Genomic DNA, 287,493 nt, shown 5'->3' with positions numbered 1-287,493 from the left:
TTATCACTCAGAATGCCTTCAATTGTTCCATAACGCCTATGAACTTTCATAAGTTGAGGTTCATTCCTTGCAGATGTATTGCCAAAAAAAAAAAAGTCAGATGTACTTTGGAGAGGGATAGCAGGTGGTATAAGTGTAGAGCACACTGGCAGCTGTTAAGATCTAAATGAGAAACAAATGGAAACTGCATAAAAATTATCCTTGGGAGGACTGGGCAGGGACAGAATAATAAATTTTGCAAGTTATATGTGTGTAAAACTCTCATTGTCCAAACTTCCAAAGAATTGTTCCTGCAAGCACTGTACCCTAAGCACTATGTCTGCATGAGGGTCCCACTGAGACCCAGTGTTCAGCACTGATAATTTCTCAACAGAATCAAGTTAGAAAAGGCATAAATTTTTTGGTAAAAGACAGCATGTTAGATTTAAACCTCCTTACACTCAGTGATTATGCTTCTTGCATTGAGGGGGGGATTATTTCATTTAAATCATCTCGACATTTGTCACAGCACCTGGGAAACCAAGATTTCAACAAATTAATTCCTAGTTATTGCCACTGTTCTGCATGTTTGTAAATTCCATTATGAAGGCTTAATTTAGCTGAAGGGTCAGCTTCTCTAGAAGAGAAAAAGCAGATATTCAACATCTCTTTTACAAAAGAGCAGCATTATACACAATGCATGCCACCCAAGCTTTGCTTCAACAGTCAAAAAGGCCAACCAAAATGCTTTCTTGGAGTCAACAGTGGGAAAAAGGGAAAGTTAAGCAAGCAAACATGAAAAATCTTCAAGTTTCCAAAGCAGCAAGTCATTCCAGTAATTGCTACAGTGAACAAAAAATTAAATCCAAACATTTATTTTCTCCTTTGATGTGTGCCTGTGGGTGCACACTCTGCATTAAGGTTTGTGTGTGTTACATCCGAAATCTCCATTTTACTCTCCAAAACAATTTTGTACTGCAAAATTAAAATACAGAATATTCACCCCAACACTCCCACAGAGATTTTCAGAGCTGTGTGAATCCCTAGATTCTCCCTAGCATTCTAAAGCATTATTCAGTTATTATTACGTTCTGTGAAATAGTACACAACAGGAGGGTTAGATGGAACCTAAAGACCAGATTGCTTACCCTGAGGCAGCAAATCATTTGAATTTTTGATGTGTACTAGGCTGACAGCTTTTTCCACACACAATTCCCAATACTGATAGGCTGAGGCACAATCTCTGCATCAAACACATAGTTCAAGAAGCTGAGTTCAGGAAAAGGTTCCAAATGCTGGGAATTCTCCTGTAAAACACTTCTTTTGGTTTCAGAGATCTCTTAGAGCCACACACACTCATTGGTAGATCATAATGAATGTTTCCAGAATTTTGCCTTAACCATCAAGAAACAACACAAAAGATTTAGTAATCGCCTGTCTAGAGCTGCAAGGCAGTGGAAGCTGCCATGTGATGTTGGCTCTCATGGCAGGTTTTTCAAAGGACCAGCAGCTGCCAAAGCCAGCATCTCTGCTGAGATCTTCAGCATTCCTCACAGGAAACTCAACTGCAACTGGATGAGGGACACTGGCTCAAGATCTTCAGGGATGTGCTACGCACAGAGCCTGGAATGTCCAACGGGCAGTCACTGACAGTGTTCCTAAACATACAAGCCAAACATGTGGATCATATGTAGCTAAGAAAGGGAGAACCAAGAGATCCATTTTTCCCTTCTCGCAGCAGTGATGCCACATTTCAGGCCAGCTCCTAAAGAGAACTTCAGGCTTGGCCAAGAGCATGACAGAGGAGGAGGCTACTACTACTGGCTCCTGGATGTTTTGCTCAACTTTAAGAACAAATGTGCTGTTAGGGCCCTCCCTTTAGACAACCAAATAGGCCTCCAATGAATGTCAACATTCATGAAAAGGGGAGAAGAGAAAAAACAAACATTAAAAAGACAGCTATAGATTAAAAGGCAGCACTGGATAAAAATTCAAAGCAATGTTCAGGAAGAAAGGAGGAAAGAGAAGGGGAAAGATCTTGTAGCAATTAAGCTCCTTATGTCACTGTAGAGGCAGTTCCACCTCGCAGGGTCCTCAGACACAGCTAAGTTTCAGCCACTACACAATTGGCACCATTTTGGCTCATCACAGTAAATCTTAAAGAAAAAAAATCCCATTACTTTGGTCCATGCAAAGGGGGTGAACTCATTCCTACAATGCTGTTCACTCACAATGTCCACCACCTATTTCTTGCCATCTTGTCCACCCAAAATTTGTCTTTGGTTTACAGAAGAACAGAACTCATGGCATCAACATCATTGTCATGAAGTCTGGCCTGGCCCATGGGTGAGCTGTGCAGCTGTGTTCTACAAAGATTTTGGAAGAAGCAAATCCTGCCTGGAAACATGTTAAAGAAGCCTTGCTTAATTAAGTGCAAGATCACCTCAGCAGAAGCAAAGTCTCCAACAAGAAGAAGTAGGACATAAAATGTTTACACTTTCAATTCATTTGCAGCATGTCACACTCCTGAGGGAGCAAAATGATACAGGGGTCCAGGCTACAGGAGCTTTATGTGAAGCCTCGTGAACCAACCCACTTAGAGCAACTGATATGAAACAGGAGCACAGGTGCTTTGATGATTAGATGAAGCAGCTGAGCTCTAGGCCATAGCTTTAACACCAGGTGAGGGACCATCAGACAATGTTCTGCAAGCCACAGAAGGAGGGGTTTCCTCAGCTGAAGCACGGACTTCACTCTGTAACAACATGGGCAGATGGAAATGCACGCACATGTGACTGAACAGGGTGTGGGGAAAGCCTGCTCTGCTGCCAACTCATCTTAACACAGCTAGAAAGCATGTGAGCAGCCAGCAGTAAAATCTAGATTTCACTAAACAATCTACAAGTTTGGCAAATGCCTTTGACAGAGTCAGGTTTTCAACCACACTGATGCCCCACAGATTTGTGGTTGTGTGGGCATTATTAAGCTGATGTATTTCCCCAAGTTACAAATGCCTTTGCCACCAAGTTATGTTTCAGTTCCTGGGAGAGTTACTGAAGAAATCCTCCTGAGGCTATCACAGGAAAAATTAAGAGGGGATTGGGAAAAGCCAGGATGGCTTCACCAAGGGCAAGTCGTGCTTGACAGAGCTGATCACCTTCTATGGCAAAGGAACTGCTCGGTCCAAGTGGGGCAGGCGGTGGACTTTGTTTACCTGGATTTCTGCAGGGATTTCCATTTGGTTTCCCACAGCCTCCTCCTGGACAAACAGACACATTATGGTCTAGACAAGTGGTCCTTGCAGTGGGTGGGGAACTGGATGGCAGGAAGCACCCAGGGGTTGCCACTAAACAGCTCCTCCTCAGGCTGGTGACCTGTCACAAGTGGGGTCCACAGCAAGGATCGATATTGGGCCCAGAACTGTTTCATATCCTCACAAGTGATCTGCGTGATGGGACCAAGTGCACCCTGGTGAGGTTTGCCACATGGGGAAACAGGCACTTGAGAAGTAAGACTCACCCTGCAGGAAGACCTGGACAGGCTGGAAGAATGAGTATTATGGGTAACTTGGGCTAACATGAACCCTATGAAGTTCAACAAGGACAAGTGTAAGGTCACAGAACCTGCTTGAAAGACCAAGGTAAGAACTAGACAGAGGATGTTTTAAAATAAATATTTCACTTTGACTAGACCCTTCATAAGGGCTTTGTTAGAATTATGATTGTTCGGCACAATTCCCTTTTGGATTCTTCTCCTGGATGAGCTGATTCATACACAGTGAGCGAGGCAACTTTATGTTCCAGAGGAAGAGGAACATTTTGAAATGCCCTTTGTGGAAGTCACATCTTTCCATTCACCTCTTTCAGCTATGTGGAGCTCCTTTGAGCTCAAAGGTGAATTTTTACAAAAACTAACTGGAATGTAACATCATCTTCCTCTCCATATACATAATATGAAAAATTTCTCATGTCAGGTGCTGATTTGTATTCTTACCTAGGGCCAAGAACACTGGCAAACCTCAAAAAATTAAGTGAATGAGACAACTGGACAACATGACACAGTCAGACTGCACAATAAATTGTGCAAGGGAAGCCAGGAGGTCTTGAATGATAAGTTACCTACGTGTTTCCCTTGGTTGCACTTGTTTTCTGCCCAGTTCCATAACCTTGGAGTGCAAAAGAAGGTTATTGTATTTCCAGGAGCCTCTGATACCATGTCCAAATTCAGAAAACAAGTTATGAAAACTGCATTATCCCTATGTGCTATAAACCATCACTGGTCACGCAAGAGACATGTAAATAATGTCTCTCTCTCAAGTAAGTAAATAAAAAGAGAAAGAAAAAAGATAAAGTGATTTGGGGGTGAAGAAGGTAAGTGTTCTTGAGGTAAATAAGGCAACCCTCCCTGGTAGCACACCCATGTGGCTGGACACCCAAATCCCACTTAGCCAAATATTTCTGTTGAATTCTCTGCTGAGAAAATGCTGATATCTAAAGCAATCATCAACATGCCATGGCTACACATCACTAGACAAGGAGTTTATATCCAAAGTCTCAGGACCAAAAAGCCTGAGACAAGTATCCTGAGCTGCTGGGAGCACAAAGCAGTCATGGTAAGGACTTATCACAGCAGACAGAATTGCTGAATGCTTACAGCAATACAGGGATTTGAAACAAACAAAACAAAATAAAATTTAAGCTCTGCTGGGAAAAAAATGTAGCTGTGCACGAAAAAGCAGGTTACAAAAAGGGGATGAATGCAGAATAATTATCATATGAATGGACAACCTTGCAGGGCTCACATAATTCCTGACTAAATCTAACCTTGTTTGCTAGTGCTTTATGATTCCCTGAGAAAAGCAAAGCAGGTAGCTGTACTTCAGGGAATTACTTCCACTACGGGACTGGGTAGCATAAGCAGATTGTGCTGATGGGAAGACTGGCAGTGCTCTAGGAACACTACCATTGAGGAAATGCCTCCTGATAACCTGTTATCTGTAGCATCAGCATGATTATCTTTTCATAGAAGAACTGGGAATGTGGCCTTTATGCCATTAGCCAGCTTTAGGAGGAGCCAGGCAGTGTCACCTCTGCTTCAGAGCATTCAGCACCTGTTAAAGATATTGAAGGGATAAATGGATTTGACCTTACTTTATAATTTAATTTAGTGTAAATGAACATTTTTTTCCTGGATGCATCAAGATGACCCAGACCAGTTATTTTAATTACCAGGTCACTGTTCTTTGAGACATTATTATTCCTTTTTAGAAGAATAAACTTTAAAAAAGCCTTGTCACATACTAGAACTGTATTGAACACTGCAGAATCTCAATACAGATTTGAACATAGGAAACCCACAACTGTGGGGACCGTACCTTATGGGATATCTTCATTCTCTATCCAGCAGCAGGCTACACACCAGAGATACAAGGAAAGTTCTGCTGCACTCCCCAGCACATTACCACTCAAGGCCAGGGTATTTTTAAACCCACAAATGTTTGACAAGTGAAAATTTATTTCCTTGACAAGTGCTTAAGGAGCTGTGCAGAAAGTGACCCCATTCTACAGTACATGGCCAAGAACTCTTTTGCTTTATTTTCTAACCCTGTCCAGCTTCCAAAAGGCTACTGCAGGCTTGCTCAGCACATCTAATTTGGCTTACCCACCTCAAGGAGACAGAGAGTTGTTACACACCAAATGCTCAGCACACTCCAATTTCAGTGGGCTTGGTCTGAAAGCTCAGCAATGTTAGAGGGTGGAACCAAAATCAAGTTCCTTTACAGAAGCTTCAAGTTCCACCTCTGACAAGGCTTCAAGGAAAAGGGGTTTTAATTTTTTTTATCCCAGTTTATCTGTTTTTGAGGACAGCACAGAAATATCCAATTTGGCTTTAAAGAGAGCTGAGAAGGCAAAACAGACCATACAAAGCTCCTTGTTACTGAATACCAGGCTACATCTGTGACCAAATTAACTTGTTTAGAGATAATAATTTGTTTGGGAATCTGGCTATTGTACTGAAGATACAGTCAGAGCCCTAACAGAAAATTTTTGACCATGGAGGAGGTCATCACAGTACAAGGAAGATGAAATTCATTTCCTAGAACCCACTTGAGGAAATGAGCAATTAAATCTGCTCTAAGTCCAATGATTTATCCTTCAAGTCACGTTCTCATAGCCAGCAAGATCTTTCCAGCGCTTCAATAAAACAAAACCAACCACCCTTTTCCTAACATCTCATTAAGCAAAGTTCCGCGCAGAGCCCACTGGGCTGGCCAGCACAAAAGACTAGGAATTAAGCCCAAGAAGTGATGCTCAAATTGAGGTCTGAGTGTTAGCCACAGGATGTGGTATGCTGCCTTTTTATGGTTGGTTGTTTACCCAAAGTAGCAGTGGAAATTCAGTCACCATGTCCACAGCAATGCAAGATTTTCTTTCCATGATGGCTATTATCAATTTTACCAGAAGTTGACATGAACTGGAGACCAAGATATTTATCTGCAAGAGATCTATGTAGGCCAAAATTTCAGACACAAATGGTCATTTTCATCCTCACTCGCTCATGGGAGAGGATGGTGTGAAACATCCCACTCCACATATTCTCCAATGCCCAGAAGATGTGATAGATTCACAGTCAAATGTAACACCTTCATCAGTCAACACTCCACTGGACAGGTCACTTGGAATTGAATGAGAACTCCAGACAGAATTTTCCAAAAGACATAATGCAGCAGTTTAGTTTACCTCCAATTCCAACGCAGTGGCTGTGCTCCAGTTTGCAGCAAACACTACTCAGAACCACATGCCATGGGAGCTTGTTAGCTCATCATGTATGTGTAAGTCTACTCTTGTCTTTTCAGTATTTCCAATAAAGCATTTATTTGTATCAGCCACTTTTTGTCAGCATTTTCTTTCCCAGTGTTGAGTTGGCTTTTTCTTCTCTGCTAGCTCATTCATTCCTTTATTTGCCACGTTGCCCAGCCAGGAGAATGTCAGTCTCTGAATGAATATTTGGTGAATGAATGCTCTTAATATTCACAGCCCTTGCTACATGGCCCTCTTGAAGCTGCTTAAATGCTGAGTTTACATTTTCCTGAGTTTACCCCTGAGATCAACTGCCCTGAGAAGGCAGCACAGGACAGATTCTCCACTTCAGCTGTGCCAATATCCACAAGCCACTTGATGTTTGCCCAAGTCATTGCTCATTGCCCCAATGACTTTTCTATCAGTGGATGTCACAAATTCAAACTTCCCCCCCAGATGATTTTTTTCCCCATGCAGGTAGTTTTAGAAGGACTTCAGTTGTAAGGAAAGAAGCTGCTCAGAAGCATTCAAGTAACAGCAGTAATGAACCCTCAAAACAGTTTCCAAGGAGCAACTGGAATCCCTCCTTTGTTGTCCTTCTCTTGCAGGCAAAGACCAGCAGGGAAAACTAAGATATGATAAACTACTAATGGCACAGGGCTGCTTATGTGGCAAAGCATTTGTGCTTCTGTCAGCTAATTCTGGCTGTAAAAACAAAAGGATCCTTTCTCTCTTGGGTTAGCACACAGGGTCAGTTCTTTAATTAGAACTATAATGGATTATATGTCGGTTTTTTCCCTAGTCTGGTACACTTCCTGCTAAAAATCAGATACCTATATAAAGGAAAATCCCTTTCAGCTGGAGCATGTCCTGGATGCTTACTCAGCAAGGCATCCCAGTTCTAAATAAAAAAAAAGCCTCTCAAGATTTTTTGCCCCTGCAAATCATATAGTCAGAATAGTAAGAAAGCACACAGCAATTTTCCTTTCAAGGAATTAGGCTGCTTAATAATTTTACTTCTCATTTCTTCAAAGGGGGCAGAAGGATTTTAAGTAATCTAATCTTTTGAAGAATACGATGAGCATATTTCCAGCCAGATTTTCCACAGAAACCAAGTTTAAGCCATCCCACTGCATAAGCACACCCATTTTTTATAATGAGTTTTGAGCTGTGAGGTCTGTTTCAACCAAAGTGACCACACCAGGTGTCACAGAGGACAAGTTCCACCTGCTTACCAGAAAACAGACAACCTTCCAGTGTCCTCAGCAAGTGTCAGACTAGAGAGCATTCAATCTTTATTCAATATTCAATTCCTCAGCGCTGAGACAAAAACCCAAGGAAATTCAGAGCACTTCTCAAAAGAAGCTAATGCCACCTTTCACCATACATGCACGATTTCCCAGCAACACCTGAATGCTTTGTGTGTGTGCATGTGTTTCTTTTTTTTTGTGCAGATCTCTGCTTTTTGCATTTCTTTGTGTGTGTGTGTTTGTCCTTTTTCTGAGGAAGGGGAGGTTTGGTCCAGTTAATTATCCTCTGCTTTTTTGTGTGTCCACCATTCAAAGGAAATTTGGTATAACACACCAGACCACAGATCATCATCGTATCAGTGAGGACAAGCAGCAAAATGTGGGCTCTTTCACTGATTTGTGTTTCCCATAAGCTGCAATCTGAAGCAAGCTGTTTGTGTTGTACTTGGCTCCATGCAGCACGCTATACAAAATCTGATCCTCTTTCTACATTATTTGGCATGTACCTGAAAACATTTAAAAGAAGAATTTAACTGCCTTAACTGTGCTGTCTGGTTACCATAACACTTTCTTTTGTTTCTAGAACCCAGACATGCCCAAACCCTCTGAACTCACTATTTATGTTAAAGCAGCTGCAGTACATTAACTAGCTGTGTTTACTTACTTTGCCTGTATATAACTGTTGTCTTGGAAAATCTTCTTTCTTCAATTTATATCTCCTTCATGTAGGTATACTGCCAACATGGCTAATCAATTTACCTCTGCTTCTATCTACACAGAATTAATTGTCCTTCCTCAAACTATGGTGCTCTGTAAAATGCACAGTTTTGCTGTTATGCTGGAGGGAATAAAATACACAGTATTGCTGAAAAGTGAAAAAGGCTCTTTTCCTTTTTTAAGTCATGCTTTTGCAAGGCAGTGGTCGCTTCAGTTTTGGGACACTGGAACACTGAGGGCTACTATTTTGAAGAGTCAAAACCTTGAATAATAACAATCCTCTGAATTTACTTCCATCACTCCAATGCAGAATGCTGTTACATTAGCACTCTTACACCCTTCCTGTCAGCACAAAAGCTTCAGTTCTGTCAAGGATTGCTGGGACAGAAATATTGCCCAAGCCCTCAAATGACCACTCCAAGCTGATGGCACTTATTCACCACCCAAGGCTCCCACAGAGCTTAAAATGAAAACTTTCTATCAGAACAGTTTTGACCGTTTACAGTGTCACTAAACCACTGAGCTACTTAGAATCTGTTATCTTGCTTCCAACCTCAAGCCTGGTTGCCCTAAGCAGAGTAGGTTACGCTGTTGTCAGAACACTGCTGTAGCAGTGCAAACACACCCCCTAAAAAAGTGATATAGTCTCAATGCCCAGATGTGCTGAAAAACAAGGAGGGAGGGAAAAGAAACTTTTCACCATAGTGTGGAAACTCTCTAGAAAGGAGCCCACAGTTCTGCCAGATTCTTCAAGCAGATACTGCAGAACAGAAGGACACTGGAAACTTAAAATATGCATGGCCTTTATGTCTTAGGGGTAGCAACTGCAAGGAATGATGCCATGGAAGGCCAAGAAAAATCAGTCACAAGGACGCAAAAATACCCAGGCCTACTGATCAGTGTACATTAGGTATATTTTTATTTACAGAGTAGAGATGCCTAATCAATTATAGTTAGACACCCAATAATTCAGCTCCTTTTTTTTTTGTGTGTAAAAGTATATAAATATATACATAAAATTATATTAAGTCAACATTATTAACTGTGATACAGTTAACATTCACTACTATCCTTATGCTAACAGGCATCTCTTAAAGCTTAAATGCTGATTTCAAGATACCCTCTATAAAATAGCTCTAATTGTACTAGAAGGGCAAAAATTATGTGCCATGAACAAGCTTTCAAAAGAGACTAGTAAAAGGTCTTTGTAATAAAGTTTACAAGATAAAAATACTGCTTCATCCCTCCCACTTCCCCACCCTGAAAGAAACAAATACCCCAAAGCAGCTGCAGAACTGCAGGAAGTAGTATAGGATTACTTTTTTTCTTCTTGTTTTTCTTTTTAAATTAAAATATTTTTATTTCTGTATTTTATGACATATTAAGGAAGCTGCAAAAAAATGCAGCTTTATTAAATATTGTTATACAAAAATCTCACATGTGCCTCCATGGGGCTGAAGATAATAGTGGTATTGTATGAGCTATCCCTTGCCCTTAAAACTATATACCTTATTTGGAATGATGGAGACACTTCATAGAAAAGGCATTGGACAGCAACTGAAGAAAGGGATTAGAAAACTATTGGCAAGACAAATGAAATGCTCCAAAGCCTCTCAACCTCCTTGCTTCCTTATTTTAAATGCACTTCTGCTTCAGTACTTTATTTGTCTCTCTGTTTTTCTTCGTCCTGGAGTTGGTTCAGGACATACAGGACAACTTGATAGCAGAAAATGTACTGATCCTGTAAGGAAAAGGAAATTACAGAACATGTGAAAAATGCCTGCATACCTAAGTGCTCTCACTTGCACTTCACAGCTGTACAGCACTGTCAATACTAATTATACTATTAAATAAAACCACCATCACCAAATCCCAAGGAAAACAAAAGACCCCAAACAACAACAACAAAAAAAAAAACAAACAAAAAGGCCACAGTGGAAAAATATGCAACCTCAACTTAAAGCAAATACAGACACTCCTCTGCCACTAAAGATATATTTCATATGGGACATTTATCTTTCTTTCACACCAAAACCACCTAAAGGAGACTAGGCACTTTACATAAGCAGATATGAAGACAGCAAGTGAATTTCAAGGACCTGCAACAATGCCAGCTAATACAGAACTCAGAGGACAGTGGAACTTCTTACCTTAATCTGAGTGATAGAGGTGTGGGGGCTGATAGATGTTTTGGGGTGTGAGGTAGGGATGGGGCTGATAGTTTACAGGTTTGATTTCAGGGGTTATTTTTAACTCCAGGGTTTTTTTTTTTTTAATTCCTTCCCATTCAAAGAAAAAGTGCAGATTTTAACAAGACTTTGTGATAACCATCTCTAAAGTTAATTAGCTCTAGATCCAGATTACTCCTAAAAGATTAAACTTCTGGCTGAATGTATTATCAAAAGACATCTCAAGAGGTATCATTGATTCACAGTAGCTACAGTTAGGCCTTCTCTTCAGTTTATAATGCAACTTTAAACCAAAAAAGCTTAGCTGACCCCCCTCTATAAATACATGCTTTTGAAGATGAAAACTCACAATTTTTTTTTAAACACAGATCAAAACAATACAGCATGTTAAAAACAGCTTGTGTTTATAAATGTTAAATACATCCTGCTAGTCATCTGATTTAATTCTTGTGACACAAGTGTCACATTAAAGTGCACAAAGACAATTGCTGTGTCCATCATGAAGCTCTCTGGCACTTCAGATGGTTCAGTGAAGGCCTGAGGAATCCAGACTCACCTCTGTCTGAACCATTCCGTGTCTCTGCAGACGCATTGTGCGCACCAGGTCCGAGATGTCGAACTACCAAAACAAACAGCAAGTTAAACATTCAAAAAAGACAGACATGCAGAACAAAGGAACATCCCCAGCATCAAAACAGGGAATAGGATTAGGTACATTAGTAATGAAACAAATAATTCACTACAGCCTATGTTTGTCAGGGACGTAACCAGCATGTGCTGTCTCTGGGCAATCTGGATGTGGCCCTGTATCAGACACTCCCCCCTTTCCTTGTGCTCTTTGTGTACACAGGCCTTCTTGCTTACTCTAAGCTAAGCATGCAGAAAAGAGATTCAGACATTCACAGGGTCCTTAGAAACTCCACTGAGCTAAGTATGACAGCTCATCTTCTTTAGAAATTTACCACAGTTTTGCTACCCCAGGCTGCTGAAGGACATAGACATAAGGAAGCTAGCACCCTCCTGTGGATTGTCCTAGAAAGCAATCCCTGGTTGTGCTGGAAAAGTTAATTTACACGCCCCTTCCACCAATTGCCCAAGCCATCATGGCAACACCATTTTTCCTATGCCATGCGCCAGAAATCTACTATGGTAGATGACCTTGCAATATACTTCAAGTGGCACCTGGCTGCTGAGGTTCCCCAAGCTAACCCAAGAGCCACTGGATATTAGAGCTCTTCCCACGTGGGATCACCAGCAAAGAAACATAGTACTGCCAACATCACGGCACACTCTTTAAAGATTGCATGGATTCAGTGGAAAACGTTTCCTGCAAGTCAGGAGCACCACTGGGTCCATCCCATGGATACTCACATCGAGGTCTCTGCTGATCAGCCCCAGGACCACGTCTATGCAGATGAGGGTGCCCGACCTCCCGATGCCTGCACTGCAGTGGGTGATGATGGGTCCTGCCTTGTGGATGTGCCGCATGTAAGAGATGAAGGTGAGCAGATCGTCTGGCTGCGAGGGGGTGTCGTGATCAGGCCAGGCAATGAAGTTCAGGTGGGAAATGTGCCGCACTTCACCTGTCTGAGGTTCAAAAACAACACCACCATTTGGCTTGTGGCAAGAATAAAAAGAAAGAAATTGAGTTCCCAAAGAAAAGTCTCAGAACAGAGGGATTTGCCCAGTGAAGGTGCTTTGTAATTCAATAGAACAAGAGCTAAACTGGAAATAACTAGTAAGTAATTTAAATGTGTAAGGTTCACTGTGCAGACTGAGCTGATCACACAGAGGAGTCAACCAGCCAGGCTGATTTATTAGTGAATTTCATATCCCTACATATATTTCTGTGGCCAATGGGAGCCAAAATTTAGAGTCTCATTAGTGTAATGAAATCATAGCTTGGCCCAAATACTTTCTCCTATAAAAGTCACAAAGCAGCATAAGCTGACATGAAGAACAGCTGCCCAGTAATGATCACTAGGCAAAGAGGAGAAGCCTTGGGTTGCCTCTTGATGTAGACAATGCAAGTGAAAGCAGGAAAGCCAGAAGTATAAAGATAAATATGGCAACACTCAGAAAAAACTCTTAAGAGTGCAGAATTAGATTCACTCACCTGAATCTCTTCGAGCTCCAGCACCCTGATGATGAAGCCCTTCAGCTGCTGAAGTCTCACAAGAGCAAGGCGTAGTCTGTCATTTATCATGGTGGTTTTATTGAGCACATCTGGCCAGTAACGCTGACACTTTATCTTTTCTCCCTCGACCTCCTGAGTCATCATGGCAATCACAGTACAGTTTTGTTCCCAAACCATTTGCCAGAAATCTGCTACAGTAGTAGGAAGAGGTCCTTGGCATGCAATGTAAACGAACTCCTCATTCCCCACGGGCATGCGAATGAAGCTGGCATTGATGTATCCACCTTCAACCCCGAGAGGGACTCTGGTGGTGTCATCTGTCATCCCCACACAACAGAAAGACCTCATGTTAGGTGTGCACATCATCAGACTTCACGCAATACAGCTGCTGAGCCTTACACACTCACACAGCACTTACCTCCACTGATGCTTCCACAGCTTGCTTTAGAAGAAATAAATCACTTCAATACTTAATTTAGGACACTAATCAGTACTTTTAATAAAGAAAAAGAAGTCTGCAGGAGAAATATAAATCAGCAGACAGATGAGATAAGCAATTTGAACTGCAGCAACTCTGAAAAACAGAGGCTGAGTTTTTCTCACATAGAACTAACCTCTGTCAGTTCTTACTTCTCAACACCTAACAAGCAGAATTTTATGGCAGGAAATTTACTGACAATAGTACACATTTCTGTTTTCCCAATTCTGCATGGGTAAAACTGAAAAAGCCTTTTCTGGTTGCACATGTATACATCATTTAAGACATGTGATCTGCTAAACAACTGAAAAGTCTGTGAACATCCATCCCTACCTACCACAGCACAGTAGTATATTGTTCACTATCTTAAATTGCTTTATAAATGTTTGCTTTACTTTCATCCTTACTAGGATTAGGAATCTAACCATCCCCATCAACCATCTGATCCAATCCATCTGACCATACAGGTGGTGACAGAATGTCAACTGTGAATTTCAAATGAGTTAGGACTTACAAGGAAGTATGTTTTTATATCTGTTCTTTCTCCTGTTCTCCTTCGCTTGTCCAACCAAACACTGATCCAGAGGTTTTAACTCCTGAAGGTTCTGTAAAGAGGCAATTACATATGCTTTAGGAAACACTGATTGGTAATAATAGTAAGAGTGGTTATGTTATCAAGTCATTAACAAGCAGAATAATTAAAAATCAAATCCTAATGTGGATATGCAAAATAATGCAGTCACATCTTTTACACAGCCAAGAAAATGAAATTAACAAAAAAAAAAAAAAAAAAAAAAAAAAAAAAAAAACCCAAACCAAACCCTACAGACTATCAGCAAACATTTTATCTCATTCTCTCAAAAAAGAGATCATGTAGCATGGCTGACTTAAGACACTGAAAAAACTGGCTTCACATTCTGCTGGACTTCACAGTCTTTGTCTATGCTTGTTTACATTATTTTCATGTGGTAATTTACCAGAAGCAAGAATGATGTAAAAAACACTTATGAACTGAATTCAAACTGATCTCATCTCTCAGCAGCTTGTGGGAGAAGGGAGAGAAGTCTTTGGCGTCAGGTCTTTTCATCTCTTTTGAGCTTCCAATTAAAGAGCTGTGGTATTCAAGGCAGTGATGATCCAGCCATTCTATTTTTGTTTCATACTGGGAAAAAGGACTTTAAAGGACAAATAGTTACTCACTTCAATCTCTTTAGAAGGGACTCCCTGTTCCAGCAATCCACGCAACATCCTGATCACTGACTTCAATTTGGCTCCTGAATATTTGCTTCCAGGGAGCACGTTCACTGTAGGGAGTGCAGAGATCTCTTCATTTGTCACTAGTGGGAAATCTAGCAGGAGATATAAATAAATAGCTAAAATCAGGGAAACTTTAGCTCACAGTTGGATTTGCGTGTTGCTGTTCACCACTGCACTGCCTGTTTTCTCTTGAATGCCCCCATACACAGAGAGAACACACAGCTCTCCTCTTAGTTTGACAGGCAAAAGCAAATTAACTAGCAAAACCAGTAAGACACAAAATCAGCTCTGATGAATCCAGTAACTAAAGGGAGTATTTTCCTGAACTTCCAATAAATACATTGAAACAAACTTCAAGTACATTTTAAATTTAAGTTCTTCACACAATAACCTACAAAAATGGAAGGACACGCACAGGGATAATTTAGAACTCTCCACGTTACAGCCTGTGACTTGCTTTTAGCACTAATACTCAACACGTATACAGCACATATTACAATTATCACTTGGAAGGACATTTTTTTTTCCAATACAGCTTCCCTTCAGGCCTTCAGTGCTTCTCTGAAGCACAACAAAATTTATAAACCAAGAACCTCTCTGGTACTGCAATGAGAAGTGTCCTAAACCTACTGACTTAGTCTGAAGTATCCTTTTTTCTTTAAATGAATGCAAAGGACTGCTGTATATGAACTTCAGGAACTAACATTTCTAATGCTAGCTCAAAAAAAGTGAAGACTAGATTCTGCCAAACACATCAAACTGTACAGATGCCACTCTGCCACACTGAACAGCACAGGAAGAACAAAGATAAAAGTAGTGCCTAATCTGAGCATAGGGTATCTGGTATGTGAAACACATGATATATCAATCTAATCATAGTCAAACATATTTATTGTTACAGCTTTTGTGAGACAGATACTGAGGAAGGAAGTATCTCAGTAGGTCTCAGCTTTCTACAACTACAGACACAACATTGCCAATACTTGTTCCTATTAACCCTCACACACTTACTACACAAAAATGTAGAGATCCTTCCTAGTGCATTGCTGAGCTGTTAGAATTCCCCTTATACCTGCCATGACACCTTTAAAACGTATCCAGGATGTCTCAAAATTCACTTCTGTTTATATAATGTGACCCTGAAGTTTTCCACTGATTATGTAAAATGTCCTTGCCTTTATTCACACGCTCCTGGCTGACTGATTCAATCGGCAGCTCATCGCTTCCCCACGTGATCTCCTCATCTGTCTGGCTCAAGGAAGGCTGTGGAGGGGATCTATAAGAGGACAAGGCATGGAAGTAAGACATAACACATTTGCAACCTTGTTAAAAAAAAAAAAAAAACAGGCAAACAAACACTGCCAGAAAGTAATTTACAGCTACAATTATTTCTGGACTGGACCCCTACAACAGTGATCTCAAAAACCTAACTTTTTTGCCCCTCCTTTTTTTTTTTACATCCCCAAAGGGGATTTGAAAAAGGTAACAGTGGAAAAAGAGCCAGGAATATACAAATCTAGTAATAACTACCACGGCAATTATTTTTCAAAGGCTAAGCAATTAAATACCATCCAACAGCAGATTTGTACCACTCATACAATTCACTACACTTGAGTATCTATTTTCAATTGCAAGTTTTCTAGCTTTGTTGAAGATACTGATGAATGTATTAAGTATTTTAGGTCATAACGTCACTGCTTGCACCAAGTCTCCACCCCAAACTTCCCACAAGCTTAACAACATAAAACCATATACATTTTCACTGAAATTTCACTTGGACTAAAATTATTTCACTAAGAAAAACAACCTTGGGAGTATCTAAAGTTCAAGGTGGCTCAAAGGGACAGCTAGCTAGTAACCTGGTCAGTCATATGCTTTGTGCTGCATGGAAAAAATAGTAAGCCCCAGATGGGAGCTGATGGAGCAGAGGAATTCTACACTTGAGTTGCAGTGGTCTAAATCCAGAAGATGTAACACAAATAAAGCCTGTATAGATTTGAACTGAAGACAGCATTGACTGAATGTTTTCTTCACATCCAAGTACCAAGTTGTTAGCACAATGCAAATTATGTTATTTGGAGACATCTGAACACAGTCCAGTTACTCACTACAAATGTATGAAAGGAACAAATAAAAGTAGGGCGTAGTAAACTGCATAAAGCTGACTAGTATTCAGGAAAATTACAACTTGTAAGGTAAGGAATAGACCAAGAGAACAATTCAACAAGATATTGCACAGATATCTGATTGGGTTTGTTTTGGGGGTGGTTTCTTGTTTTTTTTGTTGTTGTTCTTCTCTCATTCCAACATATTACACTTCAGACTTCCACACTTCACAGGTTTGATTTCAAGCAACACTAGAAAAGAAATCTTACCTTTCTGGCACAGCTTTTACTTCACAATAGTCTTCACAACCATTTACATGTGTAGCCTAGAAAAAGTATTTCAAAACACAGTGGAAGACATAGTTGAAACATTCACATACTGCAAATTTTAAACAATTAACAATTACAGGGACTGTTTCTGAAGGGTACTAAGTTCAAAGCAGCACATAATGGAAGACTTTCCTCTTTTAGACATCTCATTAACCCAAAATAACAGAGGATGAGAACAGTGAGCACTTGGAAAGATACTCTACTGTAACAAGGCCAAAAAGCTATATTAAAATCACTCCTGACTCACAACAGCAGTGGAGTCACCTAAGTTTTCACCAGCTGGCTTTTTTTTTCTAATACTTAGAAACCCTTTATGAGCTAAGCTTGATAGTGAAAACTTCTGCCTCAGAACTGTCAAGCCGCCGTTCCTATACCGTGGATATGTAACATACCTCTAAATGACGCACACTCCTATTCACACCTTCCTCAGCAGACAGTGAAGACTCAGCACAGAGGAAGGCATTTCCATCCTTCTTTCAAGAAAAACTCTACAAAATCATTTCTACTTTTTAGGCCAACTTGCTTTTCCACTGCCATACTGGGACAATTTTACTTGTGGCTCTCCCTAGAGTGCACTGACAGAGAGCCAGATTCCTGATTTGATTTTCAGCTCTACTAAGTGGAGAGAAAGCTACAAGAGCCAGGATGTGCTGGAGAGACAGAGTTCTGCTGATTTGAAACAAGAGACAAAACCCAGGCTTCCAGTGACTGATGTAAAACAGGACACACAATAACACAGAGAAAATCAGATACAGAAGTTATTCAAGCCAATGAACTTATCCTAGCAAAAAGCAGCAGGAGAAGAAATTTTAAACCTACATTTTGGACAGTAAGGTCTACACAGCATTAATTTCCTCTGTGACTGCTTCCCTTCTTTGAGCAGGAATCACTGAAATATTTTAGATTAAAATGCTGAAGTAGCATTAACAAAGTAATTTATTACCACTCTTTTTGAAGAAAAATATTATTTTATTATTTAATAATAAATAATAAAATAATAATTATCTTATTATTTTACACTTCATATGATAGTGTAAAATAACTTTATGTTTTGTTCTCTTACATAGGTAATTCATGATAATTATATGCTATTTAAAAACAAATGTTTACATACCATTTAAAGCTACTACCTACAGTGATGTTCTCATTTAAAGGACATGTAATGTAATTTCTACCAATTCTATGCCAATAAGCAAAAAAATTGAAAGAGCACTTGCCAGCTTGCCATCCTACCTCTGAAAAATCTTCAGGTAAAGATGACCCATCACAGTCTGTGTCCTCAGACTTATCTTCTGTCAACCTTCCATTCATCTCTACTGAACAGGAAAATCAGGGGATACAGCATAAACACACCAGAAAATGCCTAGGAGCCACCCTCTCACAGATATGAATCCTGTTCCACCTGTCTGGCACTAGACAGGGAATACAGGTGCCAGAAAAACCAAGAAACACATTTTGGGGCCCTTTGCTACCAGAGTGCTGGAAAGGAGTTCTTACTATATAGGATAAACAGACTTTAGGTTTCTTTATTTTAACTGTAACAGCTGCCATGTTCTGTGAGGTTGTTTGCACAGAATATCTGTGTCACAGCATAACTGCTGGACAGGCTGCAGCTACTAAGTTACCACATTCCCCATGCCAGTGGTTCTTCTACAATTCAGTTAGATTTAGAACAGCAGTAGGTCCAAACCAGGATTCTACTCACTCTTTGCATCAACAAAATGTAATTAGGACATGCCAGATAAAATCTGACTTGTATCTGTCTGCTGTGGAAGAACCCTGCTGCCATACCCTATGGATTCAATTCATCTTCAGTCACAAAGGACAGCCTACAAGAAACTGAAAGTACTGGAGCTCCAATGATATTCCTCAGCTGAGATCCTGGCACAGACAGAACCTCAGTGATCTCTGACTTCTAATGCAATGACCAATGACAATAACCCAATGGCCTTGTAGTCATGACATGAAACAATTACAATTTTGGAAGGTGTATGTTGAGTTTTAGAAGGAATCTCTACAGAAACAGCAAGCATCTTGCTTGAATTTTTGGAGTATGCATACACAGTGCGACACCACAAAGGAATTACAAATCCTACTCCTCCCCATATTTGAGTTAATAACAAGTAAAACTGAGGAGATGGACTGAAGCAAGAGAAAGGCGTACAGTCAGAAGGAGGTACTGAACAAAAGCTAACCTTTCTAAAAGAAACAAAGCAGGTTGGTAAATTGTTTGGTTTTCAGAGACCTCAACACATTTCCAAGTTGTGCAATCTAAAGTCAATGAAATGCTGAAATGCTTCAGCATGCCAACGTGACTGCAGCTGCAGAACCAGGTACCCAAACAATAGGAATTTCACTCAAGAGACAACTCTAGAATAGGAATAATTTTCCCAGATTACTTAAAGCAAAACTCAGATTTTTTAAACCAGAACCTCACTTACTACATTGCATCTCAAATTCATGGTAATTAGCAACTATTTGTCTGTGTTCAACTTGGGAAACTTCCAGTTCAGATATCAAATCAATGTCAATCAACTCCCCCTGTTGACAAATCAACTGCTTACTTGGCACCTTGTTTCAGCATTTTGCTGTCAGTGATGGTCTTTTCTAATGGCTCATGTTACCTGGCAGGTGATTTTCTGATGCAGCCTTCTTGAGATGTAGAAGACTTTGAGCCTCTGAAGTTGCATTATTCTGATTTAAAAGGTTCTGGGCTTCCTCATCTACAACATCCAACAGATACTGGACAACTTCATTGTGGTCATCCTCATCATAATACTCATCATCTGGAACCTCTGTTCCTGAAGACAAATAGTGCAAAATGACAAGTTTTCCCAGTACAAAATGGTTTGCAAGAACTAATTTAAGGGGGCAGACACAAGGCATTATTTCTAGCTGTTACCTTGGCCTTCCTTTATTTCTCTTTAATACAAAATCCAATTTCTATAAATCTACTTTTGACATCAACTAACTCCTATAAAGCAAAGCACAAGACTTGGAAAATTATTTTCTAAAAGTGACTGCCAATCTAACATTTAATTATTTCAGCATAGTCAACCATGCCATGATTCTCCTGTGCTGGTACAATAAAGGCAGAATAATGCAGTCCCCATCTCACCTCCTCTTACCTGATTTGTCAATGTGTTTAGGAAAATCTGACATCTGATTGGTAAATCCAAGGGAAGGTGCATCTTCTGCTCCTGAGAGGCTCATTAGTGCTTTCGTGTGATGGACATTGTTTTCTGTATTTCCTTGAGAAGGTCCCAGGATGCCATTGCCATTGACCTGAGAAAGTAAAGAACAGTATAAATTAACTCTTAAAGAGCCTGGTAGCTTGTTGAAGCACAACCAACCACTAAAAAGTTTTCACCTCTTCTCAGCAACAAATAAAAACCTCTATTCATATCATCTGAGATATCTGGGTGATGGGTGGGAAGTTTCACATGACAAGAGCAAATAAAAAACAAATTAAAGCAACTAAGGAAAAAACCCACATGCTGATGAAGCAGCAGCTTCTACAAGAGAACACATGGTTAGTATTAATCATTATTTTAATCCCTATAAAATGTATCCAAGCTTCAGTACTTTTGGTCCCACAACACAGCATTTCTAAGGAAGAACTAATGGAAAAAAAAAGAAATAAAATCACCTAGCAAATATAATATGAAAGCATCTGCAGTAACTGTGGGCTGAATAGAGTATTCTGGACAACAGCCTTACATCCTTCTCATAAGACAATTTGTCTTTCTACAAAGCAGTGCCAAAGAAAGAGCAGATCAATTTAAAAAACCCCTGCATTTTAATTATGATCGTTGCTTGTTTATGTCAATTGATAATAGTGGGTTTGTATACTTGATCAACAGATTGTTTCATTCATTTAGTTTTAGAAGTGTTTGAAGTAGATTCTTTTCTCTGGTTAATGCTAACAGGCACAAGAAAGGAGCACTTACCTTAGGCCCATAAGCATCAGTTGACTTCTCTGCTTTATCACAGGGATCACCACAGAAACAACCTAAACAAAAATGGGGAAAAAACAACAACTTTTTCTCTGAAATTAAATTAGCCCCATTGTTTATTTTTCTAAAAGAAGCAAGGTATTTAAAACTATGTTATGACATGAGTAGCCTGGTTTCTGTGCATTGCCAAACTTCTGTCTGGATGACTACACTTCATAAAATGGCTTTATCAATGTTCTATTTAATGGGATTAGAAAGCATGAATGCTAATACAAGTAACCAGCTCAAAGCAAAGAGAAACACTGATAAACAGTTTAACAACTTACAGTGGAAATGTGCATCTTTGAGAACAGCACTGATTCCCTTTTCCCTCAAAATGTACAAGGTACAACTCCACAAACACCTGTGATTGACTACTTTTTAAAGAAATATTATTATCTGATGTCTTGATCCTTCTTCAAAGGAACCCTTCTGCTCTATATTAGAGAGATTTTCTAAATTACACAAGAAATGACATCATAAGACACTACTACTGAATCTCTTTTCATGGAGCTTTTAGAGGAAAGATCAAGCTAACTCCTCTTGGAGCTGGTCACAATAAGCTGGACTAGGATAGTATCTTACAGCCCATATCAGTTCCTTTATTTTTATAAACAGATGCACTTCACTTGCTATGAGTAAGCACACAAATCTTACCATTAGCTTTCACTGGCCATGGACTTGAGTTCTCAGGGCTTTTGGATTTTGGGAACACTGCACGACCATCTCTGTGAAAAGAAACATTGACAGGAATATTTATTAAAAAAACAGGTAAATCATGGTAATCATCAGATATTGAAGTAAACAGTACTACTGATAAAACTGCTAACCATTCCCAACCAACTTGGTGTCATTTGCAAACTGAATGAGGACACATCCAATCCCCTCTTCCAAATCAGCAATAAAGAAATGAAACTGCTCTGGCCCCGATACTGAGCCTTAGGGAAACCCCACTAGCACCATTCACCATCACTCTCTCTCACTCCAGCCAGTTTTTAACCCAGTGAAGAGCATCTCTCCAAGCCATGGGCTGCCAGCTTCTCCAGGAGAATGCTGTGGGAGACAGTATCAGAGCTCTCACTCAATCCAGTAGACACCTCCACAGCCTTTCCCTTATCCACCAGATGGGGAACCCATCATGAAAGCAGATCAGGTGGGCCAGGCAGGACCTGGCTTTCCTGAACCCCTGCTGGCTGGGTCTGATCCCCTTGTCCTGTACATGCTGTGTGGTCACACTCGAGGTGATCTGTTCCGTAACCTTCTCTACACGGAGGTTAGGTTGAGCGACCTGATCCTCCCTTCCAGCCCTTCTTGTAGATGGGTGTCACACTGGTCAACCTGCAGTCCCCGGGACCTCCCCAGTGAGCCAGGACTGATAACAAATGATAGAGAATGGCTTGGTGAGTTCTCCTGCCAGCTCCTTGCATATCCTTGGATGAATCCCATCCATCCTCACAGACCTGTGAGCATCCAAGTGCCACAGCAGGTCACTGACTAATTCCTCCTGGATTGCAAGGGGTCTATTTGAACACTTGTAGTTCACAGGTGGACACAGCCTTGTGCTCCCAGGAAGCACAGAGCACAGCAAGGACCATGTACCCTTGTGCTCCTCTGAAGCACAAAAGCTGTGAATTTACAGACCCTTTCTGTGGAGTCAGTCCTTGGTAACATGGTGAACTTCCTGTCAAACCAGGAACAGGTTTTACTCATATACTCATAGATACACTCATACAATCATGCAAGAAAAACAAAAAGTACAGGGAAGCATTTGCTTCCAGAACACACCTGGTTGCCTTGAGCACCACTGTTGGAAGGCATGTTTCCAGCATTCTTTTGGCTTCTTTCAGAGTCATTCCTTGTGTGCTTACTCCATTAATGTAATGGATAATATCTAGTACATGGAGACTCTCCTCTCTGGCAGCAACCGATGTGGGGAGAATGTCACTAATATACACAACTTGATAAAGGCTGTCATGACCTCCAGATAATGACAAACCTTCGCAGGGAAAGAGGGGGAAAACAATAAAAATCAGGGTTGCTTTGTAACTGAAGGGGAAGATTTTTCTTTAGGGCAAAAAGCTGATAAATTCCATGTTACCTAGCTCCTCCTTATGGCACATCAGTGTAATGTCAGGCAGCAAATGAGGCAACACTGGCATCTTTGGTAACTCCAGAACACGCCCTAGCACTAATCTGACAGTCCTTGGGGCAGCTCGCAGAAAGTTGACTGCATCAGTATGGCTCATGTTAGTGACATCAATGTCATTAACCTGCAACAACAAAAGCAACACAGGTCCCAAGTAAGACAGCATTACTGAGGAAACATTTGTTGCTGTTCTCAAGTGCTCTCAAGTATTCTCTGACAGGCATTGAATCATGCCTCTCAGAAGGTGCATATCTTTGTCCTTTAACCACACTTGACTTGGCCTACAACTTTGGACTCAAAGTTGTCCTTTTTGTGCAATCCCTGTAAACAAAAACATGAATTCTCTCACTTTTATGAGTCGGTCTCCAGGCCGTAGTCTCCCATCGCTTTTGGCAGGATCCTGAACAATGTCATGAATGTAGCAGCCGACACTATCGTTACCTTTGGTCACTGTAAAACCCAGACTGCCCTTTTCTGACTTTGTCAGAGTCACTTGGAGCTCCACTTCCTAGGGGGACAAAACAGCACTTTACAATCGGGCACACAGAAGAAATATAAATATTTTACTGAATTTAAGACAGCTGGAAGCAGACAACTGATTTACCTACTGATTTAAGTGCGACACAAGCCTGGAACAAGACATATTTCTTATCAGGCTCAGCTTAGTTGCTTCAAATAAGCATCTCTAATGAGTTCAGACAGAACCAAATAAGGTTTTGCGTGGAAATAACATGGGGCTACAAGTCTATGAACTGAACAAAATTTTGAAGGCACACATCAAAACTCACACCTTATTTTACCCTTACCTAGCTGCCATATGTAAGGAAAGCTCTATATTTTTAAAATATCTCAACACATCCATAATTATTCTGAACAAAACAAGCAAACATATTTTCCTACAGTGAGACATAATACCATAGAGCTTATCTTGAAACTGAACACATGCACATGTTTTGTCCATTTTAATTTGCATTAATTTTGATTTGAAAGATATGGCTCTGTCTCATTTGCATAAAAAAAATCACAGAGCACAAGGAAGGATGAATAAAAACTTCTGAAGAGGGGACTAAGAAAAATACAGTTTCTTGTCAAAATGGAGTTTTGGTACTTACAACATGGAAGACCCTCACAACTGGGATGTATCAAGATTCAATTTTTTTCAATCTTTGAATAGATTATGTGAGGATATGGAAGTCCTTTCTGATACACAAGACATTTCTGTGGAGTCAAGAAGCTTTCTCAGAAGAGCCTCAAAAATAGGCTCCACCTTGCAGCAGAACAGAAAGTCTTTGGGATTCATATTTATAAATGCAGCAAAGAACAGGATCTCTTGATGCCCTTGATGCCTCAATTTATTCTCTGACCTCTGAACAACCACCTAAAACTAAAAGAGCAGAAGCAAGGTATCTGCTATTTAAGCTTCCTCTGAGTACATGGTTGAGAGGTAGGTAAACATTTAATGCCAAGGTTTCCAGGATGAAATGACCTATGAAATGGACATATACACATCCACCTATGTACACATGGATGCCTCCACATACAGAGGGAAATGTATCAACTCTTCGAGAGCCCACACAAGAAATACCTGCAGACATTGGTATGAGCAGCTGCCATTGATTACAAATGGCAATGTATGTGCCATTTTTTAGGCACGCACTCAGATTAGTGCAAGTATAACCTACAACTATCCCATTTGTAAATTAATATGCCTAATTTCTATCCACTCTCAAAATCACAACTAAAACCACCATAGCAGGACATTCATGCTCCTGAAAGACAGAAATAGTGTATTACTGGCTCATATTCTTCAGCATTTTTTTCCAGCTGGGTGAGTAATGAATTTATTTCTCCCAGGTGTGAAGTCAGCTCAGAGACAGGAGTAGCATAACAGTCATTTATTAACATGGATGTGGTAACATCAGGTACAGTTCTACAGGTTGGGATCACTGGCAAATCCAAAGGCAGATCACTACAGATAGAACAGAAAAAAAAAAAGAAAAAGGGGAGTAAGTACAATGTGGCTGTCATTCTCAAATTAATATATGAACCAAGATTGATTTTATGCAGATCTAAAAAGTAAACCAAAAGAAGTATTTCTGTGAATAGGTCTAATAAACCACTTCCATAAACATTTCTGCAGGATGATGAGGTTCATTATCAGCAGCATACCTGTCCTCCAGCTCTGCCTTGCCAGGAGCCTCCTGATCAGGATACAGGATGGTGCGAACAGTGTCCTTCTGACCAGGGTGTGCCTCGTACTGACTCTGTGTCCGTGCCTCAGCTTCACCTGAGCTCTGGTACAGCGCAGAACTCCAGCCAAGGCCCACCTGGGCTGCTGACTCCATCATCTCCTCATCACCACTTCTGCTGCTGTCACTGTAGCTGTCTCTTCTGGAGGGAGATTTTAGCCTTTTCTTGCTCAGATCAGTAGTTTCATTTTCATCTGAGCTGTCACCTTGTTCTCTATTTGATGGACCAGAAACTTCTCTGCTGACCTCTGGAAAAACTTGTTGGGGCGAATGGATGGGGGTCTATAAAAGCAAAAGCATTTAATTCATCATAATTCATTTCTGGTGACAAAAGACAGTTTCAAATAGTGCATAAAATTACCAAAAAACAAGGAGTCGTTGGCTACTGACTGAACTGTTGAATCACATCATAGCACAGTTTCAAAAAGTTCTATGCAACTTGGCCAAGACAAAGTGTGCAAAACTCTGAAACTTACACTGCTAAAAACCTTTAAATTCATCTAAGGAAAACAAAAATAATTTAGCTTCAGGAAGCGTACTGACAGATGCTTTTAAACTATGCCCAGCAGTCTTCTATGCAATTACCGTGAAATCCCTTCCAACCAGAAGCTGAGGCCCACAGAGCTACTGAAGTCAAACCAACCTCACAGAGGAGGGAAACAGAGAAGCTGTCAACCAAAAAGCAACAGTAACAGACTACAAAAACTAAAATAATTTATGCCAAATGGTGACTGTTAACCAAGTTATTAAACACCATCAGACTGAATAACAATTTTGCCAGTTGTCACATATTCCCAAGAATTATGTCAGCCAGCAGACAGAAAAAATTTAAAAGCTTCATTTATGCTTTCATGGCCTGATTCTTGTGTACATTAATGCATCAGTCTGTGATAATATAAAGAAAAACTTTGGTTTTCCTCTTCTTTTAATATGTGCACTGTTTTATTAAAGTTCCTGTTAAAGTTTGATAAAGTTGTATTAAAGTTCCTGTCATTTCACATTACAAACAGGTCTATTATAGGAATAGTTATTTGTATTATTAGTTTGCTCAGTTGCTTATCTCTCACTCCAATCCTAATTTCACTTAAATTTGTATTTGTCTATTTAAACTTCTCTCATCAGACTTGAATGATTTTATTGTTTGAAAATAATGTTAAAGTAACACAGAATCACAGAATCAGAGTATCCTGAGATGGAAGAGACTAAAAGGATCATCCAAGACCAACTCCTGGCCCTGCACAGGACAGCCTCAGGAATCACACCCTGTGCCAGAGAGCCTTATCCAAACGCTTCTTGAACTCTGGCAGGCTTAGTGCTGTGATGAATTCCCTGGGGAACTTAAATTGAAGACCTGCCTCCATTAGTTTTACACTTTCCTGTATTATGGAAAGCCTAATTTTCAGGCAATTTGTCCTCTACACTCTCTTTTGCTGAAGCACATTTAATTCCCACTTCTTCAAGTATCCTAAAATGGCCTTCTATTCTTTCAATTTATTTACTGGAGCATTTTGAAAATATTCTTTGGGATACCTCTAATGTCCAGGAGGTAAATATGACAATATTTTCCCTGGTTTTACATATATCAACACTAAATTGGTGTTTTGCAGAATATCCTTTTCTATCTGATACCAACTTTAAAACATTTCTGCAAAGAAATCTCTGCTCCAGAAACACTGTATAAAACCAATTTCTCGTGCCTTAGGTCACAAAATGGAGGAAATAAAGCTTTTGAAGCCATACATTCCTTTAACATTCACACAAAACTGTGCACTCCTAAGGGATTAATTCCAAGAACCACATTTCTGTGAGCACTCTCCCCATTATTCCATCTGCATCTTGCATTTAACTAACCCACCCATCCACCAGATCGAATAAATGAACCTTAAATAGCAAATAATATTAAAAAAAGTCCCATGCCAGATACCTTACCAGCAATGAAGGATCGATGTCTGGTAGTATTCCAGATGGTGGCCGGCAGAGGAGAAGAGAGACCTCTGGAGACGTTCCCCTCAAAGCGGAGATGACTTCCTATGGCCACAGAGGGATTCACTGTCAGATGCAGACTTGCAGGACTACTACAGTATGAGTTTCACTACTATAGGTACAAACCTGCTGGGACAAACCCTTCAGCGATGCCCCGTTCACTTTGAGAATGACGTCCCCGATCTCTATCTGCCCACTCTCTGCAGCTGGCTGCCCAGGGAAGAGCTTCTTCACCCTCACAATAGTTGATCCCAGCTGCTCTGGGGTCAGGTTATCCTCACGGCAGAAACTGAACCCGAGGCCTGAGCTATTCTTCAAGAGTTTTACCTCAAATGTGTTCTCTGTAAAAGAAACATTAACTTATTATTTCCTATAGCACATGGCCATGGAAAGAGTGTCTGGTGCTCATATTTCAGACATGACAATGTGTACTCTCACATGGTTCTTTCACTGAGTTGAACAGTAGTGTTACCCAAAAGATCCCTCCAGGTTATAGAGGACAAAAAGCTGATCATGACTTTTCAGTTGGCTTGCTTGGCCTGACAACACCAATATGTAGGAGGCAGAATGTCCGCAAAAGACATTCCCTAGGAAGTCGATTAAGGAACCATTTAAAGCACAGAGTGGCACAACCTTTCCAGCCACTGATCAGGCATTAGTGAGAGCAGCAACTGGAGCTCCTGGCAGACAGGATAGAGCCCATGCAAGAAGACCCAAAGGTATCTGCAGGGGTTCTGCCATATGGGTAGGCTTCCCTTCACTTGCACAAGTCACCAGCAAGAGAGGCTGAATTATGTCAACCTCTAGCCAGGGGCACAAATCCTTCTCCTTTTTAGCTTGATGTCTTTTCTCTTCTAAGACAGGAGCTGAAGGACCCACAGGAGCACTTATATTTATATAAATATCTACATTCCCCTTGGCAGCCCTTAGCAGCATCAGATACAGCAGCACCCCTTTTATCCAACCTTGCTACAGCCTTGGCATCTAAGGCTGGTGAAACTGGGAAACAACATGAAACAGTGAGAAAGAAAACAGTTAATAGTAGTAAAACAAAGTAACCAAGATGTGAAAGGAAGTCTTAAAAAGCAACACAACAGCACAAAAGAGACTGTATTACACACACAAGGGCCTGGTACAGATTCTTACCCGCTCCATTCCCATCCTAAGAAGTGAAGAAAATATTATGAAAATACAGGGTGCTTTGACAGTTAAGACAATGGTTCTGTGTGACCTGACCTGCAGTGACAAAGCTGTAATCTTTGGCATTTGAAGATTCTATCTCTGGCTTCTCCTGTGGCTCACACTGCCCCACCTGATTTGGGAGCGTGCACTGTGGTGTCACTGGAGCATGAGCCTTGGCCCCTGAAAGCTGACCTTTTTCCAACAGCAGGTGCACCACCTAAAGGGATGAAACATTCTCCAGTTAACTGGAAACAGAGACAGCACAGTCAATAGCATGTGTTTCCTTCTAACCTCTCAGGGTCCAAACTTTTACAGCAGCAAGTGTTTTATAGAGACTCCCCTCCCCATGTGTGTCCCCCAATTATTCCTTATTTTTTAAGGGCTGTTAAATGACAGCCTCCAAAATACACCAATGGACTTGCAAGATACTTGCCAATAGAGTAAGAAAGGGTTTTCTTTCTATAAAGTTGTGAGGGTGTTAAGAGGTATCAAAGATAGTGCCACTTGCCCATTTGTACAGGGAATTAAGTTAAAAACATTTTATAATGTGAACACAAATAGTACTTCTCAGCAGTTCTGAATGTTTACACTCACTGGCTATTTTCAGGTGTGCCAGAAAGCCAAAGAGTCTAAGAAAGCAAATCTAAAGTAACCACAACAACATTGGGGAGAATTCCTGTCTTGAGGTTCCTTCACCTCTTTTCACTGATAGAGAACTGGTTTACCACAGACAGGAGAAGAACCAGCAGCCACTCACCTGGCCTGTGTTCCTCAGTGTTTCAACAGCTTGCTTATGGGTAGCTCCTTCCAAACTAATCCCATTGACAGAGAGCACGCGGTCACCTACATTAATTTAAGAAAAAGTAGACAGAGCATCACCTATAAAATATCTATGACGCACAGGAACTTTCAAGTCTGAGCTAAGAAGGACAGTTATTTAAGGAAATTCTCCCTCCCTTCCATGTTCTGAGTCAAGAAGATAACTTTGCAAATAAACTATATGGTTCAAATCAAAGGTGTTTTCCAATGTAATGATTCTGTGGGATAATTCCATGTCAAAACTAGTGTTAACCATCAGAGTGACAGCCTGCTAGAAAGCTCAGACTCTTTATTTAAAACAAATCCTAGTCCACAGTGGGAATGCTCACTTTAGTGAAGAATGTGGCCTGGCTTACTAACAAGAAGAGCCATAACAATTACAGCATTTTCTGTATTGAGTTGCCAGGCATGCCAAGCAAGAAGGCCACCAATAATACAAAGCCCTCTCTCTCCATGCCTGGAACAGAGAAGCATTCTCCATTAACATAAGCTGCTTTAGAGAACAAAAATCCCACAAGCTATCTCCTATTTTTCCCCTCCACAGCCTCAACATCGCTGGTTCTGCAGTTGTTCTACAATAGTTTTTTAATCTTCACCTGCAGAATTAGCTATCAAGGCAATATTTAAAATGACAACTGCAACAGCTTGGAAAAACAGCTCTTCTTCCCAGTGAAAAAGGTGCAAGGACAGGAGGCAAACAGCGTGCCTGTTTCCAGGCCACAGGATATTGTCAAGTCTCCCACAGACAGTCCTCTGCCCTTTTTCACATTAAGAGTCCCCACTGAAAGAATGGAAATCCTACCTTTTTCTATTCTGCCATCTGCTTCAGCTGCTCCCTTGGGAATTATCGCTTTCACATAAATACCACCATGCCTTATGCTAGTATTTACACCACCCTAAACAGAAAACAAAAATAGGATTGTTAGTCTTTTTGCAGTTAGAATACTTAGTAATTAAACACAGTGTCACACAAGGAAAACTGTTCTTCGGAAGCATTTGGGCTACTGGCATGTAGGAAAAACAGAGAAACTATCAAAACAAAAATGTTACATCAAGCATGTTCTGTGCAGTCATGCAATTTGCTGCAAATGAAGTTGGGGTGGGAAGATTGTAAAAAACACAATGCATTGCAATGCAAATGCACAAAACGGAAATAAACATCCTTCAGCAGAAGCATGTCTGCATTTTGTTGGACTTTACATGCTTGCATGCACACCAAAGCTCAGAGATGTGCAAGAGCACAGCATGCCAAAGCAGGATATGCACAACCATGCAGTGTCCTACTCCAACACAAGTTCTCTGATGTAACAGGAAATTAAGGAGTGCTGCTTTCTCTCAGTTCAGACAAGTTTGAAGGTCTAAGCTGCTCAAGCTGAACTGACATTGTTTTTGGAGGGCCTTGGCCTTTCTCCTGATTGCAGCGGGGGTAGGACTAGATGATCTTTAATTGTCCCTTCCATCCTAAACCATTGTGTGCTCCTGGCTCACTGTGCTCCACAGACTTGGAGGGAAGAGGAAGACCAACAGTGTGTTAATGTTCACTCCCAAAGCACCCAGTATTACAAGTGAAAACTTAACCCACAGGTACCTGCACACCTCTCCTCACCACCACTGTACAGCAAAACAATGAAGGGGCAGAATGGAGGCTGGAAAAGCAAAGGGCAGTGAAGACACTACCTGGCCACCCCTCAAGGGAAATCTCTGCTTTGTCTGACATCTTCTAACATCTCCACAAAGCCAGTGCATGCACACAGCAGGTCTGATGCTACTCAGTAACCAACTCCTGCTGAACCACTGCTCCTCTAACTGTCTCAAGCAATGGAACATGACTTTGAAAACACTGGGATGCCAAAATAACATAATTTCCTCCTGCTTCTCTTACAGTCCTAGCCATATATATGGAAACTGTGCTAGGCTTGCAAATAATTCCTCCACCGAAAATAGCTGAATGTTAAAACACATTAAAATGCATATTTTAATACAGAAACAGACGCAGTGGAAAATGTATGCAAATTATTCTCTTCTTCCCTGAAGTGCCACTCTGCAGTATGACAGGCACTAAGCATAAAACTAACTTCAAAATCTTATAGCCTGAAGAGAAATCAGTCTTAAAAAAATTATTTTTGCCTCATACTGCAAAGAAAACAGTGTGAGCCAGGTCTCATTTGGGTTTATGTAGTTTTTTGCTTTCTGCCTTTTCTCCAGCAGAGGGAGAACACTGAACATGGTGAATGTGACTGAGAGTGCACAGATACTCTTAAATAACACTACTGCTTCCACTGCCTGCCATGCCACTCTGGGAGGGTCTCCCTTCCTTACTTCCTTGCAAGTTTGCCACAAGATTAGGTAGCAAGGGACAAAGACCATCTTGCCTTTTGTACTCACAAAGCAGCATCTGTGATAAGAGTCTATTAGGACTTTGGGGCTCTACCATAAAACAAAAAACAGTAATTACTTAAAGGGCAAATGACAAGAAAATTAATATAAATTAATAGTATTACTTTTCATCTTTGGTAAGATTAATTACATATCAATAAATCTATAAATTAAAGTGATTCCAGAAACTATTTTGCTTCCTTGTAATTTAACAATTTAATGGGTTGCTGGGAGTAGAGAAAAAGAGAAAACATCTAAAAACCTTGTCAAACAGTACCGTGACACTTATTCCCAAGCCGTTATCTTTTTTTGCTAGTTCAACCTCAAAGGTATCTCCAGGTTTAAGAAGTGTCGTAGAAACCTTTTTAGAATTCACTTTGTTTGCTGTATTCGATGAGGAAGAATCCTTTAATTACAAAAAAAAAAAAAAAAAAAAAAGAAAAAAAAAAGAAAAAGAAACAAACAAAACAAAAAGAGACAATGATTTGCCTTTAGAACAGATGCTTACAGCTAAGACCCTAAAGGGTGGGGTTTTGAGTCAGACACAGCCAGAAGGAGGCCACCTGGCAAAGTACCAATTAGTAAGACTCAAGGCTCACTGCTCCAGCTCTTCCATTCCTCCCATTGAATAGGTTTAGCACAGAAATATGCTTGGCCTTTAGCAACCAAGTCTTTACTGTCCAAGTGAGCTGGTTATAGAACACTGAAACTGCAGTACTTCAGCATTACAGCAGCCTAGAGTCTGTTGGATTAATTAGCAGGAGTTGCCACAATTTAATTGAATAACCTCCATCAGCTGAACAGAGGAATCACTGCAAGCTGGAAATAAATTTGTAGTACTTGTGATTGTGCCCTTTTGGAAAGGTGAAGCAGCGAGCTGTGTCTGCTCAAGAGCATGACTCACTGCTGAATTTTAATGCATAAGAGCAGTTTTTCAAGGATTAGATCAATCCCAGAAGACAATGAATTCTGCTGCTGCCCACTCCAGATGTATCACTCCTATTTTCCTCTAGGAAAAACTTCATTTATCTGCCAAGTAAATAAACTTACCTCTAGGGGTGATCACTAGATTATGAACATATTGAACAAACACACAGAATTAAAAGGCTGTTTCCTACAGCCTCAGGAAGTACACCGTAGGTTCATCCCAAAGCACAATCTGCCTCTAGTGAGGCATGTCTTGTGACATTGGAAAACTGGAAAGTTGTTCCAAGTTACAGAAGTGATTTATTTTGAACAAAATCACCATGCTATTAGAAATCAACTACTAGCATTAGCTGCAGGCTAGGCCAGGCTGCTCTTTCCTCACATCCTGACACCCAGAGACAGCTATTTCAATACCACTATCACACTGATGGGAAATATTCATATGAAATCCACTATGCCTTTTTAGCTGGCTGCTGCTCCTGACTGCCGGAGTAAGTTGCTTCATCCATGTCGGAATCCCCTCGGTCAGAATATTCCACAGGCTCCACTACCCCGGGCCTTTTAATTTTTCCTCGAGTACTGTCCAATGAGGATCCTCTCTTCTCCATCACTTTCGAGGCCCCAGCCTGGGACTCGCTGTAATGCTGAGCATCCTGCTGGGCTCTCCCACTCGCACGCTTGCCAAAGAAGCCGGCTGCATGGCTCTGGGACAGGCTGGCGCTCTCGGTCCTGGAGTCCTGGGAGCTCACGCTTCCATCCCGCTTGCCTCCCGACAACCCGGAGAGGCTCCCTGAAACAGGCCTCTGGTGACCAAGGCACCGGTTGTGTTCTTCTGAAGAGGACTCTGCCTCGTTGTCCTGCACTGAGGAGGGCCTCCTCAAGTAACCCCTGGCTCCATTACTGATATGAGCAGTGTTAGACGATGCTGCAAACCAGGAGACAAGACAGCCATCAGCAGCTGGCAACAGCTTATCTGCAGCACGACACCCTTTTCTCAGCTTACAACCCAGGAAGGTTTCACCCGCCTAGATATTCCGCAGAAAGCTCTCCGCTCACACTGTACCCCCACCAATGGCTACCCTCACACACCTCTTCATCCTCTCTCTGAACACAATTCCAAGCTAGCTGGGGTTGCTCACAGGGGAGACTGCAGATCCCTACCTTTGGACAGCTTGTCCTTGGGCTGGGAGATGACAAGTGTCACATCCTCAGGAGCGTTCTCCAGGATTTCCAATGCTGCGTGCTGGCTGACGCCTTCCAAACTCGTGCTGTTTATGGATATGAGGCGGTGCCCTGCACAGAAGGCATTGTTCAGATACAGCCTAACACCTACATTTTTACCCATCAGTGACAATGTAGAGTACAAGTCTGACAACCTCTACACATTGCATGGATTAAAAATTACTAAACTTCAAGTGATGCTGGAATAGGGAACCCTAATCATAAAAAAAAAAAAAGTCAAACCGCAAACCAGAGCACAAAAACTGGTTATATTTCCTCTTTTTAAACCTGCCAAATCTTAATATATTCTGATTTCTACCTTCTCTTTTGCTGCAAGAAAAAAAAAAAAAAAGAGAGAAAGTAGAAATCAGAAAATAAAAGAGCAATATGCAGTTCAGTTCAAGACACGGACTAGGATGAGAAGGAAAAAAAAATACATTTTTCTCCTCCTTCCCCACTACAGTTTTGGTTATGGCATATATTTCAATTTCATTTTGTAAAAAATTAATGTAGGGATACTGAGTTTTTAAAACTTTAAATTACAATGTATCTGCAAGACAGACAATGGAAAATAAAGCCTTTATCTTTATATGTAACTACAATTTTCTGCTAGCTCAAACTTTATAATTTTTACATTGATGTGTATGATTGTTGTTTTTGCATAGTTTAAGCAAGAAGTATCACAAGTTTTCAGAAACCATCTGGAATGTAATTAAAGGTCACCATTGTAAGGAGCTGTGATACCCAGAGCCATAGATGGTATTTTATGCTATTCACCTGGTTTTAGAGTCCCTTCCAAATCGGCTGGTCCTCCAGGAATAACTGAATAAATAAAAATTCCCAGATCAAGTTTCCCCGTCTTCTCTCCACCAACTATTTGAAAGCCTACAAAAACAAAAAAAAAAAAAACAAAAAAACAAAAAAAAAAAAAAAAAACCAAAAAAAAAAACCAAAAAACAAAACAAAAAACAAAACACAACAAAAAAAAAAGGACCAAAGCAGGCCAAAATGTCAGTGATCACCATGTAACTTAACACAAGTCCATATTTTAGAACAAATAAAAACTTAGTCATTCTAATAAATGTAAAGTAAAAAACCCCAGACACCTCAAATTTAAATCTGCATGGAAACAAGCAACAAAGCTTTTTGATTAAGCTTTATGTATACTCTTGTTTTAAGCAATTGATTTAGATTTGTCTGTCTGTTCAGGACACTCCAGCAAAGGCTACAGAAGTTAACTCTGGCAAGAGAAACACACAAACAGGTGACATTTGCTGAGCAGACAAAATTTGTTTTATATCACATAAACATTTCTGGTTTTCTTCATTGTTTGATGTTTCACATAGAAGTTTGACCCTGGTCTTAAGATCTGAGTTTTCAATGTCCCTGTTTTATTTTGAGGCTTGTAATTAATTTCTGTTCATTCTGCCATGTAAACCTGGGATGAATGCTCCAGAGAGGAAAAAAAAGAAAAAAAAAAAAAAAAAAAAACCACCAGAAGATATCAGGTCTTCTCTACTCTAGCTAAAACAGCAAATTACCATAAATTGCACAGGGAAGAAAGAGGAGAAAAAGTACATTTCTTTGATTTTTTTTTCCCTTTTTGCTCAATGTGTACATTACTGCACAGTGTAAAAACTAAGTATTACAGTATTGTAGGCTTTTTTCCCCTCTCAAATTTACAGTACACTCTGATTTTGAATGACGGAACAATGTCCTTAAGGACAGTTTAGAGAGTCTTCCTAAAGCACAACAATGACAACAAAATTTTCATTACTCATAAAGGAAAAAATTATGTGGGTTTATGCAAAAAACTTAGTGGTAGAGGTAGGAATGTAATGCAAATATCTCATCTCCCAGGCTCCTTAAACATCAAAACAGTGTTCCATCTGATACTACAGGAATAAGGAAAACACTCCACAATTAGCACATAATGCTTTTATTGTGTCTTTTTTCTAAAAGAAGCATTCAGTTAAAGCATTTGTCACAGCTCAAATCTGTGAGGTTCCACATAGAAAAAATGCTATTCTGAGCACAGAGGTAAAAGGTCTTTAAAAGGTCAACTTCTAGGATGACTAGTTCACAATATTAATATAATCCTACATTTGAAACACGGAAAAACTGAAAAACAAACTACCTTAACATCACAAAAAGTGCATTTTAAATGCCCTCAAAATCCAGCTACGGCCAGCATTGCCTTGTTCCGTTCTACAATAAACACTTAAATATAGACCAGAAAACTTGTTTTGTTTTTGGCTTCTAGAAATACATGTCAACAGCAAATTTAAAGCCACTTACCTAAGCCAAACTTTTTATCCTTTTTCAAGTTCACTAATGTGATCTCTCTCTCTGGTGTGGCAACTCTGTTCTGTGTTGTTTGAAGAGAGTCAACTGTGAAGTCAACATTTTGTGATCAGAAACTACCTCAACACTTCCCTTCAGGTTTACTTTGAAGTTCTTTTCTATTAAAAAATATTACTTCTCTGATAACTTGAAAAGCTGTTTTGATCTAGTGGGTCCAGCTTTCATCTTCTAAGCCATGGCCAAAGACAGAGAAAAACCTCCACAACCCTTCTAACCCACTTCCATCTTCAGCAGTTAAAAATCTTTTACTCCTCCTAAGAAAAGCAGCTAGCACAGTCTCATGGACAGACAACATAACTGAGTCCTAGAATCTTCAACTTCAATAGTCACAATTCAGGAAGATATTGAGATCTGTGTTTATATGCTCTGCTCATAGGTAGGAAGGATGCAAACACAGTGGTAAAATTGAAACTGAGGGTCATCATATGAAATTACTGGAAGGTTACTCAATGAGTTCTCTTAATGGTGTCTCTTCATTAAAAAGCAACCAAAATTAGAAACATCTATTAAAACATTAGAAACATCTACTAATTTTCTTGCTTTAATTTACTTCCTCGTTTGCAACTCCACAGGCTGCTTATTCCACCTCTTCTAAAATTTGAGCATCCTCATAATAGAACTCTGACTCCTGAGGCTTCCCATCAGGCTGAAGTAGACCCAGGCATTCAAGAGACCCAAGGATGGCGATTTGGTGAAGAAAAGAAAAAAAAAAACCCACTACCACCAACGAAAAAACCCCACCCCACAAGCAAACAAAACAAAACACAAACAAATGAACAAGCCCAATCTCCTGAAACTTCAGGCAACAACAATGTACTGCAAGTCTGAACTCATGGACTTGCTTCCTAGAGGAGACATTCATTTGGTCCAGGAGTGCCTGGGATACTTTTGTCCTAAGTGGAAGAGGCAATCCACAGCTGCAGAAACCTAATGAGCTCCACACACTGGTACAAGCACAGAACAAGTGATGCAGGAGAGTGCGGCAGACTGCACACCACCCAGAAAAGGAGTTTTTTCTCCCTCAAAACCACATCAAGCCTAAAGAGTGAAAGAACCAAAAAGAAAACACAGAACCAGTAACCTCCTAAGGGAAATGAGCTTTCAACAGCATGATCCTGGTAGGTAAGAGCACCCTTCAAGTCCCAAACTAAACAGACACTATTCACATTTGAAAAATATTACACACAGGTGTCTAAACCTCCCTCAAGAAGCAATCCAAAATAAATACTAGGAAAGGAAATACTAGGAAAAGGTCCTATTTAGCTAACTGGCAAAGGCACTTAAGAATACCAAAGGCACAGGACAGGTAGAACAGTGAAGCATTTGTAAGTGACAAACTGACTAAAGTAATTACTTATCAACTTACCACTCTCTTTTAATGCTGCTGATGACAGATGATTTTCTGAAGTATTCATGCTAACACCTGTGACATGCATGGAAGTATTAGACACGTATCAATTTTTTTAAAATACAAAAGCTACTAAGAATTATTCCGCTCTTTACACAGTTCACATGAGCTCATTCACAGTATCAAACTATTTCTTTTAAAAATTAATAAACATAAAACTAGCTTTGTATTAGCAAATCCAAATTATTCATGTACTCTGGTTGTAGTTTAGGGTTCAGATAGATGGTAGCTCATGCAAAAGCAATGAATTAAAGGAAGGAAAGAGGTTTGGCCTTTATGACCATGGTTAACTTCAGATAAAAGTAATGGATCTTGAGCAATGAAGTCCATTTTCTAACAATATAGGATATTGAATATGCTGAACCTCATAAACCAATACAACAGGACTCTTGTAAGATTTTGTAATGGAACAAATAAGCTGCTGCAGTAATAACAAATTTGAACTACTTCTATTCAAAACTGTTTGCATATTGAATCGTGTTTTCTTTGAAATTATCACAGCCAAGCAAATGTGGCCCTATTTTAAAGAGGATAAAATAATAAATCCACCAATATATAAAAGTACATGAGGGAAGATAATTCTTAAGAAAGCTGCCTTGGCCTTCTCCAAACCTATAAACCCCAAGGTTTCATCTGATGTGTTTCACCATGCAAAGACCCTATGTCCCTCAGCACAGGCAGTACGATTCAGCAGGACTTTCTGACATGTGACTAAGACTCTCACCAGAACTCCTGCTCAGAAAATTATGGGTAAGCATGTGAGCATATTAATTGCAAAACTAAAGGCACAGGATAAATGGTTGCAACCAGTCACTGTGGAACCTACATGCCTCATCTCACTCCTCCTGAGAGCATTTATGCTCTCATTACTGAAAATGCATCATTCCCAAGTGAGTCCTGGTTCCAAGTGCATGGGGGCCAGACATGGGATGTCACATGTTGCTTTGTTTGCTTTTTTTGAGTTTGTTTATAATGACCCCATCTCCAGAAACTTAACCATCTTCCACTTTTTCTGATGTCCTGTAACTACAGGAAAGCCAACCAGCAGCTAAGGCTGCAAATATTTCAGTCACTGTAGTTTCTATTGTTATAACAGGGATCCTTCTAGAAGAAGAAATTGATAACACACAGATATTAAACATTCACATTTAATAACCCAGTGTTAGTTTATTTAGCTGCTCTGAATGTTTGTTGTTTTTTTTTTTAATGTGAACTCTCTCTTTTAGTTAATAGTAAGACTACTTGTGTGCACTCCAATCCTTGCCAAGGAAGTGGAGTAAGTGCATCTGTCTTACCTCACTAAAAAAGTGCTTTTGTAAAACACCCAGTGTAGTGCAAAAAAACCCCAAACTAATAATTAATATAATTATGATCTATAATATATTACAATTAATATATTAATATATAAAAACAAAATAATAATTATATATAAGTTAACATACATAAAATCAATATAATTTATTATATCTGAAAACCCTCCCAAAATAGAAGAAAAAAAACCCGAAGTGTGAAGCTACTAATTAGAGGCACTGGCCAATACCCAGCTAATGCCAGTCACTTCCAAAAAACCACTCCCTACATCCTTTCCACAGAAAACACTAAAAAGTTCAGCCTTCACCAACAGACTGTGAAGACCAGCAAATTATTAAAAGATCCACACAACCAAATGGTACCCTGAAGTAATAAATTGAAAGCTGTTTTCTGCTACAGCTTTTACTTTACACCCCTGTGCACAGACTGGTGCTGACCAAAGGAGGATTTTTTCAGATTCACTGCAATAATGGCCTGGATTGCTTTAACAGGTGATATTCTGCTCCCACTTTCAAATCAGAATATTACCATCAGTTAATAAATATATCAAAGCATTACACCCAAAGCAATTTTAGAAGTTTGTTAGTAAATACAGTAATATTATTTTTTGCATGCTGACCTACAACATAGGCTTGACCGGTATCTTCAATGGATGACGAGTCTGATTCATTTTTCTTTCTTTCAGGGCTTCTACTTAAACCTGCATGAGATTTTGAACTTAAAGGGGAGAAGGAGAGAAGGGGAACCAGACAGAGGGAAGAGGAAGTTGGGAGAGGGAAGGATCAATGTAATAAAATAATGGCATGAATAATAAATCAAAACTGATGCAAAATGTACATTGACTGTACACAAAGATACTGCAGGGTGGTCAGAGAGACTCTTACTTGTTTGGTTTTAATGCTCCCGTCGCTGATCCAGTATCAAATTTTGGCATTTGCTGAAAGACCCTTCCCATTATGTCTTCTATTTTTTTGGGGGAAGAGTCCAAAGCAGTAATAACATTTTTCCTTGGGGGATAAACAGAGATGTGACTCTGACTCAGATCATGAAACGACTTGCTCATAACTCTGGGTCTTTCTTCCCATGGACTCTTCTCATTCTTGTCCCTTGCAGAGCCAGGAAGTGGCTGGAAGAGCGAGAGCTCAGAGCAGGACAGTCTCTTCAGGATCTCTGCTTGGACAGACAGGGGTCGGACAGCGAGTCTGTTCAGAGTGCTGCTGGCCAGGCTGCCAGTGCTGATGGCTCGGCCCATGTTGAAGCCTTTGACAGAGTCTGCATGAAGGTTCAGGCTCCTAAATGAAGCCCTTTCTGTGGAAATTAAAAAAAACAACAAACCAACAAAACCCAAACAATAAAGTTATTCAGTAGAGCTAATGTGACCACCTTGTGCTTTTTAAACAACCAACTCACAAAAAATGTATTTTCTTGATATGCTTAGCAGAGATATATAAACACCCACCATGGAGTTTGCTCAGGAAGCAAAGTTTGGAGTTTATGACACTACACTAACCCTAAGTCCCAAACTACTGAACGTTTATCCTCTTATTAGCACGAAGACTCATATTCCCTGTCAAGATGCTGTCCCTTGTACCTAGACAAATCATCTCCTTCTGCAAAACAAATATTATCCTTAAGCCAAGGGACCTGGAAGACTACACTTCCTTTAATCTGCTCATAAAAGTCTTTTCCAGGATTTGAACAAATAGGGCTCCCCCATCTCCACACTATCAGATGCGACCAAATTTCCATGCATCCACTGCTTTGTTTTCTTTGCATGAGCCCCTCCACATTTATAGTACAGCTGCAAGGCCATGAGGGCTTGGCAGCATCTCTGCCCAGTTACAGAGCACCAGTCCACTCAGGTGCACTTAAAGACCTCCCCTGCCACAAATATCCTAGCATGAAACAGAAAGTGTTGACTGGGGCTTGCCAGACTTTTTGACTCATTAGCAAGGATTCCCTTAAGCAGCAGCAAGAAACAGGTCTTGGGCTGTAATTAAATTACTGCCAGCTGAGTCGTGGGAACTGTCTGGGTGGATGCTCTTAGCTGAAAGCAAATTCATGATAATACATCTTAGCCTAAACCCCTCTTAATTCAGAGCAAAGCAGAGCAGGGCTCCTTTCTATTACCCTAACTGCCTCCTAAGGCTAGCAGTCAAGTTCCTGTGGCTTGGCTCTCAGACAGGAACTTGATAAGCTGTGGCAACTTGTCGGCTGGTTAGAGACTTTAAAGGAAATCAGGCCACCTGGACCCTTCATAAATTTCACTGATGTCTTGGAGTCAGTTCACAGGGAAGTCTCAGGAAAAGCAATCCTCAACTGCATATATATTCCTGATTAAGGGTTAACCAGTGGGGTTTTTTAACCCTATATACATGTAGGAAACAAGCTGCTTTAGGAAGCCGCACTGTAAGTCCAAGGGAAAATGCTACTTTTTTGGTACACATCACCCATTAGGTTTAATGGTAAATACTGTGGCATTTAGAAAAGAGGCTATTTGACAAATAGCCTCAGTCCTGCCATTCCAAAAGACTTTACTACCTCCAATACCTCAGGCAGGATTTAACTGCTGCAGTAACTCAAGCTTCCTCTGTAACAGGCATAGACATGGTGAAGATTTAGTTGTGGAAGGTATGTCTTTCTGTCCTTTCATCAGGTGAATTAGTATACAACTACCACTTCCTTATCCACACCAAACACCTCTTCTAGCCACAGCCACTAGACTAGATGAGATACAGAAGAATGATTTTGCCCAATCAGACCAGAAATCCACAAATCCCAGTTTCCTGACTCTGACAGAAGCCATCAATGACAGCTGCATTTCCTGTGTTGCCATCACGGGGAAGAGTACCCTAAAAAAATGTGCTGAGATCTCTTCTCTTCACATTGTATTTACCCTCTGAGAACATCAAACAGAATTTCTATGGATTTCAGATACTTTCACACCATTAACTATTTTTATAGGCATTAGGCTTTTCAAACCTTCTGCCATAACTGAAAATTCTCATGTGCTCAAAACTCATCATCTGTAAGGCTGACTTAACCCTCATTTAATTTTTTTTTTTGTTTTTGTTTTTGTTTTTGTTTTTACATATGCCCTTTCTGGAATCCAGAATGCCCTTTTCTTTACTGTTATATATGTCCTTTTCTTCTTGCTCCCATGTACCAGCTTTTACTGGCATATTAAGGGTTCGATTTAGATTCAGCAAAGTTATGACAACAGCAAAACTTTTTGTTTTAATTGTTTTTACTTTTAATAATCAGTGTGCTGGAGTTAACCATAAAGCTGATTTGTTTGCTTCTGATTACAAGTGATTGGTGGAATCTGGGACTTCTGATTTCCAAGTGATCTGCACTGTACAGAAGCAAACTATTGTTTTCCAGACTCCCACAGCACAACACATATTCCATCTGTTAAGAGCAAACAAGTTTGCCTAGCCAAGAAAGCCTTCCCTGTATTGCTTTTCTCTGCAATTCAGGATAAGCAAACTCTAAATCAGAGAATGGTAAAAAGGCTTTAAGTCATTTGGTCTTATTTCTCTGCCTGAAGTTGGCTGAGCCCAACAGAGCAGAAAAAAGGCTGGATAGTTGCCACATGCCTTTTCCCACTCCTCCTCTTTTCTTTTCTTTTTTAAATTAGAAATCATTATATCCAATGTGATATCCAGCAATGTGGTCAAACTTCATCCCAGCTACACTGGTGGAAGTCCGGATTAACAGCAAATGGAATGCAGACAGATAAAAGGGAACAAAGAAAGCGTGAGCAGGCAGACTGACCAAAACAGCACTTCCAGACCACACTGAAGGCCAGCCAGCAAAGTGAGCTCTGCTCCAAACAGCGAAGAAATTCGTACAGAGGGTTTTTTTCACTGATTACATTATCCAATTAATATTTTCTATCTAAAAAGGATGCCTTTACATTTTCCATTATGCACATAAATTATGAAGGAAATGGGATTTATGAAGGAAACAGATTAGCATCTGTGTTGCTCCTTACCAGGTCCACTCAACATTAGGTGGAATAAAGACAGCTGTATACACAGCTTAGAGATAGAGCATCATGGAATGTCCCCTATTTTACTTGCACTTCCATGATCACACCAATAATTCCACATTATCAAACTAATCCCTTTCACATTAAGCAAAAAGTAAAAGTCCTGTTATTGAAATACCTTCAAAATATTTCTGAAAGAAAAGTCAAAAGCCTTTATTTAATTAAAGAGGGAAATACTATTAGATTCCTTTTAGTTTAGAGAAGCTGCTGTGTGCCAGATTTTCTGTGTTCTCCCAACTCCTTTCCCACCCCTTAAACAAAATCTAAACAACCTCAGCTAGTAGAGTTTCTTCATAGTATAAACACTCCAAATGCAGATATACAAATACACAGCACTCAGCACAATTACTGAAGTTCCAGTTCAGTTCTCCTCCTTACAAAAATACATATAGATTGCTAATACAAACTAACAGAGCATCACAGTCCTTACCAATGTCCTGAGTGTCTTGGTTGCTCTGTCTGGTTCTCATCTGTAGCTGGAACTTATGCTGGGAAGAGCAGAGATGCAAAAGGTACTGGCAAGTCTTACTATTGTCAGTCTGAAAGGCATGCTTGATGCCATCTGATGTGTTCTGCAAAGTTATTTTCTTCTTCTACAAAATAGAGAAAGACAAAATGTCAAAGACAAATTATTTCTTTCAGCTTACAAAGAATTCTGTGTTTGCTTGTGCACAGTTACAGCATTCAAACTTTCCTGAAGCAAAATGCACTGATGAGAGAGATTTCTATTAAAATAGGAGTCAAAGGTAATGTGAGATTTATAAAGAAGCTCTATAAAGGTAGTCCTGGGCTAGATGAGAAGGTGCTTTATTATTATTTAATCTGCCTCTGTTACTGTTAGTGCTGAGTAATGACAACCAGAACTATTGCATTTTGCAGGATGGGGTTTTCAAACGCCCCAAGGAAGTCACAAGGGATGTTGCCATTTAAGAGAAAAATAACTAAATGCTGATCTAATGACTAAATCTCTCAGTTAATGTTCTAGGTCTTGAACTTACATTCTCAGTAATTTTTAAACTTGAATTTATCCATTCTAGTTAAAACCATCTCACAGATGAAATAGGCTGTAGCTTTTCAATAAGGTATCAGACAGAATTAGAAGTGCTGTTTTCAATACCTATATAAAGGTAAGCATTTGAAGCTCAATGCCTCATTAAAAACTGACACATGATCACCAGATTATGGTGTACCCACTCAAGTTGGCTAGTGTTGTCCCGATCAAGTGTCAGCCTGTTATCTTTTATCATTTAACTTAACTACTCTTGGAAATACAACTTAAAAGCAACATAGGTGCATCTCCTAATTATACTGAGTACTGGCATTTGCCTGTACTCAATCCTCTATTGCAAGAGTCTCAGTCTGGTGCTCCTTCACTATGCTTGTCCATGCAAGTTAAGGAAAAAAATAAAACCTTTAAAACATGAAAACTCCTATTTCAATCCCATAATACAACAGCCACACAAACCACAGTTAGACTGTGCTGTAAAACAGCAGCTTAATTTGCAAAAATAGACAACAAAAACCTCACAGTAACTGGAGACACAAATATAGGTGTGTACACACACAGGAAAAGAGACCAACTTACACTAAAGGATATTTTCTTTGTCTCTCTCCATGGGAAGCGCAGTACAGGTGTACGGGCACCATTGTGAACTTCAAAAATGACAACTCCTTTGCAGCACACTCCCAGAAGGATTCCTGTTTGGGATCTCTTCTCAGGCAGCACATGATGAAGGTGAACCCCATATTCTGTGAGCCTCTGACACAACTGCACAGATCAATGCAACGAAACTTCTATGAGTATGAATTTACAGCCATTACAAGTTTCTATACCACTATGAGTACTATATATCTCTCTATAAATGTTTTCACATGTGCATATAAATGTAGATATTTTAGCAAAGTAATTCTTTCTGCCTGGTGATTCCATTTACTTATGATTTACAGATATTATTACAGACACATTGAGGGTTTTAAGACTTGGTGGTACCTCTGGACCTGCCAGACTACAGCAAATGAACCCAGTGTTTAGTAAAATCAAACAGGGAAAGCAAAAACAGAGAACACATGTGAGTAAATCAAACTTACACAAAGCAGTTGTTAGCAAGGGACTGTAACTAGACAGATGCACTTGTTCTTTACACATTTTTAAAAGCAGAATTAAATTAACACTGCAGTTCTGTGATCATATTAAGGTACCACATGCAGTTTCATTCACTTTGCACTCCCAGTTATTCATCCCTGTTGTCTCTTCAGTACTGGTGTAAGGGACTGATGGAATGAATCAAACAAGGGAATCTAGCTGCTCCCCCACCACACCCCCAGCCAGGCTAGGTTTTAGCTAGGATCATGTCCCCTACTTTGTTCTCTGTGGCTAAGTTACAAGAACACTTCTGTAAAACGAGCAACAGGCTTGGAATGGACAAAGTCAGCTGAGTGCCTCGTCCATCACAAACTCAGAAATGGTGGAACTGTAGTGTGGCTGCGAAATTACAGTGTAATGGTTATTTGGTGTTTCAGCAGCAATCCTTCGCTTCCTGAACTCATTTTGATCAAGAGAGAACCTGATTATTACTCCACGAGCAAACACTATCATTAGATTTTTCAATGGGTCCTTTTAGAATAATCCAAATGTATCTGTGGATAATGGCTTTCCTATCATCTTACATAGAACCTGCACAAAAAATTCTCCTTGGCAGTGCTTCTGGCTTGCTTCATACCAAGCATCACACAAAGTACTAGCTGTAACAAATTTTTTTGTAATTTATGAGCTTTTTCTCCTCTACAGAAAGCACAAAAGACATGGGGAATACAGGGTATGCTGCCTCATAAACACTGCTTCCTTTAGAGCAAACATAGCTTGATCGGTAGCTGCTTTTCAGCTGGCTTGAGCTAACACTACCGATTGGAAAAAAGAGAGAGAACATCCCATCTGTTACAATTTCTTTTGGCTTATTACAATGTGTCTTTTGGACAAAATCTTTTCTGCTTTCTTCCTTTCAGTGTTACTCAGAGCCCGAGTTGTTTTACTGTGCTGTCACTTGAAGTCCACGCACCCATATTCCAACAAGGGAATTTTTAAGCCACAGATGAAGGAAGCCAACTGTTGCCCACTTACCTTCAGAAATTCTAACTCTGTCTCTTTTTCAGAGGCACCCACGTAAGTGCTGTGCAGTTTTGGCAGCTCTTCCTTGATGTAGGACAGATCCAATTTCTCCATCACTCTTGCTGGGACATAGTGTTCTAGTCTGAAATAGGACAAGCCATGCACCTGCAACACAAAACATTGTTCTGGTGGCACTTCCATATACCTCCACGTACTTCCATACCCTATGAGCACAACTGAAGCACAAACATTCATTTTTACAAACAACTGTACATTACGACAAATTGTAAGATTCTGAGTAAGGGGAAGGAATCACAATCTCCATTTTGACCCGCAGCTTAATTCATATCAGTTTCTCCATATTCGAGCCTGACTCCACTTCCACTGAAAACAAAAGGCTTTAACGTCCAGATCTTGCACTGAATTCTGCAACTAGCTGTGTTAGACTTTAGGAACACCTGCTCACAGTAAAACCTGCCAAGAGCATATCAGCTGAGCTTCCAGTCTGGGGCAGAGCTGCAGAGCACCTGTGGCAGAGCACAGTCCAGTCTTTAATGAAGCAGCAAGATCGCAGCTCAATAAGATCAAAGGTGTAACTGATGATGTACCTCTGCCTGGTAATCTCCATACTCAGCTTGGAGTGCTAGGGATGCTAATAATAAGGCTGTCTCATCATCACAGTGCATCCTGTCTTCTAGGATGTCCTTCCTCAACTGCAGGTAGTACTGGTGACAAGTCAGCGTGTGCCTAGAACAGGAATATAAAAGAAAACCATGAAAAAACCCCCCACACCACCTTTGGTACTCCAGTACTGAAAATTCTCAATTTCTGTCCATAATTTTAGGGCTTAAGGGGCTATAAAAGATTTCATACACTCACTGTATGAGACTGACATCATCCACAAAAAACTTTATGCGAAAAAACAGAGTGAAGTTGACAGGAGGCTTGTTCTTCTTCTTTGGTTCTTCTTTCCATCCTTCTGGAGCTACTTTACTTAGCTTTATGTCAGGATCCACGAAGAAAAACTCATTGTCTGCCACAAACATTAAAGAGAAGCATGAGGGTAAAAGCATGAAAACCAAGTATTTGCACGAGATGGAGGATAAAAACCAGATTTATAACTCTGAAATTGAGCATTGAACAGCTAAGTTTTCCAGTGAGTAACAATGACTTAATAAGCACAATATCTCTTAAAGAGAAGACTGAATAAGGGCAGAAGAAAAAATTTAGCAGTTATTCTTACCTCTTAAAGTGGCCAATCCAAAGAAGTGATGCTCCACCAAGCCAATATGGGCAACAACCATATCAAAGACATCTTTACAAATTGTTTTGGTATCACAGGTGAGCTCCAGCTTCTGCCCACTCAGAAGCATCACATTTACTTTTCGTCTGGTGTCATCACTCTTGCCTTTCTTAGTCTGGATTTTATGAAATGAAATCTCTCAGCATTCACACTTGTGATAAAAACACATTTGTTGGTTTAACATACTTCCCCTGCCACAGATGGCTGAACAGCCCCTTTCTTACCAAGATAGACTTTGGTAGATCCAAGGAGATGAATGGCTCAATCGTCATTTTCACAAACTCTGGGCCAAAAAAATTCTGCAAATCACAAAAGAGTATGAATGAACACTGTGCTGCTGGAACAACAGGCTGGGGCACAGTTAACTCCTGCCTTGCAAATGCAAAAGAGGGACCAAAGGCTAAATTTTGGCAATTATCTGCTACCTACTCTTTACTATATGCAAAACATCTTCACAAAAACCTCTTAAGGGTTAAGGAACAGAGAGGGGAATCAACATGGTTAGTTAAAGCCTACATGAACTAACTCATCTTAATGTGATGGATCTTAATACGGGAGTTATTACCCTGCATTAGGGCAGCAAGTTCCTGAGTCTTGTTTCAAGTTTTCCCATCCTTACTCAGAAAAAAAAAAAAAAAATCCTCTTAATGGAAAGTAGCAGCAGAGGGCATCAATCCATCATCTATTCCACACATCAGACACTGTTTACCCATATATCTCTGTCCCCGTCTTTGTGTGTAATTCCCTATTTCAACCACATACCAAGACAGCTGGGAAAGTAAAGAGGATTCAAGTGAACTTATGAGCCAAATGAATGCTCTCTCTCTTTACCTTCCCAACTTGTTCATTTAATAACCTCTGATGCTGCCGAGGCACATCCACATTCCACAAAGAGAAATGAAAATGAAGTGGCTGAAAACACCACAGAACAGAGGAGAAAACCTCTGCCTTACCTTTGTTAGGATGCTATATTGTTCAATTGATGCAATTGTTGAGCCTTCTGTTTTAGCATCTCTTGATGCCACTTGAGGCTCTGTAGCCACTAATGCCACAAAATCTCAGAAGTTTTACCCTGTGAAAGTAGGCCAACACCACACACCTGGTATTTCATCTCCTGATGACTGTTTATTACAGGACCCAGTTTATGAATCCCACATACAAGAGTTTCAGTCAAGACACTGCTCTATTTCAATGAAAACAAGAGTTCACCTGAGCTCAGGGCATTACCCTCAGTTTCCTTTGTGTCATGGCTGTTTCCAGGGCTATTTCCCTCAGTGGGTCTCTGGTGATGTCAAGCATTGAGGATCTAATTGCATCCCCGGGGTAGAGGTTGGGCCGGGACTGCCTCAGAGCCATCCTAGCTTGCAGTTGCATCATTTCTTCTTCCTGCCGCTTCAGCATCACCTCTTGACTTATTAGTTTGCCTTCAAATGGTGCTTCATGCTGCCTGTAGGACAGTCAGAAGGGACGACAGATTAGCAGGTATGCCTAAGACATTCTGCTGCTTTAAGCACATCCCCAAGTGGAAACACGGAGCACAAACAGCAGCCATCAAATACCACATTAAACGCATTTATTTGGCAGCCAGGTTACCTCTGTGCAGCAATCCATCACTGTAGAAAATAAGCAAACACACCAGGTTTCTGCAGCTGCCTGCAGAACTGCCTTATTTATTCATATGAAAAGAAAGGCTCAGCTGCAGTCTGAAAAAATACTCAACACTACAAACCCAGTGAATCAGTGCAAAATTAGTAGATGCACAAGAAGAAAAGTATTAATGCTTCGCAAATATCTTAATTTCTGTGTTTATGTAGGAACTGTGAAAAAGGCACACTCAAAAACATGTCATTAAGGAAAAAAATGAAATAATTGTGTGATTTCTCCAAGTAAATATTGCTTCAACACTTTCTGCTTGCATGGACCTGATATTTATTCTTTGATTTCTCCTGGGAAGTAATACAGCTTGAAATATTTACATTAAAATGTTTATGTAAAAACATCCTATATACTAATGTATTCTAAATATCATATACTAATGTTTCCATAACCTTATTTTGCTGAACATAGTTTTTTTTTTTTTTTTTTTTAATTCCCAAGAATGGCTTGGCTGATACATAGTCACCCCAATGACTAAATTAGAGTCTAAATTTATAATCTGAAGGAAAAATGAGAAAAACAAACAAAAATGCATCAGAATTTCAAAAAACACAGCAACATATCTGCAATTTCTTTTCTGTAAGTATCGATCCCAAACATCCTATCAGTCTCATTCTTCACATAAGGAAAGAAATTCACATCCTGTTTGGGCAAAAAAAAGCCATTTTTAATTTGAAAAAAAAAAAAATTGCTGGCTAGGAAATGTGAATGACAGAAATTAAAAAAAAAAAACCCAAAAAACAACAACCAACCTCAACTCCCCGTCTCTCTGACCCATACTTACAGAAAAACACCTTCAAACCCTGAACTAAACAAAAACCCATTGAGCCTTCTGTAGAAATCCTAAACCAAGAATAAGCAATGTTCTCCCCCGTTAACATAATTATACAGAGGTAATTCTTAAACAAAAATGGACAGAGGAAACTAAGGTGCCTTTCATGAAAAAAGCCCATTATTTGGCAATTCCAAACTGAGTGTTAAGCATACCACCCAAACTGAGTAATGAAAAAGCAAAGAAAATGTTTAGATGCCTGTGTATCATTGCAGTCAGGTTTAGAAATACACATAAATAGAGAGTAATCCTGCACTGAGTGACACAGGGCCCTATGTAGTATGGTAACATACAGACTTTTAATAAATGTATTACATTTATATACCTGCTTCTGAGGAGAATCTAAAGATATATTTGATGAGTGACAAACTGTTAAAAAACAAAGAGAAAAACGCACCTGTCCAAGACAGTACACTTGCCTATGCTAAACTGTGGATGTGATTTCAAATTTGATTTTCATCTTTTTACAGCATTACTAACTAATACCAATACTTTTAATACTAAAGTATCATTGGTTAGCACACAAAACCAGCCTTAAAATAAGAAGAGTTAAATATAAGGGAACAATGCTAAAGTTCCTCAAAGGAAATTTCAGGGAAGATACAGAGTAGTTATGGAACAAATGTATTAATGTAAGCCCATTATCCTTTCCCCTGTGCAGGGCTTTCACAGAATTTTTTCCCTTCTCCCTCCTCTGTTTTTTTTCTACATAAGACTGAATAACATGCACCTAAAAGGACAAAGAACTGAGAAAAGGCCTCAGACCTGCCAACACATGTGCACGTGCTTAGCTTTTCCCCATAAGGAAACTTGTTAGGATCAACATATATGGGAATATTGACAAAACCCTAAGTTAAATACACCCACAAGCACCCTTCAGATCAAGGTCTAAGGATGGGCTCTGAAATAAAACAAAAACACTTTCTGAACATAAATATCTATGAATTATCAAGACATTTGACAAAGACATGTTGCAACTGGCTCTATCTAAAAACTTGCTACTGTAAAAACACCTACTGCAGAAAAATATCTTCTCTGTTTAAAAACATACAGCCCTGTGCAACAGCAGCAATGAGAAGTTTTTATCACTAGGTTGGTTTTATCATCTCTGTTGACATGTAATAATTTCTCTAAAAATCGGGGTGGGTGTGGGGTGTCCCTGGAGGAAACTCAAAAACCTAAGGGTTTACAAATTTTCCTTAGTACATAAGTACTATCACCAAACATAAATCTGCATGTTTCAGCATCCTGGGTCAGTAAAATGAATTCTGTCTTGGTCAGACTGCCAGTTTTCATGGGGAGGGAACAACATGATTCAGTCTTTAGGTTCCAAGACAAGAAATGCACCTCTCCTACAGAAAAGGAAATACTGTTGAAATGAGGAGAGCTCATTTGTGAAATTCTGAATATGTAAGTGTTATTACTGGAAGAAAGAAATTTAAAAAAGAGTCTAAATTACATTCCTAACAGATAGCATCACAGAAGTGTGTTTTGTGTGGTGCTTCATCAGAGAAGTACTTGGCTGCTACTCTGTATTTTCATCAGTGTCTGACTGCAAACCAGAACCTCACAGCTGCTTATTAACCTGCAGATAGTAGGGGAGCACAAACCTGGAAGGCTGACGCTTGAAAAAAAAAGGGAAGTGAATTAATTCTCTCTTCACCTCGTGTACTTACCAAGAAATTAGCAGGTATTGGATCAGAGAAGGAAGTTGGAAGAAGGGAAGCAGGTAGGCATTCCCTAATGATTAGTGCAGTGGGAAGGTCAGGAATAGACTGAGAAAGATGGATGCCTTTTGGTAAGGCAGGAAGGATATGAAAATGAAATCTACTGGAAGGAAAGGGCAACAGAAGGAAGAGATCCATGTCAGCTGCTGCTCCTAGAGAGAAAAAGGAAGAAATAGTAAAGGAAGAAAAAAGAAAACAGAAGTAAAAAAGGAAAAATCCCAAGGAATATAAGAAGCAGAGAGGAAACAAGACACAAGCCATTTCCACAAGGAATGCATTCCAAGAAGCTTAAAGGATAACAACAGTCACAGACCACAAGAAGGGTAATACTGAATGTCTATGGCTCCTGCTAATTTAACATCAGGCCAGCCCACCCAAACAGCACAAGCTGCACCTTCTGATAACTCTGAACAGCTTTGCTGCTTCTTTTAAAAGAAACCTCCCTCAAATCCAAATCCTCCTATTTGATTTACAACTCAATTTTATCAGAATAATTCTGTGGATATGGCTCTAAGAATATGCCACAGGAGCAGTAAAATTAATATGTACTGAAGTACAGATGGTATCTCTTGAATGTAAGAGAGACACTGAAATATGCTCCCAAGTGCTGATGGAATTTAAGTAATGGATTAAGCCGCATATACTTCCCCAAACTGTGGAATCAAATGGCCAGCCAAAGCATGCAAACACTGAGCCCCTGCTCCTTGGAACTACTTGTTATCACCAGTTTTACTCTGAGACCCAAGGTTTCTGAATCTATAAAAGTCATGGTGTGTTACAACACAGGACATTTTAGAGCAGCAACATGCAATGTCCTGGATAAAAGTATGAAGTTATTTTCTTAGAAATCCCCCATTTAACTACCTACCATCTTGGATGGAACTCCTTTCACACTTGTTAGTACTGGAATCTTTTAGGAGCTGCTGTAGTACAATAGAGAGAGCACACTGTTGTCTATTCAACTCATATTAGTAAAGGAGGTGTAAGTATTAGTACAGGACTGAATTCTGCTTGTGGCTACCGTCCTGTTTCTCAGTAGGTCTGCAAAAAAAGCTAGTAAAACTAGCTGGCAGCCTTATTTTTTCATCCTGGATATACGTACTGTCTGGTAGTTAGATTAAGAAAAAAACCCCAAACTTCTTCACCTATAAAAATGGGTGAACAATTATGAAAACCAGTAAATAACTACCTGTGGTACCTACCTACCATATTTTTGTGCAAGTGCAGTGGTATCAGAGTGGAGGTCAAGGATACAGGAGATTAAAAAAAATACTGTATATAGTTATATACATGTAAATTCATTCCATTGCTAAGTACGACAGGTAAGTCTATGCTGTGCTTGAAAAACATATTTTCCTTCTAGATTTCACACATATACAAATTACATCCATTAAATTACATCCATTAACTCACATCCATCACAGTCTTAACAGAGTAATATAAAATAATGTGAAACAAACCATGAGAAACTATGTGCTGCTTCACCTCAGCATTTTCACTTGCATAACAGGCCTGATTCATTTACAACAATGACTCACTTACAATGTGACTCATTTACATACCACATACTACTTTCTGTTTCTGAAATACTTTCTAAATAGAAACAGAAGTTCTCTATCAGCATCCGCAAATTACTGCTGGTTTATTTGGAAGCATAACTACGGTGCTGAACGGGCAATTTCCTGGGTTCCAGGCAAAGCAGAAGGAAGGTTGACTCAGTAGTTTTCAACAAAATAATAAAAAAGGGCAAATAAGAAAGCTATATATTGTTTCTGTACATACCATGGCAATAATCTGATTTGTCATTTTAGTGTGGTGCTAAAACAGCCTGAAGCACAAAGTAAAAATGTACAGTTCTTTATTAGGGTTACATGGAATATAAACCAGTAACCCTTAGAAGTCTGCCATAAAAGCACATACATTATGTGAAGACAGGCTGGATTCCCACAACTGCTTGGACACCACTAACACATACAGCATTACACAGATACCATATTCCTGACAACAAAACTGTGTGGACTCAGTTAAGCTGCACCCAAATACTTCTTCCCTGCCAGAAATGCCAATATAAATGTTTTTAGATGACTTGGCATTTCTCAGGCAAAGTGCAGGTAGTAAGGAAACCAATGCATCAAATGAGGTAACCAAAAGCTCTACGACCTCCAAGGAACTCTTCTCGTGCTCACCTGCCCTGCCATGCAGGTCATTTGAGACCCTGCCTTACCCAGATCCACTTCTGGCACACAATACAGTGCAAGGAGCAGACACTCATTTATTTTCATCTTCATGTTCAAAGCACGGCTCTAAGCCCTATTTACCCTTTGCTTTAAGTGAACATGGAGGACACATTCACCAGCAGTGTCACATCACCCAGCACAGGCCCAATCTTCACACATTTCCAAGTTTCTTGATTAGGACAGAGCAGGATTCCCCTCCAACATATGCCAAAAACATAAATACCCTAGAATATTGAGCACAGCAGCAATATTGCTCCTGATCTACAGCACACAAAGCAAAAAGCTGCCAAGGGAAGGCTTTGTTGCTGTGATGTGACAAGGGAAGAGGGCAAGAAGGAGATGTGCCTTTATTTTTTTACCCCTTGCTACAAAAATTGTCTGCATCATTTTGATAAAATATTCCAAGGTGATTAGGGATCGGGCAGGGACCAGATGAAACTGTTAAATCCAAAAGGTCAATGTCAATAAAAATTTTCAAACCTTTAGAGTTGGAACCATTCTCAAAATGTAAAAGATATGGCAAGATATGCTTCTCCTGTATTAAAAAGATGCTGTATCAAAAGTGATGTTCAAAGTTTCGAAGAACCTACTTTTTAAAGCTGTATTGATGAATGATATTTGTAAAAATGAAATTCACACAGGTGCTATATTTGAATACACTACACAGCAAACTAATTTTCAAAAAGCATAAACTGTTACTGAATTGGCCTGCTTAATAAGTGCTGGGGTATTAAAAAAAAAAGAATCCAAACACAAAACCATGAACTAAAGATTTTGCCAAAACAACCAAACCAAATGTATGGCTTTTGAGTTATTTCAAGGAAATAAGCATGCTTCCATTTCCTTATTAAATGAAAAAAAAACCATAAACAAATCTGTATTAATATCAGTAATTTCAAAAACTTTATTCTGGAAAAGTATGATTAAAATATAATTAAATATTTCCAATCAGAACATAGCCTCTGACCTTCTAACAGTCTTAACAAACTGACTTCAACCCAGTCTCCATTAAACATGGGAAATGAATGTGGGCACCCAACTCACCTCTACATTACAGTGCATCATGAGACTTTTACTTCAGATTGCAATATATAATTCTGAAATGCTATTTTCATTCCAGTATTACATGCCTTGTTTTTTTAATCTTAACCAGAAGCAGAGATGGGAGTGACAAACTTCACCTCCAGGTTTAGAATACATTCTTTGATAAAGAAAAAGCCATATTGTTTTGAGGGTTTACCTTGTTCTCTGAGAATTAGCTTGACTTGATGTGGAGATATCATCAGCACCTGATAACACACCACTGGCATCATCTCTCTTGAAAGCTTCATTTCTTCTCGCTAGCAAACCAAAAGACAAATTAATACCTGACTGGGCAACAAAGCACAGAGAGTAATCACACCTAAACCTCAAGGATTTATCAGCCATATGAGATTACTCAGAAGGAAAAGAATTTATGTGTTCTGCACAATTGCACTACAGTATCAAACAAATTAACACCATGAAGATGATTTCAGTTTTCAGAGCTATCTTACAGTTTTACCCCAACAAAAATAGCCGATAGTCCTTTGAAGAAGAATACTAAGGAAGGCCTAAAAGAAATCATAATAAACTCCACGCAATTGCATAGACCCCTTCCCAAGGTAACATCTCTTTTTTGTCAGCCATGAGTTGAGACAAACATGGCAGAGACATCATACAAAACTACTCCAAACCAGAAAGAGAGCAGCTAGTTAACTATGCATCCAGTACACAAAAAAAAGGAGCTAAGAAAGCAGTATCTGAACTTCTAATCCTTATCCCTGGAATCTGACTCATCATTATAATTTATAGGTTTTTTTTCCTTTTGGCAATACATTAACCTGTGATTCTCTTTGTAAAGTTACAGCTTTTGCTGGGAGATCTTCCTATAGCAGCACCTGAGATGCTACATTTCGAGCTTGATTTTGCACAGTACTTCACTTCCCCCTCCTACTGTACCCTCAGCAAACAGAGCTGTCAGGAGAGCTCTTGCAGAACACACTAAAGCCACATTGATTTAGAAATAGGGCTTTTCTAACAGTCATTTCACTGAGCCCAGATATGCTACTACTAGAAGGCAGCTCTATCTTGCCTGTAAAACTTAGGAGCTGTTGACTTTGGACTGGAACACAAACAGTCTGTTCCAAATTGCAAGCAAGCAAAGGGAAATTACAGGAGCCTCTATATTTGTTACTGCTCCTCAGGCTTCTGGCTCAGTAAGCACAAGGACAGACAATGACAAAGAAGGTTGAGATAGCAGCGAGTATGTGGAGGCTGAACTGGAATTCTGTGCATACAGAATACATATAGTGCAGCTATACTGCAGCTTCCTAACAATTATTTTGTTTCCTAATTTTCACCAAACGATTTGTCTCCATTTTTTATAATGATTCTGGAAAGATGATTCTTCCTGCCATACATCAGCAAAAAATCCTTCGTATCATCTCCTGCTTTTTCAAGAGATTGATTTAATAGAAACTACTTAAATTTATCTTACTAAGAGCCTGTACTATGTAGGACTAGCATTACACTGAAATCCTTGGCATATAAACCACTTCACCCTCTTAGTAAAGCCCACTGATAAAATTATACCATGGAGGTCCCATATAAAGCTTTTGTAATTCAGTTACTGTGCACTAACAACAACTCCATCACTTTTTTGCAGCATGTTATTTAAAAAAGAACACTTCTAGTGAAAAGTTAACTATTTGCAGCGCTTCCTACCAAGTTCCCTCCCAGAGTGCTAAATGTCAAACTCATTTCTGAACAGACTGCACATTATGCTGATCTGTACATGATGTTGTAATTCCATCATCTTAGAACTTTGTATCAGGACAATTATCAAGACTCCTACTAAAGGCTTTTGGTGTCTGGTTTTCATCTCAAACGTTTTTCTTTAGGCTTTTTGTTTCTTTGGTTTTTGGTTGGTTGGTCAGTTGTTTTTAAACATAGGTCTTACCTTGCCGGAAATCTGGTTCTGAAGAAATAACAGATGGACTTTCACTCGAAGTACTATAAACATCGCTGTGATAAGATTTGTACCTTCTCAAAGGCTCTGAAAGTTTAAACCAGAGTATCAGAAGTAAAAAGCAACAGTCATAATGTAAAAATCAAACACAAACATTTGAAATTAAAAAAAAATATTTTCAAATAATTTTAAAATGCCTGTGGCTATGGAATCTAAAAGTAAATACCCAGGGGATGCTGGGCAGTCCTGTTCCTGTGGCCTGAGGGTTCTGTGGTCAGCCTGGCCACTCTTGACTATCCCAATACAGCCACCTCCTCTAAGCTTCCCTCAACATCACTTCCCAAGTTAAAACTGGTATTAAAAAAACCCCATTGAGACCCAAGACAAAAACAGATCCCTACTGCAAACAAACCAGGTGCAAGTGTTTGGTGTGTACCTCTTGCATGTAAAAAGCAATCACCAGAACTCAGTCCCTGGTTCCTTTGCAACCAGTGAAAAGAAAAATATCCAGAGAGATAAAGCAAGCACTGGAAAATTATAATTCAGCTCATCTTTGACATCCACAAAATATGATTAACAATCAATTAGTAAGCCTCTAGAGGGTATTTAATTAACCAGAACAGCTAAACTGATGTGATGTGAAATCAATACAGCAGTCTCAGTTCCCACTCTCAGGGGATTACATAAATAACATACTGGAGCAAAGGACTCCACAGAAGGTGGTATGTACTTGACATTTGCAACCATCTCCCAGAACTTTCTTAAGCACTAGCCAACAACACGCACAGAATGTGCATAAAAGCAGAACACACACACACCAAAAAAAGTCTCTACATCTTGGGAATACCAATGCTTCACTGTCAAAGTGAGACAAAATCCTCAGGTGTCCTTATTTGCAGAAGGAAATATTTCTGGTCTGACTATAGTTAATGTTTTTGAAAACAAAAGCAGTGATATAGAAAAAACACATGTAACTGCTGTGAAAACAAGTGCCAGTCACTACAGCAAGCAATATGCAACCCAAGAATACAAAATGGGGAACATATGAGAAGATATTTGTGGAGGCTGCAACAAGGAAATCAGAAGTTTCAACTTTCCAAGTCCAGAAAACAAATATGTGGTGAAAAATTCTGAGGGAACAATAAACCTGCTGACCTAATAACTTCTATTAGGTCAGATGACAGGTTAGTCAACAACACTACTCATATAGAATTCCTACAGAAGTAGGAAAAATTCCAAATAGGAAAAAAGCATGAAAAGAAGTAAGATAATGCAGTACTCCAAGAACTAGTTTATGTTCACTTTGGACTGTTTCCAAAGTCTTCCTCTTTAAAAGCCAGTATTTCCCCCATTTTCACCCACCTCATTCCTGTAGGGAATCTTTAAGAAAACTGGGAAAGGTAAGCAATGCTGCAAATCAACTCAAGAAACCAACAGGTCTCACCAGCCCATTGCAGTTTAGCATGATAAAACCCAGTTTAACCAAAGAACATTTTACACTACTCTCACAAAGGAGCAGTATGGACCTACAGCAAGATCAAAAGAATCCACTGGGGCTGTGTGGGAGCAGTGAGGTTGCTTCGATCTTTCACAATGGCTACTTTCAACGCTGTGGATTTTACAACAAAGAAATCTGCCCCCAGTCTAGCAATTACTTGCCTACCATGGGAAATAAATCCAAATTCAGTGGGTAGCTTTTGGAGATGTGTTTTCAAAATGCTCCTAGCCCTTAAGTGAGGCATCAATCCACACAGAACACTGGAGCTACAGTACTGAAATGTTTAACTAAAACCAGACCCCTTGTTTCCCAGTAGTTTTATTAGCTGTAGGTTTTTCAAGTCTGTTGAACTGACTTTGAAGCAAGATGATGGAGAGGGAACAATAAAATATGGTGTGAGATTTTAAACAGACTTATTTTTTTCCACTTAGTCAGCAGCCAGGGCTTCTCAAATTGCACACAAATTATGGCTCCATTCTGGTTCTTTGAGACATTAAATTTTGAAAAAGCCAAACCCATGGTAAAACAGAAATATGCAGTTAAACCACGAGACAAGTGTTTATACGTGGTGGCGTGCTATGGGACTCTGCAGGGTGTTTGATTTCTCCTGACTCATCCTGTTAAGCAGGAGCTGGTGCCATGCTGTAGGCCAAGTCCATGAACCAAGAAATAAAAATCAAGATTTCCACACGCTGTTTATCTCAGTGTTGTCACAGACCCCCACATAAGGCCCAACAAGGCTCATACCTATTCACAAGTAGAGCTGGAGACAGGACCAGACTCCTGTCTTGCCACATCCTTGTCCCTAATCAAGACCACACAGCTTCACCCAAGAACACAAGCAAATGTATTCTTCTCATCTGCTGGAAGCATTCAACAACCTTTCCATGCTGGGCTATCAGGCACAGTTTCAAGGCAATTAAGAAGCTGCATCCTGGAATTTCATGTAAATCCTTTAGATTTATATCCATTTTGCTCAGTTTAGAGAAAACACATACAGACTTGAAATTGTTTGCTGCTGGGGCATGTTCCTTCCAGTTCTGCTGGCCTACAGAAACATCTGTGTACACCCCCTACACCTCCCCCCAGCACTGCTCTTGCCTCTTAACCCAGTGCCTTCCTTCCTGGGGCACAGATAGAATGTGCACTGCAGACCTGCTAATACTCAATTAAAATGTAAATATTGAGAATATTCTATCTATAATGTTTGCATAGTCATCCAAATAATTTATGCTCTATCCTCCAGCAAGTTCTCCTCAATTCTCATATATCATATTAGGATTTAACCTCAAAGAAGGCACTCGGATCATGTCCAAGCTAAGCTTCTAATTAAGAACTGGCTTCCGAAGGTCACAAAGTCCCCGTTCTGGGATCAAATTAAAGTTTAGCTTTTCATACAGAAGTTTCTAGTCTGTCTGGCTGGAAAGGAGCTGAAAAATGACAACAAAAGCTAAAGACTACAATAAAACAACTTATCTTCCATATTTACAATTTTCCCTGGAAATTCTGAATGGCCTTTGTTTGTTGTCTTAGTTTCTTGGGGTTTTTTAGTTTGTTTTTTTAAAAATTATTGGTGACTCAAGAGAGACTTCAGAACTGATTTAACTTCTATAAACATGAAGCACATTGTAGCAAAAATAATTGTATCAGTTACCCTCAACATTTCACTGTTTAGATTACAGTCTTTTACCAGAACACTTTGAACGATTTCATACCTTAATAGAAAAAACCCCATGAGTTTAAGCATTTGTAATTAAAATGAATATATAAATTTTGTACTAAAAAGCAAAATAAGCATGTGGAAGCTCCATGATGCAAAGGTAGATGATGCATTACAAGTTGGAGACTCTGTCTTTGTGCTGCTTAGTGCTGCAGTGTTGCTTTTTCAAGTTCCCTATCAAAACCAGCAAAGCACAACTTCCCAGGAACCTCACACAGCATAAAATAACTAAACACGCTATTTACACAAGGCGAGACCTGCAAGCCCAGACAGGTCAGAGAGCCTCACCTCAGCCAACTTCAACAGAAATCAGAGAACCACATTCGGCTTGGAATTTCATTATCCTGAACACGAGTCACATCAGATACACAGGTTTTCAAATACACATCATTACAGAACTATTTCTGGAGGCACAGAGAAGACGGCAGAATTAAACCGACAGTTTCATGACAGGGAGAGAGCTCTCGCTTGCCCTTTGAAGTTTACTGGTGGGTGTCTATTACAGGAGAGTGGTACTATAATGGCACTTAAAACACATTAACTGTCCTTCAGGAGAAGGTGGGACTCACTTCTTTCCCAGGAGTTAAATCAATATATTCGATTCATATTTGCTTTTCCTTTTCCTCTTTTCAGCTACGAAAACTTGAACTATCTTATGCGAGCCAGTATAGGTTTAACAGGAAGGACATCGAGATGCAATTCAAATTCCTGATGGGGATCCATATCCAACAACTGACAAAGGAAACTATCCTGCTCAGATTTCCAAGGGAGCAGGCTCATTTTAACTTGCAAGATTTCCACCACTCACATTCTACATGAAAAAGCTGTATTGCATATGTAGTTCAAGTTGCCAGCTATCCAGGCAACCCCCTAGGGAGCCCCTAGGGGCTGATGCAGAGGGCCTGGCAGGATCTAATCTACCTCAGATTAGATGTAATCTAATGCAGAAAAATGTAGCCTTGGAGAACTGCAAAGAACACACATCTCTAGTGCTAGGCTGGAAAGGAAAACAGAGAGTTAACAATAACAACGCCAGGGTCTGGTAGGAACTCAAGAGTCCAGTATTTAGAAAGACACCCTTGTCTTCTGGATCTGGTCCATGCCATCTGGGATAAAGTATGTAAACTAACACAGGCCCGGACTGAGAGTTTGTCTAACGAAGGTGTTTGCCTGTTTTAATTTAAATGCTTTATCCAACTGAGAATATAATGTATTGACCAGAATTTGACAATCCCAGATTGTGTGAGCTGCTGAAAGCTTGACAGAGGAGATAAAACAGATGCCACTCTGTTGTGCAATTATGCAATTGTAAGAGCTGGTTTACTACCTAATGTTAAGCTGTGAAACTCAGCACAAAGTAGTAGTTGCTGATGTTATAGTACTCGTATTTTACAGATATCTCACAAATATCCTCTTCCTTGAAAAGCCAGCATCTCTTGTCTCAGTAAAATCAACAGGTGGAGTTCTCTAAACAAAATAGCATCAGCCCATTATCTTACCTCTCAGATTCGTTAAAATTATTTCTGAATATTGTTCTGCTGGACAGACCAACCACATGAGAATCTATTTTGTCACAAATGAATTTAAATCACACTGCAGCACCAGAGAGACATGTGCAAACTGCCCCTTCCTTTGCTTTCACATGCCAACAGATGTGCCATTGTGCATGACTCAGATGGCCCACAGTGAACTCAGAAACCCAGAACATAGAATTCAAGAGAAAAAGGAAGCATGTGCACTTCAATGAATTCCCAGAGCTGAGTTTGTAAAGCAACTATTCATTTTTCCCCCCCTAAATTTAATCTCCCATTTAACCCACTTCTACAGAAGCTCCCAAATTCAAACTTCTGGGGCTTAATCTGCTGGGATAAATTTGCTACCAACAGCTGCCTGATTACCTGCAGCAATTTTCCCTTATTCAAAAATGCACCTTCAAACTAAGAGAGCATCTAAAATCCAGGCATTTAGAGTATCCCTAACTGTAACCTTTAACTGCAACCTTCCCAGGTAAACACAGGCTGTCATAACATGCAAATTTTATAAATGGGGTCCAAATGAGTCTTCAAGGTAGCTAATGAGTACAGTATCATGAGATAAACACATGGAAGAAGACTTGGGAGGAAAATACTCTTGTCTAGAAATACAGAATATTACTGCCACTTCCTGCTGACTCTATGAAGCAAGAGTAGTAACTGAACAAAAAACAAAATCTGAGGATTTCATAATCTGAGTTTCTTTTTGAGGAAAAAATAAAGGTAGAAAGAGAGAAGAATAAACACAACTTGTGGGTCTGGAATTCACATGGTTCCCAACTCCAAAAATATGTAACAAAGGTTTGAGAATATTCCCAAACCACCCCCATTTCCCCACCCCTGCATTCAGCATTCGAGAGCTTCAGCAAGAACCACTTTTTCAGTATCCTCCCATCTTTTTTTTGCCCTGTCTGCTATTTCAACCCACAGCCAGCTATATTACTACTCTCATAACTGGTTTTGTCCTCCTGTGTTCCACAAGGACATGGGCAAGCTTTATGCTCCCTCATACATCTCACTTACAACATCCTCATAAACAATACTGCATTAAAAAAAAATTAAGAAAAGGATACTTATTCACTCAAGTAACACATAAACTCTTTCACTTTGAATAATGCATTCACTCAAAACAAAGAGCGGGGGGAGGAGCTGCCTGAGCAAAAGGAGAGGGTCAGACAAGGCTACCATTATTACCATGTCACAGCCTTGTACCTTGCTAAGGAGCCGTTTGAAGGCAGGCCTAGGATAGGAAAACTTGAGTGTGTGTATACTTCACAAGTGTCAGGAGATACAATCAGTTTGGTGGGAGAGAAGGCAAAAAAACCTGGAGCACAGGAGAACAGAAGACATCTTCACACTCTTGAGCTTCAATGCAAGCTTGTAAAATGTAAAATAATATTATTTTCTCTCTGAAATAAATGGAACACTATGAGCAGGTGCCAGGCAGCAATTTCTAAGTTTCAAAAGAACACTGAAAACAAAACCTGCTCTGTGGGTACAGGTAAGATGTTTGGGTTTAACACCTAACAACTTCTTAACTCTAATCAATTCTAAGGTCACAAAACCTCCATAACAAAACAAGAATGAAGAAGAGGGCAAAGATGAAGAACTTACTGTCTTGGTAAAATTAACACATATTTTTGGAGTCTCTTATTAGTGATCAGAATTGGCTACACCGTAAGTGAAATAGCAGACTCTTGCCCTTGATGGCTAAATGGCACCTAATCATAAACAATCATCTTCAGGATAGAAGAGATAAACAACCTCAGCCCTGAAACTGTACAGCGGATTAACATAAACCAGCAAGTTCAAGAGCAAGGCAGTCACAAGGACACAGCCCTTGGAAGTCTTTTGAGGCTAAATCTGAGATGTTCTAACAGTATATTATAGTGCACTTTAGATGGTCTGCAGCTCACTACAAAATACTACAGCACAGCTGTAATTAAAGCTCTGTCATTCTTTCCACTATAAACTCTGCTTTTCATGAGTTTATAATTTAGATTGTAAAAATCTGTTCTGAGTGAAAGCTTGGCAAGCCACAGCTTGTGCATAATAACATTTTCTTTTTCCAAAGCAGTCAGTTCCTTAAGGTTTTATGAATAACAGAAAAGTTTTCCAGCTTAACCCAAAGTAAGTTAAAGAAAAGTAAGATATATGTCACTTAAATTCCTTTGTAGTTTGAGGAGGGAAGTTTTATCTTGCCAAGTTCAACTCATAGAGAGTCTAATGTCACTTCACAATTCAAAAATGGAAAAACAATGTATACAGCCAAAAGCAGAGGCTTAATACAATTTACACAGGCTTAGCTGTAACCTAGGCCTGTGCTCAACTGAACTGAAAATATCCCCAGACCTACCAAAGAGAAGGCAGATCGTGTCTCCTCTGCTACCCAGCCATAACCCTGTTTCCCGAGACTCCTCGCCCATTCCTCCCCCTCCAAACTGAACTGAACCCTTATTCCAAACTGCATGAACTTCTGAAGTACGTTATTCTCCTTCTCTATTTTTCACTCATGCCTCTCAGCTGCGCTGGTCAGAAGAGTAATTCCATACACACTTGACACTTGAGAGTGCTGGATGTGGAAATATCTGTCTACTCAGTATGTACTTCAAAATGACATACAACAGTATTGCACAAAAAACTCAAGACTGTATTTTTCATTTTTTTGACAGATGAAACTGGCAATAGATTTTTTACAAAAGATCTCAAGGGACATGTCTGGTGTAAAAAAATGTAAGATGAGGAACAGTAAAACATATGGAATAAAAAAGGAAAAGGGAAAGAAGTCTTAACAGACTAGCAGACTTTATGTATTAAGACTTTTGTGAATCTGCTCATTAAGGCAGAACAGATAACTTCCAGTGAGGCTTCTCAAACCCTGTAAGACATAACAGCAACTAACTCCTATGTGAAAAAGCACTCATCATCCATCTTACTAGAATACTCCTTTATAACTGGCTCATTAAAAATCCACATTCACAACTAGTTTCTGGTCCGAAAGATTTTCTTTAAGTAGTTAACTGACAAAAGAAATTGAACAATTGAGAGCCTAAAATATAACAGTAAAGCAAACATTCCCACCTTCAAGAGTGGAACACACCTTCCTTGAAAATAGAAAACTCTGAAACCCAGCTACCTGTTGAGAAAGTGTCTTTACTTTTTTCCTAGCAAGTAATTCAAAAGGATGGGCAGTGAGTCATTGGCTATTGCCTCAGTCTTCCCTGTACATGTTTGTCACTGCTTCTGTGACCACTGAGGCCCAGTCCCCAGTTTACTTTGACTGCACTTTCACCCATTCCCCTTACTAATCGAGTAGTTTCACACATCTGACCTATCTCAGTTTGCAAGGCACAGGCATGTTTTGTTTTCTGCCATCTCCCACTCTGCCTGAATGAGAATGATAAACCCATTGCTCATCAATGGGTTTGGCCAGGCTTTTGGTTTTGCTCTTAGGCAACACCAACCTGCACAAAGCTGCACTCCTGAACAACAAGGCTATTTGAGCTTTCCCAATGCTGGGAGTGGCCTCCTCTTATACTCTGTCAGCTGCCTATCTCCAACAATCCTAGTTGACTCATATACTTGAGATGGACCTTGTTGATTTCAGACTCTTAAACCAAAAGCCAACCGAACTTCCCTGAACCTCATCAGACATCCTGCTAGATAACAACAGATAATAAACTTCTATAGAGATAAACAATGGTAACTCCACAGTGCTGCTTTCATCTATGTTCATTTCTTCACAGATAACGTGACCTTCATCCCCTCATCAGAAGATGGTGATCTGATAGCACAAGAGAACTCCAGCTGTACAGAAATCACAGCAGCTTTTTAACCTGCCTATGCCATTTCAGTAACGCTCCTCCTTTCTGGAACAAAAGGCTCACATGCACAGGCAAGGATCCAGCTTCCTGTGCTAAATGCAATACAAGCATCTCCCAAGATGGCTACAAAGGAAGATGGCTACAAAGGGCATGAGCAGGCATTTTCAGAAATGCAACCTTGACAAAAGGCTTTATCATCTCTCCTTAATATGGAGGTGTTTATACCTCAGGCAGAAGAAGGAAGTCAAGGTAGGGTGTGTTTTCAGTTACTTCTGTCACGCAACAGGCAGGCTAATTCACACTGTCTTTGAGTGCACCTGAGTAAATGCCTGAGCTCTGTACATACACCTCCTGTACCATACACCTTGGATGACAAAGTGATGCTTTCTGGCCCACCACAAGCAGGATCCAGCTCTGCTCTCAGTTTCTATCCAACTGTCTCAAACTTACAGCCCCTGAAAATCACCCCACAAAACCAAAGAAAATAAAACATGCAGTTCCACTTACAGGACTCTGCATCAAGATCATTTTATAACTTTCCCCACAACAATTACGAAGACTTGATTTTCCCCCGTGCATTTTCTTAATGAACTGATGGAACTTGTGTGAAGCATTCCTACTGAAGTGAAGATCTGAACACAAGGCCAAAAAACATTTCATATTTAAGGGCTTAAGTTCAGAGTTATGTATCACAAAAAGAGAGATCTGGAGATGAAATTGTGCCTTTCCTCAGGGGCATAAGTCCATCTCTAATAGCTGGAGATGAGAATCTTCCTTCAAGAAAAATGCTTGACAATTGGCTGTTACCAGCTTTTTTTTTCTTTTTTTTTTTTTTTTCTAATTGTAATTGATGAACTTGATACTGGTTAAAGATCAACTATTCTGAGTAAGAAATCTGGAAAGCCACATTTGTCTTCATTGGCAACAGATGCTCTAACAACTTCATTTTATGTAAAAAAAAGATGAAGCAAAGACCTCAGCTGTTTCAAGAGCTGCTACAAGGGAACTCAAATTTATCATAATGAGAAATCTTTGTTTGATGACTGGAATACTGAGCAAATCAAAAAGCTTCACTAACCTTCCACATTCATAGCTTCCCTCAGAAGCTGCAACTTCTTCTGTCTCTCTCTTATCCTGTCAAAGGCACTTGATATTGCTGCAGAAGTTGATGTCTCAGGCATGTGGCGTGTTTGGTCCAGTTTTTGCGGTCCGAAGACATCCAGTGCTATGCTCCCATCAGAGTATCTTGCTTCCTTGTTCCTGGCAGTAGTAGAAGTCCGTACTGTAAATGTTTCACACTGGTGGCTGTGCCTGTGATGGCCTCCAGCATGGTCCCTCTCAGCTGCCTTGTCAGTAGTGCAAAGCAAATCTGTGGAAGAAGCCCATATTTTCCATTTGGGAGGGACATCTGTGTGAAGGTGACCTTTTTTCTCAAGCTCACTGGTTTTACACCTATGAGGACAGAAAACATCTTCCTGACCCGAATTGTAATCTGCAGAAATGCCCTGGAAAAATTCTTCCTCGTCTCGTGTTCCTCTAATGGACAGAAATCCCATAGACTTGCTAAGTCCTTTGTTCAGGGTGGTCTGTTGAGAGAAGTGAGCTCTGTGTCCATCAGGTGCATCAACCGTCAATGTTTTTCCTGGAATAAGGAGACATTTCATACATGTAATTTTCTACCTAATACACAGGAGTCCAACACAAATTAGTTAAAGTGTATGATGAACACACCTTGGGCATTGGTTTTACCACGCAAAGCATTGAGAAAGCTGCTCCAAGGGCTCCCTCAGTCAACAAAGACAGAAATACAACTACTTCATACATTATGACCATTTTATTTCTTTTATTTCTAAAAAGCTCAAGAAAAAAAAAATAAGGCCTACTATAATTCTATATTAACAGTAAAAACCCCCAAACTATCACATGCTTGCTGAAACTTGTTTTCTCATTAGTTTCATTTTCAAAATAGCCTGGACTGTCACCAAAAATACTACTTAATAATCAATCTGAAATCAGCCATTCCTCTCACACCCAAATACACCGCCTACAGGTTTTAATAACAAGTCCAGGTTTGTTCTACAGATTTAGAGATGCCCTGCAATAGAGTCAGCGGTAAGAAAAGAATGATTGTGTACTTAGGAATTATAAAAATCCTGGATCTTCCTCCAATGACTAATTTTGGTGACTATAGTCTCTTCTGGTAAAGAATACTCTGAAACAAAACCAACAAAGCTTCCAAAGTTAAAATGATTCTCTGAGTCTGCACCCTTTGAGTTTCACTAATACATGGATCTGCCAATACTTAGGAAGTTTCTCTTCTCCCTCTCCCTTCTCATGAAATTACTTCCAGAATAAAAGAAACTGCCAGAGGTCAAACCATGAATGAAATATGTAGTCTCTGAAGAATATCATATCATGGTGACCAAGAAGTTTTGACCCAGGTGGAGTCAGCATGGCATGTGACTGACGCCTTCCTTAGAGCTAGCTCCATCTTTCTGGTGATATTCCCATGTACATTCTTTAAGAAGGAGCAGCCTTGAAGATTTCACTGCAAAAGCAAAGAGTCATGAGTTCAAAGTAATCGCTGTGCTGTATCTACTACTCTTAAAGAATGTTACACAGTCCTGCCTGCATCGATTGAAATTAACTGCCCCACTTGCACAGCAGGCTCCTGATGATCTTTATCTAGAGTGTTCTCCTTCCAAACAGAATTTCACAGAATGCTTGAGGAATGTTTAGAAATGTAGTAACTAGTGCTTGAAAAGTTTAAAAAGGCTTTTAAAGGTGTAAACACCTTTCAACTCTGCTATTCTTCTTCAATAAGGGCCATGATTTTAGTTTGTAGTTTTTATTTCTGTGATATTTAACTAACAATCAAAACCAGCAAGACTGAAGCCAAATGCAACCAAGTAGCCCCTTGCTTCCTACCACTATGCAAATACATGATGATAGAATGTTAAGGTTTGGATTGTCTAAAAGGTGTCTTGTAAGACATCATACACTATTCTCACATGCTCTAACCAAGAAAATAAAAAACACTTTTGCCAGTGAGAACAAACGAATCTTCTAAAAGGATCTGATGCCTCATTTCATATTTTACGAAGATAGCTTTAATATTAAGCTAAACATAATTATCTTTGTGGTCAAGTAAATATTACATTATTACTTTATTCTCAGACTATACATCATCCTAAGGGTGGTGAACTACATGTAATATTCACACACAAAAAGCCTTTAAAAAATAATGTTCATTGTGAAGTTCCTACTATCCATTTAAGGGATGATATCTAGTCTGCAAACACATATTTCACATTCATGTACATGCACCAAGGACAAACATTCCTGAACAAGATTTTAACTCAGTCATTTGTGAGACAAAAAACAAAACACTGCAGGTAGCTTTTTAAGATGGCCAACAGAAGTGCAAATCAAAAGAAGCTCTGAGAATCCTCCCCAGTAATAAGAGTTCCAGGATAATTTTAGGTCAGAAAAAACTAAAACAACCTCCTCTACACACCGTAAAAAAACCCCAAACACCCACTTCTTTAACACTGAAAGCATTTACATGCAGGGTCCTTACTGAACAAAACAAAGGCAAACAAAGCAAACAAATACCCAAGAGAAGGAGACAGCTGCAACTCCCATACACTACCACAGCTATGCACACAGGATTACTTGGTATAGCATCCGTCATGACTCAGAAGAACATTCCTGCTTCAAAAGATCATTTAGGTCTCTGCACACTGATCTTGTTGCAGGATCACATGCAATGAAAAGAGTCACAAGGTACTTTCAGCACCTGTGGGGTATCCCTCACCACAGCACTCCAGAGACACAACCCTCTCTTGCTGTGTGCTGGTGAGAACTGCAGGGAAAGAGCCCTGTCAGTCAAAGAGAGCGCTGGGGGCAAGGAGCATCCTCCTCACCAAAGCTGTGCTTCCCGTGCACTTGGATATAACAGAAGCTATTTCCTGTTTGCACAGAAGCACTGAAGACACAAGCTTCTTTGCCTCAGCACGCAAGAGACGCTCTCTACTCCCCAGTGGGCCTCCCCCAACAAGAAAAGTGAAGGCCATGAGCACTGTCTCATGGGCAGTGGCTAGGGAAGTACTCATGGCTACAGCTTTGCCACTCAGCCAGCCAAGTGCATGATGAGACAGGAGATGAGCTGTCCTGTCAGCTTCCACGCTGCTCTTCCACTCTACAGGTCTAATTCAGATCCACATTGACTTCAGCAGTCGGCAAGAGATTTTTATGTAGTACCAAAATCAATCTACAGCTGGCCTCAGTATTCAGGACTGAGACTGCAAAATTCTCTTGGAAGTCTTTCATCTGTCTTTTATTACTCTTCCCATTCCCACTTCTGCTTTTCATCAGCCTTGCCAATTCTTCCCACCTCTGCAAAACCCATCCCTCATGACATTATTTCAACGAGCTCTGCCCAAACTGACTGACAGTGCCAACATGAGCTGGTTAAAAATCATCCTGAAAGGAGTGGAAAAAAATGAGACGTTGGGGCAAGGAGTGCACAGCCTGGGTATCTTGAGAGGAAAAACTGAAACAAAGCAGCAATAGAGAACTTTCAGACCTGTACTTTATCCCAGCTGAAACTGCATGCTGCTTTTAGCACCAGGGCGCAGAGGCCAAGGATCAAGGGCAAGACTTCTCAATACAGAAGTAACTCAAGTGCAGATACCAGAAGTAAAAATGGATTAGCAACCAGCAATCAGTCCAAGCTAATATTTCTGTTATTAATAACATAAATCTGTCTTCATCCCTTCTTCCTTTTTTGAAGTACTACTATAGACTTTGTAAGTCACACGATCAACTGTTAAGGTATTTTCATGTTTTTAATCCTGGACTTCCTCCACTACCTCAGCATTACTTGGATCAAAAGTCTTAAATGACTGCAGGAAGTCTCTTTCAGCACAAGGCTCATGTATCCAGCTTCCAGAAAACAGTACACCTCCAAATAGAGCAGACTGGAATAATATTCCTTCTTAAACACATGGATTTTCAGTCGAATGGCATGCTCAAGTCCAAATTCATTAAGTCAATATGTGGTTTATTCTTCAGCTTTCCTCCCCACCCCCAGCTTTTATCATGAAATGTGTGGAAAAATAAAGGAAAGCACCACCAGCAAAAATCTATATACAAGGAATAAATATCTAACTAATGATCAAAAGGAACCTGCATAAGGGAACTTGCATGTCTTTATAATGCAAGACTCATGCTACAACCTCCCTCTTAAAAAAAAAAAAAAAAGCTTGTATTTGTAATGGAAACTCTGGAGACTTATCCCAAGTATCTTGGCTTGACTGAAGACATTAATTACACCACCTGAGACCACACAGAGCTACTCCAGGCTCCAGTTACCCAGGTGTGTAACAGGACAGAGCAGTGCCTCCCTGTTTGCCAGTGAGGGTGACAGAACAAGCTGTTCGCAATTAAGATGCTGCAGCATATAAGCAGCTTCAAAAGGAATACTTTCCCCTTCCCCAGTTACTTCTCTGTTGCACTAAACTCTCCTCCTTGCTAATCTGAAGAGTGTATAGGTTCTTGATTCCTCATATTGCCCTTGGGTGTTTATCCTCCACTTGATGTTACATTAGTGCAATTATTTATAATTACTGTAAATAATTCAAATGCAATTACAGTAACTATATGATTCCAGTGTATAATACATAGTGAGGGACTATATACAATAAAAATAGCAATTAATCACCAGGAGTTCACGATTAAATTCCCTCGTGGTGCTAAAATGAAACTCTAGTTTTCCACACACATCTTCAACTGCCAGATGTCACATTTGCTAAATAAACATAGATCTGCTTCCTTCTTCCTTTGGTGCTTTCAGCTATGAATGCAACTACACCCTCTTTTACACCTCTGTCATTCACAGACCATCTTTCACTTGGGCTGACGCTAATCTGGTTGATTTTCCTCTGAGAGACAGCTGTTGTCTAACTAAATCCAGTCTGTCCGTGATTATTTGTGTACCAGCTTGATCACAGATGCAATTAATCCAATTTTAATTATGTGCAAACACTGTTGGTACCATCACATACTGTGATGCCTAAACTCAGCTCAATTTTCTTTAAAGTCTTTCTGCCTGCCTGTTCCTTTTGTTTGCACAAAACAGAACACCTTTTTCAACTCTGTTATGGATTTTGACCTGTGGATGTATGTAGATGCACACATATGGGACTGGGGGTGGTTAGGAAGAGAGAGAGGCTGGGGGGAGCAGGGGAAGACTGCCCATGTGTGCATGAGAACACACACCATCACTGCCAGATTGGAAGGTCACAAGAGAGGAAATTATTATACAGGAGTTTAAAAAACATCTCCCACGCCATCTTTGTGCAGAAAACAAAGCAACAGTAAAAAACCTCCTTCTCCCCAGACAATGTGGTTAGTTTCTAAAATACGAGTGGGTAGCTGATGGAGGAGTTGGGTTTGCAATCCCTTTGGGGCAGGCTAAAAGCCAAACAGAAGACAACAGAGCCAGATGTGGCCTGTGGGTTGACTGCTAAAAATGGCACCCCCTCTTTTCTTTTCCTTTCTAAATTTTTGAGAAAAATCCAAGTTTCAGACGGAAATACTGCTAAACAATGTATTCTCTGTGAAGGAAGAATTGAACTGGACACAAAGACTGTTGAAAGCACTATATATAATGGTCAAATTATAAATCCTGTATAACAATCTGCATTCTGCTTTGGACTGACAGCTCTTCTATCAAAAAAACACCAAACAGCTCCAAAAACCAGGCATCTTGTTCGGAACAATGGTAGTGAGCCTTGCCAAGCAGCACTTCATATTTCATAAATGCAAAATTTTACCTCTTCCCTTCCTAGGCACCTCTGCAAGAAAAGGCAACCATAGCTCTTTTCCCACTCAGTTTTATGGGTCAGGTTTTTTATTTTTGGTACATTTCTCAGCCAAGTAGGCAAAAGATCTACCTAGCTACTCCCTTCCTGGATCTTTGTGTATCCCAGGAGAAGCTCAGTGATACTGCTGCTTTTCTGCACAGAGACAGCATTTGGCAACTCTAGTTTGGTTTCCTCACTTATCTTTGTGTCCGCTCTTGTTTTATCTTCAGAGTTCTGAGTTTGTCCTCAGCATTACTCTGGAAGCATTTCCAATAGCACCAGGCTGGACGCTCCCTATACCTGGAGAAACTATACCTAAATTTAAAGATCTCCACCAATGCCAACCACCAATACTACTAGATGAAAACAGAAACACTTATTGGAAGAAAACAGGCATGACTTTTGGAGTGAAAAAGAATTTTTTTTTTCTTTCAACAAGAAATCTTCATCTGGCTTTCATTTGGTTTTGCTGAACTCTGGAAGTTATTCCCCACCTACTCAGTTCTTTTTTTTTTTTTCTGGAACTGAGGAGCCAGGGGAAATAAAAAGAAAAAAGTTAAAAGTATATTTAGCAGATTAACAGATGACAGACTTTCAAGTAAATGGAAATAAGTTTGTGCTGCATTTTTTGATAATTTAAGTTCTGTGTGTTTGCATTTATCAAGATAATGTTTAGGCTACTTCAGTTCACACATGGAGGTAATCACCATAAACCCTTTCTTTATAGACCAAAAGTTGTGTTTTCACCCAGATCACTCCCTGGATCAAGAGAAAAAAGGGTACATTTTCATTTATTTTTTTGTTGCTATTATGGAAAGTGGTAATTAAACAGTAGAATACTGTTAAAATTAAAAGCAGCTGCACTTAGCCTTAGCATTTTTCATTCAGTTTACAACACCTACCATTTTTGTTACACCTGATAGTAGAGTGCATACAGTCTAATTAAGCATGGAGTTGACCAACATCCACAATTTTGATCACTATTTTCAAATATTTCTTATTGTGTACTGTTAAGGTGAAGCTAAATGATCTTTTAAATTAATTTCAAGCATTCATTCATGTGGCACATATTTTTGGCAGAGAAAAAGGTCAGAATACAACTGTAATATTATAATATATGAGTCGGACTTGTGACAGTCTACCACATTGTAAAAGTCAAGTTAAAATCAGGGATCCTCATAGCAGGAAAGCCAAGACACCTGTTAGCTGCATCTCTTTAGAAGATGAAACATCTCTGGCAAAGGTCTGTCCTTGGTGGTCATGGATCATCAACTTAAATTGGAACTTTGCAAATAAACACACAAGGTGCAGGATTTCAGATATTAGATGGCTGGGAAGCAGATTTCCAGGTAAGTACAAGATAGGGAGATTAAAACTGAGTACTTAATAGCCTACATATCCTTTTCAAAGATAAATTGTGGCAAAGAGAAACAGAGTGAATTAATTCTTGCTTTATATTTGGAAGAGTTTGACAGTTATTTAATCTTTTGTCACACCAAAAGAACTTTATGAAGCCAATTAAGTAACTTTCACATATAATTCTTGATGTATGAATTCTTTTAAGGTCTAAGGTCTTTTAAGTACAAAAATTAAGTAACTCATTGGTTCAGATGATTCATGACAGGTCTTACTGCTTTTATTTCTGCTGGCTAAGTCAGTTCCTAAACACTGTGTTCCAAATATGATTTGACTAAAACCAAACATTCTGTAATATTAATTTACAATAAATTACTTCTGCGGCCAACCCTTCTGTAAAACTCATTCACCAAGATAGCCACAAAAAGTGAGTCATGAAAGAGACAATAAAAAATTTAACTGGGGAGAATATTAACACAAAGCTGTTTATTAATTTAATAATTATCTTGAAGACATAAAGATGGAAATGAATAGCTGAAAATATCGAAGCTGGTTACATAAGGTGAGCAAAATATTTTATTTAAGCATGTGAGGTGAAAAAATTTCCAAACATTTATCCTAAGTCAACAATAAAGTCCTGGCAATTATAATTGAGGATTAACATGGTATGGAAAACTGATCCAAATAATAATGAAATTCAAATAAAGGAAAAGTCATATCATTTTACAGAGACTGTAAATATCTAAGGTATTACTTGGCTACTCCCCAACCAGAAGCACATCTCTCTTACTGAACCATCTCTTGTATCATGAACTTAGAATGATTTATCAGCACGATTCATTTAAAGTTACATGCTCCAAGTAACTTTCCAATACTCTAAAGTTCACAATAAATGCCACAGCCCTTATGCCACTTTTTTTCTCCATATGACAGCTATTCTATTCATTATGAATTCTAAGATTTTCACAACAACTCAACAGAACTTCACCTCAGTGAACATCAGACAAGTCCTCTGTCCTTTCCAGCAAAGACTTCTGCTCACTGTGTTTACTTTACTTAGAATACACTAGGGAAGTGACTAGTAAACTTATACACATTCTTATGTGCACCCACCTCACCCCCTCCAATCATCCCAGTGCTAAACTTGACCCAAAATGTGCTCTCAGAGGCAGTTAAACCCGAGAAAAGGGTAAAAGATGATTCACAGAACTTCTAACTCATTAGAAAGATGCACTCAAAATCATAATCGGCTCTTAGTAGCTTACTGACCTTCTAAATGTTTGCCAGTTTGTAACTGGACTAGGAGGCATTTATTTCAGCTACACACAGCAGCAGAACAGCACAGTGACAAATTAGGGAAAAAGGACTTTGTGCCTTCCTGAGTTGTTTTGGTTTTGTTGGGTTTTTTTTTTAATTGTAACATTTTTCTTAAACCTTCATCTGGCCTTCTACTTGTGGCTCATCAATCTATGAGATTACCAACCAATATAATCAGCACTACATTCTACAGCTCATTTTCCCTGAAATTTACAGCTGTGCTGGCAGGGCAGCTGATCTGCACTGTTATTGACTGAATTTGCACCGGCAAACCAGCACAGCATTGCAGAAAAAGAAATAACAAGCACTGAATTGCCCTGAATCAAATACAAGCTGTAAGTCATTAATATCAGACACCCATTTCACTGGCTCCTCACTAACTTCCAAATACATGACTCAGTGTAGTTAACATCAGTGTAAAAACAGAACTGAAAACAGCCAGAACTGGTTTGGTTATTTGAGGGGCTCTGTTCTGTATATTACAATTCCCTGAGGTCTCAGCAAAACGGAGATCAAGCCATGTATCAAGGATCAAAATAAAGGAAAGACAGGCATACTACTAAGGCATACTAGGGAAACTGACTGATAACAAGCAGAATTGGGAAGGGTTTTGGAGAAGCTAAGAAGGCAGTAAAGCTTCTAAGGAAAAGGAGAAAAATTAGTTCCACAGGTAAATAATGTGATACAGAGAAATTGCAAATGTTTGAATGGAAGTAGGCCAGGCAACACATAAAACAAATGAATGAGTGATATCCATTTTTTAAAAATGAAAACAGAGACTCAAATACCAGAAAACATGAAAAATATTTTCTGCTTCTAGGGATGAGGGGAAGACAGACCATAATACCAAAATATCATAATATCACTTATCAAATATCACTTACAAGGTAAGTGTAAAGCAGTTTTGCTCACTGACAGTTCATCTTGAAAAGAATAGAAAAAAATCAAGTATTCAAAAGCATCTCATTAACAACTTGTACCTTTCAGAACACGCTAGAAATTATGCAGACAATATAATGTTTGCACTGGAAGAGTGAAGCAGAAACATTTATTCCCTGGGCTGCCACACATTATCTATAACACTCAACACATGCAAGCACTTTCAATGAGCTTCACAGGAAGAGGTGTTAAGGAGGACTATTCAGCCAACTTTGTAGTCTGGGGGTTATCAGGTTCTCTCATTTTATAAATATTATTTGAGTAAAAATTATATTAAATTAGAACTCTTCTGATAGTATGAAGATGCCTAAAAAGAGAACTTTACTTTCAGAAAGTAATTTTGACCAAGGTTGCTTAGAACTCTTAAACTTACTGATTGATAGCAGCTGAGCCAAGTGGACTCAGTCTCCAAGAAAAAGAGGAAAAAAACATTCTGCCCATGACATTTTTTTCAGGTTAGAGAATACAGTGAAAAAACAGCAATTGGATCATCTAGTCTATTTCCTCTGAGTTAAAGACAGAGTCCTCAGAGGAAGTTTGAGACATTACATCTTATTCACCCTGGTGCTGACCCAGAAAGCCATGAAGATATTGGCTGGAGCTAATACGGCAATCTCCAAAATTTAGCAGAACCTAAAACAAAAGGTTGTTTGTCAAGATATAATTAAGACACTGGGGACAAGCATTACTTCAGGAGAAAGAAAAATCTGCTAAAAAGTTTAAATGAAGTTGTGGGTAGGAAAGCAAATGGACAGAGAAACAAAACTCCTCACACCATAAACATTTAAAGAGTTAAAGATTTACTAAGAAAAAGAATAACAAAACAGCAAAAAACTGGTCAGTTGTATTAGAGAACAGAAAACTAGAAACATCAAAGAAAAGAATAATCAGAGTTCGCTAATGCAGTGAGAACAGACTTTAAAGGCAAACCTCTGTGTCTCCAAAACTTCACAAATTTTTTGATCATTACCAAAACACAGTTAATTATGGCTATAGAATAAAAAGCAGAATAGGTGATGGAAAGAGGGTAGAGAAAACTAAAAACTTGAGGTAGCAAGGCATTGTGCTTAAATAAAGTTCTTGAAAAAAATACAGAATAGGGTAGTACAGGCAAAAGAACAAAGGTGTATAAAGAAACTTTATTGGAAAACACTGGAGACTGGGAAGCATAGAGTTAAAGAATAAACAAATTAACAACCAGAAAAATAAGGTTCTGGTTCAAACCTTAAAATTAGTGGAAACCAGGGAAAGAATTTATTTTAAGAAAGCTCTTAAGAAATTCAGAAAAGGCAGACATTACATGGTTTATGAATCCAGTCAACTAGACTGATACAGTCCCAAACCACCCTGTATTTCTAAAATATCTCCCTATTGCTACAGAAATATTCCGGAAAAAAATAAAAAAAACAGTAAGAAAACAAAGCCCCTGAGAAAGCAGTCAGAACAGCGAATTTGTGCCAGAAAATGAAGAAACTGCTTGTACCAAAGCTGTTCCTAAACACATACTGCTGTAAGGGAAGGGCTGACAACCATTGCCATAAGTGTTTTATATCAAACAGTAGCTTCATCTTAAAAAAAAAAAAAAAAAGGAAGACCACCAATCCCTTGCCAGACTCGTGTCTAACTTCTGCAGTTCATATTGTCACTGACAACTTCACGGGTAATTTCACTGCATTGCTGCTTGACACAAAACCAAAGAACAGAAGAGCAACTCCAGCACATCATCAACATATCTTCATTGCAATGACTAAGACTGGTCCAAGCTGATGCCTTATAAAATGTTCCTGCTCAGCTCCACAATTCTTCCAGAAAAATTAGAGACCAGCTTTTTGGAAGAATACATTCTGTTGTCTGAAAAGCCTAGCACAGAACTGATGCTGCTGACCCCGCCAATGACTTTAGACAACATCTATGATCTTAAACAACAAAAATCACAGCAAACATCAGCATTCCAACCTACATCAATTTATTCTTTTTCCCCCACAGTGGCAACAGCAACCATCTGTCTCCTCCCTGGTCTCCCAGTTTCCTCTTTTCTTACTTCCCTGAAGTAAATTACAACCCTATCTGGCCTCCATATCTACCTCGCACTATCAAAGAATAGCGGAACTGTGGTGATGGAACATATATCACTTCTCTTCAGGAAAAAAAAAAAAAAAAAAGGCAGCAAAAGAGCTTTGTGTGCAGGGAAAAGAGTCCAGGGCTCCCCGGGATGCAGGAAGAGATGTTTTCTGCAATTAGAGCTATGATGAGAAAGCAGAGCTCACAGGAAAGAGGGAACAAGGAAAAGCTGCTTCCTGTTCCTCTAGCTTGACCAACCTTCAGCTGAAAATTTTCTTTCACCAGAAACAAAACATTTGGCTGAGAACCTTTAAAACCTGCTCCCACCATAAAGACTGAACTGAAAAAAGACAAATATTTTCTTGAAACCATCACCACCTGTCATCATCATTTAGTTAGACATTGAACCATCAGAGTTCTGTGAATGTAAGCAAGTCCTCCTCTTTTTGATTTCTTTGCTTGCAAAATCTACCCAAACCTGGTCTTCCACAGGGCTGCAATGAAGCACTTACCTGTGGGAAGCCCTTTTCCCCTCAGCCTCTCCCGAATAGCCTGGCTCCTATCTGGCTGCAATTTTCTGTCTCCATTACAAGACAGCTGATCCATCTGCAAAAGAAGGCAGTAACAAAGTCAAAATGTTGGAAGAGCTCATATTTGTACGAAACAAGCATTGTTTTTATGTGAATGCATGTAAATATTAGTCAGTGTCAAACAGTTAAGTGCAGAATGGGAGTTCAAACTTTTTAAAAGAGAACTGATTCATCAGTGAGAATACCCCCTCAAATTATCCGTATTTGAACAGTGTGCACTTTATTTAACTACACATTTGGTCTACCTTTTTTCTACCAAGAATAAATTAGGTTCACAAGGATGTAACTTAAACACATTCCACACCTACTGCAAACCGAGGGGACAGCAGCACTCAAAAACCGTGTTCCATGATTACAGCCTGACTAGAACTTGCCTAGCTCCACCGATGAGTTTTCTGCACAACAGGAAGAACTGTCTTGTACCCCCACAGGACTTACTGCACATGTCAAATCACGTGCACCCATTTGTGAGCAGCCTCTTCAGCCCCTCAGGCACATTCCTTTCACACGTCAGGCTTAACTACTCCCACTAACTTTTCACTTAACCTTGTTTTTTTAAAATCACTACTTCCCTAGGAAAAACTTTCACATGTACAGTCCTTCAAAGAAGAGTTTATTTGCTACAACAAAACATTCTTGGTGAGATCTTTTCATATAGTGGGAGTGTAACCTGGACAGCAGGAGGGAAGGAGAAATCAAGCAGACTTCATAGTTAAAATACAACTCAGTTAACATGAAACAGACTGGATCAGCCTGGGGCTATATTGCCCTTTACAAAGCATATTAACTGGCAAATGAAAACATTCAAATGGCACCTCTCAGCTGTGCTTCAGATACCACCCAATGACCAGTTACAGAGATAAAAACCCTCAAGCTTTTGATGAGGCCCATCAAGATTAGAGCATATCAACCTTGGAATAAAAGTTGTCCTCTGCCTCTGAAAAAACAAAATTTATACATTTTTCTTGTCAACTAAAAAATTCCAGCACACACAGAGAGCACTGAACATTAAAACCAGCAGGGCTGGCTAGCTAAAGTGCACAAAAACCTATGTTGTCATTGCTCTGTTAACTCTTCGTTTGTTCAGCTAGGTTTTTTTCTTGTCTTCTTGCAAAGCATACTCAGTGACATACTCAGAATTAAAAAGGTCACTGGCAGAGCCAATGAGCAAAGCTTCAGCACTGGATAACTGCTAGTCCCACTCCTTCATTAACAACATGGACAGGAGATAGGAAGCACACTTGCTGGATTCAGCTCTCCACTGGATTTCAGAAGTATTTGGGAGCGCTGTCACTGTCTTTGGCAGGCTGGTCTAGATCAGTCTGCCACACTAACCCCAGACTCCCTGAAAGCCTGCCGACAAGAACAAGAGGAGGGAAAGCAGAGAACCTGCTGAAATGGCCATCAACAACTTGGAGAGTAATGACTCACTTTCCAGAGTGGCTGTTTCTATAGCTTGTGACCTGATTTAAAATTTGGATCTTTATATTAACAGCGAACTGATGAAGGCCCTGTAGCGTTTTATTTCACTGAACCACAGACTAGTTCCACTTGGCAGCTACACAAGACTTCAGACACTACAGTGAGGAGCACTGGACTGACAGACATACCTCACAGATTAGACAATGCTTTGTGGAGCTCAGGCTCAGCACTATTTCTGGAGGCCTGGCATAATCAGCTGCTGTCAAATATTAGACAAATGCAGGGACCTCTCACTTTATGCAAGCATTTCCAAACCAGACATATGAAGAAACTATCTACCAACTAGATCATACCTTTTTATTAAAAAAAAAAGGAAGCATGAGCACATTAAACATTTTTCATGCAATTTCAGTGCTGTCTCTCTAGACAGCATTTTTTAATTTACATGGACCTGCTGCAGAGAGTCCAGAGAAAGGACACCAAGTTGATTAGAGGGGTGGAGTACCTCTCCTATGAGGAAAGGCTGAGAGAATTTGGGTTGTACAGGCTGGAAAAGGCTTGGGGTGATCTAATTGTGACCTTCCAGTACCTGAAGGGAGCCTATAAGAAAGACGGAAAGGAACTATTTACAAGCACATGTAGTGACAGGACAAAGGAAAATGGCTTCAAACTGAGAGTAGATTTAGATTAGCTATTAGGAAGAGGATCTTTACTGTGAGGGTGGTGAGGCACTGGCACAGGTTCCCCAGAGAAGTTGTGGATGCCCTTTACCTGGAAGTGTTCAAGGCCAGGCTGGATGGAGCGCTGAGCAACCTGGTCTTGCAAAAGGTATCCCTGACCATGGCAGGGAGGTTGGATCTAGCTTTAAGGTCTCTCTTAACCCAAATCATTCTATGATTCTATGACAATTTATGGTCTTCCTTTATTTAGTTAAAACTATTTAACTATTCTGAAGTTATGCTGTAATGGTTTAAGTGAAGAGAGAAGTCGCCCATCAGGAATAGTAACTTTGCAAGATGAGTTCATGTAATTTATTTCACTTCTAAAAACAGTTTCGTCATTATTAGACAATAAAATCCTCCACAATTCTCAAATTCAAACGCTGAGCAAAAGTGCAAGAGAACTGGCACACTGCCTAAAGAGTCTTCTTTCTGTTAATAAGCAACTCTCCAAAAGTCAAGCATAACTTCAAGTTAAAGTAAACTCACAGCAATCATTTCTGAAGCATTTCAAGTAACAACAAGTCTAAGCCTTGCCCTACAGTTCATCACCTTGTTCTCCTGTTTCTCCCTACCTTTTTTTCAATGAAGACAGTTCACGAAATGACTTCCTCAGAAACTCATGAATGCATGTTCCAGGAGGAACTGTCAAGTGCACAAACTGCTGCATGGGGACAGAAGCTGTTCTCTCCTTTCAACACTCACCCTTGTCAAAATTGCAACATATCAAAACAAGAGGAAGAAAGACTGCAGAGTGACTCTGAATTAGCACTGTTGCTCTCTTCCTGCTCACCTCTATTGCTGCCTTAAACGCTGACACAGACTTACCCCAGACAGGCTTCCCAGAACCAGTCTGACCAACTGCTTCACATATGAGAAAGAAGGGGCACAGTTGCTGTTCCTTATGTGGGCACTGCAGGCATCCAGAACAGTCCGTACAGACACACGGGCATAAATGACATCTTCACACATGCCCAGGAGTATGCTGTTGAGATGGTCTCCAAGCTTGATAGGCTAGTGACAAACAAGAACACAGGAGATGGGAGAATCAGTTTTAACAGCGGCTTGGGGAACACTCAGAAACAAAAGACACTCAACTATGTACATTAACTATTCATGAAATTTAGTGCCTACATTATCTGAGGGCCAGTTTGAAAGTCACTATGTAAGAGGTGAAAAAATAGTGGCTGTAGAACAGGAGAGAAACATTCAGCCTCTGGATTCAACCCCAAGTTACAATAACCTGGCCTAAACAAGCTGCCTGATCTATAAGGTCCGGACACCAATGACTTTCTCAAACATTTAATGAGTAAGTGAAAATAAAGCAAAAAGGAAAAGGTTCAGAGGAAGTTTTAATCCCTAATTTTGACCATTCTGTCACTCACAAGTATAAAATTCAAACCTCATCACAATAATTTTGTACAACCCTCTGTGCTCACTTTCTGCAGTTCCTCACCTCACCAATATTTTGCAGCAGATGTGTTAGCATTCCCAAATTGAGTGATATCACCAAACAGTTCCAACAAAAAAAGTAAGGAATAAAACAACCAAGCCACTGGTTAACAAAGCAGAGCTTCATAACTGCAGGACAACACCCATACAGCCTAAAAAAACCCAAAAATCTAGATGTCTTTCTGCTCTCCCCGTTCAGTGAATGCAGCACATTGTACACGGAATATCCCTCCCCAGGGTATGCAGCAGTCAGTGATAACATTTGTTCTCAGGTGCCTCCAGCACTTGGGACCTGAGCTTTCTGATCTGCAGCTCTCCCGAAGTGGGTGGTTACCCACAAAGTACAAAACAAACATTGTCAAGCTTTTTGCATCACAGAGTGCTTCAAACAATTGCAATCTTTCAATCTTCACTGTGTGAGCACTCTTAAGGTGAACCATAAAAAAGGTACTCTGGACCACCCCTGCATTTAAGTAATACAGGCTTTTCCCATCTATCTGTTTATCACTTCTAACTAATAATAAAAATCATGTATGTGAATAAGATATGAATCTCATGTTCAGCCACACTCCCAGCAGAGAAGCAGCTCATTAACGAACACAGGCAGATGAATACAGAAAATGTATTAAAAAAAGGGAAAATCTGCACATGCAAATTAACGCACTGAAGTAATGCCATACACAAAGACTGTTCTTTTGCCAGCACTAGCTCCACAGGACAGAGGATCCACATGACAACGTCCCAAAGGCAAATTCCTTCCAGGCATACCCTCACCACATTGTCTTTGGGGAAATACTGTTTTGTTAGCAGGTAGAACATGACTTCCCACTACATTACTGAGAAACCATTGCCACACTTTTGACACCAAAGAAAGAAACAATGAAAACAGGAACTAAAATTTATGCCTACATTCCTCTCAACACCTACCTTCTTTAAGTCACCTACTTTAAGGCACTCTCCTACTACTGTTGAATACTGCTCCTTTCATCTCCTACAAGACAGGACAGCAAAGAAAGAGAAAAACCCTAGTATCTAAGAAAACTCTAGGGATTTTGGGCAGGCACAGTAGGCATTATGAACAGGTACCCCCTAAATAGTCAGAGCTTCAAAGTTTTTAACATCACTTAGCTGCATTCAGGCAGCTACTTCTAAATAAGTACAACTGAGATCCCAACTACCACTGTGTTAAAGAAAATATTAGGAACTGAATGCCTGAAGTGCTGAAGTCTTTCAAAATTTTCTTTCTTAGTCTGGTATATAACATCTACTAGTAGGAACAAACCTAAATCTGAACCACAAACTGCTTCTCCCACAGCTGCAAGTCCAACATTAAATGCTTTTTCAGAAGCATTTAATCTTATTTTCACTATCCTAGATATTTACTTCTTAAAGTTTAATTGGGGGCAGGGAAGGAGCACTGAGGAAGATGAATCACATTTATCTTCAGTCAGTTTTGGCAGGACAGTCTAAGAGTTCTGCTGGGTGTGTAAAATAACCACATTGAACAATAACACTCAGTTCTAAGCAGTCTGCAACTGTGTCTTCATTGACTGACAAATCAATAGCAGGAGTCTACTCCCTGTTCCAAACAATTCAAACACTTTCTTGGCCATTATGAAAAGTAAGTATCTATATGTGCCAAGTCCAGATTCACAGAAGCTATGGCAGCATGGAGAACAAGTTTATTATGTGTAAAACAACCACGCTATTTCAATATTTATTTTTATATAAGCCTAAACCAAAACAAATTATTTTCTCCTTTACCAGCAGCTTAAACCGCTGTCTTTCAGCCTGTGGCATTACAGAATAGACCAGCTCAGATGTATCTTCACGGAAACTAACACAAATGTGCATCAGCACCTTCTCCCTGCAAGACAACACCACACTTGACAAGAAAAAGCTCCAAGTACAGGAAAGAAAACTTCTATGCAGTGACTGGAACAGACTGTCCAGAGAAGCTGTGGAGTCTCCCTCACTCAACCATCTAGATGCAATCCTGTGCCATGTGCTCTGGGATGACCCTGCTTGGGCAAAGGAGGCTGGACCCCCTGTGGTCCTTTCCAACCTGACCCATTGTGTGAAATCCTGGGGAAGACATCTTACTTCTCAGTGTCTCAGCATGACACCCTGCCTTGCAAACTCAAATGCAGAGTCAGTCAAACAACATCAAGTCTGAAGTTGCAATATTAAACAAAGCCAAATCTAAACTTACCTGACTTTGAGGAACTTCGTGGTCAGCTCCCCAAAACAGTGCCATACCAAGAGAATAGATATGGACCTGCCATAAGATACAAGGTAACTGTCAACTCACTGAACAAGGCTGGAAATGCAAAGCAGACTTAAAGGAGAGCAACGAACCTAACATCATTTTGCTTAGAAATACATTTCTAGTATTTAAGGTCAGCTGTCTTTCACATCCTACCTCTTCTCAGAGAAGCAAATCCTAGTGCTACAAAATATACAGCATCCAACCAGTGCCCCCATCTTCTCTGCTCAATTTTAAGCTTTCATCTCACACTGAAGCCAGAAACACAGAAATCCATACAATCAGCCTAGTGTGGGGTGAAGACTGCATGATTATGTCCAAGGATCCTTAAAACCTGTGTCAGAAGGCAAGGCAGACCTTAGCACAAATCAAGCAGGGGGCTATTCTAATGAGATCACAAAGACTGAGATCAAAGGAAAAAGAAGGAATGAACAAAAGAATATAAATACTGAAAGCAGTACCTTAACCTATAACTGATATTTTAAGGTAAAAATACATGAACCATTATGCATATAATTAACAATTAATATATCTTCAACATAATACACCCATCAATATAGGGAATAAAAATTAAAATACTGCAGAATTAAGAGCACAAGCACATGCTGGCTCTTTAGGTGACTGTCAAAACAAAACAGGTGAGTGCAGAAAGAAAGCATAGTTTTTCTAAACTGAGTAAGTAATAGACATTAGTCATGGCTGTTTATACCATGTTATTACTAATATTTATGGTAGTTAAAGCAACAAATATATTGAATAATTCTGAAAACAATGAATAACAATTACAAGCACAACAATAAATTAAAAGCTCACATAAGTCAGCCTCTTCAACTAAAAGCAAAACACCTTACTTAATTTCTAGATATATAAATTGACAAAAATCTGAACAGATTAGGACAGTAGTCAGAAAAATGCATCAAAGGTTATAAGTCAATACCACTGCCCTATCCAATCAGAAACATTATTTTCAAATACTGAGAAAATTGCTCTCTATCTGGTTTATTACCCATTACCCTTTCAACTGAAAAGCTACAAAGTCTTCCTTACATATTCAGATATACCACAGCTACACAGAAAAAGGTGAATATGCTTTCATGGCAATAATGAATGCAAAAAAAAAACTTTTCAGAAAAAGTCAACAAAACACAAAAGACACAAAAGCAATCTAGAAAAAGCCCCAACCAAACAAAGTTCCCCAACTCTCAGTCCCCCAATAATGCAAGAACAGCAATAAAAAACACTATTATAAAATTAGTTAATTCTAATTAGAGACACTGTCATTGTCCTAAGTCTGTCAGTGTTCAAGAAAAATTAGGACAACGGTCCTAACATTTCTGGGTTACCCTCTTTGGAATCTGGAGTTGGACTTGATGATCCCTGAGGATCCCTTTCAATTTAGGGTATTCCATCATTCTATGTTTCTGAGCTTAAACATACCCAAATATATTTCCAAAAATGAGATGCACAATCAGACCTCTTAATTAAAACTTGCTACTCTACTAATCTATCTGAAAACAGCTTTCAAAAGAAAACCCATTTATTCAAAAATTCTAATTAATGTTTGTACTATATTTAAAATATGTTCCACAATAAATAGATCAACATGACATTTTGTACAAAACTATGTTTCAGGGGGCTTCCTTCTTCCACATAAGCAGCTAAGTGAATCACCTTCCATCCAGCAAGCAAGGTGATGCTGACAACAAGGAAGAAATTCACACAGCCCCAATCAGCTAGGATTAGTCAGCCCAGCACACGTACAGAGTGCCAGCATTTGGTCATTGCCTATTGACACGCTCTGTGTTGGCATTTATAGGCCACAGAGGTCCCTCTGAGTGCTTCCTTCCTAAAGATTAAGAAACATCACAGCATGGCTTTTCATAGTGACAGTCCTCCATTTATTTCAAAAAGAAAAAAAGTAGCCTATTGAATTCTGGCACAGAACAAAGAATGCAATCAGCTCTGACCAAGTTCACAAGCTTGTCACTTCAGAACTATTTTTTCTGCCATTTTTAAAGGCCAGTTTTGTACATTAACTTCAGAGTTGGCACTAGAGGCAACGCTACTGTCTTCAAAAGTGTTGTCCCTCTTGAAAGCAAATAAACAATTCCAACAGTATGACTACAGGATTTGGCAGCTGCATCCCACATAACTGAACCTGAGTCTTCATTGATGTCAGTGTTATTTTTACTTCTCCACTCCCACAGCTAAATATCTTTGGCCAAGCCAAAGGAATGGTTTTCTGAGGAAAGTGTTACCATTCACTATGAATTCATGTCAAGAAGACATCTGAGAAGATAATTTTGACTGTACTTGTCAGTGACCTGGAGGAGACCACATATACAAACCTTATCTGTCTGAACATTTTCCCTTGTGAAAGAGTTATAAAGGAGAAGTGGAAATTCTGTGCAGCCATTGCCCAAGTATGTACGTGGCCAGGGCTTGTACAGACTCTTCCTCACAACTGCATACAACTATAATCACTATTCCACTTTAACCAGAAAAAACAAAGTAGGAGGATCCCTCCCCCCACCAACAAAAGAAATTACATGAATCACAAACCATGGGGAGACAAAAAGGACAATTTAAAGCTATGAAGGGAATCAACAGTAAAACAGCAGCAATCTGAAAGCTATGGAGGGAATCAACAGCAATCCCTTTTGTGAAGGGATCAACAGCAAAACACCAGAGCTGTCTGCCAAGGAAGAGGCACTATACCTTTTCAACATCTGACAGGGATGACAGCGAGTGGTTCTGCAGAACCTCTGGTGCTGTGAACGCTCGCAGGTCTTGTTGGGACACATTTTCATCAGTAAATGACACACTGCCAGATGGAAGCAACAGGAGAGACCATGGAGAAATGATGAATCCCAGAGCAGTAGGATCAGCTGTAATTGAAAAGGGAAGAAAAAAAACAAACAAAAGCCACGCTGAAAATGAAGCAATGTTGTTGGATGCCCTTGTTGGATGTTAGTTTATTATCAGCCTACATACTATTAGTGGAATAGATTCATGCTTCCTTTTCCACCTGTGCTGTTTCATAACTACCACAACAACCTCAATTTTAATCACACTGGGGAGGTAACACCTACCTTTTTTGATTATTCTTCGCTATTATTCACACCAGCAAGCTCAGGAAGAGCCTGCTAAAATACTCACAATCCCCTGTCCTGAAGTTATTTCATTTCTCTTACAGTTGACATATAAAATGTTCCCTTTCTGCAGTGCACATGTCATTAAGGCTAATTCCTACAACAGGAATGTAGTTTGCTCCTATCCTAACATAGCACTACAGCAGTAGCAATGCTTGGAAGAGAGGAGACCAAGTTAGTGGGAAAGGAAAATACTCAGAGTGGCTAATAGAAGGGAACAAAACAAAAGAGTTTTGGGGCACAGAAGTCCTTTTCAGTCTAAAGTGAAAAAATATTACAAATACCTGAAAATTTCAAAACTGAAGCACTGAAATTGCAGAACCAAAAGTAACCAAGATATGCAATTTGTGAGCTAGGTTTTTGATGTCTGATGATACTGCTGTCAAACTAACTTAAAAGAAGAACATTTCCTTAAGTTAAAATATTTTTTCTACACCTCAAACATGAATCAACCTAGTTTCACTGAAGGAGGCATAAGTAACTTAAGTAAAACTAATATAAAGCTAAGTAAACTGCAAGTTTACTTAAACTAAGTAAAACTAAAAGTTAACATTTATTTTTTCATAAGCAAAAAGGAAATAGCTCTGCCTTCTGCTACACAATATATCAAAGACCTGAGGAAACACATTTGATTTTATTTCCCTCGACATAGTAAACAAAACCAGCAGAATAATAATTTCCTCCATTAGCACCACCACTAACATTTTCCATTCTCCAGCTCAAGATATTCCTACAGTGCTGGTTCCAAGACTGATGAACTATCTTGTAATCTAGAATATTTCTAATCTCCTAGGAAATGTATTAAATTACTGCTTGCAGTTATCAGGTGTAAAAGGATCTTCTAAGTAAGTCCTTCAATTTTCTAACCCCACTCCCTCTGAAACAAACAGAACAAGTGCTGGTCACTGTTGTGGCAGCAAGTTCAGATGTTAAAAAAAAGAAACAAAGATGGACAGGCCATTCCTATTATATGTAACAAGAAAATACCACATTATATAGCAAAGCTTCCAAAAACATTTTCAGGCAGACTACTTTAGTTGGCCTTTGACTTTCAAAAATTATCCTGTGGGTAATTTCTGGATTCTGCACCAATTCTGTGTGTATTCACCACTGATATGAAAATCCTAAAAAACCAACATCTTATAATATTTTAAGGTTTCACCTTATGAGTCCCAACTCAGGAACCTTAAGAAATGTAGAGGCTTTAATCTTAATTTAACATTTTGTATAACAAATACTTGAAATACATAAAAACTCTTCATATTCTGAAACATACCAAGACAAAAAATTTATTTAGTTTTAAGAACAATTAAAGCCTCCCAATTAGTCTGAAGTCTTCCCAATATTAATTTCAACAAACTTGAGAGCATTTGTCCCCTAGAGATGTAGAGTCTGAATTTCTTGATCCACCCCCACATAAGAATCTTCATGACCTCAAGCAAGGTAAAATTAATGTCATAAATAGTTAATTTAGAAAAAGGACTGATTTTGCCAGGCTCATTTTATTGACATTTTCTCAGCTTCCTCCTTCAGTAGTTTATAACTAATGTAGCAGATCATAGTGGCTACATCACAACTCCAGGGAATCTCATCTATTGTTATGAAGGATAAGGATAAAACAATAATTTTTCAGTTTCTTCCTTAAGGCATGTATCATAAACCAAAATAACTATCAGCTCCAACCAGGTAGATATACCTAAGGAAATACTTTTTAGTAACACTAATGTGTTTGCACCATGGATAAAAAAGTAGCAAAGATGCAATGCATCAAACAGCCAGCAACTATAAGGAAAACAAAAGAAACTATTTTCCAGTGATAATATTCATGTAATCTTCTGTTTAGGTTTTCAGAATAATTTACAAGAGCAGTAAGGGTAACATACTCCTGAAAATACTGAGGAAAATGACCAAAAAAAACCCCCCCAAAAAAAACCCAAAAAAAACAAAACAAAAAAAAAGTTTCGACCCCCTTTTTTAAAGGCACTGGAATACTGGAATTCAGGATATGGCTCCTGGTCAATTTTTTATCCGTTGGGCTTTCAACTGTGCTAGAGCTGCCAGCCTTCTGAGTTAACTCCAGAACTATGCAACACGGTAACAAAACACTTGTGAGAGCACAGCATTTCAAGCAGTGCCAAGACAGAGATAAATAGCGTGGTCTTACTTAAAATGAGAGAATGAACTGGCTTTAAACAGAATAAAAACAGAAATAATCTTCAGCTACAGAGCTGAAGATTAACAAACAAATGAGAGAGGAAAAAAATCCTTTATGTGCTTTAACAGCATACAAATAGCCTAAGATAAAAAAGACCCACCACATTCTAAGAAATATGAAGACAAATATTTGAAATGGATCTATTTTACATTATTGATGGCAGGTAATTTTGAATTCCCAAGCTACAGTAAAGTCAGTCCTTCAGGATCTTTCCCCTCCACTTCTCTCTTCGACCACAGCCATTAGCACAGAACACACAAGACACTCACACACAAATCTCTGAAAAGCACAGAACAACCCAAAAATATACACAAGGTTTTCAACACACATGTTTGTTTCCCTCCATAGCCCTCACTGAGACAAGTAATCTGAAAATTTGTATGCTTAGGCCAGGCTGGAGGCAGACAGACCACTGAATTCCCTGCAGCCTGGCCAGGATTATGCCAGCACACAGGACCACTTCTGCTGGAAATCCTCTCCTCCTTGGGCTGGTGCAGCATGTCCCTGCATGCCTGCTGTGCAGGGCAAGCAGCACTGCAGCGTCTTTGTTCCCTCTTCCTTCAGCACAAAGGGATTAGAGAGCTCTGATGGGATACTGAACCCCTTGGAAAAATGAAATGTACTCTTTCCTGAGGATATTGGAGCAAGAAACAGAGTGAACAATTAGTTTCTGAGACCAGTTTCTGTTCCTAAGCTGCCCCACAATCAAACACCACACTACACTTCACTGCTGTGTTGACTACATCCAGCAGAGCTGTGCAAAGAGTGCAAGTAGTCACTGAGCCTCTTTGGTGTGAGTAGTGTGGGTGGAGGAAGGGATAAGGAATAGAAAGTAAAAAATGTTTAAAACCCCAGTAAAATTACAAAAGCCCAATCTCTCTCCTTCTCAGCAACCAAAAGATCAAATGTCACTAGATGATGAAAAAAGAAAAATCATTTCCCAACAGTTACTGGCAAAGTGTAAAAGCAATCATTTATCACCTGCCAGCAAGGACAAGCTAGGAAATGAGGATTTGGGTTTTTATCCCTTCCTATTGCATTTTTCCTCTTGTCAACTAAACCAATCCATTTCCTGCTCCATCCCAACTAGGTCTGTGATTACTTTGGACTCACCATTAGTCCCCACCAACACATTTCACACTTTGCCTTCCTTCTTTTCATTACACTTACTCAAGCAAAGCAACTACAGTAGTTTGACTGTCAACAAGATTTACAGGTCCCTGAAAACCATAATCTTCCTTCTTTACATCCACTTTCAGATGATATAACTTTTCTTTACATAAATCACTTCCCATATGCAAATTTGCAAGACATTCACCTTGCAAAGACTTTCTTTCTTTGCTCAACCTGTCTTTTTAGTATCACTTTCCCCCTTCCTTTAGATACATGTCTCCATACTTAAGGTCCAATTATTTTCAGAATCCTCAACACACACTTTAGAATAGGAGTGGCCTAAGTGACATATGAAGGCTTTCCCACTTTCCAGTTTAGATAAATCTTTTCCAGTTAAACTTAGCAAATTAGAGGGACGCCTGTTTTATAATTCTCAGCAGCAGCGAGCACAGCATTCTCCTTATGCTTATACACTCACATTTGAGATTACTTCAAAGACTTGTTTCTTTGACCTCATGGAGTTCTGAGTGCAAGATACAGCATGTCTGAAACAGCTGATACACCCTTTCAACAACAAAATAGTTATTGCAGATAATTAAACAGATGTAAGAGAAGGGCAGGTCTGGTATCGGCCTTTTCAAATCTCCAGATTAATCTCAACATCACCAGTCCAACTGATGTCAGATCTGCAACTGAGTCCTAGATTGCCTTTCTCCTTCATTTAACAGCTTATAACATGCTGACAAGACAGCTACCAGAGCTGGTCTTCTAAATTGGTGATTAGCACCTGGGCATGTCAGTCTAAGCTTTCATTTTTTATAATGACAGAAATAAATGTGTGAAACATTTTTAAGGAGTTCAACATCTGTTAGAACCATAACTACAGAGAGGGATGAAAATATGCACATTTCTGTATCTGTTGCTGAATAAGGCATGATGTGATATGCAATTAACCATGAAGACAATGGATTTTCATCCTGTGCTTCTTTTATTCAGTGCTTTGATGGATAAGAAGATAGACTCACTAAAAGACATGCACAACTTCTATATATCGAGAAGTCCTCAAATCTGTAACAGAAGCTTGTTCTGGACATTTTTTCTAATTTCCAGAAACTAGCTTAAGTAAGAAATTAAGAACAGGTTCTCAGGAGACTGAGTGATAGCAAGATTCCCAACTTGAAACAAACTACCAAAACTCTACCAGGATCACACACATAAATAATTACTTGGGCTGGTAATTCCTTTAAGTGTCTGTGGTTCCTGGGCTGGCCTGGGGAGGCTGCCAACAGATGGCAATTCAAGAGTTGGCTATTTCCACAGCCTTTTTTATCCCCCTCATTTGAAAACAGCTGGTGCACAGACCATTGAACAATATGCCTAATTTATTTTTTTTTTAAGAAAAAATTTACAAAACACTCAGTAAAGCTCATATTTTGTTACAGAACAGCATGTTCAGGGACTCCAGGACCCTCAACAGGGAGGAAGAGCACTTTTGAGAGCTGGTCAAAGCTGAACATGCTGTCATCTTGCAGAAGCTCAAAGCTTGCCCTATCTCCTTTAGCCCAGGAGTGATCAGTCAGTTCTGAAGAATTTTGGAAACTCACCCTCTGCCATAAAATAGCTCTTCCACACCAAATGCATGGAAGAAACGGGCCTGAAATTTGACCACAGAAAACATGATTTCTTTAGAATCCCCTGTTTGCTACAAGTTCTCCACAAATAAAGTGCAAAATTGAGTCAGAAAAGCCTAGAGGAACCTCCACATTTTCTATTCCTGCATTTCAACACCACCTTCATAAGCCAGCATAGAAACTGATATTCAAGATGACAAAAAAAGTTTCTAGATTGCTTCCTGAGTGAAGACAACCTTCATTAAAGACTGTCTGGTTATCCAACTCTTGCTGGGAGGAATCAGATTATCTTTATCAACCTTAGCTACACAGAAAAGCTCTTTCATTTGAGTGTCTCTTGAAGTGCTTTTTACCAAAGGCTATATCCCAGGTTAATTAATAGCATGCAACTCAAAATAGTTTGCTGAACTAGCAGAAAAACAACCCAATAAAACAGCTTCATCTCCAAAAAAGAGACAGATTCTTCTGGCACTGATTTTATCTGAATTTGTGTTTTGGTCTTCATGGATAGGAAGTAAGATCAGAAGCTTCTGCCACCTTAGCCAGTCTTGGCTGGCAAACATTCCTCTGCCTTAAAAACACATATCAGAAGTCCTGGGGCAGATTTCTGTTTTGTGCTCGTATCTTTCAGTACTTGTTCTTCTGAAGGAGGGCTGGCTGTGTTCTCCTTGTCCATGCTTGCATGCAGTCTCCATAGAGTTATGTAACTTTTCTGCACTACTCTCAGGACAAGAAAGGGTGAGCTCTTATTTTCAGTGGAGACTCCCTTCTAGAAAAAAAATTAGACCTAGGATAAAGGTTTAAGTGGAAAATTAGTAGTGAAACCACTACTGTGTGCTCATACAACTGTGATTTTGCAGGTGGATTAGACGATGGAGCTCCGTGTGTCAATTCCTGTTAAGTTTACAAGAGTAAACCTCTAATCATTCAAGATCCCTCTTAAGTCAACATCTTAACAATCTGCCCTCTTAAAAGAAATAATTCTTCTGACTGTCTCCAAAAGACAACAAGTGAAAGAGAGGAAAGCAGATGCCAGCTTTCCTTTTCTTGAGGAAAGAATATGAGAAGCAGCAGGACAGCTCAAACTGCAACAATAAACTCAGCATTCCTAATAGGGAAAGCTCTTGACTACACATGGGCTGTGAGAAGACTGGTAAAGGGAAGAAGGTAAATTTGAATGGGATGTCAAAACTACCTATAATTCACCTGGCAAAAAATATGTTGGAGAAGTTGGTAAAATTAATATTTGCAAAGCTAAGTCAAAGTGTGATCAGAAATTGGGCAGCATGCAGCATTTTCTGCCCACTTCTGCCTTCTCTGGAGCCTGTGAAGTATCCAACAGAGACCGCTCTCAGAGGCTGTGCAACATGTAAGACACAGCCAGTGTCTGACTCAATAGATTGTCTAAACCAAATCTTGAAAAAAACAGCCCAAAACAATCTGAATGTTGAATCTTGATAGCATTCTAAATCAAATACTTGCAAAAATACAAAATATTTTGCCCCAAATAACAAAGATTTGCCCCTTGCATAGTAATGTGGCAAAACAATGACTACTTTCAAAGTGTGAGCCTTTGATTGATCATTAATAAAACTGAATAAGCTTACATATGGATGCTTAGATATAAGGGGATGACCCCCCCATAAAGGTGCTGAAATACTAGGATGCATCATGGGAGCATATACTTTATCTGAGAACAAGTTAAAGATGTTACTGAAGTTCAATATATGGATTAAGCATAAATTGCTATTAAAAATGCAAGAAAGGGAGGGAAGGGCCTTAAGGATTTGCAGATTTTAAAGAAAAGAAAGGAAAACATAAGGAAGGGGAAAAGTTCCATATTCAGACCTAGCGCTAAAATGTGTATTATTAGCAGTATTGCAGATGCTGAGCTTGGAGCTTACTGAGGTGGGAGTGGGGAGAGAGAACAAATACTTCTACTCCTTTGAAGTACAAGTCAACACCACATTCCTTCAGTAGCTACGTAGGTGCTGCCACTTGCATTTTGGGGAATCATACCTAGCCCTCGGGTGAAGCTCTCTGTTTTTCACCTTTGAGACAAAATCTCTTCAGAGCACACTGGTCATGACTGCACATTACTGTATCCATTCCCACGTCCCCTTCAGTACCAAAGTGTTCCAGTGGTCTTGGACTTATTTATCACTTTTTTCCCATGTTTCCATCTCACTTCAATGGATCTAAAAATAATAGAAATTATCACCACAAGAAATGGGATGTGCCACAGGTTCTGGCAGAACATGAAGTGAAGGCTGAAAGCATCGTTTGGGCTGTGGTAAAGAGAGGGACTTACCCAGAGACAACCTAGGAGCAAGGTATTGTTTGGGTTTAGAGTCTAGGAAGGATAATGTAGTTTACTTATATGGCACATTAATATAACCAGGATGTTTCCAGTTAGACTGTATTTATCAGTCTTAAAAAATGCTTACCTTTTCTGAATAGTTCTTGAAGGCTCTCTGCACTTTGATTCAAAATAGCCCATATTTCCTCTTCTTGCAATGGTCCCCCCCGAACCTCCAGAGCCTCTGCTAGTGACACATGCATGTTACCTGGGAAATAAACAGACTGATGTAAGACTAAATAACATCTTTTCTTCTCCATGCATGCAGCATTCAAGTAGTAGTAACCCATGTTCAACCCTCAGTCACATATATTCTCCAGCATTACCAGAACCCATCAAATATAAATGGTACAAAATGTTCCCTATGGCGATAAATAATTTTGAGCACCTAACTCAGGCTAAGAAAATAATGATCCATATTAATATCATAGGCTCTACATCAATAAATTCAACAAGCTGGCACTAATCTACATGGTATGGGCAAGAGCTTGCTCTGTTTATAAAGATGACAGATTGATCAGTACTTACAGGTTTATTAAAATAAATAAGCTATTGACATGATTTTTGACAGGTTTAAGTCAATGAAGCTGTTAGAAAAAGAAGCTCTTCCACCTTTCACAGAGTTCTTGATAGCACCTCATGACCATATTATGAGAAGCACTGCCAGCAAATATGCACACAAGCAAAATAGCTATGAAACTGATAGATAGCAATGGAACAGCTTCTCATTGCAGTTAAAAACCAAAATAAAACTGTTAGCAGTACTCTACTTACTACATCCCCAGAAAACAAAGGTTTCTTTCCCCAGATAAACGAGGTCATGCTTCATTATTTTTTAAAAGAGCTAAACCATTTTTACCACACTACAAAATAATATTCTGTTGTCCAAAACTATCTGAAAACTGAAGACTGCATCCCTAAATATTCTGGCAAAGCAAAGTTTCATCCATTTGATAAGCTCAGGAGTGAATAAACCATGTCTGCCTAATTACTCCAGCTTTCTATGGAATGTTCTCAGACTAAGCAATCATGCCAATTTATATTTCTGATTAGGATGCAGTGGCAGTGGCTTCTCTCTGTGCTTCTCTCCAAAGCCCAGAGAATAAAATCTTGAGGTAGCGAGCTGTAGTAAGAGCCTAAGGTGTACTGTCAGTCATCACTGGTAAGTTTGTTATATGTCTCAAAGGCTTCAAAGTTGTTGCTGGAAATGGAAAATATAGTTCCACAAGCAATGCTTATGGTCTGGAGACCAGTAACTGATATCAACAGTTTTAGATGACCCAATGGTACTGCTGGAAGCTCCTCCCCCTTCCTGTAAATCAGCTACCCAGAGCTTCCCCATCACACCATACAATCCTGGCTGTAGGATACTAGCCTAACAAATTTAGAGAGGAACAGGCTTACAGGCTATATTTAGTTTCCCAACTGTCTAGGCAGCTTTATGCCTTTTATGTGTTTTTTACTACAGATAACCAGGCTTATACACATATAATAGCAACATAAAAGACTGACTATCCTGCAGTTTCTAACTGAAAACATGGGGTTTGACAATACTTGCTAAAATACTAGCCTTTTCACCTAGAACTCCATACTACTACTGAAAAATTACATATTGCTGGCTGCTTTTCAGCACAACTTATTGTTTTTTTCACAACTTATTTCACAACTTGCCAGTTTGTAGCATTCAATTACTGTGCATATTTACTAAGCCAGATATATTTTCAACAATTAATATTCAAAAGTCATCATCAAAAGACAGTGGAAGGGAAAGCAGACTCAGGTACATTTAAAAGAAATATGAAACCTGAATTCTCAAGGAGAAAAATAAATAAACCATGAAAAATGGCAAGGTAGGGACCATTGCAGATTTGCAATAAATGGATGGAAAACCAGAGAAAACTGTGTTTCCAGTCAGCATGAGATTCACATACACTGGGCACAGAGTGAGTGTCTGGTCTCACTGTTCCAGGAAATTCTGTGATTTCATGCCACTGTCTCAAATTTCAGTAGGTACATCTAGAATCAAGCTATCTGGATTATACAGATTAAAATATCTCATCTTCTCCTAGGGACTAAAAATACATGAACTCCAAATGAAAACTTTCTGTGATAAATATTCTAAAGGAAAATGCCAAGCATAAGAACAACAATCCTCTCTCCCCCACCCCAAATCCCTCTCTGCCACTCCCCTTCTCCCCATTCTGCAAAATGCTGCATCCTTTCAGCTGTGACTAAATAGTGTGGACTGTTCTGTAGCAGATATAAGCCAATTACCTATTTAACAACACAACAGAGACCGTAAGCATGTCTGCTCAAACTCCCAAACATAGTACATCAACAGTAAAAGAATCCTACAGCAAACAATTTCTTGATCACAGTATCAAGCAGTACGAGTATAGACACCCAGCCCTCTGCTGTAGCAGCGCATTTTACAGATAGCAGGAGCTTGACAAATAAAAAAATCAAACACACAACACAAAACCAAACTATTTCAAAGTGATTTTGAAAGCTCAAACAAAATCTATCACAAAACCAGTCATTACAAGCACAGCGACATGCAAAATGCCACAAGCTGGGATTTGAGTGGGATTCTCATTGAAGCAGATCTCTTTCACTAACTTTTGGATAACTTCCTCCATGACTTTGCTTCCTCAAAATTATCTTTAAGCTGCAGTGCTTGTTTGTCTCAGCAACAGGCAGACCAACACGCTGGTTATGAGAATTAAAAAACCTCCCACAAAATTATTCCCTAGCACCAAGGAACTGACTAAGGGAGGTGTTGCCAGGGAAATGCAAGGCCAGTTTCTCCACCTGTCCAGCCCGCCTGTTACCAACCAGGCACCGATCTGGAGCTGACAGTGGAAGTGCCTGGCTCAATACATATCTCCCCCACCAGTTTGACTCAGATGTTTTTCACAAGAAGATATTTGTAGGAATGCTGACGTTTGCAATGCACAACTCCTCCAAATTCGCTGTCTCTTTAGATTCTGGGAACCGTCAAGAGTGTGTAGTCCTTTGTGACAGAAACCTAAATGTTCAATTCATACAAAAGCTTTTGATTCTATGCAATACCCAAACATTATGATAAACTGCAATACAAGGACTATATTGAGTAATTTTTTCTAAGAGAAAAACATTTAAATTTTTTTGTAGAACAGCACATCAAAACCATGCTCCTGGTAGTCCCTGTGTTTTTCAGTGCTCCAGGCTGACCAGCAAAGAAACCTAGATGCACTGGTAAAGTTCTCTATGGACTCCTAGTCAGTTCATGTCAAGCCACTTTTTTGCACCAAGTTCTCTCCCTTTCTCCTCTTTATCTAAGGAAAGCAAGATCTGCAATCCTGTGCCTTGTTTCTTTCACTCCTTGTAATAAGGATGGACAGACTAAAGAACATGGAAAGGTGCACCTTCCAAGGACAAGTTCACTTCCCCTTTTCTTGTGACAGAATTATGATGGCATCTTAACATGAGACCACACAGAGATGGGATCGGAGTAGGCAAGGCTCAGGGTTAGGTGGTATGAACTCCACTGGAACTGCTAGAGCATGGAGTACTCATACACCCAAAACTCACATGAGATCACAGCCATAGTACATCCAAACAGGGAGATTCACACAGCAGAGAGCACAACACAGTGTAGGAAGGCAGTGGACAAATTAAAACAGTTAGCATTGGAGGTGCATAGACATGAACCTGACAGACTGCTTGTTCTGGGGCAGAATTTACTACCAGACCACACAGGAATACTATTTCCACGGGAAGGCAGTTGCATCCTGTGGAGGAAACTTCTATGCTCCAGGACAAGAGAGTAAATTCAGGCGCAAATCATTTGTATTAACAAACTATGAGTGCAAATTTCTTGGCACCATTCAGCCCTAAGCCATGCAGGCAGCACAGTCACAGGGAAAAATGTTGCCTAAGCCAGAGAGGCCTCTCCCATATTTCAGACACTTTTTGAAAAGAGCCTGCCTACCTCAAGAGGACCAGCTGCCAGCTCCTCCCTCTAGACATACAGCTCATACACTCCCTGGCGAGTGGGATGGGGCTCTGGCTCTCGCCTGAAAACAAGCTCAGTGACCTCCTGGCTTTAAAAGGTCTCATTCTGAAGTCCCAATAACACATGTTAAAAGCACACAACATATGGAACATCCAGACAGTGCAAACCCCATAAGGCAGCCTTCCACTTGCTCCGGCCCAAGGAAGACAAAGCACAACAGGAGCAGCGCCTCACACCGAGTAATTCTGTCAAAATGACTGTATGCAAGGTATGTATTTTTTCCCTACCACTTACAAAGTCTTTTTATTTGCTTATGTATGCAGAAGTTAAATGCTCAGAATTCTCATTTCCCCGAACCACCACCATTTCTCCTCACATGTTTTAAATTTTAAATTTGAAACTGAACGTTTCCAACAGCAACAGAAGAATTTGGAAAAATTTAAAAGCCTATTCTTTACAAATTTTATTGAACTGTCACTAGCCAAAATATTAAGAAGCTTTTGCCATAACAGTGATTAATAAAGACTGCAATACAGTAATTTTTGTCAAAAAGTTCCTAGAAACAGACTAAAAGCCAAAAGGCTAAATTCCTTCTACTTAACTGATGCTTGACAACTTGTTGTTTTGGTTTTAGTAACATATCCCTTGCTTTTTTCCTTACCTTGTGCATCAACATTTTTCCCCAATGTTGTACTTCAGAACAAAAACTTTTAGTCAAAAGCTGTGCTTTAACATCAGCTAACTGAAATGCCTGCACTACCTCACACTTGATATTTCATAGGAATATGATGCCAAGAAACATGAAGAGCAGCTGCTCTGGCATACACTCTGGAAGTGTTTTTTGGTGGGGAAGAAACAGTGAAAAAAAATCTAGAATACCAGACAGTGTTAGAATTTCTCAATAATCACATAAAATACTCTGATATTAATTTTTATCCTTTGACAAAATTTAAAACAAAGAAGAGAGAGCAAGAAGGCTCTATATACATATAAAATACTTTCCATGGAGAAAAAACCCACCTTATTTGTCCCATGTAAAACACTGTTAGCTGACCTTAACTGTCCTGAATATGAGCAATATTGCCCCCTTGCTCCACAGGGACACTTCGGCAAAGGTGGCAGGTTCTGCGGAGACTTTTCTCTTAGCAGATGAGCCAAGAGCCCCTTCTTCCTCTGGAGATATAAATGCCTGGAGGCAGAAGTACATTTAACAAGGCAATTCTATCCAAGAGAACCTCTTAAAATTCACCTTTCTTATGCCATGATTAGCTGCCTGAAAATAAAACATTGACACTTTCATTCAGCACTCACTGAACACGAAGTGCTTTCTGAAAGCACTCCACAGGCACAAGTCTCAGTGACACTGAACTGGGGCTAGACCTGGACAGTTTCCAAAGTCTGGTCTCTCCCATTTCAGAACCTGAGCACCTTAAGCCATTACCATGCCCTGTAATTTCAGAATCCTGGCATCTATCCTATTTATTTACATTGGCTCACATCTTACACCTCCGAACAAGATCTGGACTACATATACCAATTACTTTATCCCCAGTAATACTGTTGCTGAAACTGGGCTGAAGTGCAGAACCCTGGAGCCAAGCTAGAAAGCTTGCACTTCAGTAGTCTTTGGAACGTTATTTTCAAATCCACACATAAAATGTGGTTTTCCTATAGCTGCAGGTCCAATTTGCATCAACTATCCAGAAAATAAGGCATTATTTGCAAATAGTCAAGTCAAGCATGCAATCAAGTCAAATACACAAGCCAATCAAGTCAACTGTGCTTAAAAAGTTTTTTTTTTTCTTTTAGAGTCCTGCTCTTGAGTTAATTACTGCACATTATTCTCAATTATTGTCTTGAAGGATAAGGAAACAAACCCTTGTGTTGCATCCACTTTTTTCATTTCTCCTATACATACAAAGCGCGGGGACACAGCCCCACAAGATCCAACTACCATTTCCCCCTTCTTTTTTCAAGTATTTAAAGAGCTGTCAGAAATCAGGTGAACGAAAATTTTTGTGAAAAAAATCCCACAGTCTCATGGTGCTTTTCATTCAACCTGCAACCTGATAATAATACTACCTTAGAACTATTCCTTCTCGTTCATTTTAGAGAGGCCAGCAGAGATTAGCATTACCACCCAAGTATTTCTCCCTTCTTCCTGTTATGGAATAGATTAGCTTCTTCCAATCACATATTTTCTTTCCATGTTGTCCTCTTTCTCCCCCACAGCAGACAGGATGAAATGTCAGCAAAACAAAATTCTCATGCTCCTGGGCAAATCCTCAACCTATACCAAGAAAATTTCTTTGAAACTGCATTTCCTCTTCAAACTGATAGCTTGCTGCTTGAGCACAGACCTCCTAAGTAAGGAACAGAAACTAGCTCAGATTTGTGAGAAAATGCAATATGGAAACACTCCCTGACATATAAATCTTGGCCTTTTATCTGAGCATACACAGATTAACACATGAAATGTTAGCATTTCTCCTCCCAAAGTCTTAAATCAGTATTATATTCCCAGATCTGGAAGACAGAAGAATGTGACATACTGAGAATCTTGGCTCACACCTCCAGAACAAGCAGTGTTTATTTTACTCAAAAAGTGCTTGCTTTCTTTCCTGGAAGGTGGAAAGAAATCAGCTTTTGGCATTGGCCTGAACACACAATGGAAGAAAAGCTAGGGTTAGTGTTGACTCCCTCCTTTGCTCGTCTGTCTCCATCACCAGAACCAGATAAACTTGTTTATCTGAAGCTTCATGTTAGGCAAACTAGTAAAGCCAGTCCAAATTGCATATAATCATCATGAAAGTCATGTTTTCTAGGCAACTGCAGAATGCTTTTTTATACATGAGGGTAGCTGATGCTTCACATTTGATATTAAAATTTTATTCAGAAGAGCATATAATTATCACTACAAAGTAAGCTTAATCCACATAAATCATAGCATGATTCTTGTATCCCTCTCTTTGTTTAATTGTCAGTGTAAGATTCTTGGGCAACTCCCTTATTTTGCTGTTGATCTGCTCCACCTCGGAGAGGGCACATCTTCTTGATGCATTTCTCATACTTGCAACTTTCATTTTAATTGCTAAGTAGGAGCAGAAGACCTGTGACTAAGCCAAGCTATAGGGAAAAAAAAAAAAAAAAAAAAGGATGGAGTGATGATGTGCTGTCTATCAGACAAAAGGCAGTAAGAATGGCACCTCCAGCTTTAGTCCAGCAGTTATTCCATTGCTGCATTCTGAGAGCCACACATTCCTCACATACTGTGAAAAGGTCATGACTGAAGTCTGTCCTTACTCACTCAGCTCTCAGCACAGCTAAAGAGGGAATGAAAGCTTTTGTCAGGGGAGCAGAAATAGTAGCAGGCACCTGATTTAAATGTCATGGAGCCACTGGAAAGCATTATTCTAAGTCCATAAGTACTGCTTCCCACCATCTGTGACATTCTAAAGACATCTACAAATAAAATACTGGGGCTCTGGTGAGTAAGTGAAGGAAGCAGTGATAATTACTTAGTACAATAACTGCTTTTTCATTCAGTACATTATTTTAATACTATTATATTATTCATAATCAGCTTCCAACGTTTGAGAAGAGTAATGCTCAAATATTTAACACCAAGATATAAATTGCCACAGACTAGAAATCCGGTGACTCTACCAATAAGTTTCACTAATGGATCAACTTACTTTAGAGTAGATTTTTAAAAGCTTAGCTTAAGGCCTCTCCATGGTAATGAAGTGATAACTTTTACTACATCAGACGAATTCTCTAGTTCCAAAGGGCTCAGATTCTGTCAGAATCCTTTCATCCTCAGAGAATGGTATCTTCCTTTACAAATGCCTCTTCTTGGTAAGGCAGTCCCCTTGCAGTAAGGTAATAATCAGCGTCACAAAGGCAGAACAATTGGATCAGCAAAAAATTAAGCCAAGTGACCAAAAGTTCTCCATTTTCTCAGATGTGGCACTTGAAAGTCCTTCAGATAGGTACAAAAATAATAAGTTAATGTGCTACAATACTGTGGGGGGGAGAAGGGAATCATTAGCACCCACCAACTTTAGTCACAAAGAAAAGTGCTAAGTTTGCAATATATTTGTAAATAATGTAGAAGTCAACCTACTCTTAAGAAGTGTAAAGACTGACCCTACCATATGTTATTTCAAAACCTGACTTTAATTCTAAATATTCACATCCAATCTTTCCACAAATGGCTTTTTAGGCTCTTAAGGTGAGTAAACTGCAAGGTTCACTTGGTTTTTGAGATTTCTTCCTTTCATGGGAGAAAGGTGGATCTGAGCAAAACAATCTTTTTGCTCAGGTCTTGTATTTGACCATCAGACATTTTGGAAAAAGAAATTAGCATAAAAGATATACCACTATGGCATACCAAAGCAGTTTTTCCATAGTTAAAAATTATCTAATGTATGATACCAATAAAGAACGCAATGGATTCAGAAATAAGGTTTGTGTTCTTCATTTGAAAGCAGCATCCTTACACACTTGTGAGAAGAAAGAGATGCTGACTTGTATACTCAACCAGAAAAAAACCCTGGTATTCAGAGGACAGTTCATACTAACAGCTACCTCATGTCCTGCCTGGAAATGAAATAATATCTGATAATGCAGATAAAACTGGCTGAATAACAGAATGAAGTTTGAATGACATCTACCTGCATCTGATTCTACCATCAGTGCTTTACCTCAGGTTTATGCAGGTAAAGAAGCTGCACTGCTAAAACACCAGGATTGTTTTTTAAGCACACATTCAATTTGAGAGCTGGCAAACTCCCACATGGATCACCCCACTTACCATATTTCTACTAAACTATACTTGCATGTTTGTGTGGGTTTTGCTATGAAAATGAAAAAAAAAAATCCAACCAATTTAAAAGTTACTACCCAGCCAGCATCCTCTGCAGCTACTCAGTTCTTACAAATACTCCAATATTTGTAAGGCCTTTCTTACCTGATGCCCTAAGCTGAACTACATCCTCACACATGTTTTTCCTTGGTGAAAACAGCTGATGAGTCCAAATAATTACTGATGTAGAATGATCATCTGGAGGGTCTATTATGCACCAAGTCTTCAGTCTTTGATGCTCAAAGAAGTAATATTCCCAGCTCCTGGAAAATTTAGATTTCCTTAAGCAATTACATAGGCTCTACAACACTGCAGAAGCCCAGAAGTTGCAGCAGAAAAAAAAAAAAAGTGTTGCCTTCTCAGACAGTTATGATTTCTTAGGTTCATTTCTAGGGGGGGTAAAAAAAAAAGGAGATATAGCATAAGGAGCAGAACATTACAAGGTCTGCAGATAGATAACACCATGGATATCTTATCTGTGAACTCACCTGTCTGGGAGTAAAGCTATTATTCACACAAGTGATGACTAATTATTGTGAAAGTCTGAATTTCTAGCCTGAAAAACAGACAAGATGGAACAGAGGCCTACATTTCAGCTGAGAGATTCTTGTTCTGCTTTCTTTCCTGTAAGTTGAAATAAATGCTAATTCAAGCACAATAGCAAATATCAAGTCTTACTCAAAGAGTATTGCATTTTCTTCACCGTTCTGTAACAGAAGAAAAAAAGTAATTTTTCTCAAAGAGAGAGAGCCTCTCTATTCAGACATGGTAGTACAAGGTGTAATATTTACACACAATTTAAAATACAATTGTGTGTAATACAATTTAAAATACAATTAAATACAATTTTAAATGCCTGTGATATGTTATCCTCCTATTAGGTGTGAAACCTTTACAAAGATTTAAGCAGGGGGAATCAGTGACTAATCTTATAAAGCAACTTCATACACTTCCAATTGAGAAGCATAACTGACAATATCCTGTTGCCTCGTCAGGAAACATGAACACTCCAAGGGAATGGCAGAGATGTGAACAAGCAGCTGGCTGGATTTGACTTGTCCATGCTGCCTCAAATGAAGGAAAGATGATCCTAAGGAAATGAGAAGCACTGGCAAATGCCACTACATACCTGGCTCACTGCACTTTATGTCTGTCACCCTTCAGGAAGGATGTGTTTTTGACAGTGCCCACTCATGTTGAGAAAGGGTGTGTGCATGTCCCCACATGTGCATGTGTTACCCACTATCTATATAAAATGTGTGGGTGCATGCATATACTCCATATAGACCAAATATTTCTCTTTAAGTTTCTGCTGAAGGACAAGAGAAAAACCCTGAAGGACAAAGAGGGTTATAAATGGGTAGGAACACTGATCTATCTCTTTTGAGAAGTCAACATGAACTACCTGAAAGCCTTGTTAGAGGGTCCCTAAAGCCTATTAAAGGTTTTGGCCAAGGCAGATTTAAATAAGATTCTGTAAGCATTTGGAAAAACAGATTTGTTACCAGCAGATGGGCTGCAACTTTAGTAAGAGACCTCCATCTGTTCAGAAACTAGCTCTTCACTCTACACACATGGTATTGCAAGTGCAGCAATTAAGACCAGCACGTCTTACAGGCTAGAACCATTTCCTGCAAAGAACTTCAAAAGCATCCATCATCTTTAAAAACCTCTATCCTCATAAGAGACTTCACAGCACCTCCTTTTCTCCATAAGCAACTCATTTCCCAGAAAAAAAAATAATCTAGTCAACTGCTATTTCTTGAAAGCACTTAATAGCTTTTCAAGTGATAGGAAAGATACTTTCCCTTCCTTTCAGTGATGCTGAGCTGAAGAGCAGACTGTTGGAAATTGTCCTTGAACAGGATACATCTCAGTTTTTCCTCCACTAACTGAGAATCTGTGTAATGTAATTCAGGTGACCTACCAATAAGGTCCAACACGCCCTATATGAAAGAGTATTCAGTTAAACCATAATACAGAAGATACCAGACCTCTGAGTTAAATGCACACAGTGCAAACATGGAGATCTCTTCTTCTGCCTAACACCTGCTCGTCCCACAGAAACTGTTTCCACATCACAAGGCGATCATTTGTTCTCTCGGACCGCAGATCCTTTCTTTCTCCAATTCCTTCCATACTCAAGCATACAGAAATGAATTTAAGACTAAAGCTGTGCTTAGTGTCTGCATATACACTCCCAACCAGTAACCAATTTAGAGGGCACTTAGAAATCTGAGTGTGAGCAGAAAATATGCTGTGTACTCTTCCATGCTGGGAAACAGACCCACTGCCCAGAAAATGGAAGACAAGCTTGACATGAAGGATATTATCCCCTATGGGGTCATTATAGGATTTCCATGAATTCTGAATTTCCTGCTGCTGGTGATTTCATATTGGAGTATTTCCCAAGTTCTTTGATTTCTCTGTTAAATCTATTATTAGTAGGGTCTTTAAGCATATTACCCACAGCCATCTTGCAAATACTGAAAAAAACTGATTTTAAAGGCAGATTTTCTTTATCCAACCATCCATAGCTGATCCATTTCCTGTAACTGATAGCGTTGATACATCAAACTTTACCTATACAACTGATACATCAAAATTTACCTATTTTTCACCCACCCAACTCTTTAGGTGCGGTATGCACCAAGTACTGAGAACAGTATGGTCTGTGTGACAACTATTTAGCAGCTGTCTAGAGACAGCCAACAGTTCAAAGATTCCACAAAAAAAAAAGATTTTGGTCATGGAAACCTGCTTTTAAAATGAGCTGTTTATGGAGGTCCAAACCTTCCTGAGCAGCTTATACTGTCTAGTTTAAATCCTGCAATTAGGAGGTTTTAGCTCTAAATTAATTAGTAGACAAAGTCACTTGAAGTCTTGGAATGCCTATGGTTAGGAAATCATGATCTTCCTTCAAAACATGAGTTGACACAGCACATATGGCTTTGTGCCAAAATCATATGAGTTAATCAGAACCTGACCAGTTAACTTGAGTCCCTCAGCCTGCCACTCTGCTCCCCATGCTTCAGAAAAATATATAATTATATACTGCACAATTAAGTATGTGTTTACAACTGAACAATTGTTAAACTGACTATACTGCTCCTTGAACAAATTTCTAACACACACCCAATTCATGATTCATCTTAAATTCAGTGGTTATGCATGATTTATTCAGTCCTACAGCCACGATATTCTCCATGGCTTAACTGCCCTCAAAAGTGGTATGATTATTAGTCCTTTTTTCTGTTAGGTGGGAAAACTTGGCATTTCTCTTTCACAAGAGATTCACTTACTTGTTATTTCCGCCCAGCTTCAAATGCTTACCAAGTTTATGGTTTCTGAGCTGAGAAAGTGAATGGGATTTGGAGTGTAGAGAAAGAGCCTCACCACAAAGAACATAAGCTTCAGTATCATTTGACAGCAGCATGAAAAACCGTCAAGAGTGATTTCTACAACTCCTCAGCAGACCTTCCACACACAACACACTGCCTGATGTACAGCAAAGACAAACAGATAGTGATTTAACAGATTTGATGTAGCTTCAGACACGAGAATGGACAAAGAGCTCCATCTGATCACTATCTGCACTCCATAATGTTTTGGTACTTGGACAGATTACAGGACAGAACAAGCTACAGAAGATGGCATTGCCAAAAAAACAGGAAAAACAAGACAGCAGCACCTCCTCCCATGACATAATACCAAGCTTGCTATCACCAAAAAAACCCCAGAGTTTTGGGAAGTTTTGCTTTGTCTGGATGTTAAATATTCATATTAGAAGGGCAAAAGTCCGTATTACACCCTTGGGCTTCATAACAAAGGCAAACTAGCAGAAACTTTTCCTCTCCAGGCCTAGAAACTGAGAGGGAAATGATTCACAGCATCATCCTTCTTTTTTTTTCTTTGAAGAACATTCTTACAAATAGCAATGGAAAGTTAGCCAGACTGAGGACATACACAGGTACTGCCCATGTACAAATTATATTTCCTGTATTGGATCAGAACCAAGCAGAGGGTCACATTAATCTCTGAAGCCATTGCCCAGAGAGGGATTAAGTGAAAGGAGAATAGAAGGATAACATAACAATAATCCTTGAATTTTTTATTCATACAACTGACCCAAAGAGAGTTAGACCAGTTAAAGAATGCATCAAATCTTGCTGCCTTCACAATCAATTTGATGGTACTGTGTACCACAGCTTAACTCGGTACCTGTAACTGCATGGAGACCCAAGACAACAGTAACTACAACTGCCTAAAATATACAGAAAAACCTGACACTAAAAAAAAATATCCTCCCTTCAATAAGGGAGTACATCTTAAATAATCTAGTCTGCATAAAATATACCAGTGTTCATCCTTTCCATGTATTCTAGAACTTTGGCAACAATCCAAATTTTCTTCCAGTCCTATATTTAGTATTTCAGTTTTATTCTTGCAAGCTTCAAAAATGGGTATATTATTTAAAACTTATTATTTACAAGTGGATATTCTCAGTTCAGTCAGAGAGAAAAAGAGAAGGTTTTCTAACCAGGTGAAGAGCCTGAGAGACAGTTGGGAAAGAATGTAAATAATTCTCTAATCCACCTTGTTGTTCACATTGTTTACAGATATGTTCTGCCACTGTGCGTCATTCAGTGCACACCAATGGTGTGAGATGTTTTTACTCTAAGACCAATGAAATTAGTCCGCACAATGTTCTCTATAAATAGAGCGGTGCATTTGAAATAAATCAGAATTCATTCTCCTGCCTTCGATTTGGAGTTATTCTTGTTCCCGTCCTGCTCTACGACGACATTTACATTTTCAGTATACAAATGGCATTAACTCCTAGGAGAAAACCCGGCTTTTACAAAAAAATTTTCACAAATGTGTGAAAAAAACATGGGCTGAACCTCTTCAACTCCCAGTTCTATCTTTCATTGCTAGCTAAATACTTTGGAGATTATTCACTGATACATTACACAGAAAATTCATAAATTTAATACTTGAAAAACACCACTTGGAGAATAGTCTGAAACAGATTTCAGATGTTCTACCAATAGTTTCAAAACATCCTCCCATAAACTTTGCTTACAAAATACTGAATTTGAATGAGTTTATATCAAACTGGACCAGTTGTACTGGTTTACCTCAAGCTGCATACACATTTAACCTGAGAAAAAGTAGTAGCAGCAATCAATGAGAAGCATCAAGTGTTCACCACTTATACAAATACACAACTTGGTATTAGTGTAAAGAGGCAAGGAGGAAATAAAAAAAGGAGGGGTGGAACAAAATTTTACAGTCTTGAGATGGAAATCTAAGAGACAGGAAAATGTATTATCTCAATCCACAGTGGGAAGTTATCCATAGATTCCTCAATGTGCACAAAAGCTGGAAACAAGACTTCATCAGAGTTGAGAGAAAAGAACAGAGAGTGTGCCTGCACTAAAGCACACACAGGCTGTTTTAGCAAGGAAGAAATACCCAGCTTACAGACAAAGGAGCAGTCAGGAACATTAGAAACTTTCACACAAGAAAAATAAATTAAGAAATCACTATAGATATAAAGCCTTGCTGGCAAAATTAAGGGGTTCAGTGGACCATTACTAATCAACTCCAGAAGAAAAGTACTTTTTCCTCCAAAAATTGCTTTACCACTTGGTTTTACACTACTGACCACTTTTCATCCATGTACCTAGAGACTGATTATTAACCCAGTTATTCAGGGATATATAAATGTATAGAACCATTCACAGCCTGCATTTTAAAAGGTATAGATTAAAATTTTGAGCTTTGGCAAAAAAATTAACTGAAGACAGCAGGCATTAACCAAGATATTGCTTCCTACCATGCTGATGAGCGACTTCTCCCATTTTCTAGGGATCTTTTACAATAATTACTTGCATAGAGGTTGCTGTAAGGCTTCACCCTTGATTTTACACCATCAGTCTACAAACAGGTAGTAAAAAAACCCAATTTCTCCCACTGGCAGAGTGGAGTGGGGAAAAAAGGAAGGTGAAGGAAAACCAAACTCTCCCAACTCAGAAGTCATACACAATTTACAGCTGCTTTATACACCCGGGTGCCTGCTGGTGACTAAGTAGAGCTTTTTTCACACAGCAAAATCCAAATTCCACAAATTCTTTGAGGAATTCAAATAGCTGGAAGACTTTATACTTTGAGGTTCCAAAGCTATTGTAAAAAGCAAATGCTCTTTTTAGATGTGTATTACTTCTTGGCACAAGCTTTGTGTTGTTTGTTGCTAGTTTTTCTCTAACTGGCATTTATAGCCTATCACTGAAAATACATCATAAGCCTTGAAATGAATGTTGTCTACATAAAATATATATATATATATATAAATATATAAACCTATTAAAGTCTAGACAGGCAATAGTTTCTCTTCCATTTCTCCAAAACCACTGAAGAGGGAAGCAGAACAAATGGATTTTGCATCAGCAGCAGACTTCCCAACCAGCAGTTCACATTACATTGAAAAGTTAAATTCTGTGATCTTCAGCTCTTTAATATTCTCAAAGCAAAGACAATGGGTGGGACAGAATGGGCGATAATTAATGTGTATATCAAAGAGTTCAGTTAATGTCAAGTACAAAAATATTTTCTAAAACACTGCAAACTATATTCTGCACAGTGCAAGCACCAGGGAAATTTCCACTATCACATTAAATTCAATTTGCTTATTCTATTCTGCTCACTAATACTGAGTAGTTGAAGACACAATCCTTCCGGGTCTGACAATATCACAAAACTAAGGGCTCTGTATTGAAAAACGTCCAATTATTCTGTGCAAGGCCAAAGAGCACACACAGCACACATGGTAGCATCAACAAAGCACAAGAATTTGATGTTGAGTGAAGCAAGAACAAAAAGAATGCCTCTTATTATACAGCATGTCCTTCCCTTCTTGAGTAATACATTTCTTATCTGTAAAAGGAATCCAATTATTTATGTCTCCAGAAGTTGATTTTTGTTGTACTTTTCATGTGATGCCATTTTAAATGACAGCTTACACGACATATTTTACCAAGTAGTTATTTTCACTTTCCTGTTCAACAACTAAAACAACCTAAACTGTGATATCACCAAAGTGTTCCTGTCTTTTTCTCCTCTCTTGCTGAGCAGCTATTTTTACTCTAGAGTCACATGCATGAAAATTAATTCCCCTGATAACTTGACCATCCATCATTTAATCCCTCCTTAAGCAATGTGAACAAAAGGGAATACAGATTCCAAGAGACAAAGGACGAAAAAACCAGGAAGGAATTACAGCTGGAACCAGACAGCTGTTCTTCTCTGAACATCAAGTCAAGCCCATGTGGACACACATGAGCTTCAGAGGCAGATCACAAAAGATTTATTAACCTTTTGGGCTTTTTTTTTAAGGGTTTAAAGAAGTTCTTAGTTTGGAAGAGCTTCCCATTTCTGTGGTTTCAGAAACTTCAGCAATGTTTAATACAAGAAGTACTAAACTGGATCAGGCCAGCTCTCCCATCCCCTTTCCTGGCAATCACCAGTTTATTGAGTTCCTGAGCTCAAGCTGCACAGTCAAATCTAATAGTCACTAATGGTCTCTGTTCTGTTAACTTCTCTAATGCCCTTCTGAGCACATTTACACTTTCCCTCCACATGACTTTTTGTTCCAGTAACACAGCTGCAATTAAGTGGTTCGCAGAGTATTTTCTTTTGTTTGCTGTAAGACACCAACTTACTTCTCAAATATCACTAGAAAAGAACATGCTAATGGTCTTGAAGGACCCAGTCACACCTCAAAGTTGCCTGACTTTTACTAAACACCAATAAATGTTTGCAGCTATGAAAAAGAACAGAAAATGGTTTCTTCCAACAAAAGCAATAAATCTTCCAGCATACTAAATATTTTCTCTTCTTCAGGCATTGCATGGATATAAAATTTCAAAATTATTACAAAACCATTTTTAGGATTTTCCTTAGTATTTTGTGAAAAAACAACGAAAACCCAGCTTAAAGTTTTCTTCCTTTACACACCATAATCTTCAAATACACAGAGGACAGAACTTGATCAGAGACCAAGGAAAAACAGAAAAATTATTCTTACCAAAACTGTCTGCCAATAGATTGAAACAAATTAATGTGATACAATAGTACCAGAAAACCTCTAAAAACAAGAGTCATTTTTTAAAAAGACAATTTTTATAATGCATTACACTTCTGAAACACCCAAGTCTTGTGCCAATCATGGTGAGTACACACATTTTAAAATGACATAAAGGAGCTTTACGCAGCTATTTCACTAATTCAGTTCTACGTGTTAGCCCATGTGCTTAAAGCTCCAGGCTGATTTGGCTGTTCCACACATGTGATAACCTAACTGCAAAGCCACTCAATAAATGAGTCTATATTTCTGATGAAACAAACTTTCAGCACTGCCAGCTAGCAAATCTTTTATAATCAGATAATCCTTAAATTCTTTATTAAGGTCATTCAAGGGATTCAATGACAGGATACACTGAAAAAAGAAGCTGTTCAAAATTTAACGTTCTTTACTATTAGCTTGATTGCTAAGCACTGTCAGATTATAGCATCAGAAGGAACCTCTTTCAGGAAAACTAAGTCTAAAGTTTGGGGTTCCTGAAAAACTAATAGCATATATTTCTTGCAAATCTTATTAAGTAGATCATTGTAACAAGACTTCCCAGACAAACTTCTGATTTTCAGAGTCTGAACAACCTTACAAATAAAAAGGAGTAAGAGGATAAAGAGTTCTAAAAAACCTAAAATAAACCAAGAAAACAAACAAATAAAAAAACCACAAGATAGAAAGCAGATTATTATTAACCCTTGAAGACCTTAAACATAATCACTAAGCTGGGAACACCAAAAGTACTTGCAGCTATGAAGGCCTGAAAACCCATCCCAGTCTTTACGGGTTAGAAACCTCAGCTCACATAAGCCTCCACCACAAGCACATGAGATAAGGACGTTCTTGCAAAGCCCATAAATCTAAACTAGAGGGAACAGAAGGTGTTTCAGTACATCTTGAATGAGCCCAACCCTTTCTTTCTCCCCCCACTTCTTTACCCCACCATCCTTTTGTTCCAGACTGTGTGCTCCTCCAAAACATAATGGTTTTCTAACAGTTTTCACAAGCTAGACCTTCTAGGTCAAAATTTTCCAGGTGCTGTACAAGTATTCTTGCTACCTTGTAAAAAAATTTCTTCCTTTTTCTTTCCTTTTCCATTTGACAGCCCACAGCTGCTCTTCTTGAACAGAGCACTGTTAATTTATGGACATACAGACATATACTGCATTGTCTCCTGCAATGTCATGTATCAATAAGGATGTCAATAGCATTTGCACTCCATTTTCATCCCACTCAAATTTCCAGTGAAGTTAGTAGGGAGAGCCTCATCGTTCTTCAGCATGTATCAATTCAGACACCAACCATAAATGTCAAAGTTATTTTTATGGAAAAATATCATCAAAATATAAGTTTTCCCTAGACTGCAACATTTTCTTTTCTAATATTTCAGTGGATTCATTAGCTGTGCTATTATTTTTTGCTGCCACTTTCTGTACAGTTTTCTAACACTTATTAATAAGCTGAATGTTTGTGCAAATGTTTCCGAAGCTCTGCCTCTAATGGTTAAGAGGAAAGCCCTTCAGGTGCAAGGCACTGGTCTAGGAACACAAAAGATGATTGAAGATGCATGAAAATTCTAAAATACAGAGTCTATTAAGGCTGGACAGAATCTCTTTCCTCCTAGAAACCTACCCAAGATAAATCCCTTACCAAAAAGTGCACAGGGAGCTTATTAACAAATAAATCTCTGCATAATGCATGCATACAGGCAGTAGGCTCTTACTTCCTAAATGTCAAATTTATGTGAAGAAGTCCAATTTCAAGACGTAGAGAAGATAAAAGCAAACTGGCTTCAGAAGAGCAAAGAGAAAACACACCTCAATCACTGAAAAATAGTTAAAACACACCAAAGCACTTGAAAGACATATCATAACAAATCCTCTGAAGGAGAAACCAGTACTTATCACCTGTTGAAACATCCCATTTGAGGAAGTTACACACAGTCTTTAATTAGGCTGCTGGAAGGATACCTCCACATAAATTTAACCACACAATTGTCCAGTCAGTGACACATACTACAGAGATGTCTCTCGAAGCAACACGTCTGCTGTTCCTCACTGACATTGAAAAGCAAAGCATAAAAGCAGCACTTGGACCATCCTATCAACCATTTGCTTGCCTGGGATTCAAATTCCCAAGTTAATCCATTGAAGGTAAATACAGCTTTTGCACTGACTTGAGAAAAGAGAGCTATTATTCCACTGGTCATAATCCTAAGCACTAGGAGGGGATTTTCTGATTTTACAGTAAAGGTACTAAAAGGCAAAACTTCTGCTCCATTTCCCTTCTCTACCTTTCTCTGTAATAACATAATGCTGGCCTTTGATGAATTGTGGTGAGAGAAGAAAACTCAGCAAGATATTTTACAGCACTGATACCCTGATAAGCAAACTAGGTAGAAAAGTTAGAATATCTATGTATGACATGGTTTAATATCCACATGCTTCATTTTTTCACCCCTCTATTGCTTAAGGCAAATATCCAAGTCCAATCACCATTTAAACCAGGCATGACTTTGCCAGGAAGCATAACTATTTCTAGCAACTGAAGTTTCAGACTTTAATTTAGCTCTGTCTTTAGTCCATTTCATTTTTAATAATATATAGAAGTGGTTAGCAGAAAAAGTCAACAGTCCCAACAAGAAAGATGGAACACATTTCAACACTAAATAAGGCTGCTTACAAGTTTGAAATTTTGTAGTTAATAATTCAACAACAGTGTTCTACAAGGTAAAACCAACAAGGTTTTATGAGTCAAGTCCCATTACCTTTCCCCGGTGACCCTAAGAAAGCCCTGGAAACGTGTGTCACAGGCTTATTGGGGTGGGTTTTTATTCCCTCCATGTATAACCATTCATGTCTATCTGAAAACTGGAAAAAAAAAACAGTCCAATATGCCCATGCTATTGAGATGCTGAAGAAATTAATATTAAAAGGGAAAAATTCTTATCTGAAGCATAAAATTAATCACTGGGAACCAATTCCCCTGTGCAAACAAGGAGCTGCAAATGAGAGTGTCTATACCCCTAGAGATTATGAGATAAACCATGTTCTGTCTGTACTCAGCAATAACTTGGAAAACCTTTGCACTCAGGTCCTTAGGTTTTTTTTCTCTAACCTTCTCACAGGTTTTCTAAACCTTCTCTAAACCTTCTTTCTTTCTAAACCTTCTCTAACAGGTTTTGAGGGCCTGCCCACTACATGACTAGAACACTGGCTGTGACATGAATAAAAGTAAAGACAGACTATAGAATGGACATGAGACTCAGAGAAGCTTGCATCTCCAAGCATGCAATTTTACCTCAAAAATTATTTACATTAACAAATCTTTATGCCTTTTAATGCTAATTCTGAAACAGCATTTAAGTCAACAAAAAATGCAACAATTTCAACAACATTGGTATAATTATGCTACTGCAATGAACTAGTCTCTATTGTCAGTTTCATACAGCGCACAGCATGGTGCTAAGGTTCCAACACACAAGGATATCCTGGAGTGTGCCTGGAAGATTACTGTCATCTGCCCGCTAGAGAACATCAGCTGCACCTGTACACATATACAGATGTAGTCAAAAAAGCTTTAACTGCTGCTGTCAAACTGGATGTGAAACACACAAGAACTTGGTATTTCTACTGATTTATCCAGCTTTCACTATGATCAAAAGCACATCAAAAAATCAGGAATTTGTATGCTCTAACAGCCTTCTCCCCTCAACAAACAAAACTGGCTTTCAAGGAAAAGTCTGATAGGAAAAAGCTTCTTAAATTCTTTTACTTGAGAAATAAACAGGGGTGTTTTCTAACAAGCTCAGCATCAATTTCAAGCTTACAGCACAAATATAAGTCACCTGCAACAGTGTTGCTCAAGAAAAGTCACCCATAAAGACTTCCAGCTAAAGATCTACTTTTCTAAATAAAGCAGACTTCAGATACAGCATTTCCAACGTACCTCTCTACACATGCCTGAAGCCGAGTACCCACACTACATAGAAATATTCAGAGAAGATGTCAACACCACATGAAAGCCATTTTCAGATTCACTTCCAAAAATTCAGCCAGCTCTATAGAATGTTCCTGCCCATATTTCTCCCACAGATACAGACAAATGCTCTTTAGGAAGACAACCTCCAAGAAACACACACACACAAAAAAATTTAGCTAGAGCTGGATAAAGAAACCATGGTAGCCTAGAAAGCATGTCCTTCTGCTGACAAGGCAGAAGCACACAGAAATTAAAAGTCTCAAAGTCTGCTAAAAAAGCATGATGTTTTTGACAGCATCAGATTAGTTCACGAAGAGGTTTGTGTTCAGTTCAAACTTGTGCACTTAAATTTTCACCATTTTTAGGTCAGTCAGTCCTTCTCCCCAAGCTTTAATTTTAGCTGCAAAGCAGGAGGTAAAGCTTTTGTCTCTTTCCCAAGTGCCCCATCTCACCTAATTTAACGACCAATTGTTTGAAGCAGGAATCAGGAGCTAACACAGCACCTAGTCCTAAATCTGACATTAATTACCTTACCACCTGCAAATCCTTAATAATACTCAACATCCTGCAAAACTACAGTATTCCCTAAAAATACCAGCAATCAAAAATCAGCAGTTTTAATACCAGGTCTCCTTTAATTCTTGACACAATACTTGCAGACATTTCTGCGGCATATTAAATTTACACACAGAAGTTAAAGGACAGATGAAACCCTGAGAACAAAGCCTTTCCACATCTGTTATTCTTTCTACAGTGACACAACTGGAGCAGATCTCTAGCCTAACCAACTGGATTTCAAATTCACAGGGCATATCATTTTCCCAAGGCAACCTACTCAATTAATTGCCTTTTATGAGAGCATTTTAATAGATAATGATGCACAAAGAATATGCCTGGTTCTTCACCAGGAATTTAAGTGGCGCATGAGAAAGAGAAGCCCAGGTGAAATAAAAATGGCACCAAAGAGTCGTCTTGTGCCCTTCCCATCTGTAAACGCCAGCTTCCTTCTCTGTACTTCAGGAGGAGGTGGGGCTGGGAAACATTTCTTTCAGAAGTTCCACCCTTCTTTACAGATGCACAGATTTCATTAATAGTTAACTGGCGACATACAACATTAACTTACCCTGGTATTCACAGCTTTCCATCCACGCTTGTCCCATGGTAAGCAACAGCTTGGGGCAACTGCTTACAAATATTTTCTGCACCATGACACCCTACACCAAGACTTGCTTTTCAATCTTTTAGTCACACTGACTAGCCCACTTTGAAACAGTAAAATTCCAGCCAATTTTTTTCTGTAAGCAGAGGAAAAAAAAGTGACAGACTGCTGAGATGATAACCAAAACTCCTTCCAAAAATGCAATACTTAATGTTCTTAGGTTTAACAAACTACTTGCAAAATCACTTTGAGTTTCGCCATCGGTGGACTAAAGGTTCTAGGCCTGTCACGCAAGTAAACTAGAAAGCCCTTCCAAAGAAAATAATTCCCCTTAAAGAGCTGACCTTACTTTTGTTCAGGTTAGTAAGTCTTCACAGGTGCTCTGGAACAACCACTACAGAGGCTCTTGAGTGCAAGGTCTCCTTCACTGTGAAGAACTTTGAACAACAGAATGTCAATATTAACAAGGCCCTCTGGGCCATAATGTCGTGTATTTCAACATATAAATATTTGAAGCCATTTAAGTATGGCAGCATTCAGAGACCTCAGTGATAAAGAAGAGCTTTGTGAAACTGACAGGCACTCCAACAATAAACTCCATTTAAGAGTCTGCCCAGTGTCATTTTATCTAATTACTTACCTCCCTTGCAGGAATAGCATGCTATTAAGGTTTGCTGATTAAGATTTGAAGGCACTTTGAAGATTTATTGTACCATACAACCACTAATTATTATTGTTCATACCTGCATTTGCTTGGGAGAAAAATAGCTATGTGCTAAATGATTTCTGTTCCAGATGTAAAAATAAAACTATTTGCCCTGCTGTGCTCTTTAAGAAGTGAACAGCTAAAAGACTGCATTTTTACTTTCAGGCCTTCTCTGTGATAGTCAGTCTGTACAAACCATGTGGCTGAAAAAATCCCACCATAAAGGAAAAAAAAAGCAGAGACACTACAATTTCCTGCCACCAGAACAGGTAACATTTACACCCTGGTAGCTTCCCACTCTCAGGAATGCAATCCCCTCCCTTTCCTAGGCGTCTTCACTGCTTCCCTTCGAGGCACTGAAAATGACAATGCTTCACACAAGTTAACAATGCTGTGCACAAGTTATCACTGGTCATGATGACTAGTCACAGTGGTTATTTCCCACTCATCCACACAGTCCATTTTTACTTTCAAAGGCCTCTGAAGCTGTAAATAGACTATTGGGTCACATCCTTTCACCAGGCTTTTTTATCCTGGTGAAAATACACGCAGTGTACTCATCCTGTAACATTCTGCCCTATCTTTTCACACAGATACTTCCTCACTCTTCATCCACTCAAATGTCCTTGAGCCTGTGGAGCTCACAGACTTCAATTCCACTCAACAACAGTTGTGGAATTAAGAGGGTTTTTTTTTTTTTAATTAAGCTGTTAGAACAACACCCTTGATACAACCTGTCTCCTTTTACATCTGGTATATTCGAAAATGTTTACTGTGACTGTACCTTCAACTTAAAAAAAAACCCAAACAACCACGCCCTGATTAGGAAAAAATCAATACAAAAACCCTGATCTAAATAATAGATCCTGATCTAATAATTTTTATCATGCACAGCAAAAGAAATAAAAAAGTCCCACTATGGAAGGAATGTGCCTTTCCACTCACCAAACAGGGTTATTAGGTTAAAAATTAGTTTAAAAGTTAAACTGTATTTTTTTTCCTCTTTCTTGCTGTCATTCTCTTCTTTCCTTAAATTACTGCTTAAATTCTAGAACTGTTCATGGAAAGACACTCTCGTTGGCAGGTAAAAAAAAGACACTCCAAGTGAAACATATCTGCTGCATGTGAAAGCTGAACAGATATGTCCAATTGATAGCACTAGGAGTGGTAGCAAATTCTGTTTTAACTGCACTACCAAAAGATCCTCTAACTAGAGTTACTCTTTCCTCATCAGTCATCAGTATTTCTTGCATAAGACCCAAACTGTTTGTTTTCACATTTGTACCTCTATCGTGGCTGATTCTAACTCTTGCAGAAATGTCTTCAGATCCTATTTCTGGCCATCCAAAGACAGACTTGCACAGGCAACGTTCAGTCAGAGGCCTGATGCTCTAATGTGAACAGCAACAGCAGTCCTGCTCTGCAATGGGCACTAAGTGTCCTCACCAACCTGAGCCCAAACTAATGACCTGGGAGTCATGACACCTCGGCTTATATATATTCCAGCTTTCGCACATGAGGTTCAACCCTCAGGAAAATGTCTGTGCATTCTGACCCAGTTTCGCTGCACAGTTTCACAAAACACGTCCTCTTCCCTGAAAAGGTTTCAGGAACTGATCATGGTTACTGCCCCAGCTAGTTCCACATGCAAAGACTTTCATATTCCCTTCTCCAAAACTCACACCTTAATAAGATGGCTAGACACAGATTACCTGCAACCAACCTTACAGCTTCCCTGTCCTACATTTACTTCTGATCCTACCTACAAAACCAAACCGGTTCCCAAATGTTTCCCCAGTAAACAGGAGGGGTACGGAACAGCTCCTGGCGGTTCCCTATGAAGTCACTGCCTTTGTTGTTTTAAACATGCAATTTAAAGAGAATGACACAATCTAGAGTATGAGAGAGATTATCCTGCGGTCTGCGGAGGTGTCGATTGCTAGGAGATAAAAAGCCAATGAAACCTACGCTATTTCTCATCACCGGCCAACAGATTTATCCTTCGTTTCTGGTCCTCCAAAAACGTTTATGAGGAAAAAGTTTCCTCTCTGTTAACAAGTCCGAGGGCTGCGGGGGCTGCTTTGTTTGGCTGGCGCAGACAAACCCAAGCCCTTCTCGGCCGGCAGAGCGTGTCCTGCTGCTGCCGAGCGCCCAGCCCGACCCCACGGCACTCGGGCGGCAAATCCCGGTGGGAACACCAACATCCCCCGCCGCTGCGTGCGGCCTTTCTTCACCTCTCTCCCACTCCGCCGCCGGCCCCGCCGCGAACCGAGAACCAAAGCCGTGCGCTCACACGCCCACCGGCGGCCATCCCTCCGGCAGAGCCCCCATGCCTCCGGGAAAGCCCCGCTCGGCGGAGGCCGCCGCCGGGATGGCTGCCGCGCTCGGAGCGGGAGCCGCGCACCTACCGCCGCTCCAGAGCCGCCGTCCGCGCTCGCAGGGCGGCGACGGAGCCGAGCAGCGCGGAGCTTCGCCCGGAGCGGCCGCGCAGGGCTGCGCTGGGAGCGCGGAGCAGCATCTCCTCCCCGCCGGCCGCCAGACCCGGCGCGGAGAGGGCGGGAGCGGCGGCGCTCCCCGCCCCGCGGCTCCCTCTTTCCCTCCGCATTCCTTCCCTCCCGCTGTGCACGGCCGGCCCGCAGCCGCCCCTGCCGGTGCCCCGGTACCTGCGGGTACGCACCGCGACCGCCCGGCCCTGCCGGCCCGGCGCTCCCGCTGCCCGCTCCGCTCCTCCGATCGCTGCCCCTCGGGGCCGCCAGCAGCGCGGGGAGGCGGGCGGCACCGCCCACCGCCCCCGAGCGCCGCGCCTTCCTGCCCTCCCTCTCTCTCTCTCACTCTGTCTCTCCCTTCCCTCTCTCTCTTCTCTCTTTCCCTCCCGCCCCCGGGGCGGCGGGGAAGATGCCGACACACGCCCGGCCCCGCCCGCTGCCTCCGCGCCCCGACCGGCCCCGGCCCCGGCCCCGGCCCCTTCCCGCCCTCAGGGTCCGGCCGGAGCTCCACAGCGGCTTGAGGATTGACCCGGGGCTTGGCTCTCCCGGGGGCGAACTTCAGCCCTGTTCTTAGCCCCAAAGGCGCTTTTTTTGGTTTTATTTTCTTTTTTTTTTTTTTTTTTTTTTTTCCTCGGGGATGATCTGGCTGCTCCCAGACCTTGGCTCTTCAGCTGGAAGTCTTGGTCCGCAAATTTGAACAAAATCTTTAATGGCAAAGCTTTCAAACACGGCCGATTGTTCATAGCTTTGGTGAGGGAAAGGACCACTTAATGAGGTGAAAAGTTGGGGAGGTTGTATATATATATTTTTAAATTAAGAATTGTTTTTCCACTTCGAATGCGAAATCCACTGTGGGAACCCACTGCCCACTTGTGCAGTGGGGTTGGAACTTCCTCGGTGGGTTCCTCTGGAATTTTTGTAGTAGCTCCGTCCTTTGTGGAGCCAGGCTGTGGAACAAAATAGTCACGAAATAGCACTTTTAGTCACAAAAAATAATGCCACCAGAGACGTGGCCCCAAATTTGGGCTGTGCGAAAAGGAACTTCCAGAATGATAGTCTGGAAGAGTTATTTTTGTTTGAAAAAAAAAATTAACAACTGTGAAAACAGTTGCTTTAGAGTAAATAAAAATGTTTGACTGTAACTGTTTCCTAGTGAAATACCAATTGCTTTGTATTAACTAAAGTATTAAAGACTCAGCATAAAAGTCAGTCTGCCATAACTAATAGTGTCAGGGACTTTGTGTAAGTCATAACAAAAATAAAGATAAGTAGTAAAATTAATTTACATAGGAAGAGGCTACAGTAATCTGAGAGGCTGTTAGTTATGTAATTTAAATATAATTTTCTTGTAATACAAGTTCTTTAGGTTGATAACTATCTACTTACATTTTAAGGTGAACTGACTATTTTGGTATTCACATTTCCAAAAGGAGCTCATTTTAGTCCCTGTACATTTATACATTCTATGGCATCTCCTCTTTCTACAGGTCACTGTCTCACTGAAAGAGAGTTTTAATAGGTGATAATGATCTGTAATAGATTTTATCTTAAAACTCTGCTTCCATACTTCAGATGAATTCATAGTGGCTTTAAGCCATGCCACTATATATTCTGTCTTCACTGTATTTGAAGGTAGGCCACAGAAAGAATTCTTTGTAGGAATATGATTTTTTGCAAAGGTGCATGATTAACTCAAGGAAACTGAATGAAGCAGAACTTGGGGATGTGTTAAAACCCAACCTACATAATCAGACAATATAGTATACTTGCACTAGAATACGCCTCTGAATATGGAAGTCTCCTCCCCAGAGAGTCATCTCTCTTAAAAGACTGTAAATTTGATTGTCATTTACTTTCCTCAAAAGAAGATTTATTTCCTTGTTCTTCATTCTCCTAATGAGCATCTGTTTGGGACAGCATTTTCCTTGGCCTTGTCAAATGTATGTGAATGCCTTAACAATTATCTCATTGACTATTATATTCTTAATTAAACATCTTCAAGAAGGAAACTTGGAGCTTAGGATCAATGAAAAATATAATTACCATCTTCACCTACTGTGCATTTTACAGGGATGCAAATACATGGAAAACATTGCCATAAGTTTAGAAACTTCTTACATCACTGACTAAAAGAAAGACATAGCATGTTGTGCACAGAGACTGATGCCTTGGAATGCCTCCACTGTGGGAAAATGAAATGGCTTTTGTCGGTGCGGTGCTTCTGGATTTGTTGTGAACACAACACATTCACTGCAAAGATTGACATTCCAGCACTCTAAGACATTCCTGTGTGACTTTTCCCTTAGCTGTTCTGAGGAGGTTTCCATGCTAACCAGAGTTGCAAACATTAAAATTTCCTCTGAAGAGATTATCTGGCAAATAAATGTCCTCCAATTATTCCACCATCAAATTATTGCATCATTTACTTATAGCTTATGTTTAATGTAGTGCAACTTTGCTTGAGATAAAAAAAAAAAAAAAAAAAAGCCAATTTACAATATCTACTGTTCCTGTTGAAACTTCCTTAATAAAAAGGCATAGGGTCTCTATGCCTAAACTGGGAGATTCAAGAACACCTCCAAGTTCCTGGTTTGGGATTCATGTCTGGCCACACCTCGACTGTGTATTAGGACAAAACCTGTACATAAACTGGACAGAATCATCCCTTAAGCTCAAGAGTGTGGGCAACTGAGAGCAAAAAATTGTGTGGCCTGCTGCAGTGTACATGTAAAGGTCAGTTTAGAGGGAGACTAAGTCTGACAATTCACACTTTGCAGCTAATGAAAGCCATTAAAAAAAAAAAAAAGGAAAAAAGAAAAAATCCCAACATAGGTGCATCTTACATACTTGGCCTACAAAGCACCTTCTTTTTGTCTGTATTAGGTGTTGTCCTTACATTATCTGAAAGATCCTAAGAAAATAACATGAGTGGCTCGGAAAGAAGCAGCAAAGGGAAATAGCTACCACAACGATTAAATCTCTGGGAAATATTAAGACAGTACAGCGACTGTCTGGGATTTTCAAAAGCGACAATTAATTTTGGGTGTTTCCCTGTTTGGTGCACAAACGGGGACCTCATTTTCAAAAAGTACAGAACAAGTGGTATCTGAACTTTGGCAGCTTGATTCACAGATCCCTTTAGAACTACTGGACATTTTATGTTCTTTGGCTAAATGACAATCAAGGGATAGGGAAAACACTGCCTACAAACATTTGATGAGGCTCAATGCCAGTGAGAGGAAGTATTTTCAGTCCCCATCTGCAATGAAATCCATTTGTAGGCTGGTGCCAGTGAAGTCTGCAGTACTCCTGTTGGCCCTATATCAGTACTGTTGCAAAAAAAGAGGCCTTTTTTGCAAGGGAGTATTGGTATCTGGTTTAAAAAAAAAAAAGGAAGTTTACTAGGAAGGTTCTTACACCAAGACTTACAGATCTTGAGGATAATCTTCAATAAAATCTAATTTACAGGAGCTAATTGGCTTTAGATACTTAAAACCAGACTGGTTGAAATAGTAGTAAATATACAGTAGAGAACAATTTTGCCCAGACAGAAACTACTTGTTCAAACTGGTCCTCTCTGCATTTAACTTTGGAGTCTAACTAAATGAAGGTTTTGTTTAGGAATATTACAGTGAAGAGTTAAATCAGAGCAGCGGAAGAGAGACATTAAAATGTCTAGGGAGAGTAGGAGAAAAGGACTTGTTTTCATCTGAGATTTGAAATGAGATGGAGGGTCACCAAGGCTGAAGAAAACACAAAGGCTGTCCCAGACTGCAGCCTGTTTGGAAGAAAAGGCCCTCACATCAACAGCAGCTAGATTGTATGGAGGGACAGACCAAAGTCTAGACAAGTTGCCAGGGGCACAGGGGGGCACAGAGAAAAAAGATTTTTTTTTTCCCAAAATTGTAGTGTTGCTATTATTTCTATAATTCTATAATTGATGACTCTCTGCTGACCAAATTGTAAAGGCCAGGCATTGTGGATTTTGAATATTCTTCTGTTGGAGCTCTCCAGCATCTACAAGCATTGTGTTTGTGTTCAATCCATCATTGCTCTTGCTGCAATGCAACTGGGCATCATCCTGTGTGCAAGTGATAGCACAACTTCTGCTGAACACGGCGAGAGCTCCATAGTTCCCTCAAACAGAGGAGGAGTGACTTGTACAAACGACAGCTTTATATTTGGCCATGATCTTCAGTACTCACAAGTCAACAAGAAATGCTGTTTATCTAGTGGTGAATTCTGTGATTTGGGGGTCATCTCTTATTTGGGTTTGGTTTCATGCAAGGAAAGTTGCACAATGACAGTTTCAGTAGGTGGCTGTCTGCAGGCAAACAATCCAACACGTACTTCCAGCATTCACAGCATGTGCACGGCTTTAATACACTTCCCGAGATGCTGGAATTCCTCAGGCTACGCATGTCAATTTTTTCTGCTTGATCAAATCCCACTTTGCTAAGGTGACAGAAATGACTCGAAACTAAATTATTCATATTCATCTTTAAGGATTGCATGATTTTGCTATTTTTGACTAGCAAATATGTGCATATTCAGATGGTGATCTTAAATCTAACTGGAAGGGATGGGAACTGAATGTAGTAATTGCAGTGCTTTTCTTTAAAAGGTAGTAAACCCAGTAAAAGTTAGCAAACCAAATTAACATAACTCAACCCTCTTTTTCCTAACTTTTTACCACTGATTGTTGACATCTTAAGATTTTTTTTTTTTCAGCTTCTGTCATGAATAGCATTCATTCAGGGACAGTGGTTGTAGCAACAGTGTAATGAACTCTTGAGTCCTGAAAATTGTGCTCAGTATTTTCTTCATGACTTTTAAGTGTTCCCAGTGCCATCTTTACAGAGGCAATACCAGGGTCTTTGCATTTCCTAGTAGCAATCAAAGGTACATAAACAAATGTCTGACATTACAGGTGATTAAATATTTCAGTAAAGGTAAAAATATCTATGGATGAAGAGATAATAATAAGATTGACTGATGCAAACATTTTGTTGAGTCATTAAATGCTTTGGAAAACCAGCAAAAAAAAAGTTTGAAGATAGACTCCAGGAGAACTTAGTGAGAGAAACATAGAATTAAAGAAGTAGAATCCCTGTATAAACTACTAAGGGAGCTATCAAAGAGTCAGAAGAAAACAAAAATAAGAAAATATATCTGATGACATGGGAATATTGTACTCACTGTAATGCTGCTTGAATTTATTTTCATACTCATAAAAATCTCTTTTGCCTGTGTAAATCACTTAAGGGTATCAATCTCCACAAGAGTTCCACCAGAATTGTTCCAGAGTAATTACATTGAAATCTGTGGAATTAGTCCAGTTTTGCATTGAAGTTACAGTGACATTTGACTGTAGGTGACAATTACTGTGACACCTACTTACTTTATAAACCATTGTAATTTATATTTCTATTCCCATTTGCCATAAAAAGCTGTGAACTAATTTGACCAAAAAGCTGTCTTGTGTCTTATGTAATAATAAGGATTATTTTAATATACTTCTTTAATGTTATTGTTCAAAACTGTGCTTTTAAAAGGTATGTGCTGGGATATCTGAAGATAAGTTTGGTTTGAGTAGTTAAAAAGCTATTTTGTCATACTGAAGGGACTGAGTTCCACCCTAGAAGTTAACCTTTTCAAACAGTTACACCCACTGAAGTGGATTGCTTTTAATTTTATTGGAATAATAAGCGATAATAAGTATGTGCTTTTGCATTTGTGCAAGCATTTTTGTCAGGATTTTACCTTGCTTTCTTAATTGCTTATTAGCACCAAGCTTTCATGGTAATTTTACTTTTTTTTGCAAGTCATTATCAATTAGTTTTGCTCTCATGGATTTTAAATCAAATGTCTTTTAAAAAGAAAGAGATACTTTTGAAGAAGAGAACTACTCCCACAGAGTGAGTGGCATCCCTTCATCCTGGTAAATTTTATCTCCAGTAATACATAGGCCAGCCACTCTAGCTGACTTCTGTGAGAATTGCATGTGAACAACTTGTGAAAGTTTCACACTTTGGTAATTAAAAAAATTATATTGATTAATATAATTATATAATAATTTTTGGACAATTCTTTCCAAATTCCACTTAGTTGTGTCACACTGCTTCTCTTAGTAATGTTTTACTGCTTTTTTAACTGGAAAGTATTTTTGAGGTGTGAAGCAGATGGAGCAGTGTGACGGACAGTCTTCTTTATGCTGCTTTTGTACTATGTATTTCTACAACTTGAAACATAAACAGATTTTCTAAGTTATTAGCCCCAAAGAGAAATTTCTTTAGTATCTCCTGGCCATAAAATACTTTTAGAACAAGCAGAGACAGGAAACAATTTGTAACAGAAAAACGCCCTTGGAAAAGTTTCTCACTTCTCAGAGACAGGTGATCCTTTAATCCCTGTGAAGGAAACACTTGACAATTGGGGTGAAGTGTTAATGAATTGTTTAATTTTCAATTCTGCCTTTATAGTCCTAATTATATATTTTTATGTATGCCTGATAATATTTTGGCATCTGTAACTCCTGCCTCTTGAAGTTTTCAAAGCAGGTGGCTATATGGGATTTGCTAAATCTCACAACACACGGAAGAGTAAAATTATCCACATTTCAAAGAAGGAAAAGCTGAGGCATGGCTTGATATATTCAGGGTTATGCTGGAAACTTGGGACAAAGTACTGACTTGATGTAAAGTTTTGACTCCCAGTCCCACATTCTTCCTTCAGGAGAGCTGGTAATCAGAAGAAATCAGACTCTTGCTCTTCTGGAAGGTTTTCCTCTGGCTACATATAGCAGTAGTTAGTAATCTATTTTCACTTTACTACCTTCCATAGTGAGTCTTGTATTTTTTTTTTTTTTTAATTTAAAACATGCCCTTTTCTCCCTGCAACTGTGGAGATTGTTCCTTAGAAGACTATCTTATTTAAATTTCAAAGGGCTTCTTTGTAAAATACTTCCTTATGGTGGAACCACTACTTTATGCTTTTAAATAAAATCTTTACTCAGCATGTTTAAAAATTACAGGGCATTGCACACAAGGAGCATTTCAGGCTACATTTGCAGGCAAATTTAGTGTGTACAAATGCAGTCAGAGCATAAGAATGTTGTGATCTTTTGAGTAACCTCTGCTGTTCTGAAGTTGCCATTCTTTGGCTCGACACTACTTAATGTGCATGAGCCACCTAAAAACCAAAGAAACTGTATCTCATTCTTTTTGTTTGCCAGCTTGTCTTTTTAAGAACCCAAGCACAAAATCTACCACATATCCTTACTTACTACATGACTAATTACAGTCCAGCTGCTTTACACTCGGGGAATGCATCTTATTATGTCAATTACAATCAGGCATCATCAGAACCATACATCTTTGGCTGAATCCATTAACAGGAGAAATGCAGGGTGAACTGAAGCAACAGCATGTGGTACCTGTCTCATCGTAGTATCAGTAAACCCACAAACACTTCAAACACCTTCTTTTCAAAGTTAGCCCCAGCATTCTATGTCATCAGTGAACAGGGACAGAAGTGTACAGCTGGCAAGAGGAAAGTCTGCTAATTCCAGTGCTTGCTCTGTGTCTGGAAGGGACAATCTGTGATGTGGTATTTGGGTGATGAGAAAACAGCCACTCATGAGGTATTCTCTGTCTTTTATCACCACTGGTGTTAAGAATAATTAAACTCTAAAATAAAATAAGCTTTTGAAAGTATTTAATTTCCTTCAAAGTGGAAAAAAAGGATTTTTTTCTGTTTCTTGAGCTAGGATTTGACTGTATTGTCCATATCTCAATGTAACTTATCCCATTGCATGGAAAGAGAAAATAATAGTGCTTTAGGGAAGGCACACTTACCATGAATGCAAAATATGTTGAAGGGATATGTCCAAATCATACAGCATGCCATGACAGCAAGTCATAACCACATTACCAATTTAAGATGGAGGGGAAAGAAAAAAGGAGTTGTTATTAACAGAGTTCTTTCATTACTTGGATTATGCTATTGCACAACTACAAATAACACTTAGTCCCCTGTGATACATATCATAGTCGGTCTACCTGAGGGAAGAATTGGGAAACTGCCATTATTTACAGAGAAAAATATAGGCATATGTTTGTCCACAGCATATTTTCTGACCCTTATGTACCAAAAGTCCATTGAGATGTATCCTGACAAGTTCAAGGACAGCAGACTAATAGAAAAAAAATATAAAGTTCAGGGGAATGCACTCAAATGCAGTGTGACCAAATCTATCTCTAATTTACCTGTTTTTTATGAGAGTTTAAAAGGAAGCCTAAGATAAGAGGGTTAACCTGTAATATTGGATAAAACCCTTAGCTGAATGTGACTGGGGAGAAGTCTCTCTTCTATTACAGGAAACTCTCTGGCGTCAATTGTTTCCTTTACAACTTTTAAATAGAGCCATTGTCTCTAAAGTTTATCAGGCAGAGATTTAAACCAGCAAACTTAGCCATTCAGGGAAAGAAATATTAATAAATGTATTTTTCATTTCTTACTTTAATCTTAGTGAAATTATCATTGCTAGATAACTGCAGGAATATGTTAGGTATAATATCACCAGAGGGAAAAAAACCCCTTTTTTTAAGCTGTATAATAGTGGGAATAAAAACATAACTTATTGAAAATTATTTTCTCTGAAGATTGCTGAAAATTTGCAGAATTTATCTGTTCCTGGAGAAAAATATTCGTATTTTTAAAAATAGTTTTTAAGATTTATACTCCCTACTGGTATGGCTGCCTTATTCCAATATGAGCAGTGTATTTTCTCTAAGAAAGCCTGAGAGATTCCAATATTATAATTTTTCTTTATTCTAAAGAGAAGCTGACATGACATTACTCAATTTTAATATGAATCAAAGGTCTTCTTTTTGACAGTAGGCTGGTCAGGCTCACAGTATTCAACAAACTTACCCGGGTAGTGGAACAAGGATGAGAATTGGAGCCACACTAGCTCAAAAATTTCTGAAGTGTTTAGCCAGAGAGGTCTGCCCTCTAATTTAAGACTTCTCTGCACGTAAACTGTGAAATTACTTTTTAAGTGGTCTGATCAGCAGTTGTGTAAATAAACATGAGCTGGTGTACTTTGGGTATTCAGTCCTTGACATTATTCTAGCAGACCAAGTGGCTGCAAAGCCAAGCCAAATGCAGTGGTTGCTTTTCCATGAGCAGGCAGCCCAAATTTTGGAGGTAAAAGTACATGTAGATGGCAAGTAAGAAAAACTGAGATTTTCTTGCTTGTTTGGCCTTAAATTGGAGTACTTTGAGTGTCACTATGCATAAAAAGTTACTGAGAAGAGTAAAAGAAAGAGTTTCTTCTTACCAAAAGAAAACCAGGGAGGACCGGGGCAGTCTATGATGTAGTTTGGAAAAGCCAAAAAGGGAATCACTTTCAAAATTTCATTCTGTGGGCAGGTATTTTTTAATTCTCAAATTCTTTGTGGTTAAGAGTTATCCCTTCTCTTTCTCGAGCAAAAATTAAGAAACAAAGCAACCTGTATGGGGATCTTAAACACTAAATACATGAGCCATCAGCAAATCAGCAGTCATTTGAGTTGTACACATTAACTTCCTCTCACCTCACTCCAACCTAAGCAGGGGTTTCCTGTTACATCCCTGCAGCTCAGTCTCCTTCCCTGGTGTAAATTGATACGGTGCAGGAGACTTCACTGGAGATAAAGGACTCCTAGTAGTGCCCCACATGCATCGTCCGTGTGATCTGCTCTTGCAACTTAACATTCCCAGATCCAGGGAGGTTAAAGTTCTGTGGCTTGTCCACGCTCTTTCTCCAGGAGTGCAGATGAAATGACTTCATTCTTGGTTGCCTTCTTTGCCCAAGTAATGCTTGCTGCTCATGGGTTTGTAATTCTCTACAGACTTGTTTCATCTTTTGACTTGAAACATTCTGTGTATTTCCATCCACCAGCTCATTTCTTTCCATCTCTTTTCTGTCCTGCTCAGGCTGGGAGTTGCTTTCACCAATGGTGCAGCATCCACTTTATTTTATACAGAGAAGGTATAATTTCAAAGCTGGTGTTTTGTTTTTTTTTTTTGGTTTTTTTTTTTTTTTTTTTTGTTTTTTTTTTTGTTTTTTTTTTTTTTTGTTTGAAGTGCACTAGTCTACTCCAATGCCATTTGTCTTTCTATCTAATACTTCCAGTGTTCAAATACGGTATGAGGCATAGGAAACATAAGAATAATTATTCTGTTTTAGAAGATGGAATTCAATGTGGTTTTTCTCTGAAAGGCGATATTCCAAGTAAGTTAATTTACTGATACTGCCACAAATACAATGAAGGCAACGGAGTTTCACTGATGAACTATGCCTGCTAAAACTAAGACTGACGTCCTTGTTACCATTGTTTGTGTAATTATTACCCAAGAAGGGGCTGAGATAATATTTTTTATGACACTGCTGGAAAGCTTTCTATTGTGGAAAGTTAGCAAAACAGATATCCAAAAGCAGGTATCAATGTACTTGCCCACTTATAACTGTTTTAACACTGCAGGTACTCTTTTCTGCCTCAGAAACATGCTTTACTACAAACCTGTTCCACGGACACTTCAAGTCAAGTAGTTGAATGTTCAAAAAAAAAAAATCTGAAACTCTGCTGCTTTTGTTCATTTTGTCTTGGGAATGCTGCAGACTACAATATATTTCTTTACTCAAAGGACTGTAGCATCTGATGTGCATCTGTTCTGGTCTGAAGGAAACAAAGCAGCTCCCTTTTCATCCTGTTCATCTCTTTCATTGTTAAAGCAAATAATGAACAAAAGCAGATAGTCTCACAAATGCATTTGAAATTAACATGCCATTTAATCTTTCAGTCTAATATTTTGCTGTCTGCATGACTGGGTGTTTAGCCTGGGTTATGTTCTATATAATCTGTTTCAAGTACTTGCAGTGAAGCTGCACTTTCTTGGCACAGGTAGCACACACCATTAACACGAATGCTGTGACCAAAACCTTGGTCTCCTTTTAACTCCAGAACGGGCAGCTTTCAGCAATCACCCCTTGGTCCTGTAACAATGTTTAAATAAACAGAAGGGTGTGGCTGAAATTCCAATACTATTCATACAAAATATTTTCATGGATGTATTTCCTCTGTACCCTCTTTTACTTTCATTGTAGTTAAATTCACCTGCATTCTCTTGCTGGCTTCTATGTGCTTTACCATCCATAAATGAGTTAATAACAAATCCCTTACCTCTGTTTCTCCATTCTGTAGGCATGCAAGCTAACTTTTTATAATTTATGAGTTGATATCCAACTTTACAGATTCTTAAATGCAGGGAGGTCCAAGCAAATTTATTTCAGACTATGTGTAGGATAATAAAAAATTATTTGCATTATCAATATAACAGAAGTATTTTAATGTAAATTTTAGTGTTGCTGTTTTCAACCCCTTGGACAATCTCTTATTTCTGATAAAAGCAGGTAGGGAAGAGGGAGGTGATTGAATTCCTGCCCATGATTTAAGTGGAGTTATAGCCATCTCAGGAAGTTTAGCTCCAAATGTTGGAGATTGAATTTGCAACTTGTTTAAAATAACATTCACAGAAGGCCTGTTCTGATTTGCAGCACTTCTAATTAAGAGAAGTGGGGAATCACAGGGTACTCTGGATAACAGAGCCATTATGCCCATTATGCAAATGTACAACCTTAAAGTTGTGCTGTTTGCACCAATAGTTTTGTAAAAATCTAATGCCGATACAGAATGAGTTTCAGATTTCCCTCAATAAAACCTGGTTTAATATCCTGGTGGTGTTGAAACTTCAGCCAACTGTTGGAAATGCTAGGCATTTCATTTATATCTAGTATCCTAACCAAAATTACAAGAAAACAAATGACCAAGATAAAATATGAAAATAACTTTTTTTTTTTTAAATTGGGAGTACCTTCTTATTTCCATTCTAATCAAATCTCTCATTGAATAAAGTCACAGCTTTGTATAAAAAGTATTTATGAAGAATATCTGGAGGAAAGACAAAGGGACTTGTGGCTGTAAATGGATTTCAGTAGTTAAAATAACCCAGTTGTAATCAAAGCACTGGATTAAGTATAGGCAACATTTTTATATCATTCCCCAATATCAAATATTTGGAAATAAACAAAATAGAGTTAACCCTGGCAGTAAATTGTTGTCTTCTTCAGTATATTATTCAATCTTCAATTATCTTGTAAAGGAAGGGGCTGAAAATATGGTATCATGTCAAATGTTTACTATCACAAGCCAGAGTATTCCCACAGCACAGAAATTGACTATATGCAGTATATCTACATTGGAAGACAAAGAATTATTTATTTGCTTCGCTGTTTTCCAGAGTGCAATTGCCAAACCTGGCTGCACATCATTTGATTATAATTATACCCTTGCAAAGCAGGACTTGAGAGATGAAAGTGCATGAAAGTCCATACTATGACTCTGATTTCAAAGACTTGCTTTTATTTTAAGTCACATACAGAGTTATTCATACAGAAAGGTTTTTAAATCTCAAGCCCCTTTTTGGTTCTTTCTTCTAAAAAAATATAATTAGTTCAGGATGGAAGACACATGTAAGTAATTTTCTGAAATTATTATACTTTTCTGAAAATCTGGTGGTGGTTGGATTGCAGGGAGCAGAGAAAAAGATGGAGCTGTCAGTCTCTTGCACCATACTACTGTAGAGAAAGTGCATTTAACTCCTTCTCACACCAGAAAAAAAAATCAGTCACTATCAGTTAAAAAGAAAAATGAGCCAAAGCCATCTGAGCTGCTATTTATTTAGTTACATTACAGAAAATAATTACACTTAAGTCTCACCAGATAAGGAGTTTCTTTCTCAGCCTTCATCTGTGTATAAGGCTTGACCTTGTTCAGCCAAATCTCCTCTTAGACAGTGAAGGAGGAGTTTTTGTTTGAAGAAGAGATCCTGTGTGAGTGGTGTTAGTGAAGGAGAACGTACACATGAGGTCTGAGATGCAGAAATTACTGCAGGAAGTACCTGAATTTCCCTTTCTCTATTCTCCTCTGGCATACATGACTGAGATGAGGAGACTGTAATGCATCTCACTACTACTAGTCCTGCAACACTTTGTCCTGAAAGGGCAAGACAAGATTTTCGTGTGTCAAGAACATGGAGGGAAAGAGTTAAACTTTAAAGGGTACTTTATAGGATATACCTCCCATACTTTTTCACTGTCACATTAGTCCTTTTAATTGCAATTTTAAGTCCTGCTCAGTTGAAGAGCAGTAATTTTCTTTCCCAGCCTGAAGAGCTGCCTGCCTTAGTCTTTTAATTTTGAAACTCTTTTAATGGGTAGGTCAGAACCATGTGAGTTTGTTAGAAGAGGCCTCCCACAGGCAAAGCATGGACTAGTTATTAGCCTGTGTGACAATAAACATTCCAGTTCCCACTACTGAACCTCAGGGAAAATGTTATGTGCCAACTGAAGCAAAACCTACAAGTCAAATTATTTGGCATCAAAGGCCACAACCACCAAACCAGCAATTGTTCTTAGAGCACCACAGAGAATCAAAGAACTCCTCCTGCCATGCAGAGGAATGACGGGGAATCCACTGCCTCTCTGCAGTGCAAAACTATCACACCTGTGTTCACACAGTGGGACAACTTGTTGGCCACTCCCAGCTCTCCCTTTTTCCTTACCTTGATGTGCATTCCTGTGTGTAGGTGTTTTAGGGGTAATCTTACACATGTTGCAAAAGCCTAAAGCTCCAAAACCACATGTGGCGTTTCACCAACTTTTGACCTGGGCTGAAGGTGAAGTTCTGATTTGGTGTTATTAACAACCTATTGCCTACAGGGAGACTGTTTCCCATTAGCAGGTGTTGTTTTGTTCCATTATGGTCATTAAACTTGCTATTTCCTAAAAGAGTGATGACTGAAACTGGCTGTCAGGTTGTCAGGTATTTATTCATCAGTTCAAAATGCTGAACACGGCATCAACAACCTAATTGCCTGTAGTGTCAGAGCTGTTTCAACCAGCTACTCATCAGTCCAGTAGTGTACCACTGGGTTGATTATTGCAAAAAAAATGCCACTGTGGTAGATGATTTTGTTAATACTACTGAGACAATTGTGCTCCTCAGCAGTTAAAAAGAGTGGAGGGAAGAGAACATAAAATATTCTCTGCACTCCTGTGACCTGAGGCAAAATCTACAACCTTATTTCAGTGTTGTGTTGTAAGGAAAAAAAAAAAAATCTATTGTGCCAAAATGTTTCCAGGGATATTTTCTCCAAACACCACACTAATTGTAATGAACTGCTGCCTACATGCAATGTAATTTACTTTTCTAACTTGCCTTTGAACATACTAAGCACTGTGATACAACTAACTCACACACACATAGCACAGATAAGAGGTAATTCCTGCTTAAAGAAACACCTGACAGAAACTCACTGCCTGAGACAGGCCTTGCTGGATTCTATTTCACAAAAACAATTGGTAAGGAAATATTTTTCATTTGGCTTGTCAAATGAATTGCACTTTTTCAGTTAGTGGCTATGTTGTTATTACTCTGACTGTTCTTTCTCTTAATGCTCTTCTGTGAAGAAAAAAAGAGTTCTCTTTTGTGCATTTACTCTGTTATCTGCCTGATCCCTGCATATTAACTCTAGACCACCTTAAACATCAAATCAATGACAATATGAATTTCTTGCTTGGACTTCACTAGTTAGTGCAAATTATTAGATCCTCACAGCAAAATTGCAATGTTGATGCTGCAATATTCTTTTTCTTTACTTGTAATACACTTCTTACAGGCAATGTAGCAGGAATTTGCGTGTGACCATCATTTCAAATGGCTTCTCTGACACGGTGAAATGAGAGATGTCATAATTACTGAATGCTATTATCTTTAAGAGAACTCATTTCCTGAGCTGATGGAGTAGCCCCTAATAAATAAATGCACTACAGCATAAGACAGAAGATGAAAAGCTGTATCACTTGGCAAGATGTGTGGTTTTTAAAGTGCCACAGTGTTTGCTCTATGTGGGAGCAGCAGGTTCAATTGCACAGATTTCAATGAAAGTTTAGCCTATTACTAGCAGTCATTGGCTGTTTCTACTGCTAAAGAAGTTTTTAAAGAGGTAAGGAATAATTATTAATTAATTAATATTAGGATAAGGTTGATCTCTATAGTTTGGTGGTACTGGTGAGACCCCACCTGGAGTGCTGCATCCAGCTTGAGAGTGCTCAGCACAGAACCTCTTGGAGTGAGTCCAGGGCAGGCCATGGAGGTAATCAGGGGGCTGGAGACAGGCTGAGGGAGCTGGGGTTGTTCAGCCTGGAGAAGAGAAGGATCTGGGGAGACCTTAGAGCCCCTTCCAATACCTAAAGAGGCCTACAAAAGAGTTGGAGAGGGACTTTTTACAAGGTAGTACAGTGATAGGACAAGGGGGAGTGGCTTTAAACTGAAAAAGGGTGGGTTTAGATTAGATATTGGGAAGAAATTCTTTACTGTGGGGGTCATGAGGCACTGGCACAAATTTTCCAGAGAATGCCTTTGTGTTAAAGTGAACACAAAATCAAAAAGAAAACAAAAAGAGCATAGATTTGAAAATAACACAAAGGAATTTCCCAAAATAGCAGTGCTGTCCAACTGTCCTGCTGTCTGATGGCTAAGCTATCTAAAGAAAAGATGAATATGCTTACATAAGTTGTCTATATGGATGTAGCTTTGCATGCTCTGTTGGAAGAAGTTTTCAGTATGTGAATTCTAGTTGGTCACAGACCAGAGAGTTAAAAATGCATAAAAGGTAATTCTCTGAATTCTTTTTGACCTCTTACTGTCAGGACTCCAAGCAGTTTTGAAGAGACTGAGGGTGGCTAAATCTACCCACATCCCCAACTGGTTTAAGCACCACTCTCTCCTATCCCTCAGTTCTGCTCCCTTGACCATTTTTCTTGTTGCCGCCTGTGGTACAGGGAGCCCTTTACACTCAACCATACAGAAAAACTATTGGAAAGGGAAGAAAAAAACAACAAAAACTTACTGGAAAAGTAGAATTATGCATTGCCCCTAAATCTGGAGCATCTAAGAAATGCTCCAGACCACTTAGTACACGATGAACTGTCCAGGGTCCGTCTGGCTGGAGAAGAAAGCCAACAGGCTGATGATTTCTAGGTTGAAGAGTTCGCTGAAGTTTGCCCTTGCTGGAGCCTTGAAAACATTTGTGCCTTTAGATGTCACTGTTCACCTGTACCGTGCGTCCTCCTCGCTGAAAGGAGCCGTGTCTGTGTCACACCAGCCGACTGAAGAAAAATTTCAAGGCTGCTCTGTTGCTACAGCTCTGCAATACCACATTCAGAGGAGCAAGATGAGTGCAACATTAACCTGAGGTGAGTGATCTGATCTAATACAGAGCAGAAGCTGGGACAACCAATCTGGTTCTCTTCCTTCAGTAACACTGAATCAATTCTGATTTTTAATTTATTTTTCCCCCTCCCCAGTTGCTGGATGCTCCTGTGAATTGGTTGCAACACAGTGCAAACTTGATGTATGTCACAGTCTCGCTGAGACAACAGTGGTAGTAAATTTTTTGCAGCACATGTGTGTATGATAACTGCTTAGAAATCCAACACTAAAAGTGGTGGATGGCTTGGTGGTCCTGTCAGTTTGCTCATGCTCATAAATATAGCCAAGAAAGGAAATTAAAAGAGCCTTCAGGTATATCAGAAATCACATGACAACGTTGGCAGATGAATTATTTTAGCAATGCATGCTGTAATTTGTTGTGTCCACTAACCCTCTCTTGTGCTTGTGACAAAATGTCAGAAAGCTAAAATTGATGAGTACAACTGTGCTGAAACCTGACCAGCATAGTCCCACTGACCCACCTGCAGTCAGCAGCATGGAAGTGTGTTGCAGTGTTGTTGAAGATGTAACTTTTCTCCTTTCTGACAAAAAACATGTGAGTTCTGCACTTTCCCAAAAATTAGTGTTCTCCTTTATATAGAGAATCAATAATCCTTCAACTAGCTAGCATTCCATAAAGCCATGCACTAAAACCCTCAGAGTACTCCTGCTTTGAGAACATAGGTGAACTTTCTGGTCTGTTATATGGCATTAGGATTTTGAAAATGAATTTGCACAATGTTCTGACTGCTTGGAACTCTGAATCCAGTGGTATTCAGACATTACGTTTGATTTCTGGACCATTTCTCATAATGCTTTTTGATTTTAAAACCAGAGCTTCATCCTTCAGTCCACTCAGTGACATGCTGGACCCTACAGTACTTTCAATTTTTCTGAAGAGAGTTTTTGCTCTCTTGATACTCTGAATTTATCTGTGTTCAACCCTGTTAAGTCTGAATTGAGGCTGACATTAAGAAAGAATCTCCATTCCCCCTGAACATGCATATCCACAAATCTTTCCCTGAAAGGCAAACTGCTCTCTGGAAAACAGATGTGGGGTAGGCACATTTAACAGCACTCTGTGGTGAGATACCTCCAGGATTTTCACTCTTAGGGCATCTTGGATAATTATTCATATTAAAAAAAAAGAAGAAAACAAAAAAATGAAGATTAATTCTAACTGTGATTTAGCATTCTGATGATGCACATAAAACAGATCCTTTTCCTTCTAACATGATGGAACTGAACTGAAAAGATAAGATTATTCCAAGAGCAGGGATATTGTCTAGAGAATGCTGAGGAGAAACCCATCAAAGCATAAGCATAAATGTATCTTCTCAGGCAAAAAATTCCAGAGGTAATATTTCTTAACATTTCTGATAGCAAATCAAGACTCCAAGATACTTTTATAGGATTTGCCATCAATTTGTTAATTACTATCAGCTTAATCTTGTAACATCAGACATGTCTTTACCTAGTTAGCATTAACAGCAGAAAGGGGTCTTTGTACAGCTTTTTACCTCATCTACACCGTAAGCCATTAACTGTTCTAGAAAACAGAAAGGTTATTTTGCTGCATAGGCTACTTCTTTGTAATTTCTTCCTCATGGGTTTGTAAGTATCAAAAATAATTTCCCTTATTTTCCACTGGCAGATATGGAGTAGAGTAGGGAATAACTTCACACATTTTAAGTTTAGCCTGGAGGAATGTTAAATGCCCCCATTGTTAGTACCAGGCTCATGATGCAAGAACGGCTAAAATCTTCCAGACAGCAACACTCAACCATTCTCCATAATGGGACTTAACAAAAGCCTCAGTCAATCCATTAAATAGACATATTCAGAAAGGGAGCTATTTTATCCAGGACCCTCATTCCTGGATAAAATTTTGTATATAAGTGCTCCTGGAATGGGGCAGAACATCATATGTAAGCATCAGGAGACAAACAACACTTCTTCCCAGCAGTCAATTTCAAAATAAGACAAATCCATTCGGAAATTGGAATTAAATTACCAGCTAAACCTTCTCCATGTCTTCTTCCATAGTACAGGAAATCATGTTTTCTTGGAGGCCGAGCAGTTTTGCAATTCAGGCTCTAAGCCATGCCATTAACAGAGGGGCTGGGAGAGCATGCTGAAAAGCAACAGGAGTCTCTGTCTGTATGTACTCGAAGAGAGCCCAGCCACAGAGCAGTGGATGGAGAATCATTGCTTTCCAAGCATCAGCACATAGAAACAATAAAAACTGAACAGTCTTCAGCAGAGGGCTCCACAGGAGAAGCAAAATTTCACCTCTGCCATAAAACCAGGAAGTTCGCCACGTGCAGAGCACGTGCCGCGAGGGCACCATGGGCTGGTCTCAGTGCACCCAAAGGGGCCTCCCGGCACCGTGCTAAATAAATGTCCATCAGCCAGAGAGCAGGGCTGGTCACTGACCTTCATCCCCTTTGTTTGCCTCAAGCAGAGATCTTGGGGGTGGGGGGGGGTTTAACAGAGGCACTTCGATCTCCTTCCACACAGACGGATCCATGGATCTGCCGCAGGCCCCACTGCAGCCTCACAGTGCACGCGGGGTGCTCGGGCCAGCACACGGGCCTGTGGGGAGCTAAATCACACTTACAGCTTCAGAGCTGGGTTCCATGATGTATAAATCACTGAAATACGGCCATAAAAGTTGTTCCTTCTGAAAAGGGCAAACCTCTCAAAAAAAGATGACCCTTCAATTGTTTCAGAAGGTACCCAGTAAAACAAAAAAGATGGTCCCTATATGAAATGGGTCCCCCTCATTTTGCAGCAAGAATCACAAAGCCAAAATTCCCCAGCCACTGCAAATCAGAGGTTTCTATTAGATCGTGTAGCCCGGCCAATCTCTACACATATGAACTGGGAGAAGAATAGTAAGCCAATACAAGAGTACAACTGTGCACAGTAGGCTTGAAACAACATTCAAGTACCAACAGCTACAAGAATTTCTTTCCTTACAGTTCTTACAAGGTGCTTTAATTCATCCTTTTCTGCAGCTCTTGCCTTCAAATTGTTTTGGCAGAAAGCTGTTTGGTATTTTAATTTTCATCTCTCTACATGATAAATCCAAATATTAAAATGTCCTTTGTGTATTATGGTTTGACTTGCTTGGAAATGTTATGGACAGAGCTAGCTTGTGCAAGAATTGAAAAATCAGCAATCTTTTCCAAATGACAGCATGTCTTTCCTATTCGTTCTTTTTTTCATCTAGAGTGAAGTGTGTTTAAATTTGTGAAAAATCAGTCTCCAAATAGTAACTCTGCAATTGGTATGGGGGCTTGGGGATTGTTTTTTTTGTTTGTTTTTCTTCTGGGCTTGTTGTTGTTGGCTTGATTTTAGTTTACATTTTTTAATGGGGAAAGAGCTGGGAGAGGGACTAGGTTTTACTTGGCAGATTTTCTTCATTCTAACCAGTCATGTAAGAATGACGTTTCCCCCACCCCTTCCAATATTCCTAGGCAGTCAGCCAGAGGAATAGACTCCAAAGCTACTCAAAGACAAAATGTCTGAGTCTCATATGTCTTAAGATACCTTTACATTTCTGTAGTGCTGTAGATGCTTCTTAAATAAAGCCCACACAAAGCAGCATTGACTTCAGTAATCCTGGCAACGTCCATGTGTTTACTGCTTTATCTGTGTCCCCTAGAAAGGTCTGAAGGAAAAGAAACAAGAAGCCAGGAGAGCTGTCGGAACATTCTTTCCACCTTCTTCATTGATACCCTTCATGCCATTCAAATAGACTCCGGAATACACTACTTTAATTAGCAAAGCTTGTTTTAAAGTAAACAACACAAACACTCCTTATAGGACAGTCACAGTCTCCCCTGCTAGATATACAGGCTTTTTGGCAAGATCACATTCAAACAGCATGAAATTCACCCATGGGCACGGTCCCAAGAAGGCCCTTGCACCTCTTTAACTTCCATTTAGCTGCTCTGGATAGGAGCGAGTGGTTTGTGGGATAAGGACAGTTTTCCTCCAAAAAAAAAAGATGGTCCAAATCCACATCTGTAAAGATCATCAGTTTTACCACTATAAGGTCATAAAGGTGTGATATAGGCATCATGCATAGAGTACATACCATACTTCAGTTGAGTCCTGTCCCCGAGTGACTTTGAGCCCCCGTGAAAGTACAACGCACAGCGCGCCTGCAATGGAACCCTTGGTCGCAGTCTCTGCTGCGTTGTGCTCTTTCCTGGGAACATTGCAAAGTCATTCACCAGACAGGAGTCAGGACAGCAGTGAGAAGAGTATCCTCATGAGGAAGCTCTGACAGGATTCCTTTTGACAAATGGGAGAACATGAGAGTCCCTTCTTTGTTCAGTAATTGCTAAGCAAACAGAAATCGGAAATCATTAATGCGACATTGACCCATAAAACGCTGATCACTGAGGCCCTGTTCTCCCCTGTGCCACACACAGGGAACAACAGATACTCAAAGTAAACAGGGTAAGAACAAAACAGTATGGAAATAATGTTGGTTCCTTAACAAATGTCTTACTGTAGTCCATTTATGCTGACTGACACCGGTTGTTCTTTTCAGTTATAACTGTGCAACAAAATCAGACATGTCTCATCTTCCAGTCTTGATACTGAGCTGTTGCTGATTTTCTTTTGTTGGTCAAGTTATTTAATTTTTCTGTTCTTTTTTTTTTTTTTTTTTTGATTTTTCTTTTTTTTCTTTTTTTTTCTTGTTTACATCTACGTTGATCAACACTGATACATTACAGATCTTGTTAGTTATACTTTGAAGTCTGATCATGCAGAACTACAGGCAGGTGCAACTTTGATCTTATTACAGGATGGACATGGCAAGGTGAACAGTTGTTTTTGCTAGTTAAGATCTGGAGCTTTGTTACTGTTGTGGCTTAATGTATACTGGCCATAAGTCCCACTTACCCAATTTACTAAATATACACGATTCTATATGTACACTGAAACTTCCAGCACCCTCCTTTAGCAACACGTGACTGACTCAGGAGAAAGTCAGAGGTCAACCATATTTAGGCAAACAGCAGCCTTATTGTAAAAGTTTTTAACAGAAATAGTGTGTTGGATTATTACATATTAGTTACAGAGGAAGGAAAAAAAAATAATTCCATACAACTATTTACAATATAAATATCTTGCTTTCCAGAAGACAAGAATGGCCCTGTTCAGTGAAAATTAGCAAAAAAGACCTGTCTGAAATGATAAGCATGGTAAGGATACATTTATTTCCCAAATTGACTGTGTCTTCCTTTAATATGTGCTTTTCAGCTTTTCCCTCTCAGGTAGAAAGGCACCATTAGCCTCAGTTGAAGTTTTTCAACATTCTTTTGTCAAATCAAACCCTCTTTAAAACTCAAACTTGCCATAGGCCAACGAGCCTGAACATGCATTAACTTAAACATTTCACTTCTTGCAATCGTTATTTAAAAAAACTGCAAACCAACAACAAAAATCAAAGAAAAATCAGGCCCCACTGGCAAGTTCTTAATACACTAAGAAGATTCCACTAAATTCCACTGGACAGGTTGGTTTTCCAGCTCATTGGTGAAGATGACACATTCACCATTCCCCTGCATACCTCAAGCACCTTACTAATTAAGACAATTACATATTCATGTGGTACTCAAACCTACTGCACAATGATTTTCTTTTTTTTTGTGTGTGTGTGTATGTGTGTGTGAAAAAGATCACCTCGAGCTTGCAATTAGTTAACTGTATCCTTTGTAAAGTGGTGGAAGTTCAAATAAGCACAGCCATCAGATTCTTGAAGATGTGTGATTATGTTACAATTCCTCTCTTTATCCACACTGACAACTGGGATCAAGCACAAGTGGAACCGAGGTTCTAAAAATCCATATGAGCACCCTCTCTTCCCTACACACACAGAGGAGTAAAGAAAAAAAAAAAAAAGCCTAAACATAAATTGAGTGACTAGCTCAGACTTTAAAAAGAAAACTAATTGGTCCCTGCAGGTTTTCTTTCTATTGCTCTCCCTGGAAGCACAGAGTTTGTTGCAAAATGCCTTTTTTGTCTGTTTGTTTTTGCATGTTTGAATTCACACAAAATTTTAAACTCTAAATAACCATGAAGGAAGAAATATAAATAGATCTGAATAGAAATAAATAGATCTGAAACTAAAATACTTTTTGGTCCTCTGAACTACTGTGAAGCTTGCAATATATATAAGCTAGCATTGGTTATTAGAAGAGTCTTTGAATTAAAATATTCCAATTCCATTTTACAATAATTCCAGCATATTCAAAACACATTTTTAATTAAAAAAATTTGGGATATTTTCTAAAAGTGACTCTCTCAGGCAGTTCTAAAAAATACTATTAACATGTTTTTCATGAGAAAATAAATTGGTGGAAAAGAAATCACTGGTGCTCACTGACAAATTTAGAATACAATCCAAATCAGTTAAGTAGTACTACTTTGGGAAATTCCCAAAAGGCATTCGCTAAAGACCTAGACTGCAAGAGGCCTAATTTCTTCAGTATTGCTATCCCAGAATTAGAAAGTAAAGCAATATCTCTGAGGATAAAGGAATGTATATGAACCAAATTGCTTATAAATTTGGAAGAGTGACACAGTGACATGATCATCTGTCTTATGTAACCTTCGCAAGCCAATGCTGTGCAGGAACTGGTGATTTCCAGAGGAAAACCATCAGTGCATTAGGGCTTAAAAAACCTGATCAGGCCTTCTGTAGCTTTGTTATTTGGATTTTTATAGGGTTGTTTTGGTGGGTTTTTTCACACACTGCCATTCTTGCACTCCAGTATAAGTCTGTTTTATGTAATGCAAACTTGCTATGATTCATGAATCTATTTGTGCCATGGAATTCTAGATAGAAGGGGGAAACATCAACCACAATACAAGTCGAATAAATCACAGTGATCAACTGAAATATCTGAACTCTCTGAAGATATATTGTAATGGAATATAGTCAGAACTCACAAAATACTATTGCAGCCACCAAGTCAGTATCTGAAGACTGTTTTCAAAAACTACCAAAATTTTTGGATTGAAAAGATACATAACCTTGCATCAACTTGTAATAAATCAATGCCTCATCCTCATTTAAACTCAGCAGTGAGAAAGAAAATTGAGGGATGGTCTTTTAAGAACTGTTCTGACTTATTTCTTTTTTTTCCTCATACTATCCCAAAGTTCTTAATCTGAAAAAAAAAAGCAGGGAAGTTTTGCAGCAATCTCCCTCTCTACCATCTCAATGCAGCTAGTGCTCTGAGCAGTCACTGACAGATAATGCTCATGCCATTCTCGTCACCCTGCTGATGTCTATATACATGGCTTAGGTGAGCCACTTGGGACAGAATTTCCGAGGGTATTGAGGCACTTATGACTCCAAGAGGTTCTGAGGCATATTTTCAGAAATGCCAAGGTGTCCAGCTGCCATTCAGGATGATGTAAGTTAGGCCACTTCTGCCAGAGGCTCACTGATTGCCCCCTATGGTGCCTAAATACCTTGGAACATCTGTCATAGATCTTTGGCTTCCCAATTTCCTTCACTTCTGCACTGGTGGCAATGATGCTTACAACTGCAAACCTCAGAGAATTAAGTGAAAAGTGTTGCCAAAGTACTATATTTAGTAATGTGTTAAGCAGAAGTAGGTTTAAAAGAACAATGGCAAAATTAAGGAAAGAATCTATCATTATCAAGCTGAACAAAATTTTGGAATAACGGGTAACAGACTTTAAGAGGACGGCATCAAAACTTCTAGAATCAGAAAAAAAAAGTGGTTCCCCTTAAAACATCCTCAGAACATCATTGCTATGATCCTTTATTCAAGAGTACATGTGTTATTGTAAGGTATCAGCTGACAGCACCGAATTCCTGGCACAAAGCAAAATGAAGGATGCTATTCCTGCTACTTCAGTTTGGACATACAAGGACCAGAACTGTAAAGAACTAATACTTTTCTTCATTGATGGCTTTTTTTTCTAGTGTCCAATGTGGACAGCTCCAAGTCTCCTCCCCCAGACAGAGTTTCTCATGAAGGAGACTGATTTGAGGACAAGAGATGCAGTAATTCTTTCAGGCCCCATTTCAGCAAGGCACTTAAGCACATGCTGATGTCCATCACTGCTGAGCAAAGGACAAAAGCACACGCTAGTTAAATTTTTGTAAGCATCCTAAAGTCTCCATGAGATGTTTGAACAAGCACTGGTGCTTAGCAGAATCAGGGAATAGCGAGTCCATTCAGCGCCCACCTAAGGACACCTTCTCTGGTGACTGCTTCTCCACCCTGCACTCATGAACCCAACCAGGACTGAATTATACCATGGGACTAAGAGCACAGATTTGCCCTCAAGAGATGAAATGTGGGAGGTTTATAAGTCTCCATCTACTCTAAACGGCTTCTCTGCTATTGCCTATGCCACATCGCCATAACATCACTGGCAATGAACTGGGATTACTCCAAGTTTCTACAGTCTACACTGGTGATATTTTTGCAGTTTTGCCTCGATGAGACTTAGTTCAGTTTTGCTTAAAAAACACACCCAAATAGTGCACAATAAGGAATGTAAAGTAGATACTAGTTACCTGAATATTATTAATATGTATCTATGGTGAATTAAATCAGGAGGAGATATATTTAATTATTGCTAAGAAGTCACCCTTGGTGTTATTGCCTACATACCTACAGAGCTTTGCTGTTAACCTTTCAATACTTTTATGATCATTGGCTTTGGAGTGAGAGTTACATCACTCAATAATGACCTGTTGTTTCATGGCTTAAGAGAGAATATTGCTAAATATATTTAGCAGTAGTAAATTATTGCTTTTACAATTACTGCTCTGAGTTCTTAGAACATTAACCACCTAATTTTATTCTCAAAAAAATTTGATTAAAATCTACCAAAAATACAACCAGGGAAAAATCCCCACTTCCTACAGCAATTCTGATACAGCTCAGACCTACCAAGTATGATTTTATTTTATATCCTCTTCATTTTTATCTCCCCTCCTCCCCACCCTGGAGAGAATTTTTTTCCTTCTCTTTCTTCCCTTTGAACAAAATCTGACTTGATACTAATTTTTTTTTTCCTACCACAGAATGGCAGGCTTGTAAGCCACCCAATGGAACAGCCCTATTTTGGTAGAGTTTTGAACACAAAAGAATTAGTGAATTTAAAATATCCACTAACATAGTCTAAACAGTTTCTCTCTCTGGCATTTGGAAAAGCATTAGAGTAGGATTTAGCTCATTTCAGTTTACATGGCACACTTTGGTAAAAGGACAGATGACTTGGATTTGAGTTAATTTCCAACTCAGATAATGATGACCTCACAGTGGAAAATGCCAATTGCTGTTTTGGCTAGAAAAAATATTCAATGGCTCTGAAATTCTGTGTGGAATTTTGTCATTCTCTACTAAAAACACTTGCTGTAACTTACCACTGGAAATCCTCTGCTTTATTACCTGGCAAACTCAATTTGATATTCAGTCACTGTTGGGTTCTTCAGAACTTGTCCAGACTGCCCAAGACCCCTGGCTGCGACCCTTCCAGGCTAGTGCATGAGCTGATTGATAACCTTGGCTGATAGAATGTAGGAAAACTAGACCCATGCACTCTGTGGTTCTTTTCTGTGTAACACAGCTGCTAAAAATTCCTGGGAAGTCCACTGATTTGTCATGAGGAAATGAAGAGCCAAAAGCACCCCATAGAATGCCTGTTCTCTGAGTAGCAGAAGTGCCTGCAAGAGAATGATGAAAAGGGAAAAAACAACCTCTGAGCTGCAAACACACACTGAGAGGGAGTAGGCTGCAAATATCCTTTCTCTAGCTAACCTAATAAAGATCTAGACATAAAATAAAAACAAGTTGGTGCATGTCCCTTTGATCATAGTCTGCTTATTCCCCAACCCTGTCATACCCTCTCATTTACAAACATACATGTATTTCAAAATAGCAAGTCTATCTATGCCCTAAGATGATAACTCACTTAATATTGACAGAAAAAGTTGCTTACTGATACCTTTCTGGGCTTAGACATGCATAAAACCCCTTCTTTCTTGTTCCTCGTAGCTTGCAAAGATACATGTGCTTCCTTCTAACCCAGTATTATCTTGGCATATCTGCTCTAAAAATCAGAACAAGTCTTAACATTCACAAACTAGCATTTTTCTACGAAGCTCTGTGGCTTCTTCTTTCAATAAAACTGGTTATTATTTCAAAATATATATACAACTCTCAGCAGAAATTTGATGCTACATCTTCAAGTATCTGAGGGAGCCACAGTTCTGTGTGGTTATTTACACTTCCACAAGTCCTCATACAGTATACGTAACCTCATCAAGGAGCAAACAGATAGAATATGTACTGTAAAATCCCATATGTAGTTAAGCAGTTCGCCTGGAATGGGCCATTTATAGTTGTGGAGTGCACACTAAGTGTCTGTGCAGATGTGCAGGCACACAGCTGTATGCGCTGCCAGGATTCTGTTGGCACATGTGTGTATGTGTGTGAGGAAAAATGCATGGAGATCCCTGCCTACCTCACTGGGCAGATGGCAGAATAGACAGTGAAGGCAGATACACACTCGTATGGTGGAGCGTGGCTACTGCACACCTTGTCATGCCAGTGTGAAAAAGACAGTTGCAGGTTGCTGGTTTTGCAGCCATTCATTTTACATCTTGTGGAGTAGGGGGTAAAAAAAGGATTTTTTTCAGTTCCTTTTTTCCTTTTCCTACCCACAAAGCATCACTGGAAGAAGACCAAAGCAGAGCAACTATAAGTTAAATACACACTTGAGCTTAGCTGCATTACATAACTCTGTAGGAGAAGCAGGCTGAAAAGATATTTTTTTGTTTGTTTGTTTCTTTGTTTGTTTCACTTAAATCTCTGTATTTTATTTCTCTTTCTTTTCATCTCTTAGCTCCCATCATTTTTTCCTCCTAGGTTCCATCATCCTCTGAAGAACGCTGGGTTTCGCAGGCAGGCGGCTAGTCACCTGCAACAACCGAGGGGTCCCGCAGAAGCTTCCAGGCTGCTGTCCGTGTCAGATGCCAGGGTTTGATCCGTGGACATGGATGAGATGTCGTTGACAGATGAGGATGGAGGGAGGCTCTCACTGCTGTTCACTGCTGCACCTGTGCTACGAAAACGAACACCAACGTGATTAAACCTGAAACCCCAGAAGGTGTCACGCGTTAGAGAGCAGAGGGTGCTTACCTGGTGGTACACAGACCATTTTATCCAGTGGCAAGCCTCAGCAGGAAATGGCCCATACAAACTTTAGACATTGGATAATATTAAATATCTTACCAGGAAATTCTGTCCCTCACCAGTCTGCTTTGAAAGGTTATAGCTCTTACAGTGTTTGTCACACCAGTTCATTCTAGCCCGCTTGGAGTTCCAAAACACCCAACAGTTAGAGGCATGTCAGGATCATACAATGTGTGATCAAAACAAAACCAGACCACATCTATTCCTCCATATTCTTCTCATAAAATTCCAGTTTTCTTAGTGGCAGTCTAATAGAGCGGGTGGGATCATATCACCCAGTGGAAATACGGAGTGGTTTCTTTCTCTTACTAAGGATTAGGCAACTAAGCCCAGGATTTCAGCTGTGACTGTATTTTTGTACATCCAAGTTTACTTTGCCTCTCTTAAATTATGATGGTACCAGACATTATTCCAAAAATCACTTTGACTTTATGAAATAAAGAATGAACCTTCCTGAGATTGTCATCAATGCAACTGAACATTCATCACATCCCTGAATATTATCAGAAATTATCTGTCTGATAAATTCAGACAACTGAATGACAAATACAGAGCCATGTAAAGAATGTATTTATGGTGCATCTATGACTGCTTAACTGTTACTGCTCATTAGCCTCAGCTCAAACTAAAGTTTGCAGAGTAGCAAAAACCTGTTTGATTGGTATTTTTTTTTCCACTAATGTTTTTTTGTTCTCTTTATACCAAAATTAGCACTGTCTTCAGTTTGAGAGGGATATATTAATTTCCATTAAATATTCACGGTAATAAAATGTGTAATTTTGTGTGATCTTGCATAGCTAGAAATTACAGCTAGGCAGGTGACACAGGTCTTTGTCCTGCAGATAGATGCCATTTCGTTCTTCTGTCTGAAAAGTGTGCTCAGCCAACTTTTACAGATTTTCATTTCCATCAAATGGCAAGAAATGAACATCTATTATCTAGTAAAACTACACAACTCATATATTCCTAATATAGAGATTAAAAGTAGTCTTTATAGCCTAGGCAATGTATATGGGTAAAAGGAAAGGATTTTTGTCACTTTCCAGTTTGCAATAAAAACATTAATTTGAGAAAACAAGTCACCATATCATACCTCCAACCACTATTCTACATTCCTCAACTTTTTCTTCCCTTTATACACAACCACTGTAAATATGCACAAAACAGAGACAGATACGCTCACATTTAGAGCTCCAGATGGGAGCTGCTTTCTGCTGTTCTAGTTGTACATTATGGCATCAGAACAAATTAAATTAATTTACTATCTTGATACATTTGGAAAATAAAACAGTTAATTTTGTAAGTGCTGCAAAAAGAGCAATCTCAGTTAAGTCTGACTGGTGACTGCAGACAGCAATTATCCATCCTCTCTGTCAGAAAATGTGTTTTTCAAAGGGTTATTTATGTGCACCTCATCATTCAGTGCAATACTCTTACTTCATGTTTACATGTTATTTAATCATGTGGCATTTTATGAAAATACTAATCAGTCAAGACAAGTGCATTTATGGGTAGTCATAATATGACTGAATTCATCCGTACTAATGGCTAAACAATATATTACCTTTCTATGTTTACCATTCTGGGCAGAAGCCTGCCATTAAATCATGGATACTCCCCTAAGAATAAAATGGAAAGAATTCCAGTAGGTTCAATCAACTTTTGATCAAACTGTTGCTTTCTTTGATGAACAGGCACTCAACTTAGCCAGGCAAAATAACTGAAGAAATAGCTGCAGAAATTGTATGGGTGAAGATTTTGTTACACTCTGTCTGATTCAGCACCACTGAACTCAATAAACCCTGCTATGATGTTCTCAGCAAGTATCAGTGCAGCCCACGAGTTTCTGGAAATTGCGTTTTTATGGCTATTTCTAGCTTTCAGCACAATTCCACATGACACAACGCATAGATGTGACAGCTCCTGCTGCATCGCCAAAGCACCCAGACTCACAAAGTATCCACAAAAACAAATGAAACCACACTAAATCTCAGCGACAGAATTAAAGAGCTCAGCAGCACAAAGCAGGACTTGGGCAGTACCACTCAGAAGCTCAAACAAAGCTGTCCCAGTCAGTAAGGAATGCTCCATTTGCTGTGCTACACCAGTTTGCTCCTGGAGGGGTGTGTGCCAGGTGAGACAGTGCAGATACGACAGAGGTGCACTCATAAGAGAAAAAGAGCCCCATTTATGAAGTTATTGTTTGGCAGGAAGCTTCTCACTGGCTGCAGGATTGAGGAAAAGTGCTAAAGGTTAGAGCAGGTGAGAAACAGCTCTTGGGATCTGTTCCTGGCTCTGCTATTGCCTTGACAGCTTCTCCTTTAAAGTACACATCAGCTTGTGTGCTGTGAAGAAGGGATTCTGAGAGGGGTCTTGGGAAGTGCTGTTAAATAGCACCAATGGAAGTGCCTCTGAGACTTCAGCTATGAAGTGATACAGATTTGGGGGTAAAAAAACTGAAAGGAGAGCTGCAGCTTTTGCAGTTTCCAAAAAGGCCCAGTGCCTGTATTGGGGATCTGTTCAGCTTCTCATAAATTGTGTAAATAGCAACTCTTGGTATCGAGTGTCACAGTGCTTGGCAAGTCCATCAGCTGCTTAATTTAAGTCTGCACATGACAGAAGAGGTGTCCTACTAGCAAAAGTGTCCAGTATTTCCTGGGTGATGGCAAATCAGACAGCAAGTAAAAGGCAGGAAACAAAGAATAAAAGATCCATTTTCACCTAGAAAGGGAATGCTAAAAATAAGCTGCATTAAGATCTGTGCTATTTACTATATTCTGTACCCAGAAAGGACAAGACAGTTGAAATTGTTATGTATGAAACTACAGCTGGGTAGTGAAGGCTAGGGGAGAGTGTGAGAGGAGGTTAGATAGTACAGACGGAATTTAAGTTTAATTCTAAATAATCTACAGCTTTGTATTAAACTTTTTTTTTCTTTAATGCTACTGTTTGCTATTAACAGAAACCCTTTTTTGTTGGACAGGCAGAAGTAGCCTCTGCTGCGAACAATTTTTGACACTGTTGATTTTATTCATTGAACATAAGCATGAGGGGCAGGTACTTGAGTTTCCAAGCTGATATGTTGCACTAACCAATTCTTCACAGAAAAGAGATTGACACCCTGATACACAGGCACTCTAAGTGGCTCTATCCATGAGCAATTATTATCCCTGGTGCTGTCAGCTTCAGCAGTCTCCCCCAAAACTCTGATCAAGTAATCACAGAAACTAAGCTCCAGCTTGCTTGCCATGATTATTGATAGAGCACTAAATCTCAGCTTTTTGAATTCTTGCCAACAACACCAACCAATGAGCAGAGTCTCTCTCTTTTTCCTTATGCTCAGAACTGGTGTTTTACCTCTTTCTTCCATTATTTCATTCAGCTGAAAATTTAAGTCAGGCACACAAAGTGAGGAAAAACAGGAAATCTACTGTTTTGTGAAACAGCCTCATCTGAGATCAGTTTGAAGTATTTTCTGAACTTGTTGGTGCCTAACATTCAAAAAACAGTCAAAGGGAAACAGCAGAATAAATGCTAGGTAAAAAATTATAATTTTGTATGTTTGAAAATGTTTTACATAAACAGTAAAAACCTTCCACATAGCAAAAATAGAATATGAAATTGACAAAGAAATCCCTGGGTAGTTAATTGCTGAAAAAAGCAACTACAGTGTTTCTTGTTCATAAATCGACCTGCAGCCACAATTCTGCATGGGAGAAAAATTTAAGAATGAGGATTTATCAGATAATTTTTAGGGCCCCAGATTTCTTTTCAGTGGTGGCACCATTAGTTCAGTAAATTAAATCTGCAAGTTCTGTTCTTTGCTACTTGGCAAGAACACAGTGGATTATTTCCAATATATTACTTCATCCATGTCAAAATCCAGGTGCAGGGCTTGTGCTGCAACATCACCACCCAGCATTTTATTAAATCCCTTCATTATTGCCATATTTCCCCTTGTCCTGTCAGTTGCTAGTGATGCATTCTTGTTCTAACATTACCTTGGCTCAGCAGAAAGTGAAAAATGAGAGTGAAAAAAAAAGTCTCCCTGAAGATATGCAGAGAACACTGAGTTAAATGATCATACTTTGAGGAAAGGCAGTTTTATTCATAAATACGGCTGGAACACTGTGCTCAAAATTTGGGCACTTCGAGTTTGCCAGTGAAACTGTACCTTCACAAATATGTATTTCTGTGTACTGGCAGTGACAATTTGCATTTCTGTGAAAAGACTGCTGATGTGAATTTTACTCAGAAAAAAATTGTTGGTTTTTTTTTTTTTTGGTTTTTTTTTTTTTTTTTTTGGTGACAGGACTTTAAGAGTCAGTGGTTGAAGACAATTTTCCCTTCTCACTGAAGTGTCAAGTGTTGTCAGCCAGCTGTTCTAATGTGATTGGACTTCTGAGAGGATAGACTACCAGATTAGTACCAGACATCTATATGGGGCTGGGGTGGGGTGTCTTGTGTGCAGTGTTGTGTGTCCAAGAGATTAATTTGTGCTAGCATCACCAATTTTGCTTGTTTCAATTAGCAAAGTATTGGTTCAGTTATCTACCCATAAGCAGTATGAAAATACTAGTGTGAGAGAAACCTCCACACTAAGAGGAATATAATCTGTTACCACAGACAATACCAGCACAACTATCTCTCAAATAGCAAGAAGACCATTTTTTAAGTATGCTATTAACATGACACCAGAGTACAATTAATAAAGGTCAACCCATTAGAAGCACTGGATCTCATAAAAACTTCTTCATTGGCATGCATAACTGCGAGTGTAGCCTAAGCCCTTCAGCAATCTCCATTCTCTCTTTGCCAGTACAGAACACATGTCAAGGTTCATTCAATGGGGCTGAGTACCTGAAGGAGAAGGCTGTCCTTTTACTACGCCATTTTTAGTCTTTTCTTCAGAATTCATTACTTCTTTGTAGATGAGTTCTGGAAGAGAGAATTGTGACAGTTACTGACAGAAGCCTGTGATCAGGAACAAAACAACTACCACACTGTGCTGTAGCCCTGAGCGTCCTAAGTCTGCCCTGCCTTGTCTTCCCAAGTCTGACAGCTCTACTCACCTAAGACCTCTCTCTTCCATTCCCCTCCTCTCATCTCCTTTTGGAGCTGAATGGAGACAAATGGGATTCAACCAGAGCAGGAGAACTGTTTAATGCTGCACTATCTAGAAGTGAAGCAGCACAATATCACAGCACCTTTTACTGTGGCTAAAATTCTGATGCATTGCCTTGCTGAACAGTATTCTGCTCTCCAGATGATATCATTGGATTTCAGTGAAGCACTGGAATCCACACCTCCTGAGTTAACATTAACTTATGTAGATAATGATAGCCCTCAGAACATTTTCCATATTTTTGCTATGTTTTTGCCATTTTGCCACTAAAAGACCCCTTCCCATGTAATTCTAAACTGCAATTACCTTTCCATTCCTCGATTGTATGTTCCCTTTCATCCAGCTGTTTATCATATATCTGAGGAGGAGGCTGCAGGAAAGAAACACAGCTGTTTAGTCAATTGTCTGTTATAGTGTAAATAATCAGGAATAATTACTTAATTAAAGATAATTTCTCCTCTCTCTCTTTGCAATCCATCCTGTACATGCAAAAACATCTGAAACACATTTGAATATTAAGGGGATTGACGCTTCTGGAAGTCAACTCTTTTTGTAGAAAAAATCAACATAATTCTCTATTTTCCTTTCTTAAAAAGGAGGCATAGCTGCAGTTGAAATAAAACCCCAGTCAACAGTGTCATTGTGCTTGTACTGAGCCCTGAAACTCCACACCCAAATTATTTGTACCAGCAGAGAGGTACTGTCAGAATACCAAACAAATAGCAGTATTGATTAATTAGTAGTAACATTAACATATTAATTTTTAATTTGCTTTTTAGATTTGCTGCTATACAAACTTTCCAAAATAACTCTTAATTTTTAACTAAGTCTCCCTGCCACAGTTTCTAATCCATATTCCAAATTACCAAAATTTACAGTATATGTTTTTTTAACTAACTTTACTTTGGACAGAAAGTTTTGGGGTATTTTTTTTATTTTATTGCATTTCTTTTAGTTGATGGGAACATCAGAGAACTGAAAGATCCTGGAATTTACTGAGACAAAGGCACCTAGAGTTTCAGGGAGCCTGAACACCTGCTTTCATTGGGCAACTAAGCCATATATTCATTGCCTCTCCTGATGTTGTCTGCCAAAAACAGCAGCCAAGGAAGGCAGAAGACTCTCCCCTCCTTCCTTCTACCAAGAAGTTCCAGCATCTGAGGAAAGAGTACCTAATGAAGACGGAAACAAGATCCACAACACTTTTCTTGCTCGGATGTATTTCCTCTGACTTCCATCTTGGGCACTTGCCATTGCGTCCCCTTCAAAACATCCTCCTATTAAATGCATATTTACCAAGCTGTTTCCTTGAATCACTAAGAATTTAGAAATTTTCACTCAAGACTCTAACTCCATCAGTCCATTAAGCCATTTGCCTGCTACAAATACAATTGAAAAAGTAATAGCTCAGTGACATGATATGGAAAATTACATGATAGCTGAACTGGACAAGTCCACTGAAAACAAGGGATGTTTCCCCAGAGTGACATTTGTATCAGGGCTGAAGATAAGGGGATTAGGTGAAGTTATAGATTACTAAATCTCATACCTGAGAAGGTGCTGAGGAAACATGTCATGAATTAAAGTGAGTGCCAGGCCTCAGCACAGGTACCCGAGGTTTTGTTATATCAGCAAAGTAAGACACAGCCCTGTAACAGTCTGAGTCCCAGACCAATGCAACTGTTTTCTTATTCATCATAACCACCCTTCTCATTCCTTTCCAGAGAGTCCTGATGCCACCAAGATCAGCACAACCTCTGTGGGGATTCTGTGCTCCTGATGACGGTGTTGTCAGAGAGCTGGATGCTACCAGAGCACAGGTGATCCTCACCACTGACCAGTGGGGTGTAATAAGTAAGCTCCACTCCTCCAGCTGAGCCTGCTGGGCTCCTGCTCAGCCACTCAGCCAGCCCTGGAGCATGCATTTCCTACCAGAGAAAGCTGGCCAAGCCAAGAAAATTAAGGGGCTAGGGATTTACAGGAGCAGCAGAGGAGGTGTTTGGCTGAGCTGCAGCTGAACCACAGTGACAGAGCCACCTCTTCTCTGCCAGGTGCAAAGGAAACAGTCAAACCAAGTTGGACAAGAATATCCTGAAAGTAGCTTTCTAAAAGCTTCAGGGAAAAGTCTACAAAAAGCATAGGTGGGGGTAAAATTGCTTCTACCAAGTATAAACACTCTTTTTACACCTCCAAGAGAAAATACAAGTTTTTCTCCCCCAGACAGAAATACAAGGATAGATTTTAATTCACTACTTTAATTCCCAAACACAAATTGCAGAATCAAAAGGAACAAGTGATCAGATGCACCTGTTCTCAATTCACACAACCAGAGAATCTGTGGCTTATTTCTCTTCTAATTTATTTCAGCTACATCTTAAGCTGGGATAATTGGCTAATAAGCACCAAGAAAATCAGCAGTAATCATTGCCTAGATTAATATACTCTGGAAACAAAGGCATTTTCCAAGGAGAGAGCCCACAATAATCTCAATCATTACCAAGCTCCTATTTTTCTCTGGAGTCAAACAAGGGAGAGCAACCATACTGTCCTTCACACACTGCAGGTTGCCAGAAGCTGCACCCGCACAGCATTCTTCTGCTCTGCCAGTGCTGACACTGCAGACTTTTTACTTGTGAGTTAGCAGAACCCACAGCTATGAGACAAGGCTCTTGGCAGGCATGAGGGAGCCAAGGGTAACAAATATTCAGCAAGACAGTAGCATGAATAAATCCATGCTCTTCACAGAGGCAGGGTCTGTAACCACTCTAGAGCCTGTGCAGAGCACAGTCGAATGGAGCTGTGCTGAGAGGCCAGGCCTATGCTTCACACTGGGAGAAGGGAAGCTTTCCCATCAAAATTCCCTGAGTCCTCACCTTTTTATTGATTCAAGGCACAGAAATGAGCTGAGAATACCAAAACTATTTTGAGAATTTATTTTCCCACAATTCTCATTAACTCATAGGAGAACCACAAAATTTAGTACAATGTTATTAATATATATATATTAATATATATATATTGTTATGCCCTCCATGCTGACCACCCCTTTTCTGCTAACTTGTTTGTTCTGTGGCTTTTTTAAAAAACAATTTCTAAAATTAGAGGGAGGACTGGAGATTTTTAAAGATAATAAAAAAGTATTGTCTCAGCAATGGAACAATCAGAGCAGCTGCCATACCCACATCCTCCTGGGCACCTGATTTTTAGTCTTGGTGCAAAGCTTTGCCTAAAACTGACTTTGCTACCTAAATCAAACATTTTAGAAAATGTCTGAGTTCATAATCATTAACTTTCCATGTGGATGCAGCTGCAGCGTTATAGGCATTCTTATAAACCCTTCATACTGCACATGCCAAATGAGAGTTACATAGTTTACTTCTTTTAGATGTCTAAAAACAGACTGGATGTGGCACTCAGTGCCATGGTTTAGTTGATAAGGTGGTGTTAGGTCATAGGTTGGACTTGTTGAATCAACCTAGTTGATTCTGCAGTTCTGTAAGTCTCAGTAAAAGTACCGAGTTCAAGTAGCATCAAATCAAGGCAGGGTGTGGATCAATCCTATGGGTGGCAGCATATAGCTTCAGTTTAAGGCAGCCATTTTCTCCCCAAAACAGACTGATTTGCAAGCAGTTGCATTGCAAACAACAATGAAAAATAGAATCTATTTTTGGATGCAGAAGCAAAGGAATGAATTATATATTTTCCTGTAGGTACTAAAACACCTTCCTGTTGTTTCAATGGTTCTTGGCTTTTCCATTTTACAAATTGATTTTCAAAATATTTTTGCATTAAATGTAAAATACATTGGACATAATTAAAAAAAAATCCCAACATGGGTCTCTTTCTGGAAAAAAAAGGCAAACCAAACAAACAAATAAGCAAAACCAACCAAAAAAACAAACCAAAAAGCAAAATATACAAAAGACAAGAGGGGTTTATGTTGTCAGATAAAAAGGAGGAGACTACTGGATTTGTTAAATATCATTCTAATATCCAGAGAGGGGAAGCTTTTCACTAGAGAAAGAAACAAAACATGTTGAAACCGATGTATTCTTACTTTCCCAAAGCAACACAGATTGGTTTGTATGTCGCTGCTAGAAAGCAAAGGGAATGGGCTGGAGCTCACATTCAAGCAAATCCTGCCATCTCTGTCCCTGCCTCTGCAGAGCTAGTGCCAGCACAGTGGAGACCTTGGCATGAGCTGTTTTGAGAAAGCATGGCAGAGCAAGGCCTAAGTCTGCATCTCTTCCCAGAATTGCAGGGTCTGGGGCAGTAGTTGTGGAGCAGCACAATGGAGCAGTGAAGGAATTAGCAAGATAATGCAGATAAAAGAGGGACTGAAGAATGCAAAAGTTAATGGTGTGAGGTTAAACATTCTGTTAAATAGCTTAGGTCCTTATAACAAGTGAATACAAAAATTCGTTGGTGCTTTGCTGCAACCTAAATTGTGTTACTGATACCATTCATATATTTATTTTTGCAGTGCAAGCCCAAGTACACCAGCATGCTTGTCACCAGAGGTCTGGCATCTCTTCATTTACAAAGTGCTTGGGATTTCACTCTGTATTGCCAAGGGATTTCACAGTGGGCTAGGGATGATCTCAGCTATGGATATGGAAGAAGAGATGACTCTGGGCTCATTTGTTCCTTGGAGTTTCTGCAGAGGCTTTTGGAAAACTCCACATATTATATGCATCAACGAAATCGTAGACTGAGCTATTTCCAAACAGCTGGACTGTAAGGATGCCATACAGCAGGAGTCAAGATTACTGGGCTACACACAGATGACTGAACAGCTTGAAGATACAACAAGCAAGCTGGAAAAAGATTAAGTTTGGTTCAAAAAAGAAAAAGAAGAAAAGAAATGCCTCTTTCTTCTCTAACCACTCCTCTGCACTGACATGAACAAAGAATTTGTAGAAGCTGTGTTCACCTTCCGTAATCAATCAGCTGTGAACGGATAGATGTTGTTGACTAGAGGAAGTATCTGTGCCTGTGCACAAAGCAGAGATGTACACTTCTTTTGTGAGACAACAGATGCACACCATCAATCTCTGAGCAGAAAATCAAGGCCTGTAACTGAGTGCTGAAAAATGTGGCAACTCATCAAAGACTTTCTATACATACAGAGCTGACCAAGAGAAAAGAACAGCAGAAAAGATGCACAACCTGACAGCCTTGCTTATGTCATGCAGTTAAGGTTACACCTTCTTTGAAGTGTTTGCCAAGGTCACAGAGCTCTCCAAAGTGCTTCTTCATCATAATGGATGCTTAGCACTCACAGGTAAGATAAGAGGTCAGTGATTTCTTTTTTTTTATTCTGACAATCTAATTTTTAAAAATTGTATTTAACAGTTGGTCATAGATTATATAGGTCTAAGACAATACAGCAGCAGTTTCTGTCCTGGGCCTCAGACTGAGAACCATAAACCAAGTTTTTTTCATTAGTAACACTGGAAACAGCATCATATTAATAGAAGGTAACACACAGATTGGCATGCACAGAAAAATGAATGATAATTCACAACTCAGCCCCCTATGGATGGTCCTAGATGCAGAAATACGCCAGTGAACTATAAATCCTATGAAAATAAAACGAAGAATGAAAGCTGTATGAGTTGCAGTGACTAAAACCTCAAAATCTCTCACTGCTGTAAGATTCTGTCAAACATAGAGGAATGCTTGAAAGGAATATTTTTAACACCTGATCTTTCTGTTTCACAGAAATCGCTCTTCTAATGGATGGCACATATCAGATAACAAACAATAACTGCAGGTACAGGAAAGTTCAAGACAAATTTTGAAACTAGTTAACAGAAACATCACATAATAATCTACAGCAAATCTTGCTACTGGATTTGCTCCCATGAAATGGAACAAGTTTTCCCAAGTGGGAATCAATATGACATCACACATACGTTCAAAATGTTCCAAAATGGAATCCAATATGACATTAATGGTTTCTTTGAATATACCAATAGCAAAAGGAAGAACTTTTCTGTGCTAAAACAATGTGTAGGAATCCATTTTGTTTGTAATTCAATCATTTTGGGATAAAACCCAATGACCTGCAAATAGGCATAAACATTAGGATAGATATGAAAGATTAAAAAACAGATTCGGGATTTATTCACAAATCATCCTAATGAAGGGTGAGAATATATAGCAGCTTCAAAAAAAAGGCAGCTGGGTAACTGAAAAAAGTCTCAAGCACAGAATTTTCAGACAGGAAAACAGAGAAGCTAATATGTCATCTGGGAGATACTGAGGTTATCTACAATAAACAGGATAGTCTGCATGTAGAGGCAAGAGATATTGGAAACCTCTTCTTTCCAGAAAACAGAACCAGAGCAATTTGAGGGAGAATAGGTATCATGTGTGTCATTTATTCATATAATAGTCCAAATGCTGTTATATAGGTAAATATTCTAACATCAAAGTAATAAACGTAAAAGTAATAAACATAATATTTGTGGAACTGAGACAGTTTCTTAAAAAAAACAAAACCAAAAAAAACTTCCAGGAGAGTCTTGAACTAAAGAATAAAACAGAGAAGCAAGTTCTATAAGTTCCTATTCTGATTTTGTTACAGTAGACTTCCTGTATAGTATTAGTAAATAATACTTTTGCCCTGTGAACTTTTGTTTCCCTACATTTAAATTAGGTGTGAAGATTGATAACAGATTTCAGCATCTGGGAATTCCACACAACCCAAGCCATACCTGTTCTCCTGTTCATGTTCTGCATGTTCTCCTATTTTTTAAAAACACATATTTTAGTTGTCATCGGCTGAACACAGAAATTATCTTAACTGTAATACTATTCAAAATAATTTCAGAACAATGGTGTATGCTCTGGAGAACCTCACACTGTGACTTTCTCATCAGAGATACTGTGGCAAGCTGTGTGTACTTAAAAGAACCTGGCAAACTACCTATGTTAGACATAAGAATTCCCTGTAAATCCAAAATCCACAGATAAGCTCAAAAGCTGTGCAAGGCCTGTTTCTAGCTGTGAGTATGATGCTGTTTCAGAACTGTTGAGGGCTTTGGCTGAGGTTTGTTTCATGCAGAAGTTCTGTGGGAGAGCCACAGCACTGTTTGAGTAACCTCCTGTGGCTGGTGAATATCAAGTCCTACATCTAAGAACAGCTCATCTTCCTCTCTGGGTCAGGGACTCACACTGGGCATTTAGGGCCACCAGAAGAGTTTAATGCTGGGACACATTGTGGTGGAAAGGGTATTGCATTCCCAGCACTTCCCATTGTGCACAGTGTTTGCCAAGACTGGCAGACATTAGAAGCATTAGAACAAGACGTAATAGTTTTATTGCCCCCACACAGTCTCTGAAAGACCATAAACTTATAATAGACTTATAAAAAGGGACTGTAACTGTCTCACTAGTCTGCTTTTTAACTGGGTAGGGCTGTTCTATCTGTTTCCCTCACATTTATAATGCTGTAAATCTGAGCAGACACTGAGGGTTGTTACCTCCAGGTTAAACTTTGACACCAAATTCTCTGCTTATTCCCTGAGCTGGCTTCAGTGCTCTCATTGTCTACTCCAGCACATGCTGACATTTAACAATGCTGCAACAGCTCACTTCAAAATTCCTGTCACATTAAATGCTTTCCGTTACCTGTCCTCTCATGCTCCTGAATGAAATGGACTCTGTACAACAGATGCCTGGCTGCTTTTGATGAAGCCATTTACTGGGGAGAAGAAGGAATCTAACTAGACAGCAGAAGCTACCTATTTCCCCCCTCTCCAGTGCCAAACTGGCTGAAAATGTCATCTTGTTTAATACCTTTGTATCCTAATTTCTGTTATCCCTACTGTACAGGATTACTGATAGTGGGAGGAATCCTGTCTCATATCACAATATGGGAGGAGAACTTAAAAAAATCCCAAAACATCCCACTACCAAACCTTTAGCTACATGATGAAAGACTTCTGTGTAAAAGTGCTTATCAAGTATTACTAAAAAAAAAGTGTGCTATGAACATGGGCAGATGCAACACACTGCAGGCTTCTAAATCCCAGTGGGAAAATCAGGAAAAATAGTGGGAAGTTAAGCATTATGCAAGTGACCAAGCACAACTCTGTCACTAATTTTCCCATTGCTTTCATGTCAGGTTCCCTGGCTGCACATTTGCAGGGCAGTCTGTGAAAGAGCAGGGTTGCCTCACAGAGTTTCACGATGCTGTAAATTCAACATTAACGAGCCACATGGCCATTTTTAGGCTTTGAAATGTCATTCAAATATTACTTCTTTGTTCAGTTGTACCCTATTATAACTTCTCTGGTTTTGTTCAGTATAGTCAAATTTACAGAGTCAGATTATTAAGTGAATAAGCAAAAGTATCTACCTCTCAAACAGCTAATTTGTTGGATGTTTTTAGATGCCTTCTAAATTCCAAGCCTGCTATAAATTTGGCAAGATCAAACAAAAATACATGAGATGAGTCATTTCCCCATTGCCCATGGCATTAGGAAATATTTACTGAATTTGATCCTAACTCTTCTGCAACTGTAAAAGGGCAGATATCTCAGTGGAGTACTTGCTGTAGAACACCCTTCTGAGCAAGAACATAAAACAACCGATATTCCACAAATATTTTTTAAAAATTTTTTCTCCAGAAAATAATTAGTGACTTATAGCTAACCACTGAAGGTGTATCAGCATGAACAGATGGATATTTATAATTTATAATTTAACTGAGAAAAGAAAGTCTTCCAATTTAACTTTCCCTCTGAAAATGAGACTGGCAAAATAAAGCCCTATAAAATACTCCTAAACAACATCCTCTGAAAAAATCCCACGTGCTGGAAATTTGATGGGGGTTTGAACATTCAATTTACTTTTGAAGTTTACTGCACTCTCAAGAGCACAGACTGAATTGGAGCATATCACTAAACAGCAGTGATTAAATTTTACAAGGTCTTCATTTCCTATGGTGGCTAAATCAGATTTCTGAACCTGTTTTCATATATTTCATACAGGGTATTACAGAGCACCTCTCTAAATTTATACCTATACCCATTATACCATACCTTTTATACCATGTTACTGAAGTGCTGACAGATTACACTTATCCCTGTTAACACCAGCCTCACCACGGCTTACAGAGAGGTGTCTAGAGCATGACAGGATTATAAGAAAAAATCTGTTTCTGTTTGCACACAGTGTACATGATACTGTACATTGAACCATAGCCCAGGAAAACACCTGAGCCCCTCCTTCATTTTACGGAAAAAATTATGTCCTGCTAAGCTTTTTCTGAATTCTGACTTCAAGATTTTTTTTTTTTCTTTTCAGTATCCAACTATTTTTTTTTTGCTTAATTCTCCTCCTCTTTACATATATCCTTCAACACAGACATAAAAAGTGATGTTTGCTGTCTTCCACAGGGAAAGGTTTGGAAAGAAAGATAGTATCTTTTGCCATATTGAGTTCTATAGCTAAAAAGGTGAGCTAGTGGATTCAAAATCCTTTCTAGAAGAAAGTAGAAAATGGCTTCATATGCTTGAAGTGTTTTTGTTCCTCCCACCTATTATCAGTTAATCTAATAAAGAGAGATATCCTGTCCCTACAGATCTCATTTCACATCAATCCCCAGACCACCGCAGTCCCAGCATTGTTTCTTTCCAGCATGCTCATTATCCTGCTGCTGTAAAGCAGCAGGAATCCCTGAATCCCATTTGTGCTTGGCATTCTGAAGGGAGGAGTGCTGCCTCACTTACCGCCTCCACCTCTGCTGGGTCATACCAGACGTTAATGTATGGATGCTGTAAGGCTTCATCTACTGATATCCTCTTGGCCGGATCAATGACCAGCATCTTTGATAAGAGGTCCCTGGCTTGGCTGGCTGGAACAAGGGAAGCAGAGAAACACAGCATTAGTACAAAACAACCTCTGCCTCCAGAGGAGGCTTAGTAGGAGTAGGAAAATAGCAGTGGCACAACCCTTTGAGAGATTGGTTGTGTATGTACTTCTGCTCCCTTGCCTCCTCATAGCAAGAGCTCTTCAGTAATCATTTTAGGTCTGATTCATTAGAAAGGTGCCAAAATCAGGGCTGACACCATAAGTTCCCTAACAAGCTTTAGTGACATTTTACATATGCACAGATTCCACACAGAGGGATGAATAATATCCCATGCTTGATGTATCTGCGATTATTACCAGCATCAGAGTACAAAAGTTCACATAAAGAAATCTAAATTCATGGCATTACTAAATCAAAGCCTGAAACCTACAGGCACTCTTTGACTGGCTCAGAAAACATCCGCACTTCTCTGGATGTTTTAAAGTTTCTCACCTAACCTGCTGTGAGGCATGAAGCATTTTAATGAGGCGTAGAGATTAGGCTAATCTTAAGGCATCCCCTTAGAAGCAATAATTTCAAATCTGTAGCCTTGTGGTATGGAGTGTTTGGGACTGCTTGAGTCTTGTTTGTCCTGCATAATGAAATTTAAATCAGTGGGGCACATAATCCTGCACTACATATACATATACATATACATATACATATACATATACATATACATATACATATATACAAACATTGAATTTTACATTGCAGCATTGATTTATTTTACCTGATAATATATTCCATTGTGCCTATCAGGCAAACAATGCCACAACAAAGCCACAAACTCAGCTTTATGTTACCCAAATGGATTTTTCCTAGTTGGAGTTTGTAAAAAATATAATACCATCTTAACCTACATGAAAAAAATTGTAACAACATGTATTTCTGTTATTATTGTTATTATTAACCATATAGTGTTCTAAGATCTCAGATGCTCAAAATTATTTGCTGTGTAAGTGAAAAAGACAATGAAAGGGAAAAAAGTTGTAAAGAGCAGTAAGTGTAAAGATATTATTAGGTATCTCATCATACATAGGTGATTGTCTAATTAAACCACTAACATTACATGATGGTGAAATATTTAGGCAGGTCATGGGATGATACAATGCTGTACAAGTAGGGATTCCTGAATGCACTGTTTCTTGCTTTGTGGCTATATCTTCAAAACTGGCATTCAGTATGCTCAAATGTATGTGCTTTCTGTACCCAAAAGATAACAGCACTGTTTGACAGTCATTTTTATTCATTAGCTGCAAATGTAGGAAAATTCCATTATCCAATTGTGTTGTGGTAGGAGTATAAAATTCTGTGTATCTGAAAGCATCTGCCCAGACCTTTCCCTTTACTCCCAGAGCAGGAGAGCAGCTTGGCTGTGAAGCAGCTGTTAACTGGAAGAAAATTCTGGGTCATGCAATGACATGCAAATTGTAAGCAATTGAAAAACATTAAATGCCGCTGTGGTGAGTGGCTCCAAGGACTGGAGTGGTGCAGAGCCAGTATACAGCACAGGTCTGCAGGGGCTCCAGGGCTGTGTACTAAGCACACAATAATCACTCTTTCCCACTGAAGGTCAATGCCCCATTCAAGTGAAAAAATACTTCAACACATGATTAAAATCATGGCAATTTTTCTTCTACAGGGGGATATCTAGTCACACTGTCATTAAGTTCGTTTTCTACTTCACATATCTTAAGTGACCCACAGGATTTTTCAAAAGAAGAAATCCACCCCAGTGGATATTAATCCTTGGCTACTTCATTTTGGCTGATGTCGATAATATATTTGTATTTTCTAGTAAAGGTAGAGCTATGAGGCAGGCATTTGGCTGAACTGGTATTTTTCACCTAAAAAAAAGCCAGTGCAAGTGCTGAGATCTCCCAATGGAAGTTCCATTGTTCCTTTGTTTTAGAAGTTCAAGAATAAGAGTAAAGGAACACCTCAATTCCTTGTGGCACAGGATCATCACATGGAACACCATGGGAATATTCTCAGTGCATTGGTGATTATGTCCCCTTGGCTGCCCAAGCACCAGGATCTCCAAAAACCATTTCCAAAGCCTGCCTCTCAGCTGAACAACACTCATGCAGTCACTAGTCTGCAACTAAGTGCATTAAATGGAGTGCAACTAGAGAGAAGAAAAATTGGAAAAGCCTTAATTCCACTGCAGCTGTTGCACATGAACCATGTCCCTTTGTCAGACATACCTTTGAGTTTGTTGTGTTCTGAGTCCGCTGGGAAGAGAGAGTCTGGAAAAAGTTTGGGGAAAGTGAGGCCAGCATACTTGGGTCTGTTCTCAACATAGTTCCGTACTGTTGGTTGCAGCTTCTTCATGAATTCTGGACAGGGTGTTCCTAGCTGTTCAATAACTTTATTCCACTGATCAATATCTGAACACGAGTAGTTAAGGAAAACAAAATGCAAACCCCCATGTAGCCTCCTGACATTTCTACTTCTGTTCTCTGAGAATCCTCAGAGGTATTTAACTCCCTTCACAACATCTTTTCAGTCACTATCTTTCCTTCTTGTCTCACTATTCCTCCAGGTCCAACAGTCTGCAAAGGGAAAAACTCTCACACACAACTCACCCAACTGCAGGACATTATGCAGTTCTAAAACCATGACCACCACAGAACAACACACAGATTCTTCTCCTTGGGTCAATGCTTGTTACCATTTTATTTTTTTGAACTCGAAATCCACTGACTTGCACTCCCTTTTTTTTACATGCAGATAATTGCCAGTACGTCAGCTTGGAAGAGCAACATGTGCACCTGCCTCCCTATTCAGTCTGTGGAGAGGGAGACCCAGCTGGCTTAAAGAAGTTCTGCACAAAAGTCTTCTTCCACTCATCTGCTTTGCACTTTACTCTCTCCAATAACTTCATTGATGCTAATTATTCCAATACTAGCCAACCAGCAACCCCTCAAAAACAATTTGTTTGATTTTATAAGAATGCACTGGGACTCATTTTCTATTGACAAATGATGCACAGGTGTAGACAGATGTTTGTCTTTAACTGAAAAAGTGACAGCTACACTGCTAATCTGATACTGGCTAATGGGAAACAGGCTCTAATGCCTAAAAAGAAAGTGTATTACAGGCATTTCATACTGAGCTTTTTATCTGTTGAGATATTGATATTTTAGTTTTCTTGTGCTAACATTTAGGCACCTGATGGGTGTTATGTAGCTCTTTCAGCCACATTCAGAACAAGACTGACTGCACCAACAAAAAAGCAAATTATCAGTAGCATCTCTACATCACACTAATTCACAGAGCTAAGAACCTGATGACTACAAGGGGGGAAAAAAAAGGAAGATTACATGCAGCCATGGGTACATTGATACTAAGAAGTATGATGAAGGGAGATTTGCTAAGAACACAGTGGAAAGAAAAGGCTTTTAAAATACAAACAATCAAAGCATTTCAGCACAAAGATTTCTTTTCTTAAAAGTATTCTTTTAAGTTATTATTTTCATCAGTATCATAAGTGTGGAGGAGTTTTCAAAATATTAAGAAAGATAAAAAAAATGTCAGGCAAAAACCAGTTCTTGGTTGCAGTAGTAATTTCAGATTTTAAAAAGTATTTTAGAGAAAAAAAAGTATTTTAGAGAAATGAAAACAGTCTTTTCATGTATCTTGGAAAGTAAAGACAGACTAAATTTGGATTTACCTGAACTATCTTATTTGAACAAAAAAAGCTAATAATTAATTTTAAAATTGCAGGTTTACTAATCAAAAATGTTTAAAGGAATGAAAATCATTTAAACATGATTTAAGGATTCTAAACCAGTGTTTTAAATGGTTTTATTTTCAGCTGAAAGAGGTTGCTAGAAATAGCAGCAGTCTGGAAAGATTTCTCTGAATACCTGTTATTTTTTAAACTAACATGAAGATTTATGAGATTTATGTAGAAAAGCCCTTCCCACACACACCCCCTGTAGGTTGTATGTAGCTTGTGTTGTCCATGAAAAAAATTTTTTTGTCAACAGAAAACCGAACAATTGCAGCAACAGTAAAATTATCTAAGACTACAGCTGCTCAAAGAGTAGCCTGAATATTTCATTAAATATTTCATTACAAAATAAAGTGGTTTCACATTTTACACTTGGGTTCAAGTCAAGATACCTCAGTGACTGCTAGCTAAACTACTTCAGAAGCAGGTCTCTGAGGAACTTGAGAACACAGAGTGTGCAAATGCTTTGCAGAGAAGAACAGAGAGTACAGAAATGAAGAGGCTGTTAGTTGTGCCAAGAGAAGCTAATGGGTGAGAGAACCAAGCTCTAAAATCATCACTGGAAGCATTACCTGTGTATGTTGAGTGAAGTGTTTGATAAACAGGGAGAGCCAAACACAGGACTTGCTTCAAAGGAGGTCACCCCTGTACAGAGCAGGTGAACCATCTCCCAGGCATTTAGTGAAGGCCAAAGAAAAACTGATCTTTGGGATCACAGAATTATGTGGGACTTGTACACACTGAGAGGGAAGATGTAGAAAGATGCCCTAGATGTGAGTAATAAGGGAAAAGGGGTACAAGAAGTTCCCAGAGAAGGGCTGACGTGATGGGAACCACTGTCACTGGTGATGGAGAAAGGAGGAGGAAAATCCACAGGCAGATCAGCTCCCACTGCACACATTTCTTCTAAGCTGACAGAAAGGGTCCCACTAAGAAACAACACACAAGCAGACTACCACCCACAACTGGGACATTTTGAGATGGAGTCACCAGTGCAAAAACCAGAGCCAAAGGCAACAGAACTGGCAGAGCCACCATGTTCTGCTCCTTGACTGGACTTGATTTGCAGGATAGCACTGGACCTTTTGCAGCCCTCCTCTTACCAAGAGCCAAAAGGTCAGGCTCTGTCACAGCAACCTCAGGGACTAGTTTTGAGTAATGAATGATCTGAATGGGTAATTGTGCTTCTTTACTGTGTTTTTTCTGACTTATGTTGTTCGTATACTGCCAAAACCCTTAAATAAAATACATTCATTTGCTCTTTAGATGCTTTTACATGTACACGCACACAAACTGACATGATGGAGCACTCAGGACTGTTTTTGTCCTGATAATAGCAATAACAAAACCATGGTAAGTGAAAGCAGTTAGATAATGTTTTAGTCAGCTGGACACACACATTTTCTCTCTAGTAATGGTTCTCCCCTTACCTAGACCTTAAAAGCACTGCATTATATTCTGCTGGTCCAGTTCCATTTTACTGTAATGTTTTATGCAGTCACCACGTGTGATGCATCTATGATGCACCTGGTGATTAGAAGTTGTACCTATCATGGTATGAGATTAAAAAAAAGTCTTGGAAAAAATTTTGAGGTCTACACATCAAGGCAAAGAAACAGCTTTCTCTAGCTGCCAGTCAGCATTAGCTTCAGCAATTCTACAGGAAACAAATGTTACTACAGGACAGTCCTAATGGGAATCAAAATCTACAGTAGGTGACATGAATCGATTAGAGATTGTAACTATAGATGCTATTGAAAAAAATGGTACTAGAAGTTAGAAATCATGTGACTCTGACAGAAGTTTCCCAGGAAATTAAAAAAAAAAAAAAGGAAAAAAGAAAAAAAGGGAAAAGTCCTTTAAAGAAGAAGAAAAAAAAGAGGACCATGTTTTTCCCTTTGAAATTAAGCAAATGTTAGACAGACTGACAGTTGGAAAGAATTCCAACCTAAAGCTGTAGAAAATGATGGAATGTTTGCTTAAAAGCTATTTGAATCAGTTCAGCTGTCCACTGCCCTGAGCAGGATCAAGGAAAATGTGTCAACTATTCACAACAGCATCTGTATGATTTAAGACAGAAGGGCTCTAACCTGGGTTTATTAGCTTGCCTCTGGCACTAACAATATGGCATTTAGTAACATTAAGATGGCCACATAGAGTTACAGCAAAAATTTAAGAAAATTAGTATCTTCTGAATGAAGATTTATCACTGAGGCCTCAGGTTGCCTCAAGCTCACCCACCAATTTTGTCTTTGCAGCTTTATAATTTCCTAAGGATTGTTCCCCTTTACTTTCTAAATACTTGGTTATTTATTTGGAAAACAACATGAAGCTGAACTGCAGATTAAGTGACATATTTTTCTAAAGCAAAGGCATAAAAATTTAATAGGAAAATAATACTGTGAATTAACAATAAAGTGTTTCTTTTCAAAAAATCAGATTTCACAGTAAATTCATCTATTTAGAGGCACAGACAAAGAGTGCATTTTTTCTGTGTGCACTGATGCAATATAGTTCAAAAGTGTGGATTAAAAACCAGTGTTTTGTTCATTCAGTTGTAAACCTCAGATAAATTAAATTCCTGAAAATTTCCATACAACTATAAGGAAACTGAGTTTGGCTATAAGAGAAAATTTACAATACTTCTCTGTCTCAATCAGAAAATATTAAAAGCATTTCTACAGTGTACAAAATAGTAGCTTGTAATTAAAAAAACAATTTAGACAACAAATTATTGTCTTCCTATCTAGCCTCAAAATCACAACAATTTTTCTTTTTCCTTCTCATGATGTGCCTGTGTAAATCACATTCTTTTTTTGAGTAAAGAACTGTATTTTATTAAGTTCAACAGCAAGGTTTTGCAGGAGGAGTTACTGTTTGCCTTAGGATGTTTCAGTTGTACTGCAATACAAATAACTTAATCTCTCCTGTTTGTTCACCTGAAAGAGAAGCCTTTTTCTAAAATCCTCCTCGAGCAGTATCTATGGACTGTAATGTGGGCAACACGAGTAATTGAGCCAGAATGCCTGTTTATAAGAGAGCTGTTGGAATTGTGCTGGACAGTGGTAGTGCTGGTGGGAATCATGCTTCCCTGCCTGGCTCACTGGACTGCACTTTCTCCACCTGTCCAGCAGCACCTCAGCACCAGCTTTGCTGTACAGGAGCAGGATTTGCTCTTTCTGGATAAATGTGCTGATTCTGGACATAATTAAAATTAGTACGTGTCAAATCTTGCTTTTCTTAAGGTAGGCACAACATAAAACAGACACAGGATGTTTTGTTTGTAACAGACAGACAGGAAGATCCTCTCTTTTCAACCTCAAAATCTTGAGGGAACCACCTTGTTAATTGTTTTATCCTTAAATCTGCATATTCCACCAACAAAAACTAACTGCTCCACTTCAGTGCTCATAACTTGTCAAATTTAGAATAATTACTATGAAAAGCTCTGCAGTTCCCTCCCCAACACCAAATTGTGGCAACAACTGCAAAGTTGATGGGCCAAATTTTTTTTTTCATTTTTTAATTGAACCTTTCTTTTTAAAATAAATCTGCTAAAAAAGACGCTAACCAGCTTCACTGTGTAAGACATCAGTGTCACATTCATATTTTTTCCACAGTCCCACAATTTACACATTGATGCCAATGCAGTTTACAAAAAAACCCACACAAAAGGAATTGAAAATGCTACCATCTGACAAGACAGTAACTATAAAGCATTTTCTGTTCCAAGGTGCACATTTTGAGAAGAATGTGGCATTTGCAAAAGTTAGACTGCAACAGAAAATGCTGCACACTGTTCAGAATAATAATTGCTATTTATATGGAATAACAGAATGTGGTGATAACAAAAACTAACATGTAGCACAAATAAATTACTTAAGAAGATTACCATTGATCATTCAGAAGTTAGGAGATAGCAGTGTTCATTGTGCAGATGCCATCATTAACATTTTGGATGACCATCTGTGGCTCCTTAACTAAAATTTTCAAATACTATTTTTTGGCTGGTATTTCATTCAGTTGCTGCTCATCTGTGCTTACACAACAGTAAGCAAATCATAAAATCATAGAATGGTTTGGGTTGGAAGATCATCTCATTCCAAGTCTTCTGCCATGGGTAGGGACAGCTTTCACTAGGCCAGGTTGCTCAAAGCCCCATCCAACCTGGCCTTGAGCACTTCCAGGGAGGGGGCATCCACAGCTGTTACACCACAAACATGTTACAGGTGTTTATAAAAGCCACCTAGGAGTCGGCATAGGAAGTAGGATCTAGTGATACAGCACAATCCTAAAATGTTTCTGTTTTTACTGTCAGTGAAGTTGGTATGAGCTCAGTTTGCTTCTGAATCTCAGGTGTACCTGCAACAACTTGGATAAAAAATCAAGAATAGACTCCTCAAGCCCAAAACATAGAAAACAGGTTCCTGGAAACTGTAGAGTTACTCCTCTTCCAGAATCAGGAGAAAACAGAACCATTCTGTGTTTTCATTTGTGTAATTATTCAAAAGTTCCTTTTGCCCTTTACGAGTGAGTTTTTACAACAATTAACAGTTACTCAATTGGCCAGTGTTTAAGGAAAGACAAATTTTGGCCTCAAAGTTCAAGAATATTAAACAACATACACCATTCTATATATATTCATGCATCTGTCAGACTATATCTATATCTATCTATCAGCTGAGCCACCTCCAGCAACCCTCAGCTCACTAATACTTCATGAATCTTTTGCATCAGTTCTTTCTCTACATTTCTTCTGACTTCTAAGGAGTGGAAGCTGTATACATCACTCAAAGGATGGAAATTCGGCAAAGAGAAAAGGCTGAATAAAGAGAGAAACAAAAAATCTTCATGAGAAAATATAATAAATATGCAATAGAGCAGTTGTCAAAATGTATGAACTGAGTTGCATTATTGGATAGGAGCAAGTGTTCACATTTTCCTTGTATTTACATACAGATGGCAGGTTTTCCAAGATAAAATTATAAGCTGTTAACACACTGTCAAAGTTCAAACAATTTGTGTTTAGTAAAAACATTTCTAAAAGAGTTACATTGCTTTATTGAAAATAATTAAGTAGGCAATGGATAACCTTTCATCATTTAATAGTGCTGGGAGTGGATTTTTGCAGCCTGGGCACTCATTTTTTGGTGGTTTATCCACAAACAGCACTGTTTCCATGGAACCGCTGCTCATTCAGCATTATTGCTCACAGAAAAACCGCACCAAAAATTACTTTTCAAATAAAGTATAATTCTCATTTTGGATTTAAGGCAGAATTAATTTATTGTGCAAATATATAAAGCTGCTTTTACCAAAGAGTTTATGATTTCTAACTGCCAATGATACCCGGAAAATCACAAAATGCTATTTCGCTTACTGTTGTAACCATTAAACCTGTACTTGTTTTAACAGGTAAGACCGCAGTAGACTTCAGTGCAAAATTTCTGCAGGCTCTATGTCTTTTTCCATCAGTTCAGATTTCCTGACAAAGAAAAGGTACAAAAAATTAGTTCTTAGAAGGTCTGCTGGAACAATTTCCAATAACCTCTTCTCTGTTGTTTCCAGAACAGTCCCTGCATCTTTGCATAAAGCAGAGAAAGCTTTAGAGCAGATATTGAGATCTTCTCTGATGCCTGAGAAAATAATTTGGCCAGTAATCCTAGAAAGTATAAACCCATCTTTTTAAAAAAGATTATGGCCTGGGTTATAATTACTTGTGTACAGATATTGCTGGATGGACTTTATAGATAATTCTGACTCAATACAGTAGCATTTGTTTCTGGAATCTAGACAAAGTTATTAGGCAAAATATGTATATTGAAAAGTATTTTCAGAAACTACAGTAATTTTTATGCTCTGTATTTCACCAGCAATGCAGATCATTTTGATGTGAAGTCTGTAAGTAAATTAACTCTACGCCTGGAAGGAATCTATCAAAAGGTGAAACTGTTGTTTCAGAGCATGAGTCTTGAAAAACATAGTTTTGTTTTTGTTGAAATGAAATGGCCAGAAGTGTAGATTTAAAAAAAGAGGTCCTTCAAGAGTATTGATGGCCTACACGTTTTTCTATTTTCTTCATCTCACACTGGTCATGTTCTTCACTTTCTGAACACTGAGTCTCAGCTCAAAGTGTGAAGAAGTTTCAACTCTGTGAGAATCTTTAATGATGTTGGTTATCTTCTGAAATTCAGCTATCCTTCCTGAGCTCAAAAAGGCCCTGTTTATCTCCTGAATTCCACAATACGGCTTTGAAGCTCTGCCCAGCATTTTTTCAGCAGCTCAGCTGAAGTATAAGCTCATCAAATCTGTTGATGGCTGGAGAACTTTCTCTACAAATATATCTGCTGCCACACCTGGCACTGGCTGAAGATTTCAAGAGCTCTGATATGACTGATGCCTAACAACTTATGGAGAAATTTCATATAGCCATAGAAGTGTTTAGGTTAGGAAAAGACCTCTAGGATCATTGAGCCCAGCTGTTAACCCAGCACTGACAAGACACCACTAAAGTCCACTGAAGGCTGCTGGGGCTGCAGTGATCCTGCACTGGTGGAGTTTGCAGTCCTCAGGGATATGGATCAGGTGAAGAGTAAAGACAGGACCCCGAATTTTTGGAAAGCAAAGTTCCAGCTGTTCAAGGAGTCTTGAACAATAGGACCCCTTGGGAAACTGCCCTCAGGGACAAGGGAGCAGGACCGAGCTGGCAAGTATTTAAGGACACTTTCCACAGAGCACAAGAGCAGGCAATCCCCTTATACTCCAATCCCTACAACATGCATGGCTCGATTGCAGCTGTAGAATAAGGTAGAATAAGGCTGCATAAGATTGTGCAGGCATAAAATAAGAGCAGATGACATCACATCTCTCTACTGAATATAGAGTTGTCTCCCTGAGCTTGTCCAAGTACAGGATTTAAAGGCACATTCATCCTTGTCTGCCCAAAATGCCTACAACAGCTAAAAAAAAATGTGTAACTACCTTTTCACAGCTCACCAGAGGAATAAGGCACCTTCTTCACTCCTCCAGATCATCCATGCAGCAATGAGAAAAGGTTAACAGTTTCCCTCATAAAATCTTGAGGAGAACACATGAAATAAGAGTCAAGACTCAGGTACAGCCATCTTATCCCGTTGTTCCTGAGGCAACACAACACACCATGTCCTTGCTCGAGGCACAATTAGGTGCAAGCTTCATGCTGATTGCTTTTTGAAAGCAGAACTACTGCTGTCAACATTGAAAAGAAGTTTTCATATGAAATCAAAAAAATAAAAAGGAAAAAAAGAAAAAGCTGTAGCACACGTCCATCACATGCATACACCAAAATGATGGAGAAAGAGTAAAATTTCAAGGATCAGTGAAGATCACGAGGGATTTTGGACACTGTCAATCATTCTTCACAACTGGGAGTTTAAAAGAGAATAGAGGTGGGTTCTGTTCTCAGCTTCACCCCAGTAATTTCAGTGAATTCAGATGGATTACAGGAGTAGGACAAAGCAGCAGCCTAGCTAAGCACTCCACTCGGCATTTACTCAGAGGCACTTTCTGCTTCTGAATTTTGCCACTGAAATTTTTAAAGTTAGCTGAATGGACTATTTAGCTGTGTAAACAGTAACAGCATCAAATGACCTACACTCCTTAACCACTGGAAAATGGCAAATAGTAATTTTGCAGTCAAATATATGACTGACAGTGCATTTCCCATGAATATTCAATCTTTTAGCTTCAAAACTGCTTTTCATGGTTATTTATGCATAAAAATTGACACAAATTAGTATTAAATAGTCTTCAAATCACAGTGTGGATGTGAAATGAAACACTGCCTGTTAAGAAAAAATTGCTGATAGCAGATTCTGGTACACTGCCAGGCTTAACCCATTTTATGTCAAAGAGGAAACTTTTTTAAAGAAACGGATGTTTAATTACTCTTGCTCCTGCACTTAAACACATCCTTAAGTGTGCTGCCCTCGAGCTCTGAGAGCTCAGAGTCCCTGCTGATGGAATTATCCAGCTGCCCAACTCCATCACTCGTCTGAAGAAATAATCATTTTTACAGCAATGCTAAGCATTTTCTGTGTAGGTTTAAGGCAGAGGATGGCACGAGGTCATGGATCTCAGCAGGCTGGGTTGGAGCCTGCAGCTTCCCGACTGGTTTTCAGCTGCACAGATGGTCAGGGGAGCCAGAAGCGCTGAAACCCTGCTTGTGGCTGCTCAGCAGCAGGGAAGGGGTGTGGGGGGGTGGATTTGGAGACAAGGTGGCTTTGAGGAGCACCCTGAAAGAAAGCAATGGTATCATTCTCTGTCCATAGAATAGGCAGCCATGGAACAGCAGAAGAAAAACAGAGAGGTACAGAAAATAAAGAGCAAGTTTAGCAACATATCATAAATAAAAATGAAGAATGTGAACTCAATTACAGGCCAACCCCAAAGAAATCAGCAGCTGGTGATGACAATTTCTGTGGAGTTATTGCAATAATAGATGGCACACAATGTTTTAATTATAGAAGCTTTGTGCAAGTTCTTTTTAACAAGCATGCAGCTGTGTCAAAGAAACCAGTTTTTGAAATGCTATTTAAGATATATTCAATTATTTTTGGACTTAATTTGGGGATATCTTTAAATGTTAGTTTATAAAATGTAGGTCTATGAACATAAAACTAGTTATGACTCCATCACTGAGGGATGCTCAAATGTTTGACTCCACACTGACAGGAAACAGAAGCACAGCAGATCTGGAGCACAAATCGGTGCTAATTTTTTCCCTTAACACACAGAAGGGAAACGTTTACTTTCACATAGGCAGAGGAGATGTGCTCCAGATCATACAAAGACACAAGGAAAGTGTATTGCTCATTTCAGTATGGGTATGCTCCCCCAGCATTTTGGGCAAAACACAAGTTAGAATCTTACTAGGCAAGGCTGTGAAAATATTAATGATATAATTACCTACTTTCATTCCTTTAATGCTCTTCAGATGATAGTTTTTCCACATTTTGATCAAAATATTGAACCCTTTAAAATGTAAATGAGATCAGAAGTGCTGAAGTGAGCTGGTATGTGCATATACACACACAAGTGTACCACACACAAGTGTAGGTGTGTGTACAAGTGCACACACCTACCCAGAGAAAGTTACATAACAATTAATAATACCTGGAAACCCCTGTGTCATCTAAGTACAGAATTTAAAATAGAAAGGAAACTCGTACACATACCATATCTATTTCTCATATTCATGACCCTATGGACAGTAAAAGACTGGAGTTAGATCAAGCATGTACTGTTCTCAGTTATTGTTACACATAAGGAAGTGTTCCACTATCTGATAAATACTAAAGTGCTTCAATAAAGCATGGAACACAATAAGAAATATGGCTGCCTCAGCCCTGAGTATAGAATGGTCTCTAAGGAAAACAAATATATTCTTAGTCTGCTTGTCCACTGATTTAGTGTGTTTATCTGTAAATCACTTCCTGTTGATGTCAAGAATATATTCTGCTTTCACATAATAGTTCCATGTACTTAAGTAAAAGATGGCAGATCCAAGTCCATTACAACAGTTTCCCAAGAAACATCCAGACTTCTGAGTCAATAAACTACTACCAAGTGATGATTTTAGTCTTGAGAAGAAGTTGTGAACAAACTGAAACCATTTCCTACTTTTGAACTTTAATACCACTTGAAGAGCAACAACACAAAGCAAATAAGCAATTTAGTGAGTCTATAACAAGTAAGTATTTCTGTGATTTATGTCTGAGTATCACAGAAATGCAGAAAGGTGTGTGAAACACAGAATCTCTAACATCTCTCCCTGAGGTAAACAGTGACTTGTGTTTACCCTTCTACCACCGTTAAAACCCCCCCTCATTTGTGCAACATGCCCCTCCCAAACACACACCACCAAGTTAATAAAGAGACATTCATAACAACAAGAGTCTGGTCACTGGCTGCAGAAAGTTATGCTGATGAACTGTGTAGATGTTGTTTTCCATCTCCTCGTGCTGTACTTACTGTGGTTTTCACCTAAGACTTTTGCTGAGAGGCAGTAATGGTTTGTTGACATTTTGGTTTGCAGGGATTTTGCAGTGGGACTTAACCCAGCTCTTTAGGTACAGAACAGAGGTATGTCAACACTAGTCTAGTGGGAAGGGGCTGGAAGGGAAAGGGTTGGAAGCACCTACTGGAGCCAGAATGGCTGCTAGGAAGGATACGATCAGTGCCAGGAAACAACACAGCACCTTTAATCATTTCTCCCATGATGCACCCTACTGACCACATGTCAACTGAAAACAAAAATGAAATGAAGGTAAACAAGAAAACAGGAACAGAACAACGAACAAATGAGAAGACTTATCCAATCATGCTATAGCACAGCGCCTGCAGACAGACCTGCCTCTTGTTCTCGGTGGCTGCATTTCTGCCTGAGCACACAGGTTTCATGACAACAAAGCAAGTCTGAGAAAAATCGACTCCAACAGTTTCCTTTACCCCAGTGTGGATGAAAGACAACGCCATTAAATACAGAAACCCAACTGAGATCCGCGGCTAGCTACTGTGTCATAATAAAACTTTGTAATTAAAATTTAGCAATTAATTTTGTCTTTTTCAAGTTTTCATTTGTATTCATTACCTAGGTTTATGATGCTTTGTTTTGTAAATGAATGCTGGTCTCTGTATTCAATAAGGATATGCAAATTGCTATTCCTTTATCATTCCAGCTACCAGAGATCCATGCATATTTTCACAAGCTGAACTGCCAGAAGCCACAAAAGGAACTTGGGTCCTTGTGAAGACATATCCACCGTTGATTCAGGGTTATGAATAGAATTTTTGAGATCATTCAACTCCAACAATGCTTGCTTTAGGGTCTGTTGGCTCACTTCCAGCAAATCTCAGTGAAGCCAGCAGTCCATCACAGGGATCTTAAGAATCTCATAAGATTTCCATTTGCCATCATAGGAAATGGTGATTTCTAAATAGGCCAGTTGAGACACAAAAGAGCTAAGCTGTACCTTCTGCAGCGAAATTCAGAGAAAATCAGGAGCCTATTTACCTCCTACAGGGAAGAGCAGTTCAGCTGGGTCAAACAAAGCTCACCACAATTTACACTGGAGCACAAGATGAAAATCAGATTCCTTATATCCAGCACAGGATTAAGGTGGCATTTTCCCCCATACTGATTCCATGTAACCACATTACCTCTGCTGTCCTTGCTCTATGATAAGTCATAGGGCATGAAAGCAAGCACAGGGATAGACTGGTGTCTCAGGGGCAGAAACTGGGGAAAAAATATGAAAGCATCATGCTGCTTGGTTAAATTTACTTTTACAATTTCATATTTAGCAACAGTTTAAAGTGCATTTGACTTTGAAGGCAAATGCCCTATTTGTGGAAATCTTAACATGCCTGGGTCTAAGGTTCCCTTGTTGCTTTATTTAGCATATGAAAAGCTTCTACACTACACAATAAATAAATCAATAAACAAAAAACAAAGAACTAAAGAAAAGGCTACTTGTTTGGAAGCAATAAGCAGACCTAGAGATGCAAATTATTGCTGCTTTCATCACAAGCTAAATGGCATGCAAAATATCAGGAAAAGATAGAGCAAGCAGTTGTTTGTTCGTCTGTTATTAATTCCTTTTTATTTTCAGAGGCTGCCTCCTGACATCACTGCTCTATGCTATGCTCCAGAGGGCACACATACAAGTTGAACTAGTGCCTTACTAAACTGCAAACCATGTAAAATCAGAGATGATTATTCCCCGCTGTGCCTGAGGTTCTGGGAAGGAAGCTCTTTGAAAATTTCCAAATCAGAAGGAGCAGAGATAAACACCTAAATATAACCAACGTCCTTCTTGACTGCTGCCTGTTTTTCACCTCCTGAGGCAATTAGAAATAAATCAAAGTGGAACCAGGATTTGGCTGTATGTTAGAAGTAGTTAGTTAGAGGTTAAGAATTTTAGCACATACAGCAGCAACTGTAAGAAGTCCCAGTCAAGGCACTGAGACATGTGCAAAGCTCCAGAAAGGACCGCAGAACTGAGATCTATGCCTTGATCCTCTGATTCATTTAGTCCAACATCAATCCAGATGTTGCAGTCCAAGTAACTTCACTCATACAAGCATCAGAAAAAAAGCAAGCACACCACAATCTCTAAACACCTGCATTCAGCTCCAAAGCACTGAAAATCTACACCTGGTAAAAGGTTCTTTTTCAAATGTGAATCATCACAAATGCTGGCAATGCTGCATTAACACATGGAACATCCCTAAGCTTTAATCAAGGGCAGGCTAACTTCTAGTGACAGACCTCTTCACGATTCAAGGTAAAGCTTCAGTTTAGCAACTATTTGCCTTGATGTTTTTAAGATCATGTGAAACAGTGCTAAGGAATTTAACCTATGGCTGTTCAAGACTCTCTGAAGTGGAACTGTTGGGATTTGGATGGCCCTTGATGGGAAACCCACTCACCACTGGAATATCCAGGTCCTGGATTACTAGAAGTAGGGAATTTTAATGTGTTCAGAATCTCTACAAACCAGACTATTGCACACCCTGGAACACATTCTTGAATATGTACATGTACTTCAGAATACAAGTAAACTTGCCAAGGACACCAAATGCCACCCTGGCATAGCCAGCTTTGAACAAGTGCTCACCAGAAACCAAATGCATGTGTCTTCCTGAACAAAGGAAAAAACATTTTAACCATACAGAAAATCTTCTCTGGGCCACTTCCTGGTTCTGATTCCCCACCAAACAGGTACTTCCTTGCTGCAGTTCTTTAAGGAATGGTATCACCCTGCAGCAGACCCCCACAGATAGGAATGTCAGAATGACCCTTAAACCCTAGAGGGAACCTATTGGCCAGAGGCCAGATGGCCCCAACCCCCCAGAATCTAGATAAAAACCCACTCCGCCATTGTTCGGTCTCTTTTTCCTCCTTCGCCCCTGAAAATAAACATATGGAGACTGAGCCTCTCTCTCCTGGCTTCTGAAACTCTGCTCCTCGGCCGTCCCCCAAGACTGAGCTAGCATAACAGTTCAGGGGGGCAGACAGAGGGGACTGTTTCACTTCCTGACCCCAATGAGTGCTTGCTCATCCTTCCAGATTTCAGATTCCTTCCAGCAGAGATGCAGAAGGGTTAGGAATTGTAGAACTACCCAAAGATGTTTCCATATGGAGAGGACCCAAGTCAACCTTTCATAGACACTTCCCTGATAAATCTACATTCTCTTCCTGCAAAACTGCAGGTTCTCTGGGACTTCACAAAACAATGAGAGGGAGCCCATAGGGAGAATCTGTACCTGCCCTTGCCCATACTCCCACTGAGGTGGCTTTTCAGTCTTGTACTCAGTAAGATCCGACTGTCACAATGAAAATTGTGACATTCAAATTGAAATTAATTACATGCAAGCCATAGGACACTCCAGAGACCAGAGATGAATGCACACCTGCATGAGCTTTGCTATCTTTTCCAATCTCATGGGCTGGTTCACACTTTCTTCCCAGAGCACCAGTGAGAATACCAAACATTCACATTTGTAATAGCTCCTGTTTCAGTGATGCAGAAATTGCCCCTCTGCCAGCTGAAAATAGATGTTCACCTCCTCAAAATGAACTGAAGAAGATAATGATAGACATATTAATGAAGCAAATCGTGACATCTGATTAATTTGTGTAACTGTAGGCCAAAATATTTAGCACACAACACTGCTTGCCAATGGCTAAGGTGCAAACTCCAGTAAAATGTCAAAGCAGCTGAGTATGCCTGTGATAACAGCTAGCTTCTCTCTCCAAATCTTCCTAAAACGGACAGACACCTTGCTGGACAGGACCTCTCTTTACCTCCATCTCTGTTTTGAGTACTCCTGCAGATCTGTACTGATGTCTGCTCTGAAGAGCCATTTCTAGGCCCTTACTTACTGAATTTTCAGCATGAAAAATATAGTAGCCTGTATTGGATGTTGTACCTTGTTTTTAAAGGTTTTTCTGTTATTTCTATGTAATTAAAAAAGGGCATGGCTTATAAAAATACATGACAGTTTTCAGTACTACATGGGCAAAGCTGTTTTTTTTTTTTTTTTTCACATGCTCCAGATACCACAGCTATAAAGGCTCCAGACCTGTCAATGCCAAGGAAAGTCTCTGATGTGTGGCACTCCCAATGATGATTGTGGAGATGGCTCAAACTCTTGAAAAGGATTAAAACCCTCCCCAAACCACCAAACCCTTATCTCTCTCAATTCTGGCTAAGTCATGGCAAACTCTCAGTTTTCTGACATTCCATTCTCCTTGTTGAGACCTTACTGAGATACCAAAACCCTCCCCTTTGTGCTTGTATTTGTTATATGCTTGAATTTCAACTTGTTTTAAAGCAAGGGCTTGCTCAGCACGGTATCAGCTCTATCCATTAAAAATTCCTGAGAAAGTTTTTCCTTTCTAATTTGAAACACCGCTTTCCACATGATGTTATGAAAACATTAATATTTCTCAATAACAGTAATAAGATTCCTAAGTGTTCAAATAATTACCTTAGTGACTTCTAGTTTTCTTCTTGCCAAACACCATGGAATACAGGTGCTCTCCTGACAGATGCTATATGGAACCAGAAGGGAATTGCCACCATTTTACAAGGATGAGGCTTCAAACCAACCTATGAATTTCTGTGTTTTTTTAAACTTTCTGTGACCCAGTGGGAAGCCTGCACTGGAGAAGGCTCCTGCCTCTTAGGTTGTAGTGCCAAACAAGTGCTAAAAAATTACTGTTAAAAAATGACTGAAAAAGTCATGGGAATCCTGAGCAGCAAGCTCAAGAAAGAATGGAGGCACAAGGGATGACTCACACCCTCCCCTTTCTCCCATTTTCTTTTGGATATATCTATATAAAAAAACCATATTGGTAAGAGAGACCTACAGATAATCTTGCCAAGGAATGTGAAACACACTACTCTCTGTCTAACAGACCATAGCATTGAAAACCTGTTTTGTAGATCCTGCATTTCCTAGCTTCAGGTCCTCTTTTAGCTTCTTTTACATTTTGATTTTGAAGTATCTCTTCTCAGGTCTCAAAGACTATTCAAGTACTCTTTTGTACCTCTTCCAGCAGGAAACCCACAGGAAGTCTCTCTTGCTGCAATACAAACAGATTAGCAGATCATCTGAGGATATTTTTATGTTTCTATATCTGGAACAGGAATCACAGAATATACTGAGTTGGAAGGGGCTCATCAGGATCATCAAGTCCAACTCCTGGCCCTGCTCAGCACTTCCCAGGAATCACACCCCTGAGAACTTTGTCCAAACACTCCTTGACCTCTGTTGGGTTGTGACCACTGCCCTGTGCTGGTGCCCAATCATCCTCTAGGTGAAAATCTTTTCCTGACATCCAACCTAAACTTTCCCAGACTCAACTTCATATGATTTTGAAGGTGTTCCAGTTCTTTATTTTGATCCCACCCAAATACCTGCATGCTCTTGACAAAAGGCACTTCAGTACTGCTATGTCCACAAGTTCTAAATTCTCTGCTCAGCTGTTCCAGTCTGTCTCAGCACAGCTGCCATCAAGAAAAAGCTGACTAGTGCCACAGAAAAAAACCCCAAAACATTTGAGACCATCCAGTTCTCATAGGTGCCAGAAAACACAAAACTTGCCTCAGTTGAAATTCATACAAGGCAGCAGTGAGTCCTGAAAATCTTTATGGCAAGTTATGGGAAACAAGAAGTGGAACATCTCCACTGTAGCACCTGGGATCCAGTCCAAGAGCCACTCAGATGAGAGACAGCATGGGGGTTTCATGCTAAGTGCAAATTACACTCTAATCTGTTGGAGTATGCATATCTGAATTAAAAAAAAAAGAGAAAAATGGCAACAGCCAAATCATCCTCACATCTGCTCTGAGACCTCTTTGAAACAGGCCTCAACTCACATGAGCAAACTTTAAGACAAATCCTAAGTCCAAAACCAAATAGCCAGGGAAGAATAATCTAGGTCAAAATCCAAACTTAGCTATGAATACCATCATAGCTAACACACACTTAAGCAGCAGGCTAACATGAATCAGTTCATCCTACCTGGAAAGCCAGGCCAGTCACACTTAACAGCATCTTTTAAATAATCCTGATGCTAGTTGCTGGTTTTGATTTTAGGACAAAACAAGCCTTAAGAAAATACCACCCAGAACAAGTAAAACATCAGACTGCACTTAACAAAAATGCAGAAGTTTTTATTATACTGTAGTTTAAGAAAAAGCCAAAAATGCCCTCAAAACACTAAAATTACACCTATTAATCAATGCAGATCAAATGCAAAGATAAATTCTGTTTATGAGTGGTGGAAAGACAGCACCTTTTCCTAAAAGACTTTCTTGATGCAAACTTTTTTTCTAAGGCAATAGAACACTTTCTGTCAGATGTCAGAGAGCATTTCTTAATCCCACCACTCTCAAAGACAGCTGGTGGGCAAGGGAGTTTTTGAAAATCTGGCCGCAGAAAACATTAACTCTATCTGTTAATGCTGACTTCTCTTCACAATTCCTTTTGGATGTTCATAATTACACAGAAGAACGTTGCAATTTTTCTTTCTTCCTACTTTAATGGTATTTTCTCTTTTGACTGTCTAAGACTTTAGGCTACTTGCAATAGGAATTCTGTTCTCCATATTTACAGTGGAAATTCAGGCATAGCCAAAATTAGGACACTTGGCTATTATCACAATATATTTCTATGGCTAAATCACTGTTTTCCTTTGATCTGCTGAAGATCTCACAAGTGAAATTGCTATAGTACCATCCTGTACATGCCTCCTTCTTTTCAGTACTGAAAATAAATGCTCTGATCACTTTATTTTTCCCACTAAGTCATGTGTGCCTGTAGGACATCACTGTAGACTTGGGAGCTCAGATCTTAATAAAACTGTCTCATCTGAAAGTATTCATTTTAAGTTTTCCCTTTTCTTCAGATTAAAAAAAAAAAAAAAAAAAAAACCAGAAATACATTTCCAATCCTTAAATTGAAATCTTATGAGATATTGAAGATGTTATTGCCTAGAGCTGAACCAGCTTTTGGGAAAGCCCTGGGGTTTTCTAACATATTTCCAATGGCATCCAAGAGTTCAGGCACTTTTTAGCTGCTCACATTCTTTCCAATTTAACAAAAATAGAATAACCATCAAAGAAACACTGAGCAAGAAACTCAGAAGTGGACTACAAAAGCTTACCAGAACTTGCCAGGAATATTTTAGTTTGCAATTCCATCTGGAAATGGATTGAAAGGTGGATTTCGTCTTGAGAGGGTCTGATTTCTGACAAGGAAGTTTCCCTGACAGTATTTTGAAAAGTCTGCCTAAGCTGAATAACAAGGAATGAGGGTATCTGCCAGGCAATTTCTACCCAGTACTCGAGGATGTTCTTACTTATCTGAAAACTAGCTGCAGTCTATGCAGTTTCCAGAGCTTTCTTTCCATATCAGCTTAAGAGAGAGTTTCTTGTTTATGTAGATTAGAGGTTCTGAAATTAATCCCCTCCATGTTTTAACTTCCACAAAGACTTTAAAAATCAAATTTCATTTCGAGTCAGCAGCACCTGAGTGCAGTGGTAACTCAGTGGGATGATTTAGGTGAGATTAAATTTTAAAATATTTTCTTTCCATAAAACATGGCAGCAGGTGTGATCTTTTTCTTAGATATATACTGTGCCATACACAAATGTTCCTACACCAGACTAGAAATGAGCAAGCTCATATTGATAGCAAGTGCACACAGTAGAGAGTCTTTTGAATGATTAAAAAGAACTGGTATTTTTAATTTCTATACAGACTTGCCTCTTCCACCTAGAAAACTCTCTGTTGGAAAGCCTTAAGTAGCCCAAGGGAAGTATGTAATGTGCTTCTGTGAAGTTTACCTGCAGCTGCACAAATGCTTCTCAGCTCTTCCTGCACCTGGGAGGGACTGAAATTAGATCTGCTCATCAACAGCCAGGGAGGGGTGGGAAGTCGTATGGACCCATACACAAACCAGTCCTTCCAACAATGACAACTCATTCATGGGGTCAAACTCGTTAACAAATGAGTATTGACTTGGAAATTAATGTACTGGTTTTTTTTTTTTTCTTATTCTTCTTATTATTATTTTTTTCTTTCTCTTATTTTTTCTTTTTTTTTTTTTTTAAGTTTTTTTTTTAAAGTTCCCACTCATCTGAATAAATTGACCATTAAAGCATGGTAGTAATTGTGACCTTGCCCACATACATTCTGTTTCAGGATATGGGATTTCCAATGATTTCAAAAGTAGGACTATCCCACAATTTACACATTTGCTACATTTGTTCAAAAATTCAGTTTTTATTTTCAACTGATGCTGAAATGTTAAGAAATATTTTAAGACTCTTTTATTGCTATCCCTGAATACAACCCTGTCATGAGACTGTTTCCACAACCAGACAGAAACAAAGTAATCCCATGTCCAAATGATTTTTTAAAAGCTACATTGTTTAAAATATGTAGCATTAAATGGGCAAATGAACATATCTCCTAATTTGTTGTTGAAAAAGGAGAGCAACTCATTAACCACACTACTATGCTTTTACCCTGAAACCATTCTTTGTATGAATTCTAACTGCTTATCAACAAAAATCTCAGACTTCAATCAGAAAAGAATAAATGGAAATATCCTCAGTATTTACAGCTGAACCTCAAGTGTATTATAGATAGTTTAGTTTTTCTTTGATGTTTTTTGCTTTTAAGAGGAAAAGAGTGCACTGGTTGGAAGAAACATTATGATGGTGTTTCTGAGACCACTGAAACACAGCATAACACACTGAATTACAGAATTGGGAATGCTGGGAGCTGCTCTGCTCTGCACAGATTACAGCTGAAGGCAGGTCTGCAGCCTGGTCCTCATGCTGCAGGGACAGCTTGGCACCTTAAAGCATCTCAAAGCTACCTACTAAAAGAAAAAATCACCATTTAAAGCTCTCTGCCTTGTTTTGCATCCAGTAACTTTCCAGCCCCTCTTCCAATAAGACTGGAAGCAGTAAGGTGCTGCTGTCACCCCCTCAGCAAACAGGAGGTACCTGCTGTCCCTCCATCTCCCTGTTAGAGAAGTAGAACTGCATCTTCACTGGGTCACCAAGCAGAGCTCAGCTTTCAGGGGAAGTTGACAGAGCTGTGAAAACAGGACAGGCAGGACCCAACTTTGACAAACACAACATGAATTACTCAAAAGTCAGCAAAAAAATAATTGCTTCCATGGCTACACATCTGTGAAATCTGGGTTTTCTTCACACCAACTGCCAGTGGCTGCTGATGCTAGATTTTCATGGTGCCTTTCTGCCAACTAGATGAAAATAAGATGCCTTTTTGTATCCAAAAGTGAAGATATGTTATGTTGCCTCATTTTATTCTGGTGGGCAAAACACACTTACTTACATTTCCAAGCCAGCACGGGCAGATTTAGCCTGTGACAAACAGGAGGCTAAGCAGATATCTCCTCTTTTGTTTTCATTTTCTAATATTGCTTTCACCACCTTGGAAGGGGTAAAAATAATATCACCCAAGACAAGAAGAACAAGAGGGAAATATAGTTTAATTGACAACACAGACCTCATGCAAATAAAGGGAAGTTAAATTAAAATCAAGAGAATCTGATTTCAGGCCAATTTGGAAACCACGGCAGAAAAACAGTTGCCTTAAACTGGGTGAGTCAAATTCTTAATTTTGTTTTAAAGAAAAAAAAATGTTGTATTGACTCAACACTGAGCCCATACAGCATTGAGATGAATCCAAAACCATGATGCATTAGCAAGCAAAAGATTATGATGTCACCACAAATGTTGTGAAGTCAGTATTTCCAAAACATAAAAGCAGAAAAACAGATTTACAGGAATGAGATGGGTCAAATTAGGACTTTTTTTCTTATTTTTCCTTTGATGAATAGTAAATAAATCTGTCCAACTTGTTATCATAATGCTTGTTTTCTATATTGCTTATTGACATGACATAAATAGCATATAAAATGGAATGACTACAGGTTTTAGAGTAACTTAATTGACCAAAATAATTCTGTGCATCTGTTTTTCGTTTTCAATTTTGTGCATATCAGTAGTGTGCTATTTTCATTTAGCCATACCTCTGGAATACAACTTTCTGCTTCTATCTTTACAGTCCGGGTATAGTCATTTTATGGTAAAAGGGTTGGGGTGGAGGAGAAGAACAAATAATAGATGAAGCTGCAGCAAATGGCACAAGGATACAGTCCCTTCCTGGAAAGAGGATTTTGTGGCGAACCATTTCTCCCATAATGCATCCCACAGACCATATATCCACTAGAACAGCAGAGACAGGGAAGTGAAAGGAGGGAAAAAAAGCAAAGTTAACTACAACATTTCATTCCTAAAGGAGGGGGAAAAGGTTGGTCAGCACAGTATAGTTTGTTTTGTGGTTTTGCTGGGTTTCCTTTTCATGTCTCAACTAAAAGCTAAAATAAGTAACTAAATAAATAAAAGCTGTGTCAATCAGCTCAACAGCAGTTAGTAACAACAGTGGAAAATGTTTAAAATCAACATTTTGGGTAAAGGTCCCAGAGCTAGCAAGTAAAGATCAAGTAACAATTGCACAGACCCATGGTATACACTAAATTTATGGCTAAAAAACAACTCTTCATTTTTTTTTTTTTAGGAAAAAACCAAAACAACCAGATAATGATAATCTGGAATAAATCCTACTTGCAGAGCTTCTAGGCTTTGTTCTTCTGCACTGAGACCCTCTGCAGCAACTGAAAAGAGGTTCCAAATAGAACTGCTCACACAAGTAAAGGCCATATGGAAAAATACCACCCTTAAAGGGTATTTAAAACTCCTCTTTCAGGATCTATCTCTGTGTCCTATCTCTAGGTGCCTATCACAGAGAGCATGACCTGAGTGGACTCTCTTTTGTATTGTGTAGGTACTCAAAATAAATGCTATAACAAAAGCTCCAAAGGACAAATATCAACAAGACTAAGAGCATTTCCCATTCCCAATCCTGCCTTCAGCTTTTAGATGAAATATGCACAGTTACCTTATTTGCTTGACTTGGATAGGGGATTTTTTTGCCCTTTATGATTTTTTGTCCTTTAAAGGAAAAATGCTGGATAGATAGCAACAGTATTCACAGTAAAAAACAAAAAAAACAAACAAAAAAAAAAAACCACCACAAACAACACCTGTTTTCCATGTGAGGAGGAAAAAACTGCTTTGAAATGCTTTAAAAGACTATGTTGTTTCTGAGCCTGAAATCCTCATTTTCTGGTCATGTTTGACCTACACAACCAATTTTCTCCTCTTTTTCTTCCCCGTTTTAACCTTCAGAAGCAATCCAAAACAAACCAAAGAAACAAACAAACAACTCATTTCTTGGTGAAACAAAATAAAGGTGAAATGTTCCATTTGGGAAAAGGAGGGTACAGGTATCAAGGGCATGGGACAGCAAAAGCATGCCTGAGGCAGTGGCAGTTTTCTTCCTAGTGACAGTTTTGGGACCTTCCATAGAAGTGCAGCAAACTGGTGATAATTATGCATCTTTAGCCAACCAAGTGCAGAAAGAAAATGAAAGCAGTGAACAGTCCTTATACAGGCAGTGTACATAGTCAGAGGGGAAAAAGTTGGGGAGCTTCAGTAATGTGGCAGCATAGGCCAGAGCAGGGAAGCAAAGAACAACCCTTTCTGTTGACTTCCTTGGGAGCTGGGTCAGAGCCGCCAAGCAGAGCAGCTCCTCTGACAGCTGAGCTTCATTTTCAAACATTTTGTTTTCTTCCTCTCTTTGTTTTGGCTTTGTCCAAGTAGGACAAGATCATTCATCTTAAGCCAAATTCATTGCCCAGGGAAGTCAAAGGAAGTTTCTGTGTTAACCTCAATGGGCATTTGATCAGGACCCTTGGATGTGGCAAACATTAGAACTTTCCCAGTTGTGTACTTCGTCACAAAAGCGTGTCTAACTTTTTCTTAATGCAGATTTAATCACGTGAATAGCAAATGCTTTCTCTGTCCTTTCATGGACAACAACAACAACAATAATCCTCATCATCTACTAAATGGAGGGGAAGAAAATCAACAAAAGAATTCATTTGACAATAGAAGAACTCTGGATATTGACTAAAGAACTATCTAAAGAGTGCTAGTTCAAATTTCTAATGGCACTTAGCAAAAATTTCAAACAAAATACTTAAAGGAATATAATTCCCTTATTTTCAGAAATTATTCTCTAAGCTAAGACTCTGCATAATAAATAAATTAATAATAATAATAATAATAATAATAATAATAATAATAATTTCCCTACCTTTTAGACTTTTGTATTAAAATTTATACTTTAAACTCATAACAAATAATTCATACAGGGACTTGCTAATTTCAGAAGAGGCTGTATGATTATGTTTTCAGTAGTGCTGAAGTCATGGAATTGGCTCCCAAAATCAGTTTCACTGCCCTTTACAGGATGCAGTTGGCTGTTAGTAAAAATTCTCCTGCAGGTTAGCTAGCCTCCTTAACATAAATCAAGTAGGACACTTTTTAATAAATTCCTGGTCTTGTCACATTTGCTGTATTTGCCATCAAAAAGTCTCCTGAAACAGACAAATTATACCTTTGACAGCAAAATCTGAGCCATAGCTATTCCCTCATTTCCTGTCTGGTCTACCTGGCAGTCAGATGTAATTCTCAGTTTTGTTACAAAATGAGAACAACTTTAAAAGTTTTCCCTTCATCTTCTGCAAAATTTGAGTTCTTCCTTATCCGCTTCTCTATAGCAAGCACCTCCACCTGCTTTTCACAGTATTTCCAAGGAACAAGATCTCTCTCAGACTATTCAGAGGAATATCCTATTCACTTCTAGGGAGATTACATACAAATTATATGTTTTGTTTCTTTTTTTTTTTTTTTTTTAGTTTCAGCTTTTTCCTGTTCCCTGCAATTCTACTTTTCATTTTAAAAATTGAACTCAAACTTCAAAATTTATACCTAGATCTTGACAAAATGAAACCTGTCAGCAAAACCTGGGACTTTGTTAAATTTATCATGAAGAAGGAATTAATTCCTGAAATTCAGATCTAGCTCTGGATTTAGAGAAATTCTGGAAGAGCGAGGATTTTCTATTTCAGCTTGTACTTCTTCTTGTTCCTTTAAACAATTCAGAGATCCAGACCCAAATTTAGAACACGTCAGTCGTTCAGCAATTCCAGTGGTTCCCACATTATTTCATGGCCACAGAAGACCAAGATGAAAGCTCTGGTCAAAATTAGTTTGTAGTTTTAACTTCAAACATAACTAAGAATAAGTTTCCTGTTACTCTGCAATCCCACACTGTTAAATTCACCAGCAGTGCATCCCAAACACATTCTGTAGCTGCAGTTCACAACAATGAAGAACTGCTCTAACTCCAGGTGTCATTTTCCATCATTTCCCATTACATTTCCTGTCCCTCCTTTGGGTCTCCCTTACAATGGAGAAGCAGAGCTTGCACTTGAGGGGACCTGGTGCAGTGACACTGCAGCCCTACCGTTCTCCTTGTAGCCCATTCCCAGGATGACCTCCGGTGCTCTGTAGTAACGTGTTACCACATATGGGGTCATCATGAAGCTGGTGCCTGCAGTCCTGGCCAGTCCAAAATCCAGAATCTTCAATGTGCAGTCAGATTTTACTACAATGTTACTTGGTTTTAAATCCTACAAAAGACAGTGGAAAAAACCCACGTGACTATCCTTTTAAAAGCTGGGCACAGCTATGATATGGACAGATAATTTAGGCCACCCTTCAAATACTCTTTCCCTCTTCTGAGCCAGTTACTATCAGAAATACTTGTAAATATACAACAAACCCTTGCTATTGTTTCTCTAGCAAAGTGTTCTGGAAGTTGTTCTACCTCAGCATAGTGTGGGGCTTAACCTGAATAACAGGAGCCTACTGGCATTAAATTAATTACATTTACTAGGATTAGTATCCAAGTACTGTTTTTATTAGATTATTTTCTCTTAATGCTGTGAATCTGATAGAGACATTCCAACTGCATATGTAGAGATACCTTAATGCTTCATTTATAATTCAACTCACCCTTTGCTGGATGACTATCTGGCAGTCAAATCTATAACCTTCTGCTAAACACATGACATACCAAGAAAGGAGAACTTCGTAGAACAACATCCACTTTGTGACCTACATTATCAGCCTTTCTTTTCTTTAGGGAAATTTTTTTTTAAATGTGGAAATCCCAAGTTAGTGAAAGCACTTTTCAATAAAGAAGTTAAGTCAGGGTATTTTCAATCCATTGAAAATTCCCTCCTGCTCACAGTGACATGACCTAATCCCCTCTGCTATCAACTATCACACATCCACAATCAGGTACCACATCCTTACCAGGCACAGCAGTGATTTGGAAAAAGCAAAATGAGAGGGTGCCTTTCATATAGACTCAACAGTCTTTTCATTTGCTTCAGCATATGTAAATGATGGCAAATGCCAATTCCATATCCCATGACCTCTGACTGTGGCTTTTATGTCTTTTATTCATTGCACTGGGACAGAGGGCTTTGATCCACAGTACACAAGAGAGCCAAGTGGCATTTAAAGTCTTCATGATCATTTCATATGCTGCCTTAAGTTTTAAGCCAAAGGCCCCTTACCCTGTGAATAATCCCTGCAGAGTGAAGATGCTTGATTCCACAGAGCATTTGGTACAGAAGGTAAGACATTCGCTCATGGTCCAGCTCCATCTGAATGACCTGGCACAGGTTGGCATCCATTAATTCCATCACCAGGTAGCTGAATGGAAAAGCAAAGCCACAGGGTTATTTTTTTGTGTTGAAGGCAAATCACAGCATCATCTCAAATAAGTAACAATGCTTTTTCTTGCTCTAAAATTCACTTTCTTTTTGATGACTGGGAGTAACACAGCTGGAGACTGGGCCCACTAACCACAGCACCATGGTGGTGTTTATATCTCACAGCTGAGACACCACTCTTTTAGCACACCAGGAAAACTGGCGGATTATTTGCTGTTTCTTGGTGCATTCCCCATGACAGAGACTATACCCTACATGGGCAATCAGGCAGCACCACACAGAAATGCACAAAACCCAGAAGACCCACAAGCACCAAATGATGTAACTGCTCGGCCTTTGGCCACTGCAAGGATGGCTGCCACAGTACACATGGGAATCTGAGAGAAACAGAGGTGTCTGAGAGAGTAAAATATTCATCCCCGTGCAAAATGCCTCCAAAAATCCTCCTAAGCTTGCATGACTTCACAAAATTCTCAAAACAATTAATTGGTTACTGCTGGTATCAGACTGCAGAACAGGAACATATTTCCATGCAATGTATACAGAATATGGGAAAGACAGAAAGATAAAAGGAGAGCAACAATATGAAACAAAGAATACTTAACATTTCATTCACAGCAGGTTTGTACTAGGCACAACAGTGGTTGTCCAGCAGGGCAAGGTTCCAACAGAGATGCTGGTTGTCTTCTGCACCTACCTTTAGTTCCCCATGCAAATAACTTTACACAACAAATATGAAACCTGGTGGTTTTCACCTTAAATTGTCAAAAGAGCTCTCAATATGGGTATTCAGAATATTTTTCTACCTACTAGACTCACACTATCTTTTTTAGATGGGGCTACAACCTTTGTATTTTGTTGAATTATTGCAATCAAGGTACACCATAATGCCTCACACATCCCTAAAGCTTTAGCTTAATTACTACTCCTGTTACTTACACATCCTGGAACTCCTCCAGAGATTTCTGTGGTGTGAAGACATTTAATAAACTTATAATCTGAAAAGCAAAGTAAGACAAAAGAATAAAGTGATATACACAATCAGTTGAACCTGTTTTGAACTATGTGAAAGAATAAACTGTTTTTTCACTGCTTATTTATATTAACGGTTCTCACTTTATGAATCCATAAAAAATCAGCAGCATTCAAAATGAAATACCACAGATCTCTCAGATTTCTTCTAGATGCACTTGAAATCATCTGAAACCAGTGACAAAACAAAGTGCTAAGGGTGAGACACTCCTCTCAGTTTTGAAGCTGCAGGTTCAAAGATCAACTTCAGCTCAATCTAGCATAGCAGTCTTTGTGCTACAGCCCGAATTTTCTTATTTATGAGGAATGATAATTCGAGGGGACAAATAACCAAGGATCATCTTATTAAACAGTAGTCCTTCCTTCTCTCTGACATGACCTCAATTCCTTTGAGGGCACATACATGCACATGCTGGCTGACACAAATTCCATCGTGGCAGGTACAACTTTACAGTAGAAGCACTTTGACACAGAGACACCCTGAGCAAAGACATCTTGCATACTTCAACTCTTTTTCTCCTTTCTCTTGTTTGGTTAGCATTTTTGGTTTTTTTTTTTTTTTTATTTTAAACGAGCTGGGCTGCTGAAAGACACTGGTAAGAATGTGTGAAAAAGAATAGAGGAAAAAATGTGACCCCACAGATCTGGATTTCCCCTGTTTTCCCTCTGTGCAGGTAACGGAGTTAGATGACACCAGCACTGCTGCCATGAAGGCAATACCTGAATGTCTCCCTTCCCACCTCCATTACCTCTTTAGGTTTTCTAACAGAAATTGTTCAACATTCTTTCTCTTTACTCCACACATTCTGACTGAATTTTATCTCTGCAAAAGTGCCTTTACAATCCTCTCCTTCCTTTGCACTTCTCTGTACAGACAGATTAAAGCTCTGACCCAACCCATGTGGTGCTGTTAGCAGCTGTCATGCACCATGTTTAAAATTATGTATTTAAAATTAGTGACGCTCCTGCTGCCCCTCTGCTCTTTCCAGTCCATTAAAAAACTTCTCGCTCATCCCTGCATTTTCAAATCCTCATGCACTGGGCTGGCTGAGGGTAGCTTCCATCAAGTCAACAGGGAAAAGACAGGAACAGTCCTGATCAACACAGTGGGAATGTAAGGATAAATCACTGCCCAGAAGTGAGGCGCAGAGATTGTAATGTCAAGTCCTGCAATATGCCATTTTAGGGTCAGTCCTTTCTCTTTCCATGTGAACATGTGATCGAGAACAAGTGCAAAATCTCCCCTTACATCACATTGTTATAAGCTCATTTATATATCTGCGTAAGGAGAAAGAGTCATTGCAAGATCTGAGGGACAGGTAGACACTGCAAACTGAAAAATTCTCTCCTAATGAAAAGGAAGAAGCACACAGATATGGCAGCAGGAAATCCAGGAGGTGGAAAAAAATGAAATCCCTGGGACAGCCCTTTACAATGCAGTGTGGCAATCCTACCTATTTCACTACAAAAAAGCAGTTGATACAGAGTCAGGCAGATAGTTCTAACAGATAATGGTTAAAATTAACATTCAGCCCTGGAATAACACTCCTGGTGCAGCATAGGAATATTTTCATTCATTATGGAATCCAAATGATATACAGTAGATGATGTAAGAAGCAGGAAAGTCTCGAACAATCCCAGTTTGGCACAGCCTTTAAAAAAATATGTAGAATACCCTCAGTCTCTCCTGTGAGAACATGTAGTACCAGACAGAGTGTAGCCCTTGACATAATTTACTTCTAATTTCTTCCATTTAAAAGAGGAACCCAACAAAACAACTTCCTTTCTAACACAGCAATGCACATACCATTTCTCCTGCTGAACACTTACATTTTTATGATTCACACACTTCATGAGGACCAGCTCCCGGTAAGCTCGCTTGGCGTGGGTTTGGTTCTGAAATGGTCGGCTGAGCTTCTTAATGGCCACGTTTCTGTCAAGGACAGCATCATATGCAGCACTGCAGTGATGACAAACACAGGGGTTATGCATCTTAGAGAGTATCCAGCACTTACTCAGGTAAATTCCTAAACCTCAGGTCTACCACTTCCTTTTTTTTTGCCACTGAGGAAAATACTGGGACAAAAGAAGAAGAGAGTTTCTAGTAAAAAAAAAAAAAAGTAAGATATCAATAGAATCATGTAGCACCACATCAGCAGAAGACAGCATACACCACTACTTCTGAACTCCAATTCTGTTGGAAATTAACACTTATTTTCAAAGGGTGGGGGAAAAAAATCAAGTAACTTCGGATAAAAATACAATAAAAACTGGATGAGAACAAAGTTGTTTCATAACACAACTCTCTGTGCATGGCTACAGCAGAAAAGTGTTTTGCTTTTTGTGTCAGAGTTAAGAACACTTTCATAACATGGCTCGACAACCGAGTGCCGACTTAGCCCAAAATTAATTTTGTGTTTTCCTTATGATATTTCTAATGGGATCAAGTTATTTAGTCATTCTTTGAGACCATATAATCCAATTCCAATAACATACCTAGAAACAGAACTATTTCACAAGGTTTTTTACTGATTCCTGGTAAAAAAAAAATTGTTACATATGCACAGTTACAACTTTTGAAAATGAAGAAATACATTGTTTGCAAAGTGAACTTTTAAAGCTGGAGCCCTAAAATGCTCCTTAAACTTTTATGTGTTTTTCACAACCTTCTGCTATTTTTATAAATGTTACTTCTTATGTATTTGAAACACTTATTTTGGTGGTTCAAATCTGACTACATAAATTCTGGCTTCTAAATACCACAAAGCACACTAAGTTCTAGAAGCATTCCCAAACGGACAGCATCCTCAGACCCTCTTCCTGATTTTTCCTTTTACCAAGAAAGAGGAAAGGCATGACATGAGTTTTCTGCTAGTCCATGAAAAGCAGCAGTGTATTTCCCAGGAGATAAATCAACCAAACCACCCATTGTTCTAAAGATTGCTTTCCTAAGCATGAAGTAAATATTTAGAATCCTGCAAATTTTTTTCTCATTAGCCCTTGCTTACTGCAGACATTCAGTGACAGAGGCTAATTAACCAAGTTGAGCAGAAAGCATGCAAGCATCAGAAGCTTAGTCACAAAGCCAACAAAAATGTACAGCTGTTCAAAATAGGTAAGAAACTGTTGGTAATGTTTGTCTGGGAAACCACACAAAAACAGAAGAATCAGAAATACTGAATTTTCACTACATCTGCATAAATACACACCAAATGCATCCCATAAATAAGAACAATTGTTTCCTAAAGGTGATGAGAAGTTTTGCAAAGATTACTTGTAGGACTTATTTAGGAAGTCTCTTGAGAGTGGGTCTAGGAAAGTGATCTTTCCATGGCCACATCTGGAGTTCTGGGTTATACTCCAGGCTCACCAGTATGAGAAAGATAAAGACTGGAGCACTTCCACTGGTGAGACATGAAGATTATTAGGGACTGGAAGATCTGTCATACAGAGAGCAGCTGAGTGAGCTGGAGTTGTTTAGCCGGGAGAAAGTTTAGGATGGATCTTACAAATTTTCTTTATCTGCTGGGAGGAGTTAAGGTGACTCTTCCAGTGGTCCTGAGCAATCTGCTCTAGGTGACTCTGCTTTGAACAGGTGGGTTGGACCAGGTGTACTCCAACATCATCCATTCTGTCAGTTGGTAACAATTCTTTATTCTCCTATTCATTAATACGGCATATAACTTCCATGACCCAGCTAATACCCTGCTGGTCACATGCATACACAAAGATACTGTACTCACCAGTTAAACCATACAAGCAGCAGCTTAGGTGACAAGGCTATCAGAGAGTGAGCCTGACTTGATTTCTCTCTAGCCACAGAATTTCACCCAACTAAACCCTGTGTTAGGAGGAACATGACATGTGATTTACAGCCTAACAGTATGTAGCAGAAAGCAAACCCCCTGCAGCAGCTGTCAAGAGTCGTGTCTCTCATTCTGATGTAGTTCAGCCACAACAGGGCATCATAAAGGCCACAACTAAAATACCCTTTAGTTCCATTAAGAAAGCATTGAACAAATAAAATGCAAAGCCCAAGGATTTAAATAAACAGGATCTTTCAACAGTTAAATATTTTGTCCCTATTGTTCATGGACATATACTGCAAATATACTTCAGCAGACAAATATCTCAGCTAATCCATATTACTTGATCACCCAACTTCTTTTAGGATGAAAAGCCTATGTAACACTCATCTGAGCTGTGTAAGAGTACTGTGAGTAATTTTAATAATATTTGTCATATTTTAATCTCATTAGATACATCATAAAAATACTGACTAGGAGTTAGAAAACAACAAAAGTTTGTCTGAGCAAACATTTTCCTCAGCTTCTGATCTCTGTCTGCTTTTCTGAATTTTCTCTCTCTGTCAAAGCAGCAGACAAAACCATCGATCTAAAATCAGGAAACCAAAGGCTTCTTAAACCCTTGGCTTTTATGGCCAATTCCTGTTACTTGCATACCACGGAAGAACTAAAGTAATCCTTTGTAGAGGGATATTTGCATTGAGACACAAAGATCTTGACTGCAATTCTATCATGGTCTTCTATCAAATGGAAGGTTTCCAACTGCTTCAAGAAGCCAATACGTAAATTCATTGCACTGGGTAAATCCACAGCCCTGATGTTTTTTTTCTGTGTTCATCAGAAATAAGCTTTTGTTTACAGCCAGCCAACTCTGCACTTCACTACAATCAAACTACAGACACCAGATGTATGTCCTCTCTCTGCTGCTTGCAACACAAAATCCTTACCTTGGAACACCAAGGTTAGTATTGATGATAAGCCTTCTTAAGACAAACTTCAATCACTGGCAGAAGAGTGGCTGTATAAACATGTGGCTCCAGGGATAAGAGAGAGAGTAATGAGTGTCTGTGAACTGTGGTGAAAAGGCTGAGTATGAAAGCCACTCTAAATCTCAAATAAGAGACTAGACTTGAATCTAAAATAATTTCTCTGGAAACTCTATCAAATCACCTCTTGCTCAACTGTAGATTTATTTTTTTAATTTCTACAGTTTCTTGATTTTATAGCAAAGACTCTAAATTACCCCTGGTCTTGTTATAAAATAATAGCTTTACTGTAACATGAGCTCAGAAAAATCCTCAAAATTTACTACCATGTCTCTGGCAGCTGTACAGACAGAAAAGGCAGTAAATAAACTCTTTCCCTATAAATCCTCTTTACAGTTAGTCTGAAATGGTAAATGTTAGTGCTAAAAATGCCTTTTAAAACTGTAAATAATTTGAAACAAACCTATTTAGCAGAGATAAAAAAATTTAGTGAATATAAATTCATGACTACCAAGAGATATATGCAATCATAGCTATTTAACAAGGCTTTTTGCTTTGGCAAGAAAAAAAATGAAACTCTTCCTAGTCAGATTTACACAAATCCAAGCCATCATTTACCATAATATTCTGTGTGACCTCAGACTATAATGATCAATGAGCAATGATCTGTTGTCATGCACTTGGAGGACCAGGCATTCATTTTTACACCTATTTTGAAAAGAAATGGAAAGCATTCTAGTTTCATGTCCAAGTTGCTATTTCAATAGACACTTACAATAAATACTTAAAATTATTCCTCTCATCTTTTCATCAACAGAGAAACTTAACATTTATCAATTCCATTATTGTCTACCCCAGAACAGACTGTTAAACCCACAGAAAATGCGTATTTTTTAAAGTCAAATCTTAGAGATGGGTTCTTAGGATAATAAAGGACAACCTGAAAATCACATTTAACAAGAATGCTAATGATGGCTCATCCTCCACCACTGATCACCACCATATACGGAGTGGAACGCCTTCTATAGATATGCTCAGATACACATCTAAATGTATATGTTCAGATAGATAAAAAAGAAAAGCAAAGATGGATGCATATATGAATCCTTTCCCCAGCAATTTCTCTGTGGCAATTTCAAAGCCCTTGGTTTCAGATAACTATCACTATTGCAGTTTCTGAAGATGTCATTTACAGAAATGACAAGAACCGAATATTTTTCCTGTGTCAAGCAAAACTTCTGTAGGTGTGGTTTATGAAGCTTAACCATAAAATGTTTCAAGTTCTTTACCTTCTCTCTATTTGCAGTCCCCTTTCAGCCAAATACTCCAGCAAAAAAGAGTGAAAATGTTATTTTGCTTTAAGCAAACTTTTCTAAGTGTACTCTGCTAGGGGTTTTTTGGTGTGCTTGGTTTGTTTGCGCCTTACATTGCCCTCATGTATCAGTCCAAATTTTAGAATTAAATTAGACTTTCTCATTCTTAACTTGTTTTTCTCCTCTTGACATATAACTTCCAAGTCTCTAAAGGCAGACATTCATACAAACAGTGCATATTCTGCTCTTCAATAATTACTTTCAAACAGAAAAAAGTTATTAGAGTGAAAGCTCTCCAAAAAGCATATTTAAATATGGTGAATGTTTTCCATTAAACTAGTGGAAAAAGAAAAGAATTCCAAACATGCACCAGGGTGCAGAAAGTTTTCCCCAGGCAGTACAAGTCAAAGGCTGCTATAACAAAAAACCTTTAAAATTCCTTATTAGGTTTGGAAGCAATCCTTTGTGTTAAAAATAAAAAAAAAATCCAGTATGACTGTACTGAAGTGTTGCAGACCTCTTGTCAGGAATGGCTACTATACTCTCTGGATCAGCTCTATTCCCTCTGAAAATGCAGAGAAATTGAAAAAATATTCACAGCTGATGCTAAAGAAGACCAATACAGCTTCATAATGGATGACTGCTGCACTTTTCTTGTTGCCAGTTATGGTTCCAGCCTGATTTTCTGTGTTTCCATCAGCTCACAGCTTCTTGCCAGCCAGTGGAAACAGCTAGATTAGAAAATATAACCAAGCTGCCTCCCCAGCTGCTACACAAGTCATCATTTTTTTACTATCACCAGATTCCAGTTTCACAGAATAAATAAATTAGCTGCCAAGGTTTTCCATGAGGTTCCTCATCACTGCAGAGATTATTGATTGGGCTCAAAATGTTCCTTCCTGCATTGCACAGAAACATGTGATCTATTATCCTGTGTTGGAATGAAGTAACATAAGAGAGAACTGAAGTGCCTAAATTGTTTGGGATTATCATCCCAGTCCTTGAATGAAAATTCATCATTGCTGTCAAGATTAATAGTCAATTCTGCGGTGCTTAAACTTCAAAGACGTGCCACAAAAACTGGAGAATTTTAAGAAAAAAAGTTCAAATGTGTGGCTCTATTTTTACATTTCAGTGTTTTATCAGGAAAGACAGCTGGTCTCACTCATCCCCTTCTTCCCCTACTGCCCATGCTGCTGTGGATGCAGCCCAGGATGTGTTTGGCTTTCTGTTCCAACAGTGCCCTGGCTGGGTCATGTCCGGCCTCTCATCCACCAGCACCTCCAAGTCCTTCTGGGCAGGGCTGCTCTGGATCTGTTCATCCCCAGCTGGTGCTGATCCCAGGGCTGACCCAACCCAGGTGCAGCATCTTATACTTGGTCTTGTTAAAGGTCATAAGCCTGCAAATTTGCTGAGATGCACTTGATCTCTTTGTCTGTGATTAATGAAGATATTAAACAACCCTGGTCCCAGTATGGACCTCTGAGGGGCACCACTTCTCACTGATGTCCATCAGGATTCTGACCTGTTGACCACGACCCTCCGGATGCACGTTTCCTCCCCTCAATTCTCTTGCCATTTTAGAGAGAGGGATGCTATGTCAAAGGCTTCACAGAAGTCCACATAAATTACATGTGAAACACTTCCCTTGCCCACTGATGGAGTCACTCCATCACAGAAAGCTATAGAGCTGGTCAGGCAGGACTTACCCTTGGTGAAGTCCTGCTGGCTGTCCTGAATCACCTCCATGTCTTCCATGTGCCATAGCACAACTTCCAGAAGGATCTGTTCTGTGATATTCCCAGGCACATGGCTGAGGCTGACAGGTCAGTAGTTCCCAGGGTCTTGCTTTCTGCCCTGTTTGAAGGTGGGTACAAAGTTTCCCTTTTTCCTGTCACCTGGGACTTCACCTGACTGCCATGGATTTTCAAATATCATGGAGAGTGTTTTGGCAACTACATCAGCCAATTCCCTCAGCACTCTGGCTTGACTCATGGACATTCAGGCTCCTCATAAACCTGATCTTTATTTACAGTGGGAGCGACTTTGCTCCCCCAGTCCCTATCCTGCTGTCCCTCCACTGCAGAGGTGTGGGAAGAGAGGTTGCCCCTGAAGACTGAGGGAAAAAGTTGAGTACCTCACTGTTCTCTCTGGTAGGGGTGTCTATTATCTGGCTCAAGAGCCTACATGCTTACATCCAAACACAAAGTCCAAGCCCACAAATCATCCAGTCCCTTTATTGCCAGCCGTAAAGGATTAAACAGTGTAATTGTCATATCCATATCCAGTCTAATTTTGAATCTGTATTGCTCATTCTTTTTCAACTACTACAGTCATTGCCTAAAATGTCAAAGCCAAGCAGCCCATTGCAGCAAAGATAAAACTGGAAGCAGCATTCATTCATAATTCTAAGGACAGCTAGATCTGAAAAGTTCTCTATGACATCTATCTTGCAATTTAGTCATGCTGAGAGAGCTCTTATCTGCCAAAATTTCAGATGGGAGGGTCTGAAGAAAGGTGTTTGAGCCATCATCTATAAGGCAATGTAAAAGAAGCTGCAGGGATAAAAAAGGATGGAACACTTATTTTTAATAAACATATTTACAATAAAAGTTAGTTATCTTTCTAATTATGTGAGCTGGTGGTGCCCTAAAAAGAATAATTTTGCAATCCACCAGTTATCAGTTGTGCATATTGAGGCAAGATAAAACTCTTCCCATAGTTATTTTCTCTCACAAAGACAGTGGGGATACAGGGATACAGTGGGAAAGGCAATGTGGAAACAGCTATAATGTTCACACATTGCCTGGCACACCACTCAGTGGGCTCTGGCTCAGTTTGGCAGGAGATTAAAATATTCATGAGGATGCTGAGTATGGAGCATGTTTACATACTTCTCATCTGCATGTGCTCTGCTAATTCTGTGTACTTGGCTCGGAAAGCTGCTCGGCTGTTTAATACTTTTCTGAACAGAACTGTAAAATCAGTACTTTCTGGTCTTGAATGTCTTGTCACTAACTCACTACACAGTGTGCTAGCTGCCAGGAGCTTTTGTTAGCTGCCAGCCTAGGAGATTGAACGTGGGCAGCAAAAGGAGCCATCTCCATCCGGCTTTAAGAGGGCTCTAGACCAATACGCTTTCTTATACACGTGAAGCATGTAAGAGATGACAACCTCATGGTTTCCAGAGTATCCTACACTACTCACTCTTGGCATGTTCAAGGATTTACCAAAGCCAGAGCAAAGTAAAAAACTGAAAAATGGACCAGAGCTGGGGGTGCCTATCAATATTCAGTGGCAGGAAACGCATGGGCAAAAGAGGCTTAAACATGATTTGCAGGTAAACCATATTAAGTAGATGTTTGCACCACATCTGGAAAATTGGTATAAGACACTGAATTTGGCAAAGAGATCTGACATTTATTGCTCTGAGCTCAGCAGGGAATGTAAACTTTGGACAGTTTTCAAGTTTGTTAAGCATCACAGCCAGAAAAAGTCCAGTTTCCTTGTTTAACAGCAATTTAAAAGACATGGGAAATAGTGGCATTGAGTCAGAGTCTGTGCACCTGGCAGAAGCTGAGTACTTACCACATTCAAACTGTCAATCACGTGATCAACCTGCAATTTTTTGGACCTACAAACGGGAATAGAAACCAGCTACTATCTTACTATTATTCCCTCACAACCATAATTTAAAAGACTTGCTTGCTTGCCTGACAAATAGAACAAAAGCTGTCACTTGGGTGAATAAGAAATGCTATTTCATTTTTCTTGCTGCCTTTTTCAAATGATTAAAAACCAAAATTCAAGAGTGGAATAAAAGTGCACTGCTACAAATCCTTCACCTACAACATGATAATCATGGGAGAAAAAAGGTAAGAAGTTTAACCCTAAAAGGCTACTCAAATTCTAGTTTCCCCCAAACTAACCCTGCAATCTCTACAAGGCTGTTCTAAGCAGAAAAAAACAGCATATTTTACCTGCTGCATAACAAGCCAAAGTGTCTTTTTCCAATTGAAACAAACCAAAAAATAATTAGATGTTGCATAGAGGTAAAACCTTACAAAGAGAAGGCCATGTAAAATCATGGCTCAGGCCTGCTAGAAAAGGACTATGGGAAAGAGACTCAGTTGAATTAGGGGTAGAAAAACAAGTTACATAACCCTAGCATGTCCACATCATGGTGTATGGTGGTTGGCTGAAAAATGTTTGTTAAGTTTTAAAGGTATGTAATTGATAAAGGCCTGACTGCTTAAAAAGGCATGGCTTTTGCAATAAAGGGGCTCTCCTTTGCACCTGCCTGGGGACTCTGCATCACCCTGGATCCTCACCTCACAATTAGATTTTTGAGTTGCCAAGTTATACCAGAAATTTCAAGACTTAGATGTGTAGACAGGATTTTAAAACACTGTATTTGAAGCCAAAAAAGAAAAAAAGATAAAAAAACCAACCAACCCCCCCAAAAATTCCATACAAATAACACCCACAAACAAAAAATCCCTTCAATGTCCTATTTTTGACTTGCACAGGGACTCCTGTATTTGAGTCTTCTTACTTTCTTCTTCCCTATCTATCTGTCTCTATTGCAAACTCCTGCCCATTCTGCTGAGTTTTCCCACTCATGTCATGCCAGACATGCCTTCCATTGTTCACAAATTTCACCCAGAATATCTTGTTTCATACTATCTTTCTATCTTCCACAACTTCTTTTTAATTTTTTTGGGCTGTCACTGGCTCTTATGATTGTCTACGGACAGGTCCTGGGACCAAGCACAGTATATTTTTTTCTGTAAAGCACTGTGAACATCTGTAGACTACATTAATCTCAGAGAATAAATATCAGCAATACATGCTAACAAAGAAAATTTAATTACTTGAGCTGCATTTCTTTCCAGACTAGCTCTAGCTTTTCTATTTCTGGTTCCATTGCTTCTTTGTTTTGATGCCTGCCCTTTTATTTAGGTGCTCTGTCCTATTGCCCTACCTCCCTGATTCCATGTGGCCACAGCCATTCTCCTACCACATGAGAAACCCCTTGGTCCTACGAGGGAACAGAAGTGTTTGTGCAATTGGTCTCGTGTGAAACACATGGTGATCAGTGGTGATGATGCAACAGTGCTCATGTCAGTGGGGATAGGATTTCTGGTGAAGGACATGGACAGAAAAGCTTGAAGTCTGTTAAGGAGCAGTTACAATGCACTGACAGTAGTTAATGCCAATCCTGGTCTTCCAGGAGAAGCAAAGAGAGCCTTGAAAAAATCTGTCCAGTAAGTTGCATCAAAGTAGTGAACCAGCACAAATGTCAGCGACAAAAAGGAAACTTTTGACAGTGTAGGAACAGATAGGTACCTGACATCTGTAAAGAGGGCTTGAAAACATAATTGTCTGATAGCAAAAAGTGTAAATTAAATGGAGTTTCTAACCAACCAACACAGAAAGAGCTTATGTTTCACAATCATCAGTTACTTCCCTGCAGACACAGAATTTACAAACAGCTGATACATTTTTTAATGGCTCCAAGGGGGGCACAGGTCCAGCCACAGCTATTAACAAACCTGCTCTATGCCTAAGAGTTGTACCAATCCAGCTGAAAACACTGGCTGCCAGCACTCTCAAATGAGCCTGACTCTGCCTTTGCAGTACTGAATTTGTGACCAGGTAAAGGGAGCACTGCTGCCAGGGTTCACAAAAGTAGATTGCACAGAGATGGTTCCCTCACCAACTTACTTACCTTTTCCTCCCATAAACTTGCAGAGTACAAATATGGAATAGATTTTGCCTGCTTAACTGTTGTAGCCATGGAAACCATACGAGTTCTTTAAGGAGAAAGGAGTCAAAAAAGGACACAGAAATACAGGCAGTGTATTTTAGAGACAGAGGGCATGATTTCTTTGCTAGAAAAGATTACTGTGGCACATTTTATTACATACCATTTGTGATTACCATTACATTTTAAATCTTAGATTTCTCTCTACAAGAAAAGGGAAATGAAACAAAAGAAGACAAACATGAATATGTGGTGACTACCTGCCTACTAGGAATCTCTGCATTCTGATAGGAAAAGGACATTACCCCAAAAAAGCAAACATCCACTCAAACACAATACATCTGTCCTATTTTTAGATGTTATGTATAGTTTGTCACATGGCAACAGTTCTCTGTGATCCTAACAGCAGTTCCTTCCATATCCAAGCTCAGTTCTTTGCTGCACTCCAAGACCTCCATGGCCTCTTCCTCTCACTCCATGTGCAAGCAAACTGTCTCTGGATATGTGTTAATATAAAAACTCTAATAAATCAGCTTAAGAAACACAAATTTGACCAACTTAAATAAACACCTCCACTCAATATTCTGGAAGTCAAATACAGAGAGATATTAAGCCTATGCTGTACCCATTGGGAATCAGAACCACAAAGCAGAATGTGCTGTTTCACATGTACACCAGATCAATGGGAAACAAAAAACTCATAGTTTTTGGTGTTTCAGAGCAATGACATGCTGGAAAACCAAAAGAATACCACAGTGTAACTGCAAACTGGGAGCTGGGGAAAAATCCTGCAATGTACAAGTGAATGAGTGAATTTTGAAGCTTGCTGTGACTTTAACATCTGGTATTTCAACAAGAACTTCCCAAAAATGTGGGAAAAAAAAAAAAACCAAAACAAAAAAAAATTTTAAATCACCACGTGTTCCCATTGTATAGGATGATATTAACACAGGGAAACATGGCAGAATTTGATCATACTGGCATGCTTATTTTACTATCAGTACAGCAACAGTTCCCAGTACAAAGTGACAGCTATTTCCTACCTTCCTCTCACAGAACACTCTTGTAAATCTCTCTAAAAGTTCTTTTCAAAAACCTCCTCAGGAGCAGGATGTCAAAGCACATCAGCAAAGCAGAAAACAGAGTGAGGAAGAGAACACTGGCTGAACTAATCTGAACTAATGGACACAATTTGAAAAATCTACAACAGAACGGGATCAATCTGCAGTGTCAGCCAACAGAATGTTAAGCACAAAAAGCCTGCAAGATGGAACTGTGTAACTGGAAGGAAAGTAACCAAACTCTTGACATAAGCATGATCTAAGCTCAGTTCTGCTTCATATGGGACTCTGGGGCTGACAAAATTAATGCTGCCACTCTCTTCAGGACCACTGAAATTCTAGGCATATCTAAATACATTGTTCACCCCATTTTGCTTCTGAATGACACATATTCTTTGTTCTCCTCTTCTGAGGAAAATTAGTGATTGTTCCCACAAAGAGAATAACTCTGAACTTCAAGGGAATTATACCAGTTTATACATGCACAAATGTTAATCTGTATGAAGCAATACAGTATTTCAATTCAATGACACAAAGAAATTAAAACAGTATTGCTGGGATAGCAGGACCATGATGGAGAAAAATATTTGTGTCTCAAGAACTTGAATACACCAGAGTCCAGCTAAACAATAAAATAAAATTGTGTATTAACTGTAAGACACTGATATGATCACTATTCTCTCTGTTTTTCCCACTGCACTACAGCAAAAGCATGAGTTTGGAATTGATTATGGTCAGAAGCATCAACTGCTCTTTTCTATGGCTTTTACCATTATTCCCATTGCAATATCCTTTGAGATCCTTATAGCCAGCCCAGGAGTCAATGGTGCTACACAAAACCAGAACTGAAGGATATTCATTGTACAAAAGAGCTCAAGTGTACTGCACCTTGTAGTGGACAATACCTGTCACATTTCTCCTCCAGCCTTTGAACACTCTGGGAAGTGTTTGAGTCACCATCCCTGCAGGTATTGAAAAAGATGTGTGGATGTGGCACCTGGGGACATGGTTTAGTGATGGACAGTGCTGGGGGAACGGTTGGATTCAGTAATCTTCAGGGTCTTTTCCAACCTAAATAATTCTGTGGTGCTGCAATTACTTTAGGGAAAGAATCAGCAGATTTATAAGCTACAAGTATCACCATCACCACAGGCTGACCTGAAAGAACTCTGTACTCCATACGATTCAACCACCAAATTACAAGTAAATTAGCAAAGGATAACCTGTGGTAATATTAGGCAACACAGCAAGCTATTTATTGTCTTGCTGGCTCTGCCTATTACAGGGAACACTAAAAGATTGTTATCTGCTTTAGGTTCAGGCTGAAAAATATTATCAAACCACTAATTCAAAGAAAGATATCTGCAGCACATTTCCCAATTTACTACTTCAGGAATATGTTTACAGTCTCCTTTATATCTGCAGATGAGGTGTCTTTCTAAATTTATAATGCATTCGTTGAAAAGCCCTCATAAAAGCATAATTCCTGCTCCTATATCCTCCACTCAAACATTACTCACACAGAAACTTCCTGCATCAACGAGACAGAATAAAGTCCTTCCCAGCCAACCCCCCCCCAAGTCCAGCTGACACATCATTAGACCACATCTCAACATCATGCAGCATGAAAGCTTGTGCTCACTTTTAAGAAAAGACCAAGATAAAGGATTTCAGCTGAAAGGCATCATCAGACCCATTTATTTGGTGTTCACCCAGACAACTTTGTTTTCAAAGCTATAACTTTCTCCTAATAAAACACACAGGTATAGCCACCATGTGGCCATAAACCAGACCAAATGTCTTCTATAAGATACTGCTAAGATTTTAATTACTTGTGTCCTCAAGCCTGTAAGTGATGTCTTCCCTATCTGCCTTGGAAATCTGGACTTCACCCTTGATTCTATCATAAATTAAAAAACTGTCAGAGGCCTTTCAAATTGCTTTTGAAATATTTCTGTACAACACCATTTTTCTAGACATCATAGACAGTATCAAAAATATCACAGGCAACATAAAAATGATAGCTTGCAAACCCCAGCAGAAAACCTACAGATCAATTACCCTGCTTCCAGGCAAAAAGCATTCATCTAAAACATAAAGAAACACCCACTCCAACATCAGCATGTTTCTGTCGATTTTATGGAACATGAGAATTCCTCTGCATCCACCATCATCCACCATGCACAAACCCAAGCTGAAATTGACCTCTGTTTCTCAGCCCCTTGCAAAACGAGGTAGGTGTCAACTCCCTTCTAACACTGCACAGGGATATCAGCTACTTCTTCTCTCAGCAGTTTAATGCCACATAACTACTTAAACTCAGAAAACTGTTTTCTGTTTCTATGACAGACTAAAAGATTAACTAGTGTGGTTACAGGTCTGTGCAGTTTTTACATCTACAGTTTGGTCTAATAAACTCCAAGGTGTGTTTCAGCAATGCCCCATCATCCTCATGCCTGTAATAACAACACGATAATGATATATAAACACACCCTTTACAGGCTTTCTCACAGATGTCAGTGTGATATACAGTGAGCAAACAACCTACACTTTCATAAAGAGTAGTGTTTGCAGGGTGAAGAGGAGCTTCCTTGCTCAAGAGATTCCAAGCAGCTTTTTTTCTTTTTTTCTTTTGGTTGCTAAAATTATTTTGTGAACATAGTTAACACAAAACCCATCGAAAGCGACCAAAGATTAATTTTCAAAGATCCTTTATGTACTATATCTGTAGAAATACCATTTCCTTACTGGGTTTATAATTATTTCACATGGGTACAATTATAACAATCACACCATATGGTTTTGTCTTTTTTTGCATAATTCACTAAATTATCATCTCCTGAAGATTGAATATCTTTAATGCTTCCATATCAAGAACATATTTTTTTCTTTGATGTAATTTTCAGCACAATCCAGTGAAATCAAGTCCCTTTTTTCATAACCACATTTCCTCCTTCCTATGCCTGCTTCTGTTCCATGACATAAATTGTTTTCCACTGACATTTTCCTGCTTATCTTGAAACCTATTCATAGAACTGTATGGGAAAGGTTTCAGTATTCTGTGGCTTTGCCTAGGAACCTGGCAACACCTTCCAGACCCTGAAAAACATCAGGTCTCTCCCCCTAAAAGGAGTTAGCATTCAGCAGCCATGCTCCATCACTCCATAAAACCAAGTGTTACTTTGCACCAAAGCAGTTTCCAGTAGCTGGGCAGCCAGTTATTCCAGTTACTAAGAGGTAGTGTCCTTGCCTACAGTTATCCTGAAGGAAAATCCAGAAACTGTCCATGGTCTGAGAAGACTGAGCCTAAACCCCTCTGTGCCATCCTACCTGTGCCTGCCCTTGGCAGAGGGAACAATCAGAAATCACCCATTTGTCTTCTACATTTCTCCTAAATCTAGCAGCAAAGGGACAGAATTTCATCTCAGATCTGTGACACTCCTTGAACAAGCCATCAAGTATAAGCAGAGCCACTGGATCTGAAAGAAACTATGACCTAGGTTTTCCCCACTGTTTTCATAGAGGCACTCCTTGTGGCTATTCTTTGCAAAGGAACAAGACAAGCAGGGCAAATTACCTCCACCAGAGCAAGCTGTGCTGTATATATAGGCAGGTTTTAATTATTTTTTTACCTTTATCAGCTTTTCCTAGATGTAATTCTATTTCCATCAAAATATTTCTAAATAGAGTAAGTTTCTACAGTAGAAACTTATTCTAATAAAATTTACTGTGTAAGCTTATTATTAATATTAGGTAAGAAGAAACTTACACAACTGGAGATGTTTCTCATAATGTATTGTTTTCTCTTATATAAACTACAAATATTTATCTCCCAATTGTTTTTTCATTAATTAATCACTTTACCATTGATTCTTCAAGCTTGCTGATGGATGGTTTATCGTATTTCTGGTAAATTGTGCCTTACGACAGGCAGTTTACCATGTAACACAAACTAAGAAAGAAATGCTCCTTATCTTCTCCATCTATTGTGTAATACTTCTATATCTGTATCATCAAAAAGGCCTTTTATGGCCTCTCCATGTTACTCCATGTTATTTCAGGGGATTTGTGTTAACTTTCACTTGAGCTTGCTTTTTTATGATTTGATTTTTTTGCCTAAGAAATTCTTAATTTTTGCTGTCAACTCTTAGTATGAAAGTAAAATTCACAGGATGCTTTTGATTTTATATAGCTTAATTTCTCTATTTTTTGCTGCTCACAATTGATCATTACAGCAATTCAGTTGCAGAGAGGTTCAACAAAAACTGATTTTCCACTGAAACACACAGAGGACAGAAATGAGGAAGAAAAACAATCTTTGCTTTCTATGGAATTTAACAAATAGTGCAAAATTATTTTCAGTAGTACTGAACCCAAAACATGCCTCTTCTTCAAAGCTGATTTAAAAGCAACCTTGAGTTATTTTGTATTTAAGATAAGGAATATGGTAATTGGTCATTTAGGTCAATCTTCGGACTCGCATGGTCTCAAACTATGCCAAACACTGGAAGTGATTGACTGAGACCTAAGGATGTGCTGTCAGTGTTGTTACACTGCCAATTATGGTGCCAATGCCAACAATCCATGCAAAAACCATTTGCCACTGGATTAAAGGAACCTCTTGCTTTACCACTGCCTGCACCTGTAAAGTAACACACATTACATCAAATTCTGAAAAAAAAAAACCAGTGACAGAGGTGACAGATGGAATTAAGACTTCACCTCTGACCAAGTTATAGATAAAAGATTGTTTTAGCTACCCAAATGCCTCATAATTAAACAGTAACAAATGCCTGCACAGAGACATTTAAATACAAGCCACAGAAATTTAAAAGCCATGTCTAAAAATGCAGAGGCAAAAGCCACCCAGGATTCCACAACTTTTGAATGTGATAAATTCAAAGTGCATTGTTTAGGAGAGCTACTGAACTCATCTTTTGTTCACATTATTCACATCACTGAAACATCGCTTTAAAGAAGGAAACATTAGCAGTTACCTCGATTTGAAAGGCTTCCACCCTGAATATTTGAGAATGCTATAGGATGTGACAAGTTTCTGTATTGCTCTCAGTGACTTTTACTGTACAAAGACTAAAATTACAGGGTTTACTTGGGATATTATTTGCACTGCCTCTGGAAATAGTGCCTCAATTGTCAATTATGATAAGATCTCTCTCCTGCTTTCTTGCTAGTTCCATTTTGCTGTGTGGAGAAACAAACCCAGTGCTATCACTCTTACCAGCCGGGGAATTTATTAGCAAACCACTGGGCCCCTTCTGCCTCAGGATGTCTGTTGCCTGACTGCTATTTTTGCAATTTTAGACAACGGCTGCGACTGGCAAACTGTGAGGAGATGCAAAATGCCAATTCTGTTTCAAAGCATCACAAGAGAAAGTGCTGATACTCACCAAACTATTCCCTGAGCCCCAGAGCCAATAGGTTTCAAGTTCTGGTAGCGTTTGAGGACTGTGAAGGTCGAGTCACCTACTTCTACGCTGTAGAACTGGTTGTCAACTTTGCTTTTGCTCATGTTGTAATGTTTGGCAATATATGACACATCCACTTGTTTCCCAAATCCCTGTTGTACAGAAGAAGGGAAGGGGAGAGGGGTTGGTAAAAACAGAGAAACCAAGGCTGGTAAAACATTAGAATACTGATAAAGCACTGTCAGCCTAATTTGTCAATATAAATTCTTAAAATTTTTGGCTCATTTTCATAAAGACTGTATCAAATCTTTTTTCATGCAGGAAGTCACCATAAAAAGGTACTGATTAAAGAAAACCAGTGAATTCTGCAGCTGGTCTTTGTGGCACAGGTACTGCCAATTACTGCTCTCTACCTGCCATCACTCCTGCCTCATGACTACTGGTTTCTGTACTCGTGCTGATTCTGCCCTTGTTTGTTTTGTAATTAATTTAAAATAAGATGACTTTCATCAGTGTGGAAGTGGGACAAGAGACACAGGAATCGGGCTCTTCATTATGGATCAGACAGAGCAAGCAAATGTATTCCCATGAGTGCTAAAACTTTCCCTGAGCACGTGACAAAGGCCTTGAGCAACTTTCTTTTTGCAGGGGTTGCAAAAGAAACAGAGCAGTTAATGAGACAAGTTGTGACCCAACATGGCTCAGTATCATGGAGATTTATTAGAAGCTCCAGAAGTCTTCAGGAGTTCTGTGTTCCTAAGGATAAGAGGGAGATCTGCTCTCATGACTTAAATGCAGCAATCACCAATTTTTGATGACACAAAACCAAGCACTATAGCTAGCACTGCACAGCAGTGTTCCTCCCCAAAACTGTAAAATTAAAAACCAGTAATTTTTACAGGACTTAAAAAACCCTCCCTCAAATTTGTAAAATTACCATGCAGCAAGTTACATTATAACCCCTTTACAACTACCGCTGAGCTCAGTTCCCTATGGACTACAGAGCAAATTTATAGTAATTTGAGATAAATATCAGAATTAAGTGCTTGTAATTTAGGATTCTATAGTACATGATGCTAAGAACAGGATCCAAAAGCTCAACATATTACAACATATCTGCCCTAAAAGAGTTGACAGTTCAGTTATGGAAGTCAATACATGCCCAAATGCCTTCCATAAAGCAAAATCATAAAACAGCTATGCCTCTGTCCATGCAACCTTTTTCAGTGCTCCCAAGCACAGCTTATAAATTTTCTTATTTGCTCTATTATAAATTTCTTTCCCCCCAAAAAATCTTAATGATCAAATGCATTATGTGTTTATGGACTACTATGTTGAAATTTGATGAAGCTGTGAAAAAAGTAAAGTTGACTTTGATTACATTACTCGTTCAATTAAAAAGGACATCATTCCAGTGTTCCAAAAATCTGGCCATTAAAAACCGATTACTGATCTTGCAAAGAATTTGGATTTTAAGGTTTGCCTTGGAAAAATTTTTTTTTTTTTCTGTCCATTATCTAATTGGAAGGCCCTTTGGCACTGGACAGCATCATCCTAAACACCTCATTTAGAGACTTTGAAACATTTTAATAAATGCAGCTCTCCATTCAAACACCAAGTCTCATCTCAGAAAACCAAGTGGTAACTTTACATTAACTTGTTCATCAAACATTGTGAGGGGGAGAGCAGGGGAGGTTTTGCCCTAACACAAAAAGTGAGAGGTTTATGGCCACTGACACAGCCCTAAATTTAAGCTTCCAGAGAGAGAAATTATTCCAAAAGAGGTTTGAATTTTTCTCACTGGAAGACAAACAGGCTGCATCTCATTCACACTGTGTAGCCTTAGTCTTGAAACGTCTCCCATTCTGTGAAGGGAGATGCATAAATTTGGCTATTCAGCTCAGGTATTCATACCAGACCTGAAACTGGGAGGTTTTTTGGGTTTTTTAATAACATGCTCCTGATTGACAGGAATTTTCACAGCTCCCTCTGGCTAGACAAACACATTTGGAGCGTGTTTTTTCCTGATGTCATTATCAGAACAATGCAGGACATATTCAGCATTAACACCCATTACTCTGAAACCAATGTTTATGCATAAAGTGTCAGCATAAAAATTGCATTCCTGAGTGAGCCTGACTCATATCCAGCTCCTCTGGAAGTACAGACAGAGTGAATTTTTTAAACAAATTGGATGACTGTGTTAAGGCTTGGATGAGCCAGGCCTGCTACAACTTGTTTGTGTCCTCACTCCCAAGCTACCTGACAGCTCCTTGTGTGGCATGGAGCTACATGGGAGCACATATTTTATCACTCTATGTCTAGAATAAAAATTACTTGCTTTTAAGTTATCCTGACCGTGTGAACTACTAGCCTCAGGAAAATTTAAACTGTGTACAGTAGGGTTTCTGAACTGCTGCGGTTCCAGCAGCTGGATCTTTTAAATCCAGAAATGTCTTAAAAATCAATCAAAACAGCTGAGAAGAACCACTCTGTAGTAGCTCAGTTCTATGGGTAATTAACATATCCAATGGCTTCAGTCAACAGCAATTAAGCTTGTGGACCCAGAAGACCACAACTCATAAGAAAACACAAATGTCCTGATGAGCTGCTCTCCTCTGCAAAACACAGACCATTCCTATGACAATCTGCTCCTACCTGTGTGTGAGACGCGGAGGTAAAGACTGTTTTATTTTTCATGAAATCATTTTTTCTTTTTAGATTAGTATCTTTTTCCCTACTTATAAATTTTTGCCCCATAAGGTCTCTTACAAGCATTACTTGTAAAGTTCAAGGCAGGCTGATTTAGTTTGAAGTTTACTTCAAGCAGAATGTCTCCTCTGAGAGACAACAATTTCAGCTTTGTGGACAGGCCAAGGTCTAAGATGCCTCCTCACTCTAAACCCACACTGCTAAAAAACTACAAAAAAAAAAAAACCAAAAAAACCCTGCTCTATATTTTCCAATTTTTCCAAAGCCTAAGCAAGCAAAATAAAAACATGGTAAGGTTACTAATTCCCAATGCACTGCTTACTTTCACAACAACAGGAGATGGATGATATAACTATCCTTGTCATGATGCTGACTTAAATCAAATCCCTAAGTCAATGAATTAACAGCATTATTGAATTAATCACATTTGATCAGATCCCCAAGCCAAGCTGACACATAATCAAGAACAGTCTCTGGTTGATTCAACAGCCACTTCCTATTGAGAACAAGGAAATGGCACTTTTGTTTCACTCCAAAATTAAGATAAAATAAAAAATATTTTCCCTTTAGCAAGGAAATTCATACTCTTTACAGACTATGTCAATGCTAGTTTTAGTTTCAAACCCTGATGAAAATGTTCTTCTCCCAATCTTCAAATTCACATAGCTCATCTTAAAGAAGCCTACACACTACATTTTGCTCTTCTCCTGTTACATCCTCAGTGCTCATTTAAACCCCTTCCAGAAGCCTTGGTGTTGTTACAGATATTGATATTCCCCCAGATGCCACTCTGTGCACCACTAAGCTATTTCAGATTCAAGTTTTACTGCACAATGTTTACAACACCTCTACAGGCAGATTACATTAAAGCTTTGATTATGTGGCATCAGAAAGGAAGCCAGGGCTAGGAATTTCCAGTATACACCCTGCTGTAGATGCACCTAACCATAAACTCCTTTCAAATGTGATTGAGGCTAACATCGTAAGAAACCAGGAATTAGTACTTTATTAAGAAATAGATGGGGAAGGAAGTTTATAGATACACATTGCAATTAGGATATCACAGTAAAAATGTATAGGTCTCATACAGTAAAGTGAATTCCAGTGAGTTAATACATTTTCAGATGAACTTGAAATGAACTTGGGCAAGCTACAATACTGAGGCCCCAGAACAACAGTAAACATTGAAGCTGTGAAACTTGGAACAAAACATATCCAAGTTCCTCAGACCTCTTTGTAAGATGAAAGATTATTCCTCAGAGACAAAGTATGCACAGCAATGCCATTTGTTCTCAGTTTCCATAAACATTTGGACAATTAAATTACATTACTTCAACACTGAGAGCAGCTTAGCTTTCATTTCATATGTACAAAAATGCATGAACCATTACTTTCTCCTTTCAGTACCTAATTGAAAACTTCTAATGCACACACACACGTTCCCCAATGCCATTCTCTTTCATCCATACTAAGAAATTTAAGAGTAAGAGAAGTGAAAACTGTATTCTTTTCTTTCAGAGTACAGAGAGGAAAAGAGTTAAAAAGCCCAACAGAAATAAAATTGTGTTATTTTCTATAGTGTAAGGTGAATTGCTTCCTGATATCCCATTTTATTTGTCCATTTTTATCCTACAGCATAACTATACTTATCATATTTTACTGACAGACCTTTGTTTCTGAACGCCATTTCTTCTATTATTGACGAGCCTAAAATACAGCAATGTCTTCCAGCTCAGCATCTCATGCATTTCAGCTTTTATAAATACAAACCACGCTAGCAGCAATTTAAGGCAAATTGCTCTCCCTTGCATCTCCAAGACTGTCACAGATTCTGCCGGCAGCATCAGCAGAGGGGAAACTTTACCTCAGCATTCCTATCCTTCCCTGTGTGCCCACAGAAATCCTGGCAGGAACACCCGTTTGACGGTGCCATGATGCAAGGCTACTGAAATCAATTAAAGCCCTCCACGTGTGTGTAAATGCAGGTGAGTGAAAGAATCAGATGGAAGACTGAGAGCCTGATTCCTAATTTGCAGCTGGCACGGAGCCCAGAGATGAGCAGGATGAAGCAGAGAGCATGCTCTGAGCCAGACACCATGATGGCTCCCCATCTACACCCAGCCTCAGACAGACACTGGTGTGGACCACAGCACATTTCAGAGGTGGATGCCTTTGGATCCCTCAGGATACAAAAGGATAATATCTTAAAGCTACAATTTAACCTTGATAGTCAAATGCTGAGGTTGTAGAGACTGACATTCATGAGTATGGTAAAACCCTCAGCCTTCTGGCCAGCTCTGAAAATGTGCATAGAGGCAAGCCCCTGCTCACCTGGGTGCATCTGCTCAGCCAACAGCCCTATGAATTTAATGGCTGTCCTCCCACTTGCACAGCTCTAATTCTCGCAGAAGTTACTAATGCCAGATTTCTGGCATGAACAAGAATTTGTGAGAACTCTGCTTCAAATTTAATGGTCACAGGTTTTGCTGTGTAAATTTGAATGGCCACAGGAGCTTTCTCTTGGGAAATATAGAGTGTCTTTGGATAGAAAGATCTACTAAATTATTTTAAATTATGTACTTTATATATGACACACCTATGGCAGAAATGTTATCTATTTTTTATTCTCCATAAATCCAGACTTCTCACTTATTCTGGCTCTCCCTGAACTCAAAAGTCCATAATCAGTGATCCAATCTCTTACACAGGGTTTCATCTTGTGTGTGTGCGGGTGGTTGTAATACTACAGATTTTGGTCTTACCAGCTACATCACACTACAGTTCTCCATTCTTCCACCTCATTCTCATCCTGTGAGGCTTATATTAGTCATCCAGTCTTTCTGATTTTAGTGTATTTTGAGTGGGATTTAAAAGCTAATTTCTGGCCTTCTTTTAATCTCTCTCCAGCTGCCTTGCCCCCCAGACAGGGGGCTTTCTGCACTCAGCCTTTCAAGTAGACAACAGACCCCTGCAAACAACTCAGCCTTGACTGATCAGTGATTGATCTTTTTACATTTGCTTTATTCACTCTATTTCAACACATCATATTAAAGCATTTTATTAAATGTAGTACAATGTTTCTTAGTGCTGGTTGGGGTTTTTTGGCTTTTTTTTTGTTAGATTGGGGGTTCTTTTATAGCTGTTGTTTTTTATTTATTTGTTTAAACACTCTGTCTTTGTTTAACCTCTTCTAACTGAGATACTGAAAACCTATCAGCTTACCTAGCCCTTACCTAGTTCTGATTACACACAAAGCAACAAATCAGCCTTCTCCTTTTCAATTGTATCTACTCAAAACATGAAGCAAAGCACTATTTACTTATTTCTCTTGTCCTCACATGTTCACTGAGCTCTTGGTACTTTAATTCCTTTCTTCCTACAGGCACCGAATTTTCATAGCTCATTTATAACTGTGGTATCGTGTATTGCTCAGAAGTCACTGTGTCCCAGAGTGTGTCCTTCATTCCAGGCCAGATTCCTACAGATGAGCAATCTGTGAGTATCTGCACAAGAAAATGCTACTTCAAATGATTCCTCCTCCCCCTGATACCTGAAGAGCTCAATGATGACACACAGGTGACATCCAGCCCTGGCCATCACACCAAAGAAGGTTGAAAGGACTAATCAAGAAACACTGAAAGAAAAGGTTCCTTGAGTCTGAGGTTTCTTTAGGACAAGGAACTAAATCAGTGATCCAAATGCAAAATGTAGCCAAAGATACAGGAGAGAAAGTAGATTTCTCAATAGAACTATATAATTACAGTATGTGATGTGAAGACAATAGCTAATGAAAGGATTCTCCCTTTTACAAATAAAGACTGTATGGAGCTAAGTAATCACACCTTTAACTAGAAATGGCCAGTTTTTGACCCTATGAAGTATCATTTTATTAATAAAAATTTAATATATCAATTATTGATAACTTTTGAATACCAACTAATCTCCCCTTGGATAGAAGGCATAATCACAGGACACACTACATTTAGAATTGTATTCTAAATAAAGGCATCACATATACCTACAGCTTAGGGAACATGTAAATTCTGACAGGCTACATGTCTTGATATTTATTTTAAAAAAAGATATTGAAAGACAAAATGGAGAAAAATATGGATGAAGAAGTCATTATTCTTTTGGAATTGTTAGATATTGTTAATATATTAGTAATAAAATTTAGTGTCCCATTCTACTCATGATACACTATTCTGCATTACCTTGCGCTACAATAAAAATGTGTAGGGTCCTACAGATAAAAGCTTGTTGGTGACAACAGCCTTACAGAAGTCTAATGAAATTCTATAGGCCTTCTCGTCCTACTTTTCTATTATGATAGAAAAGCAGATGTCCTCGTCCTCAGCCTTAAAAAAGGTGTCTGTTTCAGAACATGAATTGGCTACCCATGTCCAGTAATTCCAGACCTGGGTGTTTTTACACTGCAAACAGGGTGAAGGGGTGGGGAGGTACATATACACCATACTTATGCTACTGAATGTTTCTCAGGAAGGGCCATTCTTTTTTCTCCTTAAGCTGAAAATCCTTAAAATTCTATTCCTGCTGAATTAGCATTTCATTGTACAAAACTAGTATGCTCAGTGACATAAGCTCTATGTCAAAGAAAACAGCCTGCAATTATGAATATGTCACTTTCCTTCAGAGCGCATAAAGCTATGCCTTTCAGGCCACAAATATATATTACAAGAAAAATACACCCTCAGTATTAAAAATAATTGGGGTTCTCTTCAATAGTGGAACTTTAAGAAAGGCACTTCAGCACAAACACTTTGGAGAAAGTCTCCAGTGAGACAGAAATTTCAAATGGAAGCAGGAATAAGAATGGAATAACCAATATTACCACCTGGATACTATTCCTAATCTCTAAATAAAGATCTGGATGCTTGGACCAAGGACAGAGATATAACCCCCATCCCACAGTGAGCAATACAAATGAACAGCATCCAAGACAGGTCTTAATGCAACCAGACACTTAATTTAGAGAATGTTCTTGCTCATAGTTACGGCTGTTATTTGGATCAGGGCCTATCTTTATAGAGAGAATAAATTAACATGAAGCTTAAACCACTTTTTATCCTCAAGAGAATCGATCTGAAGGTCGGAAGACCTTAAAAAGGTATCCATGTGGTAAGTGCTTGAAGGATGTAATTCTGTTCCCTACAATGTCAGGATAGTATCTCTTTGTATTTAGTGGATGACGCCATTCTGGGTACTGCTGCAGCCATCAAATAGGAATTAATCTCAGTGATAAAAATACATCCAAAATGGTCTAAGTAAAAATGAGAGGAGAGCTATGCAAAAAACCTCTATTCTGCAGAGTGAAAGTATTTTTTTATCAATAACACTTTTCTCATACAATCTGAGAAAAAAAAATTGCAATTTCTGCAATTGTTTTTGGAAGCAAACTCTGTCAAAATACTACAAAAATACTACGATTGACAAAGTTGCCAGTGGAAGAATTAAGCCAGTTAAACACAAGCATATGAATAAAATAAAACAGAAAAGACATTTAAGCAGATTATCAAACTGAATATCCAAAACCCATCCCAGAGCTGATGATTCCTAAGTCCAGATTCAACCTTCCCAGGAGAATTAATATTTAGTGTCCCTGAGTTAAAATACATAAAGTAAACTTTCTAACACCTGTCACTGTCATTACAATTGTGCTTTCACTTGGACTCTACAAGTAATACAAAAGAAAAAAATTGTGTTTATCATAAAATAATTTCTAAGAATGCAACATTGGTTTCAGCCTCAAAAAGTGAAGAATGTCCCTAATATCTCTCCAGTTAGTTAGATTACTGATGTCACATCTCAGAAAAAACCCTTAAAATTATGAAAAGACAGAATTCAGGCACAAAACACTGTTCAGAAGTGAGCAAAAAAAGTAATTTTTCATTCAAAAGGGAAAAGTATGCACACAGATTTGCAACTAAGTATGTTAACTAAACCAAGAGAATCAAAAACTGGATAAATCAAAAAGCTTTTTCTTTGCATCAAAGATCTAGTTTCAGCTTTGTGGGCTTCCATACATTGTGACCAAACAATTTCAAGGATGATGTAGAAATACAGAATTGGCTTTAGTGCAGCCTCATGGCTCCAGAACCTCAATACCACATGGTTTTCAATGGGAGACAAGACAAACACCACGATTTTAATTACACTTCCTTCACTTCCAGTATAGGTAAACAGAAAATTAGTCACAGGCTACAATGTAAAAGACTGTCTCAGAAGAACAGAGACTAAGATAAACTAGTTTTAATTTGCAGTTTTTCTGTTTGAATACTGTGCCATTATTTTTCACTAAAAAACTTCAGAATATTAACTGAGTTTATCAAAACAAAATCAAAATCATTAAGACCAAATTACAAAATAATCTTGAGGGCAAATAGAAAATTATGTTTTTGTGATGCATTTCTCTATTTTTTGTATTTATTCTCGTTTTTATAACCAGTTACTTGCAGTAAGCTGCTGAAATTCACTTCTATTTTTCTCTTATTATAGCATGAATTGCAAAAATGAAGTACAAGTATATACTGTACCTTGTTTTACCTGTAAGGAACACACACCTGACAAAAGGCAATCTTCACATCCAGAGTAGGTTCACCACAATAATACAAGAAATGGCGGCTCATAAATACCTGCAATTAAAGAAAAGTAAACATAGAATTCTTGTCTGGCTGCTGATGTGCAAGTATAATGCAGCTCTAGCTTCATTTGGATTATAAAACCAACTTGATTTGTTACCCAGCTTGTCAAAACCAGAAATTGAACACAACTGTAAAAAAGCTTTCAATTCTGTCCAATGCCTGTCAAGGTTTTGGCCCCAAATATGACTTGGTTACATCTGGAAAACTTTACAGTAACTGGTGCCATTGATTCAAAATTTATCGTGTCACTTGCATATTCCTAAACCAAAAATAAAAACAACAAAATCAGGTCAATAATGTTCTAAACAATGTGGTGATAGGAGACACATTATTATGGGGAGGAAAAAAAAGGGCCTAAGTTGACAAGTATTAGGAAAGTTATAGAAGTGGAAAGACTCATTACATCATTGTGTAAATTCATCCACTTTGTGAGCATCCCATGTAGTTCTTGTTCTGGTCTTAACATTCTACCACTAGAAAAGCTACAGAAAAAGCCAGTAAGAAGGGTCCAAAGCACAAAGAGATTCCTTACACAAAACAACTGCACAGACTGGAGATTTTTTTTTTTCAGCCTAGAAAATAACTGTCTGAGCAGAAATATGCTGGAGATGCATAAAATGAGTGGCATACTGAAACATGAAAAGGAAAACACCCTTCCATTTTTTTTCAAATTAAAAAAAAGGCACCAAGTTATGTTATCAGAGTTAGAATCAACAATAGGAAATAATTCTTCATACACTGTTTCGTCACAGTATAACTCTCTCATGTTGCTGTGGAAGCCAGAAGTCAACATAAGCACTAATATGATTAGGCAAATTCACACAAGAAGAAATATGCTGAAGGCTATTAACCTGGAAAATATCACCTGACTCAAGACACTCCTGAGTCACAGTCTGCCGCTCCATGCTCAGCCTATTTCTGGATTTCCCAGTTATCTGATACTGGCCCAGGGAGCCATAGACTAGACTAGACTCCCTGTGTACCCCATTACAGCTGTTTTAATTTAGTTCCACAGCACCACATCCAGCTCTGCCTAACCAGTCCTGTCCTAGCTACATTCTAACATGGCACATCAGTGACAAACATCCACAGCAATGTTGTCAGGCTGGGATAGGCAGCTATGTCGCAAGACTTTGGAGTACGTGACTCTAAAATACCCCAAAAAACCCAGCCAAACACACAAAGCAACAACAAAAACCTGCTAACAGTACAATGAAAAAACTAGCAACTTTTAGCTAAAATTAGATACATTATGTAGAACTTAATGTTCTTCTGTTAAGCATAAGCTCATTGTAAAGACTTAAAAATGAAAACAAAACAACCATCCAACCATCATTCCATAAAGACAAAACTATGATTCTGAAACACAATGTAGCTACCCATGGCACTTGTCTTCAGTAGGAATACCTAACTAACTAACTTCAAGTGTAAATGGCACTAAATAAGACAAGACTTAATTTGGAGTAATTTCAACTCACACCAACTGATCAGGAGTAAAGAAACTACAAGAAAGTATTCACCAATACTTGCCAACTTCAGTGCACCGTATGCTCCCACGTGTTTAATTTTTAATGAATGAATATATGAATAATACTGTTATGAAAGCAAGTTTATGACCTTTTCTGCATCACATTACAGTGTCTGAGGTTGCTGTCTCACTGCCCACTGAGTCATTACCAGAGTCTCATATTCCACAGAAGGTTTATAATAGTTTATATTAAAACAAAAAAGAAGAAAGGAAGCTTTTTTCTTAAAAAAAAAAAAAAGGAGGAGGAAAAAAAGCTTTTAACATTAGTCATATTGCCAATGATTTCTGGAAAGCCAGCAGGTAATTACACTGTCATGCTGCAGATATATTCACTGGCTGTATGCATTACATTGCTATAACAATCAATGACTGAAATGTCAATAGCTATGACATACCATGTTCAAGACAGAGCTTAATGGTGGAAAGTGAAGAAAGGAAGGGAAGAAAATGGGGGGAATTAGGTTTCTCCCTGAATTTGTTGTGAGGGTCTATTGAGAAGATATACTTTGTATTATGCATGCATTACTAGTCATACCCTGCTCCTCAGCTGTCCACAGGAATTACTGGGACTGTTAATAGTCACCCTGGGCAGAACAATAGACTGGTGAGTTTTATGAACTGGAATACATTTTAGAATTTATGATGTTGTCCTTGTGGGCCATTAATGCTTATAAAATAATAGAAGTATTATATGTTTTAATGGCCTTGATCAAGTCTCATATTCCTCTGTACATGAGATCCACCAAATTAATCACTATGGAGCTGAGTTCCTCCAGTTGTACAATGGGAATGAATGCCACCTTTCCATGGCACAGAAAGGTGTACCCAGGACAAAACAGACTTGAGTTCATGTTTTTAAATGTTTATTGAATTCATACAAGGTTCCTTTTGGTGCCCTGTAAGTGATCACACATGTATGTAACTTCTAATTCCTTCAGGCAGAAAACACATTCACACTCAGCTGCACAGATCTCCTTGATCACATCTCCTCTGGTGAGAGCTGACACCACATCACTAGAGATGTTTAAGAAGTGTCATAATAAAGAACTGGCCTGATGCTGAGATAATTGTGTTACAACATAAAGCAGTTATAAAACAAGAAGCTACTGAGACAAACAGCATCACTCACCAGTGACTGGAGCTTTACGTGAGAGCATAAGCATCCAATATTTTTTTACCCCACCTCTGACACTTTAGCTTTACAATATTGAGTGAAATCACCCAAGGGGTGAAGAACTGGGAGAGCAGAACATTGCTGATAGAATAAAATATTCTGGGAAGCCAGAGACTGCTGTAGCATTACAGGGAGAAAACCTGTCTGTGAAACAGCAAAGCCAAAACTTGGTCCCAAATCTTCATTATGATCAAGGCAGCTGTATGCCAGAACCCACAAAAACATACAAGACTCAGTAGCAAACATGACATACTTTCAGGCAAAACAAAACTAGGAGGCACTAAAATCAGGAAGAGGAAACCAGCCATGAAGGCAAGATAAAGAAAATCCTGAAAATCCTCTGAGCTGTACAGTGGCACAGCCCCCAAGGGAACCGCTGGCTGGATCCACTGAGGCTTGGCCTCTACCTAGCCTGCTGCTTTGCCATCCTCTTCTTCACTCCACTCTTCCTTCCTTATGGAAAGCTGTTCTTCAAAACAGAATGTGGACTAAAGACATGCCCAAATTTCAGGCATGAACTTCTCTTTACCTGCAGTGCTCCCATCAAGTCTTCCTTTTCTGTACAAGGACTTTTTAGGGCTTTTTTTACTTTTAATAATGGTTATCTGTCTCTCCAGGGTTCAGGAGGACTATCTAATCATTATTCAAACAGCTCTTTGAAGACTGAAAGGATTAAATCAATACTATTAGTATAATTACTGAGAGCAGAGAAAAAATGATGAGAGCAGTTAAAACAGACCAGAAAACCAACAGGAGCTGCAGTTCTCAAATACAGCCTCCCGCAGTAAACCTTTCTGCTCATCCTTGAATTCATTCCTCGCCCTCAGTGCTGTATGATATTGGTACCCAGGGAATGCCTGGGCAATTTCGCCCAGTCAGATTAAATCTTTTGGCCTAGGAGTGTTGTTTTCTACCCAAGCTGCCTTATCCTTCATGTAAGTGGCTCCTGGATCATGGACAGGGAGAATGTGTTTGCCTTAAACCTAAGAGATGCAAACTTCCAGTCTGAGGGGTCTGGGCTATTGCTCTGCTGGTCCAAGGAGAGCCTGAGCACTTGCACCCACCATGTTGAGCTCCTTTATCTGGGAAAGGCATTGCAGTCACTTTCTTTTGAGAAAATACCTTCATGATGGTTTATCATCCCTGCACCCCCTAATCAACAGGTAAGTCCCTCATGGCCAATAGACAGTGCCTCGGCCTGTCACAGTATATTTAAAGCCTTTTGTGAAAGTTCAGAAGGCCAATGTTGATCCTCAGTAAAGTTCCATGTAACCTTTTATTCAGAGAGATAAAGGAGCCAGCTGCTCTGCTGCAATAGTGCTTCCTTCATCCCAGCCCAGGCAGGCAGGGCTGCTCATCTCACCCCACAGCACAACCATCTGTGTCAAACACACTGATCCAGGGCCCAAACAAGGTTCTTCATGAGGAAAAACTGCAGCAGCTGTTTCACCTGTATTTAAACCAGTGCTGCTGCACTTGAATATCCCAAACTAGCCCTGCTGCTGTTCTTATCACCTCCCATGCTCCTGAGACTATACTTTGAGAGGTATTTACATGCCTACAACAAAAGAAAATGGAAACAAATGCTTAAATTCCTAACTTAAAAAGTAGAACCACATGGAATTAAAAAAAAAAATAGAAATGCAAGTCCCAATTGAAACAGGAATCAAATGGCAAGTGGATATAAATTAGAAAGAACTACTTATATGTAAAACTTCACTAGATTTAAACCTGGTATATTGTGGCTACAAACTGGAAGGCTGTAAAAGACTCACAGGACATCCACCAATATCTATGCCAAGTCTCATCAATTGTGATAATCTCAATAATATGGGGAAGCAATATATATTCATATAAAGTAATCAAATCCAGCATTTCTGTTTATTAGATATTACCACCCAAATGCATAGCATGTGCACAATGGGCATAGTGAATGTGCTTCCTATCTTCATCAACTTGCAGCTCTCTATTTGTTCTACAAAAAGAGAATTAAAGTATTTATTACTACCTCATTATGTTTCATTCATGAACATAAAGATTCAGGGCATGGAAAAAAATTAATGAAATAACACCATCACTTAAATTTATTAAAAAAACCCATCCTGTCCTAATTCAATGAGAGGGGGCAATTGATCAATTCAGTTGTCACTTAAAAACCTTCTTTAAAAACACTAATGTTCAAAGATTAACTTTCATGAATTATTAATGCTTCCTGTTTTGAAAATATGCTTGAGTAATTTCATGCATTTCCAGTACAGGAATTCCTCTCTCCTTCATCTGAAAATGCATACTCTCACCACAGTATAAGTTCTCTGAATCTTCCAGTAATGTTCTAACTCCTATAACTATATTTTTCCTTTAATGAAACTTGGCTATTCTGCTCTGTGTAAATAAGAGTGTAGGAAATAATGAAGACCTGAACAAATTCACACAGTGTGACAAAGTGTGCCAGCAGAGAATGGCAATGTCTGATCCTCAAACTCCTACAGAATTTCAAACATAGGCTCTGACATCTTTAACATGCTGGATTGAGAAAGAAGTCCTGCAATTTGCCCACATTTTTCATATAATTGCTGCCAGTTATAATGGGGGTATACATCTTCAAATATCCTATCAAATTGGTCTTCACTTCAGAGACCAAATCTTTAGGCTTATCAGCTTTTTTTAATCTTTTTTCTTTCAGATCTAATGTACAGAACTGCAATAGGAGACCCACTGCTTTACAAGAAGCTTAAAGACATCTCAGAGGATAAATATGAACTGAAATTTGCAAGTGGGTTAATAATAGTCAAGGAGAGTGTTCCTACTGCAAAGGAGTGCTTTTCTGTTGTGTCTACTCTCCCATTTTAATTATTCTTGGAATAGCCAGGGAAAGAGTGGTGTCAACAATGCAATTATTAAGGTTACATCCCAGCAGAAACAGATCATCTTCCACTGGGAAGAGAAGTGATGGCATGTTAAAATTCACAAGAATCATGCAAGTAGCTCTAAAACAGCTGCTGGAAAAGAGAGTGAAAAGGAAAAATAATTTTGGAATAGCACTGAAAAGGAAATATATATCAAACAGGCACAAACTGAAAAGACAAGGGACTGATAAGCAGATATTCATAATGAGCACAGCTCACATGCAGAAGACAGGAACAAATGAGCTCTAAATCTGGTCTTGCTACAAGCTTCTTGTTTTTTTCTCCAGACTGTTATGACGAGAGAGAATTCTTCACCTGACTATATTTGGTCTAAATGCCCAAGTTATACAGCCCAAGATACCACATCCAGAGGTAATACTTACTGTTATGAAAGGTATTAGGAGGAAAAGATGCTGCAGCAGATTAATTAGTTAAAGTTTATGATGATCTTGTCATAATCTCTCATACCATCTTTTCATTTGCAGCTGAATATTTTCACTCCCTGAATAAATCCTAGCCACTTCCTAGAGTTGTAAAATTAAACTTTGATGTTGGAAGCAGCTCTGAATTTGCATAGGATGAACCTGGAGTGGCAAGTGTGTGAGATTGTGGCTACTACTCTTAACAAAAAAAAAAATTAAGGAAAGCTAATTGGAAAGATATGAGCACAGTAAAACACTACCTGCCTCCTATAAGATAACCTTTATCACAATAGTGAAAACAGTATTTTTTTTATTTTTATGCATTTTTCCTATTGGCACTTGATTTTAATCTGCTTTCTCTTTCTGGGGAAAAAAGAAAAAGATAAAAAATTGAGGTAACTGTCTCAGCACAGCTGAATGAAAAATTCTGCTCTCTCAGAACTTTGTTTTTCTCTATTAAAAAAAATCAATATAAAGCTGTTTCTTGGATAAATGTCAGTGGCAAAGCTGCCTGAAGGTATGTACTGAATCACATCAAAACTATTTTTAATAAACTCCCAAGTCAACCTCCAAACCTAATTAAATTCAGTTACATTTGCCTTCAACACAGATGTCCCTGGCACTTTATGATGGGTGAAAATGACCTATATTTTATGGACTACATAGAGTAAAATACTTGATTATTGTCTGCATCAAGCAGCATCAAGAAAATTATTAGATTTGAATAGAACATGTATTTTAAGTTTGAATAGTTTGGAATTAATTTCTGCTTAGCTGAACTGTATGACATTGGATCTCATTCTTACAAGCTGCTCTGTTACACATGTTAACCACCCCATTAATGAAGGGTGCTTGTAAAAAGAATGAATATCCCGGCCAAAAGCAAAATTCTAACTTTGGGACAAATATATAAAAGGCCAGGGCATTTAGATCCTGTTATAGATCCTGTTTCAGGGTACCTTAATTATGTGGCACTGCAGTAAACAGCATTTTCTGTCAGTTTCATTCAAATTAGGGTAAAAATGGACAGATTTGATCACTTAAGAGAAAAAAAAATTACCAAAATAATATTTAGCCATGCTTTTACTTATTTGATAAAAATGCTATTACATTCTACCAATACTTTCCTGTATCAAAGTATGCATGATGGAGATATGAAAAGCTGTTCAGGACTGTGGAACAACTTGCTCAGCTGCAATATCTGTATTTATCATCACAACTTTAAAAGGGCTGTGTAATTGGCCACTGAATTGAGCCAGCTAATTCACACCTCAAGGTTATTCAGGAACAGAGCCAAAAAAACACTCACCTTGGAAGGGACCTTAGGGCACCTATAATCCAAACTTTCAAATCAAAACAAGGACAGTTGCTTCATTTATTTGCAAAGTTAGAGTGTTCAATCTCTGCCTTGGTTTGTATTTACATATTTGTAAATACATATTGTATTTACATATAGTTTTGTGGCTGCACACAGTAGTCACACAACTAAAAACACTCTTACTCTAAAAAATGTAAGAAGCTTAGTTATGGAGTGCAAGGCTGCAGCCATGAGCAGATTACACTGTAAATTCTGCAGCTACAAAACAGTTTATTTCTCAAACAACTAAAATACAGATTCATTTGCTTCTGAAAAGCATTCCCCCTTCTAAGCTTTAATATTTGCAAATTTTAATTACTTCCATAACTAAACACTACTAGAACAACTCATCTCCAGGATGCAAGCAGGATTTACTGCAAAATCTCTGCAAGCTGTTAATATCAAATGGCAGTTACATATTGTTTTACAAAACACAGAAAATATTTTGATACTTTCTAGCTGCTTTTGATTAAACACCTAAATTTATGAGAAAAAAAATTCTTAATGGAGTAAGAAAGTACCCCATGTTTCTGATGATCAATAACTGATAGGAAAGAACAGCTTGTCTACTTCAAGACTGTAGCCATTCACCTATGCAGCTGTTAATTAGAATGTGTCATGCTAATGTAGAATGGCTAAAGAAAGAAACACCCCTTTGATTCAGGCAGATACAAACCCAACAAAAGTGGGTGTTTCCTTGCTCCAGTCTATAGATAATGCTGGGTAAAAGTTCTTCACAGCATAAGGGATACTAATAATTATTTATACACTGAAAATGGCTAAAGTTCCAGAGTATCACAAAACAATGGGAGATGAACTATTTAAAGAAAGCATATCTGCTGCTGCCAAGGGGTGTTGCTGCAAGTGCCATTTGCTTTTCCGTATGCAAAACAAGAAATACAGTAGGTGATTAATGCATAAATACAGAATCATGAAGGCTGTTGTTAGTTTCCTATTATACAGATAACTGCAAACTAGCACATTAGGAAAAAAATTCACATTTCTGTGAACTTAGACTGGACAGGTAAGGAGTGATCCAAACCAAGTCACATTCCCTTTAGGTTCTTATATTAAAGTAAAACAAGGAAATGCATGTTAAAATACAAAAGGTAATCACCACAAGAAAGTAATTTCTTTTCTTTGGTTCTCTTTGTTCTGTAGCATTGGAACAAAGTGACTTTGATAAAGTCAGGGGATAGGAATTTCTTCGGTAAGGGAAAAAAGGAGCCAAGGAGGCAAAGTCTGCAATTTTCTGGACAAATCATTTAGGAAAAGAAAAAGTGGAAACCAAAACAGGCTATTTCATAATTCCTCCCTCCTCATTGCCTCTAAGACACAGAGATACTAGCTCATACATCTTTCTGACTGCAGGGAAAGTCTCCCTGCTATGGTAAACAACAGTTTGGAATTGATTTTTCCAGGCAGAGGCCCACAGCACCACTTCAAAGCATGGGTGCCCTCAGAGTTAGACAGAAATGCTGGAACTGATTAAAGCAGAGCTGAAGCACAGATGTTTTAGACAAACAGGTGACTCTGCCTTTCCTATTCTTGGGTTGCTGAGAAAAGTTTTCAGAAATATTTGACTCTGCTGAGGAACAAACGTACAGAGACAAGGATAAAAGGCTTTAAAAATCTGCACAAACATGCCTGGTCCAACACCTCATATGAAAACAAGATTTGTACAGATACTGAATGTAACTCAAATGTGACATGACGTTAGAAACTCTATTCTTGTATCCCAGCTCCCCTCAGAGCAAGGAAAAGGGGCAAACACAACAACTCTGGGTGTCTGGCCCAGTAAGGCAAGGGAGCTACAGACAATAAAGGAGCAAGCTTAATTTACCTGGGTACACCAGATAGATTGAGGACTTCTTTCCTCTCCCACAAAACACTATGATTAATAAGGTGAGGTATACCTCAGCAAGAACAAGCTGAGCATCCTTGAGATAATCTTTGCCACCAGCACTCTATGGTGAGTAATGCAAAGAAGCACTAGGGGAAGAAAGACCGAAGGAAAACTTAAATGACAAACTTATGTATTACTTTGAAAGAATTTGGATTGGACTACCTAAGGTAAGTTATCACAAAAGACATTGACATGAAAAGGGTAAGCATATTTTACATGAATACTTACACTAAAGAATTTAAGAAGTACAAGAACACAACCATATCCTACTTTTGACTCCCTAAATCTAAGTGTAAGAATAATTCTCAGGCTCTTCCTTTTAGAACCTTCTTATGTGATTTTTAAAACACTACAATCCATAGCTTGCTCTTCCTATGATTTAGGCTTCTTTTCAGCTGTGACTCAATTACCAGAGCTCCTCCACAGTTAGAAACCTTCTGATGTCCAAAGTGCCAAGCCTTCTTTAGGCTCACAAGAAAATAGCAAGATAAATATCCTTCATTTTGTCCAGCCTTTCACACTTGATTAGTTCTATTCCCTATAAATCATGAACTCATCTGCCTGATACCCATCCCAGTCAGACAAGCTTGGAGTGTACAAACACTGCACATACTGCAAAGCTTCATGCACACAAGCTAACAGATCAGTAGCAATAATAATCACACCTCTTACATGTGTTCATAATGCTCATGGCCATCTGAAGAAGAGAAAGCTCTTAAGGGAGATATAAACCCAAATGCCTTTTTTGTTCTAGGAAAATCCCAACCATTTAGTGTGTACGCCCAAGGCATAAATGTTTCCTAGAGCTCCCATGGGAACAGTGCGGCTTTGCATTAGTCTCAGTGGAGGCCCATGTTCATAGAGCATAACATAGACCTTGCACAATCCCACTGGAGCACTGGCATTCACTGTCCTAAACTAGAAATGTAAACATGAATGAAAAAAAGTAGAACTCGGTCACATGCCAGAGCTCTAGAGTTTGGGATTAAGGTTTCAGGGCTTCACCGTGTTTCCTTTTTTTTGGGGTGGCAGCCTTTATCAAGAGCTCAGCAGGGATCGTTTTGTATCTCTGAACCATCTGTTGGCCACTAAAATCCCAATTACACTTAGCTTTTTTCTTGCAGTAGGCAAGGAATTATGCACTACAAGAAGGCAATTGCAGTTTGAGTGAGTGACAGACCAGCAAATGTAAGGGTAGCTGCAGTCACCTCCTCCTGCTTTTATACTTCTACTACAAATGTAAACTCTCCTGAACTAGGCAGAAGCTACAGCACCTTGCTTACTTTAACTGTGTTACTGTCCTATAGACTTCTAAACAGGTATGAAATATTATTAAAAACATATATACATAAAATACATATAAAAATATATTCTGTATTTATTACAGAACATTTGTTCTATTGAACCTTGCAAAGGCCACATGTCCAGAATGCACAACCAGCCAGCTCTGCTGCCTGCTTTTCAGTGCCAAGGTGAAAATGCTGCACTGAAAGGCGCTAACTCCCTGTATCATGTTAGTTTGAGCCTGCTTCCTAAACAAGAACAGATGCTCATAGAATCAGATATGACTGAGCCTAAGTGTTTTCCGATATCATTTCCAGCTCCCATAGATGCTAAACATGAGATAAATCAACTTAAATCCAACTGACCTGACATCACTTGCAAGTAATTATCCCACTGTGAAACAGCTGATTGATTCTTCTTCTCCATTTCAAAATGGTAGTGTGAGCTACTGCAACATGCAATGAATGTCACAAAGCTGCTCGGCACAAAAATGACTCTCTATCCATAAAAAATAGCTGAATTTAGACAGCTAAATTTAGATTTAGAAGAAATTTCCTTCAAGTGGTTTCCAGTCTCCTGTAGACTACAGGATAGCTTTCACACATAAACCCCTTGCAATAGCGTGCATAGTAAATGTATTTCCAAGGTAATTGACTGTTTACTGCAAACTTGGTGATAAAACCACACGTTTTAGACCTCTCCCCTCTCCAAGTACAGTGCACCATGCAAAAGTAGGATCTAAATGTTTTACAAAATCAAGTTCTTTTGTAAAGACCTCAGGAGTTCCTCCACACACATTTGACAGATAATAAAACAAAGGCACTAGAAAATAAATTATATGTTCACTCAGTCAGGAATAGAGGCTTGGATGCCTGGCCTTAATCCACCAACTGAAAATTAATATAAATTAGAAAGGTCAAATTCCTAAACAAAACAAAAGTTAAGGAAGACTGTGTTTCTGTCAAGGAAGACTTAAGAGAAACTCATCCTTGTTTCTCAGAAACAAAGGAACAAAATCAAATTTTGCTTGCATAGCCAAGTGCTTTCTTTTTTTGCATTTCCTTTTTGAATCCAAAAATATTGGAGAAGAAATGAGCCGCTGAATAAACTGATATATTTCTCTGTCAAATCTTGTATTTTTATAATATTTTTTTTCCTTTTTTCTTTCCTACAACAAGTTTCTGGGTTTTGGTGTGAAATCAAATGGATACATGAATAATAACAACAGATTTCATGTTCTTTTGAATGGCAGGGAGTTTTAACTTAGGCTGGGCAGAAATTTGTGCATCATGATGGGATACAGGAAAAGGAACATGACATTTCTGAAGCAGGATGAGCCTTTAAAGCCATGGCTATAAAAGTAACCATGCCCCTACCTCTCTTCATGAGTACAAAGACTCTATCAGTCATTCTGTGTCCCCCCTGATCCTCTTTGTCCTCAATATTCTGTTCTTTAGGGCATGACAAAGAAGACAGCTTAGATTTTGTGCAATTTAAAACCTACAATTAGCAATACACAAGTTGAAGCCTTAAAAACAAACAAACAGAAAAAGATAAAATCTTACACCAGATTCAGACCTCACAAGAAGGTGTTTTATAATACTGTATTTTTAATTTGTTTTTAAAACCTCAATAGCCCATCAGATTGAATAACAATCCTGCAAAATGCATGGATTTATCAAAGCAGATGCTACTTTCACAATATATTTTGTTTGTAAATCTTTCCTTTGGTTTTTGTTTGAAGACTGAGTGTTTTGTTTAGGTTTTAGTTGTGGCTAACACTAAAAGGGTCTTCTGGCTTTTTTTTGGCCTGAGCTGACCACCACAAAAAAATCTGCTTAAAAGTACAGTTCTAAATGCATGCCACAGCTTTATAGAGCAGTAATGAAGAAAAAAAATCTACTTTATTAGGCCTGTTTGCATTATGAAAAGATGTTTAATATAATAACACTTCAAGATACATACAACAATAAAGAAGAACTGGCCATACTGGTCACTATAAGGTGCTCAAAATCTGGTTAACTTTCACTGCTATTTTCTGGTTCCAAACTTTATGTCCAGCTGCCATTTGCTACCTAACAAATCCTTTTGTGAGTCGTACCAGCGCAGTTCCAGCCCTCCTGCCTTACAACAGAACACATCTGAAAGGTGCCACATTGAACCAGTGCAATTCCAGTGGAGGGTACCTGTAGGTGACTGTCAACACACTGTAACCTGGACAGGCTGAGACAGCTCCTGTCCTGCTGCACCTCAGGGTGAACTCTGCCATTTTTGCAGACATTGCTAAGCAGCATGAAAGTTTTAGCTTTTTCCTTTTTTCCCCTAATGGAATAAAGCTTGTCTGTTCATCCTTGAACACTGAATCACTTTTGGAAGTGTAATTAATCAGGTGCAAGAAACACAGAGAAAATCAGGTTTTAGTCATGCAACTGCTCATGAATTCATTTAAGTGAATTTATGGGCATCTTGTCCTCTATGATATTTAATGAGTTCAACAAATTCATTGCAGTAGACGTTTGGTGAGACATAATGTTATAAAAACATTTCATCCCTGATTTACACAAAAGGGGTGAAAACCGAGGCAGGCATTTTATACCATTATTGATTTTCCACAAATATACATAGATGCGTGCGTGATACACAATATAAACAAAACTGTTCAAACACTTTCCAAAACTGAAACTCAATCAGCAGAAATGCCACTTACTGTCCTCAACAGAGCAGCAGGGAAAATGCTGCCCTGTTCTTCTTCTCATGACTCTGGCCTATTTCTCTAAATTACAGGGCCAAACCTCTGCAATAAACAAGCATCACTATTAACCCCTTGTGCCAGCTGTCTTTACTTTGCTCACACAGGGGCTCAGTGCCCCATGCTATGTAATTCAAATAAAGCACATGATTTGAAAGAACAAGAGGGAATAATTTCAGCAGATTACTCTGAGTTGCAACTGATCCTGCCTCAGTCCTACCCAAAAACTGTGTTTGATTTCAGTTTCCTCTCACAATCTCTCAGGCTCTCTGATTAACAGCAACATTTTATCTGCAGGTAGCATGTCTTCAGAATTTACAGCTGAAGATACTAACTTTGAAAAAAAGAAGGTTCAAGAATATTGTTATACTCTGACCATGTAAATTTGTGTCTCAAGAAACACCAAAAAATTCTAAACTGAATGGAACAGGTTTAGGAGACTAGTATGTGAAATAGATACATTTTGTGAATGACAAAATTTCAGTATAGAGTATGGCATGTTGAAAATGTTCCTGTGCTGAAGTGTGCTGTTTATCCTCAGTTCTAAGACATAAAGAATTTGCACAGCTTCTGCACACTTTAAAATATTCTGAGCCATGTATGGTGAGAACTTCAGTGTTTTCTCACACCTATGCTATGTAAATTCTGACCTCCTTGGAAATGTAAGCCCTGTACATCTAGCCAGCTCAGAGACTGGTCTCAGAGGACTCATTTTGTTTTCTTTTAACAGAAACTAGAAAACTACAAAAATGCTACAAAAATGTAACTACTAGAAAACTACAAAAACTACATAGAAACTACACAAATGTACAAGAAATTACTTCTGGGAAGGCATGAAGCCTGCATGCTTCAGCCTTAATCATCCTGTCTTTAGCCATAAACTGCCAACTCCACCATTTCAGTGACTTCTTGCTGTTGGTTTGTTGCTGGGAATGTTAGAGAACCCTGGTACTGAGCAAGGTTTCACTAGACACAAAGTGAAAAGGGAAAAAAAGTTCTTTCTTGTACTCATCTAGTCAGAACACGGAAGTCTTAATAAGCTCAGCTTGGGTCTGTCTTGTATTTTGAGTTGCCATCAACTCTTCCACAACACGGATTCATGAGTAGTTTTGTCTCTTTTCTAAGCTCTCCTAGACAGGTATGAACAGACCTCAACATGATCATGACAATGCTGTTCCTATCAAAATTAATCCTGGTATAGGATCTGCAATGGTGTTCCCAAGCTGACCTGAGAGGGAGCCAGGCAGAACAGCTGGAACAGCATCAACACCTCCTCTCCAGCAACAGCCAAGCATTGTTTAATTGCAGGCAATCTTAACATGACATACTGGGGACCCAGAAATGGAAATAGAGTCATAGAATCATAAAGGTTGGAAAAGAGCTTTAAGTTCAAACATTAAAGTCCTCATTTATTCCAATTTCCTGTGCATTCACTTAACATGCAGCCAATAGTTGTACCTCCAGTAGGATCAGTTCCTAGGAAACTGAGTTTACCCAGTCACATCCTATCATGAATTTAATTGACTGTTTATCAAACTAAAAGGACCATAAAAAGACCCAAAGAAGTTAAACTAAATAAACCACTCACGGGGCGGGGGGGGGGGGGGGGGGGGGGGGGGCAGAAAGGCTACAGAAGATACAAGAATGCTTTGTGATTTTCTGCAGCTTTCTCAGCATTGCTTAGCAAATTAAGTAGTTAACACAGAATGTCATTCAGAACTATCTTTAGTCCTTCTTAGTGTTTTAGCACATTATAACAATTAATCATCTTTTATTAATTCATGGTCATTCAAAGATGACCTAAGAACAGTCACATTGTACTGGGTACTGCTAACTCATCTTTTATATCAACATTTACACTATTATTCTACTTAGTACTACACATCCATACTACACAGAGAATTTTACAAGTGTATTGAGACCTTGATTTTGGAAAAAAAAAAAATACAGGCCTGAAGGGAATATGAGCATGTGCAGTATTCTCTAGACCATAGAGGTAAATATGTGCATAATTCTTTGCATAGGATCTACAGCTGCACAGTCATTCTTACAGAAGAGAAATAATATTAGAATTAGATTTAATAGTGAAACTTCACTGTAAGGTATGCAGCTAAATAGTTCAGGTCTGCCTCCCCATTCTGTCCAGGCTTAGAGCTGTCCTCTATACCTCATTTTCATTCAATATTTTTTCCAGGATACATTGAAAGGGCAATTCAAAACCTGCTCTGACCTAACACACACAGGCATTTTTCATAAATGAATCTATGGTCGCAACCAGCTCTCCCTCAGAGGAGGCAGACTAAAAACAATGTCTAAAACCAACAAGCAGAACACTTTTATAAAGTGTTTCTTTTCCAGCACTAGTTTTCTTCCTATTACTTTGCATGCAATTTTTACAGTATACTCATCACAGCCTAATGCAAACATTTCACAAACACATAACATGTCCTAGTAGTCCCCTTATTTTACAGAATATTTTCCTTTTTATTAAGCTTGCTTTCATCAGTAATTAGGTGGCCTTAGATGCCTTACCAGGGATAGGATAGTCTGACAGCGAAGTTTTACATTTTGTCCAGGTGACACACTTGTAATTGTTCTCAGGTCTTCCTGGGGAGAGCTGCAAATCTGGGGAGCACTGCTCAACAAATGCGGTCTGTCGAAGTTTCACCTCTGTCCCAGTGGAAGACAGCTGTCAAAGGAGTTAAAGACAGGCAGGGTTAAGGAAGCCTTAGCTGCTCCGAGTTGGGTCACTTAGCTCATTTTGGGACTGTTTGCTCCATTTTACCATGCTCCAGGTCAAAAGAGCACAGATACCAAGTGGTCCATTTTCTCTCATTAGAGTAGCTGGTGTTTTTTTAAACCCTCTGCAGCTTTTCCTAGGTCAGTCCTTTCATGCACTGCCATAGTCTATCAGATTAAAAAAGCCTGGAGATCACTATGATGCCTTGTGATAGGCAGATACCTGTCAGTGGCAGAGAACATTTCTCTTGCTATGGGCCTTTAGGTATAGAGAACTTTTCAAAAGGCAAGAAATACATTATTCCTTAAATGTGCCATTAGACAAGTTTAAGGAGTCCACATCCTGGATCTTCTTTTGGCACAGACTTGAAGGCTTATGTGAAAAGGACTACTCCTGATCTGGAGAAATAAACTTTCTGAGGAGAGGTAAATTAAAACCACCAAAACATCAGTGTTGAAGTAATCAGGAGTAGAAATTTAAGGGAGGAAATCAATAAAATCTTATCAGCTGCATATCCATCAGGAGAGGGTACATTAGAAAGATGTATTGCTGTCCACTCTTTAGGAATAATACTGACACTTCAATTTCTACCAAACTCATGAAATTACAAGAGCTGTTTACCAACCTACCTGCCAACTATACATTTCCATCTTTCTCTTCTGCCTTGCTGTCCTGAACAACTGTAGCAGGTCTCATAATCTATAGAGCAGGGGAGGGAGGACAAGGGCAATCAACAGCCTTGCAGCTTCTCCCATTTACTCATTCTACAGGACGCTTAAATGCCACTTGCATGGACGACCTGGCCAAGTACACCCTTCAGACCACCACAGGGCATATTTACCTCCAGGTGTCCATAGGTTCCTACAAAGGCTTGTACTATGTGCCACATCTGATTTAGGATACAAACTTCAAAAGGAGCAAACAGTTGTTTGAGGCCTTTAAGACACCCTTACATGATAGTGGAAAACAGGATTTGTAAATTCAAGAGCCTCCACATCTTCAAAAAACAGTATCAATGATCATACTCTGCTTTCTACACTGGCATGCACGAGTAAGGCCTGTGTCACAAACCACTGTGCAAAGTCAAGAGTAGAAGATCAATAACCTTTCCTTTCTGTTTTTTTCCCTTACAAGTGACTTTATCACTATTTTGAGTTAGATTTTAATATTCCTGATAACAGCAATATAAAAAACACTGCAGAGGAAGATACCAGTAAATTATCCAATCTATATTCCTGCCCGACAGCAGGATCAACTGTAATTATTTCTGACAGATATTTTCATAACTTGTTCTTCACAATGTAACATGTCCTTGCAATTTACATTACAGTCAGTGGAGAATTCCTGTTTACAAAGAATAAAACCCATAGCATCAGAAGAACAGTGCTCAACAGTATGCAAGGCTCACAAAGATATGCAAGAATTCACAGCAAATTTATACACCAATTTAATTGCTGGTAGAAAGGTTAATCAGGGTTTATGACCACTTCCATGATGTTTTCCTCCAGAAAGTCTGAGAGTTTTATCTATTAATCAAGAGCCTGTGTGTTTAGTATACTCTTGTGTCAGTTGCTTTACACATGCCAAATATCATCTAAAACAGCCGCTGCATTTGAATTACCATAATCTGATGAAACTGGTCTAATCAGCCTGACCAGAAGAGCTCAATGAAGTTTTATCATTTGCCTCTGTTTCTTTTACAGTGTGTATTATTATAATTGGAGCTCTGTATTATCCAAACAATGCCCAAAAGCTGCTCAATTAAAATGGTGGTGGTTGACTTTAAATAGAAGTTCCTACCCCAAAGATACACCAAAAGACAAATAAATTCATATTTGTGGGTTACTATTCTGACATTATTGCAGAACAACCTAGCCTGTAAGTTGTAAAATGGCCCACTCTTCTATGAGACATACATCCATCTACAGTATAGTAGAACAGACTTTCTCCCAAATTAACAATCATGTACTATCAATCAAACTATTTTACTGGGTTGAAGAAATGGTATAAGGTCTGGACTAATCTTAACATTTCAATGAAGTTTAGAAATTAAGCCCATCTCATTTAGTAAAATTGTCTTCAGACATAAAGAGCCAGGCAGCATTTGCTGTCAAACAGATGTCTGAAAGTGAAACTCTGAGCACATAGTGCAATGTTTGGGATTTTGGGGGGTTGGGGTTTTTTGGTACACAGAACTTACTTGCAATCCTTGAATGGTTAGAGAAGATCATCAGTAATCTTTTTCTAGTCTAGCCAGCATCTGCTGTTCAAGAGCTAATCACTCCTGCATAACATTCAACGGTGACATAAAAAAAGATCTCGAGCCTATTGTTAAGCAGGATGCAGTTTATCAGTCCATATGCTGAAAGAGATGTACAAATGAAATTCACAGCAGCAGCAATAATGAATTGGATGTTTAAAAAGCAAGATGGATGCCTCTAATTCTCAACCAGAAAGGCACATGTAACCAGTCACAGAAAGATGCTTCCATTTCCAAGACCTTATAGTGCATTCATGCCGAGTCCCAGCTGCATTTCAATGAAGATAAAAATAAAATGACTTGTACACTACACCAGCTTCACAGCAGAAGCACTTCCATGCCTGGAAATGGAAGAGACAACTCCTGAAGCAGAACTTCTCAAAGACATACAGAGTCAGCAGGGCACAAAGCAGCTGTTGCTGCTGACAGGATGGAAATTGAATGTGCAGGAATTCTGCAAGGAGTTGGAAGAGGACAAGGGAAAAAAGGAGAAAAGGTATGTGGCCTATGCAAGTCCACAAAATTTATCACAATTCTTCCTTAGATAAATTTCAAGGTTCTAATGGGAAGGCCATCACTACCAGCAAAAAAGCAGAGTTCTGTAGCAATTATAAATAATCCTCAGCAAAAGAAATGTTTAATTATTTGCTTAAATCCATAGCACGGTGTAGCCCTTCCAACTTCAGGTGTGTACTGAACTCCAAAGGACATGAAACACTGCCCAGCATGACCAGCCTTTGGTCACTTCTCCTGTGTCTATTACAGCTATTGCTGACAAGTCTTACCATGGTATCACAAAGCCCAATGGTATTTGCTGCTTTTCTCAAAGCTTCAGATTAAGAATTTTATCTTTCATTTAAAAGATGTTTCTCTCCCTCATAGTTGCAGAAAGACAATAAAGAACATATTCAATAGCCTCAGAAGGTCAAAACAGAAAGATCATACAAAGATTTTTCATTTAGAAACAAAATGATCCACTAATCTCTTGTGACTTCAATTCATGATTTCTCAGTACATGGAGACAAAAATCACACTTTGCAAATGAAAGGCAGACCTAGGCATGAGCTTATTTAACCAAAGTGTAACCATAAATTCAAATAGTTTCTATTCATGAAAAGATGACTTCCTCTAACACCAGTCTTTAAAGGAAACTCTAGCAGTTCCTGCAGAGGGAGGAAAAGCAGGTTGATTGGTGACTGGTGTCGCCCACTCGCACTAATGAAGGCTGAATCACCATACAAGAGTTGAGAGTCCAAGCACAGGTATGCCAGCAGGGTGGACAATTCATCTGCTGAGAGAAATTACCACTGACATAAAATTCTGCAGCATTAACTAAGGGTCATCTTGGTGTAATGCAGAGCCAAAACACAGACAATATCTCATCTATGCTGTGACCATGAGCACTGCACAGCAAACATTTTTTACAATCTTGTCAGCGTATAAATCTACTGCAACCCTTATGAATACATACAAGACAAGTACATGTGTTTGGGGGTTTTGTGCTACTGAAATCTCCTTGGCTTAATTTGAGAAAAAACTGCACACGTGAAGGAGCAACTGCAGGGCACTGTCTTACAGGAGAGGATTTTATTCACCAGAAATTGCCCCAGTGTATCAGAGACACTCTGTAGCCAGAGATTTCAATGTATGTGTTTTTATGCAAACATGACCACATGACACAGAACACCGAAGAAGTGCAAAGAGAAGACCAGCGTAAAAAGTGTAAACCATTTTCATTATTACGAACTGACATCCAGTTTCTCTAGACAACCTTTCAGTTGATGTCACAACAACTTACTAGAATACAACTTGTACACTACCCATCTAATTGTCTTCCCAAATGCTGGCCCAAGTCAAGTATCCAAGTGGCTACTGATGTAAAAGTTGATGACCAGAATGACTGCTAAATATTTATGCATGAAACATAGAATCCTTGAATAGTTTGGGTTGTAGGGAACCTCTAAAAATCATCTAGTCCATTCCCCCTGCTCTGGGCCAGGACATCTTTCATTAAGTCAGGTTGCTCAAATTCCCATCTTAGAACAGCCTAGGTACACTTCATTTGAGCCACAGTTCAACATGAAGACAGGCTGCCTTTCACAAAGATGGTCTTAATGATGTGTTGAGTTTGTCTTTACACTGTCCTTTTCTACTGAGATTACACAGGAGCTTTCTCTGTACAGTGGGTATTTTCCAATGCCTCTGAGTGCAAAATCCCAGTGCCTAAAGGAACAGTAGTTATGTTTTGAACTGGAGTAGCAAGACAGACAAAAGAATCCCTTAGTAGCCAACATATTTCTCATCAGCCAAGGCACGTGGGTGGAAAACAAAGCAGTGGGTCCAACCACACAGATTGAACTATAAATATATGCAAAAACTTAACACCACTGAGAGAAATAATTGTTTCACTTTTATTCACTCATTATTGTTTCACTGTTTAATTATGATTTCTTTTCCTCATTGCACTATAGGTATGAATCCATGCTGCCACATTTGCACCTATTATCTCTCATGTGTACAATAATGTAAACCCACAGCACAAAGCTGCTTCTAATAAATCCAAATCAATCACTGCTCACTGAGGAAACACTGAATGGCACTTACTTAAGATGAAGACTGGAACAGTTTTAACAACCTATAGCTGGGGCAGGCGGGCAAAAGGAAGAGAGATAAAAAGAGAGAGAGATGGACTCTTTTTTGCTTTCTTTCTATGGCATTGGCTAAACCAGCCTATTTTGAAACACACTGCCATGAAGCAGTTAGATACTTCTATCACTGTGCAAAGTTTCACAGTACAATTCTTTTTGTCACAATCATTACATCTGGCAAAATTAATGCAAAGTGGGTGTCAGATATAATGCTGAATTGCTCTGACCTAGAGAAACTATGAAGCACCTGGTGGTGCAGGTTTATACAAGAGTTATTAAGAATAAAGATTGGACAAAATGTTTGGAAGCTATTCTTGACAACATCAATGGGTCATGTCTATAAACCAGTACAAGATTTGAATGCACTAAAAATAGAGCTGTAAAAGCACATTAAAGATTGCATTTGGTTTGATTTCCAAGAGGCAATCACACACCTCAGTTTTGGGCTGAGAATATGTGCTTTTGGACAGACAAGTCTTTCTTTTAAAAATATTTGATCACTTTTCACCAAGGAGCAAAAAAAAGGGAAACTAGGGTGGAGAGGTTAATTTCCAAAAAAAATTGTATTTTGCTACATTTTTTCTTTGGTTGGTTTGTTGGAGTTTTTTAAACGAACTTAAAACAAATAGCATAAACCTTGGATTCCTACATGTGCTTTTGAAAAGAACGGCCCGACAGACTGAAGGACCTCACCAGAAGTGAGGGCAGAAAAAAAGAATTATTTTTGGTACTGCCTGTCAGCTTCAGAGGGAAGGAAGGAAACCAAGGTCTAAGTACAAAGGACTTAGTATCAGAAAAAATATACATAATCAAAAAATTTGAAATAGCTTTGGTGTTCAAGGTGCCTGAAGTCCTATAGGTGAGCACATGTCATTGTCACAGCATAGCATAAGGCGTGAGGCTGACAAAACTTTCTAAGGTTTCCTGTACTCCCACACCTGCAAGGCATGCAAATATCTGCTGAGGAAGGAACAGGTTTCCTTTCTGAGTACCAAAATTCACTCTGCTCCACTAATGAGCCCCTCCTTATGGGCCTGCAGCTGTATTCAGTCCTAATGATATACCACATTTAGTACGGGCCACTGTGTCTTTGCACTTCAGGAACATCTCCCCTTATATATATATAGATCCTGTAAGTGTCAGAAGTCATAAGTATACAACCTGGGATAAGCTACATTTCTCTCCAGTTCCTTCAATTTTTTTTCTCTTACAACAATCACAGTCCAATCAGCAATGGTCTTATCTTGGAGGAAAACCTCTGTTTAAGTACCTTGACTGTACTGAGATTCCTTCATTTCTCTTCATGCTAAATGAGTTATGAACAGGCAAACTATTCCCCAACAGTCAGCATCATGTAGGAAAATACTATGAAAATACCTGCTTCTTCAAGAAAGATGATGCCTTAAGGAGAGAGAGCCGTCTGATGTATTTAATTACAAATGTGAATGAGGCTTTAGATCATGAAAACACCATGCTAATGCCCTGTTTCTCATTTAATGGCAACTCTAACTCAATGTCTACCACTGTGACAGACTACAGAAATGCCACCCCACAGGCCATTAGGTTTCACTGCTAAACAGACAGATATTGTGTCTACTTACAGCACCCAGAGTTCTCTTACATCCTTCACCTGAAAACATTTCAGCTCACATGTGCCCACATGCTGATTTCTTGTCTCTCCTGAAACCCATAGCAGCACAAAGCAGCAGCACTACTTGCCAGCAATGCAACATCTGGGATTCCCATGGCTGGCAAAATGTGCCACAAATTCTAAGTGTAATTCATGTAAAGAAAAGGTCAGGTGTGTACAGATTCATTAACATGCAGCAGTCCTCGCAAGCATGCGTCTTTGCATAGCTACTCAAATTTCTGTAACTGTGACAAGTGTATGCAATCCCATCTTTGATTCCATTGACCTTCTGTGAAGTGCTCTTCATCACTGGTTTTCAGATGAGGTATATTCAAGGAGCTCACAGAATGAACAGTCAAGAGATACTGATGTCTTTGTAAGAACCTCCAACACCCAGTTATCACCAGCTGCAGATAGGGCAGGCTATAAATGACAGCATTCAGAGACTGGACTCATATGCAGGTGCTCCCTGAAGTTCAGAGGCACCAGCTCTGGAATACCATCAGTCTCGGCAACATGGAGATGGTAAGCTGAAAAACATATCCATTAAATTCTCATTTCTTTACCTACTGTGCAAAATCAAGTATAAGGAGATCTATAGGCAGGCTGGAATAACTACAGTAACTGGCTCAATGGCCTTTCCATAAATAAACATACTAGAAAGGCACTCTGAAAATTTACTGAGGTGCACAGGAAGAATTCAGTTAGCATTTTTCTCAAATTTGAAGGGCTAGTTATTTTAATACCTTTCCTGGATTTACAGCTACTTCTCTATATTTACTGCTAGATCACTCACGCTGAACTTGAACCTACAGCTTTTCTACATCCTCTACAATGCAATGAAGCACATCAAATGGCAAGATATTCAAAAACCTCTCTGACAGAGAGCAAGCATGGTCTGTGTCCGGCATCACTTTGTATTGTCAGATATGCGCATTCTTGATGCATTAGTGCTCATCAAAAAGTTCAAAACAAAACAACCCCCTTCATTAAAATCCTGTCTGAAAACTGCCAGTATTATTATGTCCAATGTATATGTCACACTGGAGGACATTGTGAAGATTAGAGACAGATAATAAGGACATGAGAGCCAACCCCCTTTGAAAAGGACAGTCTTTGATGGCTTGGTTCTTTTTTTTTTTTGTTTTGTACAGGACCTGGACATGAAATCCAAATGCCTTCAGGTCTCTGAGGACAGCAAATTTTTGTTATGAATCCCATGTCTAAAGTCAGGTCTCACACTACCTGTTGCAATATTGAAAGCAAGCTTCACTCCCACAATAGGTTTAGCATTCCCGCATTAAATTATGAGAAATTTCAGAGTGCTGACAGTTCAGCTTTGAAAAAGCCATCCTGAACACTGCTAATAAATCATGGAATCACAGAATATCCTGATGTGGAAGTGACCCATAAGGATCATCACAAGTTCAACTCCTAAAATAGCTATGGTAGCATGCAGCAGGAGCAGCACCAGCTGGGCATCAACTCATTTTTTTGTGCAGTTCACAGAGAGTTCCACACTGCTGGGACTTTACTCTTCCCAGCACCCAAACTGGCTGATTTAGGGCCAATTGCACATGCCCTATAAATCTGCACTGGCTACAGTGTAAACATACAATGAACAAGAACTAAATAAAGGAAATAGCCAGTTCAGTACTCTGCCTAAAGTTTGTAGATACTTCACAATAATATGGATAAACAGTTTACATATCTGCCAGTCGTGTAAAAAAAGGGAAAAGACAAATATTAAGAGTATTAAATACTAAAAAATAGTAAAAGAAAAAATAATTTAAAATAGGCAAAGTAAGATCAACAAAATCAATGTACCTACATATTTTGAAAATTAAATGGTATCTGCAATGAATAGGCATAGAAGGAAATGGGGGAAAAGGCAGATCATTGTTTTAATATTTTGCTCTTATCAACACAAAACAAGCTTATCTAGTCAACAGAAATAGACAGTAATGCTGCAACATTAAAAGATTAATTATCTAATTAGACCAAACATTAGTTAATATTAGATAAAATATTTGCACAATCAAAAGTACTGGATAGAATCAGTATAGATACAAATGTACCTGTTAGGCAACATTTATTTTCCATCAAAAAAACCCCAAACACTGTAAAGCAAGACCAGCACAACAACTGAGTCTGAAAAGAATGCAACTAAACATGGACAAAAGGAATCAGTAGAAGTACAAGGCTGCTCCCAACTCCAAAAGCAAAAGGCTCTACAATTACTTCAGGTTTTTATAGAGTCTACAGTTCAGAATGTTTAGTAAAGAAAGTACAAAATGTGTCACCATGAAATTAAGTTTTCAAACACAGAGCCAAATAGTACTAAATAAAAGGCAAGAAATTTATATCCACAGTTTCAGCATGGAGAAGATACAGAATTTCTCCCAAAAGGGATTCACACTCAGAAAAAATTAGCTAGCAGTGGCTCAAAATAAGATAAATCTTCATGTACAGATACTGACAGCAATTGCTGACCCCTATTTCCTGAAAATCAGTGGCATCTTGTCTTTGGATTACATTATTTATAAAAACCACAAGATTTCTTACTCTCATAACAGAGAAGCTTTCTATGATTGATATAGATGTTTCAGTCTTAGGCGTAATTTTTTTGTGCCAGTTCAGTAACTTCATTTCTGATTATACAACACATATGCAATCTCAAAAAAATTACTGCAGTTGACATTTTGTCTGGTAGTGAGTTATTGTAGTCAATAGATATCTTTCCACTGATTTCACTGGGCTTTGGATTATTCCATTAAAAGGTGTTCTGCTTTGCAATAAAGGTCTCATATTTATAGCACCAACCTAATAGCTTTTGGTTATATTTTACAGTCCAGATTCAGAAAAGTAATTAGTCTGGACCATTCTACTTCCCTGATGGATATGCTGAAGTACTTTGTATAACAAATCCAAGATATCAAACCGAAAACTGCTTAACTGATAAACTGAAATTTAAGCTAAAGCATCCTTATTTCACTACCTCAAAAACATTGTTGTTTTAAGAGGAACTTGTCACCCCTTAAATATTACATAAGATCCAAGACCAACCAATATATTTTAGTCAAAGCTGTGGAAGACGAAGCAAAAGTAAAACATATTAGAAACTTCTGGTTATTAACATGTTAACATAAATCAGTGTGGCATTACTGAGTGAGCTGCAGTGCTAGGTCATTGTCCCAGTTAATCACCAGAGGAAAGAAGGAATGCCATAGAGGAATGGAAAATGTTTTTCAACCCTGGCACTCGCCATTGCTCTTGTGATACTGTGAATAGATGGAGATTGAGTCCTACTGCTGTGGAAGCAGCCAGCATGCTCCTCTAGGCACAAGAGCAATGGCAAAGGCACCTGGTGAGCCTCTGTCCTCCTGCACTGATTGTAAGCGGCTGCTGAAAACAGGTAGCTAGAGGTCATATTTTTATGGTGAACTATTTGTTATTTGCTTATTTATTTCTTCTAGGCCCTTAACTGTCATGTCATGATCTCATGTTTCATTAACTATATATACTCACGATAAAGTCATATAATGAAATATGTAATACAGTCTTACTAAGTATAATTATATACACCTTTATATTTATATAGACCTTTGACAATGTCACATATTTAGATTATTATGCTTTATTTAATTTTTCTTTCACCAGAGTTCTGGAGTTTAAAATGCAAAATAAAACAGTTTAAAACAATTACTGAAAGCAGATGCTGCACAGCAGCCATGAGATTATAAGAAATAGCAGCATATCCAGCTGCCTGGAATGTCCCCAAACCAAGACCCTAAGTTAGGTTCACCAAGCAGGTTTTTACTGCTGGACATGTGAAGCAAAGCCCAATTTCACATCACTGACCTAGCATCTCCAAAAAAGCCCTAAGCCACCACAAAAAAATTGCATACAAGTTAGATAAAAATGTCTGTCACAGATAATTTTCAAAGTTGCATTTCTAAGCCATTTTTGCAGTCTCAAAGGAATCCTAAGTTTTTTCTTTAATGATTTGAGAGTCTAATAATGTAACTAGGCACAGTTAAATACTAGGTCAGCCTCTTGCTGCCAGTGTCTGCATGAAACATAGGTGGAGAAATGTGAATGAATAATAGTGCTTCCTGAAGATGTGTCTCCTCTTCCACCCTTTGAAAAGTTAATTTGCATAAGAAAAGCAGCAGGATATCCAAAAGCTGAAATATCAAAGTGAACTTATTGGCTCACATTTCATTTAGCTTTGGTCATAATTCTGGTCTCCTCTCAGTTCATTTCACTGTCTGACTCTCATCTCTCCTTGATGTAGTTACCTTTACCAGTTTATGATCAGTGGCAGCACATGAAGACTGACTGACATGGAAGCTGCTTTTGTAGATGTGCTTGACCTTATACATGCTCAAAAAGATTTAATTCTCACATTCTTACTACTTAGAACAATGAGTGAGTTTTGGACATAATTAAAAGCAAAGCACTACAGAGCAAGACTGCATTTCCATGTAGTTGCTCTTTGTTTGAGGGCCTAAGTCAGTACACGAACTGTCTTAGAACTCACAAGTCACAAACATAGAATGGTTTGGGTTGGGAGGGACCTTAAAGTTTGTCTTGTTCTGACCCCCCAGCCATGGGCAGGGATACCTTTCACCAAACCAGGTGTTCAGAGCCCCATGCAGCCTGGCCTTGAACACTTCCAGGCTTGGGGCAGCCACAGCTTCCCCAAGCAGCCTCTTCTGGTGTCTCTCCAATGTCACATCCTGCACCTCATCCCATTTCCCCATCCAATTCTCATCCACAAATGACTTGCAGGCAGGCAAGACATTATGAAATTAGTGTTGGTTACTATTTACCCCATTACCTGCCAAACATTTCCAAAGGCCATCCCACCACATTTAACTGTGCCACTTGGGTAGGACCTCTCCATATGTACCAATGTAACCAAGATCAGAAGAAATTAAGGCATGAAGGACAAGACTGCCAACTGTAAGGCTATAATCAGATTGTTTTCTTTAGCCAAGAATTTTATTTTAGATTGCATTCAGTAAAAAAGGCAGGTCAGTCAAAAATATATCTGGTTGACCTAGAAACCATGCACCACAATCAGTTATTTTTACCTCTCTTTCCATGGGTTTATGTTTCTGGACAAAACTTAACTCATAAGTGTTCTTACAGTTGACATATTTAGACAAAAATCCCTATGTATGAAAAATTCAATGGGCAGTGTTTATAGCATTTGCAGCATCTGTTACCTCAATGTACCTAAAGATGCATTTTCACTAGCTTTACAGAAAAAAAAAAAAAGCTTTTCATTTTCAGTTTAGAAATCACAGGTTACAATGATTGACGAGAGTTCTGTCTCAGTAATTCCAGTTGGCTTCTCCATCAGCACAACACAACATGACAGCTTTCACAATGCATCACCTCCCTTAAATATAAATGCTATCTTTCTGAAGTACTGCCAAGAAGTTTGGCACAGTTGCCAGCCTGGATTACAAGCAGAAGACCACTACAGCAGTGACTTGCTCAGAACAGAATGCTTTTTGGGTAAATACATCCATTCTTTTGCAAAAATCAAAGACAACGGGTAAAGTACCAGTCACAACCATGGGAGTCACCTAAATACATACAGCAGATAACATTTGGTGGAAAAACTGTGAGCATCAGCATTTGATGCTCCAACCTCACTGTCACCAGTGGCAAATGCTACATCAGCAGTTCTTTCTAGAGCCACCACAACCAAAAAGACAGGATCTGTGCCCCGCAGAGCAGTTATCCAAAATTGCATGAAGTTGTACAACAGTAAAGAACATGAAACAGACAATGACAACAGCAAAAAGCTGAACTATAACTCAGTTAAATCAACAATAGATAAATATACTTTGTTTTTAATGCTCAATTATTGTATAATTTTTATTGCTGTTAATGATACCAAATCCTACTTTTGCCATGATGATCAAGAAGACATGTCAGTGCTTTCCTGAGAAAACATGGGACCTTTCAGATGCGGTTTGGAGCTGCAAAGCTCATCCCCATTTCTCCTCACCCCACAAGCCTGTACAAATCCACTGTCAGAGTTCCCAACTTACTAAGCCAACTGGCTTAACAAGCTGAAGGTCACTAGAAGCAAGATCTCCCCAGCTCCTGCCTTCATATCAGACACTTTGGTTGATGTGAGTTGCCCATCAGCCAGAGCTATAGCCTGTAACACCAAAACACAGCCATAAACCACAAAGGCAGTGAAACACAAGGTAAAATTATGAGTGTTTCCATACTGAGTAGTGTTAAGCTCTCAGTGAACCGGCAGACAAGAAAAAAAGAATTTTTTTTTTTAAAGAACACTTTCCTCCACAAAACAATAGAAAAAGTAAATTATTTTGTGGGTTTTTTTTTCATTCGTTCAAGAGAAAGTCTCTTCCAGGTCTACTATCAATGAAGAAAATCAATCTTCTAAAATTAAACAAAACAAACTGAAGAATTCTTTAGAGCTCCCTGTATCCCCCTCTCCTCCTCTCAACCCTGACTATTCACCAAACTCTGAGAAAATATTTGTCTCCTTCATGGTACAAGCACATTTTCCAGAAATAACATCTTAGTGTTGCCTGCATCCCCAATTCCCAAATTCTGCATTTCTTTTATTGCAATGTTTCTTAACGTGCTTCTTTTAACATACTTCTGTGTGTGTGCTTCTATTAAAGCCAATGATACAGCATTTTTTATTTTAAGCATTTTTCCACCCTCTTGTGTGTTTCTATGAACTATAAAGGAACCTTTGGAGCCACACAGTGTGAAACTGTTAAAATTACCTATTTTGGGCATGCTGATGTGTCAAGAAATTTATGTACACCAGAAAACTTCCTGGAAAATGCCTCTATAATCTTTAAGAGAAAAAATACTATCCTTTCATCTGACTACTGCATGCTTTGGTGTTCTAGGTACATGTAGATGACTATAACTCTCTTTCTTGAAAAAAAGCTTTTCTTAATTCTGCTTGAAGATCAATTTCTGCCTCCTTTTTGCTTGCAGCATTTCCTAGCCCGTTAGCTCTTTTTAGAGAACCTAATTTCTGATAATTTCAGTTTGCTGTAGCACAGGAGACTGAGGAATATTCATTCAAACTACAAATAAACCCCTACTGTTCCCACATGGGCTTTCTTTTTAGATCCTTTCTCGGCTCCTCAATGATTAGAAATTTCCAGCAGCAATCACATTCAACAAGCACCAGTGTGCCCACTGAGTTTCACCAGTTTTCTGCCCATCAGTGAGCCCCATTAAGATCCCAAGTCCTTCATGAGTGAAACATAAAACAATCAAGGTTTTATTTCATTACTCTCTTCAATAACGCCAGCTATAAAATGTAGATTCTAACTTATGAAGTCTGTTTTAATAATTTCGTACACAATAAAAACCTTAGAGAAAAAGTGGTCTGTCCTGACTCTTCCTGACCCTTCCTATCCATCCCTCTCCAGAGAAAATTAGTATACCAATATCACAGGCTTTTTCCCTAGAGCTTGTTTTTATGAAGCTGCATTATTTTTTACCAGCAATCTAGACAGATAACCAATGTACATTTCACGCTGGGTGTTGCACATCATTGTCCTCCAAGCTTTTATTTATCTCCCATTGTTCCTACCACAAACCCTAGAGCAAACAGTAGTCACAAGCCTGCAGTTGTCACAATCCTATAATTTGTCAAAAGGAGTGAAAGCACAGTTCTGTACAAGTAGAAAAAATGAACTGGACTTCTTTCAGCAAACTGTTTGTCCTTCAACTTTCTAACAATCTGGGCACTGAACTGAAAGATATCTTCAACAGCTTGAAGAACTGACACAAGAGTAAAAAAATCTGAGTGACCAGGCAAGGAAAGCCACACTTCAATGTGACTATTAGAAGTAAGAAACAATCAAAAGTAAGAAGCTATAAACTTGTTCCAAAAAAAGCTAATTTTCTTTTGCTCCCTGCCAGAGGTTATCGAAACCACTTTGAAAAGCTCCTGGATGTTGCCAAGCAAATTTGTAAATTGCAGCTGCCAACCCAAATCACTAAAAACTAAAAGCAGTAAGGGAAGCTATCCAGGAATTATTTAATGACATGGAGTTATTTCTACAATCACCTCCTTTCTCTGGGATGCACAGCAAGTTGAGTCCTCCTTTGTGTCTATTTTCTGGAATGGGAGTTCACTGGAGCAGAAATTCCCTTTATATTTGTGTCTTGTGCAGCACAGATAATGTCACCAGTATTCTGCAAATACAGCACTGCAGCAGAACCTCAGCACTAAGCAGCTGATTGTCAAAGTGACTTTTTAAACTTAAAACTTAGTTTCTAGAACATGGGACTTTTTTCAAAGCATGAAACAGAAAAAAATCTTAAAACAACACTTTTCTACCTCTTCTTGTTTGGGGAAATAATATATCTGGTACAAACAAGCTTTTTTTTTTTTTTGCCCTCTCCCCAGAGTTTAGGAATTTTAGGGCAGTTCAAGGCTGGCTAATTTGTTCTTCCACTCTTTTACAATATTACATGTAGGTATTCAAAAGCAATCTAATTAGGAGAAAAATAAAAAGTGCAACTCAACTGCCTTTCTCTACACCTTGTACCTGCTAGAAAACTTATGGTTTTACTGGCATGCCAAAACAATGTATGACCCCAGACTGCATTGATACAATCATTTAGGTTCCCTAAGGAGAAAAAAAAAGACTACTTGGTAGGAAAAAACATCACGAAGGAAGAAGTTTAATATTTATGTCTATAATATCCCTTATCCCATATTAGTAATTTAATGGAGGTGAGGATAGTAAAGGGGGACAATTGCTTTGCTAAACAAAATGCCAAAGTCCTTGTGTAAAGTACAAATTCACCAGTTTCATAAGAGAGCTGGACAACGTTTTGCATGCTACATTGTTTTAAATGAAATGAACTCTCGTGGGTGTCATACTCTGTTAGTTAATTCTGGAAGTGGCCTGAAGGCCCCCTAACAAATACGACCTTCAAAAATGGCAGCTCAGATAGTCTAAATGCACATCAAACCAACCAAAGTGGTCCTAATTCAGTAATCCCTTAAAGATGAGATTTGACACAGAAAAATTGCCACTTTGAGCCTTGGGACAGAAACATATTCTTAAATTTGGAAAAAGTCCCAGAGTGAGCTTATCAGCGTTCCATACCAGGGAGTCAGATGGATAACTGCAGCACGCTTATTTGACAGAAAACAGCAAACGATAAAAATTATGAGAATACAACAGAAAGAGTCTTCCATTGTAGTAAAGAAGTCTGACCCACTGGGAAAAAATATCTGTGAAATGCCATTACAAGAAGGGAATATGACTAGAAAGAGAAGGATATTATTTGCAGCATATTACAACTGAAACTGTTTCTCATCACCCAGATAAGTGCATTCATCAAAAAACACATCAAATGTCTAAATGCAGAATGAATGAGAAATGCAAAAACAGAGGGTCTTCCTTCAAATTTATTTTGGGTTTTTCTTTCTTCTTGTCATTCAAGTGTTCATATATCGTTTCAATTTAAAGTATTAAAAAATAGGTGGCAATATATTTTCCATTTCTCAGACTATTGCCCAAATTGTAACCTTTGATGTGCCTTGATGGATGCTTTAAAGAATTAATTGGTCTGACTTTACTACAGAGCTGTATTCCTGTAGCTGAGCCTGTTTGTGCAACAGTTTGTCCTCCCTGGCATTCTTCCTCGATTCTCAAGTCCATTACAAAAGTAGGCAGATGTCCTTTCTTAATGACATTTCTACTTGCGTAGAAATATTCAAAGCTTGTAAACCTTTCTCCTAGTCCCAGACAAAGATATCCTATCATGTCCTTAATGATTCCACCTTTATTGTAATGAATTTACAGGAGTTGCTGGTTCTTTCTCTTTAATTGAATTCCAGAAACAAGCCCTCATACTCAAATGACAGGGAGTCACAATACTGCTATGGAAATGGGTTTTCACTATAATTAAAATGCAAGATGTTTTCAATGTATCAAAAAGTAAATTCTTCTTTGTTAACAGGAATAGAAAAATAAATTGCTTGCTTTTCATGTTATTAAAGGATTTGAAGCAAAGGATACTAATTATTTTCAGAACATCCTTTCAAAATGGCCCTTTCACTGTTTCAGCAGTTATCCTAAGATGATAAATTCTAGCCTGAAAAAACATTAAATTCTTCATATGAGGACATTGTATCCACCATCCTAAACAAAAGTAGAACTCTGTTTCTGTTCCTCTGCCACTTTATCACTGTTCTTCCTTTCCTATTGCCCAATTTTTTTTACCATTTTTGTCCCAAAGTAACCTCCACTGTCCCAAAATGTGGAATCTTGCTAAATGGTAATCATCGTTTTAAGGACTGGCGGAAGTTCACAGAATATAAGTTTCTATATCTCACGTTTGAGCCAAAGGAAATTTGGGGTGCTAAGTTCAGGCATGAGCTTTATCAAAGACAAAATAAGCAACTATTTATATTAGCATGGTTCTGGGCACAGTACATTCCCATTGACCCCTCTGCCTAATATGTTTGTGGCCCATGTACCAGAGAGATTTGTTGCTTCAAACTCCAAAGTTTAACATAACAAAGTTAAACTTTAACAGAGTTTAACAAACTCCAAAGCTGTAACTCCCAAGTTAGCATATATGGAGTGAGGGCTACAATGGAAGTGATTTCTACAATGCCTGCTCTCTATGCTCCCCTTCCTCAGCCTGACTCCATCAGCTGCAAGAACAGCAATCCTGGCTTTCCAGAAATCTTGTCCCTTCAGTCAGGTCCCATTCCACATGATTCTCGTGACAAAACTTTTGTTAAAAAACCTATGGCTACCTTTGACTATCTATTTAGAGTGGCTCAACTTTGAGACATTCTTTGGATCTACTTCCAGACATATCAACCACAGGAACATCAATACAGCCTTACATCCTCTCCTATCAAGTCCTGTGGAGGCAAATCAGACTGTTTCAGGATGAAGTGGTGCCCCACTGAAGTCAGGACCTGTAGCTTCTCAATAACATTTGAATGCTGGTTTGGTGGTATCTTTACTGAAGCTCAAATCCTGGTCTCAGTAAAATAAAACACGTTAACATTTTTTTGGCAACTACCTTGCCTTACATATCAGGAAATGTTTGGAATAAAATGGTTTCAACTTCTGATGTTATACGGCAAAATTTTCTGGTTTTCAAAAGGAATACTTAGGAGACATTATCAGAACATTTTAAGTATTAAAGACAATGAGACATTGAGATATATTTGACAAGTTTTCTAAACTATTAGAATACTTAAGTAGCAACAAACAACTTGGTGATTCCGGCACAAGTTACATTTACGTTCTACTTAGAAAAAGACCAACTCCAATAATTTCTTTCTCTGTAGTCAAAATTCATGCTGCTACTATTACTACCCTCCTCTTTCTTGTTTCCTAATAAGAAACTATCAAAGCCACCTGTTGTATTCTATTAAAGCTGACAATGTAATGCTCATAATAGAAAACATATTACCTCTTCCAAAGATGCTTTTATTTGTCTGCATTGTCTTCATCCAGAAAATTAATTTATGTCTAACTTCAAAGATAACAGTCATTACATTCATTTCCTTGGCATTCCTTACATGCTTAGGATCTTGCTAGCGTGCACGGATCAAGGAGAGCAGCACACTAAAGATAGAGCAACAGGGCACTCCTGACCTGAAATTACTCGGTTTGTATGGAGATTTGAATTTCTAATTAGTTAGTTAAAATGTCATAGTAAAAAGCACATTGTAGGAGAGGAGATTCAGTGGATAACCTGAAGTACAATCTGGATGTGCAGTGTGATTTCATAATGAAGTCCTGCTGTATTGCAACTGTCATGTGAGGCAGAATTACAGGCACAGTATACCCTAGCTAGGAGAGTCCAGCCTCTGTTCTTTGTGTGGCACCTTGCCAATCCTTATTTGAAAAGCTGTGATTTACTTGCAGAACTGCTGCCTCCATGATCACTTGGTTTATTTTACTAATTGCTCTTCCTTTTGGGAGTGATGTCTTAATATCCAGTGAAAAGTTTCTTCCTCCTTTAGCTTCAGGCCATACATCTTGCCCTAGAATCAACACAAGCATTTGCAAAAGCAAACAGGCAACGAAAATCCCAGGCTGGTCTTGTTTCATTATTTTTCAGTCTGTTTCCTGAACAATAGATAGCAGTACTTTGTTGGTACAACACAGAAAGCCTCATTTGGGAGGGCCGTAGGCAACCACAGTTCTATCCGTCTTTAAAATAACTTCAGCTGTTCCAAGGGGGGAAAAAAGCAGCGTATGAATAACATTCATATCCAACAGCATGCTGCATATCTGACTCTTATCCCAGACAAAACTGACCTGTCTGTGTGAGAACATTTAACTGGCCAACTGCCAAGAAGTTTTTATTGCAGTACCTGTAGTCTTCCTCCTTGCTGCTGTTGACAATAGCAAAATGCCTATTCTCAGTTCAAAACATAAAGCCATCACTCCTGATATTTTGGAATTCAAGTCACTTTTAAGTTTTTAGACTACAGAAAATCAATTTTTAATCAAAGCCACTGATGAAAAAAGTATATGCAAATTTGTTTATTTGGCTGGTCTATGATATCTTTGTATTGCCAGGACAGAATAATGTGAGCAGAGCATAGCCTTAATCTGGGTAAAGAAATATGAAACCATTGCAAATACAGGAAAATCTCTAAATAAAAGCACAGCTTACAGATGAATGGGTATATTAAAATCTAGAGTAAATTTATCCAAATTTATCTCAGTAAGCTTTGCCACAAATTACACTGTATTAAAAAAAACCAAAGAGCACTAATAATGAAATAAATCAAAATTATTTTAATTAACACAGACTCTATGACATTTTCCATTTAATCTTCCTATGGGCATTATCCTGCAAAATATTATTTCCAAAACATTAGCTAGCATCTGCATCTAGTACTGAGAGTTAGAAATTGGAAGAATTAAGAGAGTTAGAAATTGTTTCTCAGCATAGGAACATATTAAAATGCAGATGTCAGATAAGGTAAATCTGGCATGTACAGTGTGAGTGATTTAACGTGTTAAGGAAAATGCAAATGGAGCTTCAAAAAGTAATTGCACCTTCAATCATTTCTTATGTGTGAAACACAGTCTACGACAAAGACCTTCTAAAAACAGATGCATTTTGAAAAGATGACATACTGGAGGAAATAAAGTTCAGTTGGACAAACAGCTTGAAATTGACCCAGCCTTAGTACATTTCTTAAAAGAACTCAACATGTTCAGAGATTAAATGATCCAACAATCCAGGTGAGGCTGCTTTTACCTGCATGTGCAATGTAAAAATTCTAATAATCTGGGACTACTCAGATCATTGGTTTAAGTTATTATTTTACACATTTCTCAAAAAGGCTATTCTACCCACAATAAATGAGACGGGAAATATCAAAGATAAATCACAACATCCACATGGACATTGGAAACAGTCAGATAAAACAGTCATAGTGAAATACAATAATCCAAACCCTACTACAGAAAACACAGAGAAATTGGCACAGGGAGCTCCCTGCTCACTGAGTGGGCTGACACTTCCCCCACCCGCTGCCTACCTGCTCAGCTCTTCCAGGGCTTGCAAAGAGGTTTCCCAACACCTCAATTTCTAGGCAACAAAACCATTTGTGCAGCTATCAAAGCAATTCTGGTGGTATAAAAATGGATAGGCACTTACAATTCACAGGGGGCAGTTAATTTCAGTAATTCTCTTCATCTTGTGTCAAGCGCTGGCTATGTGAACTGCCTGCAAGAGCAGAAATCTAGAACTAGTAACTGACTCACAAATTCAGTGACTTTCCATAACAGTCTGAGCACATTCAGCTCCAAAGTATTTTTTCTTTGGGAACTCAAAAGTGAGAAATACTCCAAATCAGTGGAAGCCTTCAGAATCTTTAATTTCTGCATCTGTTTCAAAAATAAAGGTAGCTTTATATGTTTCTCATTAAGTTGCTGTGGAGGTTCCTAAATGCCTGCATGCAAACAGTGTTTTTTTAAGAAGATAGGAAAAAGTATTTGATTTAAAACAAGTGTTTTAACCATTGTGTATTAAAGTAGAAAAAATATACTCCTTCTTTTTTCCCTTTTTTCCTCATCCAAAACACAAACAAACTACCCAGTGAGCTGAAGCTGATGAAAAACAAAATTGGACTATAAAAACCCCAGAAAGATTGAGAGCTAATTCTTATTTCCTTTCCTCCAAGAACAACTCCATAAACTCTTAGTTTTTATCACACTAAGTAAGACCAGATAGACAATGGTGTAAAAGAAACCGCAACATGGACCATATGTCCTGTTCATATTAAATCAAGAGCACTTCTAAAGCCACATTTTACTGCACATCTAGCACATACACCAGCTATCTGTATACCACGTGCATTTATCTAGTCAGACTCATTGAACATGGGTGGTTCTTTGAGCATGGAAGCCTTTTGTCTCTTCTCCTGTCCCTCGCAGTGAACAGCAACACTGCTCATCTTTACCCAAAAATGGCCAGCGGTCTCATTTTCCACAGGCTGTGTTCCACAAGAAAATTTACTCACCGATCCCTCAGTAGAATGTAGTTTTGCTTTGTTACAAAGACAAAACCTGAGGAATTTTCTATACAATCTAGTCATGTCCCTGCTATTACAGCTTTTAAACTAATGTTAGACATAATTTTAATTTAAGGTGTAACACCTGCTTGGATTTGGGTGCCTTTTGGAGTGGGGCTTGGAAGAGGGAATAATCACAGCTAATGTTTCATATTCCAGTCCTGAACAGCAGGTGTTCAGATGAAAGCTCTGAAATATCAACTTGAAATTAACTCTGAACATTTTCCACTGCTGACAGTACAACAGTTGCTGATCACTTTAATAGTATTGGCAAATCTTCCCACGTCAATAACCATTTATCTTCAACATAAGTGGGGTTATTTGCTTCAGCTTAGATCCCGAACTCTCTAAACTGCTGATTAATGATGGTTCTCGTCTGTGACAAGGGACTGAGCAGTCTATGAGTCAGTTTCAGTTCAGCAGGCCATTTGACATGCCAAAATTATTTCAAGCAGAAGTAGAAGATTGGTTCTGCTTCACATCCCAGATGTTTTCCATACACAATGACATCACATGTTGAAACACCACCAAAGTTGCTTCCACCCAGAAAACAGGAGCATTCCTTGAAGACATGTGGAGACCTTCAGGATCTTTCATTGCATCAAGGTTGTACTGCTCAGCAAACAAACAAAAAGTTCCTTTAGCTGAGGTAAATGTTTTCCCATGCTTGCTAATATGGGTTTCTGAGATGCAAATCTATCATCAAACCACAATAGAACACAAAGCCCTGCATGCTCTGAACTCTAACTCTGAGATTTTGAATCCTTTCATGCCTTATGCTTTGCAAAAAGTTGTTAGTCTGAGCTGTGTCTATTTTCTTCTCAGTGCAATGAAGTCCAAAGTAGTTATGCATGCTGCTGACATGCAGAAATGTTGCTGATAAGTGAAATGATCAGAAGAGTGGTCAAGTATCCAACTTGTAACTCTGTTACTATCACCTGGTCCAGCTCCTTTCGCACACTCACAAGGAATTAGTCTTTAACACAGCAGTTACATTTTCGCCCTTCCTACACTTATTAGGAATATTAGAATTCATTGATCAAACTACTAATACATAGCTAAAGACCCAACACAAACACAACAGTTTGAATTGCTTGCAAGTTGTATTTTGTATATCCAAGTACAGGTCAAGTTATGGAAGGCCTCCATCCCTCGGCAGAGATGTACAAGAAGTGGTGTAAGCTGCTGTTTCCTCTCTTCAATAACCCAAACCAGCACCTCTCTGCAGACTTTATAATGGGACACAGTCTGGAAGTCATCATCTTACCAATGCTATTAACAGCAGCAGTAATGCAGGCAGTGAACAGCAGCCACTGCTAAAAACCAACAGAGCTTGCATTATTCATCACCCTAGCACTCCATCTATCAACTGCCTTTACTGTGAGTCACCACCAGCCATGTCACAAAAAAGGGCACCAAGTCTTGCAAAAATTCTACAGAAGACCCTGGAATGAAGGTCTAACTTCTTCATGATGAAAAAAGACTTAATTTATGTCCAGAAGCTAAATTAAAAATTATTCCAATCTGTTTATCTTCTATATTAATTTAAGGCTATTCTTATTTCATTTTTATTTGATCTCGAGACACTGAATTCAGAAACAAATACACTTCACACAGTAACATTTTTTTCCATTACTTCCATTTGGTTTCATTGACTTCTGACTCTGGAGCTAAGAAACAAACAAACAAACACACATGACAGCAGGTGTAAATACATAAAACTCAGGTATATGTCTAACTAGTTCATCTTCTGCTCATTATTAAACCTTGCAGAGGCAAACAGTGCTTGGATGCAGTGTACTGAGCATAATAATCAGCATCAGCCCGAGAGGTCAGGTTTCACTCAGCAGCATTTCACAACATCTGAACGTTACCCATGTGACAAGAATATGAATGAGTTCTGTGCAACAAACACACACTTTCAGAGGGACAGGCAAACACATTTCTGACCTGTGCTGTCAGTCACTGCCTCAAAGCAGCATCTCTTGACAGATGCCAAAAAGGGGGTGAAAAAGTGCAAAGAAAAAAAGAGACACAAAGCAGGAATTTCAGACTGCCCAGTTTTTACATGTTTACCTTTACAAAAGCCAAAGATAAAATCACTGCTGCGGACTGGTCTCATAAAGATACATTTCTCCAACAGCAAGTGGTGACTGCCTTAGGAGTTACAGCAGCAGCCAGCAGAGCTCACTTCTACCCTCATCAACAGAGGTTAAATTCTTGTGAGGTACAAGTAGAAAACCCATAAAATTACCAGCCCTGTTGCTCACACAAAACAACCACAGACCCACTTCAATTGCTGGCAAAGGCTGCCATTCTTCTGGAGGGACTGTAAACCAACAGAGTGAGGAATTAGTGCATGGAACACGAACAGAGGCTGACTGAAGATGCCACAGGAAGACAGAGGAGACAAAGGGGATCATCCATCTGAAAGGCTTGGAGAAAAAAAAGCTTGGAGAAAAAGGCTTTGTGGGGAAGCACAGAATTCAGACAGGGGATGGTATCTTTCTTCACCAATTTCAGTGCTCTTCATTCCATTCCTAAACTTCCTTACTGCCTCACAATTCAATACATTCCTTCTTTCAAGTATATTTTTTCCTCTGCATTTAATTTTTTTTCTTCTTCTTTGTGTTTTTTTACTACACCTTTTACAATTTCATTTTTTTTTTTGCTTTTTCTGCCAATACTGCATACCCCTTTTCTAGTCTGTCTGATTTCCTGGTGATGTGTCCCATGCTAAGTTACCCTGAAATAGGGATTTGGATACTTAAATTACAGATAACTCACCTGAAATTCCTAATATTGCTGAGTACATCTGTGAACTCCACACACAATTTGAGGCACAACCTCAGCAGGCAAATAAAACCAAAAGAGCACAAAAAAGTTTTCATACATTGGTAAAACAAACAAATGGTCAAGTCATCCCAAAGTCAATTAGTGCATTTAAACCTGAAATAGCGCCACACAACTATTTCCAGAAACTCCAAGATCAGGCTTTTTGTGTTTAATTATGACACTGAAAAAAGTATCATTGATGTTCCTGATCCTCCAAGTTTAATAATGAAAAAGAGCCTCTTAAAATTTACTCCAGTGGAACAGACAGCTGCCAGAAAACATGGAGAAGCTCTCTCAGTGTAGAAGCAAATGGTGCTCCTTGGGAAACTGACTTTACACAGCTGTTCTTTCTCAGATTTGTGAGGAAATTTATAAGAATACAATCACACAACCTCCTGAACTCAGAATGGCCATACTAACAGCTTTTCATTCTGCCTGGGTAAACTTCACTAAACTCTCTTCATACACAGCAGATGAAGCACAAATGATCACATACAGAGTCAGATGGAAACACAAAATTAGCTGGTTTGGAGATGCAGGGACAGTTAAAGGCAGCTGAGATTTTTAATTCCATTTTTTTAATAAAGAGCAACCATGACTAAATTTAATTTTACTTCTCAGATAAAAGGAAAAAAAAAAAGCAGGTGCGAAATCAATTAAGTCCTGCTAATATTCTGCATTCATTTCAGAAATTACCATACACCAAACAACCTGATAACAGTCCCATTTTGGTCAGGGACATGCAGGATTTTAAAACCCATGACACATGACAGCTGTCATCCTTCCAAGTCCTTTAGCAAATCACCTCTTCCTCAGCTGCCTCCCATTAGAGAATCCATTTCTACATCTCTAACTGCCCCAAAAGGAAAGCAAATGTTGCCGAATGTCTTAGCATCTATATTCTCCACATTTGCCTAAGATAGCTCAAGGAGATAGGGAACAGAACAGTGCAGATTTCAGCTTCCCACCAGATTCCTAAGGCTGCAGGAATAAGCGTGGTCTGCCTCTGCCATTCTCTCTTCAGTCCTCAAGTTTCCAGTTTTGGATGAAGGAAGAACAGGCCAAGATAAAGACAAAGCACAAGATAAGCTAGGTCACATAAAGGGGGTGAAACACAGCACAGTGCTGATGGAACAAGGCTACATGAATTTATGCCTTACAAAACAACAACAAAAAAAAAAAAAAAAAAAAGATACTGAGAGGGTTGAGACTCAGGAAAAGCATTGTAGACAGGAAACATTTGAGATACTAGCAAAGAGATTTTCCTCGTTCAATACAGACACAGTCAAAGTATGTCCCTGCAGCTTATACTTGAAGAAAAAAAATTGAAAGAAAAAGTATCAGTTAATTCTCTGCCTGTTTGAGCTCTTCTTTAGAAAACTTTAATTTGAAATTTAGAACAGTTCACACTAGTGATAAGGTAGATTTAAAAGTAAAGTATTTCCTATGGTTAGAAACTGCCTAACAGTAATTAATCCTGGAGAACATTACAGCAGAAAGATGCTGTTGACTGTTCATGGAAACAAACCCCAATTTTCTTTTCTAACGTTCCACCACAGATGAGCTCCTATAAAGGTCCCTCTTGACCTGCCTCAGTCCCTCTTAAAATTTTTCCATCAAGTATGGTATCAAAGGAGTAGCCCTCACATCAGCCCATTGTCCATCATCCTGTAATCCTCATGCTCACTCTGATGTTACCTGCACATTTAAGAGCAATAACCTACAAGTGTCTACTGAACAACTTCAGCTCATTCCTTTAAACAGCAATTTTCCTGGACATATATAAAGAAAATCAAGAAAGACCATAAAGCCACAGGAAGAGCCATCACACCCACAATTTTTTCTTTTCTTTCAAAAAGAAACCAGGAAGACTGGTCAGATTTTAATCCAGGCCAGATGATTTTTCCAGAGCTCTCAAAATACAATTACATCAACTCCACTAGGCAGGGGGAAAGGCCATAATAAGTTGACAGGGCCCATGGAGAGTTTCAGAAGTGCAGATGTAAAAGGGTGATGCCCAGTACTGTCAGCAGTAATGAATTACTGCTAATTTGTGCTCTAATAATTCTTTACATGGGCAATGGTGAGGTTGTTATTTTTTAACAGGTATGATTATTTTAACAGGTATATTATTATGACTCATGGGTAAGTCAGGAAGGCTTCTGGACAAAACCAGGGAGGAGGTACCAATGCACTGTTCAATTTAGCAACTGTTGCCATGGAAATATCTTTTTTTACTGGCTGATGATGATTATCTCATGTTTGAAATGTGATTTATGCACATTTATGCAAGAGCAGAGAAGCATATTTATAAATGAGCAAACCATGGTTATTCCAAGAATAAAATGCAGTGCCCTCCATGGACTTTTCAGAAATACATAATTTGCCAAAACAGATTATTAATCATGAAAATATATTGGTCTTCTGCAGTATATAACCCAATTACCAGAGTAAAGCAGAAGCCCTTTCCAGATCCAAAATTAACAGGAACAGGAAACATAATACAATTCCCATTTTCTTCCTCTTATCTTCTCACAGGAAAGGACAGGGAGTGAGCCAGAGAGACTATCTGGTGCAGCAGCTGCTATTGTTATGAATTTACAAATGCACAGGCTACACCAAGATATATTCAGCTTCCTGCTACAGGATTTTTGTCAGATTTCTTCATATTGGCCTTTGTGTCTAAAACTAGTTTTTAGAATCAGCATTTCTCCACAAGCTTAGACATATTTTTTTTAATCTGCTTTGTACTGATATTTGCCTGTCAATCATCTCTCATTCCACACACTTTTTTCTATTTCAGTTACATTAAACAAAGACTCCGTGGGGATGATTCACTTATCTCTCTCTCTCTCTCTCTGTGTGTGTGTGTGTGTGTGTGTGTGTGTGTAAAGCAAGCTGAGAGATGCCAAAAAATTCCTCAATTTCTACTGACAACCTCTTGAGCTGGCCAGAAGTGAGGGTTTATTTACCACTTGCAACAAAAGACAGTGAATGAAACTAGCAAAGAGGATCAAAATGGATTGTAGTGAACAAAATACCTTCAAATGTAGGAGAAAAATGTGTTTCTATCTGCAGACTGATGGAACAATACACCAGGTTCTGTAAGGAAGTCCCAGCAGTTCCAGCAATTCTAACTAGACAAAAATTAGAGGTATTGAAAGACCTTGCTTTAAGGTGCAAAAAACAACATATAATTGCAGAGCCTCAAAGAACTGAGACTTCTTGTATAAACCAGCCTGCACAAAAGTATTTTCAAGGTAAGGAAGGCAAGAACTGGACCAGTGAATGTAAACATAGAACAACAGGTCACACAAATTGAAAGGACTCTGCAATTGCACAAAGCCACACAAAATATGATCAGTACTTGAAGTACCAGCAAAAATGCAGAAAATTAAACGCCTCTTCTCCCAAGCAAACAGACAAAAACTAGTCATTCAAGACCTGCAAATGGTTTGTTGAAGCCAGATGTGATCAAGCTGTTTTTGTGTGTAAAACTTCACAGATGAAGAGTGAAAAATCTTTAAATGAAAATGCCCAAACTGCAGACACGTTGCACCAAGGCAATGCAAGTTATCAGTAAGGCTCCTTGTGTGTATTAGGTCTCATTTATGACCCCTACTGGGAAAGGAACCCTACTAGTTCAATGGAAGACTGAGTTCAACTGCACTTTGTTCAGTGTGAAAGCAATATACTCACACATTTCAACTTTAGTACTGTAGCTGACGTTCATCTACTACCCTGCATTTGAAAAAGGTACTTTAAAAACTACCTGAATTTTAGTTTTGTAACATATGGAGATCAGAGAACAGTTGGCAGTGAAATCTTCCATTTCAAGAATAAGGTCACTCTTCAATTCTCCACTTCTATTTTAATGTCAACTGGATAAATATATAAAGTTACAGCTAGCATGCATTATAATCTTATTATAAACAGACACACAACACCAAAAGTGAGCTGAATATCCAGAAATGTGATGAAGTACAAGAGTTCTTGAATAAGCCCAATTAATACAACAATTGTTGAGTGACAGCCATCATACGTGGGTGCAGAAATAGGTTCTTTGCAATGACAGAATTGGTAAATGGAGGGACTCGCAGCTGAAGCCCACTCTGCATGAGTCTGGTCAAATTTAAGAGAGAGATAGCAAGAATAGAATCCACCTCTACTTCAGTTTTCTTAGCAAGGCTATAGAGAGATAGCATTCCTCAGTTCCCATAGCAGACATTCAGTGCAGCCACATTGCTAAAAACATACTTAGTCAACCATACAGATACTGACAAATCAGATCAGAAAATCAACTATCTGAAGTGTATACTTTGAAGGAGGGGGAAAAAATGCTTTCCATTCTTCTTATTACTGGGAATTAAATTAAAAAAGCTGATGAAGTATTTTTGCTAATGAACACAAAAAAAAAAATCTGAAGGTGTTGCCAGCACATTATAGGTAATGACAGCATAAGAGCATCAGTTCAGGCAGACTAAAGCCAGAGACAGCAAAGGCCCAAGCAGAAAATTTTAAGGTCAGTCCAGGTAAAATTCAGTTTGTAATGAAAGAAGACAAATGCATGAGACACCTACACTTAACTGACAGAACCCACCCAGAGAATTCAAAGTCACTTCTAAACCCGAAATTGTAAAGATTATTCCAGAAGATACAGTTGCAGAATATGCCAGATGAAACCTATCTTGCCCACTGCAGCAACTGCTACATGACAGCAGATCAGGACAAACACTCCTGGGAGTATTTGAGCCAAGTCACCTGCTCTGGCCAAGGTTGTGCCCACTGGTGACCACTGGTTCCCAGCACTGCAGCCACAGCAGATTGACCATCAGCAGAGCATCAGGGCAGTGTGCATGGGAAGCAGCTAACACTGCACTGTGTGCCACACCTACAGCACACTTATTTATCCTCAAAGGACAGCAGCCACCACCACTGACATGTGCACCAGAGGTTAGAACTGCCACCACCATCTTTAGAGAGGCATTTTACACAAGACATGTCAGTAAACAAATTAACAAGTGGGAATGGGTCATGCATCCTCGCTTGACAGAGTGACACATGTGACAGCTCCACTCAGGCTCTGCATGAAGAAACAGGCTCAAAGAATAATAAAGATTGAGCTTTGACTAGTTAAGTGTTAATAATATCTGACACACATGGATGAGGATTAATCAAGGAGTTGTCAGGACTGTTATAATAATAGCTGCTTGAAATGCTGTTCAGTGGGAGGGATTCTAAATATGAGAATACATTCACTTAATATATTGCAGAGCTTGCTTTAAAATTAATCATGAATAATCATTAGAAGGCTTCTGGTTGGAGGGAGGGAGTATTTCACATGACCCAGATGCTGGCTGTACATCTTCACAGATGAGATTATAGCTGTCTGGTACCTAATAATGAAAGCTCTGTTTCAGCCTTGTGCCTTTTATTTCACTCTTGGTCTAACTGCAGTGGCAGTGAGAAAGTCCACGAATTTTAGCCAACAAACATCCTCATATTGCTGGGGTTGAATAAAACTATGATGTACATGCAACTGTGCATGTGGGACGTTGTCAAAGACTTACACTGGAGACAAAACTGACTTCTGCCTGTGGAAACTTTGTTTCTGCTGTGTTGCAATTCTGTTTTCTGCATTCAAACATAATGCAGTAATATTCTTAGTGCTGTGCTTAATTTTAAGTACCTGGATAGTCTGATTAAGACACCATTCAACTGCTTAAAGTTAGATATATTAGGATGCGTCAGTTGCTTAAAATTAAGTTATGCATACAATTCTCCCAGTAAAGAACTCTCTCTTTTTCAGTCCTGTGGGTAATACTGCATCCAGAAATGCTGTTGATAGTAACAATAAAGCATCCAAAATTACAGAATGCAGCTGAATATTTTTTTCATACCAAAAATTCAGTAGTCAATGAATGCTGTTACATCTCAAATCAAAGTTAAACAAAACTAACCACAGGCTAATGCAGAGGAGTACCCCAGATTTTTGTTTTCTTCCATTTTGACTCTAGTATCCTGATTACATTGCTTATTTGGTTCCTTGTAAGACCTCCTAGAGACAGACTAGGTTTATTTCTAGTCTACTACTAACAGCAACAAGGCAGCAAAAGAATTATATTCTTTCCTGTTAGAAAATAAAACTTCCTTATCATTGTTGTTCATTCCTAAAAATGAACCAAGAGACAGCACTGTTTCAATTTTTGCTCCTTCTGCTGTAGTCATGTGCCAACTGACTCATTGCCCCTTTAATCTGTGGGTGTCAATATTCATGAATGTAACTTCTATTTATTAATTAAGGACAAATACTGATTAGATATGGTAAGTACTTGAACTTCTAATATGCACCAAGGTTAAATACTTATCAGAAACACCTTATGTTCTCATATCTCAATTACCTCTCAGGAAATAGAAAGAAAAAGACTTTTCAGTCATATCAAAACGTTTTGCCTATAAATTTGTAATACTGAATTTCCAATAGACAGATTTATATATGCTATACAACAATGTATATGCATTGTTATATACAACATATTTTATATGGCCTTTTCAACAACAGTAATGGATGTAAGCTGTTGATCAATGTAAATGGCATTAACTTGGAATTTGTGAACTTTACATATGCTACATCGGTACAATGATATCTCTCAAAAATGTCAGTAAGCAACATCAGAGTGTAATTTAAGAAGCCAACAACAGTCTTTGGCTACACTGAAATTCTCCATCTCCCCAAAAGGTGGGCTTTCAATTTTCAGTTGGCTTCATCACTATTAATGATGGTTTACTTCTATTTTTTTTTTTTTCTGAAGGAAGGAAGGTTTTCTATTCCTAGCCTGTTGTGGTATGCCTTCCATTGCAGGATCTGTAATTAGTCTGCATTTCCTGCTGTGGTGCAGGTGAGGATATATTTCTGGAAGTGGCAGCAAAGTCGGCTTTAATTCAGTCTAATTTTACTCTATTAGGTTTTTTATTCATCAAATGCATCTTGACAATCTCCCACCAATCAACTTCCCAAAAGAAAGGAAACTTTTCCCAATGTGAACGTGCAACTGACCTTAGACTGCTTTCTTTTTCTGTTTGCACACATTATCAAGAGGTTACATACAAAGTCTTTGCTTGGAAGCTACTGGACAAACTTCAAAGAACTGAGGTAACACACAAGGTCCTTCACATCCAGCTTGGGCATTTTGTCAAGGGATGGATCAAAGTTCTATAACCCAGCCAAGATTCAGGGTCTTCATGTTTGAACAAGTAAGCTGTGAAATAACAGACTGACCACAATGTTTTGCTCAGAGGATTCTCATGGATTGCTTTTGTGGTCACCCACTCCAGGATGTGTTCCTTGGCTCCTCATCTCCACAGCAGCAGAGAGCACAGAGATCTCCACCCTTGCTCAGGCTGATGTACCACAGACCTGTCTTGCCCACCAGCATCTCAGAGACACATTTTCTGCCACAATGAACGTTATTTACACAGTTTTCCATCTACATTAAGCATTACTGAGGTTGTTTTTTGTTACTAAGCCTCAATACTCAAGGATCTACCCTAACATCTGCTCTTTAACACTGAGGCTCACAGAGCTGTAAGGGTATTTAGGAGGTGCCCTCTGCAGGATTTGTCACTTCAAGCTAAATCACTTACCCTCAATTATGTTTACCCAGCTATAAAATAGAGGCAATAATACTTATTTTTCAAAGATGATATGAGGCTTATTAATGCTTGTTTAAGTGCTTTGTTATGCTTGAATGGAAAAGGAAATTATTATTATAATTTTAAGTGAAGCTTAATTATAAAACTGTTAACATAAGCGTATTAGAAAAATGAATTCTGAATTGCAAGCCAGCAATTGCTCACTCTTAAAGCAGTGTGAGATGATTTTATATGCATCTTGCTATCACTAATCCCCTCTTCTCTAAATCCTACATTTGTTTTCCATATTACAGCTATGAAGAGGCAACATGCAAATTAAATTTAATGTCAAAACAATCAAGAAACAATACCTAGTAACATACTAGGTGATCTGTCATCACTAGACACCCAATTAAAAAAAATAAAAATAGCCTCCATAAAAATCTATTCTGTTTGCTATATACTAAAATAAACTACACAAATGATTGTCACTGGTACAATCTCTAACCTGGAAAACAGGCTAAATTACCTCACCCTTGAAGACAGGAAGAGAGCTGGGTATTTTCAGCCCAGAGAAGGGAAGGCTCCCTGGACCATTCTGTACATAAAGGGGCTACAAGAAAGTTGAAGCCTTTTGGAGCTGGAGTATACAACCTTTTCACATGGGCGCATAGTGATAGAACAAGGGAAAATTGCCTTAAATTGAAGAAGGAAGGTTTAGATTAGATATCAGGAACAAATTCTTTATTATGAGGGTGAGGCACTGGCACAGGCTGCCCACAGAATTTGTGGATGCCCCATCCCTGGAAGTCCCAGGCTGAATGGGGCCCCTGAGTAACCTGGTCTAATGGAAAGTGTCCCTGCCCATGGCAGGGAGGCTTTGAAGTGGATGATCTTTAAGGTCCCTTCTAATCCAAACCATTCTATGATTTTATGGAGATCAAGTCACTGAGTTACCAAGATAACGTAAAATTTGCAATAAGACTCTCTCACAAATTTGTAAATCCTAGAGAGCACAGTTCTTCCTTTAATCAAATAACAATATGAAATCCCTTAAGTGGCTTGCTCAGAAGACAACTCGGGACTTATAAAAGTACCTAACACTGAGGATTACACAGTTATTGTATGGAAAGAATTGAGCAAAATAATTTGCTTTTACCTGCCATAATGTATTTGTCAAAACAAATATCACTTCATCGCTCCCAAATCCTCTGCAAATGTGTTCTATGAGCTTAAGCTCTGACACTTATACAATGTATACAAATAAAGGCAGAACTCCGGGATCATTTCCAGACAATAAACAGAAAGAAAATAAGCTCACTCCATTTCCTCCAATGCTGTCACCAATTTATACTTCAGAGGCTCATCAGAAGAGGTAAATAAACAAAAAAAAAAAAAAAAAATCTGTTTAGATAAGGCACTGCTCATAAAGTTTTCACAAAGAGGGTAAGTATTTGATGCTAAAACAAAGTACCTTTAAAAAAGCTTCTCTAGAGCTGGGGGCCTGCACTGCTCCCTGCCCAGAATTGCTGTGCCTGGGAATGCATTGGTAGTTTTCCATGGTCACAATAAAAAAAGATACTTTGTGCTGGGGAGGGGTGTGTGGGTAGGTGCTGTGTGAAGCAAGAACAATAAAAAGCAAAACAAGACAACAAAAAATCTCAAACAAAAAACAAAAACAAACAAACAAAAACCCAAAAAAACCCAAGTGAAAAATTAATACCCAGCAAAAGCCAAGATTTGAGATGAAGAGAGGCACCCAATATTGTCCAATGTTGACCCAAACGAAATGTCTGTATCAACAAACACGATTCGATCAGAACTGAAGGTTCTATTAATTCTTCACTGATCACCAACAGGACTATTTAATCTAAATTAAACTCTGTAAGGTTAAAAAACAAGTCTTAAAGGAAACAGCTCTCCAGAATTTCAACAGCAGTCGAAAACTGTCAGTAAGAAAACTGTCAGCAAAATCAAGAGATTTCAGTCAGCTGTGGCCATCACATGTGGCTGGACCTTGCCTGGAAGAAGGAGTGCCACCACTATTCCCCCCCCCACTGCAGCACTCCTGGAGCATCGCCTCACATGCCACTCCCAACAGACCTCCCCAAGCACAAGATGAGAGAGGGAAAACGGAGAATTGGGAGAGTAAATACACCAAAATTATTTGATAGACCAGCCTATTTGATGCCTTCTAGACAAAGGGAAAATAAGAACAGTTGTAACAATAAAGCCTCAGTACTGACAGGCCACTGATGGACCAGAGAACACTAAATGTCACAGAGCTACAGCAGACTGCTGCTACTGAAGTGACAAGGAAATCTCACAGTTAAGGACCAACATGTGCCTGGGTCTCTCTGTGCCTGTGTCTTGTCTCCTCCCCTTGATGATATTTCAGCCACAATTAATTCAGAAAGCCACAAGGTTTTCTACTGGGTTGCTGGGTCCTCCCTCCTGCATGCAGCCATGGTGTCCTTAAAACAACTTCCCATCTTCAAGACAACTTAACTGAAGGAAAAAGTTTTTCCAATCTGGAGCTACCACCAGCATCAGATACTTGCTTATATTTTCCTACTCCTAACTTTATTAACAGATTGAAGTCCTAATCTGGATGAATAATTCAAATGCTGGTAACTAATCACGCTTGTTCCCTCAGCAGATTTTTCCCATGGCGCTTGCTTGTCCTACCAACCAACTTCAATGACAAAGGCTTAATGTCATATTAGCAGCAGGCTTTTTTGCCCTCTTATGCAAACACCCTTTGCATTGTCCTCCATATTTCTAGGCTGCAGGTTCTGCAAGCATAGCACACTTATCAACTGGACTTACCAAATGTTTAACAAACTCTCACTGACTGTGTGAAAGTCTCCTGCAAAAAAAATTGCAGGATGTCATGTAGATCCAAGACCTGGACTCCAAGAACAACTGAGTCAAAGTTGCTGTCCTTTGTCTTTGTCCCACACCATCCTCCCTTTTTCTTCTCCTTGTTTTTTAATCCTTCAGTTACAATACATCTCAACAGCAAGCATGGTACTCTGCAAACAAACACACCATATGCAAGGACAAAGCAATTCATTCACTGACTTAATTTTAATTCTGAAAAGCCACTTATGATTTACTACATATTCTATTTATTTAAAAAAACAAGACTGACATGCCAATGCAAATATGCAATGCTGATGATGCACTTTGCTAGACAATTAAGCCATAAAATTCTATAGCACTGAAAATAGCACAAAATACCACATGCACAAAGGAGCCAAGTTCTGCATCCTGAGGAAATAGCTTTGTATTCCATAAATTTACAGCATTTTATATCTTACAAAAAAATTGCACTAAACCCCAGAATTGAACGTTTCCACCCCCAATCACCGTTATATGTGATATATGGAAGCCATCACTGAAAGACTGATACTGAGCATGAAAAAAATAACTGAGTATAAAGACTAAGTGCCAAAACAGAAGTACAATACCATTTTCTGATGGAAAATTTGAGCAATTTAATGGCAGCATCTGCTCTTTTTGATAAATAGGCAGATGTATTTTGGGCTTCACCCTAAGTGAATGAAAATTAATACATCATTTACTAAAAAGCAATATTTTACACAGACTCACAATACCAAATCTACAATGAAAATCTTATTCATTCTGAAGACTTACTAGCCTAGCAGAAGCTTTGAGCCCAAATATTTCTTTTTACTATAGGAACAAAGTGATTCTCTGCATGAATTTCATGTTATCCATCTGCAGAATAACACAGTATTGGAGATGGAATATTGGCTTAAATCTCTCTTGACACCATGTTTTATTTTCCTGCATGGTAATAAAAAGCAGAAAGTTTTATTAATGTAGAACCATGAAATGTACCAGGAGATACTCTAATACTATTCACTGTGAATGTAGATTAACATTTTAGGATTTATGGCTAGTTATATATTCATTAAAGTTACTGTAAACAATATCAGATGGAGGTGAAATAAACATGAAAAAGCTCTCCATAGGTTTAGGTATATTCAACATCACAAAGCTCCTCATGTGCTCATTAAGTGCAATGATGTAGCAGATATAAATCCAACATAATGACGCAGTTAAACATAAGCCTTCCTTTGTTTAAAATTCATTCTGCCTCTATTTTGCTGCATCTATCCCTGTTCTGCCTCTATCTGGCTGCTGAGCCAGTTATCTTTACATATGCTTGTCCTTCAGAGCAGTGATACACAGCCCTTCCAAACTGCAGCTCATTGCTCCAACACAGAATTTTTGGAGGACAGAAACATTCTTCTCACAGACAAACAGAAGGCATTCATAGCACTCTCTCCCTCAGATAACTCTCAGCTCCAAGTGAAAGCTCTGCACTAGAACATAAGGATCCGAAATAAATAACATAAATTTGAAGTGTCAAAAGCAAGTGCCTCACACGGGGGAAAAATCAGCAAGATAAATCCTGCAGAACATAGGTGCACTGCTTTCTTGCTGTCTGTTCTCCCTCTTCCCCATCCAGAGAGATGGTGCCCAGTGAAATCACTCAAACAGCCACTGATTTCTGGTCTGGATTTAGTGATTGAATAAAGGAGCATCCCAAACAAGGAAATCTATTTCTTTTCCAGCATGGCTATTAAATACTCTCATCACAACCAAGCTTTTCCAGGTACAAACTTGCTTGTCTGAACTTGCTCAATATGTTTAGGCTGAATTTTTCTTTCAAAGTCAAATTTTTTGGTATTGTTTTGAAGACATCACGTAACCTTCTTTCAAGTTTTTAACATCACATTTACTTATCACCCTGAGCTGTACTAGAAACAAAACAAGCCTGCAGATCTAACCCAAAATCATACAGTTGCTCTTCTGGGCATTTCATACAGTATTACTTTGAGCATCTATTTTGGGAAACATCCACTAAACCTTTTCAAGGACAGTTTCTAACGAGCAGAGACTGCAAAAGATGCAACTACAAAGCAACACATCTGAAGAAGACTGGACACTGAAAAGAAACAGGTGGTAGATGCAGAGGAGGTACAATGGTTTTGTCAGTAAGGCACAGAAATAAGAAGAACTAGATTCTGGAATCTCTTTTTATTACAAGCAGGTTCTAAAGCAAAATACTGGCAATCCTGATGGCTGAAATAAAAAGAGCAAGCTTCCTTCTCTACATCCCTCCAAAAGTTCTGAATGAAATCCAAACCAGAGTTCTGCTGACCTCTGCAGAAAGATCCAGCACGCAGAGAACCATGCTAGTTGTGAAAATGACAGGTATTTTAACACAGTGCTTAAATTGCAAAGTAAAAAATAAGCAGTGTTTATCTAGATCAGCAAGAAATGGAGTAGGTAGTGGGACAGAAGTAGCTCATATCACAAGATGAAAGCAATTGGGCTTTGTAGCCCAGCAGGATGGACAGGAAAAACATGAGACCTGATGACCCCAAAGTCTGTATGAGGCATCACTAGGGAAGGGAGGAAGTGTGCAGGGCTAGGTCAGGCTGCTCAATGAACACAGCCATTGTGAAATAGCACCAGGCCACTGCAGGGCTATTGGTTTATCTACTGAGCCAAGCTTTTATTTTCTTTCTTTTTGATTGGAAGGGACCTTTGAAAAGTCATCTAGTCAAATCCCCCGCAATGAGCAAGGACATCTTCAATCAGATCAGGTAGCTCAGACCTCCATCCACAGTGATCCTGAATGTTTGCAGGGACAGGGCATCTATCACCTCTAGACAATCTGTTTCAGTATCTCAATACCCTTATTACAAAACAATCCCCAAAACTTCTTCCCTATATCTGCTCTGAATTGACCCTCCTTCAGCTGAAAACTTGTCCCTTGTCCTGTTGCTATAGCCCCTACTATGAAGCATCCCCATCTTTCTTAGAAGTCCCTTTTCAGTACTGGAAGGCTCTTCCCTTGGAGCCTTCTTTCTCCAGGCTGAAGCACCAGTATCTCAGCCTCTCCTCAGAGGAGAAGTGCTCCAGCCTTCTGATCATCTTTTTGGCCCTTCTCTGGGCCCGCCCCGACAGGCCCATGTCTATCATGTACTGAGAACACCAGAGCTGGATGCAGTACTCCAGGAGAAGTCTCAGCAGAGAGGAGTAGGCTCACTAATTGAACTGATGTGTGCTTGCAGATGATTAAAATTAGATCACTGAGCAGTACAAAGTTTCTTTGCAATATTTCCAGGTGTGAAGTCAGAGGTCAAATTCATTTTAGTAATCACCATTACATTGGATTTTGTTGCTGTCAAATCCTGACAGAAGACTTAGAATACATTAAATGTTGTCCTCTCTTTTATACTTAGGACCCAATAAAAATCATTGTAACATACAAGGGGCTACAGTTTTATTTAGGGTCTCTAGGGAGTAATTTTATGTGTAATACTTCTTGTTAATTTAAAAACTGCCCCTATTGCCTTCAGCCTGTTAAAGAAGCATCTACCTTCACATTCTTTCAATGACCCCACCAAGTTCTAGTTCTGCATGGTTTTACATCTTTTTGATTTTCAGAGTAAACCTTAACAATGAGACGCAAAGGTGGCCTACAAGATCACAAAATCAAAATAAACCAGTTCAAAGCCTGAAGGTTTCACTGCAGGCTTTTGAATACTTCAATTCTGACAATACTGCTTTCCGTGTGACAGTTTGAGTTTCATGCTCTGTGTACAGAGCCACACATGTAGCCTCAACTAACAGTTGCAACATCTGCCCAAAGAAGCCAAAACCAAGCCTTGTCTTTATTTTTTCCAAACTCTCAAAAGAAAAGCAGAGAATTGCACTACTGGTTTGTTATATTGAGGACTCTATATATATCACCTTCAAAACATTTTATGAAAGGGTTTATAGATCACTGCTGTTTGTACAACCATGTGGGTATTTTTTGACTGTGTTGTGTCATGGAAGACATCCATGAGATTCTCTTCGCACAGCTTGGCAGATAAAAAAAATTAATTTTAAGTATAACAGCAAATCAAGCATTCATAATGCCACAAAAACATTTATCTATGCTCTGATGACTGTAATCTAACATAAAATTAATGCAGGCATTTAAGTAGTATTATGATTCACAATTAAGCTTTGCATATCGTTTTCAGCAACATCTCGGAGACAATTTTTTGTTTCAAGAAAACCAGCATTAAAATGCAATTTTCTTTTTGACTTGCCCTTCAAATTCGTGTTTTAATAGTTTGAGTCAATTTTTAAACACTGTCTTAGAATTTTTGGCGGTAAATCACTTACATAGTGTTCCTACTGATTTGAACTAGGTATGAAGTAGAGAAGTTAAAAATTATGATACACAGACTTAGCAGTAACCACTTACATTCAGAGAAACAACTGCATTGAGAATACAGGGACAGGAACATTTGAATACCATTTTAGGTCATTATTTTATCTGGTTCTGATGTGTGACCAAGAAAAATCATCACATCCACTCTATGAAGCACAGGGTAATTATTTCCACCCTGCCTTCTCTTGTGTGCTCTATTTCAATCCTAACAGCCTATAAATCAAGAAAATGCTCCCATTCACGGCTCCTTCCATGCAGTGTTGGCAGGCCAGAATGGAGAGCATTGACACCTGCTCCAAGGAAAGTAGCCCCCTAGCTGGATACCTAACTGGAGTTAGATTTTTAAACAAAGGCAGTAACGAAGCAAATCAGAAAGTCTCTGTAACCCCAGTTAACCCGAGAAAGAAGGCCCTGCCTTCCAAAGTCCCTTCAACCCAAACCATTGCATTGTACCTGCTGCTCTGGTCTAGATAAACCAGCTTGGGATAGTAACCATGTGAACACAAAGCTATACACAAAATAAATTACTCCACAGCCTGCTGTATAAATATTACCTTTAGCCATGATTTCATATCTGTTAGGAACAGAACATCTTATCAAGGTGCTATTATACATTTATAGTATTCTTAAAGCACCTGCATTTTTACTGTGGGTTCACATATGAATTCTTTTTTTTTTTCCAGAATAGGGATAATATGTACACTCAATATCCCTTTTTAAAACAAATAAAATTTCAGCATTTTCAATGCAACCAGAACTTGATCATCATATTGAATATCTAGAAAAGATTTCATAAAAACTATACTGGGCAGAAAATGGTGAGTTAGGAAAGAGAATTTTTAAGACAAAGAAATAATTTCTATGCCTAAAAAAGTCAGATTGCCAGAATACAGGAGAACACAACAAGAGATCCATTGGAGATTGCTTATCTTGTTCTTACTTTTCTTCTCCAAATATTTAGCTAATGGCCACTGAGGACAGAAGCCTTCTCTAGATCGATTTTTCCTGTGAGAACTGGCTGTTCTTATGTTCTTACTCTTCTTTAAAGTGATTAAAAACTGTAAGCCTCAGGAACTCTGATTTTTATAAAACTAATCTAGAGCTATTCAACATCCAACAGCTCAGGAATGCCTATTTAATAATTACATCTCCTCAAACTCCTCACTGGTGAATTGCTCCTATTAATTCTACCAGGAATTTGAACACATTAAGAATGCACAAGTACTGCACTGGGAAGCACTGCAGTGTTCCCTCTCTTCTTGCCAACCTTCAGTCTGCACCCAATGCAGGAAGGATACCAAGTGCTGTACGTGAGGCTATGGATGCACGATGAGTTGGAATGACCTCTGGATAACTTCACTCTTCTGGACAATCCTGCACCGTGCATTTTTGCCTTTGTGCTTTCACTTGTCTGTCACTATCCATCCCCGCAACAATAGTTAAAAAGAGAAGGAACATGACATCGATGTCATACTTGCTGCATTGCACTGATAACCCCCTATACACCTTTGGCTTCTTTCACTCTCTTTTAGAACTGGGAAACGACTGCCCAAGAGCTTAAAGCTGCTTACCTAATGACTGTACAGCAGTTGGCACACTGCAGCCTTGAGCCAACTCCACCTAAATCCTTGTGCCGGAGTAGGGATGCAGTAGCTGATGCTGCCAGCACTGTGGGTGCTCCTCCCTACAAGAGCAACACCTTTCACCCACAGCCAGTGCTCCCCCGTCTTTCCAACATGCACAACAGCAGAGGAAAAGCTGGCAGTTCTACATGGTATATTCAGGTTTCTGCTCCTGTTGACAAACTGTGAGAAGGAAAGGCACTTTTGATAAGGACAGGCCACAAATAACAGGCACAGAGACACACCACACTGACAAGCCTTGAAGAGGAAGCAGGCAAAACCTTTCGCCCTGTGGTCACAAAATACTTCCCACCACTTTATATAATATGGGTTTGCATGCCTTGCAGAGCTGAATTTACTGCTGTCTTGGTCTCTTTTCCCTCTTTCTGCTGGCACCATTCGTGTTTTTTGCTATTGATTTAGCATTTCCATTTATCCTTCTGCAGGCTATTAAAATTATTTTAGTACAGCTCATAAGAATCACGCTGGAAAACTATTCAAAGGTTCAGAAGATATTTGTCTGACATTCTACTCCCATATTCCACAGCAATAGTCCTGGATATTCTCTCCATAAGGTTGGATGAGGAGCCTGCCAAATGCTGAACTAGCCTGGCAGGTGGTTCAGGGCTATTTTTTCCACCAGGAACTCAAAAAATGCAGCAGACACAAATATTTCATGGGATATATTCACAGGTCACGCCTGACACAGGAAAGCATTAAGCTCATAAATTAAACTCGCTCCTTTGCAGTAAGCTCAGACTGACATGAGGCAGAACAAAAGCATTTGGTCCAGCAGTATTCCAGTGCAAAACTGAACAACTAGAGATCCCTCAAAGACAGACACCAGGCACTTGAATTTTTTAGATAAATTTCATTTTCACTTTTTAAATGTGCAAATAACTTGACCTTAGCTGGGCCAGTTCAACTACTGGGGGAACACAGACATAGATACAATATATGGTATGTCTGTGTCATTACAAGCATTAGAAAGACAGCAAATATTCACTTTCCAATAATAAATAAATAAATAAATATTTATTAAGCAACAAATATTTTTTTTTTAAGATTATCTGTCCTAAATGTCTAAGACCCATGTTTATGATCTCAAAATTCCAATGTACCACTGGGGAATAATCTTGGTAGGAGGGCTGTGCATTTTTGAAACCTCACTCTTTCACATACTCAAGCTTCATTTTTTTCAGTAATATAAACAAAAAGCCTACATTTTGTTGAAGGAAAGCTCTAGTTTCTCACATGTATGTGATACTTAGCTCAGGGCATTTTAAAAAAACCAAATACTGCATGAGTTGACAATGCTATATTTCAATATAATTTATTAAAATACTAATCTTAGGGGCTGTAGGAATAACTAAAGACAAACCAAGGATGGAAGGAGAAGGGATATGAATCAGAATAAGAACTAATAGTGTAAACCCACATAACATTATCTGAGTTTAAAGGACAGTGAAAACACTCTGCAAAAGAATATCCTGAGGACACAAAAAAGAAAATCCATATATAAAGGAGAAAAAGATAATCATCAACAACAACAAAAAAAAGCAAAGGCAGGAAAATTCCTTTTATGGGCATCTCCAGCAAGGTTTATTGAAATAAAAGGTGATCAAGTGGTTCTATTGCAAAGTCTATAATCCAAAGTGAAGATCCCAGCACTCTCTGGAAAAAATCCAGCCCCCTTGAAAAGTAGAGAGGGTGAGCAGCTGAGGTGTTGAATATTAGAGGTCACTTCTGGAAAACCTTTGTTCGCATGTAGCTGATCACATAACAAATAGATTTTGGAAATAGGCTCAGGCAACAGTCCTCCAAGGGGAAATGTGTTGCACATTATATGGCCATCTTCAGTAACAGGTAATAAGTTTTTACATTTATCATATGCAGCAAATTTAATATAAACATGGTTTTTCTATTAGGCAGAGGAGCAGAACACAAGTGTCTCAGAAAAAACTGTGCTCTGAGTTCCTCTGATTTTTTCTCATGCACTTAACACCTGTGATGAACGTAAGAGGAACAAACACAATATTCCAAAAAAAATATGACTCTAGTAGCAAGATGCCAAACCAAGACACTACAAAATAGATCCTCAAATTTTTTTTTCAAGCACTTAAAAACCCCCCAGAATTCCTTTATCCCAGGTATTTTCCTTCTCTGCATAGATGTAGCAAAACCTTTCTCTCATGTGGTTTCTTATAAAATTACTAACTCAACTGTAAAAAACACCCATTGCCCACAGCACTAACATCAGTTTTTTGGTAAACAGAACATCCCAAGGTTTTTTCCTTGCTTGATCTTTTCTTGATGAATACTGATAGGTTCTTCTGTTCTCCAAATGCTTCTTTTCCTGACCTTTTAAAAAAGATTTTGGCAGGTAATTCAACTTCACTAATTATATGCTAATTTTTGTATGTGGTTTCTGATTTCACATACAATTTCTACAGTTGCAAAGCTTGTGCTTTCATCAACAGATACTGCTGAATGCAAAATAAAGCTATATGATCAAACTTCCTTAATGAGCAATATTAACTGGAGAGAGCCTGCACAGAGAGCATAAGCCCCAGATTTCAAACTGCATTTGCTACACACACATTTACAGAAGTGCATGCCTAATTCCTATACAGACAAAGCTTTAAATCTATGCTAAAGGGTTGTATTAAATGCCTGAAGACACCTACAGATGTTTTTGTAGCCTCAAAAGAAGAGTTTACAGTCCTTAATTTCTGTTAAGCTTATTTAAATAATTTTGCCTATTAATGCTGTGTCATCTGGGAGGAAACTTCTCAAGCAACTCTCTCCCTACATCTCTGAGTTCTTTTGACACATTTCATATGCTGTTTCTGAAAAAGTGATATTTGCACTGATTACCCACCCTAAAATCTAAATTGGGAAGAACAGAGCTGGGGGAGGTGACTTAGATGTGCACTGAACTCAGAAAGTAACCTGAACGGGCCATTGGTAAATGCTTGAAATACCATACAGCAAATATGGATAGCTGCAACATTAATATAAAGACATCTTGGTGACCTGGAGGACAAATTATCAAGTCACACGGCTTGTAGACAGCAGCACCACTGTGGTCCAAAATTAGCACTATATATACCATATACTACTAAATGCAAAATCACCAGGAGTAGGGATTATCATCAACCAGCTTCTTAAGAACAACTTTTCTACTTACACAGCAATTTTAATAATGTTAATGGTGAGAGGAACTGAGCTGCCATGAGTATCAGCTAATTGCATTAACATGTACAAAACACTATAAAATTTTCATGCAACGTCTGTTTAGCAACTGTTCATCATGGACATGTTAACAAAATCCTTGATTTGCACCACTCCATCAACTACCAGAAATCATACATACATTGCTCCTGCCAGCTTATTTAAAATTCTCATTATCTACAACTAGCAGGTTATCTGTATGCTCCCAAACACAGAATTAAAGCAAAATAATATATATATATATTTAATACAGTTCCAGGCTTCATTGTAAATGCAAAAGTCACCCAGACCCATTCATACGCAAAAGGCTCAGTGTCACAGTTTCTAAAGCCCAGACGTTAAGCCAAGATGAAGGCTGCGTTGTTAACCACAATTACCTTAGGACAATGGGCCCTAAAAGCCATAAGAAGTTAAAAATATCATAGTAGTAAAAAAGTGAGGTTATTAAGTACTACATAAATGTACTGCTTCCACTGGATGTCCACAAGTCAAGGATGTGAGCATCCAGACTGTGACTCCTCATGCCACAAATCACTGTCCAGTGTGTGTCTTCTCCCCTTGAGAAACCTTCTAGATTCCAACAGAGCACAAATTCTCTCGGTGGCACTCTAGTAGGCACTGCTTTCTGCTACTCATCTCACTTCAAAGCAGTCAAGTAGATTTAATTGACACCTGTTTAAATTTTTTTCATCAGCTTCATCAAGGACGAAAGTGTTACCAGAGTGTTCATCACCCTTAACGTTACTCACATGCCACATCTACAAGTAAGAGATCTATCTCCCTACAAAAACATTTCAGTGACTTGGAGCTACACCTTATTGGAGTAACAGTTGCAATTCTGGACAACAATTCTATTGAGATTACATGAGAAATCTGAAAACAATTCCTCATCTCCCAAAGGTACACAAAAACCATCCTAAATAAATTATCAGAACCAAAATGACTTATTATGTATGAAATATGCATTGAAGTTATTAACAGACTTAAGACATTAAAACTACAAAGTATTTTTTTAAAAAAACTTTGATTTCCATCATTGTTCTCACTATTTTCCTGTCGAAGGATAAAGAGATATATGACAAAAAGTCTGTGATGACTCCCCCAGATCTTCTTCAGTCACCTCAAAGAGAAACAAAACAACCTTTTCTCTCCCTCCACACCAAATCTAAGAGATGGAAAACATTGGTTACAAAAATAAGTCCAAAATTGTGGATTTTGCAGTAGTGATACAGATTTTGCCATTTCAAATAGTGCTCAGAATACTGCATGTGTAGGGTCTTTTTTAAAATTATTTTGCTATATTAACACTTCCTCTGAAACCACATTTGAATGTGCTCCATCTGATAACTGTGCAATGCAGAAATTATACACTTGGAAAATTCATTATAAGATAACAGCATTATGTTAATGTGTACTAAAAATTACTACAAGTTGTAACTTTAACTTTCCCTGCCTCCCCCCTCAAAAAAAAAAAAAAAAAGGTAAAAATAAATCAGCATGCACTTCGGCATTAAGCATCTTTTGGCTTTTTTTTTTTTTTTTTTTGCCAAGAAGTATGATTTAATAAAATAATACATTGTTGACTCACCACAGCATGTGCTATGTCTCATCTATACGAAACAGTTCAAAGGCATCAACTTCATGCATGGGTTGCCATAGCTGATATTTGAGTCTGGCCTGCTGTTGGTACAGGTTTCTAATACTAGCCCTAAGCACAAAAAAAGAGAAAGAAATATTTGGGGTTTATTTTTCCAAGTCTGATTGACACAGAAAATTTCAGAAAACTAAACTAACCTGGAATATCAATATCTGCACATCATATAACAAAGACTTTAGATTTCTCTCTGATAACACCATAATGCATCCCGTTCAGGCACTAACTGTACCATAAATTTCCTTTCTTCTACACAAAGAAGAAAGGCAGGAGACAGAAAATAATGCCAAATGAAGTGCTGTTTAAATAATGGGAGAAGTGAGTCAGTTATTCCCCCACCAGCAAAAAAAAAAAAAAAAAAAGGAAAAAAATTCAAAGCCTTAGTGCTCAAGACCACATGTTCAAGACTGTTCAAATTGAAACAGATGGCACTAAAAAAAAATCATAAAAACTAAAATAATTATTTTTGCTTCTATACTATCTATCTTTCTCAGGCCAGATCTTCAAATTTTTTCTTTGGAATAAGGAAGAGTAGAAACTTTACCTATAACAAGTTGAGATATGGACACAGTCACCTGCCACCAATACCTGGGGATGGAAATTAAATTTGACTTGTGACATTATTGACAGCTTTAAAAACTGTGTGATATGGATACATATAAGCATCAGAAAAGGCCTGTGAATTAATGCTGTTTATCAAATTAGCACCCTCTTAAAACCAAATAGCAAAGCATGTGACAAAAATGTTCAACTGGCAAAGCACATGCAGCCAAGAAACTTACAGACAACCTCAAGAACTCTAGGAAAAAGCAAATGCTGTGGTATTAAGATAGTGAATAAGATAAGGAACAATAAAACATGGTGTTCTGGTACCTAACCACTGAACAAAACTAAGTCATTACTATTAAATATAAGGTTTGAGCAACATTGTCTTACCCCTGTATCCTAACATACTTTCATGTATCTGAGAAGAGAACTAAAACTTTGTTCTAAGAACAGAAAATGAAAAATCCTCGTGAGAAAACAACTACTTAACAAAAAAGGGCCCAACTCAGCCTCCTGAAATCCAACCCCTAAATTACAGTTCCTAATTTGCTGGGTTATTGACCTCTTAGTGTGTAATCCTGGTGAAGCAGCTATTGACTTGACTGGAAGGGTCTTCTGGACTCCAACTTTTACTGATTATTACCTCACGAAAGTCCTGAGAGAGTCCAACATACCCAAAGATTCATGTTAGATCAGGTCCTAACACATCCCAAATTTCCCACGTCACTGCTGTGATGTGAGCAAGGGTCTGTGCTCACAGGGTCATCAACATCGCCTTGTTCTTAGATGGGAGAAAAGCCCACAATCTGCCTAAAAACACAACGGTTTCTTTTCCTTTTTCTTGCTGTAAAAAGACACTGCCCTGTACTCCAGGCATAGTCAGGAAGATCCTAGGGCACACTAAAGCTCATGAATTCACATCCTTTGTGTAGAAATGAAACAGAACATGCCACCACCACTAGCGAGTTCACACATCAAAACTTCTGCCAAAAAAAAACCAGTAAGACTTGAAAGTTTTGGGACTTGAATTTCCTGCCCTTCTCTTCTAACAACTAGCCAAGAGAGATTCTAAATCTTGCTAACAAATCTACAGCTATCAGGCTAAAACAAAGTAGAGCAGCTCAAGAACAGCTGTGTAGCTTTCATAAACAGTGGAGAGGGGACCAGGAAATTCCATCCCATCCCCTCTACTGCTTTTGATTTCTACTTTAATCACTGGTGGTCCTTTATGAGGGTCCATTTTCCTTGCAAGTAGCTTTCAAAACAGTAAGGGTGAGAGAATCACAGAAAAGGAACAGTAAGTGTGCAAGAATCAAAAGCAGAAAATGAGCCTTGAAGGCCAGGATTTATATACATATACATATTCAGTATTGTAGTCCAATACAATACTGTATTGGACTGTACAATATTGTAGTCCAATACTCTCTCCTTTACTCCTGATGACAGAGCAGCAGCTGTGGTGATTCTGCAATCGCCAGGCTTTCAGGACATAATTTCTAGTAGTGCTTTTATTGTAAGCTCAAAATGTAATCAGTGGAATGGGAGGGGCTATGGGTATAGAATGCTTGGGACAAAAAAAACCAAAAATTTACTTGGATTTGAAAATTTATCAACAAGCCAGTGATATTTTCTGTAATTTGGAACTGTCCAAGGAACTGGGTAGTATCTACTGAACAACAGTTTAAGAGATGGCCAATTTTAAAGCTGGAGGCCATTCCCTAAATGCAGCTTTTCTCTCTTCCAAACCTTGAGAAAATTATGTCGTCGGCAAAAGCAATGATAAAACCACCTTCCTTTGGGCCTGCTTTAGCACTCCCTTAAATTAGATTAATTTTCCAATGAACTGTAAACTACAAGTGAACTTTATGACCTTCTCCAATAACATGGCAGTGAAATTTTGATAATGCTCTCTTTGCTTTCCCAAGCCAGATTTGGTACTGTAACACTGTTTGAAGGTATATTGATCCAGTACTGTTAAATCGTTAAAAAACAGCTGCAAACATGCCAGCCACTGACAGAAGGGAAAAAAAAACCCAAACCTACAAGAAAACACTCATCCCTGTCATCTGCTCATAGAAACCTGTGTGTGCACTGAAGGAGCTTTTTAACAATGAGAAGGGCATTTTCCAAGTGGGCATACAGGCAGCTGAAGTTAACTTATTTCTCATGGTCAGTGATTTCTGTCCTTATCCCATTTAGGAACATCCTTGTAATCCTAATACTCTTCAACAAAACCATAATTACAACAGGACCCTGAAAAATTATGCATACTCTGAAACAGCAGGAGAGAGCTATGAGCAAGAGTGCAGTTTATTGAGTCAGGGAAAAAGAATATTGTTTAATGGCTGAGGTCAAATCACCTTTGTTGTTCACATCCGCATCCCTGTAAGACAAAGTCATTAGCTGAGCCAACTGAAAGGGTATTCCTATGCCACTATTCCTAGCAGGAAGAGAGCAGACAGCCAGAGGACCACAGAAGAAAATATTGCTTCAGTGTTCCTGACCAGTGATTATATAGCACTATACTGAAAGAAGGTTAAAATAGTGGGGTTTGGTGCACCCCATTTTCCCCAAGGCATGGGGACTGAAGACAGGTTACATGTGGGCAAAGACAAACAGCCCTGTGCCATACCTACACCAGCCTGTTCTATCTTAACCCCTCTCTTTTGTTAAAGCTGGGCTTGCAGGACAACCTCTGTGTCCTCCACCAAGCTGATTTCAGACTCCTCTGATTAGTTACAATATAATTATTTGCATTTTCTTCTCAATACATTTCTACTCCATGCCATAATTTCCCTCAAAATCTGTATTTTCACATAGTGCCGGTTTGCCCCTGTAGAAGTCTCTAGCAAAACTTACAGTGAACATATCAGAGGACAGGAAAGTTGCACTGAGGATATCAGGAAGCTATGCAGCAAAAGGAGCCCATGTAAACAAGCTGACAATCCCCCAGCACACGAATGGTGTGAAGCATGCCCATCATGGTTCACTGGGAGCACAGCCTGCTTATTAAACAATGCTGTAACACTTAATTATCCAAGGCAAATTTCTATTATTTCTAATAATGTCACTCTGCTGTAAAAAACGAAACCAACATTTCTTCCTGTAGCAGTAGCTTTTTTAGCCAGAGGATCTCCCTGCAAAGCAACATTGATTTCACTGCAGCATCTACAGATTGTTAATTCTCTTTTGCAAAATAACTGGCCCATAGCTTGCTGTAAACACTTCTGTAAACACAACACAAAGCTCTTGTGGTTCTGTTAAACCCAGTGGGCTGAGTTGTCCACTTGAATCCAAGTAATGCAGATGATTAAAGGCTACTTTCTTAAAAACAACCCTGTCCCCCACATCCTGCAAGGTCTGTCAAACACTTCCACATACACACTTTTTTTTTTTTGGCATTCAATCACTCTGCAAAAGGCCAAGACTTCTGTCCTCTGAATCTTCCAGCTCCTTGTCCTCTTTTCATTTTTCCACATTCACATTTTTTACAGCTGTGTATGGACCCTATAATCCTCACAACACCCTCATTTTTCTCCTGAACTGCAAGCCAAGACACCTCCTTCCCCCCAAAGCCCGCAGGCAGCGTTAGAGGTGATGAGGCTGAGTAAAACCCCAGTGTTTACACGAGCCAGCTGGTAAAGCACCACCACACTCCCATCCACGGAGTGCCCTTGCCGTGCTCTCACGGCCACCAGTCACCCACAGCGCCCCAACATTAAGGCTCATACACACCCGAACACAGGAAAATGTTGCTTCTCTGGCCACAAAATGGACAGGTGCAGCCTTCTTGCTTCGCTTAGCAGTTTACTTGATTAACCTTTCTCTCTCTTTCTCTCCCTCTCCCTTGCTTTAATATTTTTTTCCTCAAGCAGCAATCAATATTCATCACCCCACCCTGCGAAAGCAGTTAGTCAAAGAATATTAGCATCAACCACCTACCATTCCTTGCTTGCGAGCTATTCTCCTCGTCCAGAAACCTTTTCCCCAAACTGCGACTTTAGGTGGTATTTTTAAATCACATTCCAAACAGTGTCGAGGAAAAAAAACAGGCTAGTTATAATAATGGTGGTAGGGGGGAAAGACAGAAAAGAAAAAAAAAAAAAATAAAGATGGGCAGTTGGTTTCCAAGGTAAATCACCGTTTTCCTTTAAAGAACTGAAGAAAAGCCTGGGGGAGAGCGTAGAAGAGAACAGAAAAAGGGAAGGCAAAATGTCTGATAATAATGAAATAAAAGGGGAGGGGGGGAAGAGTGGCTTGCTGAATCACGCTCTTTCACTGCCTGGAAACCATTGTGCAGCGTGATGCTGGCTGTACCATTGTGGAACCTACCAGAGGAGACAGGCAGAGAGCTTGGGGAATGGGGCTGCTATGGCAACTGAAAGGAGCACACATGACGTCAAAGCACACAGAGGTCTCGCAGGGGGAGGGAGAGAAAAATCTAATCTGCAGCCACAGCCACGGTATCTCCTGGAGAATCAGGGGATAGAGCAGCCTGCAAAGGGAAGCTGAGCAGCCTCCTGTAGCACTCACCAGCAGCAGCAGCTCAGACATCTGCAGTACAGCGGAAAGGTGGTAATAGCACTGTGGATCTGCTCTTTTGTTTACATTAGCTGCTACACAAAGGCATAAATGCCCATCACCCTAAAAATTTAGACATCTTTTTAAAATTCAATCAAGTTTCAGCCTGGGAGAGGGATTTAAAAAATTATAAAATAACAACACATCTCCTCCACAGCTATTGAACACAACTACTGCTCGAATGAACAAGCAGTGCAACTCTTGGAGTCCCCCAGAAGCCCAAGGACCTGCTAAAGATCTCCCTACCAGCAGTATGTTGTGCCCACTGCTGGACTGCCACAAATCCCACTTCTAAAAACGACCACTGCACAGAGGAACTATTGCATTTTTTGCTCACAGAACCAAGCAGAGTTAGTGATGACTTCTGATGCCCTCAAGTTTAAAAATTGAGCAGATAACATTTCTTCTGCACATATCAAACTGCAGGATGTCTTTTCTCTTCTGACATGAAAAACACCAAA

At 38.9% G+C, this 287,493-nt stretch overlaps 2 protein-coding genes across 15 annotated transcripts; both read right to left on the bottom strand.

Annotated features, from left to right (window-relative positions):
* Window positions 1–9,642: 9,642 nt before the first annotated feature.
* Window positions 9,643–121,982, bottom strand: PTPN13 (protein tyrosine phosphatase non-receptor type 13). The gene is made up of 48 exons (XM_068187721.1): window positions 121,879–121,982; window positions 95,251–95,370; window positions 87,411–87,580; window positions 84,639–84,704; window positions 81,803–81,988; window positions 78,756–78,849; window positions 66,780–67,343; window positions 57,119–57,214; window positions 55,379–55,478; window positions 48,914–49,133; window positions 47,911–47,985; window positions 47,627–47,801; window positions 47,263–47,416; window positions 46,992–47,130; window positions 46,396–46,548; window positions 44,863–45,045; window positions 43,708–43,870; window positions 40,108–40,531; window positions 39,843–39,940; window positions 37,871–37,927; window positions 36,439–36,531; window positions 34,918–35,025; window positions 34,081–34,212; window positions 33,378–33,844; window positions 32,270–32,398; window positions 30,419–30,512; window positions 29,555–29,640; window positions 28,852–29,014; window positions 27,742–27,956; window positions 27,562–27,660; window positions 25,553–25,914; window positions 25,178–25,352; window positions 23,733–23,891; window positions 23,336–23,507; window positions 23,023–23,233; window positions 21,895–21,965; window positions 21,193–21,254; window positions 20,371–20,527; window positions 19,867–20,043; window positions 18,476–18,558; window positions 17,183–17,238; window positions 15,983–16,083; window positions 14,751–14,899; window positions 14,065–14,155; window positions 13,052–13,389; window positions 12,307–12,522; window positions 11,492–11,554; window positions 9,643–10,487 (listed from the first exon to the last, which is right to left on the bottom strand). Exons 1-48 carry the CDS (start codon window positions 121,952–121,954, stop codon window positions 10,407–10,409), a joined length of 7,623 nt encoding a protein of 2,540 aa, XP_068043822.1. The 5' UTR covers window positions 121,955–121,982; the 3' UTR covers window positions 9,643–10,406.
* Window positions 121,983–145,755: 23,773 nt separating this feature from the next.
* MAPK10 (mitogen-activated protein kinase 10) lies at window positions 145,756–286,802 on the bottom strand. Of its 14 annotated transcripts, none has more exons than XM_068187709.1 (16): window positions 286,784–286,802; window positions 286,394–286,449; window positions 281,840–281,959; window positions 236,305–236,461; window positions 220,366–220,437; window positions 211,055–211,224; window positions 194,544–194,673; window positions 192,621–192,679; window positions 191,523–191,661; window positions 190,403–190,568; window positions 187,123–187,194; window positions 165,342–165,524; window positions 163,010–163,134; window positions 153,573–153,636; window positions 153,002–153,079; window positions 145,756–148,005 (listed from the first exon to the last, which is right to left on the bottom strand). In XM_068187709.1, exons 5-16 carry the CDS (start codon window positions 220,429–220,431, stop codon window positions 147,863–147,865), a joined length of 1,395 nt encoding a protein of 464 aa, XP_068043810.1. In that variant the 5' UTR covers window positions 220,432–220,437; window positions 236,305–236,461; window positions 281,840–281,959; window positions 286,394–286,449; window positions 286,784–286,802; the 3' UTR covers window positions 145,756–147,862. The 14 variants fall into 14 exon arrangements, with proteins under 14 accessions (XP_068043810.1, XP_068043809.1, XP_068043814.1 ...); XM_068187708.1 differs by lacking the exon at window positions 286,784–286,802 and adding an exon at window positions 286,593–286,777; XM_068187713.1 differs by lacking the exons at window positions 281,840–281,959; window positions 286,784–286,802 and adding an exon at window positions 286,593–286,777.
* Between the last annotated feature and the right edge of the window lie 691 nt (window positions 286,803–287,493).

The sequence above is a fragment of the Anomalospiza imberbis genome, chromosome 4 (genome assembly GCF_031753505.1).
Source record: "Anomalospiza imberbis isolate Cuckoo-Finch-1a 21T00152 chromosome 4, ASM3175350v1, whole genome shotgun sequence".
NCBI classification, from domain to species: Eukaryota; Metazoa; Chordata; class Aves; order Passeriformes; family Viduidae; genus Anomalospiza; species Anomalospiza imberbis.
The sequence above is the reverse complement of the archived record's forward strand: the minus strand, read 5'-3'. Positions and strand labels throughout refer to the sequence as shown.

Coding starts and splice junctions, on each gene's coding strand:
- MAPK10 (XM_068187709.1), bottom strand. CDS start 220,431: ATGAGCCGCCATTTCTTGTATTATTGTGGTGAACCTACTCTGGATGTG. Junction 165,525..187,122: donor CCTCTTTCCAGGAAGGGACT/GTATCCTTGTGC, acceptor ACTCGTGTTCAG/ATATTGATCAGTGGAATAAA. Junction 153,637..163,009: donor ACCCAGCAGAGGTGGAGGCG/GTAAGTGAGGCA, acceptor TCTTTCCTGCAG/CCTCCTCCTCAGATATATGA.
- PTPN13 (XM_068187721.1), bottom strand. CDS start 121,954: ATGTATAAATGTACAGGGACTAAAATGAGCTCCTTTTGGAAATGTGAA. Junction 43,871..44,862: donor CAAAGAAAATATCCTTTAGT/GTAAGTTGGTCT, acceptor TCTATTTTGTAG/AAGAAGAAAATAACTTTGCA. Junction 21,966..23,022: donor GTGGTGCTCAAGGCAACCAG/GTGTGTTCTGGA, acceptor TTCTTTTCACAG/AGATGGTCGTGCAGTGTTCC.